Below are 288,358 nucleotides of genomic sequence, written 5' to 3' on the forward strand. Positions count from 1 at the left end.
TGTGGGAACATTATATTGTGTGTAGGGGAATGGCTGTACTGTGAGAACATTATAGTGTGTGGGGGTGATGGCGGTACTGTGGTGAGAGCATTATAATGTGTGTGGGGAAATGGCAGTAATATGAGAACATTATACTGTGTGTGGGGGGGTGGTAATAGTGTGGGAACATTATACTGTGCGTGGGGCTGATGGCGGTACTGTGAGAACATTATACTATGTGTGGGGGAATGGCAGTACTGTGAGAACATTATACTGTGGGTGGGGGATGGTGGTAGTGAGAGAACATTGTACTGTGTGTGGAGGGATGGCGGTACCATGGGAACATTATACCATGTGTGGGAACCAAGAAAGAGACACTGTACAGCATTAAGGATGGGGATAAGTGAGGATTTATTATCTTGTGGTTTGGGTCATAACATATTGTGTGGGGCATCTTGTATTATCATAGTGTGTGTGGAGGATGGTGGTACTGTGGGAACATTATACTATGCGTGGGGGGATGGTGCAATCATTTTACGGTGTGTGGGGGTGATGCGGTACTGGGGGAACACAATACTGTGTGTGGAGGCCAAGAAAGGCACACTGTATTATGTGGGCAATACATGTTTCCTTGGGTATCGTCTTTCATAGTTGGGTCGAATGTATCGATCAGCGGAAAAGGAAGGAAATTATTGTGATCCTTATAAGGTGGCAACACAAAAACTCCCTAAATATAAAATGTTTACAACAACCCCACAATTTGTGTATCCATAGGGTTCATCACTATGTATCCATTTGATTAGAGCTGATACTATTAAACTATAAAGTATCTGTAAAGACTTTCTTTCAAATTCAAAAAGGGGCACTTTTCCGTGTTCGTCATACCTGAATTGTTTGAAGATTATTAAAGGTGATAGTTTTCCCCACCAATTAATAGGGACACATGTGGATATTGTTTTTTTATTTTACCTGACGGGAGCGACCTATGAAGCTTCTTCTTTGAACTTTATTCCTCTGTTTTTTCATATTTATATTACTCTCCGGAATCAGGAATGTATTAAGTCCTATAGAAACTGCTGAGAAATAATCATCTCTAATTCTGTGCTTCCAGGATTATTCTTGTGGGAATTGGCTGCAATATCTCCTGTGTAATATATTTCTAGTATCAATAGGTTATAATCCTGTAACTCAAAGGACGTGCGGTGGTTGTTCGTTTCTTTCCCTTTTTTGTTTTCTTGTGTCATTTATTATCTTTATGTAACGTATGTGTATTGGTTCTGACATTTGGTATCCTCTTGTCAAGTGACAATCACTTTATAAGGTATAACTAAGGGATATGACACAGGCTTGAAAAAGGAATTCGACCCTGAATCATCACAACAGGTGCGTGTTCACACGCCAACTCCCTTTCCATGATGTCCCCATGAAAGGCTGCTTGTGCTGACAGCTGATGGATCTGCTGATGTATACCCAGCAAGTATTTACCACATATTCATGCAAATTCCCTGAAGTGTTATCAATTGTATCCAGTAGGAAAGAGAAAGCACTAAAATGCTCGAGTACTCATTATTCGAATCGAGCAGGTTGGACATGCAGATGGGCTCGAGTCGAGTACCGAGTATAATCGAAGTCAATGGGAAACGCTATAATTTTTCCAGGAAACAGGAGGGCTGCGGGGGGCAGGAAAATTGCTGAAATGGATGGAAACAATGCTCAAATGGAGTGGGAACAGCATAGGGAAGATGCCTGGATGCATCTCTGACTCCTAGGTAGCTACTGGGAACTAAATAAAGATGTAATTTAAAAAAAATGACATGGGGTCCCCCATAATTTTGAAAAACAGCTAAGGTAACCCAGACAACTGGGTGCTGACATTCACAGTTTGGGAAGGTCCATGGATATTGGCCCCTTCCCAGCTTTAAAATACCAACCCGCAGCAGCCCCAGAATTGGCACATCACATTAGATGCATCAATTCTGGCACTTTGCCTGGCTCTTCCCAATTGGAGTCATTTTTTTGGAGTTGATTACTAATGGAGAGGCATCTATCAGACACCCCCATTACTAACCCAGTAAGTTAAAAGAAAAAAAACACACAAAAAAATATTTTATTTTAAAATAAAAAAAACTCCCCAGTTTCCTCATTCACCAATTTATTAAAAAAAAATCCATACTGGACCAAAGTAGTCCAAGGATTCCAACGTAGTCTACAAATGACAACCTGAAAGACATAAAAAGAGAGAATTAAATAAAGACAAGAGACAGTCCCTTGTTCACCAATTTATTAACCCTGCAGCTCCAATATAGTACATGGCATTCCCATGATGTCCAAAAATTCAGTAGTTCTTCCTATGGAGCCTTGTTCTGAGAATGAAGCTTCATAGGTCTCTCCTGATCAGGCTGCACTCAGTGAGACCTGGCGACAGAAGTGATGACATTAGTAATGTTACTGAAATCATCGCTCTCGGGGAGCGGAGCCTGACTGGGAGAGACCTATGAACGCAGAACGAGGCTCCATAGGTTGTACTGCAGAATCGGTGGATGTCGTGGGACCGCCATAGACTATGTCGGAGCTGTGGGGATCATAAATTGGTGAATGAGGGACGGTCTCTTGTCTTTATTCATTTAATTCTCTCTTTATATGTCTTTCAGGTTGCCATTTGTGAACTACTTTGGAATCCTTGGACTATTTCGGACCAACATGGCTTTTTTTTTCTAATTAATAAAATTGGTGAAGTGTTTTTCTCTGTGTTTTTTTTATTTTAGCTTACTGGATTGGTAATGGGGATGTCTGATGCCTCTCCAATACTAACCACTGGGATTGATGCCAGCTGACAATACACCCCCATAAATATTACCCCGATTGCCAACGCACTAAGGCAATCAGGAAGAGCTAAGCAAAGTGCAAGAATTGGCGCATCTAATGTGATGGGCAAATTCTGCGGCTGCTGTGGGCTCGTATTTTTAGGCTGGGAAGGAGCCAATATCCATGGACCTTCCCAGTCGGATAATATCAGCCCCCAGCTATCTGCTTTATCTTGGCTGGTTATCAAAACCAGGACCCCCATGCCATTTTTTTAAACTCATTATTTATTTGATAGGTTTAGCACTAAAGCGTATATGTTTATAATATTTAGGTGGGGGCGGACATTAATCTAAGCTTTCCCTCCAATAACAACTCTCGCTGAACTACTTCCTGAGGATAGTGCGCCAATGACGCGATGCGGCCGGCCAATAGCAGTAATGCCAGTGGAAAACAAGGCTACGGCATTATTGTGTATGGCAGGCAAACCCTTTATTGGCTGCCTAACAGCCGCAAAACATGCTGGCCGGAAACCCGAACACCCCGATGATTGATAGAGTAGTAGCGAGCTCATCACTAGTATCTACATTATTGTCCACAGCTGTTACGTCACTGTTCACACCACACAGAGACCCCAAAAGAGTCTCGGTGCTGAAGGGGTTAATGCCCCCTGCGCCCAGTAATGGGGTCTCCACATACCTCCACCTGCAGAGCCGCCACCACATATATGGCTGCTCTGTGCGCACAGGAGCTGTGATGAGGTCACAGGAGGGGAGGAGTCAGGGGTCACATGATCAGGGGCCTCAGTGGATGCAGGATTCTGCTGTGCTGGTTGTCATGGTGCTGGATGAGCTGAAGTTTATGTGTGGGGTCAGGAGGGGTTTACAGTGTGGATGTAGCAGAGCCGCGTGTGTACGAGGTGTACGGAACAGAGCCGCGTGTGTACGAGGTGTACGGAGCAGAGCCGCGTGTGTATGAGGCGTACGGAGCGGAGCCGCGCGTGTACGAGGCGTACGGAGCGGAGCCGCCCGTGTACGAGGCGTACGGAGCGGAGCCGCGTGTGTACGAGGCGTACGGAGCGGAACCGTGTGTGTACAACGAGTACGGAGCGGAGACGCGTGTGTACGAGGCGTACGGAGCAAAACCGCGTGTACAAGGTTGATGTGGAAACCTGTAGAGAAAGTTTTAGGAGAAACTCAAAGGGGTTTCACACCTTTGCCAGTTTTGATCAAATCAGGGAGTCGATCCATCGGAGACAAAAGAAACACAACCAAATTTGTCGGTATCCCAGACTCTTCTGCGTCTCAGATGCCTAGTCACAAGTTTTTATTACAAACCACAAAGAGAAGGAAAGTGGGAGTGGCTTATATTATGTTACCTAAAAAAGAGGATAAGTTGGAAAAAAACAAAGTCATAAATCATGTCTTCTGCTGCATTCCCTAGGAGGCTGGTTATATCCAGTTTAATATACACTGCTCAAAAAAATAAAGGGAACACTCAAATAACACATCCTAGATCTGAATGAATGAAATATTCTCATTGAATACTTTGTTCTGTACAAAGTTGAATGTGCTGACAACAAAATCACACAAAAATCATCAATGGAAATCAAATTTATTAACTAATGGAGGCCTGGATTTGGAGTCACCTCCAAAATTAAAGTGGAAAAACACACTACAGGCTGATCCAACTTTGATGTAATGTCCTTAAAACAAGTCAAAATGAGGCTCAGTATTGTGTGTGGCCTCCACGTGCCTGTATGACCTCCCTACAACGCCTGGGCATGCTCCTGATGAGGTTGCGGATGGTCTCCTGTGGGATCTCCTCTCAGACCTGGACTAAAGCATCCGCCAACTCCTGGACAGTCTGTGGTGCAACGTGACGTTGGTGGATGGAGCGAGACATGATGTCCCAGATGTGCTCAATCGGATTCAGGTCTGGGGAACGGGCGGGCCAGTCCATAACTTCAATGCCTTCACCTTGCAGGAACTGCTGACACACTCCAGCCACATGAGGTCTGGCATTGTCCTGCATTAGGAGGAGCCCAGGGCCAACCGCACCAGTATATGGTCTCACAAGGGGTCTGAGGATCTCATCTCAGCACCTAATGGCAGTCAGGCTACCTCTGGCGAGCACATGGAGGGCTGTGCGGCCCTCCAAAGAAATACCACCCCACACCATTACTGACCCACTGCCAAACCGGTCATGCTGAAGGATGTTGCAGGCAGCAGATCACTCTTCACGGCGTCTCCAGACTCTGTCACATGTGCTCAGTGTGAGCCTGCTTTCATCTGTGAAGAGCACAGGGCGTCAGTGGCGACTTTGCCAATCCTGGTGTTCTGTGGCAAATGCCAAGCGTCCTGCACGGTGTTGGGCTGTGAACACAACCCCCATCTGTGGACTTTGGGCCCTCATACCACCCTCATGGAGTCGGTTTCTAACCGTTTGTGCAGACACATGCATAGGTGGTCATTTTGGAGGTCATTTTGCAGAGGTCTGACAGTGCTCCTCCTGTTCCTCCTTGCACAAAGGCAGGGGTAGCGGTCCTGCTGCTGGGTTGTTGCCCTCCTATGGCCCCCTCCACGTCTCCTGGTATACTGGCCTGTCTGCTGGTAGTGCCTCCAGCCTCTGGACACTACACTGACAGACACAGCAAACCTTCTTGCCACAGCTCGCATTGATGTGCCATCCTGGATGAGCTGCACTACCTGAGAAACTTCTGTGGGTTGTAGAGTTCGTCTCATGCTACCACGAGTGTGAAAGCTCAACCAACATTCAAAAGTGACCAAAACATCAGCCAGAAAGCATTGGTACTGAGTTGTGGTCTGTGGTCCCCACCTGCAGAACTGCTCCTTTATTGAATGTGTCTTGATAATTGCCAATAATTTCCATCTATTGTCTATTTCATTTGCACAACAGCATGTGAAATTGATTGTCAATCAGTGTTGCTTCCTAAGTGGACAGTTTGATTTCACACAAGTTTGATTTACTTGGGGTTATATTCTGTTGTTTAAGTGTTCCCTTTATTTTTTGAGCAGTATATATATACTATAATAGTTGCAAATTCTACAAAACATTGCAGTTTCAGGTCACTAGGTTGGACCCAATCTATTATGGCCTGCATCTTCTCACAATCCATTGTAAACCCATCAGCCGATAAAATGATCCCACAGGAACGAAATTTCCTGAACAGAAAAAAACATTTCTCAATTTTTTCAACAAAGAATTCTCCCTCAACCTTTCTAATACAACACGGACATGTTCCTGGTGAGAATCCAAATCAGGAGAGAAAATTCTACATCATCAAGGAAAATCACAAGAAATCTTCCAATGTAATCAGAGAAATATCATTCAGAAAGTTGTGAAATCCTGTTGGTTCATTGGAGAATCCAAATGGGAGGACGAGATTATCGAATAAAACCTCAGACGTTAAAGACGCCGATTCCCACTCATCACCCTTCAACATGCGGATCACATTGTAATAAGACCCTCTAAGGTCAAAGTTAGTAAACTCTTCATCCCCCAAAGGCCGATTATAGTCACGGCTCCACTCCGTACACCTCGTACACACGCGGCTCCGCTCCGTACACCTCGTACACACGCGGCTCCGCACACCTCGTACACACGCGGCTCCGCTCCGTACACCTCGTACACACGCGGCTCCGCTCCGTACACCTCGTACACGCGCGGCTCCGCTCCGTACACCTCGTACACGCGCGGCTCCGCTCCGTACACCTCGTACACGCGCGGCTCCGCTCCGTCCACCTCGTACACGCGCGGCTCCGCTCCGTACACCTCGTACACGCGCGGCTCCGCTCCGTACACCTCGTACACGCGCGGCTCCGCTCCGTACACCTCGTACACGCGCGGCTCCGCTCCGTACACCTCGTACACGCGCGGCTCCGCTCCGTACACCTCGTACACGCGCGGCTCCGCTCCGTACACCTCGTACACGCGCGGCTCCGCTCCGTACACCTCGTACACACGCGGCTCCGCTCCGTACACCTCGTACACATACGGCTCTGCTCCGTACACCTCGTACACATGCGGCTCTGCTCCGTACACCTCGTACACACGCGGCTCCGCTCCGTACACCTCGTACACACACGGCTCTGCTCCGTACACCTCGTACACACGCGGCTCCGCTCCGTACACCTCGTACACATACGGCTCCGCTCCGTACACCTCGTACACACGTGGCTCCGCTCCGTACACCTCGTACACACACGGCTCCGCTCCGTACACCTCGTACACACACGGCTCCGCTCCGTACACATACGGCTCTGCTCCGTACACCTCGTACACACGCGGCTCCGCACACCTCGTACACACACGGCTCTGCTCCGTACACCTCGTACACACGCGGCTCCGCTCCGTACACCTCGTACACATACGGCTCTGCTCCGTACACCTCGTACACATGCGGCTCTGCTCCGTACACCTCGTACACACGCGGCTCCGCTCCGTACACCTCGTACACATACGGCTCTGCTCCGTACACCTCGTACACGCGCGGCTCTGCTCCGTACACCTCGTACACACGCGGCTCTGCTCCGTACACCTCGTGCACACGCCGCTCTGCTCCGTACACCTCGTACACACGCGGCTCTGCTCCGTACACCTCGTACACACGCGGCTCTGCTCCGTACACCTCGTACACACACGGCTCTGCTCCGTACACCTCGTACACACACGGCTCCGCTCCGTACACCTCGTACACACACGGCTCTGCTCCGTACACCTCGTACACGCACGGCTCTGCTCCGTACACCTCGTACACGCGCGGCTCTGCTCCGTACACCTCGTACACACGCGGCTCTGCTCCGTACACCTCGTACACACACGGCTCCGCTCCGTACACCTCGTGCACACGCCGCTCTGCTCCGTACACCTCGTACACGCACGGCTCCGCTCCGTACACCTCGTACACGCGCGGCCCTGCTCCGTACACCTCGTACACACGCGGCTCCGCTCCGTACACCTCGTACACACGCGGCTCCGCTCCGTACACCTCGTACACATGCGGCTCTGCTCCGTACACCTCGTACACACACGGCTCCGCTCCGTACACCTCGTACACGCGCGGCTCTGCTACATCCACACTGTAAACCCCTCCTGACCCCACACATAAACTTCAGCTCATCCAACACCATGACAACCAGCACAGCAGAGTCCTGCATCCACTGAGGCCCCTGATCATGTGACCCCTGACTCCTCCCCTCCTGTGACCTCATCACAGCTCCTGTGCGCACAGAGCAGCCATATATGTGGTGGCGGCTCTGGAGGTGGAGGTATGTGGAGACCCCATTACTGGGCGCAGGGGGCATTAACCCCTTCAGCACGGAGACTCTTTTGGGGTCTTGTGTTGCCCCTTTATAAGAATCATTGGTTTTTGTTCTGATTCCTGTAATAGATACATACGACCCAACTATGGAGACAGGAAGGGAGGAAACGTATTGTTCTCATAGTACAGGGCCCCTTTACTGCCCCACAGTGTAATGCCCCCATTATGCCCCTTATGCAGGATGTATGATGCCCACACACAGTGTAATGCCCCCACACAGTGTATTGCCCCCATTATGCCCCTTATGCAGGATGTATGATGCCCCCACTCAGTGTATTGCCCCCATTATGCCCCTTATGCAGGATGTATGATGCCCCCACACAGTGTAATGCCCCCATTATGCCCCTTATGCAGGATGTATGATGCCCCCACACAGTGTAATGCCCCCATTATGCCCCTTATGCAGGATGTATGATGCCCCCACACAGTGTAATGCCCCCATTATGCCCCTTATGCAGGATGTATGATGCCCCCACACAGTGTAATGCCCCCATTATGCCCCTTATGCAGGATGTATGATGACCCCCACACAGTTTAATGTTACGGGACGTACTAAAAAGAATGAAGATAAGGAATAAATGAAAAGAATGAACATAAAAACTTACAGGTCCAAACATATGGAGAGATATTATGGATTTCTTGTGTATTTTGCACATGGGATGAACATGAAATATATATTCCATGTAAACAGGTGTATATTATATTCCTACCGTACCACCATCCCCCACACACAGTATAATGTTCCCATGATGCCCCCACACTGTGTAATGTTCCCCCAGTATCGCCTGAGGTTTTACAGTTGGATTCTGGGTATGTGCACACGATGCAGAAATGAAGCAGAAAATTTCTGCATCATTTCTGCATCTCCCTGGCAGAAAAAACGCATGCAGATTGTGCATGCGTTTTTCCTGCGGAATACATGCGGATTCGCATGCTTTTCCACATGCATTTCCGCATGCAGATTGACAAGCGCTTTCCAGGCGATTTTAGCATCACCTGGAAAGTGCTTGACAACTAGGTCACACTATATAAATCCATGCAAACAGCATGGATTTATATAGTGTGACCCGAGAGAGTGTATATACTTACCTCTGATGGCCCGCGCTGTCCTGCTCACTCCGTTCTCCCTCGCCGGCAACTTTGAATTGAAAGACCTGCCGACGTCAGCGTCACGTGACCCGTCACATGACTCTGACGTCAGCGCAGGTCCTACAACTCACTGCAAGTGCCGGGAAGCAAGCAGGAGAAGTGCGCGGGCCGACAGATGGTAAGTATATATTTATTTTTTATTTTATTCTTGTTTTACAGCTTTTTTAATGGTACCTGGGTGAGGAGGAGACTCTCCTCTCCTCCACACCCGGGTACCATCCGCACATTAGAACGCGCCAATAACGCAAGTACAAATGCAGTCTTGCGGAATTGGCGCGTTCTAATGCAAGTCAATGGCGGCGAAAACGCTGCATTTCCGCAAAATTAATTGACATGCTGCGGATTTTTGAGCGCAGCGTTTACGCTGCGGAAAAATCCGCATCATGGGCACAGCACATGCGGATTTCAATTGGGGAACATTGCTGCCCTTCTACCATGCGTTTTTAATGCGTTTCCGCAACTGCAAAAACGCCACGGAAACGCATTAAATACGCATCGTGTGAACTCAGCCTAATCCCTCTGGGATTGGTTTTCCCTCTGCCTCCTCCCCTACATGTATACATGCATGTAGGGGAGCAGGCCGTACTAGATATCGATATCAAAAGAATCTAGTCGGCACTCTGTACAGCTGGGGTGGTGCACGTGGAAAACAGGGTTTCTAGGAAAAGCAAATCCCGGCACTCACGTTTTGATGATTAATTTGTTTATTCCACAAGTCACAAGACGTTTCAGCCTGTCCAAGGCTTTTTTCAATTGTGGTTAAATGCATTCAGTCAAAATATATATAGACAAATCCACGGAAATGACACAATTCTTATTAACATAAAAAAGAAGACCAACAGACAATATTTATAACAAAACTAAACAAAAAATTAATGATAATAATAAACATAAATTACAAAACATCACCCACAAGTAAATTTATATACCTAAATAATCTCTAAACCAATATAAATACATTAGTCTCAAAATATGAATTCCATTTAATTATTCCCACCTATACATATAATATATTTTAATACTTTCTCAAATATATATTTTTTTCAATATTCTTATATTGTTTTTATTAAATGTATTTAATATTTTATCATTTTTAAATTATTAATGTTTTAAGAATTTTTTTGTTTTTTAATTACTGCTCATTATATATACAGCTAATTCCTTATAAACAACCTGCATCAAATAATTGAATCTACCTTTTCCTCTCCATAATATTAAAATCCACCAGAGTCGTTTCAAGTCACTATCTAATGTCCTGTAAATAAATCAGTATATTGCCGTGTTTGCGGTGATTTCTATAATAGTAGCTGGATGTGAAAACATACCTCTCTGAATGGGATAGGCTGAATTTGAATAATGAGATAAGTAGAAATAAAGGAACATTATGGTAAACCATTCTTACCTTGTGAATTTGGACTTGTGGGAATGGGGCCCATAATTCTGTATGGAGATGGTCATTGTATTACAGCGTATTTGGGTACTCTGTATATGCTGTAATGTCACAGGTGATCACTGTATTACCTGTACACTATATACAGGGCTCCTGTGTGTAATGTCACTGATGATCCCTGTATTACCTGTACACTGACACTATATACAGAGCTACTGTGTATAATGTCACTAGTGTTATTAGCATTTTGTTTTTTATTAATGATCAGTATTGTATTATTCGGTCACTGTGTGGTGGTAATATATGATCTCGTCATGATCTGACAGTATTATACAGTCTCTATGTGGTCTGGTAATGGTGTGATGGTATTATTCAGTCACTATGTGGAGGTAATATATGGTCTTGTCATGGTGTGACTGTATTAATCGCCTGTATGTGGTATTCGATCACTATGTGGTCTGGTCATAGTGTGACTGTATTTGTTCCTTGTATGTGGTATTATTCGGTCACAATGTGGTGTTAATATGTAGTCTGGTCACGGTGTGGCAGTATTTCTCCCTTGTATGTGGCATTATTGGTCTTGGTATAGTGGATTGTATTGTGTATGGCGGCCCTTTGTTCTCTCTGACATCAATAAGGGTAAGACTCTTGATTTCCAAAAGAGATTAAATACTTGGATGTTTAACCCCTCCCTGTCTTGTGACTATTACACAGTAGCTAATATGCACTTACAGGTGTTATATGGTGAAAACAAGTAATCGCCTATCCTAAGGCCCCATTCACACATTCATTATTTGGTCAGTATTTTACATCCGTATTTGTAAGCTAAAACTAGGAGTGGGTGATAAATGCAGACATGGTGAGGTGTTTCTATTATAATTTTCCTCTGATTGTTCCACTCCTGGTTTTGGGTTTCAAATACTGATGTAAAATACAGACCAAATACTGAACGTGTGAACAAGGCCAAAGGATAAGTTATTGATTGGTGTGGGTCTGACTGCTGGGACCTGCACCGATCTTCAGAATGTGGAGCTTTTATCCCCATTCGTATGGAGCAGCATGTGCGACTCGACTACTGATCCATTCATTATTTAAGGGGCTGCACTTGGCTTTTTCTGGAAGACCCCAAAGAGGATGAATGGAGCTACGGTCAGACATCCCACCTGCTGCTGCATTTTAAAATGGGGATAAAAATTCCCAATTCTTCCGATCGGTGCGGTTTGCAATGCTCGGATTCCACCGATCAATAAGATATCACCTATCTAACCTGTGGATCGGTGATGATTTGTTTTAATCAAAGAACCCTTTAAAGAACCGTAATTTCATGTACATCCCAGTTATAGTATGTGCACAGTAGATGTGCAGGAGCCGCCTGTGCTTTACAGTCAACGCTCCACTATAACAGGAATAGTGGCTAACAGGTATTTACATATAGCTGTAGGGTGGGCCCCTAGAGTCAACTTTCCCTGTGGACCCCAGACACCCCAGTCTGACCCTGCCTGTATGCCTCATATTAGAGGTCTGTTTGCTGTGAAATTACTTTTTATTCATTGAAGATTCCGATGCTTGCTGGCCGGGGGAAGGGAAGAAATCCCCGCCTACTGTGTTGATTAAAATATTTCCCCCCTCCCCTGCACGTCACAGTGCCCTGTGACATGCAGTCGCCATTTCCAGATCCCGCGCCTACACACTTTTTACGGTAGTGAAGCGCTTGTACTGTGTACTGTGCAGCCATAGTACTGCAGGGATTTTCTGCCCAGGCGTCGGGAAGTCAAAGTGACTCACTGGCACCTGCACACAAGATCCCTGCAGTACTATGACTGCATAATACACAGTACAACTGCGCCTTCCATAAAAAGTGAAGTGCGCGGGACCTGGACATGGTAACTTCACGTCACAGGGCACTTCTTCCCGTCCACCGGCCCGCAAGCATCGGAATCTTCACTGAATAAAAAGCCATTTCACAGCAAACAGACCTCTAATATGAGGCATACAGGTAAGTATAGATTCACATTTCTATCACCTGTATCCCCATATTAGAGGTCAGATAAGTCCCAGCGGGTGACAGATTCCCTTTCATCAGCCGTGGGGTAGTCGGTGGAGTGGATTCCCATTAATAAATACTCACTTGGCCCCATTCCTAGTGCAGATACTAATGAATTCAGGACCTATGAGATTTGTACCTCATAATAGTTGGATAGTTAGGGGTGTATCATCCATAGCAGCAGCCCACAGGGCCACTATGGTGCCCATGAAAAAACACTGAATTTGAACTTGGTTTAAGTTGGTATCCATGCAGCACAAAAATGCATGTTTACTATGGCCATAAATCAGGAAAAAACTATAAAGAAAAATGATCATAAACCCTGCTGTAAATAAATAAATAAAAAGGAAAAGTGCATTTAAATAAAATGGGGTTCTTAGCAACACTGTTTTTGATCAAAAATAGCATGAAAGCTATCCCACCATGGCAAGATGAACCCATTCGGAATAGTCCTACTCTGTATAATAATAAAAACCTTACCATGTATCAAAGCCTCAAACTTCTGTGTGTTAATCAGACATGAGATCTAACGTGATAGAAGATTACAGTCCGGGGAAGACGGGAAACATTCATATAGACGACCGGTGAAGATGAATGTCATACTCATCATGAAGTAGTTATTTCTCATGTTACTTGTAATGAATATCTCCTGCAGTATTGCTAATGCCGATTCCAGTGTCGGTAAATGAGACGAGAATTAGCTTTATGGAAGATGAGTCTTTGAGAAACGTATTCAGCTGCAGACTCCAAGGAAGGAACTGCTTGTTGTCTGTGGCCTAAAATATATAGGTTTTATTAGTAGTTGTAAAGAAGAAAAATAAATACTGTAAAATAATAACTCTCCTCATATGTTTCCCTTATTATCTCCAGTTATTGTATTATTACACAGGATTTTTATAATGTTACATAGGCTCATCATCTTCTCATTCAGGTCCCTACAATATCAGATCCTCTCAGTGAAGATCTATTAAAGATAATTTTCCTTATGGACCCATCAAAGATGGATTTGGACAGAGACAAGATGACAGAGAGGATATTACACCTCACCCTAGAGATCCTCTTCCGGCTTACTGGAGAGTTGAGAGATTCTGATGACATCACATTACATCATTCTTATCTATGGGAATAACAGATGGACAGAACTGGAGAGGTGAGGACTCTGGAAATGTCTGGAGTGAGATTTATTAATGTGTCTCTCCATAACCAGGATTACACAGTAGTGAAGAAGACCTCTAGTGAGTGCTGTCAGGCCCCTGTGACTGAGGGATGGGAAAGACCCCTGAGCCTATTCACAAGGCCTCCATCTCACCCCTTGATACATGAGGACATCAATGACCAGAAGATCCTAGAACTCACCTACAAGATGATTGAGCTGTTGACTGGAGAGGTGAGAGATTCTGATGATGTCACATTACATCATTCTTATCTATGGGAATAACAGATGGACAATACTGGGATATTATACAGTAAAGGCCCCGTCACACTTAGTGACGCTGCAACGATCCCGACAACGATACGACCTGTCAGGGATCCTTGCGGCGTCGCTATGAGGTCGCTGGTGAGCTGTCAAGCAGGCAGGCTCGCCAACGATCAGGGGAGCAGCGACATCGTGGAAAGAATCTTTCCACGATGTCCAGCTCCTGGTTACCAGCCTGCTGAAGCAGGAGCAGGCTGGTAACCATGGTAAACATCGGGTTACTAGGGGCACACGCGCACCTAGTAACCCGCTGTTTATCATGGTTACCACTCTGCTACGGTGAGCGCGAGGTTACCGCTCACTTTAGCAGGCTCGTAACCATGATAAACAGCGGGTTACTAGGTGCTCGTGTGCCCCTAGTAACCTGATGTTTATCATGGTTACCAGCCTGATCGCTGCTCCCGCTGGTCACACACGGCGATGTGTGATGACCAGCGGGAGGGCAAAGACCAAAAAATGGTCCAGGACATTCTGCAGCGATCAGCGACCTTACAGCAGGGGCCTGATCGCTGCAAAGTGTCACACATAGCGACACCGCTGGTGAGGTCGCTGTTGCGTCACCAAAAACGTGACACAGCAGCGATCTCGCTAGCGATCTCGCTATGTGAGACGGGGGCTTTACACAATGAAAGCATCTGGGGGATGACTGTATCATTGTATGTGTCAGGTTCCTATAAGATGTCAGGATGTCGCTGTCTATTTGTCCATGGAGGAGTGGGAGTATTTAGAAGAACACAAAGATTTGTATAAAGACGTCATGATGGAGGTTCCCCAGCCCATCACATCACCAGGTAATAGACAGGACTAAATACACATGGCCCATAATTATCTGTATGTAAAGAAGGAATTCAGTCCCTGTATGTGTTTCCTCCAGATCTATCCAGTAAGAGGACAACACCAGAGAGATGTCCCCGTCCTCTTCTTCCAGAGGACTGTAAACAAGAAGATCCCAATGTTCCTCAGAATCATCAGGTAGATGGAGAGAAGGTGTCATGAGATCTCCCCTATGATGTGTAGACGGCTGTGAAGGTCTTGTGCTCAGTCTTGTTTTATCCACCAGTATTATATGTTTTATACTTGTGTAATGAGGACGGTGGAGATGGCAGGATTAGAGCTGATCATAGATGTGACTTCTCATCTATTTGTGACTTTTACAATATTTGTTTCAGGGTGAAGATCTGACCCATATTAATACTACAGAGACATATGTGAGGGGTGATGAGCGGTGTAAAGAGGAGATTCCTACATATGACTACCCAGGTGAGTAGTAACCACTAAATACAGAGAAGTCACAGATTCTTCTCAGTCACCGGCTGTGGCTGCTTTATCAGTGGTGTAGTCCGGCCATATCACAATCGTGTGATCACCATTTTGCTTCTAGACCACAACATTCTCTTCTACCTAAAACTGTTCAAATGATTTTGGGCATTGAAAGCCCTTTTCCATAGAACTTACAACCTGGAGGCTCCACCTGCCCCCTGGGATAACGAGACAATGTCCGTTACCTGCCCAAATATGTAAACCACGAAGCCAAATGACAGCGTACGTAGAATGTGCTGACAAGTTAGAAAATCACTTTAAGAAAAATATTATGATGGGCCTGTAAGAAAAAGCGGAGGGTAATGATGTTGTTGGCTTCCTAGATCCCTGATATCTTATTGGTTGAATCTACCTTCTCTCCCTTCTGTGCTGCTGAATGTTCTCATATGGTCCCTACAAGACCAGGTCCAGTCTTTCTGGCAAAACTTCACTTTTATGATCGACAACATTAAATGTGCAGTGAGGCCAAGTGTGAATTTCTGTACAATAACAGCAGAGTTTCCCTTTTTCCTGACTGTTCAATTTCTTTTAAAACCAACTAACTTCAAACAGAATTGTGATAAACTACATAAAAAACATTACTCCTGTGCCATGATATATCTCTAAGCTAAATTTTAAGACACCTCAGCTCTGCACTATTATAAAAAGTTCTCTTTGAATGTCTAATTTTTCTTCTTGAAACTCATCTGACAGAAAATATTGTCCCTTACGATAGTTTAGATTCCCAAGAGCCACCGAGCTCCATACTTTTAATTACCCCAGAGAGGTTTCAGCACTAGTTACTATTTACTGATGAAGACTGTTGAGTTTGATCATTTCAGTAGATGTGTTATTGTCTATAGTCACAGTTTTGACTACAGTAGTTAGTGCCCAAAATACTCTGATTTAACCCCTTCCTACAGCCAGTTTTGTGTTGCTAATCAGGCCCCATTTTTCAAATCTGACGTGTGTCACTTTATGTGGTGATAACTTTGGAATTTTTCACAAAGGATAATAGGAAACAAATGGACCTTACAAATTATTTTCCAACTTCTCTTGAATCCGACAATCCCCTATATACTGTTGTACACTACTGTCTGGGCACATGGCAGGTTCAGAAGGGAAGGAGCGACATTTAGCTATTTGAATACAGATCTTGCTGGAATAGTTTGCAGACGCAATGTATTGGGGGCACTGTTCATAGTCACCTGGGAGCTCAAAAGATGGCCGCCGTGAACAGGCTTGCACCATCTACTCCGTTTTCCAGATCCCAGGGATTGCCTTGCTCATCACCCTTTAACCAATCCTTACCATGGATTTGGACTTACACAGAGATCTCCAGCTTGGGCCATGGTGTTATCTGCTGTTCTGTGGTGTGACATGGCAAGAAGAATAGTCAGGTATACGGGTCAGAGCCAAGAGGACAGAGAAAATACAAAATCAGAAGACACAAGAGTAATCCTTAAATGGGTCAGAGTCACAACAGGAAACAAATACAGAAGCCGGGAGCTGAGCACAGAGGGCTGAACCAGAGGAGAACAAGGCTGGATCTCGCAGCTTCCAGCTTTAGTAGGGTGTGGAGCTTTCCAATTAGCTGAAGCAGGGAGCAGAATACTCCAGCTGGACAGCACACACACCCATACTACCAGACTGGATGGTACTACTGGTCCCAGCAACCCAAATCTTAGTGGCTAGACAGAGCCTGCGTCACCCAGTAGCTTCTGGTTCTGACGTCTCCTCCATCACCAGCGCTGCCTGCAGGATGAATAAGGCGGCTCCTGGTGACTGAAGCAGATTTCGCAGGAGCAGATCCCAGAGGAGATGGGATACGCAATTTGCAGAAGCCCTAATGTGACAAAATGGAAGAAAACCAGAGCAGTATTATCCCCCATAAAGTGACTATATTTTGGAGATTATAGCCCTCAATGAATAGTAGTGACAATTTTGACTCCACAGCCTCTTTCCAGAAATTAGCACACTGGATGTTGAAGAGGGAAAATTGCACATTGGCCATTTTATTACCCAACACTTAGTGCCCAGATTGTGCTCCAGGAGACACACAACATAAATTAAGTGGGTTCTTCTCCCTATAGTAATGCCAAATACATGGAGGCTAAATGTGGTTTGGGTGCGCTGCAAGGCTCTGAAGCAAGGGTGAGATCTGACTTTGGAAGAGTGGATATTGCTGGATTGGTTTATGGAAGCCATGTTGCTTTTCAAAAGCCTTTAAGCCACTAATAATGTGGAAACCTCTGTTTTTCCACTGACAGATGATGGACCTGAGTGGGGGCTTTTTTTGTGAGCTGAATAGAAGTTTTTATTGGTGTTATTTTCGTTTACATAACATTGTTTGGTGGCTTTTTATTCCATAATTTGGAGGCAGAATGAACAAACAGTTGAACACCACACTTCACTGGTTCATCCTTTGAGGTTTTCCATTAGACTGTAAACTATCATTGTCTTGGTGAATAATTCAATATTTTTACATAACTTGCCATTTTTATGGAAAGTTTAAGTAGAAATTGTAGCGCCGGCGTCCCTGCCCTCTGCTAGGCAGGGACGCTGTTCCCCTCACCCCTCTGCTCCGAGCCCGGCGTCCTCCTCCCGCTCTGCTGGCAGCGCGCGCTCCTTCCCGGCCACTGTGCTTAGGGCGCGCGCGCTCCCTCCCTCTTAAAGGGGCCGCGCACGCCGTCCTAAGGAGTCCCCGGCCAATGGCCGGAGGACTTCACCATATATAAGGCACCTCCTCCAAAATGGAGGTGCCCGAGCAATGTTGTTGCACTGTTCAATACTCTGCTTCAGCCCTCAGGTCCCGTTGCCAGTTACCTGCCAGATTCCTGCCAGTTTGCTGTCTTATTCCTGCCTGATATTCTGCTACCTGCCTGCTAGCCTGAGGTCCGACGGTCTGCCTTCCAACTCCTGTCAGTCTGTCTATGGACCAGCTTGCCCGCTCACCTGGGAGCGCACATCTGCTACCTGCCTGCTAGCCTACCTGGAGGCTCCGCCGTCACGTGCTGTGACCACCCGCCTGTCCAGAGACTCCTGCCCGCTCACCTGGGAGTGCTCATCTGCTGCCTGTCTGTTGGTCTTCCTGGAGGCTCCGCCGTCACATGCTGTGACCACCCGCTTATCCAGAGACTCTCGCCTGCTCACCTGGGAGCTCACGTCTACCATCAGCCGTCACAGGTCGTACCAACCCTTTACCCAGAGACTGCCCCGGTCACTTGCCGTGACCTCCTGCCCGTTCACCCAGAGACTGTCCCGGTCACCTGCTGTGACTGCCTGACCGTCTTCCCTGGTCGCCACCCGCTCCCTTACAAGGACCGCCCCCTTGTATAGTAGCTCAGAGGTTCCGCCTCCCAGACCCGTTACAGTTTGCTCGGGCCATGGAACCCGGTGGCACCCAAGCTCCCTCGCTCTCGGACCTATGTCATGAACTGTCCCGTCAGAGGTCCCAACAGGAGTCCATCCTGGGTCACCTGCGGAATGTCAATTCTCGCCTGGACACTCTGACTGCTCCACCAGCAACCACCGCCAGTGTCATGACTCGCAACCCGGCAGCCACGCTGCCCACCAATACCGGGGTATCCTACTCCGGACCCCGGCTTTTTGCACCTCCTCGCTTCGGAGGCGACTCCGCTCAGGCTCGGGGCTTCATAAACCAGTGCACCCTGCACTTTGAACTCCTGTCCCACCAGTTTAACTCCGACCGGGCCAAAGTAGCCTTCATCATGTCCCATCTCACAGGGGAGGCTCTGGCCTGGCTAAATCCTCTATGGGAGAGAGGAGACCCCCTGGTGTCCGACTTGCCTGCCTTTCTCACGGCTTTCCGGAAAGTCTTCGATGAACCCGGACGGAAGACCTCATCTGCATCGTCTCTGCTACGTCTCCGTCAGGGAAGTCTCACCGTGGGCCAATATGCCATACAGTTCCGTACCCTTGCCTCGGAGCTGGCCTGGGATAACGACGCTCTGGTATCTGTCTTCTGGGAGGGTCTGTCCGACCGTATTAAAGATGAACTTGCCGGTCGAGACATTACGACTACTCTCGATGACTTAATAACTCTTGCCACCCGGATTGACCTACGGTTCCAGGAGCATGCCAAAGAGGTCACCCGTGAGAGGAGGTTTCTACGTCTAGCTCCTACCTTTCAGAAACCCGTCACTCCCTCCGTTTCTCCCCAGGTACACTCTCCTGAGCCTATGCAGGTCGACCAGACCAAGATGGTCAAAACCCGTCAGGACTTATGCCGTGCCGAGGGGAGCTGCTTCTACTGTGGCAGTAAGGAGCACCGGATCCGTACCTGCCCGGAGAGGTCGGGAAACGCCTGTGTCTAGGTTCGCTCAGAGAGGTCGACCTAGACAAGAATAAATCCTCTCAATTATCTGCGGGGAGAATCGTCATTTCGAACTAGCCCAACTTGACTCTGGAGCAGCCGGGAATCTTATTTCACAGTCCCTGGTAGAAAAATACCGCATTCCCACCAAACCTCTGGATGTACCCTTATCTGTCGCTGCTGTGGATGGGGGCCTCTTACCACGTCCCATCCAACTCGTCACCGAATCCATTACTCTGCAGGTGGGAATGCTGCATTCTGAGAGCATCTCCTTTCATGTACTGCCTGGACTCTCTCACGCCCTCTTACTAGGTCTACCTTGGCTCCAGAAACATACACCCGTGCTTGACTGGCAGACCGGAGAGGTCCTTCGCTGGGGACAGGACTGCCATAAGACTTGCTTGGTTCCTGTTCATCCCGTCCGTCCTTCTCCTACCCCAACTAATCTACCTGGACTTCCGATTCCTTATTGGTCATTTGCTGATGTCTTTAATAAAAAGGAGGCAGAGACATTACCCCCTCATAGACCATACGACTGTCCTATCGACCTGTTACCCGGTACTACGCCTCCCCGTGGGCGTATTTATCCATTGTCCGCTGCTGAGACCCGGTCGATGTCCGAATATATTGAGGAGAATCTGGCCAGGGGATTCATCCGGAAATCTACCTCCCCGGCGGGAGCAGGCTTCTTTTTCGTCAAAAACAAGGACGGCTCTCTCCGTCCCTGTATAGACTATAGAGGCCTTAACCAGATCACGGTGAAGAATAAGAACCCCCTTCCGCTCATTCCGGAGTTATTTGATCGGCTGAGGGGGGCTAGAATCTTCACCAAACTGGACCTCCGTGGGGCGTACAACCTGGTCCGTATCCGTCAGGGGGATGAATGGAAGACGGCATTCAACACCCGGGACGGCCACTATGAATATCTGGTTATGCCCTTTGGTCTCTGTAACGCTCCTGCCGTCTTTCAAGAGTTGGTCAATGACATCTTCCGGGACCTTCTCTACTCCTGCGTAGTGGTGTACCAGGACGACATCTTGGTCTTCTCTCCGGATCTCCAGACTCACCGGAGGGACGTTCGTCAGGTCCTGCTCAGGCTCAGGCAGAATCACCTCTTCGCTAAATACGAGAAGTGCCTCTTTGAGCAGACCTCGCTTCCGTTTTTGGGCTACATTATTTCTCAGACCGGCCTACGAATGGATCCAGAAAAACTGTCTGCCATCGAGAAATGGCCTCGACCGGAGGGGTTGAAGGCCATTCAGCGGTTCTTGGGCTTCGCCAACTACTACCGCCTCTTCATACCACACTTCTCTTCCCGGACTGCCCCAATTTCCGCGCTCACCCGTAAGGGTACTAATCCCAAAGAGTGGCCGCCCGAAGCAGAGGAGGCCTTTCTTTCCTTAAAACAGGCCTTCTCTTCCGCCCTGGTGCTGCATCGCCCGGACGGCAACAAGCAGTTCTTCCTGGAAGTTGACGCCTCCTCCTCTGGAGCCGGAGCGGTACTTACTCAAAAATCATCTTCCGGGAGGATGGTAACTTGCGACTTCTTCTCTAAACTCTTCTCCTCCTCAGAGCGCAATTATTCCATAGGAGACCGAGAGTTATTGGCCATCAAGCTGGCATTGGAGGAGTGGCGTTACCTGCTCGAGGGGGCTCTTCACCCGGTAATAATTTACACTGACCACAAAAACTTGGCTTACCTCCAGCATGCCCAGAGACTTAACCCGCGCCAAGCCCGGTGGTCCTTGTTTTTTGCTCGCTTTGATTTTGTTCTACATTTTCGCCCGGCTGACAAAAACATCAAGGCGGACGCCTTGTCCCGATCCTTTCTGGTGTCTGATCTCGAGGAAGAACCTAAACATATCATCGATCCCGCCAGAGTAATGCAGGTGGCTCCCGTGAGTCTAAATCGTCTCCCTCCCGGAAAGACGTTCGTATCGGTACCTGATCGGGAGAAGATCCTACACTGGGGTCATTCGTCTAAACTAGCTGGCCACGCCGGTCAGAAAAAGACCCTCCAGCTTATTACCCGGCACTACTGGTGGCCTACCCTGCACAAGGACGTGATAGACTTTGTTTCTGCCTGTGTGTCCTGCGCCCACAACAAAGTTACAAGACACCTGCCAGCCGGTCGCCTTCTTCCGCTTCCTGTACCTGCTGCCCCCTGGCAGCATATAGCTATGGACTTCATAACTGATCTCCCCGTCTCTGCTGGTTGTACGGTCATTTGGGTGGTCGCTGACCGCTTTTCCAAGATGGCTCACTTTATTCCTCTGCCAGGCCTCCCGTCTGCACCCGTACTGGCTAAGGACTTTATCCGCCACATCTTCCGTCTTCATGGCCTGCCCCTCCACATCGTGTCGGATCGTGGGGTACAGTTCACTTCACGTTTCTGGAGAGCCACTTGTAAATTGCTAGACGTCACCCTGGACTTCTCCTCCGCTTACCACCCACAGTCCAATGGTCAAGTGGAGCGGATCAATCAGATCCTGACCAGTTACCTCCGGCACTTCGTTAATGCCCACCACTCTGACTGGGTGGATCTCCTGCCATGGGCCGAATTTTCTTACAACAATCACGAGAGCGAATCTTCCTCCAAATCCCCGTTTTTTGTAGTCTTCGGTCAGCATCCTTGGATCCCATTTCCCGTCTCCACCTCGGTGGACAATCCGGCTGCGGAATCTCTTGTTAACAAATTTTCCTCCATATGGGAGAGTACCCGGTCCGCACTCCTTCTGTCTTCCGAGCGTATGCAAAGACATGCTGACAAAAAACGTCTGGATCCTCCTCAATTCCATCCAGGGGATAAGGTCTGGCTCTCGTCCAAGTATGTCCGGCTCAAGATTCCTTCCTATAAGTTAGGGCCTCGGTTCATCGGTCCTCTGGAGGTCATCAGTCAGATCAACCCGGTGGCCTATAAATTGAAACTCCCGGCCAACTTGCGGATCCCTAACTCCTTCCATGTATCTCTCCTCAAACCTGTGGTACTTAACTCTTTTTCCAAGTCTACAGGTACGCCTCCTGCTCCGGTTTCCGCTGAAAACGAATTTGAGGTAGAGAACATTCTGGCCACCAAAAGGGTAAGAGGGAAGACCTTTTTTCTAGTAGATTGGAAGGGGTTTGGTCCTGAGGAGAGAACGTGGGAGCCCCGGGAGAACATCCATGCCCCTCTCATCCTAGCTAAATTTCTCTCTGGCCTAAAAAAGGGGGGGCCTAAATGGGGGGGTACTGTAGCGCCGGCGTCCCTGCCCTCTGCTAGGCAGGGACGCTGTTCCCCTCACCCCTCTGCTCCGAGCCCGGCGTCCTCCTCCCGCTCTGCTGGCAGCGCGCGCTCCTTCCCGGCCACTGTGCTTAGGGCGCGCGCGCTCCCTCCCTCTTAAAGGGGCCGCGCGCGCCGTCCTAAGGAGTCCCCGGCCAATGGCCGGAGGACTTCACCATATATAAGGCACCTCCTCCAAAATGGAGGTGCCCGAGCAATGTTGTTGCACTGTTCACTACTCTGCTTCAGCTCTCAGGTCCCGTTGCCAGTTACCTGCCAGATTCCTGCCAGTTTGCTGTCTTATTCCTGCCTGATATTCTGCTACCTGCCTGCTAGCCTGAGGTCCGACGGTCTGCCTTCCAACTCCTGTCAGTCTGTCTATGGACCAGCTTGCCCGCTCACCTGGGAGCGCACATCTGCTACCTGCCTGCTAGCCTACCTGGAGGCTCCGCCGTCACGTGCTGTGACCACCCGCCTGTCCAGAGACTCCTGCCCGCTCACCTGGGAGCGCTCATCTGCTGCCTGTCTGCTAGCCTACCTGGAGGCTCTGCCGTCACGTGCTGTGACCACCCGCCTGTTCAGAGACTCCTGCCCGCTCACCTGGGAGTGCTCATCTGCTGCCTGTCTGTTGGTCTTCCTGGAGGCTCCGCCGTCACATGCTGTGACCACCCGCTTATCCAGAGACTCTCGCCTGCTCACCTGGGAGCTCACGTCTACCATCAGCCGTCACAGGTCGTACCAACCCTTTACCCAGAGACTGCCCCGGTCACTTGCCGTGACCTCCTGCCCGTTCACCCAGAGACTGTCCCGGTCACCTGCTGTGACTGCCTGCCCATCTTCCCTGGTCGCCACCCGCTCCCTTACAAGGACCGCCCCCTTGTATAGTAGCTCAGAGGTTCCGCCTCCCAGACCCGTTACAGAAATGTTCAAAAATATTAATTTAAAAAATATTGTATTCAAAATAATAATAATTGGTTTTATTCTTGGCAGATGACTGTACCAGGAGATCAGAGGGACAGCCGACATCTTCAATTTTTAAATCAGATGATCTTGAGATCCCACAGGATACAATTGAAGTGAATGTCATTACTCCAGATATACTATCATTCCTTCCCAGCAAAGATCTGTCATTTGATCCTTTGAAGCAGGTCCTGTCTTCTGATTCATTACCGACTACTAAGGAAAATCAAAGTCACAAAATAAGCATTAAAAAACGAAGTGCTCTTAAAGCAAAGAAGACATTTTCATGTTCAGAATATGGAAATTGTTTTCCCCTTGAAAAGTCTTTTCTTAAACATCAAAAAATTCACACAGTAGAGAATAGATTTTCTTGTTCCAAGTGTGGGAAATGTTTTAACCAGAAATCAAATTTTGTTAGTCACCAGAGAACTCACACAGGGGAGAAGCTATTTTCATGTTCAGAATGTGAGAAATGTTTTGGTAATAAATCATCTCTTCTTAGACACCACAGCAGTCACACAGGGGAGAAACCTTTTTACTGTTCGGAATGTGGGAAATATCTTACACAGAAATCAAGTTTTGTTAGGCACCAGAGAATCCACACAGGGGAGAATCCTTTTTCATGTTCAGAATGTGGGAAATATTTTACACAGAAATCAAGTTTTGTTAACCACCAGAAAAGTCACACAGGGGAGAAGTCTTTTTCATGTTCAGAATGTGGGAAATGTTTTCGAGCTAAATCAACTCTTTTTACACATCAAAGAACTCACACAGGGGAGAAGCCATTTTCATGTTCAGAATGTGGAAAATTCTTTAACACTGGATCGGCTCTTGTTAGGCACCAAAGAATCCACATAGGGGAGAAGCCTTTTTCGTGTTCAGAGTGTGGGAAATGTTTTACTCACAAAGCGCATCTTGATAGCCACAAGAGAATCCACACAGGGGAGAAGCCTTTTTCCTGTTCAGAATGTGGGAAATGTTTTAACCTGAAAGCACGTCTTGATAGCCACCAAAGAACCCACACAGGGGAGAAGCCTTTTTCCTGTTCAGAATGTGGAAAATGTTTTGTACACAAATCATCTCTTCTTTATCACCAAAGAACTCACACTGGGGAGAAGCCTTTTTCATGTTCAGAATGTTAAAAATGTTTTAACCTAAAATTGAATCATCTTAACCCTTTTACCCCCGAGCTTGTTTTATCCTTCCTGACCAGGCCAAATTTTACAATTCTGACCAGTGTAGTTTTCTGTGGCAATAACTCTGTAACGCTTTAACGAATTCCAGTTATTCGGAGATAGTTTTTTCATGACACATTGTACTTTATGTTTCCCTTAAATTTAGGTCAATTTGTATATTTGTGAAAATATCAGAATTTTGGTGAAAATTTCGCAATTTACTTAACACCTTGGTTGCATAAGCGAATATCTACCATGTTTTTTTCTATTTTTTTTTTTTTAAAAGGTGCTGCTGAAGATATATCTCACAGACAATTTTTCTATATATTAACTATCTATCTATCTTATAACTATCCACAGTATCTATGCATATCTATCTATCCATACAGCTATCCATTTTTTATGTATCTTTGCCCTCACAGGGTGCTTCTGCGCTTTCTTTATATACATTGTGCAGTTATTGCAGCTGGCACCTGTTCACACTTAGGTGGTGCTGGTCAGGTTTTCTTACTATATATCACTATAGGAGGTTTGTAACTGCCTCCTCCCTGACTCGGCCCTCCCCGATTAACCAGCAGTTGATGTATAGCCAGTTCTACCAGCCCATTAAATTGTAGGCGTTTTAGCCCAGAATTGACATGTATTGTCAAAAGTTGTAGGCTTGTAGCCCAAAAGTGGCATGTAGCGTAGACCAGGACCCATCAGACGGGAGGTCTCCTTGCTGCGGTTGATGGGCTCACACGAATTGGCTAATTTATGCGCTAAGAACCTTTGTTTTTTATAAGTACAGCTTACTGAGTGTAATGCACACGCCCGGGCTGAGCGGCGTGTGCGTGTGATTCCACTGGACCGTGCCGGAGAGTGAATGCCTGGAGGGGCGTAACTAGGTATTCACCCGATCCGACCAGGGTCGCACGACGGCATACGACGCCAGTGCACCAAGGAGGAACCGAGCAGAGGGACCAGGTGCTACTCCAGGACAGACCCCGGACACGGCTGTTGACCCACACAGGGGAATACAGGAATAGACTGGTTAGGCTGGCACACAGACTGGTGGGTATAGGCAGGCACGACTGGTATGCAGGCAGGCGGGTATGCAGGCAGGGGGGTACAGGCAAGCACGGCTAGAGTGCAGACAGGGAGGCACTAGCATGTAGGAACACAGGCGCGATAGGACCCAGTACACACTGGGACTCAGGAACAGAACCACAGATGTGGCGAACAAACACAACAGAGTGAGGCCGCCCAGAGAGGTGAGCGAGAGCGGGGCAGGACGAGACCGCCTGGAGCGGTGAGCAAGAGTAGAGCAGGACGAGGCCGCCTGGAGCGGAGAGCAAGAGGTCAGAGCAGAGCGAGACTGCCGGGGCAGTGAGCAAAGGAGTCAGAGCAGAGCGAGACTGCCGGAGCGGTGAGCAAAGGCAGAGCATGCTAGAACCGCCGGAGCGGTGAGCAAAGGCAGAGCAGGCTAGAACCGCCGGAGCAGAGAGCCAAGGCAGAGCAGGCTAGAACCGCCTGAGCGGTGAGCCAAGGCAGAGCAGGCTAGAACCGCCGGAGCGGTGAGCAAAGGCAGAGTAGGCTAGAGCCGCCTGAGCGGTGAGCCAAGGCAGAGCAGGCTAGAACCGCCGGAGCGGTGAGCCAAGGCAGAGCAGGCTAGAACCGCCGGAGCGGTGAGCCAAGGCAGAGCAGGCTAGAACCGCCGGAGCGGTGAGCAAAGGCAGAGCAGGCTAGAACCGCCGGAGCGGTGAGCAAAGGCAGAGCAGGGGGGACAGGGCTCTGTTCACACGGAACAGACAGGAAGGGAAAGGCAGAACCAGATACCCACAGGGTACTTGCAGTGAAGTAGCGAGTGGACCACAAACTCACAAACGGGAGTACAGTGACAACGAGCAGGAGTTAGGTACGAATTCAGACTCTGCAGAAAAAGGAAAGGTACGGACATAGAGAAACACGGGAAACAGGCTAGAAGAGAATACGGACAAGAACAGACACAGTAGCAAGATACAGGAGCGGGTCTAGGTAGCAGCCCCTAGAAGGCGGAAGGAACAGGCTAGGAGCGTGTTCAGACAGGACAGACTAGATACAGGAGCGGGTCTAGGAATGCAGCCCCTAGAGGGCGGGAGGAACAGGCTAGGAGCGTGTTCAGACAGGCCTGGAAATACAGCCTCCAGGATAGGCAGACAAGAGAACACAGAAGGGACCTGGCACATTCAGAGTGCAAGAGCACACTAAATGAAACACAATGCTCAGGCATGGGTTAATTGGAGCAGCTGGTTTAAATACCAGGTGACAGACAGCAATAGGCTGAGTACGCACAAGGGGTGTGCCTGCAGCAGGTACAAAAAGCAGGAAGTGATCAGGTGCCGCCCTTAAGCAGCAGCACACAGAAGCAAACAGACAGCATGGAGGGAAGCCAGAGAGACATTCTGGATTGGAGATCAAGTGCGCGCTCTTGCACAGTGGGAGATGGACCACTATGCAAGGACACCACCAGGTATGTTACAGTACTCCCCCCCCCCCCTTACGCCCCCTCTTCTTCAGGCCTGCCAGAATGTTCCGCAGGGAATTCGAGGGCCAATCGTTCACATCAAGGAGATCACTTCCACTGTCCACCGGAAAAACTGGTCTCCTCTGGTTAGCTAGGATGCTACCTCCCATCCAGCCACCCTTAGCAACAGACGAAATGAGTGGAGTACCAGGAACAGCACACAAGGAAGTCTCTCTCCATATATTTTCAGGTGGCACCCCAGAGGGTACAGGAGACAACTGGAAGTCCTCCACCGGGTTGGAGGGGAGCAGAGACTTGGGGGTAATCTCTGCTTCGAGGTACATCTTGTCAAGCTCACAGGAAGAAATAGACGGGCTATCAGGTACAGGGTGAGGAAAAGTCACTGTCTCTTTGTTATTTGGTGGTACCACGGAGGATTCAGGAAACAACTGGAGGTCCTCCGCCGGGTCAGAAGAGTGAAGAAGCTCGGGGAAAACATCTGCTTCAGAGTACACTAGGTCGGACTCACTGGACGAAGCAGGCGAGGTATCGGGTGCCGAGTATAGGAAAGTTTCTGTCCATTCACCACCAGGAGGCACCCCGAAGGGTTCTGGAGACAACTGGAGGTCCTCTGCCTGGCCAGAGGGGTGTAGAGACTCGGGAATAACCTCTGCTCCGGAGTACACTAGGTTAGACTCACTAGGCGAAGCGAGCGAGGTATCAGATCCAGGATATAGGGAAGTCTCTGTCCATTCACCACCAGGTGGCACCCCGAAGGGTTCTGGAGACAACTGGAGGTCCTCCGCCTGGTTGGAGGGGTGTAGAGACTCAGGAGTAACCTCTGCTTCGGAGTACACTAGGTTGGACTCACTGGACGAAGCGAGCAAGGTATCAGGTACAGAGTATAGGAGAGTCTCTGTCCTTTCGCTACCAGGTAGCACCCCGAAGGGCTCAGGAGACAACTGGAGGTCCTCCGCCAGGTCGGAGGGGTGAAGAGACTCATGGGTAACCTCTGCTACGGAGTACACTAGGTCGGACTCACTGGATGAAGCAGCCGAGGTATCAGGTACCGAGTATAGGAAAGTCTCTGTCCATTCGCTACCAGGTAGCACCCCTAAGTGTTCAAGAGACAGCTGGAGATCCTCCGCCTGATCGGAGGGGTGTAGAGACTCGGGGGTAACCTCTGCTTTGGAGAACACTAGGTCGGACTCCCTGGACGAAGCGGGCGAGGTATCAGGTGCAGAGTATAGGGAAGTCTCTCTCCAATTGCCATCAAGTGGTATCCCGGGGGATTCAGGAGGCAACAGGGGGTCCTCCGGTGTGGATTCTGGGTGAGCAGCAGTCTCTTCGGGCAGGAGAACTGGTGCACTACCCACGCACATTACCCGTTGGGGCTTCTCCGGGATTCAGGGAGATGAAGCTTCAGTAGGGACTTCAAGGTTGGGGTCAGGAGGTCTCAGGGAGGACAGACCCTGGCGTGACGGCTTGCCTCTACGTCTAGCACGTCTGGACTGCCTCTTGAGGTTGGGAGAAGCATTCCGGAGAGCGTAGTCACCCTGTGAGGATTCTGGGTGGGCAGTAGTCTCATTGGGCTGGAGGACTATTGCGCTACCCACACACATTACCCATCGGGGCTGCTCCGGGATATTGGGAAGTGAAGCTTCAGCAGGAGCCTCCGGGTTAGGATCATCGAAGACCATTAGAAAGGCCACCAGGAAGGCCATTATGTCCAGGACGATAGGATCCTGTGCGTCCCATAGGGGGGTGATCCAATTCAAGGCATCACCCGCTAGGTAAGACATCATGAATCCCACCTTAGCCCGATCTGTGGGAAAACATAGAGGGTAGAACTTGAAGTGTAGCATGCATTGCTCCACAAATGCACGACTCTGTCTTGGATCCCCATAGTAACGTGGCGGATCCGCAGGAACGAGAGCTGATAGATCCATCTGGCGGGTGCGTAATTCGCCTGGAACTTAGCTAGAGGAAAAAAAAAATTATTTATTTTTAATGCACGTATTCGCTGGAAAACGTCTCAGAGAGCGAAGGCCGTGGGGCTCAACGGGAACCATGGCCTGAGCATGCTGTAATGCACACGCCCGGGCTGAGCGGCGTGTGCGTGTGATTCCACTGGACCGTGCCGGAGAGTGAATGCCTGGAGGGGCGTAACTAGGTATTCACCCGATCCGACCAGGGTCGCATGACGGCATACGACGCCAGTGCACCAAGGAGAAACCGAGCAGAGGGACCAGGTGCTACTCCAGGACAGATCCCGGACACGGCTGTTGACCCACACAGGGGAATACAGGAACAGACTGGTTAGGCTGGCACACAGACTGGTGGGTATAGGCAGGCACGACTGGTATGCAGGCAGGGGGGTACAGGCAAGCACGGCTAGAGTGCAGACAGGGAGGCACTAGCATGTAGGAACACAGGCGGGATAGGACCCAGTACACACTGGGACTCAGGAACAGAACCACAGATGTGGCGGACAAACACAGCAGAGTGAGGCCGCCCAGACAGGTGAGCGAGAGCGTGGCAGGACGAGACCGCCTGGAGCGGTGAGCAAGAGTAGAGCAGGACGAGGCCGCCTGGAGCGGAGAGCAAGAGGTCAGAGCAGAGCGAGACTGCCGGGACAGTGAGCAAAGGAGTTAGAGCAGAGCGAGACTGCCGGAGCGGTGAGCAAAGGCAGAGCAGGCTAGAACCGCCGGAGTGGTGAGCAAAGGCAGAGCAGGCTAGAACCGCCTGAGCGGTGAGCAAAGGCAGAGTAGGCTAGAGCCGCCTGAGCGGTGAGCCAAGGCAGAGCAGGCTAGAACCGCCGGAGCGGTGAGCCAAGGTAGAGCAGGCTAGAACCGCCGGAGCGGTGAGCCAAGGCAGAGCAGGCTAGAACCGCCGGAGCGGTGAGCCAAGGCACAGCAGGCTAGAACCGCCGGAGCGGTGAGCCAAGGCAGAGCAGGCTAGAACCGCCGGAGCGGTGAGCAAAGGCAGAGCAGGGGGGACAGGGCTCTGTTCACACGGAACAGACAGGAAGGGAAAGGCAGAACCAGATACCCACAGGGTACTTGCAGTGAAGTAGCGAGTGGACCACAAACTCACAGAACGGGAGTACAGTGACAACAAGCAGGAGTTAGGTACGAATTCAGACTCTGCAGAAAAAGGAAAGGTACGGACATAGAGAAACACGGGAAACAGGCTCGAAGAGAATACGGACAAGAACAGACACAGTAGCAAGATACAGGAGCGGGTCTAGGTAGCAGCCCCTAGAAGGCGGAAGGAACAGGCTAGGAGCGTGTTCAGACAGGACAGACTAGATACAGGAGCGGGTCTAGGAATGCATCCCCTAGAGGGCGGGAGGAACAGGCTAGGAGCGTGTTCAGACAGGCCTGGAAATACAGCCTCCAGGATAGGCAGACAAGAGAACACAGAAGGGACCTGGCACATTCAGAGTGCAAGAGCACACTAAATGAAACACAATGCTCAGGCATGGGTTAATTGGAGCAGCTGGTTTAAATACCAGGTGACAGACAGTAATAGGCTGAGTACGTACAAGGGGTGTGCCTGCAGCAGGTACAAAAAGCAGGAAGTGATCAGGTGCCGCCCTTAAGCAGCAGCACACAGAAGCAAACAGACAGCATGGAGGGAAGCCAGAGAGACATTCTGGATTGGAGATCAAGTGCGCGCTCTTGCACAGTGGGAGATGGACCACTATGCAAGGACACCACCAGGTATGTTACACTACCCCCCCCCTTACGCCCCCTCTTCTTCAGGCCTGCCAGAATGTTCCGCAGGGAATTTCGAGGGCCAATCCTTCACTTCAAGGAGATCACTTCCACTGTCCACCGGAAAAACTGGTCTCCTCTGGTTAGCTAGGATGCTACCTCCCATCCAGCCACCCTTAGCAGCAGACGAAATGAGTGGAGTACCAGGAACAGCACACAAGGAAGTCTCTCTCCATATATTTTCAGGTGGCACCCCAGAGGATACAGGAGACAACTGGAGGTCCTCCACCGGGTTGGAGGGGAGCAGAGACTTGGGGGTAATCTCTGCTTCGAGGTACATCTTGTCAAGCTCACAGGAAGAAATAGACGGGTTATCAGGTACAGGGTGAGGAAAAGTCACTGTCTCTTTGTTATTTGGTGGTACCACGGAGGATTCAGGAAACAACTGGAGGTCCTCCGCCGGGTCAGAAGAGTGAAGAGGCTCGGGGAAAACATCTGCTTCAGAGTACACTAGGTCGGACTCACTGGACGAAGCAGGCGAGGTATCGGGTGCCGAGTATAGGAAAGTTTCTGTCCATTCACCACCAGGAGGCACCCCGAAGGGTTCTGGAGACAACTGGAGGTCCTCTGCCTGGCCAGAGGGGTGTAGAGACTCGGGAATAACCTCTGCTCCGGAGTACACTAGGTTAGACTCACTAGGCGAAGCGAGCGAGGTATCAGATCCAGGATATAGGGAAGTCTCTGTCCATTCACCACCAGGTGGCACCCCGAAGGGTTCTGGAGACAACTGGAGGTCCTCCGCCTGGTTGGAGGGGTGTAGAGACTCGGGAGTAACCTCTGCTTCGGAGTACACTAGGTTGGACTCACTGGACGAAGCGAGCAAGGTATCAGGTACAGAGTATAGGAGAGTCTCTGTCCTTTCGCTACCAGGTAGCACCCCGAAGGGCTCAGGAGACAACTGGAGGTCCTCCGCCAGGTCGGAGGGGTGAAGAGACTCATGGGTAACCTCTGCTACGGAGTACACTAGGTCGGACTCACTGGATGAAGCAGCCGAGGTATCAGGTACCGAGTATAGGAAAGTCTCTGTCCATTCGCTACCAGGTAGCACCCCTAAGTGTTCAGGAGACAGCTGGAGATCCTCCGCCTGATCGGAGGGGTGTAGAGACTCGGGGGTAACCTCTGCTTTGGAGAACACTATGTCGGACTCCCTGGACGAAGCGGGCGAGGTATCAGGTGCAGAGTATAGGGAAGTCTCTCTCCAATTGCCATCAACTGGTATCCCGGGGGATTCAGGAGGCAACAGGGGGTCCTCCGGTGTGGATTCTGGGTGAGCAGCAGTCTCTTCGGGCAGGAGAACTGGTGCACTACCCACGCACATTACCCGTTGGGGCTTCTCCGGGATTTAGGGAGATGAAGCTTCAGTAGGGACTTCAAGGTTGGGGTCAGGAGGTCTCAGGGAGGACAGACCCTGGCGTGACGGCTTGCCTCTACGTCTAGCACGTCTGGACTGCCTCTTGAGGTTGGGAGAAGTATTCCAGAGAGCGTAGTCACCCTGTGAGGATTCTGGGTGGGCAGTAGTCTCATTGGGCTGGAGGACTATTGCGCTACCCACACACATTACCCATCGGGGCTGCTCCGGGATATTGGGAAGTGAAGCTTCAGCAGGAGCCTTCGGGTTAGGATCATCGAAGACCATTAGAAAGGCCACCAGGAAGGCCATTATGTCCAGGACCATAGGATCCTGTGCGTCCCATAGGGGGGTGATCCAATTCAAGGCATCACCCGCTAGGTAAGACATCATGAATCCCACCTTAGCCCGATCTGTGGGAAAACATAGAGGGTAGAACTTGAAGTGTAGCATGCATTGCTACACAAATGCACGACTCTGTCTTGGATCCCCATAGTAACGTGGCGGATCCGCAGGAACGAGAGCTGATAGATCCATCTGGCGGGTGTGTAATTCGCCTGGAACTTAGCTAGAGGAAAAAAAAAATTATTTATTTTTAATGCACGTATTCGCTGGAAAATGTCTCAGAGAGCGAAGGCCGTGGGGCTCAACGGGAACCATGGCCTGAGCATGCTGTAATGCACACGCCCGGGCTGAGCGGCGTGTGCGTGTGATTCCACTGGACCGTGCCGGAGAGTGAATGCCTGGAGGGGCGTAACTAGGTATTCACCCGATCCGACCAGGGTCGCACGACGGCATACGACGCCAGTGCACCAAGGAGAAACCGAGCAGAGGGACCAGGTGCTACTCCAGGACAGATCCCGGACACGGCTGTTGACCCACACAGGGGAATACAGGAACAGACTGGTTAGGCTGGCACACAGACTGGTGGGTATAGGCAGGCACAACTGGTATGCAGGCAGGCGGGTATGCAGGCAGGGGGGTACAGGCAAGCACGGCTAGAGTGCAGACAGGGAGGCACTAGCATGTAGGAACACAGGCGGGATAGGACCCAGTACACACTGGGACTCAGGAACAGAACCACAGATGTGGCGGACAAACACAGCAGAGTGAGGCCGCCCAGAGAGGTGAGCGAGAGCGGGGCAGGACGAGACCGCCTGGAGCAGTAAGCAAGAGTAGAGCAGGACGAGGCCGCCTGGAGCGGAGAGCAAGAGGTCAGAGCAGAGCAAGACTGCCGGGACAGTGAGCAAAGGAGTCAGAGCAGAGCGAGACTGCCGGAGCGGTGAGCAAAGGCAGAGCAGGCTAGAACCGCCGGAGTGGTGAGCAAAGGCAGAGCAGGCTAGAACCGCCTGAGCGGTGAGCAAAGGCAGAGCAGGCTAGAACCGCCGGAGCGGTGAGCAAAGGCAGAGTAGGCTAGAGCCGCCTGAGCGGTGAGCCAAGGCAGAGCAGGCTAGAACCGCCGGAGCGGTGAGCCAAGGCAGAGCAGGCTAGAACCGCCGGAGCGGTGAGCCAAGGCAGAGCAGGCTAGAACCGCCGGAGCGGTGAGCCAAGGCAGAGCAGGCTAGAACCGCCGGAGCGGTGAGCCAAGGCACAGCAGGCTAGAACCGCCGGAGCGGTGAGCCAAGGCAGAGCAGGCTAGAACCGCCGGAGCAGTGAGCAAAGGCAGAGCAGGCTAGAACCGCCGGAGCGGTGAGCAAAGGCAGAGCAGGGGGGACAGGGCTCTGTTCACACGGAACAGACAGGAAGGGAAAGGCAGAACCAGATACCCACAGTGTACTTGCAGTGAAGTAGCGAGTGGACCACAAACTCACAAACGGGAGTACAGTGACAACGAGCAGGAGTTAGGTACGAATTCAGACTCTGCAGAAAAAGGAAAGGTACGGACATAGAGAAACACGGGAAACAGGCTAGAAGAGAATACGGACAAGAACAGACACAGTAGCAAGATACAGGAGCGGGTCTAGGTAGCAGCCCCTAGAAGGCGGAAGGAACAGGCTAGGAGCGTGTTCAGACAGGTCAGACAAGATACAGGAGCGGGTCTAGGTAATCGGCCCCTAGAAGGCGGGAGGAACAGGCTAGGAGCGTGTTCAGACAGGACAGACTAGATACAGGAGCGGGTCTAGGAATGCAGCCCCTAGAGGGCGGGAGGAACAGGCTAGGAGCGTGTTCAAACAGGCCTGGAAATACAGCCTCCAGGATAGGCAGACAAGAGAACACAGAAGGGACCTGGCACATTCAGAGTGCAAGAGCACACTAAATGAAACACAATGCTCAGGCATGGGTTAATTGGAGCAGCTGGTTTAAATACCAGGTGACAGACAGCAATAGGCTGAGTACGCACAATGGGTGTGCCTGCAGCAGGTACAAAAAGCAGGAAGTGATCGGGCGCCGCCCTTAAGCAGCAGCACACAGAAGCAAACAGACAGCATGGAGGGAAGCCAGAGAGACATTCTGGATTGGAGATCAAGTGCGCCCTCTTGCACAGTGGGAGATGGACCACTATGCAAGGACGCCGCCAGGTATGTTACACTGAGTGATACAGTTTAGATCTAATGTTTCCATTGTTTTTATGTATCTTGGCCCTCACAGGGTGCTGCTGCGCTTTCTTTAGATACATAGGTAGATAGATATATCTATCCTTATATCTATCTATCATGTATCTATCTACAGTATCTATCCATATCTATCATATATCTATCTCTGTATCTAATGAAGATAAAGGCATCACTCCAGTCTTCAATAGAAATCCAGTGGTTTATTGACACAGTCATGGTGGTAATGGCAGTGGAAACGTTTCGTTCCTATTGAGGAACTTGTTCAAGCCGTGCATAATCCATCAAGTGAATCATATAAAGGTGCAGCAATTAGAATTATAACAATTACACTTATCATAAAATCATGAAAAGTGCTTAGATACAGTGCATAAATATACATAGACTCATCCACATATACATAATAATTCATAATAGTCCACTCCATTAATGTGTACCTTTGTATAAAGTGCCAGCAATGTCATAGTTATATTAATTGATAATGTGATTCACCTGTGTACAATTTAACCCCTTAGTGACCGGACCAGTTTTTTTTTAAAATCTGACCAGTGTCACTTTATGTAGTAATAACTCTGGAACGCTTCTACATATCCCATTGGTTTTGAGATTTTTTTTGTGATACATGATACTTTATAATAATTGTAAATTTAGGTTGATATGTTTTGCTTTTATTTATAAATATATCAGAAAAATGTTTTAAAAATTGCAATTTTCAAAATTTGAATGATTATCCCTTTAATGCAGATAGTCAGACCACACAAAACCATTAATAAATAACATTTCCCTCATGTCTGCCTTACATCAGCACCATTTGTAAAGCGTTGTTTTATTTTGTTAACGTTTTAGAAGGTTTAAAAATGTAGCAGTAATTTTTCATTTTTTTCAAGGAAATTCAAAAAAAATTTTGTTTATCGGAACCTGTCTAGTTTTGAAGTGACTTTGGGGGTCCTATATGTTGGAAACCACCCAAAAGTGATACCATTTTAAAAACTGCACCCTTCAACATATTTAAAATTGCTTTCAGGTAGTTCATTAACCCTTCTGGTTCTTTTCAGGAAGTAATAGAAAGTGGCATGACAAGAATGAAAAAGTTTATTTTTACCACCTATATTTTGATAACTTCTGAACAGGCTGCTATAGCTGGCTGACTCTAAGGCCATGGCAAACATCAGGACTACACAATCAAGATCTCAGAGTGTCGATGAGGTTAAAGAGGGAGCCCAAACACTCTGTTAACTATTTAGATTCTGTAGTCACTATTAACAGCAGAATCTAAGGAGTTAAACGTCTATGGTCGGTGCTAACACTGATCTAGGGTGATGCAGCAAGTTGTCAGCTGTAGTGTACAGGTGACCGTTACAGGATTATCACCTGTCATGGAACGCTAGTCTCTTATATCGCAGGTCAGTAAAAAGATGTCTTATGGTCACTAAGGGGTTGTAGCGTCGGCGTCTCTGTCTCCTGCTCGGCAGAGACGCCGATCCCCTTACCGCCGAAGCCCCAGAATGGCTTCCACTGCTCCTCCTCCTGGCTCCCATGCTGTGATGGCCCAGGTTGCGCGCACCACACGCAGATTCCCGGACACTGTGCTTGGGGCGTGCGCTCCCTGCTTCTTAAAGGGGCTGCCCGCACCGTCTTAAAATGTCCCCGGCCAATGGCCGGAGGACATCTGTTGTTTAAGGCACCTCCTCCAAAATGGAGGTGCCTGTGCAATGCTGAAGTTTGTTTGCTAAAATACTCTCTCCAGCCCTCAGGTCCTTGTGCTGTTCACCAGCCTGTCTATCAGCCATGTCCACCAGCCGAACTACCAGCCGTGTCCGCCTTCCATCCGTGCCTATCTGCCGTGCCAGTTGGCGACCTGTCACCAGTCCTGTGGAACCCTGGGTCTTTTGAGAGGAGGACACAGGCTGCTTGGAATGGTAGAGACCCTCATACCCTTTTTTAGTCTCCCCTGATGAATCTATTTTAGGAGGAAACGCGTTGGGAGCAGGATACCTCCAATATGTTTTGGTCATGAATAATAGAATGACATTACACCAGGATGAATCAAGCCATGATGCACTTTAGGATTGGGTGAGATTGTTTCATTTTGCTTGGTATAACAACAACCTGAAGGATTCTTTCAGTGAGGCTTTGTTGATTTTCCCTGACATAGTCCACGGTACCTTTTTGAATAGAGGTCAAGTGGGATTTTACTGTATAGTCCATGGTACCCCTTTTTTTTGCTTAAGGGCATGTGGGATTTCATTGTATACCTTACTATCTGAGCGCATACATGGTATCTCTATATGATTGTTATTAATAAATGTCAACCAATACTAGTAAGGGTAATATTTAATTGTATGATGCTCAATGCTCTGGATGAATTGAGGTTATCTTTTCTAAACCCTACATACTTGGTATTTGGCATTTTGAGGTGTGGTTTGCATGTATACACAATTATAAACTATCTATGGTAATTCAGAAGACCCAGGGTTCATAATTTGGCCCCTTAGGGTTTTATTTACTCAAAAATATTTTTTTTTAATACATATCTAATAAATGTTATATTTTAACTATCTTGCTTAATATTAGTCATATTAGTGGGAGTCGCCTGCTCTCACACGAGGTCGGTCCCAGAGTAACACCTGGTCCACCTTGCCGGTCCCTCCTTGGCTCACGGAATCAACTAAGCCAATGTATTGCCAAGGTTGGTCCGTGTGAGGTCCCTAGTTACGCCCCTCCGGTCCCTCCTTGTACCATGACACAGTGGTTCCAGCGCCCGGCATCGTAACAGGGGTTAAACATAAAGTCTCACCCATTGATGTGACTAATATCCCCCTGACCGGCGTCACTGCAATGTCCGCAACTCTTGGAAACATGGGAGTGATGCATAAGTCTATTGCGCGTGCGGCCATATTGGAGACCATTCTCTACAATATGAAGACATACAACTACTGCGCCTGTCAATGTAATGAGACATAGGAATGACTCAAACTCATAGCGCATGAGTGCGGCCATATTGGAGTCTACTCTGCATAATACAAGAACATTTGACTACTGCTCACATCTATGCAATTGAACCCATACAACTGTGCTAAAGTATGTTCTGCTACTAACTCTATCCAATCACTAGAATACTAATATTCTAATACAAAATACATCATAAGCGCCATGTCTCTTATATTATAAATTATATTGGGCATCTAATCTTTACACATATCGGTCAATCTATTGTTTAAAGGGACAGCATACATAAAACTAACCAAAGATATACCAGTGAAAAAATCACTTCTATATATACTAAACAATCTCAAATATTATTAGATGTACATCATAATTTGGTGAAGTCCATTGAGTGTAAAGGTGAGTCCTATTATCTATCACTCTTCTGTGAAGATAAAAATAAAGTGCAAATAGTGTAGAAAAAATTAAGAGAAGTCTATACAGTTAATTTTGAAGAAAGTCCTATATGGGACATATATACATCAAATTAAACTGTGTAACTTAAAATCCACATTGAGATCATTTGGTTTTAATGCATTCAACTTATAAATCCATTTTAATTCCTTCTTTTTCAGTATCTTTTCTCTATCTCCTCCTCTCTTTGGCATGGGGACATGATCTAGAATACAGAATTTCAGATCCCTCTCTTTATGTCCCATTTCAAAAAAATGTTTGGAAACTGGTAGATCCATTTTTGTCTTCCTGATGGTATAGGGATGATGATTAAATCTAGTTTTAAAATCACAAGTTGTTTCGCCTACGTGTATTAATTTGCACGGACATTGTAAAGTATAGATAACGTATTCACTCTCAAGTCAGAATTTTATGTCATACTGTTTTTAGTAATTGGATGTATAAAATATTCCAGAACTCTGTATAGAAGATTTAAATGGTCCATCTTTATATCTTTCAAATTATTTGCTCTTTTATATGGAAATAAAGGGGATCCCTAAATTCTTCAACTTCAGGAATATATTTCCCTAACATTATCCAATGTCGCTTAATTATCTTAGAAATCTCCCCACTTTCTTCACTAAGATTGATGACCAATGAAATTCTTTTGTACTTTGTTTCATGTCTTTTTTTTATCTTTTAGGAGATTACGATGAGCCATCTTCGCTCTGTTTTCGCTTTTTTCCAGAACAGCCTTTTGTTAATTTCATGTCAAAAATGTAATTTATTTTAATTTATCAAATTCTGGTTGTATCAAAAAATAATTGCTTATAATCCTCTTAAGTCTTAAATATTTACTGCAATGTAAAGATTCTACTAATTGTCTCAGGTGATGGCTCTCAAATTTTAATAAATTGTTCCTATCTGTCAATTTGGGGTATAGAGTAGTAGATAGCCTCTTATCACCTTGTTGAACCTAAACATCTAAAAATTGGATTTCTGTTTCATGGAATACAAGAGTAAACTTAATGTCGTCCTCTATCTGATTTAAAAAGACCTCAAACTCTAATAATCCCTCAACTTGTCCTGTCCATAGGATGAGGGCGTCGTCTATGTTTCTCCACCACCACAGGACATACCGGAAGTGGTGGGACACATAGACGACATCCTCCTTCAATGCCATCATCATCAAATTAGTGTAAGCGGGCACCATATTGGTGTCCATGGCCCATGACAATCTCCCTTATCTTCAGTCTCAGATACCTCAGCCTTTACGGAATCCTCTTTCTTAGAGAGCTGGGATGTACGCTATCATTTGCGAGGCTGAACTGTAACACACAACAATTGAGTCTCCCCAATCTAAGGGCTCCTAAAAATGAGGGAGGATATGATTCAAGAAAACAATAATCGGATCATCAGCTTGACTTCAGACATCTTGACAAACGTAGAACGGAAGGTTTTAGGGAGTGGTTTGTCATTTGTACCCACAATCTGTTTTGATCCCTTCGTGTGGATTAAGGATATTAATCTCTTCCTCAGGAAATTCAAATGGAATTTTTTTTTGCCTATACTGATAGATCTAAGTGCCAGCAGTTGGGGATATCATTGGAGGATCTTCCTGACGTCCAAGTACTTACCGACATGGCTGAGGAAGGAGCGAGACGAGTAGGGGAAGGCCCCTTCACTAACCTTAAACCTAAAAGGGTCAAAATGCCTTCGATTGGCGATGTTAGTAGTGTGGATATTTTCTCTAAATTAGTAACAGAAGAGATTAAAAAGATTAATCTTAAGGTACAAACTCCCCTCCGAATTTGTCCCTCGCAGAACATAAAGCCTTAGATAGCCTCAATAAGTACCCCTCCCTGGTTATAAAACCATCGGACAATGGGGGAATTTGGTGCTTTTAGATAGAAGCCAGTATGTGGAAATGTGCTTGGCAATTCTGTCTGATTTAACAACTTATCAGATTCTATGGGGGGGGGACGCTACTTCCGACTACAAAAGATCTCTATCAAATGTTTTATGTTATGCCAGATCACAGAATTTGATCTCAACCAGTGAGTTTAATTGCTTACTCCCCAAGCATCCTGCCATTACTACCTTTTATGCACTCCCAAAGGTGCATAAGGGGTACCTGCCATTGAAAGGGAGACTGATAGTGTCCAGGTGGATGCCCTGAGTCAAAACTAGTATATATCTCGATCAAGTACTTAGACCATTCATTATTGCCTTACCCTCGTACTTGAAGGACACTACAGATCTTATCACCAAACTTGATGGCATATCAGTTGACCTGGAGACTATTTTAATGTCCATAAATGTTGAAGCATTATAGTCTAGCATCCATCATATGGCGGGCTTATTAATAGTTGAGTATTTTCTCAATTCTAGAGGTCTCTATCTTATTCCTCATAATAAGTTTATCTTACAGCTAGTTGAGTTTGTCCTTCGGCACAATTATTAACGGTAAATACCACCACCAGCTCAGGGGCACAGGAATGGGGAGCTCCTATGCCCCCACCTATGTCAATTTGCTCCTGGGCTGGTGGAAGGATACTGTGGGTTTTGGGAATGGGGATTTCGTCGGTTGCCCCCAGATCCAGTTCTGGGGTCGCTACATCGGCCACATCCTCATCCTCTGGGCCGGTGATACAACTTCCTTTTTTGAATTTATTCAGCGGTTGAACATAAATGATTTGGGCCTTAAATTTACCTCTGAGGTGGGGGGTAACAAGTTAGCCTTTTTGGATGTCATGTGAACTATTGACCAGTATGGTTCTTTGAAATCATGAATCTATGGAAACCCACGGCGGCAAATAGCCTGCTTAGGTGGGAAAGTTTCAATCCTGCCCCCCTTAGACAAAGGATCTCTAAGGGGCAATTCCTAAGATTAAGGAGGAATTGCTCCTCCACTCTTGATTTCCGTAAACAGGCAACCGATCTTAAAAAGAGGTTTTTAGATCGGGGATATCCAGCTACTGTGGTCAATCGGGTGTATAGACACGCATTGGTGTAAGATAGATCTAGGATCCTGATACCACGTGATGAATCTGATGCCGGTTCTAGTACCAGACTTATTGGCACATACGATGACCAACAGACAAGGGTGATGGGGATCCTGCGTAAATATTGGGGAATACTAAAAACCGACGAGGACATCAATAAATGGATTTCACCATACCCTTCTGTTACATACAGGAGGGGTAAATCGGTCAAAGACTATCTCATACATAGTCCCTACACTCACCCCCCCCCTCTCCCTTCCCTCCGAAGGAGAGGGCACTTGGCTTTGGCTTGACAGGAGATCTGTGGGCACATTTAGGTGTGGCCACTGTAGCTTCTGCCAATATGTTACACCATCTGATAGATTCTCCAGTGCAGTCACCAGGAGGTTCTATAAGAACAGAACATTTGCCAACTGTAAAACCACTGGTGTCATTTATATATGCGCTTGTTCTTGTCCGAAGGACTATGTTGGCAAGACGAAGCGGCAGCTACGGACTCGTATTGGGGAACATTTGGGGGACATTAGGAATGGCAGCTAAACACCACTGGCAAAACATGTTAACTCAGTCCATCAGGGTGACCTTAAATCCATCACATTTAAATCAGTGGAAGTAGTCCCACCCTCTATTCGTCAGGGGGATTGGGACAGGAGGATTCTCCAGCGGAAATGTAGATGGATATTTTGGTTTGAATCTATGAGCCCAGGAGGCATCAATGAGCTGCTTAACTTTTCTAGTTTTATCTAATCTACTCGCTTTAGTCCATACGGCAGTTAATCATTATCGGCCTTGTTTTAGTAATTTTTTGACCATTTATTTATTGATCCTTTTTCCAGGGGATCAATATTGTGTTCCCCTGATGGTATTTTTCCAGAGAAGCTTTCCTTTTATAGATAGTGTATCTACGTATTCATAGGGAGAAGTTTTTTTCACTGTTTGCCAGTGTATTTTGTTTAATTTTATGGGTGGTCACGTTATATGTCCACATATTGGCTTACATATACATAGTAACATAGTAACATAGTTTGTAAAGCCGAATAAAGACTTGCGTCCATCAAGTTCGACCTGTTAGTTCTGTAATTGCTAAAGTTGATCCAGAGGAGGGCAAAAACCCCAAATGATTTAGCCAATCTTCACCTGAGGAAAAATTCCCTCCCGACTCTGAAACCAGCAGTCAGAATAAATCCCTGTATCAACCTACTATTTTATTTTATTTTTAAGTATATGCTGAAATCTGCCTGGTATGTAGAAATGCATCCAGTCCCCGCTTGAACTGGTGTAGTGAATCTGACATTACCGTCTCCTCACTAAGTGAATTCCATATTCTCACTGCTCTTACCATAAAGAACCCCTTCCTATGCTGGTGCTGAAACCTTTTCTCTTCCAGTCTTAGTGAGTGCCCTCTTGTTACCGTAATATCCCTCCTTTTGAACAAATCCCGGGCAAGATCTCTATACTGTCCCCTAACATATTTGTACACATTTATTATGTCCCCCCTCAACCTTCTCTTTTCCAGGCTGAATAGTCCTAGTTTTGCCAACCTCTCTGGGTATTGCAGTCCCTCCATTCCCTTTATTAATTTTGTTGCCCTCCTTTGTACCTTTTCAAGCTCATTTATATCCTTTCTATATATTGGGGCCCATAACTGAGCACAGTATTCCAAGTGTGGTCTGACCAGTGCTTTGTACAGTGGAAGAACAATGTTCTCATCCTTTGCAGCTATACCTCTTCTGATGCATCCCATTACCCTGTTTGCCCTTACAGCAGCGGCCTGACTTTGGGCACTCCAATTTAGTTTGCTATCAATCAAGATGCCCAAGTCCTTCTCCATCTCTGAATTCCCCAATGATTTCCCATTCAGTGAGTACTGGTGACTTCCATTTTTCCTTCCCATATGTATGACCTTACATTTCTCCTCATTAAACCTCATTTGCCATTTAATGCTCCACCTACCCAGCTTATCCAAATCCCTCTGTAGGTCTGCACTGTCCTCTTTTGTATTAATTGTTTTACATAACTTTGTGTCAACTGCAAATATTGATATTTTACTATTTATCCCATTGACTATGTCGTTAATAAAGATATTAAATAACATTGGGCCTAGTACAGACCCCTGTGGTACCCCACTAGTGACGCTTACCCAATCTGAGTATATTCCATTTATAACCACCCTCTGCCTTCTATCCTTTAGCCAGTTAGCTACCCACTTGCAGACATTTTCCCCCAGCCCCATCATTCTCATTTTGTATACCAACCTATTATGTGGCACGCTATCGAACGCTTTTGAGAAGTCGAGATACACGACATCCACTTGTTCCCCCTGATCTACTCGAGAGCTAACCTCCTCGTAGAAGTCAATCAGGTTTGTTTGGCAGGAGCGATTCCTCATGAATCCATGTTGGTTCGGGGTTAATAGATTATTAGCATCAAGATGCTCTGTAATTGCCTCTTTAATGAAGCTTTCAAAAATTTTGCCCACAACGGACGTCAGACTCACCGGCCGATAGTTTCCGGCGTCACTTTTCGCTCCCTTTTTGAATATTGGCACTACATTCGCCTGTCGCCAATCAAGTGGTACAGACCCAGTGTCAACACAGTCCTTAAATATAAGATATAACGGTCTGTCTATCACATTACTTAGTTCCCTTATTACCCGTGGGTGTATGCCATCAGGTCCTGGTGATTTGTTTATTTTAATGTTACTGAGGCGTTTCTGTACCCCACCTTGGGTTAGATTTGTCATACTTAGTGGAGGATTAAGCTTGTCACTTCTCATTTCTCCTGTTAGTTCTATTTCCTTTGTGAAACTTGTCGAAAAAAAATTATTTAATAGATTAGCTTTATCCTCATCTTTCTCTATGATTTTGCCTTCCTCACTTTTTATCGGTCCAATATTATCCGGTTTAATCCTTTTACTATTTATATACGTAAAGAACAGTTTTGGATTTGATCTACTTTCCCTAGCAATACATCTCTCTGTTTCCTCCTTCGCTATTTTTATTTGTTTTTTGCAGGTTCTCGTTTTTTCCTTGTAACACATTAGTGCCTCCTTACTATTTTCCTGTTTTAATCTCTTGAATGCCTCATTTTTGCTATTTAACGCCCCTTTTACGTTCTTGTTCAACCATATTGGTTTCCTCTTATTTCGGGCCCTTTTATTCCCATACGGTATATACCTCTCACACTGAGTATTCAGAATTCTTTTGAAGGTTTCCCATTTACTATTCGTATTCCTTTGATTAAGAACTTTGTCCCAGTCAATAAGTTGAAGGTTTTCTATCAGCTGATCAAACTTCGCCCTCCTAAAGTTTAATGTTTTTGTTGTTCCCTTATTGATAACCCTACTGAAGGGCATTTTGAAGTCGATAATATTATGGTCGCTGTTACCTAGGTGCCCCCCTATCTGTACCTCAGTTATTTTATCAGGCCTATTAGTCAATATTAAGTCCAACACGGCCGTCCCTCTCGTTGGTTCCTGCACTAGTTGGGAGAGATAATTATCCTTAATATTTGTCAAGAACCTTTTTCCTTTCTGAGATCTACAGGTTTCTGTTTCCCAGTCAATATCCGGGTAGTTGAAATCCCCCATTACAATCACTTCATTATGTTTTGCTACTTTGTCTATTTGTCCTAATAGCAGATTCTCATTCTCCTCTGTTATATTTGGTGGCTTATAGCAGACCCCCAGTAATATTTTATTATTATTTTTTGCCCCCTCTATCTCTACCCACATGGACTCGACCCCCTCTTCTCCCTCTCCTATATCTTCCCTTAGTCTGGGTTTTAGACATGACTTTACATATAAGCAGACTCCTCCGCCTTTCCCCTGTTTCCGGTCCCTTCTAAATAAACTATAATCTAATAAATTTACCGCCCAGTCGTAGCTATCGTCTAGCCAAGTCTCTGTTATACCTACGATGTCATACCTCTCCTCCGATATAAGCGCCCGCAGCTCATCCGCCTTATTGGTCAGGCTTCTTGCGTTGGTCAGCATGCAAGATAAAACTTTGGGGTTATTTAGCATCCTATTCTTCTCTAACGATCTAACTGTACTATCCCCACACCCCCTCTCCACCCTCATTATATTCACTTCTCCCCTTCCCCCTTGCTTGCCTCACATCCCACCTATTTCCTTGGTTCCCCCCCCCCCGTCTCTAGTTTAAAAACTCCTCCAACCTATTAGCCATCTTCTTCCCCAGCACCGCTGCACCCTCCCCATTGAGGTGCAGCCCGTCCCTACGGTAGAGCCTGTATCCGACCGCGAAGTCGGCCCAGTTCTCCATGAACCCAAACCCTTCTGCCTTGCACCAACTCTTTAGCCACTTATTCACCTCCCTAACTTCCCGTTGGCGCTCCTGTGTGGCTCGCGGGATTGGTAGTATTTCTGAGAAAACTACCTTGGAGGTCCTTGCTCTAAGCTTCCTACCTAGGTCCCTGAAATCATTTTTAAGGACCCTCCATCTACCACTCACTTTGTCATTGGTGCCGATGTGGACCATGACCGCTGGGTCTTCGCCAGCCCCACCCAGTAACCTGTCAACCCGATCCGCGATGTGCCGGACTCGAGCGCCAGGGAGGCAGCACACCGTTCGGCGATCCCGGTCTTTGTGACAGATTGCCCTGTCTGTCCCCCTAATAATAGAGTCACCCACTACCAGAACCTGTCTTGCCTGCCCTACACTTCCCCCCTCCCCCTCATTACTGGAGCATACACTCCTCCGGCGGTCAGAGGATCTGTCGTGCTCCAATAATGCCGGTTCTGAACCAGCCTTCCTATACTTCTTCCCTCTATCCCTCCTAACTGTTATCCAGCTCCCTGCCTGTTCAGCCTGCACTTCCCCTCTATGCTCCACCCCCAGTATTGACCCATTGAGTGTCTGCTCGGTGAGCAGCAAACTCCGTTCCATGTTGTCGATGCTCCTCAGTACCGCTATCTGAGCACTTAGATCCAGAATTTGGGCTTCCAAGTGCACGATATGCTCACATCTCTCGCAGCAGTATGGATCCTCGAGCGGTTGCTCACGGAATGCATACATTGCGCAAGATGTACACTGCACGGCTCCGGCCAACATGGACGTCATTCTAAATATGGGGATACAGTCAGTATATATATACAAGTACAAAACACAATTATTTATATATAGGTGTATGGACGGGGATCAATTAGGGATGTGCAAGTGTATCAATTAGATATCGGCGGGGGATCAGTTAAGTATGGACGGGGATCAATTAAGTATCAAGTATGGACGGGGGAATCAGATAAGTAGGTCAGGTGGTTTAATTAAGTAAAAAGTAAAGTAAAGAAAGAATGAAATACAGTCAGCAATTCAGTCCTAAGTCCTCCCTTCCAAACTCCCTGAATCCAAAGTCACTGAAAAACAAGTCACACACTTACTTTCGTTCGCACTTACGCTCCGGACACACGCAGCTCGTTCACACTCGCAAACTAAGAGATTTAAAGAGTTTTTTTTTTTTTTTTTTCCTTTTCCAGCAATGTACCCTTCACCTCAATGCACTTCCAAAGGACTTGATGCCCAACCAGCTGCCCCTTATAAACCCTTAATTATGACCCCTTCCCCTTAATTAACCCCTTGTGAGTAAATCTACACCTCAGGATTTTAGTGCAATGTAGCTAACCCTTAAATACACAGGTAGTAATTATATTGTATGGAGGACTATGTGGGGCCATTATTCTGCATGGAGGACTATGTGGGGCCATTATACTGTATGGAGGATTATGTGGGACCCATTATACTGTAGGGAGGATTATGTGGGGCCATTATACTGTATGGAGGATTATGTGGGGCCCATTTTACTGTATGGAGCACTATGTGGGGATCATTATTCTGTATGGAGCACTGTGTGGCCATTATACTGTATATAATAAGCAATGTAGGGCCCTGTTATTGTGATGCTCTAGCCCTCCCTGGGAAGGTGAACTCGGATGGCGGGCCTGTAGTTGTGGGGGATGTCATCGTGGCCTTGGCCCGGTCCGTGGCCTATTTACAAACACGTCTTGAGCGAACTGGGGGCTGCGGATAAAGTCCCATCCCGCCTCCTAGTGGAATCTGACTATGAGTCCTTCCTCCCGGGGGCTGAAGCGGGAGGCCTGCACCTGGCGGGCTTGGGCCTTAGCGGCTTTTGACCGCACCTCCAGCTGCTCGCAGCGGACCCTCCGTGCATGCCGTTCTCGCTCTAGCTGGAGGAGCTCATGCCGGCAATACTCCTCCCGCTGTTGAGCCTCAGCTTTGGTCTCCCGGGGAAACCTCATTAGATCCCCCCCCCGGTTGTCCCATCTAAACTCCTCTCCCTTTGGGCTTGTAACCGGGGGTGCTGGTAACGGTGTTAGCGGGGGCCCCTGTTGGTCCTCCATCTTGGCGGACCAGTCCGGGTTGGTGTGTGAGTACACCCAGGCGAGGGCAGGTGGTGACGGCTCCTAGAGTGTGAGGGGCAGCAGGCTTCCGGAGGCTGTGACAGCTTGGGCCTCAGGGTCCGGGGTTAGTAGCTGCTCCCAAACGGTAGCGCCCGGGGATGGAGGTGGTGGCAGGAAGTCTAGGAGGAGGTTGACGCACTTGGCGCCCGGGGCAGGGGTTGTTTCCTTACCCGCTCCTGGGCTGGATGCGGCCTCCTGGTCTTGTTCCATTTCCGCTGGGGCTGGAGTATCGCTGACAGGGCGCGGAACCTCCGGGTGTCGGGCTGCAAGCTTCTCCCACATCTCCTTCCTCCATTCCTCGACTGCTCTCCGCTGGGCCTCTTCCACTCTCCGGGTCAAGTTCTGCGTCTCGCCGCGGAGGAACTCGGCCTCCTCCGATGCTAATGGAACGCTGTATCCCTCCAGGGTGAGGGAGGTGGTTGGCGGTGGGCCAGCGGTGGAGGGTGATTCCTGGTCTCCTTCCATTGCGGCCTCCAGGTGTGGTCTGTCTAGACTTGCTCGAACCACGACTTGTCTCCCTCTTTCTCTCTCCTCCTCTTTCAGGGGCGGTTCAATGGCTGCTTGCAGACGGGCATTCCCTGGGACGTCCCATCTGTTTTGACGGACACATCCATGCGGACAGTCTCTGTAGCAAGGGGCGGTCTGTATTTTTGGCGCCATTTGAGAACCTTGCCCACGATGGGAGGTCTTAAGAGGTTGTTGTTTTCCCTGCACATAATGGCGTCCGTTCTTCTTGGGCGGGCGCCACATGGAATGTGGAAATACAGTCTTTAGAAAGGCGCACAGTACCCGTTGGCAATGGGTATAGACTTCTGCCGTTGCCACGGGCACGAAATCCTGCCGACTACGCCAAGTTGTGACGCTCTAGCCCTCCCTGGGACGGTGAACTCGGACGGCGGGCCTGTAGTTGTGGGGGATGTCGTCGTGGCCTTGGCCTGGTCCGTGCCCAGGGCTGTCACATAAAAAATTATGGGCTTCTGGATGAGTGGTTGTTTGACTACGTCACCTGTGGTTTCTGGTGAGGGTCACCAGCGCTGTGGCAGTCCTTTGAGGCCGGTGTTCAGACAGCTCAGATGGTACGGCTACCCACAGGTGGAGCAAGGCCTCAGGGCAGCATAGAGAGAGAGAGAGCGTGGAATGGAGCGTTGGCGGGTGCAGAGCCGCGGAGTAAGGAACAGACAGAGACAAAGGTTAAAGTCATCCAAGTCTTTACTCACAGGTGTAGTGGTTCAGCTCAGAGCTTCTCTCTGCTGTCACACGGCGTGTTGCGGCCACCAGGATGGGGTTTGCGGCGCCCTGCTGTGCATGGAGCCACAGATCCTGGAGGGGTGTATTAAAGGATTTCTCCACAAGAGTCACTCGGAGCATACACACACCTCCACCCTACCTCAGTCCACCAGAGGGAGCCCGGATAGGGATATAAATGCGGAGGGTGAAGCTAGGCAAAGGCGGTCTGTGAGTTTGTTCTCCTCAGGAGTGAGTGGAGACAGAACAGTCTGGAGTCCACAGCCAGTTCCTGCAGAGTGAGACACAGAAAAACAGGTCAGTCTGCAGTGGAGCTCAGTCAGACTCAAGCAGCTCGAGTTAAGTGAGCTAGGAGCGTTGCTGACACTCAGAGAGCAGCAGAAGAGGCAGCAGCTAACTGCCAGTGTGTATAGCCTAGTGAGGGCCCGAGTAGGCCGAAGGCTAGAGGAGCGAGTAGCATTGGGGGCAGAGGGACTTTACCAGCTCAACCCAGAAACCATATACCGGACAACGGGTCTGAGTCTGTAGGGATTCTTTACACCTAGCAGAGGACAACCGAAACCCCTCGCGAACTACATGTCTCAGGAATACTAAACACCGACTGTTATACCAGGGTCAGGAGTTACCGAGGCCCCATATACCAGGGGGTGAGTACTCCAACAGAAGGCCCTACCACAGGATCAGCCGATGCAGGACAGAAACCAAGTTAGGCCTAGCTCCATGCAAGTCAGAGAGGCAAGAGACAGGAGGCCGTACACCCGCTCACTGGGGAGAATCCGGACGTGCACCCCTCACCCTACAACGCTCCGGGGTGTTCCTGAACTATTTCCAGTAAAGTTACAGAAGTGAATTTTGTGTGTGCTTCCCCTTATTGCTCTGACCTGGCTGGGTCCCCTCTGTCCTGCATCCCCAACTCCTACGCTGCCCTGAGGCCCCGCTCCGCCTGTGGCGAGCGATTCCATCTAAGCTGCCACAACACCGGCCTCAGTGGACGGCCGCAGCGCTGGTGATCCTCACCAGACACCACAGGTGGCGTCACGAACTTTGACATTTCATTTTCCCCTTTTTAAGAGAGACCCCAGGTACGGGCCCGGGAGCCAACCACCGCGACATCCCCCAAGAGCAGGCATTAAGGCCCGGGCACCGAGTAGTCCCCATCCCCTGGGCTCCACATCTCTCTAACTGGTGTCACGAACAGGATTGCGTGCCCGTTGCCACCGGGTACTGTGCGCCTTAAGAAACTGTAAAACTCACAGTGGTGAAGCTTTTACCGCCATTTTCTGGAGTTTCCCGCCACTGGCCGCCATCTTTCCGGTCGCCGCGCGGGAAGAAGAAGGGCGTAACCGCTGCAAGGGCGCGAAGTCGAGGACACGCCCCGCCCCTGACGTCGAATCAGGAAGCGTCAGGTCCTGGAAGGAGCCAGAGGACGCCCTGACGTCGGACGCAAGCGACGCAAGGTCCTACCAGAAGACCGTCACCTGCGGAGCTGCGGCCTACAGAAGGAAGGTAGGCCACGGTTCACTAGGGGGGTGCCAAGATGTTTCAGCAACAACCCGATGTCGCGGCCCAGGCTGACAGCCCCGACGATGCACCCGCGGCCGCTGCTGCGCAAGACGGAGCAGACGCTCCATCACCAGGGACTGTAGCCCCTATCGTACCATTGACTTTACCATACATGCCTGGAGCAAAGTGGCTCCCCCAGTACAGCGGCAAGCCAGACACCCTGTCTGGATTCAAGCGCAAAATATGCAGCATCCTGGACATGTATTCTATGACGGGCAAACAAAGAGCTGCAGTTGTTGTGGGACAATTGACTGGTGCTGCGGAGAGAGAAGTAGAGACCTGGTCGGCCGCAGACCAGGAGTCAGTGTCCGCAATTTTCAAAAAATTACAGACTGCCTTTGAGGACCGCACTGAAGCAGACCTCCAGATGAGGTTCTACCAATGCTCTCAGAAACCGGAGGACAGCGTTCGGGACTATGCCTGCCGTTTACAAGGGGCCCTGCGAGCTCTAAAACAGGTTAGTCCAATTAGCATAACAAATGAGAGTAAAATGCTAAGGTCCCAAGCGGAGAGCAGGACTGTGCGTTGGTGGTCCTTGGATCATCCAGATGCTACCTTTGACACCCTTAAGGATATGGCTATAAAGGGACTGCAACCCCTGGAGACGGCAGATACTGCAATCCAACGTTACCAGGGTGGGGCCACTCCAACGCCAGCAGCAACCACCTTTTCCCCGCTGGCTGCTGAAGCCAAAGTGCAGGCAGCGCCCCCTACTGGACTGTCTGCGCTCAGAAGTGTGCCAGCTGACCAAAAACCTGGCCACTGTAATGAGTGCCCTGCAACTACGGACGGAGCCAGAGACGGAGAGAAATATCCTGCTAGCCGACTGCCCTGAGGATGTCCCCTGGATGAACCGGAGGAGAAGGAGAACGTCGTCACCCCGGAGGAGGACATCGCCAACCCGGAGGAGGACAACGCCGCCCCCAGGAAGGACCAACAACCAGCGCCATCCTCACCAAGAGTTCGTCTGCCACCGCTGCCAGAAGGCAGGTCACACAGTGCACCAGTGTCCTTTAAACAAGCAAACCCTGGGTCCGAGGGCCAACACCCAGGAATAGACTCAGCAGGCCCCTCAGACTGGCACCACAGGTTCGTGGGAGGAAGACCTTTCCTATCCATCATACTGGACGGCATTGCGATATCTGCCCTGCTGGACACCGGATCCCAGGTAACAATCATACCTCATATCCTCTATAGCAAATACTGGTCCATGGACAGTCTCCAACCCCCAAACCCAGACTTTTCAGTATATGCCTCTAACGGCCTCCCTCTTGACCTACTTGGGGTTAAGAATGTAGCAGTAAAAGTGGGGAGAGTGGGGAGAGTGGAGTTAAAGGACCAGGGGCTCATTTGTAGTGAAGACTGTCAATGAGGAAATGGACTGAATGTAGTACTAGGCACTAACATTGTGGGTAACTGTTTGGAGGAGGTTGTGTTTTTACTCCAACAGCTTGCTGACACCGCCAGACCACGGAGAGCACTCCAGAGGGAGATTCGAGCCCTGATGTACCAGCAGCAAGTAAAGCTAACCGGTGGTGCGGGTAACAGACCCTGTACCCATTGTGATTCCCCCAATGAGTGAAATGCTTATCTGGTGTAGAGCAGCAATAGGTCTTAAAGGACATAGCTACCAGGCGGTAGTAGAACCCCTTAGCTCAGAACACAGACCTACACTCTTAACTGCCAGGGGGGTAGTAGATGTACGCAATGGGAGGGTGCCCGTCCGTCTTCTCAACTATGGGGAAGACGAGGTCAGATTACCACGTTATGCCACTGTTGCCAAACTTTACACTGTAAATAATAACTCTATTCACACGTTGGAGTCCTTAACCTCCCCAGACCAAGTGGAGGATAATGATCCTACAACACAGGTTGAGGATTGGTGTCAACAGCTCCACGTTGGGACAGACACCACTCCTGCCCACCAGAAACAGGGAGTACACCGGGTGGTTCAGGAATACGCGCAGGTATTCAGCAAACACCCACTTGACTTTGGGAGGATTAAGGGGGTACAAAATCACATCCCCACAGGCAACCATCCCCCCATCAAGGAACGGTACAGGCCTATACCTCCAGCACACTACCAGAAAGCCAAGGAGATGTTGCATGACATGAAGAAGGCAGGGGTAGTAAAGGATAGTTGTAGTCCCTGGGCAGCTCCCCTAGTTCTAGTCAGGAAGAAGGATGGAAGCATGAGAATGTGTGTAGATTACAGACAAGTAAATCGCATTACACATAAAGATGCATACCCTTTACCCCGTATTGGGGAATCCCTGGCTGCCTTAAAGTCTGCAAATTACTTTTCCACCCTTGACCTTACTAGTGGGTACTGGCAAGTAGCTGTGGCTGAGGAGGATCGGGAGAAGACGGCCTTCACCACCCCAATGGGACTCTGAGAGTTCAACAGTATGCCGTTTGGACTCTGCAAAGCCCCTGGAACGTTCCAGAGATTGATGGAGACCTGCCTGGGACACAGCAACTTTGAGACTGTGTTGCTATACCTGGATGACGTGATAGTGTACTCCAAGACGTATGAGGAGCACTTGAAGCACCTGGCAGAGGTATTTGAGTCACTGTCCCAGTATGGGATGAAGTTGAAACCCTCAAAGTGCCACCTGCTCAAGAGAAAGGTACAATAACTGGGGCACATTGTCAGCCCAGAAGGGGTAGCACCAGACCCGGAGAAGGTCACTGCCATACAGAAATGGCCGGAGCCGAAGAACCTCAAAGAGGTGCGTCAGTTCTTGGGACTGATAGGATACTACCGGAGGTTTGTACAAGACTACACTAAGAAAGCAGCGCCTCTGCAAGACTTCCTGGTAGGACAGTCCCCCAAGGGCAGAAATCCCCCATTCCACTGGAGTAAAGAACAGGCTGAATCATTTCAAGAAATGAAGGAGATCCTGACAGGTGATGAGATCCTAGCCTACCCTAACTACAGCCAACCGTTCCTGCTGTATACTGATGCCAGCAATGAAGGATTGGGAGCTGTCCTAAGTTAGAAGCAGAATGGCCAGGAGAAAGTCATCGCATATGCAAGCAGGAAGCACCGCTCGACTGAGAGGAACCCAGAGAACTATAGCAGCTTTAAATTAGAGTTCATGGCCTTGGTCTGGGCCATCACAGAAAGGTTCAAGCACTACTTAGCCTCCAGCAAGTTCACTGCCTACACTGACAATAACCCCTTAACTCATCTTGAAACAGCCAAGCTGGGAGCCATGGAACAACGATGATGGCTGTCAAACTACCAATTCACAATAAAGTACTGGGCGGGCCGCAAGAACGCCAACGTCGATGCCTTGTCCAGGATGCCTCACCAGTCAGACACAGAAGAAGAAGTGGATGACCTGGAAGAGATTGAGCTACCTGCCTTTCATCGGAATGGGATGATCCACGAGCAACGAGCCTCCAGGAGGCAGCGTGGTAAGACGTTAAACCCTTTGCCTCACCACAGCTGGAAAGAGACCCAGGACAGTGACCCGGTTGTCAGCCGTATTACAGAGCTGATAACCCAAGAAGGTTCCTCCCTGGAGAAGGATGCGCCTTTCCAAGCAAAACAGCTGTGGAATGAGAGAAGCCGGCTGTTTATCTACCGTGAGAAGCTGTGCCGGAGGTACGTCAATCCAAAAACCCATGAGATGGTATGGCAGATAGTGGTCCCCAAGACGGACATCCAGATGGTGTTGGAGGCCTACCACGATCAGGCGGGGCGCTTTGGCTGGAAAAAGCTAGAGACCCTGTTGAAGTCTCGATTCTACTGGGTTGGAATGCGTAGCTCCATTGAGAGGTGGTGCAGAGACTGTGGACCCTGTAGCCTCTGAAGAAAAGACTACAGCAGCCAGAAGGCACCCCTGCAGCCCATCAAGACGACTCGACCCCTGGAGATCGTGGCCCTGGACCATGTCAAGATGTCACCCAGCCGGTCAGGATATGCCTATGCCCTGACCATGGTGTATCACTACTCCAGGTTCCTGGTGGTCGCCCCTTTCAAAGACCTGACAGCAGAGACAGCAGCGAAGACGTTCCAAGCATACTTCTGCAGACCCCATGGATACCCTGAGCAGGTACTGATTGATCAAGGCCCGGCCTTTGAGGCTGAATTGTTCAAAGAGTTCTGCCATCTGTACGGGTGTAAAAAGATCAGGACTACACCGTACCACCCCCAAACTAACGGTCTCTTTGAAAAGATGAATAACATCATCATCGATCTACTGAAGACTATACCACTAGAAGAGAGAAACCAGTGGCCAGACCTACTACCTGACCTAGTGGATCTGTATAATCACATACCAGTAAGTTCCACCAATTGCACTCTGGCATATCTCATGCGGGCAAGACCAGGAAAGCTGCCCATGGACCTGGAGCTTGGTGTTGTAGAACCAGAAGCAGATGTGACCACTGAAGACTGGGACACGACCATAGAGGAGCAGTACAGAAGAGTACAAGCATGTGTCGAAGACAGTCTCACTCGGGTGAGGGATAAACAAGAAGCACAATACAACAGAAGTGCACCAGCAGAACCATTCACACCAGGAGAAGTGGTATTGAAAAGGAAGCAGAGGAACCACAAGCTTGATGACCAGTGGGAGAGAGAACCCTACACTGTGTTGAATTCAAGGTTTGACAACAGGAAGACATGTCTGATCAGCAAAGATGGAGGAAGAACAACTGCAACAGTATCTAGGGACCACCTGAAGTTGTGTCCAGATCTGCTAAAACCCCAAGAAGAAGTGCCTCTCATTTTCCCAGAGGAACCTGATGAAGCAGTAATACATACTGATTTAGGAGACTTCCCGGCAGATTGGCCTCAAATCGGAGGAGCAGTCATAATTCCAGTACTCCAATTCTTCCAACAGCCAGAAGACCCTCCACAGCAAGTTGAACCTGTAAGTGCTGCAGAAGAGCCTAGTGCCGCAGAAAAGCCTGCTCAGGAAGAATCCCCGGAAGAAGGATCCCCGGCAGAAGCAGAGCAAGAAGGCCCAGCCAATGGTGAACTTGCCAGCCCATTAGCGAGGTTAAGGCAGTTTTTCAATACCATCACTAGTAGAACAAACAGGGTAGCTGAGAGAAACACTGACACTACACAGACCACCGCACTACGCAGATCTACACGTAGCATGAGAGGTCAACTCCCTGTCAGGTACACTAAGTAAAATAGTTAAACCCCGACAGATGTAGATAGTTATCCCTGGGGTATGGTATTGTATTGTATAATACTGTATATTATTGCATTATCCTGTGTATGTATTGCTATGTATTTATTGCCTTTTACAGGCCTTTAACTTATATTTTGCCCCTCTAATGGACAATCCAAGTGAAACGGACACTTTACTTATTTGCTTCCCATTACCCGCTTGGGTATCTAAGAACTCTGTGGCTGAGGACTATGTGCAGCCCAAAGACTTTATTTGTACATATTTGCACTCCCTGAGTGCCCCTTTGCGCAACCTCTCCGGAAGTGACTTGGACTTTCTGGTTGCTCATTGCCTACTGTTTATTGAACTATATATGTATATTTATCCATGTTCTGGTTATGCAACGTTCAAGTGTCCTAACCTCCCATAAAGGGAAGCTTGTTATTGTTGTTGTTACAAAATGTGCTTCAGCCCGGGAGTGCTGAGTTCAACTAGGGGGGAATGTGACGCCCTGCTGTGCATGGAGCCACAGATCCTGGAGGGGTGTATTAAAGGATTTCTCCACAAGAGTCACTCGGAGCATACACACACCTCCACCCTACCTCAGTCCACCAGAGGGAGTCCGGAGAGGGATATAAATACGGAGGGTGGAGCTAGGCAGAGGCGGTCTGTGAGTTAGTTCTCCTCAGGAAGTGAGTGGGGACAGAACAGTCTGGAGTCCACAGCCAGTTCCTGCAGAGTGAGACACAGAAAAACAGGTCAGTCTGCAGTGGAGCTCAGTCAGACTCAAGCATCTCAAGTTAAGTGAGCTAGGAGCGTTGCTGACACTCAGAGAGCAGTAGAAGAGGCAACCAGCTAACTGCCAGTGTGTATAGCCTAGTGAGGGCCCGAGTAGGCCGAAGGCTAGAGGAGCGAGTAGCATTGGGGGCAGAGGGGCTTTACCAGCTCACCCCAGAAACCATATACCGGACAGCGGGTCCAAGTCAGCAGGGATTCTTTACACCCAGCAGAGGACAACCAGAACCCCTGGTGAACTACATGTCTCAGGAATACCAAACGCTGACTGTTATACACAGGATCAGCCGATGCAGGACAGAAAATAAGTTAGGCCTAGCTCCAGGCAGGTCAGAAACTTACTACAGAGAGGCAAGAAACAGGAGGCCGTACACCCGCTCACTGGGGAGAATCCGGTCGTGCACCCCTCACCCTACAGCGCTCCAGAGTGTTCCTGAACTATTTCCAGTAAAGGTACAGAAGTGACTTTTGTGTGTGCTTCCCCTGCTTGCTCTGACCTGGCTGGGTCCCCTCTGTCCTGCATTCCCAACTCCTACGCTGCCCTGAAGCCCCGATCCGCCTGTGGGGAGAGATTCCATCTAAGCTGCCACAACACCGGCCTCAGTGGACCGTCGCAGCGCTGGTGATCCTCACCAGACACCATAGGTGGCGTCACGAACTTTGACATTTCATTTTCCCCTTTTTAAGAGAGACCTCAGTGTACGGGCCCGGGAGCCGACCACCGCGACATCCCCCAAGAGCAGGCATTAAGGCCCGGGTGCCGAGTAGTCCCCATCCCCTGGGCGCCACAGGGTTCAGCACACTCCAAGTACTTGAGGTGCACTTGACAGGACCCCAAGCTCTAGTGTGTTCCTCTCTTCTCTTAATTCTCCTTCTCCCTCCTTGTGTTCCCCACTGAGTCCCGTACGGGTACTGCGATGCCCTTTACGGGTGGCGTGTTGCCCCGGACCGACTGGGTGCCCTTATTGGTGACTGGTGGTGAGAACTTGGTGGAAGGCCGGGTCCCTCTGGATAAACGCAGATTAGAGGATACAGGTGGCGACTCCGCTCCGTCCGTATCCCCCTGGGATCCACATAAGCCTCCGGACTTTTCTGACAGAGATCTGAAGTGCAAGGTCAGATAATCGGGGACCGGTACCCCCCCTTGCGGCAGGGTCTCTCTGACTAAGCCAGAATGAGGCATGCAGGTGGCGACTCCGCTCTGTCCGCACCCCCTGAGATCCTTTCGCCTGTGGAGCCTATCTCCTCTGCTCCCCTCTTTTGCCTTCTTGTGTGGACTAAGACCAGGAACAGAGCTGGCTATAACTCAACTCTGCCCCAATCCCCAGTCTCGAGGCCTGAGACCGGGAATCACAGAATCCTAGAACAGCTGCAGCTTGTACTGACTAACCACTCCAGGGAACTGCGACCAAAGACCCGGTACTAAAGATGGCCTCTGTTTATATATGATTCTATTAAGGTGTGTTATAAAGTGCTTCCTCCACCCTCACTCACTACTTGGTTCCCCCTTACTTTGGTTCCCCCCAACTCCTCCATTCAGACCCAGGGCTGCACTATGGTGCTTTAGATCCCCGTCCTGAACTGGAGTGGTGTAATGTTGAGTCCGTGGCAGGGGTCCTCTGTAGTACTCCATCCTTACCTTGGAGAGGAGATACCACACCTCGGTCTGAGGTGCAGTACCCCTGTGGCGACTGAACCCTCAGGGGCGCCACATTATAATGCATGGAGCACTGTGTGGGGCCAATTATACTGTATGGAGCACTGTGTGGGGCCCATTATACTGTATGGAGGATTATGTGGGGCCATTATACTGAAGGAGCACTATGTGGGGCCAGTATACTGTATGGAGTACTATGTGGGGCCCATTATACTGTATGGAGCACTATGTGGGGCCCACTATGCTGTGTGGAACACTATGTGGGGCCCATTATACTGTATGGAGAACTATGTGGGACCCATTATTCTGATATGGAGGGCTATGTGGGGCCGATTATTCAGTATGGAGGACTATGTGGTACCATTATTCTGTATGGAGGACTATGTGGGGCCATTATACTGTATGGAGGACTATGTGGGGCCATTATTCTGCATGGAGGACTATGTTGGACCCATTATATTGTATGGAGGACTATGTGGGGCCATTATTCTGCATGGAGGACTATGTGGGGTCATTATTCTGCATGGAGGACTATGTGGGACCCATTATACGGTATGGAGTACTATGTGGGGCCATTATTCTGCATGGAGGTCTATGTGGGACACATTATACTGTATGGAGGACTATGTGGGGCCATTATACTGTATGGAGGACTATGTAGGGCCATTATACTGTATGGATGACTATGTGGGCCATTATTCTGCATGGAGGACTATGCGGGGCCATTATACTGTATGAAGGACTATGCGGGGCCATTATACTGTATGGAGGACTATTCAATGTTATATTTGATAAGGGAAAACTTCCTCAATTGTAGACATTTTTTAAATAAATATCACGGTGGTCTTGCAACTTTGTCCAAGCTTTTCATTTTGGCCCTCCGGGTATTTGAGTTTGACAGAATATAAAGGGATGTCTGGGCATACAGTATTGCAATATCGCACTGCGTCATAATTCAGCTGTCACAGAGAGAGACTGCAGACTTTTCTTTTGCAAGCAGAAAACCCTATAAGATATAAAGGGATGTCTGGGCATACAGTATTGATGACCTATCTACATCTACAGGATAGGTCATCAATAGCAGATCAGTGGGGGTCCGACACCTGGCGCCCCCAAGAGCAGCTGTTTGCTCAGGCGGCATTACTGAGCGGCTGCTCCTGGTTCTGCAGCTCAGCTCCTGTTCATTTGAATAGTAGTGACTACAGTACCAGCAGCGACTGGCAGAGGCCACTACACTCTGGATAGAGCTGCGCTTGCTTCGGAGCTTGTAACAGCTGACCGATGAGGGCACCAGCTGTCAGACCCCACCTATCTGCTTTTCATGACCTATCCTGTATATGTAGAGAGGTCATCAATCCCATATGCCCGGAAACAGGGCCGGCGTCAGCACCCTGCGCACCCGGGCAAATGCCGGGGCCCTGAGCACACAGAGGGGCCCACTGGCGGTCGCGCACCCCGCTGGGCTATGGGCGGAGGAGAGCGGTGTCAGCGCCCGCCCTTCTCCGCCGCTTGCTCAGGGCCCCGGCAGCCAGATACTTACCTCTCCCCGTGCCTCCGCAGATCAGCTGTCTTCCTGCTCTCCGCTCCCTGTGACGTCTCAGGTCAAAGGGCGCGGTGACGTCTTACACCGCGCCCTCCCCTGAGCCGTCACAGGGAGCGCTGAGCTGGAAGACGCCGACAACGCTGGAGATCGGACCCGAGCAGCGGGCATAGGGCAGCAGGTAGCAGGTGAGGAGAAGGGAGGTGAATATTAGATTTTTTTTTTTAATGTATGGAGGCATGGGGCAGTATAAAGAGAAGGGGGGGGGCATCCTGCATGGGGCATTATAAAGAGGGGGGGGTACATCCTTTATGGGGCATTATAAAGGCGGGGGCATCCTGCATGGGGCATTATAAAGAGAGGGGGGGTACATCCTGCATGGGGCATTATAAAGAGAGGGGGGTACATCCTGCATGGGGCATTATAAAGAGGGGGGGGTACATCCTTTATGGGGCATTATAAAGGGGGGGGGCATCCTGCATGGGGCATTATAAAGAGAGGGGGGGTACATCCTGCATGGGGCATTATAAAGAGGGGGGGGGTACATCCTTTATGGGGCATTATAAAGGGGGGGGCATCCTGCATGGGGCATTATAAAGAGGGGGGGTGACATCCTGCATGGGGCATTATAAGGTGGGGAACAGCCTGCATGGGGCATTATAAAGGGGGGGCCTGTATGGGGCATTATGTGGGGGGTAACAGCCTGCATGGAGCATTATAAGGGGGCACAGCCTGCATGCAGCATTATATGGGGGCCAGTATCCTGTATGGAGTTTTATAAGGGGACCAGTATCCTGTATGGAGCGTTATATGGGGGCCAGTATCCTGTATGGAGCTTTATAAGGGGACCAGTATTCAGTATGGAGCGTTATATGGGGGCCAGTATTCTGTATGGAACCTTATATGGGGGCCAGTATTCCGTATGGAGCCTTATATGGAGGCCAGTATTCCGTATGGAGCCTTATATGGAGGCCAGTATTCCGTATGGAGCCTTATATGGAGGCCAGTATTCCGTATTTGTGCTGCCCCCATCCTGTCCCCACCATCCCATCCTGGTATGCATGGCACCTCTCACCCCCAATCCTGGTATGCAAGGCACCACTCACCCCCAATCCTGGTATGCATGGCACCCCTCACCCCCAATCCTGGTATGCATGGCACCCCTCACCCCCAATCCTGGTATGCATGGCACCCCTCACCCCCAATCTTGGTATGCATGGCACCCGTCACCCCCAATCCTGGTATGTATGGTATCCCAGATCCTGGTATGCATGGGCCGCTCACCCTCATCCTGGTATGCATGGCACCCCTCATCCCCATCCTGGTATGCATGGCACTCCTCATCCCTATCCTGGTATGCATGGGCCCCTCATCCCCAATCCTGGTATACATAGTACCCCTCATCCCCAATCCTGGCATACATGGTACCCCTCATCCCTATCATGGTATGTATGGTACCCCTCATCCTGGTATGCATGGTACCCCACATTCCTATCCTGGTATGTATGGTACCCCTCATCCCTATTCTGGTAGGCATGGCACCCCTCACATCCATATTCTGTTATACATGGCACCCCTCACACCCCAATCCTGGTATGCATGGTCCCCTCACCCCCCAATCCTGGTATGCATGGTTCCCTCACCCCCCAATCCTGGTATGCATGGTCCCCTCGCCCCCCCAATCCTGGTATGCATGGTCCCCTCACCCCCAATCCTGATATGCACGGTCCCCTCACCCCTCAGTCCTAGTATGCATGGTCCCCTCACCCCTTAACCCTGGTATGCATGGTCCCCTCACCCCCCAATCCTTGTATGCATGGTCCCCTCACCCCCAGTCCTGGTATGCATGGTCTCCTCATCCGCCCAATCCTGGTATACATGGTCCCCTCAACCCCCAATCCTGGTATGCGTGGTCCCCTCACCCCCCAATAATGGCATGTGTGGTACCCCTCATCCTGGTATGCATGGTCCCCTCACCCCCAAATCCTGGTATGCATGGTCCCCTCACCCCCCAATCCTGGCATGTGTGGTACCCCTCACCCCCCAATCCTGTTATGTGTGGTACCCCTCACCCCCCAATCCTGGTATGCATGGTCCCCTCACCCCCCAATCCTGGTATGCGTGGTACCCCTCATCCTGGTATGCTTGATCCCCTCACCCCACAATCCTGGTATGCATGGTCCCCTCACCCCACAATTCTGGTATGTGTGGCCCCCTCATCCCTTTCACACTGTACACACATACAAAAAAACAAACAGTTATACTCACCTTTCTTCTCTTTACTCCAGCGCTGCTGCGTCCTGTTCTGCCGGAGGCTGGGGGAGGAGTGTGGCGACGGAGCACCGTGCGGTCCGGCGCCATTTTGCTGAAGACACACTGCAAATGTGTCTTCAGTAAAATGGCGCAAGATAGCGCTATGTGCATGTGCCGATCCGGCGCCCCACTCCTGCCCGTCTCCAGCGAAGAGAGGCGCTGCAGCAACGCTCCCCCTGGTCAGGTAAGTATGTAAGTATGGCGTCGGAGATCGTGGTATGCGTTCAGTGCCTACGCATACCGCGATCTCCGGCGCCATACACTCCTCTTACCTGTAACGGCTGGATGGGTGATTCTGTGTGGAGCCAGACTGCGCGTCGCGCATGCGCAGTCTATCGAGGCTTCAGACAGAGACACGCTTGCAGTGTTATATTATAGATGGTGTTTTTCCGGTAACGGTTTTAGATGAATTTATGAAGGTGCCTAAGGCTTTTAATTAATGCTGGATCCTACCTGCCCTTTACATTTTTACGCTTATAGCCCGGGAGAGGCATGACTGATAAATATTAGGATTAGGATCCCATCAAAGAAAGGTCACCTTGTCACGGCTAGTGGGCTCTCCTGAATTTGCCAATTTATGTGCTAAATACTGTAATTTTTATAAGTAAATTCTATATAGCAGTAATGCGGTTCAAATGTCATATATTCAATGTTTGCAGCACTTACAGGGGCGGCTGTATTCTCCTGTATCTATCTATACTGAGGAGAGGGTGGACATGCCTTGGTGTTTGGGACCTGATCTTTTAAGACCCTAACAACGCCCCCGCTGCTATCCGTCCTTGGTGACACTGTTTACCTCTTGGTATCACTTTGCAGCAGCCAACAGAATGTCTCCGCACTGTGACCCTAAACTACATTCTCACTTATCTTTTTACAAAGGACCAGAAAAAGAGGGCAGGAGACATCACACCATGTGAGCACATCCCGCCCACTTTTACTGCAGTCTTAATGCAATCTAACACTACACTAGATTCATGGGAAATGTCTGCAGCTGCTCCCCCTAGTGTTTAAAAGTTGAAAATATCAAACTTTTACAATTTTTATATTTTTTTACCATTAAAAGATTTTTTTTTTTAAATTAAAACTTTAGTGCTTTACATTTTTTCAGTTGTTGCTGCGAGACCTCTGAAGATGATGAGTATTATACTATCCATTTTTGAGCTTTACGTTGCTTTACTCCCTTCTTCACAGTACACTGACGTTGATTATGGTCTCATCCATATGGGGTCACAAAGGTTCAGCTAATGTTATCGCCTTTTGCAGGGCTTTTCATACTGGATACATCACCGTTCATCATATCAAAGTCCAACCATAAACAATATTCCATGGACCCTCAAGGTAAATCCCAAACTTCTCCCTGATCTTCTCTATGGGATATTCATGAAGCTGCTTTATATTTTATCCATGACTGTATAATAACAAGGGCTCTCTGGTTGATTAGATTATGTATAAGAGAATTTCTAAATGTTTTTTTTTATTACAGGATGACCCACTACGTGTGGTTCCCTGGAAAAATTCCTCTGAAGATTCCATCAAGCTTCCTCTTTGGATCTTCCGTGCCACAGTTTTTGTTGCGCTGATGACACTTGTGACAATACTAGAGAACTTGGCTTTAAAGCGCACCTGTCAGCAGGATTGTGCTTAGTAAACCACATACACTGACCGGTGGGCGCCATTACACTGAGTAAAATGATAGCTTTGTTGATGAAATCCGTCCAGAGGTTCTTTTATAATCTTTAGCTTCAGTTTTGCCATAATGAGATACTCGTGCTCTGGGGCGGGACTTTAGGGAGGTGCTGTAGCTGGTGCTCTCATTATGTATGCCTATCTCTGACAGGTCACTGTGCTTTCAGTCGCCGGCCTAATATTTTAAATATTGCCTTTGTAATTTCTCTGACAATTTGAAATTTACATCCCCAAAATGGCCGCAAAGGCCCACGCATGCGCAGTAGCATCTTTCGGTTGCCGAAAGATGCTACTGCACACGCGCGGCCAGCATTTTGCTAAAGGAAAAAGAAACTTGCCTGCAGCAATATGGCACCCAGCAACCGAAAGATGCTACTGCGCATGCGCGGGCCCCGGCGGCCATTTTGGGGGATGTAAATTTCAAATTGACAGAGAAATTACAAAGGCAATATTTAAAATAGAAGCAGAAGCACAGTGACCTGTCAGAGGCCAGAGATAGGAATACATAATGAGAGCACAACTTACAGCCCCTCCCTAAAGTCCCACCCCAGAGCAAGAGCATATCATTATGGCAGAACTGAAAATAAAGATTACAAAATAACCTCTGGACGGATTTCATCAACAAAGGTATCATTTTACTCAGTGTAATGGCGCCCACCGGTCAGTGTATGTAGTTTAATAAGCACAGTCGTGCTCACATGTGCGCTTTAAGGCTTGTCCTGAGCAAGAAGGAAAGTCTAAACCTGGTGAAACAACTATAAAACCCACTCCTAAGAACAAAAACATTCTGGAAGAACAAAGTACTTGTAAGGAACCAATTTGTATCCCTCAGATTCAGGAGCAAGTTTCCAGGAGAATAACTGTTCTGCCAAATGGCAAATGTTCTGGTCCATCCATGGCTCCTGAATAAAGTTCCTAGATGCAACTATAAAGAGGGTTTCAGTGATATTGTCTGGGTCCATACTGTACCATATTACAGCAGAAGAAGAGCTCGAAGTTCTACAGAGCAAAAAGAGGTTTCTGATCTTTGAATGAAACCAATAACCAATAACCTAGAATTTCAGAGCCGAGAACGCCAGAGTTGAGCACACCAGTACCAAGAATACCAGAGCCTAGAGATTCAGAACCTTGAATGCTGGAGCCTAGAAAGCCCACAATACTGCAACACAGAATCGAGAGGAGAAGATTTTTCTGTAGATGTCTAAGAGGCAAAAAAGATTGAGAAAACAGCTGCCTGTAGTTTCCATCGCTTGCATCTCACCTATTCCCGATCCATCACAGATTTGAGGGATACCTCCTGATGTCATCAGCATCGTAACCATCTGTGGTTCACATCCTACAGATGACGATAAACTTGAAGTTCAGATTTCTGGGTGGCTAAATGCTGGAGGGTGATGACCTATTGATGGCCCACAGCCAGAGGTTCATTACCTGTTGATGGTACACAGCTGGACAGTGGGTCAATAACTTTTGATGGGACACATCCAGGTTCCTCCCTGATTACAAGGGACCCTAGTGAATACTGATCATTCTGAACCCCCACTGACTATATACTTGCTCCACCTCACCCTATACCATCATGGAGGACACTTCCACCTGTGTCCACTGTAAGGTTGGACTTTCTTTTATAATTACAGCAGATTAATAAATATCATAAAGCTGAAAAAGTGTCAAGTAATTTTATTATTAATAAATATAAAGTATAATATATATCTATAGACGGCACATAAGATGACTAACTATAGAAAGCATAGTATCGCCTGATATATACTGTATATTCTAGATGGCGCTATTACACTAAATACATCACAACCTCCAGGGTGATATTACCGTACAATGCGAGATCACTAATAATGGCCACAGATTATGAGAAAATGACCAGCTCCATAGTCCTGGAGTTATTATAAATGTCTCTAGTGTGAGGCAGGGACTGGACGAGTGTTGGAGGGAGGTATATTCCCCCAGGACGTCCTTTATGTATCCATGCTGTAGAATCTGCCGTATACTTCTGTTCTAGCAGTCAGACATTTCACTCTGCAGATCACAGGCTCAACATTGTGTAAAACTACCACCGTATATAAGAGCACTCAGAATAAAAACTAGCGGCATGCCGTGCACTGCCCACGTCATGCGTACGGGATACAGGACCTGCAGGACCTGGTACGGCCATTATAGTTGATAGATTAATGATACCTGTGCAGATGAAGGGAAAAAAATATGTGCAACAAGAGCAGGAGAAAGTCTCAAAATATGTCAAAGTATGAGATGCAGATATGTGGTACCAGGGAGAAATGTAAGTGTAGTCAGACAACACAATGACCTGGAAACGGGTCAAGCAGAGCCGGGTATGTGGTAATAATAAATGGGCAGGGAAATGAGTCGAAGTTTTGGTAATCATGGTGTAACAGACCGGGCAGACTGACTGGGCAGGAGAGAATTTTATGTTCTTTTGATTATAGAATCATTCGGAGAATTCCTGCTCCTTAATATTTAAAGGGGTTGTCCGGGACTATTTTTTTTTTTTTACCGTGGACCTAAGAACTTACAGGCCGATCTTTGCCTGCTAACAGTGGTCACAGCCCGCTCCAGCTGGTGATTCTCCAGCTCCCTCTCTGCTCTGTTGATGGGGCATGACTGCTGGTGTCATGCTGACTGACAGCTGGCTCCCCGCTGCCTAACAGCAGGGAGCCGGCTGCCAATCAGCATGAAGTTGGCAGTCATGCCTCCATGACAGAGCAGATAGGAAAAGGAAGAGCTGTCCTGTTGACGTGAAACACCAGAATTGCTGTTAGGGGCAGTTCAGGAGCGATCTGAGTCGCCACCGGCTAAAACAGGCAGGTAGTTAGCAATTACCTGCCTGTTAGTTCTTAGTAATAACTCATAGGAAATAGTAGCATGTTAAACCCAGTATAAAAAAATCAAAGGTTATATAATGGCATAATACACATGCAGGTATTGAAGGACTCAGGTGGACAACTCGTCATGAAATACATATATACGGAGACAAAAAATGACGAGCAATAGTCCAGGGTAATGTACAAAAGTAGGAAAAATCAAGGAGTGATCCAGCATCCAAAAGTCTTCTTTAAAATCAATAATCCTATATTGGAAAACTATTTTAAAAATCATATGCAGAAAAGTCACATCATACAATGATTAAGGACCATAAGGTCTGAAACTCGTCTGTACATCACCTCCTCCTGTGGGGGCTGTGACTTCTCTGCATATGATTTTTAAAATAGTTTTCTAATATAGGATTATTGATTTTAAAGAAGACTTTTGGATGCCGGATCACTCCTTGTTTTTTCCTGCTAATCTCCCGGGGCACTGCCGGCTGTTCCATGCACCTGATGTCTGAGTAAGTTGAGCTGACTTTTTTTTCCTCTTTTGTTTCAATGTTCAAAAGTAGAAAATTTATTGATGGATAAAAATATACATGAACAGGGCAGGGGGGAATAGGACACACATCCACGTGTGAAGACAAACTGTGGAAAAAAGGGGCACGCAATATAGGAACATTAATAATAGTATAAATCAAATATCATATACATTATCATATGTACTATCATAACAGATATAAAGGAATACTATGTCATAAAAAGAAATGCTGCTGTTATACCAATAAATAGCGTTATCAAGGTATATGTGACAAATTATCCCACTAGAACTATGCTAATGCACCAAACAAGAAGCATTATGAAATACTTTGGACACCAATGATGCAGGAGCTCTAACTATTAGTGCGTCCGCCCCTGACAAGCATTTCGAACCAGCCTTCGTCAGGTAGCACGGTCTCCACTTATTCCCTGACTTATACACTACGCCAGATGAAGAAAAAAGGCGATGTAGTGCAGCCCTGCACAGTAACAGGACCCCCCTTTTGTTTCCCCCATGGAACACCAATACATTTCAATTGAATGTGTGTCCTCGGATGTACATTCAGTTGAAACCAGTGGGACCACTCTATGTCCTGCTCGGGGACACGCCAAAGATCTGGGCCCACCGAAGAGTTGTCCGATGTCCCATTGCTCCAGTCCGGCCCTGGTTACAGTTCATGCTAGTCCAGACAACAGATATCACGTCCATCGCACATGTATCCAGTCAGCAACTACAGTCCTCACCTACATAGTTCATCACATACAGACGATGGATACCATGACCGTAGAACATCTATCTAACTCCAGCAACATATAGTACAGTCTCAACTGGGGTTCGCCAAACTTATTTGTGGGTTCAGTGTTGGGCAGAGGAGCAGACCTGTATTCCACCAGATGGAGCCATGGTGTTTTGGACTGTTACTGAAGAGACCCTCTGGAGTGGGAGTCAGAGACTTTATACCCACAGTTCCCATTCAGGACATTCCTCCACAGGATTGGAGAAGTTGGGGGGAGGTGATACTTCACTGTTCAACTAACCAGTATATTTGTCCTAAATTGTGTAATTAGTAAACTGCAGTGGGCTGATGCAATATATACTCAGCAGGCATTTACAAATGAACATACCACAAGAGTGAACGTACAGTCTCATATGAAACAATGACTCAATTGAGGCCTCTGAGAGACTAACAAGAGTAATGGAATGATTGATTTACCTGATTACCAATTTTGTGTCGCCTTATGGATACATAAGATCCAGCTTGCATGTCATTCTCTGCTTACTATTACTGAATGGAAACAGTGATTCCCGATGCTGAACGCTCTCCAGGAGAGACCCGTGCACCTCAATCTCATGAGCAAGCAAATCTCCAATAAAACACAACAATAAGACCGGCATAACCAGTGCTCCGTGCAGGAAAAAGTCTGTATCCCTTAGAGACGTGCACTCTGCTCTACGTCCATTAGTCCAATAGTCTTTAGTCCGTGGCCAGCTCCTCACACTGATGAAACTGGTGTAACGCCTGTACAAGAGATAGCAGCCACAACACTTATTACTCACATCTTCATCTGTTTTACATAGAGGCAGAATCATTTTATATCCTGGTGGTGGTGCTTCACTTGTAAATGACTTTAAAGCAGTACAGTTGCTGGGCCTGAAAACTCCATTCCTTTTTTTCTGCCCTTCACTGACCACTGCTCTTCCAGTAATTCCCTTGCCCCAGCCTGGAAAGTCCAGTATTTACTCACTATGACTCCCAGGTGTAGCCTACACGTTACCTTCTCTTCAGTCGTACTGTCCATTGACAATATGGAAAGGAGTCTGCTGCTCACTGAGCAGCTGCTTACTGGGGTAGATGTGGGGGAGGGTGATAGTAGGGAGCTGCAGGACAGTGAGGGGGGTAGAGGGAAGAGTACCAGGGAGGCTAGTCCTGATCTGGCACACCCCAATAAGTTTGCAAAGTTGGCATATGAGGGGGGTGACGGTACAGGGGTAGCACTGCTGCAGCAAGACATGTCCCCTGAAAGCCAGAGGAGTGTCAGCTCCAGTAAGGAGGGAAATAGGAGAGCAGGGCAGGCCAGGCAGGTGCTGGTAGTGGGGGACTCAATTATTAGGGAAACAGATAGGGCAATCTGTCACAAAGACAGGGATCGTCGAACAGTGTGCTGCCTACCTGGCGCTCGAGTCCAGCACATCGCTGATCGGGTTGACAGATTACTTGGAGGGGCTGGTGAAGACCCAGGGGACATGGTGCACATTGGAACAAATGACAAAGTTAGAGGTAGGTGGAAGGTCCTTGAAGATGATTTCAGGGAATTAGGCTGCAAGCTGAAAGCAAGGACCTCCAAGGTGGTATTCTCTGAAATACTACCGGTACCACATGCCACGCCAGAGAGGCAACCGGAGATTAGGAAGATAAATAAGTGGCTCAAGAACTGGTGTAGGAAGAAGGGATTTGGGTTCCTGGAGAACTGGGCTGACTTCTCAGTAGGCTACAGACTCTACGCTAGGGACCGGCTGCACCTCAATGGGTGCTGGGGGAGAAAATGGCTAGAAGGTTGGAGGAGTGTTTAAACTAGGGATTGGGGGGAGGGTATTCATTTTATAGGTGGGGAAGATAGAGCAGATAGTGACCTGGGCACAAAAAAAGAAATTGGGGGTGGGGTTAGAACAGTCAATAAAGTAAGAAGGAATAGAGGTACAGAGAGATACATAAAATGCATGTACACTAATGCCAGAAGCCTCACCAACAAAATGGAGGAATTAGAATTAATTTTGTTGGAAAATAATTATGACATGGTGGGGATATCTGAGACGTGGCTGGACGAGAACCATGACTGGGCAGTTAATTTACAGGGCTATAGTCTGTTCAGAAATAACCGTACAAACAATCGATGGGAGGGGGGGTGTTTATATGTAAAATCATCCTTAAAACCCATCTTGCGGGAGGATATATGTGAATCTAATGGAAATGTAGAGTCCCTGTGGGTGGAGATAAGGGGAGGGGGAAAAAATAATAAATTACTGATAGGGGTTTGTTATAAGTCTCCAAAAATAATGGAAGCAGCGGAGAATATCCTTGTAAAGCAAATAGATGAAGCAGCGACTCAAGGAGAAGTCATTATTATGGGGGACTTCAACTACCCTGAAATACATTGGGGGACAGAAACCTGTAGTTCAAGCAAAGGTAATAGGTTTTTGACAACTATGAGAGACAATTACCTTTCACAACTGGTTCAGGACCCAACAAGAAGGGGGGCACTGCAAGACCTAATATTAACCAACAGGCTAGACCGCATATCAAATATACGAGTTGGGGGTCACTTGGGTAATAGTGATCACAAAATAATACATTTTCATGTAACCTTTAATAAGATGTGTAGTAGAGAGGTTTCAAGGACACTAAACTTCAGGAAGGCAAATTTCCAACGGTTGAGAGATGATCTTAGTGCAATAAACTGGGATGATATCCTGAGACATAAAGCTACACAAAGCAAATGGGAGACATTTATTAGCATACTGAATAGGACCTGTGCACAATATATACCCTATGGGAATAAACATGCTAGAAATAGGAGGAAACCACTATGGCTAAATAGAGCTGTAAGGGGCGCAATATGTGACAAAAAGAAAGCATTTAGAGAACTAAAGCAAGTAGTGATGAGGCATTAAATAAATATAGAAAATTAAATAAATTCTGTAAAAACCAAATCAAGGCAGCAAAGATTGAGGCAGAGAGAATCATTGCCAGAGAAAGTAAAAATAACCCCAAAATATTCTTTAGCTACATAAATAGTAAAAAACTAAAAAATGATAGTGTTGGCCTCTTTAAAAATAGTCTGGGGGAAATGGTGGATGAGGATGAGGAAAAAGCCAATATGCTAAATGATTTTTTTTCAACCGTATTTACACAAGAAAATCGCATGACAGACAACATGATCAGTGATAACAAAAATTCTCCATTAAATGTCACTTGCTTAACCCAGCAGGAAGTACGGCGGCGTCTAAAAATCACTAAAGTTGACAAATCCCCGGGCCCGAATGGGATACACCCGCGAGTACTGCAGGAATTAAGTAACGTCATAGATAGACCATTATTTTTAATCTTTAAAGATTCCATAATAACAGGGTCTGTACCATAGGACTGGCGTATAGCAAATGTGGTGCCAATATTCAAAAAGGGGACAAAAACTGAACTTGGAAATTATAGGCCAGTAAGCTTAACCTCTACTGTGGGTAAAATCCTGGAGGGTTTCCTAAGAGATGCTATACTAGAGTATCTGAAGAAGAATAACCTCATGACCCAATATCAACATGGGTTTACGAGGGACCGTTTCTGTGAAACTAATCTGATCAGCTTTTATGAGGAGGCAAGTTCCGGACTGGACCGAGGAAATGTAGTGGATGTTGTGTATATGGACTTTTCAAAAGCTTTTGATACTGTTCCACACAAAAGGTTGATACATAAAATGAGAACAATGGGGATAGGGGAAAATATATGTATGTGGGTTAAGAATTGGCTCAGTGATAGGAAACAAAGGATGGTTATTAATGGAAAACACTCAGACTGGGTCTCAGTTAACAGTGGGGTACCACAGGGGTCAGTATTGGGCCCCCTTCTTTTTAACATATTTATTAATGACCTTGTAGGGGGCATACAGAGTAATATTTCAATATTTGCAGATGACACTAAACTCTGCAGGGTAATCAATACAGAGTAGGACAATTTTATATTACAGGAGGATCTATGTAAACTAGAAGCTTGGGCAGATGAATGGCAAATGAACTTTAATGGGGATAAATGTAAGGTAATGCACTTGGGCAGAGGAAATAAAATGTATAATTATATGCTTAATTGTAAAACACTGGGCAAAACTGTAACTGAAAAAGACCTGGGTGTATTGGTGGACGACAAGCTCATGTTTAGTGGCCAGTGTCAGGCAGCTGCTGCAAAGGCAAATAAAATAATGGGATGCATTAAAAGAAGCATAGATGCCCATGAGGAGAACATAATTTTACCTCTATACAAGTCATTAGTGCAACCACACTTAGAATACTGTGTTCAGTTCTGGTCTCCGGCGTATAAGAAAGACATAGCTGAACTAGAGAGGGTGCAGAGAAGAGCGACAAAGCTTATTAGAGGACTGGGGGGTCTGCAATACCAAGACAGGTTATTACACTTGGGGTTATTTACTGTGGAAAAAAGAAGGCTTAGGGGTGATCTTATTACTATGTACAAGTATATGAGGGGACAGTACAAAGACCTGTCTACTGATCTTTTTACTCTGAGGCCAGAGACGGGGACAAGGGGGCATCTTCTACATCTGGAGGAAAGAAGGTTTAATCATAATCACAGACGGGGATTCTTTACTGTAAGAGCAGTGCGACTATGGAGCTCTCTGCCGCATGATGTTGTAATGAGTGATTCACTAATAAAATTTAAGAAGGGCATGGATTCCTTTCTTGAAAAGTATAATATTACAGGTTATATATACTAGATTCCTTGATAGGGCGTTGATCCAGGGAACTAGTCTGATTGTCGTATGGAGTCGGGAAGGAATTTTTTTCCCCAATGTGGAGCTTAGTGTTTGCCACATGGTTTTTTTTTGCCTTCCTCTGGATCAACATGTTAGGCTATGGGTTGAACTAGATGGACTTAGTCTTCCTTCAACCTTAAAAACTATGTTACTATGTTACTTTGCCTGTGCTGTCTCAGGGTTACCCGCTAACCCACAGCTCTACCTCCTTAAGCTCCTGGTCGTATCCAGTGCAGCTGACCTCTTTCTGTCTATAGTCCACTTCACCACACAGGGTACAGGCTGCTCTGGCCATATTACTCTGCCACTGGATCCAGTTACAGAATCTTGCTATCTCTGTTCTGCTTCCTTCCAGTCTCACACTCCTCACTATGCGGCCTCATCTGTCACACTCTCTGTATTTGGCGCCACCTCACTACTCATTCCAGTGCTGACTTCTCTAAGCAGGAAGAAACTCTCTTCTTACTTCCAAACACTCCTCCCATCTGTAGGGCCAGCTGACTGTTAAGTCTTCCTTACCCAGTTGTCCAATCTACTACAGCTCTGATGGGAGATATTACATTAAATTCAGCATTAAACATTGCTCAACCATTATACATGTTATAATGACACAAACTGTAAAAGTCTTCTGGGACCGTGTCCGACATCTTCACACACTTTTACTGTATAACCACGAGTCACTTAAATGTCAGGGACATCGATCTGTCTAGTTAGGGGCAGAAGTGATTGTGAATCAATGTCACCTCTTCTGGTGCAGATGAAAGTGACAACAGGAGCCCGGGAGAGGAACAGCGAGACACCCCGAAAGAGGAAATGGTGCAGATAGTGGCCTATTATGACTGCACAAGCCCATGTACATTGGTAGCATACAAACAAGGGGAACAAATACCTGAACCTGGCAGATCCAAATTCAGACTGGTAGAAGCACTACTCTGACCCTGGTCTGTCCCTACATGATGGTGGAGGTTGGCACCCTAAGATAACGCAATGGCGCCCCCTATCAATGGTGGCTCACCCTGAATGCTCCTAACAACTCCTAGTTTATCTATGATTGTGTAGCAACTTACTTGGGAAAATAGGTTAAACACTAAAAACTACAACTGACCCTGCTTGCTCCTGTACAGACTAGATACCTTGACTACACAGTCCCCAGCGGTACCTGCGGGTGAAGAGATAGACCTAACCACAGACTAGGAGATGGCAACTATGGGCTAAACTGCCTAAAAGGCAGACAAGTTGCTTCACGTTCCTCCTAAAGAACCAGAGGGCAGAGCAGAGTGTGAATTATCTAAAAGAAGAGAAGTGTGCTGAACAAAGGAATAATCCCAAAGCAAGTAAAGTAAGAAACAAAATACCAAACAAAGAATACAGCAATTATAGTTAACAAATATACTGCCTATTTTCAAATGATAAAAAGAAGAAAAGTGCAAAGTATAGCAAATAAACAGCAAAGCGAAAAACCCTAGCTCCAAATATCAAAAGAATGTCAGAATATTCAAATGAATCTATCACCAGCAGGAAACGCAGACTATAAAGCTGCACCCAAAATGTGATAGGCATCCAAATAAAAATACAAATGTGTAAAGCTAAGCAGGCTGCAGCCAGAAAAGCAGAACCCAAACACCCAGTGAAAAGGTGTGTGTCCTGTGGCTCGGCAGAAAGAGAAGCCGACCACAGAACACAAACTGAAGGGATCAAATCCTGGAGCATGACATTGCCACAGACAATTCCTCTCTCTTCCTCCTCCCTGACTTCTCTAGTTTTTCTTTTCTGTTGTGTCTTGGTAATTGTGGGTAACATGAGGCAGCCCATTCAGGTTGTACAGGTGGTCTGGCTCTGCCAGGACGGCATCCATACGTGCCGTCACAAGAAGGTTTGCTATATCTCGCAGCACAGTCTCAAGAGGACAGAAACAAACTCCATGTGGACGGCATGAGGGGCCAATATCCTGTAGTGGACAAGGGACAAATACTGCCACACCATGACCAGATCACATATTACCACCACATAGTGACCGAATACTACCATACTGAGCATTAATACAAAAACAGAATACTAATATTACCATTACTAATAGTGCCATTATTCACAGGAGCTCTGTGTATAGTATACAGTGTATAGTGTCAGTGTACAGATAACACACTGACTCACTGGTGATGTCTCTAGTTGAAGTCCTTCATCTCCACTTTTCCTCTTCATCCATCGCAGACCGCCATCACTTCTTCTCGCCAGGACTCATCTCTGCATAAAATAACACAGTTATCTAGAGCAGCTTACAGAGCACATTCCCCAATATTTCCCCAACTTCTACACTACACCAGATGAAGAAAAAAAGTGATATAGTGCCGCCCTGCACAGTAACATGAACCCCCCACGGAAAACAGTATCCTCAAAAATAAAATACATTACAGCAGTAATAATATCCTTTAATTAGCCCCTACAGTAATAATGTCCCACATCCTACTCCCATTGTCTTCATCCTGCCCCCATTGTCTCCATCCTGCCCCCATGTTTCCATTTGTCTCCATCCTGCCCCCAATGTCTCTCCATCCTGCCCCCAATGTCTCTCCATTCTGCCCCAATGTCTTTCCATTCTGCCCCAATGTCTCTCCATTCTGCCCCCATTTCTTTCCATTCTGACCATGTCTCTCCATTCTGCCCACGTCTCCATTCTGCCTCCATGTGTCTATTTTGCCCCATGTCTCCATTCTGCCCCCAATGTCTCTCCATCCTGCCCCCAATGTCTCTCCATTCTGCCCCAATGTCTTTCCATTCTGCCCCAATGTCTCTCCATTCTGCCCCCATTTCTTTCCATTCTGCCAATGTCTCTCCATTCTGCCCACGTCTCCATTCTGCCTCCATGTGTCTATTTTGCCCCATGTCTCAATTCTGCCCCCAATGTCTCTCCATTCTGCCTCCAATGTCTCCATTCTGCCCCGTCTCAATTCTGCCCCGTCTCCATTCTGCCCCCAATGTCTCTCCATTCTGCCTCCGATGTCTCCATTCTGCCCCGTCTCCATTCTGCCACCATGTTTCTATTCTGCCTCCATGTTTCTATTATGCACCCAATGTCTCCATTCTGCTTCCCTTTCTCCATTCTGCCCCCCTTGCCTCCATTCTGCCCCAATGTTTCAATTCTGCCCCAATGTCTCCATTCTGCCCCAATGTCTCCATTCTGCCCCCCTTGTCTCCATTCTGCCCTCCCTGTCTCCATTCTGCCCCCCTGTCTCCATTCTGCACCCCTTGTCTCCATACTACCCCCTGGTTTCTATTCTGCCCCCAATGTCTCCATTCTGCCCCCGTCTCCATTCTGCCCCCCAAGTTTCTATTCTTCCCTCCATGTCTCCATTCTGTCCCCCTTGTCTCCATTCTGCCACCATGTTTCTATTCTGCCACCCTTGTCTCCATCCATACTGCCCTCTGGTTTCTATTCTGCCCCCAATGTCTCCATACTGTCCCCATGTCTCCATTCTGCCCCCTATCTCCATTCTGCCCCCCGGTGTCTATTCTGCCCCATCTCCATTCTTCCCCCTATCTCCATTCTGCCCCCTATCTCCATTCTGCCCCCCGGTCTCTATTCTGCCCCGTCTCCATTCTGCCCCCCTGTCTCCATTCTTCCTCCATGTTTCTATTCTGCTTCTGCCACCCTTGTCTCCATCCATACTGCCCTTTGGTTTCTATTCTGCCCCCAATGTCTCCATACTGTCCCCATGTCTCCATTCTGCCCCCTATCTCCATTCTGCCCCCCGGTCTCTATTCTGCCCCATCTCCATTCTGCCCCCCTGTCTTCATTCTGCCCCCTGTCTCCATTCTGCCCTCTGTCTCCATTCTGCCCCCCGGTCTCTATTCTGCCCCGTCTCCATTCTGCCCCCCTGTCTCCATTCTTCCCCCATGTTTCTATTCTGCCACCCTTGTCTCCATCCATACTGCCCTTTGGTTTCTATTCTGCCCCCAATGTCTCCATACTGTCCCCATGTCTCCATTCTGCCCCCTATCTCCATTCTGCCCCCCGGTCTCTATTCTGCCCCATCTCCATTCTGCCCCCTTGTCTCCATTCTGCCCCCTGTCTCCATTCTGCCCCCTGTCTCCATTCTGCCCCCCGGTCTCTATTCTGCCCCGTCTCCATTCTGCCCCCCTGTCTCCATTCTTCTCCCCTGTAAACATTCTGCCCCGTCTCCATTCTGCCCCGTCTCCATTCTGCCCCCCATGTCTCCATTCTGCCCTCAATGTGTTTCCATTCTGCCTCCAATATGACTCCATTCTCCCCCAGTGTGACTCCATTCTGCCCCCCTGTCTCTATTCTGCCCCTCTTGTCTCCATACTACCCTCTGGTTTCTATTCTGCCCCTAATGTCTCCATTCTGCCCCCGTCTCCATTCTGCCCCCCATGTTTCTATTCTTCCCTCCATGTCTCCATTCTGTCCCCCTTGTCTCCATTCTGCCCCCATGTTTCTATTCAGACACCCTGGTCTCCATCCATACTGCCCTCTGGTTTCTATTCTGCCCCCAATGTCTCCATACTGTCCCCATGCCTCCATTCTGCCCCTATCTCCATTCTGCCCCCCGGTCTCTATTCTGCCCCGTCTCCATTCTGCCCCCTATCTCCATTCTGCCCCCTGTCTCCATTCTGCCCCCCGGTCTCTATTCTGCCCCCTGTCTCCATTCTTCCCCCATGTTTCTATTCTGCCACCCTTGTCTCCATCCATACTGCCCTTTGGTTTCTATTCTGCCCCCAATGTCTCCATACTGTCCCCATGTCTCCATTCTGCCCCCTATCTCCATTCTGCCCCCGGTCTCTATTCTGCCCCATCTCCATTCTGCCCCCCTGTCTCCATTCTGCCCCCTGTCTCCATTCTGCCCCCTATCTCCATTCTGCCCCCCAGTCTCTATTCTGCCCCGTCTCCATTCTGCCCCCGTCTCCATTCTTCTCCCCTGTCTCCATTCTGCCCCGTCTCCATTCTGCCCCCATGTCTCCATTCTGCCCTCAATGTGTTTCCATTCTGCCTCCAATATGACTCCATTCTCCCCCAGTGTGACTCCATTCTGCCCCCCTGTCTCCATTCTGCCCCCCTTGTCTCCATACTACCCCCTGGTTTCTATTCTGCCCCTAATGTCTCCATTCTGCCCCCATCTCCATTCTGCCCCCCATGTTTCTATTCTTCCCTCCATGTCTCCATTCTGTCCCCCTTGTCTCCATTCTTCCCCCATGTTTCTATTCTGCCACCCTTGTCTCCATCCATACTGCCCTCTGGTTTCTATTCTGCCCCCAATGTCTCCATACTGTCCCCATGTCTCCATTCTGCCCCCTATCTCCATTCTGCCCCCCGGTCTCTATTCTGCCCCATCTCCATTCTGCCCCCTATCTCCATTCTGCCCCCTGTCTCCATTCTGCCCCCTATCTCCATTCTGCCATCCGGTCTCTATTCTGCCCCTTCTCCATTCTGCCCCCCTGTCTCCATTCTTCCCCCATGTTTCTATTCTGACACCCTTGTCTCCATCCATACTGCCCTTTGGTTTCTATTCTGCCCCCAATGTCTCCATACTGTCCCCATGCCTCCATTCTGCCCCCTATCTCCATTCTGCCCTCCGGTCTCTATTCTGCCCCATCTCCATTCTGCCCCCCTGTCTCCATTCTGCCCCCTGTCTCCATTCTGCCCCCTATCTCCATTCTGCCCCCCGGTCTCTATTCTGCCCCATCTCCATTCTGCCCCCCTGTCTCCATTCTTCTCCCCTGTCTCCATTCTGCCCCGTCTCCATTCTGCCCCCCTGTCTCCATTCTTCCCCCCTGTCTCCATTCTGCCCCGTCTCCATTCTGCCACCCATGTCTCCATTCTGCCCTCAATGTGTTTCCATTCTGCCTCCAATATGACTCCATTCTCCCCCAATGTGACTCCATTCTGCCCCCAATGTCTCCCATTCTGCCTCCATGTTTCCCATTCGACCTCCCCATGCCTCCATTCTGCCCTCAGTGTCCCTCAGCGGTTTTGGTGATTTTTTTCCTCTATAGACTTCTATGTGGAGCATAAAGAAACGTCTGTAAGAAACTGCAGATACTTTTTTAAGTGCAGAATCAAAGCTTTTCTGTACTGTAAAAAACAATTAAAAACGCGGTTTCACATCTGCACCAAAATGCATCAAATAAGGGGGAAAAAGCCTAAAATAGTGCACCAAAGATGCAATAACCAGAGGAGATTGTTATTGTGTAGATTGGTGCACAGTATTTATGCTACGTGTGAACACGGCCTTACAGACACAAAAAAGCCAGATGTCATATAGTGAAACTACACAGAGATGAGAAAGTTCTGAAGGGTCCGACTGTGAATGAGGGAACAAAAAATAATCCACAGGTCCCAACTAGAGAAGAGCAGGACGCACAGATGATATTGCAGCAGCCCGGGCTAATCTAAAGCCGCGACAGGGCCTCCCGTCCAGCCACCAATTACCACTGACCTGGATGCTGGACCTGAGCCCCATGAGTCGATCCTCTCATCTCTAGTCCCAGCCGTCCTGGATACAGCAGACAGTCCCGGATTTAGGTCTATGCCCTGCAGTCCCGAGTTTCTGCTGAATGTCCCTCACTGCCACTGCCCCTCTGATAACTCTTCCTGCCGGGGGAGAAAGACATGGTAAAAGGGCGTGGCTTGGGGTGTGGATAGGGGCGTGGTCAGACTACGCGTGCCGCATGGTTTCGCCCTCTTTCTAGTCCTCATAGGTTGGCGGTATGCTTGTACTGAGGAGATCTGGGCTATCAGTGATTAGGTCCCATATTGTGCACTGTAAGGTCTGGAAAAGCTCCTTCTATCCGTCTCTGTAGCACCAGAGGAAGAACAGAGGGGAAAAGACAGGATTTTCTACATGTCGCGTTATGTAGATGTTCTGCAGATTTATCACAACCGTCCACAAGAAGAAACTGCCATCACAGAGCCGCCTTTAGCTGTTGGAAAAGTTTAAACTTAGTTTTGAATAGTTGCTATAGGCAACAGGGACCGTTTCTATTTATGCTGGGTCACATGATGCTGGTGCTGGGTGATGTCATGTGATGGAATGTTGTGGGTGATGATGTCACAGACGGCGTTGTGATGTCACCCTTGGGGTATATAAGGGGGCTCCATCCACCTGGAGCTCATATCTCATTGGCCATATCTTGGTGCTGAGATACCCCCTGGAGACAATGAGGATCGCCATATTGTTTCTGTGCTGTACCCTGTTCTACCCTGTGAATTACCATAGGCTGCCGGTGAGTACCTGTCTATTATTACATATGGAGGACGTTTAGAATCAGCTGCGGCAGGGGAAGGGGATGGGGAGGGGGGTCCTGTAAGAATTTACCTGCGGGAATAAGAGGTTATGGCAGGGAAAGGAGCTTAGGAAGTGACAGTCAGAGGGGATATAAGTGTGGGGTGACCCCTCTGACTCCCACATTCCTGCCTTGTCCTTGTAGTGATTAATGACTTTGGTGTTGTCCCTTATATATCACTTTGCAGTCACCAGTGATCGCTCCGCACTGTGATCCTAAACTACAGTCTCATTTACCTTTTTGCAAACGCCCAGAAGGGGAGGAGTGACATCACACCCATGTGAGCAGATCCCGCCCACTTTTACTGCAGTCGTAATGCGAGCTAGCTGTATTCTGTTTTCATGGAAATGTCAGCAGCTGCTCCCCCTAGTGTTTACAAGATGAAAACATCAAAAGAGTTAAAATATTTTTTTGAGATTTTATACCATTGAAACCTTTTCAAATATATATGTGTATTTATATATAAATATAAATACTTTACAATTTTACAATTGTAAAAAAATTGCTGACACTTTCCCTTTAAAAGATCTAAAGACTTTCTGCTTCATGTGCCATTGTGACCAATCACAGCACAGATTATATTTTTTAAACTTTTCTTGAAAAACTGAAGCTGCTCCGTGATTGGAAATCATGTGGAAGGGTTCTCTTTTAGACATTTAGTTAGGTCCAAAGTATCAGTGACATGATGGATAGAACTGTGCAATGATGTCACAGAGGGCTTTGTGATGTCACCCCTGGGTATATTAGAAGCCTCGGCCCATCTGCAGCTTGTATCTCATTGACCATACCTTGGTGCTGAGAGACCTCTGGAGATGATGAGTATCATCCTATTGTTAGAAAAATTTAACACTTCCTTATCTTGGATAAGGGCACAGTGAGGATAAAAAGGAAATCAGTCTTTGAATTGCGTGGATAAAACAAAAGCTTATTTAATGTTCATTCAAAAAGGTGATTACAAAAAAATAGAAAGAAAATAATAGTTCATAGCACACAACAAAAGAAGTATCAGGTTAATAGAAACAATTATAAGTTCTTACGTATCCAGTTTTGGCAGTATGTGATGGTCCGTGGTGGAGACCTCAAGGTATGAGAATCTACCCACCATACTGATGCCTCTCCTTATATACCATCTTGCCTCATAGACATACATTGGAGATTATTTTTACAGTTACATAACCCAATATGGCGGTTTGCTGATATGGCAGTAACCTCCATACCTATAATAGAGTATGTATTTTCGACTGTGTACCATTACTTCATGTTGGCATATTTCAAACATATGGCTAAGGACTTTTCATCATTAGTTATCTCCAAATAACCCATGTTGACAACGAGTCCTATAGATTTGATGTACAGAACAGGTGCGCCTGCCAAGTTTCTCAGAATAACCTCTGTCACGCTCTGAAACTACCCAAAACTTCTGAGAGCTTATATGTAATATTTTTTATCATAAGAGATTAATATTTTACAGTCCCCCCTGATTATGATTTAAGAAATATCATAATCAATCCTAAACTCATTCTCTCACCATTCGTATCACATTCATTCTTTATTCTGAACACCTTGTATTGACACCTGTATTGAACATCATCTGAGTTCCCAAAAACTTCTAAATTAAATTAAAAATTCACTCAAAAAGTTAATTATTTCTTTTTAGCATTTCTCTTAAAATATCATCCTCCTTTTTCATTTCTGTCTTTATCTTTTTATATATCTTCTTAATTTTATAGGTTATTAAAATCTGATAAAATATGCATAAAAATATCAAAATAAATAATATTATTATTGGATTTGTTAATATATTTCCTGCTACCATTTTCGCTGAAGACTGTGACCAACTAGTAACTGATTTTCCTAAATTTTTCCACCAAGATGAGCCTGACATACTTGTCCATTCATGTTCAATATCATTTAAACGACCTTGTTCATGTCTGAATACAATTTCAGCTTCTTTTAGTTGTTTTGTTAATAAATTTAACAAACCTTTGTCTTTCTTTATCTCATTTGTCCACATATCCCATGGGAAATTATTTATTTGAGACAAATTGAACTGTATCGGAAGGATTTTCAGACTTCTTGTCCCTATTGACGTAATGTTAATACTTCCTTCCTTCTTGGAGATAGTTTTTACACCTCCTTCTATACAATATAAGCCTATTGTCAGATTTTCAGCATGTACACAAGAGGAGAAGAATGCAGAAACAACTTCTTTTTCGGACATAACTTGGAAACAAATTTTGTTTGAACTTATTGGAGTCACCAAATCATGTAATGTCCGCACATTCTCAACCCTAGCGTGACATGAGGTATGATTGTGAAAACATGAATGGAAAATGACTTTATCCTGTCCAGGTAGACACATTACCTTAGAAACAAAATGTAAGCATGAAGAAATGTCTAATTGTTCAGTGTTTGTACCATCAAATGCAAAATCTGTGTACTGTAATTGATAATATAATAATTGTGTATTACTAACAGGAATGCCCAGAACAGTTATAGGAACCATGGTTTCTTCTCTTCCCGATATTGGGATTAGTGATGTTCCTATACAAATGTTCGGTTCACATCCTAACCACTTACTTACCCACAAATCTGTGTGATTTAATGCAAAATTATATTCTGTAGGCAAATTTCTCATTATTCCTAAAGGTGTAATTCCACTTTGCAATGCTTGTGCAATCATTTTCAGATTGGTGGAATATTCAATCTGAATTTCTAGACATGCTCTGGCCACTTGGGATTCCTGTTCACTTTTTACTAGAGCTAAAGTAGCATCTTGTAGATGTGACACTGAAGATCCCAGCACAGCAGCCGTGTTCAAAACCATCTTTTCAAGGAGTTGATTCAAACTTTTCTGAATTTTTACTCCTTTACCTCCAACATACCCAATATTTTCCAAATCTGATTTAAGTGTATGAATGTCCATAGTATTAATTAAACTTCCCACTGTTCCTAATCCCCCCAAAATACCTTCTAATATCCCCCTCTTACTTCTAACCTGTGTTGAAGTTCTTTTCCCAAACCATTGTTCTATTCCCATCTCCATGTTAATGAGATGTGATTTACACTGGGGATATTTGGAAGATATTTTCCAGTTAGTCATATTGAAAGTCCATATCATGGTCATAAATACTCCATCTCTTAATAGAGGTTTAGATTGGAATTGATTGATTTGGAAAGGAGTAGATGGTTGAAACCTTGTCTGCGTACATACATTATCTACTGCTGACCAAACATTTACATTTACATCTTTGCACTGTTTGTAATTATTTTTAGTTAAAACACAACACTGGTAAAGTCCAGAATCCTTAGGAGATGGATTATCTAGAGAAAAATCAAAATTCTTATCCAGCCATCTCACATTCCCGTATTGACTTCTATGTAAAACATTTGTTGGACCATTTGAAAAACTTCCCAAAAATAATTTGTTTCTGGTCCAAGTTAACAAAGACTCGGGAGGTAACTCTAACCTTGTGTTGCATTTTAATAGAAGAGGAGACATATTTTCTTGACTATGTACTGCTTGTGGTGCAACCCTTACTTCTGGAGTGATAGTATTTGTTACTGTAAAAACTACAGATACTTGTACTCGTACTGGTTCTCTGGTTATCTGGAAATTCCATGTTTTTACCCAATCTTCATCTCCTTCTGTAATAGAAAGTAATGAATGATCCAAAATTTTCCCAAAAAGTTGTGATTTTAACACAATCTCTCTTTCAGATGTTCTAACTGTCCCTTTTACGAGCATATCATTAGTAATATCACCCGACCATACAGCTTTCTCTTCACCTCTTATCTCTATATTCCAGTATAACACATCTGTAGGATTGCATTCCCATGTGCCTGTCTTATTATTATGTATATAATCTCCTTGTAACTGTGTAAATTTAGACTTTGGTCCTGTGGCAGCATGTAATATTATGTTAGTGTCGTGTATGAAGTGTAGTTCAATACAGCATTCTACACCATAACCCATGCAAATGTTTCCAGTAATATCTACTGAATCATCCGGTATGTCTTCATCTATTAGATTTTGTATACTTGATCCTCTTGGTTTCCGTGAATGTAAAGTTCCTTTGATATGTCCATTCACTTCACTAGTATTCGTTCCATGATAAAAAATGTCTTCTGCGTAGATCACAATTGAAATAGTACAAAGTAGCAGAAATGTGGTTCCCATCAGGTAGTAGCTTTTCCTGGGAAACTTTTTCTTTTCTTGAAGGATTGGTGTAGAATCCCTTCCATCAAGGACATGGTATTCCGTATTCCAGCTCTTATTGGAATCCATTTCTTCCTAAAAGAAATGCAGTATCATTATTTTGCAATGTACAATTTGCATTGATCAACATGTACCCACACTTTTTGTTGTCTGCGGGTATTTTTAACCATGTTAGATGCTGGTTGCACTAGGATCATAACTCGTCCCATGGTATCGATTATTTCAAAGGGACCTTCCCAGTTACTTTCCCAAGGTCCACTCTTCCTGAAAGTTTTTATCATGACTAGAGCCCCTTTTTTGAATTTAGATTCATATGGTGGCTCCATCCTCTGCATTCTTGATGCAGCATGTGGAAGAATGGTTTTCAAGTTTTCCTGTAACAATTGCAACCATTTGGACCTTGCAACAGCATCTTTTTGAGGTGTGGACAAAAATGGTTCATGTGGGAAAATCAATGGCATTTTTCTTCCTGTCATTAGTTCAAAGGGTGTAAACTGAGTTGTAGAAGAAATTGTTCCTCTAACACTCAACAGTACAAAAGGTACTGCATCAACCCAAGTATTACCTTTATCCAATAACATTTTTGCAATTCTGGATTTTATTGTTCTATTCATCCTTTCCATAATACCAGCAGACTGTGGATGATAGGGGACATGAAACTGTTGTTGCACCCCTAGAATAGCACAAACTGCTCGCATGATCTTTCCTGTGAAGTGACTTCCTCGATCAGAGGTGATCATTCTTGGGATCCCCCAAGTACAAAAGACATGATTAACTAATGCTCTAGCTGTAGACAAAGCATCATCTTTCCTGACAGGTAAAATTTCAACCCATTTAGAAAAAACATCTACTACAACCAATGCATACCTGAGACCATTTTTACCTGATGGTAATGGACCAATGTAGTCAATTTGTAATGTAGACCATGGACCATCTGCAGGTGCGATTCGCAGTAGTGGCGGTTTCTGTCCTTTTGGTCTTGGATTAATTTGGGCACAAATGAGACATGATTGAACAATACTTTGTACAGTCTCTTCCATCTTTTCCCAGTAAAATTTCTCTCTGAGAATGCCTAACAATTTCTGTTGGCCCAAATGACCCAAGCTTTCATGATTGTATCTTGTAAACTCATCCTGTAGATGTTTTGGTACAACAGGACGCAAGTCCCCGTGTAAGTCATGACACAAAACCCCGTTTTCACAAACAAAGGGAGGTTTTGGATCAACCCGGGAAGCAACAAGAGTTGTATCTTTTTCTTGCTCTTCCGCAAAAGAAGGGATATGCGTGTCTGTTCTTTGAACTGCTGAAACCTTGAGAGGTTCAGGTTCAAACACTTCTTCTCCTGTCAGGGCTGCCTCTTTGGCTAACATATCTGCGGTTGCATTTCCGACAGATAATTCATCATCAGACTTTTTATGGGCAGGAACTTTGACAATAGCAAAACCATTAGGGGTTTTTGAAGCTATTTCAAAAATTGTTTTCAGTGTGTCGCTATGTACAAGAGTCTTGTTAGAAGAATCTACATAGCCTCTTTTTTCCCAAACTGGCAGGTAATCTGTCAGTGAACTCACAACATAGGAGCTGTCACTGTAGATCACAATGGGACACTGATCGTCAGCCTCATTCAGCTGTAGCACCATTTTTACTGCTTCTAGCTCTGCCCTCTGAGCTGAAAAATGACTCGGTAACTTGTGTTTTACCACCTGTCCTCTTGTGGGATAAAAAATGGCATATCCTGTATAATAGTGCCCATCTGAATAGAATCTGGAACCATCTACAAAAACTGCTTCATCTGTTACCTCTGCCTTCCGTCTGAAGAGTGATGGACTCGGATCCTGAAAAGACTGGAGACAATCATGAGTTTGCCCTTCATATTGCATCAACTGAGGAAGAACATATTTGGCCTTATAATCTACCTCAATTTGATTGGGAGACAATGACAGTAACCAATGGGCAAATCTCTGATGTGACACACCTGGGATATTTTTCTCAAAGAGAAGTTTTAGTGTAGAATGAGGAGTTTGCAGAATGATTTTGTTAAAACCAACAATGTGTTCAGTTGCTTTGACTGCAAAGTAGACGCCTACCAAATGTCTCGCACAAATTTCGAAACCTCTTTCAACAGGTGAGAGAAGCTTAGAAAAATAGCCCAAAATTCTCCACTCTTCTGCCTGCAATTGTAACAGAACAGCCGACACCGCTGTCTCTGATGTGTGAACTTGTAGAGCAAATGGAGCTGAAGGATCTACTGTGGACAAAGCAGGTGCATTCTGTAAATTCATTTTCATTTGTTCAAATGAGGTTTGTTGTTCATCACCCCAGGGACCAAAATAATCAGTATTTTCACCTTTCAAAAGATCGTACAAAGGCCTTGCCTTTTCAGCAAAATTCTCAATGAAATCCCTAGAATAGTTTACAAGACCTAAAAAATGTCGCAAAGCCTTGTGTGTGTTTGGGATTGGAAGTGATGCGATTGCCTCTATTCTCTCCTGCAATGGCTGTCTTTTTCCTGGACTCAGTAAAACTCCCAAAAATTTCACCTCGGTCTTCATCAATTTGACCTTTTTAGTGTTCAATTTCAACCCTGCGTCATACAACAGTTCAAACAATTCTGCCAAAAGAGAAACATGCGACTCCTTATCCTCAGTAGACAACAGAATATCATCCACATATTGTAGTATGCATTCAGGCCTAGAAAATCTAGATAATACCTTTGCCAACGCCTGATGAAAAACACTAGGTGACAAATGTGCTCCTTGCGGTAACCTGCAAAACAAATATTGCTCATCCAAGAAAGTAAATGCAAACTTGTACTGACAGCTCTTTTCAAGAGGTATACTGAAAAAACCATTACTAATGTCTAGCACAGAGAAATATTTTGCCTTTGCATTTAGCCTTGCCATCATATCATGAGTATCAGCAACAATGGGAGCTACGTTAGGAGTATGTTTATTAAACATCCGCAAATCCAATATCATTCGATATGTACCATCAGATTTCAATACACACCATAAAGGATTGTTACTTACAGAGTTAGCCTTACGTATGACACCTTGAGCTAGCAATTCCTGTATGATCTTAGACATAGAATCAATTGAATCTGGAGGCAATTTATACTGACGCTGCGGAGGAGGGTCTCGTCCGTCTACATTCACAATCACATCCTTCATTGTACCCACCTCATTTCTGAACTGAGCCCAAAGAGAAGGAAAGCATTGTACAATTTCGGTCAGTACCTCATCACCACCAGTTTCAGGCCACAAATGATCTGATGACACAACATCATTCAAGCAAATACTTCCAACATGGCTATATTCACTAGGGTCAATGACAACAGGTTTACGTCCATTAGAATCTTTCCAGATCACTTGATTCCCTAGATCAATTACCCATCCGAATCTCTGCATAAAATCTGTGCCAAGTATATTCTCAGAATCACGACAATGCCAAATGTCAATTCCTGTTTTGAAAGAACCTGGTATTTCCAACATAACATTAGAAACAAGCTTTGCTTTTGTTTTTCCTTTTCCGCTGAATCCTATGATATTACAACTTGGAGATTCTGGGTTTACCATCAAATTAAGGTTGGTAACACTTAATTGTGCCCCGGTATCAATCAGAAAAACAGCACTCTGTTCTGCCAGAATCACCTTGACAAATGGTCGGCCACAATCATCTAAGGTTACTCTCGTCACAAATTCCAATGGATGGGGTGTGGGAGCGTTCTTTGCTAGTCAGAGAGATGGAGATGGGAGCAAACCAGTGTCTCTTTTACAAGCACTGTCCCTGCAATTTGACTCCTTCACTGTCATCTCTCTGATCTGTCTGATTAATGGAGCATATGGTGACTGTGTCTGTGTGGTGTCAGTGCGAGGAGATGTGAGAGAATTGAATGAAGGGGCAGAAGGTCTGTTGGAAGATTTTGGAATAAGTCCGTTTTCTCTTCCAAGCTTACCTGTCCCCGATGTACCTGCCTCTGATTCTGCTCTCAAGAATTTTCTGCACTGCCACTTCAAGTGTCCAGGTATACCACAAAAATAACAATGAACATTGTTCCTTTGTGTGATATTTTTACCTCTATGCTCAGTGTAATCTCTATTCCTGGATGTTAAAGTGGATTTAAGTCTTGGTTGAGTTCTATCTAATGTCAGTTGTCTATCTTTTTCCTCATGAACTACAGCTATTTTTGCCTTGACCTGATTCCGCTTCATGGATCTCCTAATTTTGTCAATAAAAGCCGTTGCCTCCTGCAATGATGCCAGAACACTAGCCAATTGCACTGATACAGGATCTAGGTACTTGAATTTTGATACATATAATTTGATCATGGATGCCAATTCCTCATTAGACCCAACAGGCATCACCATTCTATAGGCCTGTTCAAACTTGACCAAAAAAGCAAATGGGTCTTCATGGATACTCGCACTCAATTGATTCAAAATGTCAACTGAGGGCGTGTCTCCTGTGGTAAATACCAGCAATTGTCTAAGTCTGTCTTCTTTTGTACTATGTGTTAATTCATTACCATCATTAAGTTTGGGCGTGACTTGTAACCTTTTGGCCATATGAGAAGGCAACCAGACTTTGAATGCCTTGTTTTTTTGTTCATCATTAAGATTGAACTTATCTGTATTAGATTCAAAAATGTCTGCATTATCAAAAGCATCCACCTTCTCATTGTACTTTGGGATGTCTTTTACAATTTTCATCAATTGATCGTGTATTTTAAGATTGATTCGTGCTGCTCTGTCATGTAACTTTTTCCTTTGTAGTTCAACTCCCTGTAATTCTTCCCCTGAAATTTCAAAATCTTGTGTCTCTGGTATAAATGATGTGGAGGTATTATCTTCACTTTTACTATTTGATCTTGTATTTACAGAAACCTTTTTTATGTCTTGGTGTAATTTGGACAATAACTCTGTCCTGGTATCAATTTGATCCTCCAATTGTTCAATATGTTCTGCCAAAATCAAACAATTTGGACAATCAAAGTAATCCCCGTCAGTGTCTTGTGTGTCAGTATGACTGATGTCTTGTGTGTCTACCTGTTTGTCAGAATGACTGATGTCTTGTGTGATAATGCATGCTTTGTGTGCTTGTGTGTCAGTTTTTTCAAAAACCAAATTATTGTACACACGGACCATATGCATCACATTTTGAAGCTTTCTCTGTAACTTTTTTACAGAAAAAAACCTTTTATCAATGCTAAGATTTTCTGCTTCACATTGGGTATATAAACTAGACCACAATTGTGCGTCTGTATGGCTATGAACAAACTTAAACTGTATGTTACTTTTCTTAGAATATTCATGAATAAAATCCATTTCTCACCTATGGAATGGCTTTTCCTCTCCTGGATTGATCCAACCGTCAATGGATGGTGACTTTTCCGTGCTCCGCTGACCCCCACGTGGTTGTATGCTTTGGAGACAAACTTCACTCCTCACTGTCCAGTAGATTCCGTCCGATCCTTGTGAATGTGGAATTCCTGAGACTTGTACAAGTATATTTTTAGCTTTCTCCTCCCCCCGGTTTGTACTAGAGGAAGAATTCCACTCAAAAAAATCAGAGCTGGCTATGGCTCGCCATTAATGTTAGAAAAATTTAACACTTCCTTATCTTGGATAAGGGCACAGTGAGGATAAAAAGGAAATCAGTCTTTGAATTGCGTGGATAAAACAAAAGCTTATTTAATGTTCATTCAAAAAGGTGATTACAAAAAAATAGAAAGAAAATAATAGTTCATAGCACACAGCAAAAGAGGTATCAGGTTAATAGAAACAATTATAAGTTCTTACGTATCCAGTTTTGGCAGTATGTGATGGTCCGTGGTGGAGACCTCAAGGTATGAGAATCTACCCACCATACTGATGCCTCTCCTTATATACCATCTTGCCTCATAGACATACATTGGAGATTATTTTTACAGTTACATAACCCAATATGGCGGTTTGCTGATATGGCAGTAACTTCCATACCTATAATAGAGTATGTATTTTCGACTGTGTACCATTACTTCATGTTGGCATATTTCAAACATATGGCTAAGGACTTTTCATCATTAGTTATCTCCAAATAACCCATGTTGACAACGAGTCCTATAGATTTGATGTACAGAACAGGTGCGCCTGCCAAGTTTCTCAGAATAACCTCTGTCACGCTCTGAAACTACCCAAAACTTCTGAGAGCTTATATGTAATATTTTTTATCATAAGAGATTAATATTTTACACCTATCATTTCTGTGCTTTACGTTGCTCTACCCCCCACATTACAGTACACTGAGGGCGAGTATGTTCTCATCAATATGGAGGTCACAAGGATCAGCTAATGAGAATATCGCCTCTTGCAGGACTTCTCATACTGGACACGTGACCGTCCGTCATATGAAAGTCCAACTGTAAATAATATTCCATGGACCCTGGAGGTGAATCCCAAACTTCTTCCTGATCTTCTCAATGGGATATTTCTGAAAGTTGCTTGATAATGTATCCATCACTGTATAATAACAAGGGCTCTCTGTTTGTTTTTTTTCTTTATTATAGGATGACCCACTACCCGTGGATCTCAGGAGAAGCACCTATCAAGCTTCCATCAATCTTCCTCTTTGGCTCTTCCGTGACGCAGTTTTTGTTGCGGTGATGACACTACTGACAATACTAGAGTATTTGGCCTTAAGTGTTGTCCTGAGCAAGTGGGCAATGTCTGAACCTGGTGAAACAATCAGAAAACTCCAGAGAACAAAACCATTCTGAAGGAACAAAGTGCTTGTAAGGAGCCGATTTGCATCCCTCAGATTCAGGAGCAAGACTCCAGGAGAACACCTGTCCTGCCCAATGGCAAATGTTCTACTCCATCCATGGCTCCTGCACCGCAGGATGCGAAAAAGGTTCCTAGTTGCAACTATAAAGTGGCGTTCAGTGATATTGTCTGGGTCAGAACGATCCCTCACAACAATATAGGAAGAAGAGCTCGAAGTTCCACGGAGCATAAAGAGAGGTTACTGATTTTTCAGAGAAGCCAACAACCCAGAATTCCAGAGCCAAGAGCACCAGAACCTAGAACACCAGAACCTACCATGTCAGAACCTAGTATGTCAGAACCTAGAATGCCAGAGCCAGAAATGCCTACAACACCTCCACCCAAAATCAAGAGGAGAAGATGTTTCCTTAGATGTCTTAGAGGCGAGGAAGATTGAGAAGGCAACTGCTTGAACTTTCCCATTGCTCGTGTTTTCATCACAGGTTAGTCCTATACATGCTGTCTGATGGACACCATCTTACTACATACAATGCAGCATTGCACCTGAAATCGAATGGATATTTTGTCACACACTTGCACTTTAGCACCTTATCATATGGCGCATATATCTATGAACGCTTTGCTAAGTATCACTGTCTAGTATGTGCTTCTGATGAACCTATTTTAGGAAAACGTGTCGAGGTTTGGCATACTATGTACTTGAGTTTGGCGTACTATGTGCTTGTTGGTAAATTCTATTGCCATCTATAATCTACTAGATATTATAATGTCTCTGGTGGGATGCCCCATGCCAAATTGTTGATAACTGACTATGAGCATTGTCCTCTATTTCTTATCTACTATGGTTACAGGTTGATGTGAAGAGAGCTGTGCCATTGGTAGCGATTTTTCTACTGATTTGTCAGTTATATTTATGTTAGTTTAGCAAATTTCTGCTTGTAGGGTCTAATGTTTTAGCATAGTGTATGTTCTGTGAGCTAAATTGTCATACGTATGCACTAGATAGATTATAAATTGTGATGCTTATGTACTAGATAGATTATTAGTTTAATCGGTGATTTTTTAAATATTTTTTAACATCAGGAGACTCAAGAATCGCATCTTACAGAAGACAAGAAGCCTAAATGCCGAAGGGTGATGACCTGTTGATGGCCCACAGCTGGAGGGTCATTACCTCTTGATGGCACAAAACTGGATAGAAGATAAAAACATTTGATGGCACACAGCCGGAGGGTGATGACCTATTGATGGCCATAGCCAGAGGGTCATTACCTGTTGATGACACACAGCCGGACAGAGGATCATTACCTGTTGATGGCACACAGCCGGATGGTCATTACCTGTTCATGGCGCACTGCCGGATGGTCATTACCTGTTGATGGCACACAGCCGGAGGGTGATGACCTATTGATGGCCATAGCCAGAGGGTCATTACCTGTTGATGGCGCACTGCCGGATGGTCATTACCTGTTGATGGCACACAGCTGGAGGGTGATGACCAGTTGATGTCGCACTGCCGGATGGTCATTACCTGTTGATGGCACACAGCCAGAAAGAGGATCATTACCTGTTGATGGCACACAGCCGGTCAGAGGATAAGATCTTTTGATTGCATGCACCGGGTCCCTCCCTGATAACAAGGAACCCTGGGGAATACTGGTCATCTTGATCCCCCACTGACTATATACTTGCTCCACCTCAGCCTACACCATCATGGAGGACACTTCCACCTGTGTCCACTGTAAGGTTGGACTTTCTTTTATAATTACAGCAGATTAATAAACATCATAAAGCTGTAAAACTATCGAGTAATTTATTATAAATTATTATAAACAAATATAAAGTATAATAGATAGCTATAGAGGGCACATAAGACGACTAACTATAGAAAGCATGGTGTCGCCTGATATATACTGTATATTCTAGATGGCGCTATTACACTAAATACATCACAACCTCCAGGGTGATATTACCGTACAATGCGAGATCACTAATAATGGCCACAGATTATGAGAAAATGACCAGCTCCATAGTCCTGGAGTTATTATAAATGTCTCTAGTGTGAGGCAGGGACTGGACGAGTGTTGGAGGGAGGTATATTCCCCCAGGACGTCCTTTATGTATCCATGCTGTAGAATCTGCCGTATACTTCTGTTCTAGCAGTCAGACATTTCACTCTGCAAATCACAGGCTCAACATTGTGTAAAACTACCACCGTATATAAGAGCACTCAGAATAAAAACTAGCGGCATGCCGTGCACTGCCTACGTCATGTGTACGGGATACAGGACCTGCAGGACCTGGTACGGCCATTATAGTTGATAGATTAATGATACCTGTGCAGATGAAGGGAAAAAAAATATGTGCAACAACAGGAGGAGAAAGTCTAAAAATGTAATTTGAAAAGTATAATAGAGAAATGGGAAACTTCTGGAGATGCAGATAAGTGGTACCAGGGCGAAACGTAAGTGCAGTCAGACAAGCCAATGGCCTGGTAACAGAGGCCAAGCAGAGCCGGGTATGTGGTAATGCAAATGGGTGGTGGACTGAGTCGAGGTTTCGGTAATCATGGTGTAACAGACCGGGCAGACTGACTGGGCAGGAGAGAATTTCATGTTTTTTTGATTATAGCATCATTCAGAGAATTCCTGCTCCTAATTATTAAAAGGGGTTGTCCGCGACTATTTTATTTTTTTTCTATCATGGGCCTAAGAACTAAAAGGTAAGTATTTGCTAACTATATGCCTGTTGGGCCCGGTGCCGATCTGTGCCATTTCAGAGAGGTCACGGATCGCTCCTGCCAGTGATTTTTCAACTCCCTCTCTGCTCTGTTGATGGGGTGTGACTGCCGATGTCATGCTGACTTGACAGCTAGCTCCCTGCTGCCTAACTGCAGGGAGCCATCTGTCAATGAGAATGAAGTTGGCAGTCTCGCCTCATTGACAGAGCAGCCGGGAAGAGGAAGAGCTGTTCTGTTGACGTGAAGCAGCAGAATCGCTGTTAGGAGCAGTTCAGGTGTGATCAGAGCCGCCACAGGGTAGAACAGGCAGATAGTAAGCAATTACCTGCCTGTTAGTTCTTAGGCACATTGCATTTTTCTATCTCATCCTATAGGAGTCACCTTCTCTTCAACGAAAAAGAGACACTGTGAAACCTACGCGTATTGAACACCAAAAGTTCTTAATCCTAGTATACAAATACATGTAGGGAGTTACAATTTATATGTTCGACTGCCCCATCATATGGGCGTGCTGATAGTTCCTCACGCCCAATTTTTCAAAGTAAAGAAATTATAGGTTGTCGAAATAACAGAATAAAAACAAATAATATTGAAAAATTGAGATTAAAATAACAAAAGAAAAGAAAAGGTTATAATGTATAATATTATATAGGAAAAAAAAAACATGGTATATGCACCTCTGATTATAATGCATGGAATATACATGTACAGACCAAAAGTTTGGACACACCTTCTCATTTAAAGATTTTTCTGTATTTTCATGACTATGAAAATTGTACATTCACACTGAAGGCATCAAAACTATGAATTAACACATGTGGAATTATATACTTAACAAAAAAGTGTGAAACAACTGAAAATATGTCTTATAATCTAGGTTCTTCAAAGTAGCCACCTTTTGCTTTGATGACTGCTTTGCACACTCTTGGCATTCTCTTGATGAGCTTCAAGAGGTAGTCACCGGAAATGGTCTTCCAACAATCTTGAAGGAGTTCCCAGAGATACTTAGCACTTGTTGGCCCTTTTGCCTTCACTCTGAGGTCCAGCTCACCCCAAACCATCTCAATTGGGTTTAGGTCTGGTGACTGTGGAGGCCAGGTAATTTGGCGTAGCACCCCATCACTCTCCTTCTTGGTCAAATAGCCCTTACACAGCCTGGAGGTGTGTTTGGGGTCATTGTCCTGTTGAAAAATAAATGATGGTCCAACTAAATGCAAACCGGATGGAATAGCATGCCGCTGCAAGATGCTGTGGTAGCCATGCTGGTTCAGTATGCCTTCAATTTTGAATAAATCCCCAACAGTGTCACCAGCAAAGCACCCCCACACCATCACACCTCCTCCTCCATGCTTCATGGTGGGAACCAGGCATGTAGAGTCCATCCGTTCACCTTTTCTGCGTCGCACAAAGACACGGTGGTTGAAACCAATGATCTCAAATTTGGACTCATCAGACTAAAGCACAGATTTCCACTGGTCTAATGTCCATTCCTTGTGTTCTTTAGCCCAAACAAGTCTCTTCTGCTTGTTGCCTGTCCTTAGCAGTGGTTTCCTAGCAGCTATTTTACCATGAAGGCCTGCTGCACAAAGTCTCCTCTTAATAGTTGTTGAAGAGATGTGTCTGCTGGTAGAACTCTGTGTGGCATTGACCTGGTCTCTAATCTGAGCTGCTGTTAACCTGCGATTTCTGAGGCTGGTGACTCGGATAAACTTATCTTCAGAAGCAGAGGTGACTCTTGGTCTTCCTTTCCTGGGGCGGTCCTCATGTGAGCCAGTTTCTTTGTAGCGCTTGATGGTTTTTGCAACTGCACTTGGGGACACATTCAAAGTTTTCCCAATTTTTCGCATTGACTGACCTTCATTTCTTAAAGTAATGATGGCCACTCGTTTTTCTTTACTTAGCTGCTTTTTTCTTGCCATAATACAAATTCTAACAGTCTATTCAGTAGGACTATCAGCTGTGCATCCACCAGACTTCTGCACAACACAACTGATGGTCCCAACCCCATTTATAAGGCAAGAAATACCAGTTATTAAACCTGACAGGGCACACTGTGAAGTGAAAACCATTTCCGGTGACTACCTCTTGAAGCTCATCAAGAGAATGCCAAGAGTGTGCAAAGCAGTCATCAAAGCAAAAGGTGGCTACTTTGAAGAACCTAGAATATAAGACATATTCTCAGTTGTTTCACACTTTTTTGTTAAGTATATAATTCCACATGTGTTAATTCATAGTTTTGATGCCTTCAGTGTGAATGTACAATTTTCAGTCATGAAAATACAGAAAAATCTTTAAATGAGAAGGTGTGTCCAAACTTTTGGTCTGTACTGTATGTATGTATGTATATTATATATATATATATATATATATATATATATATATATATATATACATACATACATACACACTGGATATATACACACACAGCTATACACAATCTCTGCTACATACATGTGTATATATATAAATTTACAAAAACGATGTAACTACACAATTTCACTGTATAAGATTATAAATAACTAATGATACATTGTATAACTTTTACACTACATATAATTCGTTTTTTCCTTAGCCACTCCCAAAAACCAAATCTTATGTCTCTGTCAAAAATGTCCAGAAAAGACATTTTTGCATCTTTGAAGAGATCAGATGATCAGTCTTTAGTTTCCATTCCATTATGTCACTGTGAGCTGGCACGTGTCCCTGTCTCTCAATTTCCACCATTTTGTTTTTTAGGGAGAGAAGGCCAGAACTCTGAAACTGTGAAGAAATTGACTCTAGAATCATCTCATATGACTTATAAGATATATGAAATCTTCTGCGTATTTCATAGATTTCATTTCGAGGATGACTCAGTTTAGGAGAGTTTGATATTGACTTTTGATAAGATTTTACCTTTTTTTGTATTACAAACTTAGCTTAATTTATTTTCTTTTCATGATTCTCATGCTTTCTAGCAAAATCAAGTGACTGCGCACATTTAACCCTGCTGTTCTGTTCGGGTCTACTATACACGTATAATGTTCCGGTCATTTTTGACCAGACCTATTAAAGTCTTGATTTTTAGCTAATTTAAGTTATTTATTTGAATACCTGTTGCATTATTATACTGTATGTGAACATGGTTGTTCATGAAAAAATGAAAGATGAAATAAAAAAACTTAATTTTTATTTTTTTTGTATCAAAAATTGTTACATGGCCTTATTGCAATATTCATGCATATTGCACCTTTGCACATAAATACAATATTTTTTATATAACTGTAAACTATAACTAATAACATCAAACGGTATGTAAATATATATTTTTTTAAAAAATATATGAAATAAAAAAAATAAAATTATTTACCATTTTTTTCTATATAAAATGGTAAATAAGGTTCACGGCGCTGAATTTACTGTTTGCATTCGTCACAAGTATAATTTACATGTCTTTTGCATAAGTACTTTGCACAACTGCAACATATCACATTTGTTTTGTGATTACTTGAGGTTGGACAGAAGGCTCATTGTTTCCGTTTTAGGCTGGTTGCGTTGCTGGTGGAGGCCGTGGGTATCGTAGCAGTGCCGTTGGAGGCTGTGGGTATCGTAGCAGTGCCGGTAGAAGCCATTGGTTCACTTTCTTTAGCATGCTGTTGGATCCTGTGGACAATGGCTGCCGCTCCATCATCTCTGGGTGTTACTTTTTCTTTCTTCGATATATGGGCTAACCAGTGATTTTCCCAACACCTCTATAAAAATTCTTCTTTTATATAGTTTATTTTTGTTCCAATTTGGGTGTATTTCACGCCATAACACGAATGCATTGTATGCCGACACATCAAGAATGTTGTAAAAGACAACTATTGGCCACCGATTTGTTTTGCGTTTACAGGTGTAAGTGCCTATAAGTTGATCTAGAGCAGGGGTCTCAAACTCAACTAAGTATATGGGCCGTACATAGAAAGAATGCGAATTTGAAGGGCAGCATTCTTTGCAGGATGATATGAAATTTTTAATGATACCATATTGTTTTTTTCTATACACATTTTGGATCATTTTTTGAACATTTTTGGCTTTTTTATTTTATTCTTTTCAATGGCATTCATTTTATGGGCTATGGTACAGTTTTGCATTTTTTTTACAATTTTTATTTCCTTTTTGTGTCCCCTAATTGGTGACATACAGTGATTTTTTTTCATCTTACAATTAGCACCATATAGTAATTCTGATCATCTTCTTATAGTAATGTCCCCATCTTGTAGTAATGTTCTCCATCCTGGTCCTCATCTTGTAGTAATCTTCTCCATCCTGGTTCCCATCTTGTAGTAATGTTCTCCATCCTGGTCCCCATCTTGTAGTAATGTGCCCATCAGGGCCCCATCTTGTAGTAATGTGCCCATCCTGGTCCCCATCTTGTAGTAATGTGCTCATCCTTGTCCCCATCTTGTAGTAATGTGCCCCACTGGTCCCCATCTTGTAGTAATGTGCCCATCTTGTAGTAATGTGCCCATTCTGGTCCCCATCTTGTAGTAATGTCCCCCATCCTGATCCCCATCTTGTAGTAATGTGCCCATCCTGGTCCCCATCTTGTAGTAATGTCCCCCATCCTGTAGTAATGTTCCCCATCCTGATCCCCATCTTGTAGTAATGTCCCAAACCTGTAATAATGTTCTCCATCCTGGTCCCCATCTTGTAGAAATGTTCTCCATCCTGGTCCCCATCTTGTAGTAATGTGCCCATCCTGGTCCCCATCTTGTAGTAATGCCCCCCATCCTGGTCCCCATATTGTAGTAATGTCCTCTATCCTGGTAACCCATCTTGTAGTAGTGGCCAATGCTGGTCCCTAACTTGTAGAACATTCAACTGAAAAGAATCACTGACTTCGGCTGCCCTCAGGACTAGGCTGCAATCATTACTGGGGCTCCAGTGCTTGCGGGCCCTCGGGCCGTGTGTTTGAGACCCCTGATCTAGAGTATCAACTTCCCCTTTTGTGGCATTGTAATGTAAAATCATGTCCAGCTTTCTGTCCTCTCGATTACTGATTGCACTATCATGGTGCATTGTGCTCATCAGAATGATCCGTTTGTGTTTTTTGGGAACATAAGAATCTACTGTTGTATCCTTAGTAAAATAACACATAGAACTATAAACGTCTCTCTTACTGAGGATACCTTGTGGCAGTTCTGGCTTATTTTTTCTAACAGTACCCAGCATGGTCATTTTTCTGTTCAGCAACATCTCCCCCAGTTGGTATGATGTGAAAAAATATAACATTTTGTCCTTTGAGTCCGTGTGTCAAATCCCAAACTACTCGCATACCTTGATTTTTTTCAGCTCTTTCGCCAGTGTTTTCTCCTATGTATACCTAAGCGTTTACAGCTTATGAACTTTTGCTGTCGCACAGAGTCCATATTTTGATGCCATACTTTGCAGGCTTACTTGGAATATACTGTCTGAATAGGCACCTACCTCTGAATGACACCAGTTGTTCATCTACAGTCACATTTTCACCAGGATTATAAAATGTTGGTAGAATCTCTACCCATAAATAAGATACAGAAAAAATTTTGCACATAACTATACTGGAAGCGAATCCATCTACTGTATCGTAATTTGAAAATGTATGTACGTGTAAATCAGCATGGACCAAAAGGACCTAGATAAGTCGATAAACAGTAGTAGATGCAATATACATATAGTCCAAAATGAGATTATAACTCCTTTATGTTACTCAAAAAATGGCTGAAGATTAGTATAAAAGGCTATCGGTCATTTTTGACCAAACAGTACAAGTGTAAAAAAAAACCTGGAGCAAAAAGTAAAAAAAAAAAAAAACACCTACTACCCACAGTAAGAACCCCTCAAATGAGGAAACGTCAATTAACCACAAGTTTCAGAACCGCATAATGAATATTTTAAAAAATATCAAATTTCAAATTCGGTCATTTTTGACCGAACAGAACAGCAGGGTTAAATAAAGATTCTTATTGTGACGCAATAACTCGAGATGCTGGATTTAAGAATTTGAATTTTTGTACAAAATTTGTTAGCATTTGTTGTCATTTTCCATTTTTGATGAGTTTTGTACAACCATTCAAATATGGACATGAATGTAAACGTACATTCTTTCCTACCAATCCTTAATTTTTGAAGATCATCTATGTCTGGGAAACTCTTGGTTGAACAGTAAATCAAATATTTTAATCAGTCCGAATCATTTATCCATTGATTAGGAGAGTCATGTTCACAGGACATTAACACCAGACGTCTGGAAAATGTCACAGGAATCCACATTTTAAATAATTGACTCCTCTCCTCATTAGTTAAATTAAACTTATCACCAAAGCTCTCAAATATCTCGGAATTTCTACAGACATGGATTTTTGGCATGATTTTTTATCATTTTAATAAATTTTTCCAAACTTTAATTTGGAGTTGGGCTGTGTAGCTTTTAAGTTTTCTTCTAATTTTAATGGTCTTTGTACATAAGCTCCTCCTACATTACTTAAGTCAATCATGTCTCCTACATCACTTATTATGTCAGTTTCTCGTTCATCCGTTCCCAAGTCAGTCTCTTTGTCAATAGACACAAGGTCACCTTCAGTAGCTGTTATCCTGTTCAATTTCCACATTACAGTCAGAATCAGTAACATCATTAGTATCCTTTACACTATTACACAGTCATGCTTAGACTTTTCTGACACAAGTTTGTGAAATACGTCAACCAATTGTAAAATATTTTTCAACTTCTTTGTCTCTATAAAAGGACACCAGCTTAGAATCTAATTTTAAATTCTCCATTTCACATTCTGCGCATAAGCTAAGCCACAAAAACGTCTAAGTCAGTCTCGTCAGTAGCCTTAAATTTTAGTTTACTTTGCTTAGAAAAGAAGAAATAATATCCATATTTTTCCTTAACTTCAGATTTCTCAGCTTCTCCTTTAGGCTGGGCTTTGGTCATCAGCGTACTTCTGATCCTTGTAGTACTTCTTGTGCCTGTCAATCCATCTGGAGAATATATCAGTCCTCAATCTTCTGTAGGTTCTTTCTGATTCTTGTGACAAAGTTAGTGGATTTCCCGACACTTGGACAACAGGTGTTCAGCAAAAGCTTTCCTCCTCTCCCCCACCTTGTTCAAGGAGAAGGAAGCCACTTGAAAGCACAAAAAAATCAGGAATGGGGGCTCGCCAAAATGTTAAATATACTTATTTTCGTATATTTATATATAGATAGGACTGTTTATCAGATGCGATTGTTCAAAGAATATATTTTTTATTTTTGGGTTGTCCATTAAAAATAATAATTCCAGCAGTTACATAAAATAGGTGAAATAGTTACAAAGTGATTTTCCATTTGTCCATAATTAGCCTACTAGTTGAGATTCACCCATCTTTTCCTGGGATCCTGAATGGTAGGTTGCGTCTGTCTGTGTCCAGCACGTGTGTCAGGGCCTACATGTCAGCTGTCTCTTCAGCTCTTAGATCCTAGGACTGAGCCATGTAATGTAGAATGGAAAAGAGACCCCCACCCTGTATGGGTTATATTGCCCCCTCACAGCACCTGTTGTTCTGCTTATGGCACTAACTTACACTGAGCTAAAAAGACAAGAATAGCCTGAATGTCTTGTCAGCAAAACCTAGCTCGAGGCTGATCTATATAGAATTCAGATTAAAAAATGAATATCCATAATTCATATTTAACAGTAATATAGCACACCTATAAGTGTATAGGATTATAATGTTTATTACAATATTATGGTTATATAAGAAATTTCAAGAATGTGGAATGTTAATTGTAAGATATAGTGACTGCAAGTTATCAGACGGTAATGGGCAAGCTGAAAAGATATATAGGAGAGATGCATGTATGTCATCCTATGGTATGTTATTTTATTACTGTATGTACTGGTTTCTTGGTTTGTAAAAAAAAAACCTAATAAAAAAATATCTATAAAAATGTATTGGATTAAAAAAAAAGGATTAGGAAAAAGGCTTCTCCCCTGTGTGAGTTCTCATGTGTCTATCCAAAGCTGATTTCTGGTTAAAACCTTTCCCACATTCAGAACATGAAAAAGGCTTCTCCCCTGTGTGAGTTCTCTGGTGATTAACCAAAGCTGATTTCTGGTTAAAACCTTTCCCACATTCTAAACATGAAAAAGGCTTCTCCCCTGTGTGAGTTCTCTGGTGATTAACCAAAGCTGATTTATGGTTAAAACATTTCCCACATTCTGAACACGAAAAAGGCTTCTCCCCTGTGTGGGTTCTCTGGTGCTTAATCAAAGCTGATTTCTGGTTAAAACATTTGCCACATTCTGAACAGGAAAAAGGCTTCTCTCCTGTGTGAGTTCTCTGGTGACTAAGCAAAGTGGATTTCTGGTTAAAACATTTCCCACATTCTGAACATGAAAAAGGCTTCTCCCCTGTGTGGGTTCTCTGGTGCTTAATCAAATCTGATTTCTGGTTAAAACATTTGCCACATTCTGAACATGAAAAAGGCTTCTCCCCCGTGTGAGTTCTCTTGTGGATATTAAGAAGTGATTTCTGGTTGAAATATTTCCCAAATTCTGAACAGGAAAAAGGCTTCTCCTTACTGTGAGTTCTCTGGTGTCTAACAAAAACTGATTTCCAGTTAAAACATTTCCCACATTCTGAACATGAAAAAGGCTTCTCCCCCGTGTGAGTTCTCTTGTGGATATTAAGAAGTGATTTCCGGTTAAAACATTTCCCACATTCTGAACATGAAAAAGGCTTCTCCGCTGTGTGAGTTCGCTGGTGCGCAACAAAAACTGATTTCTGGTTAAAACTTCGCCCACATTTGGAACAAAACAATCTATTATCCGCTGTGTGTATTTTTTGATGTTTAAGAATAGACTTTTCGAGGGTAAAACTATTTCCATTTTCTGAAAGTGAAAATGACCTCTTTCCTTTAGGAGCAGTTCGTTTTTTAATGCTTATTTTTTTATTTTGATTTTTTTCCTTCATAGTCGGTAATGAATCAGAAGACAGGACCTGTTCCATAGGCTTAGATGATAGATCTTTGCTTTGAAGGGATGATGGTATATCTGGAGAATTCACTTCAATTGTATCCTGTAAGATCTCAAGATCATCCGATTTAAAAATCTCCTGTCTCTCTGATCTCCAGGTACAGTTATCTGCCAAGAAAAAAAACAATTAATAATTTTGAATGAAATATCCTTGAATTTATATTTTTGAACATTTCTATTTAAATGTCTGTAGAAATGGCAAGTTATTGACAGAATGACAGTGAAAACCTCATAGAATGAACCAGTAGAGCGTGGTGTTCAACTGTTTGTTCATTCTGTCTCCAAAATATGGAATAAGAAGCCATCAAAAAATGTTATGTAGACAAAAATGATACCAATAAAAACTTCTACTCATCCATAAACCAATGCAGCAAAATTCGGTCTCCCAAAGTCAAATCTCCCCCTTCCTTCTGAGCCTTGAAGTGTGCCTAAACAATATTTAGCAACCATGTATTTGGCATTACTATAGTGAGAAGAACCCACTTAATTTACGGTGTGTGTCTCCTAGAGCACAATCTGGGCACTATGTGTTGGGTAATAAAATGGCAAATGTGTAATTTTCACCCTCCAACATCCACTGCGTGCTAATTTCTGGAAAAGTGATTGTGGAGTCAAAATATTCACTTCTCCTATAGATTAATTCACTGAGGGTTATAATTTTCAAAATGAAGCTACTTTATGGTGATTTCTACTGCTCTGGTTTTCTGTCATTTTATTATATTAAGGCTTCTGTAAATGGTGTGTCCCATCTCCTATGGGGATAAGCAAGGCAGTCCCTGGGATCTGGAAAATGGATTATATAGCACCAAGCCTGTTAGTGGTGGCCATCTTTTGAGCTGTCAGGTGACCATGAACAGTGCCCCCAATACATTGTGTCTGAAAACTATTCCAGCAAGATCTGCAATACAATAGCTAAATGTCGCTCCTTCCCTTCTTAACCTGCCATGTGCCCAGACATTAGTGTACAGCTAGTATAAACCACAACGGTCCAAGTATAATTTCCTAATAATACACTAGAGACACAAAAAACTGCCACAAAATTAGTGCAGCTTCAGCAGGAAAGCATAAAACTCATGACTTAAAAGTATAATTTTATTTAGATGTACACATAAAAGGACTAACAAAAATAAAAATACTAAAAAAGCAGGAACCCTTGAGTTCCCTACAAAATAGCTCACTCAACCATGCAATAATAACATTAAATCCAATGTTTGGGTAAGAATATATCCCCTTACAAGTAATTATCACAAACAATGAAGGTACATGTACTAAAAAATAACACTAGTAAGAGATCATTAGTTATGTAAGGTGCTAGTGCATATAGAGGATACTCGTACCTAAATATAAACACATGAACAGTAGGTAAGGTAAGCAAGTAATAGGATAGGCATAGACAAAGTAGTAAGTCTTAATGTTTCCAAGGAAAAAGTAGTGGTGTATATAAAAATACAAGTGTATATAAAGTGTATATGGAGATACACGGATTAGGGTATAGTACTTGCCAAAGGAGAGAGCTTGTAGGGAACCAACCCCGACGACGCCGTTTCGCGAGTGCTTCTTCTGAGGGGGCGTATTAGTGTACAGCTGTATATAGGGTATTGTCAGATTCAAGAGAAGTTGGAAAATAATTTGTAAGGTCCATTTGTTTCCTATTATCCTGTGTGAAGAATTCCAAAGTTATCACCACATAAAGTGACACACGTCAGATTTGAAAATGGAGCCTGACTAGGAACACAAAACTGGCTGCGTGAAGAGGTTAAATCAGAGGATTACTGAAGTCAAAAACTGTGACTATACACAATAACACATCTACTGAAATGATCAAACTCAATAGTCTCCATCAGTTAAAAACGAGTAACTAGTGGTGAAACCTTTCTGTGGTAATTGGAGAATGGGGCTCGGTGGCTCTTCGTAATCTAAACTATGATAAGGGCCAATATTTTCTGTCAGAGGAGTTTCAAGAAGAAATATTAGACATTTAAAGAGAACTTTTTATAATAGTGCAGAGCTGAGGTGTCTTAAATTTAGACCTCGGGCATTGGGAAGACATAATGGAGACCTTCTTTTAAAGACAACGAGGGAGTTACAGAGTCACATAAGTGAGTCAGGCCGATTCCACCACACTCAAACTATCATACAAAATGAACCTGTAAAAAAAGACAGAATAAAAGATATGTTACATCCCCAACAACAATATATGTATCAGGGGAGAACTACAACACTAAACCGGAATTGCAGTCATTTATGGTGGACCCTTGGAGCTACTATGAGTCCTGATGAGAAGAGTAGAGAAAGTATTAGTGCTCCTGTCAGGCAAAATGTATTTTTGGTCATAGTTTTAAAAAATGAGAGCTGTCTCAAATCTCCACACCCTGTCCATTTGTAATTGTTTTACATAGAACTCACTGTTGCTTTTCCCCCAAACCTCAGGAATTTTTATGAGCGTCATAAAGCCTCAGCCCAGAGCAAGCACTGGTATACCCTGGATTTTTCCCTCCAATCCTATTGTTTAGCTGCACAAACGTTTAATGTCGATTTTAATAATGCACATGACTGTCAGAAACACAGGGACCACATTTTTGAGATGGTCATCTTTTTCCAATTGTGATGGTGTGGTTTTCGTGACGAGGAGACCACCGGAAGCCCGGGAAATGGGTTCTGAGCTTCTGAGCATCATAGAGATTTCATATTTGATATCCATCTTCATGAATAGTGGTGACGGCAAACATGATGTCTCCATCTTGGATGTGGGACCCCCCCCCACACCAAGATATGAAATCTGAAGGAGTTTTAGGTCTTCTGCAGCTGGGTGGGTTCACAAAGCCGAGTCCCCGTGTGAGGTAAGCACCATGGGTGTCTCCTAATGTTTTGGCCCCTTTACTAAAAACCAGAACGGCCATTTTTTAAGTCATTCTTGCCCCGGGACGTCAGACGCATGCACACCACGCTGCGTGGAAGAATCACATCTAATTTCCGGGGAGCCGTCCCCCCCCCCACAGAATCTGAGACCATCACCACGTGGCACAGGTTTTGCTATTACTTATCCCTTTTATTTTAATAACTTTTTATTCATATATGTACATTGTCTCTTTTATAATATCTTGTATATCTTTTGTAAACACTGCCCACTTTCGGGAGTAAATCATTATTATTTACCAGCTTCGTTCTTCTTGTCCTATGTCGAGCAAACACGTTCCTCACCCGCTAATTCACATTACCTAACGGGTACCCAATCCACCTGTTAAGCGATCGGTGGTGGCAGTATACCAGTATTTATGTGATATTGTGGTTTGAGGGTGGCTGGTCGGAGGTATATATACAGTGCTGGCCAAAAGTATTGGCACCCCTGCAATTCTGTCAGATAATACTCAGTTTCTTCCTGAAAATTATTGCAATCACAAATTCTTTGGTATTATTCTCTTCATTTAATTTGCTTGCAAGGAAAAAACACAAAAGAGAATGAAGCAAAAATCAAATCATTGATCATTTCACACAAAACTCCAAAAAAGGGCCGGACAAAAGTATTGGCACCCTCAGCCTAATACTTGGTTGCACAACCTTTAGCCAAAATAACTGCGAACAACCGCTTCCGGTAACCATCAATGAGTTTCTTACAATGCTCTGCTGGAATTGTAGACCATTCTTCTTTGGCAAACTGCTCCAGGTCCCTGATATTTGAAGGGTGCCTTCTCCAAACTGCCATTTTGAGATCTCTCCACAGGTGTTCTATGGAATTCAGGTCTGGACTCATTGCTGGCCACCTTAGAAGTCTCCTGTGCTTTCTCTCAAACCATTTTATAGTGCTTTTGGAAGTGTGTTTTGGGTCATTGTCCTGCTGGAAGACCCATGACCTCTGAGGGAGACCCAGCTTTCTCACACTGGGCCCTACATTATGCTGCAAAATTTGTTGGTAGTCTTCAGACTTCATAATGCCATGCACACGGTCAAGCAGTCCAGTGCCAGAGGCAGCAAAGCAACCCCAAAACATCAGGGAACCTTGGCCATGTTTGACTGTAGGGACCGTGTTCTTTTCTTTGAATGCCTCTTTTTTTTTCCTGTACACTCTATGTTGATGCTTTTTCCCAAAAAGCTCTACTTTTGTCTCATCTGACCAGAGAACATTCTTCCAAAACATTTTAGGCTTTCTCAGGTAAGTTTTGGCAAACTCCAGCCTGGCTTTTTTATGTCTCGGGGTAAGAAGTGGGGTCTTCCTGGGTATCCTACCATACAGTCCATTTTCATTCAGACGCCGACGGATAGTACGGGTTGACACTGTTGTACCCTTGGACTGCAGGGCAGCTTGAACTTGTTTGGATGTTAGTCGAGGTTCTTTATCCACCATCCGCACAATCTTGCGTTGAAATCTCTCGTCAATTTTTCTTTTCCGTCCACATCTAGGGAGGTTAGCCACAGTGCCATGGGCTTTAATCTTCTTGATGACACTGCGCACGGAAGACACAGGAACATTCAAGTCTTTGGAGATGGACTTGTAGCCTTGAGATTGCTCATGCTTCCTCACAATTTGGTTTCTCAAGTCCTCAGACAGTTCTTTGGTCTTCTTTCTTTTCTCCATGCTCAATGTGGTACACACAAGGACACAGGACAGAGGTTGAGTCAACTTTAATCCATGTTAACTGGCTGCAAGTGTGATTTAGTTATTGCCAACACCTGTTAGGTGCCACAGGTAAGTTACAGGTGCTGTTAATTACACAAATTAGAGAAGCATCACATGATTTTTCAAATGGTGCCAATACTTTTGTCCACCCCGTTTTTTAGGTTTGGTGTGGAATTATATCCAATTTGGCTTTAGGACAAGTCTTTTTGTGTTTTTTTCATTGAAGACAAATTAAATGAAGAGAATAATACCAAAGAATTTGTGATTGCAATCATTTTCAGGAAGAAACTGATTATTATCTGACAGAATTGCAGGGGTGCCAATACTTTTGGCCAGCACTGTACGTTCCTGGAAGGAACTGGTGGTATATATACACGTCCTGTCACATCACGTGCCGCAATAGTCGACATAAATTAGAGCAGCTGCGCCCGTGCTTATCCTCGGTCAATACCGTGTTTGACCAGCAGGATAAGGGGGCGTCAGAGAGCTGCAAGGTCTGACCAATTGGTGTTTTCGTGACAGCTCCCCATTTCAGGAGAGATTGTGCAGTAATCTGAATTCCTTAGGATTGAAAACATAATGGAATTTATGATGTGGAGTGAATCCATGAAACCAGGGCTCGAGCCAACACATCTTCTGCAGGTGTGAATATATGTATATTACAGCCTTCAGCCAAGCACAGCTTAGAGATATATCATGGCACAGGTGTAATGTTTTTATGTAGTATATCACGATCCTGTTTGACGTTAATTGGTTTGAAAAGTCAAGATAAAGGGAAACTCTGTTGTTATTTTACAGAAATTCACACTTGTCCCTCACTGCACATTTAATGTTGTCGATAATAAAAGTGAAGTTTGGCCAGAAAGACTGGACCTGGTCTTGTAGGGACCATATGAGGACATTCAGCAGCACAGAAGGGAGAGAAGGTAGATTTATCCAATAAGATATCAGGGATCTAGGAAGCCAACAGCATCACTACCCTCCGCTTTCTCTTACAGGACCATCATAATGTTTTTCTTCAAGTGATTTTCTAACTTGTCAGCACATTCTACGTACGCTGTCATTTGACTTTGTAGTTTACATATCTGGACAGGTAACGATCAGCGTCTCCTAATCCCAAGGGGTAGGTGGATCCTCCAGGTTGTAAGTTCTCTAGAAAAGGGCTTTCCCAATTCACAAAGTAATTTGAACATTTTCGGATGGAGGAGAATGTTGTGGTCTAGTGGCAAAATGGTGATCACACGATTGTGATACAACCGGACTGCACTACCAATAAAGCAGCCACAGCCGGTGACTGAGAAGAATCTGTGACTTCTCTGCATTTAGTGGTCACTACTCACCTGGGTAGTCATATGTAGGAATCTCCTCTTTACATCGCTCATCACCCCTCACATATGTCTCTGTAGTATTAATATGGGTCAGATCTTCACCCTGAAACAAATAATGTAAAAGTCACAGACAGATGAAGAAGTCACATCTATGATCAACTTTAATCCTGCCATCTCCACCATTCTCATTTCACAAGTATAAAACATATAATACTGGTAGATAAAACAAAATTGAGCACAAGACCTTCACAGACATCTATACATCATAGGGGAGATCTCATGACACCTTCTCTCCATCTACCTGATGATCCTGAGGAACATTGGGGTCTTCTTGTTTACAGTCCTGTGGAAGAAGAGGATGGGGACATCTCTCTGGTGTTGTCCTCTTACTGGATAGATCTGGAGGAAACACATACAGGGACTGAATTCATCCTTTACATACAGATAATTATAGGCCATGTGTATTTAGTCCTGTCTATTACCTGGCAATGTGAGGCACTGGGGAACCTCCATCATGATGTCCTTGTACAGATCTTTGTGTCCTTCTAAGGCTATGTGCCCACGTTGCATTTATGAAGCAGAAAATTTCTGCTGCATAAATGCAAGTCCTCTCCCGGAAAAACGCATGCGGAATTCCGCACGCGTTTATCGCGCATTTTTCGCGCGTTTATCACGCGTTTTCCACATACGGAATTGCCTTGCGTTTTTTATGCATTGGACAAAGGCAATTCCGCTTGCGGAAACGCAAAATTAAATGACATGCTGCGGATTTTTGAACGCGGCATAAACGCTGCGGAAAAATCCGCAGCATGTGCATAGAACTTGCGGAATCCCATTGGGGAACATGGGGTGCGGATATACATGCGTTTTTCAAGCGTTTACGCTGCGGAAATTCCGCAGCATATACGCTTGAAAAATGCTACGTGGGCACACAGCCTTAATACTCCCACTCCTCCATGGAGAAATGGACAGCGACATCCTGACACCTTATAGGAACCTAACACATACAATGATACATTCATCCCCTGATCTCTTCATAGCATTACTGTATAATGTCCCAGCATTCCCAGCAGTGTCACCTCTCCAGTCAGCAGCTCAATCATCTTGTAGGTGAGTTCTAGGATCTTCTGGTCATTGATGTCCTCATGTATCAGGGTGTAAGGTGGAGGCCCCGTGATTGGGCTCAGGGGTCTTCTCCATCCCTCAGACACAGGGTCCTGACAGCGCTCACTAGAGGTCTTCTTCACTACTATGTAATCCTGGTAATGGAGAAACTCATTAATAAATCTCACTACAGACATTTCCAGAGGCCTCACCTCTCCAGTTCTGTCCATCTGTTATTCCCATAGATAAGAATGATGTAATGTGACGTCATCAGAATCTCTCACCTCTCCAGTAAGCTGGAAGAGGATCTCTAGGGTGAGGTGTAATATCCTCTCCGCCATCTTGTCTCTGTCCATATCCATCTTTGATGGGTAAATCAAGAAAATTCTCTTATCTAGAAGATCTTCACTGAGAGGATCTGATATTGTAGAAACCTGAATAAGAAGATGAGACTATGTAACATCATAAAAATCCTGTGTAATAATACAATTAATGGAGATAATAAGGGAAACATATGAGGAGATTTATTATTTTACAGTATTTAGTTTTCTTCTTCACATCTACTAATAAAATCTATATATTTTATGCCACAGAAAACAAGCATTTTCTTCCTCTCCAGTTGAATGCGTTTCTCATAGACTCATCTTCCATAACACTAATTGTCGTCTCATTTACCGACACTGGAATTGGCATTATCAATACTGCAGGAGATATTCATTACACATAACATGAGAAATAACTACTTCATGATGAGGACGACATCTTCATCTTCTACTGCGGCTCTAGAAACATATTTGGCCAGAGTCCGTCACTGACTACATCACCACCACCCGTCTATATGAATGTTTCCCGTCTTTCCCGGGCTCTACCATATTAGATCTCATGACTGATTCACACACAGAAGTTTGAGGCTTTTATAAAAGCTTTTTTGTTTGCACAAACACCGCAGATAGAAATGATTTGATACCAAAGTCTCCATATACAGTGTTTTATGGGGTTTATTTCTGGCCTCAGGCTTTCCTATATTACAAGAAATACACCAGAAAAAAATCAGATATTAAAATGTTTCAAAAGAACACTGGCACCAACAATTCTTGTAAAAAGAAAGAAACTTGCAAAATGTATTAGGCCCATTGTTATTTCTTAAGAGGTTAAACATTTGTTTTTAAAAAAAAAATAACTCTTTTGGGCACCAGAACATAGATGTACACTGCAGAGATGGCACAGGTGCGGCTGCAACAGAAACCCTGGCAGTTTAACCACTTGCTGCTGTCAAAAGGAAACATGGCATCTAAGAAGGTTTGACAATGTTCGGCTCAATTCCCCTCCTCACCCAAGTACTCGATAGTAATAAGTTACCTTTTAACACCCCCATACACATTAGACTAAAGTTACATTAAAGCACTGATTTCAGTGGGGTTTAGTCGACTATACAATGTATTCGGGGCCTACGGACAGATGATGTCAGGGCAGGGAAGGATCTGGCATCCTGAATTTCAGAGGCTATTCCGTTTGTTCTTCCTGTAGATAATCCTCCGCTAGAGGAGTCTGGAGGCGACGCTCTCATACAAACCACAGGAAAGCTGGAATATTTGTGTGTATGGTAGAGTTGGGAGAGAAAGCCATCTGCCAAATGACCATTTAGGCAACACTTATCTCATATGTATGGAGTCGTTAGTATTACACTGACAGGCAGGGATAATACACGGCACTACAGTAGTACAGTGCATCACCTGAGCAAGCAGAGGTTTGTATGTTGTATGATCGAACTAATGAGAGTTGTTTAAAAAAAAGTTTAAAGTGAAAAAAATATCACAGTTTTATCAACAAGAAATATCAGTCACTATAGTGAAAACAGATTCACTGTGCAATGTTAGGTAAGTCACGTCCATAACAACAATAGCTATAAGTGGACCCCCCAACCTCAAAAGGAAAAATATATATATATATATAGAGAGAGAGAACTCATATCTCCTGACTCTGCAAGCCTGGACCAGATGATGTGGAGATGAATGAGGAAGAACAATGTCCAAGGGTACGTGCCCACGATCAGGAATAGCAGAGTTTTGGATGCAGCTCACCTGCGCTGCGTATAAAACGCTACATTCCACATTACAAGCACAGTAGATGGGATTTATAGAAATCCCATGCCCACTGTGCTTCTATTTCACGTTGCATAAACTCACCGGTGGTGCGGGTTTACGAGCCACAGCATGTTAATTTCTGTTGTGGAGACACTAGTCTCCGCAAACAGAAATTTCCACAATAGAATGTATTAGATGTGGTAAATCCGCATTGTTCAATGAACACATGCAGATTTAACTGCGTGATTGAATGCAGCGTATGAATGCATAATGCAGAAGAAGCAGTCTGGAACTTTCTGGTTACATGTAGCAGTACATAACTTTTGTTACAAGCCACAACAGTCCAGCAAACCATTATGGGAAGGCCCATCATCCCCTGTGTCACTACGGCCCCTGAGAGCTACTCTAAGCTCCCAGTTGATTTGTGAGGACCTCACTGGCTGAGGTCCATCGGTACAACTTCTTAGTAGTACTCTCTATGTCCATTCGATGACTGGCTTCCTCAGGGGCTGGGGTTATAATTAGTGTTGAGCATTCCGATACTGAAATATCGGGTATCGGCCGATATTCGCGGTATCGGAATTCCGATACTTAATTCCGATACTTTTACAATATCGTATACCGGAATCGGAAGTTCCCATAATGCAATGAGCCAGTTTCATTTTATTCAGCCAATGAGGATCCTAAGAAGTGTGGGCACATCCTGTTAGGCATGTAGGCATCTTAACTAATGGCATGGCTGTGATTGGCTGCTGAAATGATGTCATGATGCACTATAAAAGCCGCCGCCGCCATTTTGAGCTCACTCTGCTGTGAATTCAGTTAGGCATAGGACGCTGCTGTTCTGAGGGACAGTTTTAGCTACCTATTTGGTCTATTCTGCTTTACCCAAGCTACTTTATAAATCGCTGTGCCTTGCAGCGCTAGTGCACAGTTCTCTGCGCTGTTCACGGCTGTCTGCGAGGTCTGTGTGTGTGTGAGTGCAGCTCACCCTGCAGTGTGTGCTTCAGCCACGTCTGGTTGTAGTGCACTCAGTGTGTGTCACTGCCTCATACATTGTCCTTTTTTGACAATTCATAATTTTTCCTGATATCTCCTATTAGTGTGGTGGTTCCATCCGTATTCAGCTAAATTGGTTCCAAACACACTATATAGGAGTAGTTAGAGGAGCCTTTCTGCAGCATTGCGCCCTGCAGCCCCAGCCAGATTAGTATTAGCCTATTTTTTGTAGCCTCATCTATTGCATTGTAGGTTACCTTCCTACATTGTAATAGCTACAAAAAGTTTGTGATACTATCGGTATTACATCTTTGGGCACATCCAGTGTCTTTTTGTGCCAAAAAAACCTAAATAAAGTTCACCAAACACTCCACTTTACAGTTGTGTAGGCCACATTAGCTCATATTAAAGTCTAGTCCATACTTTATAAAATTAGTGTTTCTTATACATGTTAGCAGCTGTTCAGGAATAAGCATACTAAGGCCTTAGTACTTTTCTGCCTATCTTTATCAGACTACCAAGATGAAGTAGGCAGGGAGTAAGGCATGTGGTCGTGGAGTTTCTGCAGGGAGAGGACGTGAGGATTCTGTGCCTGCAGGGAGAGGACGTGGGGATTCTGTGCCTGCTGCGGGCACCAGTGACTCAGCATCCCCCAGTTTTACCAGGGAACAGTCCTTTATGCGCAGCTTTGTAGGAGCTAGCCGTACCCCACTACTGCGAGAGGACCAAATTGAAGCCGTTGTCGGATGGATGGCAGCTAACGCATCGACTTCAATTAGTTCCAGATCCTCTCAGGTCCAGAGCACTGAAGAGCACCCATCTGTCTCTTCACCACCTGCCAAATTGCCCAGGCAGTCAGAGAGCCCTGGACAGGAGCCAGCTCTACTTCTGTTCTCTGAATCTCTTGGCTTGGAAAGAGGGGGCCAGCCAAGCAGAATTCGAGAATTTGAAGAAGAGGTAGTATGCAGTGATGCGCAACCGTTTTGTCTCTCTGAATCTGAAGAGGCGGGTGGGCCAGTGCCTATGGTCAGCAGCACACCTCAGTATGCATCTGATGATGAGACTCAGGTGCCTCTTTCTGGTGCGTACTGTGCTGTCGAGACTACCCAGGAGAAGCAGTTGTTTGAAGAGGGTGGTGTAGATGATGAGGTCCTTGACCCATCATGGTGTGAGGGACAGGAAGGTGGTGGGAGCAGCTCTGAGGAAGAGATTCCCCAAACAGCCCAAAAAGGAGGGATAGGGAGGGGGCAGACTTGGTTGCCTGTAGCCTCCACTTAGGCACCCATTAGGAGCATGGCTCTTCCAAAATCCAAAGCGGACGCTCCCAAGACTTGCAGTGCCTGGTCCTTTTTTGACACAGTTGCAGATGACATTTGCTTTGTCAAATGCAAGCAGTGTAATCAGAAGGTGAAAAGAGGGAAAAGTGTCAGTAACCTCAATACCACAAATATGTGGAAACATGTGCGGACCAAGCACGTGGTGGAGTTACAAAAACACACTGAAGACCTTGGCCAACCTACAGCGCCACCTAACACCTCTTCAGCTCGTGTTGTAGCCTCTTCCTCCAGCTCACACACAGCTGGTTCGGCTTCCTCACAGGATCGCCATGGAAGAATCTCTGGCACTGTTGTACAGAGACACAGTGTAATTCCACCCACAGCACCACTTTCCCAGTCATCCTCACACTCCCAGGCCAGTCTACAGCCATCGTTAGCACAGGCATGGGAGAAAAGGCGCCCATACTCGGCAAACCACCCCCGAGCACAGGCTCTGAATGCTGGCATTGCTAAACTACTGGCCATTGAAATGCTATCATTCAGGCTGGTGGAGACTGACACCTTCCGTAACTTTATGGCATTGGCAGTCCCACAATACAACGTGCCCAGCCGATTTTATTTCAGCAGGCAAGCCGTCCCTGCCCTGCAACATCATGTGGAGGGAAAAATTAAACATGCGCTACAAAACGCCGTCAGTAGCAAGGTCCACCTGACCACCGATGCGTGGACCAGTAAGCATGGACAGGGACGATACCTTTCCCTCACTGCCCATTGGGTAAATGTTGTGGAGCCGGGTACAGATCTTGAGAGTGGCGCTGTACGTGTTCTGCCAACTCCAAGGACTGCAGGAATCCAGTCTGTACACATTGACTCCTCCTCATACTCCAGTTCCTCTGAATCAGCGCTGCAGGAGCCGTCACGGTCTACCTCCACATCGACCCGTGAACGGTTACCTGTTATGATGACCGATATGAGCACAGCCGTGGCCAAACGTCAACAGGCCGTATTAAAATTAATTTCTTTGGGGAATCGAAGCCACACAGCGCAGGAGCTCTGGAATGCCATCAAGCAGTAGAGCGACGTGTGGTTTGTGCCAGCGAATCTCCAGCCAGGCATGGTAGTGTGTGACAATGGCCGAAATCTGGTGGCAGCTCTGGGCCTAGGCAACTTCACTCACATCCCATGTCGGGCACATGTGCTCAACTTGGTTGTGCAGAGTTTTTTGAGGGACTATCCGGATCTTGATGCACTGCTTCACAAGGTCCGCATAGAGTGCGCTCACTTGCGGCGTTCCAGCAACGCAAGATCACGCATTGCAGCTCTGCAGCGCCGATTACGTCTTCCGGAACATCGCATCATATGTGATCTACCCACCAGGTGGAATTCAACGTTACATATGTTGGAGAGGTTGTGTGAGCAGCAGGCAGCAGTAATGGAGTAGCAGCTGCAGCAGGCGCAAAAAAGTCGCAGTGCGCGCTGTTCACACTTCACCACCACTGAGTGGGCCTCTATGAAGGACATTTGCCACGTTTTGCATGCCTTCGATTATTCCAAAAGGATGGCGAGTGCAGATGATGCACTAGTCAGCATGACTATCCCCCTTATCTGCCTGCTTGGAAAAACACTGCAAGCACTAAGGGACAAGGTTTTGGAAGAGGTAGAGGATGAGGAGTCACAAATGCCATCTGATTCTCTACAGTCTGCGCAACGTGGTTCCTCACAAAGACCTAGGCAGGGGACACTTTGTGAGGAGGATGAGGAGGAGTCAATGGATGAGGAAGACATCTGTCCAGAGGAGGGAGGTACACAATGCTCTAGTAGTCAGTATCTAGAGCGAGGGTGGGGTGATGCAGAGCAGGCAGAGATCACGCCTCAAGCAGGGGACAGCGTTTCTTGGCCAGTTGGCAGTCTGCAGCACATGGTTGATTTCATGCTGCAGTGCCTGAGAAACGACCGCCGCATCGCCCACATTCTCAACACGGCTGATTATTGGGTGTCCACCCTCCTAGATCCTCACTACCGGGACAACTTACAAAGCCTCATAACACCATTGAACCGGGAGCGTAAAATGCGGGAGTACCAAGACGCACTGGTGCATTCCATCATGTTCTCCATTCCAACCGAGAGCAGTGCTGCTAGTGCTTTACAAAGCAGCTCAGTGCGTCGAGGCAGTGGAGGAAGCTCTGCACAAAGAGGGAGCAGAAGCAGAGCCTCAGCACAAGGCAAGACCAGTATGGCCCAAATGTGGCAAAGTTTTGTGTCCCCACCGCCACAAATGTCTACACCATCACAGACGGCTCCAGTCAGCAGGAGGCAACGTTTTCGTCAGATGGTGACAGACTACATGTCTTGCCCTCTCAGTGTACTCCCAGACGGCTCTTCTCCCTTCAAGTTTTGGGTCTGTAAGCTGGATACATGGCCAGAGCTTAGTCAGTCTGTATTGGAGGTGCTAGCTTGCCCTGCTGCTAGTGTATTATCGGAACGCGTCTTTAGTGCCGCAGGTGGTGTACTAACAGACCGTCGTATGCGACTATCCTCCGATAACGTTGACCGGCTTACTTTTCTCAAAATGAACAAGGCCTGGATCTCTCATGAATTTGCCAGTCCTCTTCCAGAATAAGTAATTGGTTGGCAACAGTATCCAGGTCTCCTGTTGTGTTCATGTTTCTACCACCTGAACTGTAATCCCTGAGCTCCAACACCGCCAGTTGGCGCTCAGAAGTGCCGTCTGCACAGTCAACACTTGCTGCCGGGTTATTGGGGTTCAGTAACGTCAGCTGTACCCCTGCTGTGCGGACGGCAATTTCTCCAGCTATGTCCTCATTCACACTACTACAAATTTTAAAGTTGCTCCAATTACACCTCTGGCGCCTCTGTTTTCAGTATTATCCCTGAGCTCCAACACTGCCAGTTGGCGCTCGGAAGTACGGTCTGCACAGTCAACGCTTGCTGCCGTGTTATTGGGGTTCAGTAACGTCAGCTGATCCCCAGCTGTGTGTCCGGCAAATTCTCCTGCTTTGTCCACATCCACTCTACTACTGATTTAAAACTTGCTCCAATTACACCTCTGGCTCCTCTGTTTTTAGTATTTACCCTGGGCTCCAATACCGCTAGTTGCTGCTCAGAAGTGCCGTCTGCACAGTCAACGCTTGCTCCAGTGTTATTGGGGTTCAGTAACGTCAGCTGATCCCCAGCTGTGTGTCCGGCAATTTCTCCTGCTCTGTCCACATTCACGCTACTACAGATTTTAAAGTTGCTCCAATTACGCCTCTGGCTCCACTCTGTTTTTATTATTTACCCTGGGTTCCAGCTGTTTCCCAGCAGTGTCTTTGGCACGGGTACTCCCTCCTGCCCAGCCTGGTTCCAGCACGCCAGCTGTTTCCGGGTAGTGTCAACGTCACTTTGCCTCCAATGCATTGTCCTGTCGTGTTGCGGTCGGGTTAGCCGACTCTATGGTGCCTGCAGTTTAGGTGACTCCTATGTGGGCTGCGGGATCTGGCAATGAAGGCTGGTTCCATAGTGCCAATATGACAAGCACCCCCTGTAGGACTGTGGGTTTTGGTAACTGCGGCCGGCTTGCGGCCTTGAAACTTTTTTTTACATGGGTACCTTCTGCTACCCCTCCGGGTTCCAGTACCGTCAGCTGGTTCTTGGCAGTGCCTTTGGCTTAGGTGCCTCCTTCTCGGTATCCAAGTTCCACCGTCTGCTGGTCCTTGGTACTGCTTTCTGGCACAGGTACCTCCTGCTTAGTAACCGAGTTCCAGTACCGTCAGCTGGTCTTCGGTAGTTCCATTGGCTCTTGTACCTTCTGCTACCCATCCGGGTTCCAGTACCGTCAGCTGGTCCTCGTTAGTTCCATTTGCTCTTGTACCTTCTACTACCCATCCGGGTTCCAGTACCGTCAGCTGGTTCTCGGCAGTGCCTTTGGCTTAGGTGCCTCCTTCTCGGTATCCAAGTTCCACCAACGTCTGCTGGCCCTTGGTAGTGCTTTCTGGCACAGGTACCTCCTGCTTAGTAACTGAATTCCAGCACCGTCAGCTGGTCCTCGGTAGCTGTACCTTCTGCTACATTTCCAAGTTCAAGCTTTTTGAAATGGTTCTTGGTAATCACTCTGGATCTCCCTGACGAGGACCCTGAAGATGAGGACCCTGAAGACCACCCCGAAGAAGACGAGGACCCCGAAGACGAGGACCCTGAAAACGAGGACCCTGAAGACCAACCCGAAGAAGACGAGGACCCCGAAGACGAGGACCTTGAAGACCAACCCGAAGAAGACGAGGACCCTGAAGACGAGGACCCTGAAGACGAGGACCCTGAAGACGAGGACCCTGAAGACGAGGACCCTGAAGACGAGGACCCTGAAGACGAGGACCCTGAAGACGAGGACCCTGAAGACCAACCTGAAGAAGACGAGGACCCCGAAGACGACAACCCTGAAGACGAGGATCCTGAAGACGACCCCGAAGAAGACGAGGACCCCGAAGACGACAACCCTGAACACGAGGACCCTGAAGACCAACCCGAAGAAGACGAGGACCCCGAAGACGACGACCCTGAAGACGAGGATCCCGAAGACGACGACCCTGAAGACCACTCCGAAGAAGACCAAGAAGATGACCCTGAAGAAGTTGACCAAGAGGATAAAGAAGAAGAAGACAACCACCAAGATACAGAAGAACAAGAGACAGAAAACCAAGAAGCAGAAGTACAAGAAGCTGCAGAACAAAAAGCGGAAGAACATTAAGCATAAGACAAAAAATCAGAGCAAAAGATAATATCTAAATTATAAGCAGAAGATGACTAAGCAGTGTATGGGGGTGAGTCCGTTCCTCCTCGTGGCGCCCCTGGAAAAGACCTGCTGCTGCAGGCCAAACTGAACGCAGACAAATCCTGTTGTAAATCTTTTGTGACAAGCAGAACGAAAGGTGTAATGTTCAAACTTTTATAGATAACAACTACAGGAATGCCTGTCACAAATAAGAATATGATGAAGAAGTAGAATATGAAGAAGATTAATAGTTGAATAAGAAGAATATGAAGAATGTAAAAAAAAAGAATAATAAAAAGAAGGTGAAGAAGAAGAAGATGAAGAAGGTGAAGAAGAAGAAGATGAAAAAGATGCTGATGCTGAGGATGATGAAGGAGAGAGTGTGGGAGAACTAAAAAAGAAGGTGAAGAGCATGGAAGTAATGAAACATAAATATCTGACAAAATATAAAAATACTTAACATAGTCAATATTTCGTAACTCAGAACGTCTTAAAAAATATATTAATTCCTGCTATTCCATTTGATTGGGCTAAACCTCCATGCCTTTATTGTCTCCCCCACCTCCCCCAATACATTCTACATTATTCTTAGTTGTTTTCCTTCATGTAGAATTAACCTACAAGGAAAGAAAGGGTTTATTTTCATTCCGATATTTCTGTCCCATTGACTTGCATTGGTTTCCGGTATCGGAATCGGCGATATCCGATACTTTTTGGGTATCGGTCCGATCCAATCCGATCCGATATTTCCCGATATCGGAAGGTATCGCTCAACACTAGTTATAATGCAATAAAAAATGGAGTCACTTACCTTTTAAAGCCTTTGCTTTAGCACCATAGGTCCAATAGGTACCAATAAATTGGCCACTTCTATGTCCAAAATCTTAACAGCTTCTTGCTCTTTCTTCCTGCAGCCATAGTGGAGATATGGCGAAATTTTAAATTGATCTACCACTTTTAAAGATAAATCATGTTTTAATGCTTTTAATCCTTTATTTAGGGTTTATTTACCCCTACAGTAATTTGGTAATACACAAATATCTCATAGGTCCTGGGTTTATTAGCATCTGCACCAAGAATGGGGCTAAGTAAGTATTTATTAATTAGCCGTGGGGTAGATAGTACCATATTGTGTATGTAGGAGGCAGTACTGTGGGAAAATTTTACTGTGTGTGGGGAGGTGGCAGTACTGTGGGAACATTACACTGTTAGTGGGGGATGGCAGTCCTCAGGAAACATTATAATGTGCATGGAAGGATGGTGGTATTGTGGGAACATTAAACTTTGTGCTAGGGGAATGCTAGTACTGTGGGAACATTATACTGTGTGTGGTGGGAATGGTGGTACAGTGGGAATATTATAATGTGTGTGAGGGATGGTGGTACAGTGGAAACATTATACTGTGTGTGGGGCGGATGGTGGAACTATGGAAATATTATCTTTTGTATGAGAGATGGCAGTACTGTAGGAACATTATACTGTGTGAGGGGCATCATACATACTGCATAAGGAGTGTAAGATTGTGCGCCATAAAAAGAGAAAATCCTCAGTGTTGTGCAGCATTTGTATAAGAAGATTGCCATCTGTCGTCCAAGCGGAACCCTCCAGAACCAATGGGAAGAGGTCGAGTTTCAGGAAGGAGTCTAGATGGTTCACCGGGTAAGGTGACTTTGATGACACAGTTTCTTGACATAAAAGGCCAGCTCCCCAAAATGGGAGCAGATTTGTTGCCAAGCAAAGAATCGAGCACGATATGTGCAGGGGAATCTGAAGCCGAGGAACCAGGCCGTGGTAAAACCCAAGGCAGCGCGTTGTGGTGCGCCGGGAAGCAGAACCCGGCCGGTGCCAGATGAGTCCCAGAATCCAGTCTATGCTAGCTAAAGCCCAAGAACCAGACCTGCGCCGGTCAAGAGCCGAAGTCGCAGCTACGCCAGTCAAGGCCAGAGAACTAGACCCCAGTACTTCGGGTATGAGAAATGCCCACAGTTGGATAAGCACCGAAGATCCGCGAGGAGATTCCTCTCGGGAGTATACGGCTACAGTTAAGAGTGGGAGGCGCAAGTGAGCCAGGCTGCTGCTTCCAGCACTGACGTATGCTACAGGGGTTGGTCCAGGCTACTACAACAAGCAGGGCAAGGCTGGTTGAAGTGATGGCGGCCCAGCGAGCCTTGATAAACTTTGTCAGGAGGACTTGCATCCTACGGGGAAGAACCGGAAACCCCCGCTAGGGAAAATATTATATACAGTGGGTACAGAAAGTATTCAGACCCCTTTAAATTTTTCACTCTTTGTTTCATTGCAGCTATTTGGTAAATTCTAAAAAAGTTTATTTTTTTTCTGATTAAAGTACACTCTTCACCCCATCTTGACTGAAAAAAAAAAAAATGTAGAAATTTTTGCAAATTTATTAAAAAAGAAAAACTGAAATATGACATGGTCATAAGTATTCAGACCCTTTGCTCAGACAATCATATTTAAGTCACATGCTGTCCATTTCCTTGTGATCCTCCTTGAGATGGTTCTACACCTTCATTGGAGTCCAGCAGTGTTTAATTAAACTGATAGGACTTGATTTGGAAAGGCACACACCTGTCTATATAAGACCTCACAGTGCATGTCAGACCAAATGAGAATCATGAGCTCAAAGGAACTGCCCAAGGAGCTCAGAGACAGAATTGTGGCAAGGCACAGACCTGGCCAAGGTTACAAAAGAATTTATGCAATACTCAAGGTTCCTAAGAAAACAGTGGCCTCCATATTCCTTAAATGGAAGAAGTTTGGGACCACCAGAAGTCTTCCTAGACCTTGCCATCCAGCCAAACTGAGCCTTGGTGAGAGAGGTAAAGAAGAACCCCAAGATCACTGTGCTGAGTTTCAGGGATGCAGTAGGGAGATGGGAAAAAGTTCCACAAAGTCTATCAATGCAGCCCTCCACCAGTAGGGCCTTTATGGCAGAGTGGCCCGACGGATCCTCTCCTCAGTGTAAGACATATGAAAGCCCGCATAGAGTTTGCTCAAAAACACATGAAGGACTCCCAGACTATGAGAAATAAGATTCTCTGGTCTGAGACGAAGATAGAACTTTTTGGTGATAATTCTAAGAGGTATGTGTGGAGAAAACCAGGCACTGCTCATCACCTGCCCAATACAATCCCAACAGTGAAACATGGTGGTGGCAGCATCATGCTATGGGGGTGTTTTTCAGCTGCAGGGACAGGATAGCTGGTTGCAATTGAAGGAAACATGAATGCGGCCAAATACAGAGATATTCTGGATGAAAACCTCTTCCAGAGTGCTCTGGACCTCAGACTTGGCCGAAGGTTCACTTTCCAACAAGACAATGACCCTAAGCACACAGCTAAAACAACAAAGCAGTGGCTTCAGAACAACTCTGCGACCATTCTTGACTGGCCCAGCCAGAGCCCTGACCTAAACCCAATCGAGCATCTCTGGAGAGACCTGAAAATGGATGTCCACCAACGTTCACCATCCAACCTGACGGAACTGGAGAGGGTCTGTAAGGAAGAATGGCCGAGGATCCCCAAATCCAGGTGTGAAAAACTTGTTGCATCAATCCCAAGAAGAGTCATGGCTGTACTAGCTAAAAAGGGTGCTTCTACTCAATACTGAGCAAAGGGTCTGAATACTTATGACCATGTGATATTTCAGTTTTTCTTTTTTAATAAATTTGCAAAAATTTCTACATTTCTGTCTTTTTTTCAGTCAAGATGGGGTGCAGAGTGTACTTTAATGAGAAAAAATGAACTTTTTAGAATTTACCAAATGGCTGCAATAAAACAAAGAAAGAAAAATTTAAAGGGGTCTGAATACTTTCCATACCCAGTGTGTGTGTGTAAATATACAGTACAGACCAAAAGTTTGGACACACCTTCTCATTTAAAGATTTTTCTGTATTTTCATGACTATGAAAATTGTACATTCAAACTGAAGGCATCAAAACTATGAATTAACAAATGTGGAATTATATACTTAACAAAAAAGTGTGAAACAGCTGAGAATATGTCTTATATTCTAGGTTCTTCAAAGTAGTCACATTTTGCTTTGATGACTGCTTTGCACACTCTTGGCATTCTCTTGATGAGCTTCAAGAGGTAGTCACCAGAAATGGTTTTCACTTCACAGGTGTGCCCTGTCAGGTTTAATAAGTGGGATTTCTTGCCTTATAAATGGGGTTGGGACCATCAGTTGTGTTGTGCAGAAGTCTGGTGGATACACAGCTGATAGTCCTACTGAATAGACTGTTAGAATTTGTATTATGGCAAGAAAAAAGCAGCTAAGTAAAGAAAAACAAGTGGCCATCATTACTTTAAGAAATAAAGGTCAGTCAGTGCGAAAAATTGGGAAAACTTTGAATGTGTCCCCAAGTGCAGTTGCAAAAACCATCAAGCGCTACAAAGAAACTGGCTCACATGAGGACCGCCCCAGGAAAGGAAGACCAAGAGTCACCTCTGCTTCTGAGGATAACTTTATCCGAGTCACCAGCCTCAGAAATCGCAGGTTAACAGCAGCTAAGATTAGAGACCAGGTCGATGCCACACAGAGTTCTAGCAGCAGACACATCTCTGCAACAACTGTTAAGAGGAGACTTTGTGCAGCAGGCCTTCATGGTAAAATAGCTGCTAGGAAACCACTGCTAAGGACAGGCAACAAGCAGAAGAGACTTGTTTGGGCTAAAGAACACAAGGAATGGACATTAGACCAGTGGAAATCTGTGCTTTGGTCTGATGAGTCCAAATTTGAGATCTTTGGTTCCAACCACCGTGTCTTTGTTCGACGCAGAAAAGGTGAACGGATGGACTCTACATGCCTGGTTCCCACCGTGAAGCATGGAAGAGGAGGTGTGATGGTGTTGGGGTGCTTTGCTGGTGACACTGTTGGGGATTTATTCAAAATTGAAGGCATACTGAACCAGCATGGCTACCACAGCATCTTGCAGCGGCATGCTATTCCATCCGGTTTGCATTTAGTTGGACCATCATTTATTTTTCAGCAGGACAATGACCTCAAACACACCTCCAGGCTGTGTAAGGACTATTTGACGAAGAAGGAGAGTGATGGGGTGCTACGCCAGATGACCTGGCCTCCACAGTCACCAGACCTGAACCCAATCGAGATGGTTTGGGGTGAGCTGGACCGCAGAGTGAAGGCAAAAGGGCCAACAAGTGCTAAGCATCTCTGGGAACTCCTTCAAGATTGTTGGAAGACCATTTCTGGTGACTACCTCTTGAAGCTCATCAAGAGAATGCCAAGTGTGTGCAAAGAAATCATCAAAGCAAAAGGTGGCTACTTTGAAGAACCTAGAATATAAGACATATTTTCAGTTGTTTCACACTTTTTTTGTTAAGTATATAATTCCACATGTGTTAATTCATAGTTTTAATACCTTCAGTGTGAATGTACAATTTTCATAGTCATGAAAATACAGAAAAATCTTTAAATGAGAAGGTGTGTCCAAACTTTTGGTCTGTACTGTATATATATATATATATATATATATATATATATATATATATTTGTCGGGACCATCACCCTTGTCAATAGCTAAAGTAACATACGGTCAGAGGCTGCGATTACAGTTAGAGTGAGCCGGAGAATTCATTGTATATCTGATATTCTAGATTTCACCTTGTAATCTCCCTGTTCTGCATTATTCACTGTTGCTATAGTTATCACAATTCCCCCATATCAGGGACATAAATAATTATATTTGTTACTCCCACATTGTGTATGTCTGTGCGTTGTATCCAGTCACCTGATTACAGGGCATAATGGGGGCATTACACTGTGTGGGGGCATCATACATCCTGCATAAGGGGCATAATGGGGGCATTACACTGTGTGGGGGCATCATACATCCTGCATAAGGGGCATAATGGGGGCATTACACTGTGTGGGGGCATCATACATCCTGCATAAGGGGCATAATGGGGGCATTACACTGTGGGGGGGCATCATATATCCTGCATAAGGGGCATAACGGGGGCATTACACTGTGTGGGGGCATCATACATCCTGCATAAGGGGCATAATGGGGGCATTACACTGTGTGGGGGCATCATACATCCTGCATAAGGGGCATAATGGGGGCATTACACTGTGTGGGGGCATCATACATCCTGCATAAGGGGCATAATGGGGGCATTACACTGTGGGGGGGCATCATATATCCTGCATAAGGGGCATAACGGGGGCATTACACTGTGTGGGGGCATCATACATCCTGCATAAGGGGCATAATGGGGGCATTACACTGTGTGGGGGCATCATACATCCTGCATAAGGGGCATAATGGGGGCATTACACTGTGTGGGGGCATCATAAATCCTGCATAAGGGGCATAATGGGGGCATTACACTGTGTGGGGGCATCATACATCCTGCATAAGGGGCATAACGGGGGCATTACACTGTGTGGGGGCATCATACATACTGTATAAGGGGGATAATGGGGGCATTACACTGTGTGGGGGCATCATACATCCTGCATAAGGGGCATAATGGGGGCATTACAATGTGTGGGGGCATCATACATCCTGCATAAGGGGCATAATGGGGGCATTACAATGTGTGGGGGCATCATACATCCTGCATAAGGGGCATAATGGGGGCATTACACTGTGTGGGGGCATCATACATCCTGCATAAGGGGCATAATGGGGGCATTACACTGTGTGGGGGCATCATACATCCTGCATAAGGGGCATAATGGGGGCATTACACTGTGGGGCAGTAAAGGGGTCCTGTACTATGAGAACAATACGTTTCCTCCCTTCCTGTCTCCATAGTTGGGTCGTATGTATCTATTACAGGAAACAGAACAGAAACCTTATGATTCTTATAAAGGGGCAACACAAGACCCCAAAAGAGTCTCGGCGCTGAAGGGGTTAATGCCCCCTGCGCCCAGTAATGGGGTCTCCACATACCTCCACCTGCAGAGCCGCCACCACATATATGGCTGCTCTGTGCCCACAGGACCTGTGATGAGGTCACAGGAGGGGAGGAGTCAGGGGTCACATGATCAGGGGCCTCAGTGGATGCAGGACTCTGCTGTGCTGGTTGTCATGGTGCTGGATGAGCTGAAGTTTATGTGTGGGGTCAGGAGTAGAGATGAGCGGTGTTCGACTAGAACTGTTCGCCAATCTCAAATTCGAGCTGTTTTGGGCGGTGTTCGAGTTGTTCGACGAACCCGAACGATTTGCAAAAAATTCGGCTGTTCGAGGTTATGTTCGATAACTGTTCGTGCACCAAAAGCGTGTCCTGCATGTCTGGCGCTATTTAGAGCACCAATCATGCAGGGATTGTCTGCCACTCACTGTAATGCCACAGCCATGGTAGTTGTGGCATTAGAGTGATTGCCCAAATCGATGGGAACTGTGCTCACAGTGAAACATGAAAAGCCGGCAATTCAGCAGCGGCGTACACAGGTACCCGACAATTTAGAACCGAAAGAATAGAGCATCACACATAGATTAGATAGATATAAACATGTCAGCCACATATATACGAAGTACAGTGAAAGTGCTGCTTACTGTACTTGTCATTTAGCGTAAAGGATTTATCAAAAAAAATAATAGTGTTTTCATGCACCGTCTCTTTAAAAAAGCCGGCCGGCAATTCAGCATCTGTACCCGACAATTTATAACAGACAGAATAGAGCTTCACACATAGATTAGATAGATAGAAACATGTCAGTCACATATATATGAAGTACAGTGATAGTGTTGGTTACTGTACTTGTCATTTAGTATTAAAATAAAGGATTTATTATTAAAAAAATTGGCGTGGGGTTCCCCTTAATTTTAGGCTCTAGCGGAGGTTAAGCAGACGGCTGGGGCAGATGTTTGAAGCCTGGGAAGGGGGTAATACCCACGGAGCTTCCCAGGCTACTAATATCAGCCCCCAGCTGAATACATAGCCTTTACTAGCTATTAAAATGGGGGACCCCCCCCAAAAAATGACGTGGGGTCCCCCCTAATTTAATAGCTAGCAAAGGCTAGGCAGACAGCTGGGGGCTGATATTAATAGCCCAGGAAGGGAGCCATGAATATTGGCCCCCTCCCAGGCTAGAAACACCAGCCGTCAGCCGCCCCAGAAATGGCGCATTCATAGGATGCGCCAATTCTGGCACTTAGCCTCGCTCTTCCACGCTGCCCTGGTGCGGTGGCAGGGGGTAATAGGGTTGGGGTTGATGTCAGCTTATAATGCCAGCTGACATCAAGCCCAGGTTAGTAATGGAGAGGCGTCTATAAGACACCCCCATTACTAACCCCATAGTCAAAGTTAAAAAAAACACAAACACCCAGAATAAAGTCCTTTAATTGAAATAAAGACACAGTCCTTTATTGTTCTAAATTAAACCATACTTACCGTCACGCCCATTCCAGCTGAAGCCAACGATCTCCTGCAATAAAAGAAAAATAATAAAGCAACCTCATCCTTACCTTTCCATGGTTCCCACGACAGCTTCAGCTCTGATACATCGAGATGACAGGCTGGACCGCAGCAGAACACTGCCATCCAGCCTCTCATCCCGCAGACACTGAGAAGCGCAGGCTTGCTTGCGCTGCTCAGCGTCTCTCTGTGACGACATCCAGATGAGCCGAGTTCATGTCCAATGAACTCGGCTCACCTCATGCACGTCACTGACAGCGTGGGAAAATTCTCAAGCTGAAGCGCTGAGTGCAGGAGAATTTTCCCACGCTGTCAGTGACGTGCATAAGGTGAGCTCATGTCCAATGAACTCAGCTCACCTCCTGCACGTCACTGACAGCGTGGGAGAATTCTCCTGCACTCAGCGCTTCAGTGTGAGAATTCTCCCACGCTGAAGCGCTGAGTGCAGGAGAATTTTCCCACGCTGTCAGTGACGTGCATGAGGTGAGCCGAGTTCATTGGACATTAACTCGGCTCATCTGGATGCCCTCACAGAGAGACACTGTGGAGCGCAAGCAAGCCTGCGCTTCTCAGTGTCTGCGGGATGACAGACTGGATGGCAGCGTTCTGCTGCGGTCCAGCCTGTCATCTCGATGTAGCAGAGCTGAAGCTGTCATGGGAACCATGGAAAGGTAAGGATGATGTTGCTTTATTATTTTTCTTTTATTTCAGGAGATCGTTGGCTTCAGCTGGAATGGGCGTGATGGTAAGTATGGTTTAATTTAGAACAATAAAGAATTGTGTGTTTATTTCAATTAAAGGACTTTTTTCTGGGTGTTGTGTTTTTTTTAAATTCTTTACTAGAAATTCATGGTGGTCATGTCTAATATTGGCGTGACCCCATGAATTTCGGGCTTAGGGCCAGCTGATAATGCCAAGCTGGCCCTAACCCCTTTATTACCCAGTGAGCCACCGCATCAGGGCCCTGGATGAGTTGGGTACAGCGCCAGAAGATGGCGCTTCTATGAACGCGCCATTTTCCGGGGTGGCTGCGGACTGCAATTTGCAGCGGGGGTGGCCCAGAAAGCTTGGGCCTCCCTGCGCTGCGGATTCCAGCCCCCAGCTGCCTAGTTGTACCTGGCTGGACACAAAAACAGGGCGAAGCCCCACGTCAATTTTCTTTAAATTATTTCATGAAATAATTAAGAAAAAAGGGCTTCCCTATATTGTTGTGTCCGGCCAGGTACAAATAGGCAGCTGGTGGTTGGGGGCAGCCCGTTCCTGCCTGCTGTACCTGGCTGGACACAAATATAGTGCGAAGCCCCACATCAATTTTTTTAAAATTATTTCATGAATTTCCTGAAATAATTTAAAAAAATTTAAGTGGGGCTTCGCACTATATTTGTGTCCAGCCAGGTACAGCAGGCAGGAACGGGCTGCCCCCATCCACCAGCTGCCTATTTGTACCTGGCCGGACACAACAATATAGGGAAGCCCTTTTTTTCTTAATTATTTCATGAATTTCATGAAATAATTAAAAAAAATTGAAGTGGGGCTTCGCACAATATTTGTGTCCAGCCAGGTACAGCAGGCAGGAACGGGCTGCCCCCAACCACCAGCTGCCTATTTGTACCTGGCCGGACACAACAATATAGGGAAGGCCTTTTTTTCTTAATTATTTCATGAATTTCATGAAATAATTAAAAAAAAAGTACGTGGGGCTTCGCCCTATTTTTGTGTCCAGCCAGGTACAACTAGGCAGCTGGGGGCTGGAATCTGCAGCGCAGGGAGGCCCAAGCTTTCTGGGCCCCCCCCCGCTACAAATTGCAGTCCGCAGCCACCCCGGAAAATGGCGCGTTCATAGAAGCGCCATCTTCTGGCGCTGTACCCAACTCATCCAGGGCCCTGGTGCGGTGGCTCACTGGGTAATAAAGGGGTTAGGGCCAGCTTGGTATTATCAGCTGGCCCCAAGCCCAAAATTCATGGGGTCACGCCAGTATTAGACATGACCGCCATGAATTTCTAGTAAAGTATTTAAAAAAAACACAACACCCAGAATAAAGTCCTTTAATTGAAATAAAGACACAATTCTTTATTGTTCTAAATTAAACCATACTTACCATCACACCCATTCCAGCTGAAGCCAACGATCTCCTGCAATAAAAGAAAAATAATAAACCAACCTCATCCTTACCTTTCCATGGTTCCCACGACAGCTTCAGCTCTGCTACATCGAGATGACTGGCTGGACCGCAGCAGAACGCTGCCATCCAGTCTGTCATCCCGCAGACACTGAGAAGCGCAGGCATGCTTGCGCTCCTCACTGTCTCGCTGTGACGGCATCCAGATGAGCCGAGGTCATGTCCAATGAACTCGGCTCACCTCATGCACGTCACTGACAGCGTGGGAAAATTCTCACGCTGAAGTGCTGAGTGCAGGAGAATTCTCCCACGCTGTCAGTGATGTGCATGAGGTGAGCTCATGTCCAATGAACTCAGCTCACCTCCTGCACGTCACTGACAGCGTGGGAAAATTCTCCTGCAATCAGCGCTTCAGCGTGAGAATTTTCCCACGCTGTCAGTGACGTGAATGAGGTGAGCCGAGTTCATTGGACATGAACTCGGCTCATCTGGATGTCGTCACAGAGAGACGCTGAGCAGCGCAAGCAAGCCTGCGCTTCTCAGTGTCTGCGGGATGACAGGCTGGATGGCAGCGTTCTGCTGCGGTCCAGCCTGTCATCTCGATGTAGCAGAGCTGAAGCTGTCGTGGGAACCATGGAAAGGTAAGGATGAGGTTGCTTTATTATTTTTCTTTTATTGCAGGAGATCGTTGGCTTCAGCTGGAATGGGCGTGACGGTAAGTATGGTTTAATTTAGAACAATAAAGGACTGTGTCTTTATTTCAATTAAAGGACTTTATTCTGGGTGTTTGTGTTTTTTTTAACTTTGACTATGGGGTTAGTAATGGGGGTGTCTTATAGACGCCTCTCCATTACTAACCTGGGCTTGATGTCAGCTGGCATTATAAGCTGACATCAACCCCAACCCTATTACCCCCTGCCACCGCACCAGGGCAGCGTGGAAGAGCGAGGCTAAGTGCCAGAATTGGCGCATCCTATGAATGCGCCATTTCTGGGGCGGCTGACGGCTGGTGTTTCTAGCCTGGGAGGGGGCCAATATTCATGGCTCCCTTCCTGGGCTATTAATATCAGCCCCCAGCTGTCTGCCTAGCCTTTGCTAGCTATTAAATTAGGGGGGACCCCACGTCATTTTTTTTGGGGGGTCCCCCATTTTAATAGCTAGTAAAGGCTATGTATTCAGCTGGGGGCTGATATTAGTAGCCTGGGAAGCTCCGTGGGTATTACCCCCTTCCCAGGCTTCAAACATCTGCCCCAGCCGTCTGCTTAACCTCCGCTAGAGCCTAAAATTAAGGGGAACCCCACGCCAATTTTTTTAATAATAAATCCTTTATTTTAATACTAAATGACAAGTACAGTAACCAACACTATCACTGTACTTCATATATATGTGACTGACATGTTTCTATCTATCTAATCTATGTGTGATGCTCTATCTTTCTGTTCTAAATTGTCGGGTACCGCTGCTGAATTGCCGGCCGGCTTTTTTAAAGAGACAGTGCATGAAAACACTATTATTTTTTTAAATAAATCCTTTACACTAAATGACAAGTACAGTAAGCAACACTGTCACTGTACTTATTATATATGTGACTGACATGTTTCTATCTATCTAATCTATGTGTGAAGCTCTATTCTTTCTGTTCTAAATTGTCGGGTACAGATGCTGAATTGCCGGCCGGCTTTTTTAAAGAGACGGTGCATGAAAACACTAATATTTTTTTTAATAAATCCTTTACACTAAATGACAAGTGCAGTAACCAACACTGTCACTGTGCTTCTTATATGTGTGACTGACATGTTTCTATCTATCTAATCTATGTGTGATGCTCTATTCCTTCTTGTCTAAATTGTCGGGTACCGGTGTATGCCGCTGCTGAATTTGCCGGCCGGCTTTTTTAAAGAGAGTGTCTTCTGAGCAGTTTGTCAGCTTTTGGACACCTTTGCAGGTGTTTTCTATGTGTTTCTATGTGTTTTTGTTTGCCTGCCATTGGTTTTAACGGTGTTCGACGGTGTTCTAAGGTGTTCGACGAACAGTTCGACGAACAGTTCCTCGAACATCCCGGTGTTCGACGAACCGAACCGAACCCGAACACTACGGGGGTGGCTCAACACTAGTCAGGAGGGGTTTACAGTGTGGATGTAGCAGAGCCGCGTGTGTACGAGGTGTACGGGGCGGAGCCGCGTGTGTACGAGGCGTACGGAGCAGAGCCGTGTGTGTATGAGGTGTACGGAGCAGAGCCGTGTGTGTACGAGGTGTACGGAGCAGAGCCGTGTGTGTACGAGGTGTACGGAGCAGAGCCGTGTGTGTACGAGGTGTACGGAGCAGAGCCGCGTGTGTACGAGGTGTACGGAGCAGAGCCGTGTGTGTACGAGGTGTACGGAGCGGAGCCGTGTGTGTACGAGGTGTACGGAGCGGAGCCGCGCGTGTACGAGGTGTACGGAGCAGAGCCGTGTGTGTGCGAGGTGTACGGAGCGGAGCTGTGTGTACGAGGTGTACGGAGCGGAGCCGTGTGTGTACGAGGTGTACGGAGCGGAGCCGTGTGTGTACGAGGTGTACGGAGCGGAGCCGTGTGTGTACGAGGTGTACGGAGCGGAGCCGCGTGTGTACGAGGTGTACGGAGCGGAGCTGTGTGTACGAGGTGTACGGAGCAGAGCCGTGTGTGTACGAGGTGTACGGAGCAGAGCCGCGTGTGTACGAGGTGTACGGAGCGGAGCTGTGTGTACGAGGTGTACGGAGCAGAGCCGTGTGTGTACGAGGTGTACGGAGCAGAGCCGTGTGTGTACGAGGTGTACGGAGCAGAGCCGCGTGTGTACGAGCTGTACGGAGCGGAGCCTCGCGTGTACGAGGTGTACGGAGCGGAGCCGTGCGTGTACGAGGTGTACGGAGCGGAGCCGCGCGTGTACGAGGCGTGCGGAGCGGAGCGTGTACGAGGCGTGCGGAGCAGAGCCGCGCGTGTACGAGGCGTACGGAGCGGAGCCGTGTGTGTACGAGGCGTACGGAGCGGAGCCGCGCGTTCGAGGTGTACGGGGTGGAGTCGCGCGTGTACGAGGCGTACGGAGCGGAGCAGCCCTTCGAGGTGTATGGGGTGGAGTCGCGCGTGTACGAGGTGTACGGAGCAGAGCCGTGTGTGTACGGAGCCATGTGTGTACGGAGCCGTGTGTGTACAGTGCCGTGTGTGTACAGAGCCGTGTGTACGCTGTATACAGCTGTATACTCCCCAAGTTCGGTTGCAGACACCGCGGCTCTTTATCAGACTGTAGAAGAACTGACTCTGGACACTCGGTAAAACTGCGCTCGGACGTCTCCTGTTTCTCGCACAGATATTGATAACATAAGATGGAGTCAGACGAACCCTCCTACAAAACTTGATAACAAAGTCATTACTACAGGACTGGATGAGAAAGGGATTTATTCTACAAGAAACGCTGGGGCCACAAATGAGAGAATCCGGGCCCCGTGGCTGGATACTCCGGACCCCCGGCGTGTTAGGAGCAGACGGGGTCTTTGTCCCTGGAGCTTCTCTGCTCGGTATGATGAGACTCTGATCTTGTTCTTATAAAGAGGGTTGGAGTAAAATAGAAGCTGCCTGAATATGAGGACCTTGTCTGATCTCTATGTCCTTGTGTACAGAGCTATGGAGATAGCGCTATTCTCTGTATAATAGATGTGATGTCGCTGGAGCCCTAATATTCCTGTACAGGGGTCTCTGTAGAGATAATCTTACCCCAGCATTATGGATCGGGAGAAGGGAAAAGGGATTGGGGACATTTTATTGTAATTTCCCTGTAATAAAAACTGTAATAAAATATAACGGATTAATAAAAAGTGTTTCGTTTTCCCACCATTTTGTCTGTAGGAGGTAAAGAGCCGAGGCTGAAGATGCTTTATCTACAAAAGGCCCCACTATCAGTATTTGGTCAGTATTTTTTCTCAGGAGTGGGTGATAAATGCAGAATTGGTGACTTGTTTCTATTATACCTTTTCTCTGATTGTTCCTCACCAGGTTTTGGCTCCCACTCCTGAGAAAAAATACTGACCGAATACTGATAGTGGGGCCGTGACCAAAGAGGGAGGATTGGAAACTCCGAATGTCCTTGTCTATTTGGGGATTAGGAGTTAGGAAAAGGGGCAGGAGAACATTTTGGGTTTTGTTTTGGTGGCAAGAGATGCAATATTTGTCCATATAGTGTAAATATATGAATACAGTTCGGTCCAGAAATATTTGGACACTGAATCTTTGTGATTTCAGCTCTGCAGGCCACTAATTTGGATTTTAAAATGAAACAACTGAGATGTAATTGAAGCGGAGACTTTCAGGTTTAATTAAAAGGATTAAACAAAAATCTCCTGTGAAACGTTTAGGAATTACAACCATTTTTCTACGAAGCCTCCTCATTTCAGGGGCTGAAAAGTAATTGGAGAAATTAACTTTACCATAAATAAAATGCTCATTAATGCTTTGTAGAGAATCCTTTGCAGCTGTGACGGCCTGAAGTCTGGAAGCCATGGACGTCACTAAACGCTGGGTTTCCTCCTTTGTGAGGCTTTGCCGCCTTTACTGCAGTGACTTCAGTTGTTGGTTGTTTGTGGGTCTTTCTCCCTTATGTTTTGTCTTCAGCCTGTGAAATGCAGCTCGATGGGGTCGAGATCTGGTTACTGACGTGACCATTGCGCCATCACAGAATATTTCACTGCTTTACAGTAAAAAACTCCAAAGTTGCTTTCGCACTATGTTTTGGGTCATTGTCCATCTGTATTGTGAAGAACTGATCATGTGACTGCTGTCCATGTGATCTTCTCTGCCCAGCCACATGACCGTGACTATAATGATGTGATCGTACATCACTTCCCATTCTGCCACCACATTATTCATTATCATGTGTTTTTTTTTATGTGCCGAATCCGTCAGCACCTCCAGTATTGGCGCGTCAGCGGTGAGATGACTGCTTCCTCTCACGTGTTGGTCGCATCACATGAAAACAGCACCATCAATCATGCGCACAGGCACCTTGTTTTCAGTGGGCGGGCCATCTGAAGATAGTGTCTGAAGTCACTACCGCTTCTTGGATGATGTTCCATTCATTTTGTATGTGCAGGAATCCACATGCGTTACAATTTTTTTGATTGGGTCCTACATGTAAATAGCCTGGTTGTTCAGTCCACCATCTCCCCATGACGAAGCCAGGTGCAATACGTGCGTCGGGTGTGTTTTTCCCTTTTGACTGGTGAGGTTACTTTATGCTACTGTGCATTTCTTACACTTTAATATTAATATAATATAATGATGGTCTGTTTCAATTCAATGAGAGCTCTTTTCCGCATTATGGGTTCACAGCAACAGTTTCCAAATACAAATGCCACACCTGGAATCAGCTCCAAACCTTTTACCTGCTTAATTGATGATGGATTAATGAGGGAAGAGCCCATGCAGTCAATGAAAGAGCTTTTGAGATAATTGTCCAATTACTTTGGTCCCATGAAAAAGATACTGCTCCATATTAAAGAGCTGTAATTCCTAAACCCTTCAATTAGGATGTGAATACCCTCAAATTAAGGCTATGGCCCCACTATCAGTTTTTGGTCAGTATTCGGTCAGTATTTTTTCTCAGGAATGGGAGCCAAAACCAGGTCACATGACCGTGAATCGCTGATGGGCTGGCATGACAACCTGGGGTCTGCAGGAGACCCCTGCGGTTGTCATTGCCAGGATGCTATGAACGCCGCCTAGCGGTCGGCGCTCATAGCCAGTGAGCATTTCTGCTACACACAGGTCATCTGATGATCGCAGCTTCTACTCTCCCATAGAGACTATTGAAGGAAGTGAAAAGTAAAAAAAAAATGCTTTTATAAATATTTAAAAAATATAAAAGTTTAAATCCCCCCCTTTCACCACATTCAAAATAGAATAACAAAAAAAATAAAATATACAGATATTTGGTGTCGCTGCATTTAGAATTATCCAATCTATCAATATATGGGCAGCTGACCAGTGCTCAACGGCCAGTGGCGGCTGCCCCATAGTTAGCCCGGCTCCCGAAGTAACAAAGAGGGGTGGAAAGGTAGGGTAGCATGGTGGCTCAGTGGTTAGCACTGCAGCCCTGCAGCTCTGGGGTCCTGGGTTCAAATCCCACCAAGGATAACATCTGCAAGGAGTTTGTATGTTCTCCCCGTGTTTGTGTGGGTTTCCTCCAGGTTCTCCAGTTTCCTCCCACACTCCAAAAACATACTTTAAAATAAGTAGAGGGGAGAGAGCACAGATTGTAAGTGCAGTATCAAGACTCAAATATATATTAAATAAGTGCTGGTTGCACTCACCTTTATGATGTCATAATAAACTTGTCAATAATTCCAAAATAACCATAAGAAAGAAAAATGAGCTGCACTCACCAGTCCTTAAAAGCAGAATCTTTATTCCCTGAGGATAAAAAGTCCGGCAAGCAGGGAGAGCGGGGAAGAAAAAAGCCGACAACAGCTGTTTCACGTGAAGACGCTTCTACAGGTCTGTGTTACAAACCTTTTAGTAGCCATTTGTGCATGATGGGAGGATGACTTATAGCGTTTTGATAAAAGACTATCTCGTGTAAATTTTTGTGCTTTCTCAAGTGCGGTATTTAGTTCATGTCTAGGATAACCACGAGCAAGAAAGTTGTTTTTCAACTCAGAAGCCTGATCAAGAAAGGTTTGGTCAGAAGTATTCAATTTACGCAGACGGAGAAATTGGCTGTATGGAACCACAGATTTAGTCTGCACTGGATGAGCACTATTATAATGTAACAAAGTATTACCAGCTGAAGGTTTTTTAAATAATTATGTGTGAATGGTATTATTTTCAATTGAAATGGAAACATCCAGAAAATCAAGAAAAAGTCCTCCAAAATTCGCAGTAAAATTCATATTAGCTGTATTTGTGGTGTTCAAAAACTGAACAAAAGCCGTAAAATCTTCTGCGGTACCTGACCAAGCGATGAAAATATCATCAATATATCTTAAAAAAGATCTAATACACTTAACAAACGGATTTTTGCAGGAAATAATAAATTGCGTTTCACAAAAAGATAAAAAAAATATTAGCATAGACACACGCTGCGGGTGTGCCCATCGCAGTCCCGATATTCTGGCGGTACCATTGGTTCTGGGACTGAAAACAGTTATTTGAGAGCACAAAATCAAGGCTTTCTAAAATAAAGGAGGAAAATTACTCACTTTTATTAGACTGCATCAGGAATTTTTTTACTGCCTCCAACCCTAGTGCTTTGGGGATGCGAGTGTATAAACTGGTAACATCTATAGAACATAGAGAAAAATCAGGTTGCCAGTTAACCTCCTTTAGAGCAGAGGTCCCCAACCGCCGGTCCGCGGACCAGGACCGGGCCGTTGGGGTTTTTCAGCCGGTCCGCGGCACCACCACAGACAATCACTAAACATTGACAGTGTGCTCTGGTCTGCGGTGGTTCAGAGCACACTGTGTGGGGTGGATGCTGCCCGCTGTTCTAGACTCCCGCAGGGTAGACCTGTAGAGGACCTGTGATGACATCAAGGTACATAACTGTGATGTCACCACAGGTCCTGAAGCAGGATGAAGCAGGGGCGGAACTACCGCCCGTGCAGCCGGTTCATTGAACGGGGGCCCCGAGGGAGAGGGGGCCCCTCCAGCCTCCAGCAGGGCCGCCATCAGGGCATGACTGCCCTGACTCCAGTATGGGGCCCGGCCGGTAGGAGCCCCCTCGGAGCCCCCCTCTTGTGCGTCTCTCTCCTCATGGGGCCCCCGGCCCCATGCAAAGCGCCGGGTCCAGGACATCTCATAATTCCTCTGACTTCCGGTCATGTGACGGCGCCGTCACATGACCGGAAGGCAGGAGAACCTGGTGTCAGCGATTTGGACGAGCGCCAGGATTCTGCAGGGATCGCATGGGGGTAAGTATAACAAGTTTTATTTTTTTTTAAATACAATTAACTAGGAGTGGGGGGAATGGGAGATGCACATGGGGGGAGGGGAGAGATGAGAGATGCACATGGGGGAGGGGAGAGATGAGAGATCCACATGGGGGAGGGGAGAGATGAGAGATCCACATGGGGGGGAGGGGAGAGATGAGAGATGCACATGGGGGGGAGGGGAGAGATGAGAGATGCACATGGGGGGCAGGGGAGAGATGCACGGGGGGGTGAGAGATGCAAGGGGGGGTGAGAGATGCACGGGGGGGTGAGAGATGCACGGAGGGGATGAGAGATGCACGGGGGGGTGAGAGATGCACGGGGGGATGAGAGATGCACGGGGGGGATGAGAGATGCACGGGGGGGATGAGAGATGCATGGAGGGGATGAGAGATGCACGAGGGGTGGATGAGAGATGCACGGGGGGGTGAGAGATGCACGGAGGGGATGAGAGATGCACGGGGGGTGGATGAGAGATGCACGGGGGGGTGAGAGATGCACGGAGGGGGATGAGAGATGCACGGAGGGGGATGAGAGATGCACGGGGGGTGAGCTGCACATGGGGGGGTGAGAGATGCACATGGGAGGGTTATGTTTACATAACTTTGTTGCCTTATAAAGAGCGGGGGGGGGCCCCCAAAAATTTCTTGCACAGGGGCCCACTACAGTCTGTGTCCGCCCCTGGGATGAAGTAAATGCAGCTGAACAGCAGCTGTCAGGACAGCTGCCCTGTCCTGCTGCAGGGCGTGATGGGGCCTCAGTGATGCGGCTCCTGGCACAGCACATTATGTGGGGCTCCTGGCATAGCTCCTGGCGGGGACCTGGTCTACACTATATGATAAGTATGCACTAAACTCCAAATCCCTCCATTACCCCGCCCCCATATGACCAAAGCCCCGCCCACCTCACCCCCTCCTTGCTGGGCCATGGAAAAATGATCTTGCTTCAAGCCGGTCCCTGGTGCAAAAAAGGTTGGGGACCACTGCTTTAGAGCAACCAGAAAACTATCAGTGTCCTTTATGAATGAAGGTATTTTTTGTAGAAACGGTTTTAAAAGCCAATCTATATATCTCGAGAGAGGCTCCAAAAGGGAGCCCACCCCGGAGACAATAGGGCAGCCTGGGGGGATTTTGGTACACTTATGGATTTTAGGTATAGTATACCAATAAGGCCTCAATGGGAATTCTGGCAGAAGCTTTTCAGCAGTAGATTTAGATAGAACGCCTTTCTCTACGTATTTTCTTAATAAAGATCTCAATAAATTTTTATTTTTAAATGTGGGGTCACTAGGTAAAGGTGTAGAAGTATTGGAATCTGCCAATTGCGACAATGACTCTGCCACATAAAAATCTTTATTAAGTAATACTATTTTACCACCTTTATCTGCTTTACGTACAACATCCTTCCAAGATTTAATTTCATTCAAAGCCGATTTCTCATTTTGTGACAAATTAGAAAGCGGGAGTACATAAATCAATGATTCAAGCTCCCGGATAACACGATCCTGAAAGGTGTCAATAATATTACCAGGACTAGTGGGAGGTAGAAAAGAAGACGAGATGCCGCCAGTGAAGGCTACATTCTCATTACCGGCAGGTAAATCAGACAACACATCAAAATCAGCATCAAAATCAGCAGGTGGAATAGTATTCAAATTAGCCAAAACATTAGCCGATTATATAGTAGATTACAGGGTTTTTTTAATGGAAGTTACAATAAAATGTCCCCAATCCCTTTTTTTCTTTCTCCTAATCCATAATGCTGGGGTAAGATTATCTCTACAGAGACCCCTGTACAGGAATATTAGGGCTCCAGCGACATCACATCTATTATACAGAGAATAGCGCTATCTCCATAGCTCTGTACACAAGGACATAGAGATCAGACAAGGTCCTCATATTCAGGCAGCTTCTATTCTACTCCAACCCTCTTTATAAGAACAAGATCAGAGTCTCATTATACCGAGCAGAGAAGCTCCAGGGACAAAGACCCCGTCTGGTCCTAACACGCTGGGGGTCCGGCGTATCCAGCCACGGGGCCCGGATTCTCTCATTTGTGGCCTCAGCGTTTCTTGTAGAATAAATCCCTTTCTCATCCAGTCCTGTAGTAATGACTTTGTTATCAGGTTTTGTAGGAGGGTTCGTCTGACTCCATCTTATGTCATCAATATCTGTGCGAGAAACAAGAGACGTCCGAGCGCAGTTTTACCGAGTGTCCAGTGTCAGTTCTTCTACAGTCTGATAAAGAGCCGTGGGGTCTGCGACCGAACCTGGGAGTATACAGCTGTATACAGCATACACACACGGCTCTATACACACGCGGCTCCATACACCTCATATACATATGGCTCCACTCCGTACACACAGAGCTCCGCTCCGTACATGCATGGCTCCATAGACACAGGGCTATGTACATACAGGGCTCCATAAACACACACGGCTCCGCTCCGTACACCTGGTACACACGCGGCTCCGCTCCGTACACCTGGTACATACGCGGCTCCGCTCCGTACACCTCGTACACACGCGGCTCCGCTCCGTACACTTCGTACACACACGGCTCCGCTCCGTGCACCTCGTACACACGCGGCTCCGCTCCGTACACCTCGTACACACGCGGCTCCGCTCCGTACACCTCGTACACACACGGCTCCGCTCCGTACACCTCGAACACACACGGCTCCGCTCCGTACACCTTGTACACACACGGCTCCGCTCCGTACACACACGGCTCAGTACATGCACGGCTCCGTAGACACAGGGCTCCATAAACACACACGGCTTCGCTTCGTACACCTCGTACACACGCGGCTCCGCTCTGTCCGCCTCGTACGCGCGCGGCTCCGCTCCGTACGCCTCGTACGCGCGCGGCTCCGCTCCGTACGCCTCGTACGCGCGCGGCTCCGCTCCGTACACCTCGTACACACGCGGCTCCGCTCCGTGCTCCTCGTACACACGCGGCTCCGCTCCGTACACCTCGTACACACGCGGCTCCGCTCCGTACACCTCGTACACACGCGGCTCTGCTCCGTACACCTCGTACACTCGCGGCTCTGCTCCGTACACCTCGTACACTCGCGGCTCCGCTCCATACACGTCGTACACACGCGGCTCCGCTCCGTACACCTCGTACACACGCGGCTCCGCTCCGTACACCTCGTACACACGCGGCTCTGCTCCGTACACACGCGGCTCTGCTCCGTACACCTCGTACACACGCGGCTCCGCTCCGTACACCTCGTACACACGCGGCTCCGCTCCGTACACCTCGTACACACGCGGCTCCGCTCCGTACACCTCGTACACACGCGGCTCTGCTCCGTACACACGCGGCTCTGCTCCGTACACCTCGTACACGCGCGGCTCCGCTCCGTACACCTCGTACACGCGCGGCTCCGCTCCGTACACCTCGTACACGCGCGGCTCCGCTCCGTACACCTCGTACACGCGCGGCTCCGCTCCGTACACCTCGTACACGCGCGGCTCCGCTCCGTACACCTCGTACACACGCGGCTCTGCTCCGTACACACGCGGCTCTGCTCCGTACACCTCGTACACTCACGGCTCTGCTCCGTACACACGCGGCTCTGCTCCGTACACCTCGTACACACGCGGCTCTGCTCCGTACACCTCGTACACACGCGGCTCCGCTCCGTACACCTCGTACACACGCGGCTCCGCTCCGTACACCTCGTACACACGCGGCTCCGCTCCGTACACCTCGTACACACGCGGCTCCGCTCCGTACACCTCGTACACACGCGGCTCCGCTCCGTACACCTCGTACACACGCGGCTCCGCTCCGTACACCTCGTACACACGCGGCTCCGCACACCTCGTACACACGCGGCTCCGCTCCGTACACCTCGTACACGCGCAGCTCCGCTCTGTATGCCTCGTACACGCACGGCTCCGCTCCTTACACCTCGTACACACGCGGCTCTGCTCCGTACGCCTCGTACACACGCGGCTCCGCTCCGTACACCTCGTACACGCGCGGCTCCGCTCCGTACACCTCGTACACACACGGCTCTGCTCCGTACACCTCGTACACACGCGGCTCTGCTCCGTACACCTCGTACACGCGCGGCTCCGCTCCGTACACCTCGTACACACGCGGCTCTGCTCCGTACACCTCGTACACACACGGCTCCGCTCCGTACACCTCGTACACACGCGGCTCTGCTCCGTACACCTCGTACACACACGGCTCTGCTACATCCACACTATAAACCCCTCCTGACCCCACACATAAACTTCAGCTCATCCAGCACCATGACAACCAGCACAGCAGAGTCCTGCATCCACTGAGGCCCCTGATCATGTGACCCCTGACTCCTCCCCTCCTGTGACCTCATCACAGCTCCTGTGGGCACAGAGCAGCCATATATGTGGTGGCGGCCCTGCAGGTGGAGGTATGTGGAGACCCCCATTACTGGGCTCAGGGGGCATTAACCCCTTCAGCGCCGAGACTCTTTTGGGGTCTTGTGTTGCCCCTTTATAAGAATCATAAGGTTTTTGTTCTGTTTCCTGTAATAGATACATACGACCCAACTATGGAGACAGGAAGGGAGGAAACGTATTGTTCTCATAGTACACGACCCCTTTACTGGCCCCACAGTGTAATGCCCCCATTATGCCGGATGTATGATGCCCCCACACAGTGTAATGCCCCCATTATGCCCCTTATGCAGGATGTATGATGCCCCCACACAGTGTAATGCCCCCATTATGCCCCTTATACAGTATGTATGATGCCCCCACACAGTGTAATGCCCCCATTATGCCCCTTATGCAGTATGTATGATGCCCCCACACAGTGTAATGCCCCCATTATGCCCCTTATGCAGGATGTATGATGCCACCACAGTGTAATGCCCCCATTATGCACCTTATGCAGGATGTATGATGCCCCCCACACAGTGTAATGCCCCCATTATGCCCCTTATGCAGGATGTATGATGCCCCCCACACAGTGTAATGCCCCCATTATGCCCCTTATGCAGGATGTATGATGCCCCCCACACAGTGTAATGCCCCCATTATGCCCCTTATGCAGGATGTATGATGCCCCCCACACAGTGTAATGCCCCCATTATGCCCCTTATGCAGGATGTATGATGCCCCCACACAGTGTAATGCCCTCATTATACCCCTTATGCAGGATGTATGATGCCCCCCACACAGTGTAATGCCCCCATTATGCCCCTTATACAGGATGTATGATGCCCCCACACAGTGTAATGCCCCTTATGCAGGATGTATGATGCCCCCACACAGTGTAATGCCCCCATTATGCCCCTTATGCAGGATGTATGATGCCCCCCACACAGTGTAATGCCCCCATTATGCCCCTTATGCAGGATGTATGATGCCCCTCACACAGTGTAATGCCCCCATTATGCCCCTTATGCAGGATGTATGATGCCCCCACACAGTGTAATGCCCCCATTATGCCCCTTATGCACGATGTATGATGCCCCCCACACAGTGTAATGCCCCCATTATGCCCCTTATACAGTATGTATGATGCCCCCACACAGTGTAATGCCCCCATTATGCCCCTTATGCAGGATGTATGATGCCCCCACACAGTGTAATGCCCCAATTATGCCCCTTATGCAGTATGTATGATGCCCCCCACACAGTATAATGTTCCCACAGTACCGCTTGAGGTTGGAATAATCCCTCTGGAGTTGGGTTTCCCTTTCCCTGCTCCCCTACATGTAGACCCTCGAGCATGTATACATGCAGGTAGGGAAGCAGTCTTCACTAGATATTGAGGCTTTGTACAGTAATATACCACATGAGGATGGTATCAGAGGAGTAAGACGTTTCTTGAAATCGAGATCATTAGAGTGTAGCAGACATAATGACTTCATGGAGGATCTTCTAAAATTCACTCTTACTCATAACTTCTTCCTTTTTGACAGGAAGTACTTCTCCCGAGCTCAGCTGTACTATGATGAGGAGCCCCTGTGCCCCCTCGTATGCTAACCTATTCCTGGGATGGTGGGAGGAAACCACAATATTCAGGGATGATCATAAGTGGTGGCATCCATATACTGGGACATAGTATAGATATATTATCTGCTCAGGGACGAGTGAAAAGTTTCTTGAATTTGTCAGGGAACATAACATCAATAAAGTGGACCTTAGATTTATATCAGAGTTGAATTATTACCAGTTGCCTTTCCTAGATGTACTAATCAAGAAAGATTGCAATGGGACCCTAGGGACACTCATATATCATAAACCTACAAGCACTAATAAACTATTGAAGTGGGAAAGCCACCACCCCATGCTCCAAATAAAAAAGAAAAAAAAAACAATATCCACGGCCTATTTTTATGGTTGAGAAGAAACTGCTGTAATGTCACAGATTTGAATATACTGGCCATAGACATGAACACCAGATTCATGGAAAAAGGGTACAGACACTCCTTCATACCTAACCAAGAAAAAGATGGGATAACACGAGTAATAGGAGTGACCGTATCTTTAATATCCTCAGAAAACACTAGTATGTACTTGTAGTCAACCCGGACCTGGGGGTGCTGTGTGATCTACTCACACAATAACTTTCAGAAAGGGTTGGTCAATTAGGGACCGTTTAGTGCAAGGGGACTTGTCTAGATAGAAGAATCTGCTGTTTCTTTAGATGTGGAGAATGTTGTACATAGATTTACATGGTCTCATCCAATTACATCTCGAGTTCCTCTACAGGTAAAACCTTTTTCCAGAGCCAGAGGGATTATTTCAACTGTAAAACTTCAGGACTTGTATATATGGCCACATGCACCTGTCCCCTAGATTATGTAGGCACGACCAAGAGGCAATCTAGGAGGAGGGTGGGGAGCACTTGAGAGATATACTCCATGGTCGAGACACATGAACAGGGCACATTGAGGTGAAACCAGAGACATCTCCTTTGTATCATTGAGGTGGTTAAACCCAATGTGAGAGGAGGTGATCTCAGTAGATGTATCCTCAAAAAGGAAAGTAAGTGAATTTCCAGACTTGATTCATAAACCCCTAAGGGACTCGATAAGCAAATTTCCTATGCCTGTTTTGTGTGAATACAGTCCCATTCTGGATTACATTTTTGGGTTTTATACTCTAACCATTGTTACTCAGTTCCCTGTAAATGGGGTTCACATATTGTTGTACTTCATCGAGATATCTGAGCTTCTATATCAGAATTATTTCTCATCAGTTATATCCCATATATACTATTTAGTAATTAACAAGTGTGGTGATCCTTGTAGATCTCTAATTATGCAATAGGGGTCAAATTTGACCATTTAGGAATATACTGTGGGCTATCATCATCTCATATTTTATGTAGTGATGAAATAGATCTACATGCCTATTGCTTGATGGGAGAATGTGCAATACTTGTGTGACGATACAGCGTAAAATCTTAATTAGCCAGACGATTAGATTTGTTAATCCAAGACAAATACATTATTGTGTTTTATTAGAGATTGCTGGCTGTGTTTTACTAATGTTCTGCTTGCTCGTCCGTTTATGTACACTAATTTAACTTGTAAAGTGTCCAGCATTCCACTAATCGCATTAGTATCTCAGGAGCCTCTAACCATTGTTCAAGAAATTGTCCAGGCCCATTGTGTAAGTGTTGAAAGAAGATCCGGCGGAGCCTTCACCTCAGGGAGTCTCACATGTAGACCCAGTTGATGAGGTCACCTGAGAAAGATACCACCACTAATGCACACTTAGCTTTTGGGGGGGGGGGGTGAGAGCAGTTCTGCCATTCAGGGGGCTGAGCCCAGAGAAGCAGAAGGGACATGTGTTTCTATAGTAGTCACACTTGAAACAGAGATTGGAGAAAGACTTTACAAAGAGAATGAGAGACATCCTTCAGGACAGCAGATGGATTGCATGGCATTATCCAAAGAGGTGCAGTGTTCTATTCTAAATGATTCTATTCTAACGGTATCAGCCCTGACTGGAAAGATACAGATCTCCTCCATTTGACCATCAGAGAGACCATGGATACGTTTTGGGGAGACCAGGAGAGGACAAAGAAATCACCTGGCCCCATGGATATATTGTTTGGGGTTGGCAGGAGGGACCCACCAGTGTCTTCGCAACTTGTTTTTAGTCTCCCATGATGCTGATCTCAGAGAGAGGATTTTTCTGAGATGGAATGCAATCCAATACCATATGTGCTCCGGTGTGGAACGCAGACATCCTGGCATACGCAATCGCAGACAATGATCCTAGATATGTTCCGGCGTAGAACGCATAACTATGGGAATGCGCAGTCACAGATACCAGTGGGGCGGTGGCAATCAGTTTATTTAGTGTTTCAGTGTAAAGCATGTCAATTCCGGACATGCACACTAGCTGATGGACATTATCGGACCTCTAGTGCATGAGAAGTAGCGCAGGCGCAGTACATTATTGTAGACAGACTCCATTCTATATATCCTATGACAATTCACCTCTAGGAATGGGTCTCCTAGTCTGGGAGGTGTTTTGGATGAATTGGGATATTTATACATGGACACCTGGCTATTAGGCACACTATGCTGAACATCATGAATTATCATCCCTGTATTAAGCCTCCTGATGAACCTGTTGGGGAAACGCGTTGAGGCGGATTATTGAAGCATTCTGTGTACCATACCATTTCCTTTATATATACCTTGATACGTATCTGGTTCTATTTAATGTATCAGTGTATTTTATACAGTTGAAACCAGAAGTCTCCATACACTATATAAAAAGACACATATGATGTTTTTCTCAATATCTGACATGAAATCAGAATAAACCTTTCCCTTTTTAGGTAAATTAGGATTATCATAATTTTTAATATTTGCCAAATGCCAAAATAATGAGAGAGAGAGAATGTTTTAAGGCATCTTTATTACTTACTGCAAAGTCAAAAGTTTACATACATTTAATTAGTATTTGGTACCATTGCCGTTAACCCCTTTGTAGCCCAAGGCGTACTAATATGTATCTGTGCCCTGGGACTTAAGAGCCTAATACATATTAGTATGTCCTAGCTTTAATGCGGTCCCTCGACCAAAGTCGCGGTGATCGCATTAAATCTCCGGCGCCATCTTACTTCAGGGTAGATGGCGCCGTCATCCCGGGTTGTTTGCGCCGCCCCACCCACACACACACGATCGCTGTGATTGGCTGTTCAGAATTGAACAGCCAATCACAGCATTTCTCACGGTTTCCGGCAATCAGATTGCTGGAAACAGTGATGTGCAGCCTAGGATCGGTGCTCATAAGAGCATCGATCCTAGGCTGTTGCTAAGAGACCCCAGCCCTCTCCCCAACCCGCTATGATCGGTGTGATCGCCAGTCACATCGATCGCACCGATCATACCACGACTGCGCGGTGACCGGCTTGTGATCTACCTGTCACCGCCCCATGACCCCTTGTGATGTCAGCTGAGGCCCCAGAGAGCTCTGATTGGAGTGATCGATGATGACCTCGATCGCTTCAATCAGAGTACCTGAACACAGGTGACAAGGCGGTCACAGGGCGGTGACCGGCTTGTCACCTGCCTGTCGCCTCCCTGTGACCCCCTGTGATGCTGCCCAAGCCTTAGCCATCTCTGATTGGTGCGATCAATGTCATCATCGATCGCGCCAACCAGAGTGCCTGACCGGGAGGTGACCGGCTGGTGACATACAGAGCGGTCACGTTTGATCACCTCTGTGCTGGGCCTTGTGTTACCACAGGAGCACCTGTGACACCACAAGATCTTCTCACGTGCTCCAGTTGCTGCTGCTCCGGCGTCCTGCTGCGGTCTCCTGCATCCTGGGTCTCCTGCTGCTGCAGATCTTGCTCCAGAACCTGCTGCTGAAAGAAGAACAGAGAAGACTTTGGTAAGTCCATCCCTGTTCTCCCCTCATCCACCCCAACCCCCCTCCCCCTTTTTACCCACCCTGCCCCCAGTTTTTTAATTTTTTGTGCGTTCTGCAGCGGCTGAGCGCTGACCCGTGACTACGTCACTGATCAATGTCGTGCTTGCTGCTTTTCAATTCATTTTTTTCATCCCTGTCAATTCTTTCTCTGCCCCCCCCCCTCCCCTCACTTTGTACCACCTCCGTGCGTGCATCCAGCAGCCACCGAGAGTTGATCGGTGACGCAAATCACTGATCAGCACTTGTGCTCACTACTTTGCCTTTTTTTCAACTAACCTTTTTTTCTTTTCTAGAGGGCGGTCGCGCTGTTCGATTTTGCGCCGTGCTGGGCCACAGAAGCCTGTGACACCACAATCGCCGCTCCTGCTCCAGAAGACCTCTTACAGAAGACATCTGATAGACGACATCTGAAAGTCGACAACTGTAAGTAGGATTTTTTGATCCCTTCTCATCCACCCCAATCCCCCTCTCGCCCTTCCCATCCCCCTTTCTGCCACCAAGTGCTGATCATCACTTCATCGCTCGACTGTTGTCCGTTTTTGTTTTTTTTTTACGCTTCCTGCAGCGGCCGAGCGCTGATCAGTGACCACAGATCACTGATCAGCACCCGTGCTCGGTGGTTTACACAACCTCGTCCTTTGCACCACATCCGCGCGCACACCCAGCAGCTGCCGAGAGTTGATTGGTGACATAGTTCACCGATCCACACTCGTGCTCGCTGTTTGAACCACCTACGGTAGTTCCTTTTTTCTCTTTTTTTTTTTCAGAAAAAAAAGTTCACACCAAGCGCACTGACACACATACACACACTCTAAATAAAGTACTGACACACAGGCACCACATACATAACTAAAAAAAAAATGTCCCGCTCATCCCAAACTCACTATTCAGTGGAGGAGGCATACCCTTTTCTTGCCTCCGACACTGACAGCGAGGGCGAGGATCCCACCTTTCTTTATTTTTCTGACTCCTCGTCATCCTCCTCTTCCTTCTCAGGTCAAATAAATAGAAAATGAAAAACCAGCACTTATTCCAATCGCATACCTTTGTGCAGTCCAGTGAGCGTCAGTCACAAATAGCCAGGGATCGCTAATCAGCAGGTGCTCTGCCCAAAGAAAGATTTTTCCTTTGATATCCTGTTATCAGATAGATTATGGCACTCCAGCAAGCCATTGAATATGAAGATCCTTTATTCTTTACTCACAATTTTAAAACATGGAGTCGGGAAAGCAGGAGTCCTTCAGGTTCTGCTGTACCGCCACTCAGACGCCCCAGGAGAAAAGATGAACCAGTGCCCCCCCCCCCCCACACACACACTACTGACCCCATGTGGACCTCGGCCTCCAAAAATTATGAGCCACTGATTCCTGATTTTGTGGCGGAATCAGGAATCAAGTTTGACACCACCAGCCTCACAGAGCTAGACTTTTTCAAAGACTTTTTCTTTGAGGATCTTGTAAACCTCTTTGTGGGCCAAACTAATTTATACACTCATCAATTTTTGGAACAAAACCCCTCTTCATCATTTTCTAACTGGTCTCCTGTAGACGCAGTAGAAATAATGACGTTTTGGGGCCTGGTCCTTCATATGGGGATCCTGAAGAAGCCAGAACTTTGGCGATATTGGAGTGTTGACGTTTTGTATAACACTCCAGTGTTACAAATGGTCATGACCCGGAAACGTTTTCAGGCCATCCACAAGTTCTTGCATTACATCGATAATGCAAGGTGTCCGGCACGCAATGACCCGAACTTTGATCATCTTTTCAAAGTTCGACCGGTCATCGTCCACTTCAACAACAAGTTTGCTGAAGTGTACGTGCCCCAAAGGGACATCTGCGTGGATGAGTCCTTAATGGCTTTTATGGAGCGGCTTGGATTCCGGAAGTACCTGCCCAGTAAGAAGGCCAAGTACGGAATCAAGCTGTATAAACTTTGTGAGAGTACCTCAGGGTACACTCACAAGTTTAGAGTTTATGAACGGAAGGACTGCCGGATTGAATCCCCTGAATGCCCCCCTGTTCTGGGAGTGAGTGGGAAAATCGTGTGGGACTTGGTGCACCCACTGCTGGATAAAGGTTATCACTTGTGCGTGGATAACTTTTATACCAGTGTCCCTCTCTTCAAGTCCCTCTCTGCGCGACGTACCGCAGCCTCCAATACTGTCTGCAAAAATAGAGAGGCCTCCCAAAGATGCTAATTGGGAAGCTGCTCAGAAGGGGTGAGAGCAGTTCCCAATGTAGCGACCAACCTCTGGTGGTCAAGGACAAGAGGGATGTCCTTTTCTTGACCACCATACATGGTGATGGCAGCACCGTCAGCATTGTACAAGGTTCCACTACACAGGTCGTCAAACCAGACTGTGTAGTGGGGTACAACAAGTACATGGGGGGGGGAGTTGATCTCTCTGATCAAGTCCTCCAGCCGTACAGTAGTGCTTTAAGAAAGGCCAAGGTGTGGTACAAGAAGTTGGCCGTGCACATTATACAGATGGCAATGCACAACGCTTTCCTTCTGTCACAATGTGCAGGCCAGACTTCTACATTGTACCTTCAGTTCCAGGAGGTAGTTATCAAGGCCCTGATATTTTGCACTGGTGACGGAGCGGGCCCCAGTACTTCCGGAACTGAAGGTCCTCGAATTGTACCAGACCAGCATTTCCCGGGGCAGATGCCTTTTTTTCCGCTGTGAGGGAAGTCACAAAAGAAGTGCCGAGTGTGTTTATAAAAGGTGAATACGCCAGGACACCATTTATCAATGTGACACCTTCCCCGACAAACCTGGCCTGTGCATGAAAGAATGCTTCAAAAGGTACCATAGTTCCATGGACTACTAAATTAATTTCTGACGTATGACAACCTGACGAACACTACACAACTAACATAGTGTTCGCCAGTTTGTCATACATCAGTTGTATAGTGTTCGTCAGGTTGTCCTACACAACTGACGTATGACACTACATTATAAGATTCACAAATCGGGTATCCGTTCCAAAAGGGGGCACTTGTTGGCCATTTCCACTGTTTAGGCACATCAGGGGCTCTGAGAACGTGACCTGACGCCCTCAGACAATTCCAACAAAGTCTGCATTCCAAAGCGTCACTCCTTCCCTTCCGAGCCCTGCAGTGCACCCAAACAGTAGTTTTCTCCAACACATGGGGTATCAGCGTACTTGGGAGAAATTGCACAATAACTTTTGGTTTCCAATTTCTCCTGGTACACTTGTGAAAATAAAAAAAAATTGGGGGTTAAACTAAAATTTTAGTGAAAAAGAGTTAAATGTTCATTTTTTCCTTTCACGTTCAAATAATTGCTGTGAAGCACATGAAGGGTTAATAAAGTTCTTGAATGTGGTTTTGAGCATCTTGAGGGGTGCAGTTTTTAGAGTGGTGTCACTTTTGGGTATTTTCTGTCATAAAGACCCTTCAAAGTGACTTCAAATGTGATGTGGCCCCTAAAAAAATGGTTTTGTAAATTTTGTTGTAAAAATGAGAAATCGCTGGTCAACTTTTAACCCTTATAGCTCCCTAAGAAAAAAAAAAATAGTTTCCAATATTGTGCTGATGTTAAGTAGACATATGGGAAATGTTATTTATTAACTATTTTGTGTAACATATCTCTCTGATGCAGTGGTGTACCGCCAATGGCGGCAGACCACGCCACTGCTATGGGGCCCTTGGCCGGAGGGGGCCGTGAGGGCCCCAAACAGCATGGGAACGAGGAGGATAGGTGAGTAAGAGGTTGCGGCGGCAGAGGAGCGGGTTGCGCAGTGGAGGAGCGGTGCACATGCTGCAGCCACCACGTGTCCCCGCTGCTAAAGGGCCATGAATATTCCCTCTTCTCCACTCCCATAGGCGAGGAGAAGACGGAATATTCATTCTCTTTAGTAGCGGGCACGGAGGAGCGCTGAGCCGCATCTCCTGCTGTCAGTGGAGAGGAGTGAATGTGCTGGCAGCAGCTCACCTCGGCTTCTGAGAGCGCGCGCTGCTCAGATGCCGACATGACCTGCAGCAGACAAGATGCAGCGCTGGAGCAGAGGTGAGGGAAGGAAGGTGAGTATAAGTGTTTATTGTTTTGTGTGCAGTGATTGGGGGGTTGAGGAGGCCACACATACCAGGAATGGGGGATTGAGGAGGCCACACATACCAGGAATGAGGGATTGAGGAGGCCACACATACCAGGATTGGGGGATTGAGGAGGCCACACATACCAGGAATGGGGGATTGAGGAGGCCACACATACCAGGAATGGGGGATTGAGGGGGCCACACATACCAGGATACTTGGATTGAGGAGGCCACACATACCAGGATTGGGGGATTGAGGAGGCCACACATACCAGGATTGGGGGATTGAGGAGGCCACACATACCAGGATTGGGGGATTGAGGAGGCCACACATACCAGGATTGGGGGATTGAGGAGGCCACACATACCAGGATTGGGGGATTGAGGAGGCCACACATATCAGGATTGGGGGATTGAGGAGGCCACACATACCAGGAATGGGGGATTGAGGAGGCCACACATACCAGGATACTTGGATTGAGGAGGCCACACATACCAGGAATGGGGGATTGAGGAGGCCACACATACCAGGAATGGGGGATTGAGGAGGCCACACATACCAGGATTGGGGGATTGAGGAGGCCACACATACCAGGATTGGGGGATTGAGGAGGCCACACATACCAGGATTGGGGGATTGAGGAGGCCACACATACCAGGATTGGGGGATTGAGGAGGCCACACATACCAGGATTTTGGGATTGTGGGGGCCACACATACCAGGGATTGTGGGATTGAGGGGGACACACATACGAGGATGGGGAAATTTACCAGTAGCTGCTGCATTTCCCACCCTAGGTGTATACTCAAGTCAATAGGTTTTCCCATTTTTATGTGGTAAAATTAGGGGCCTCGGCTTATATTCGGGTCGGCTTATTTAAAATATATGGTATTTTAAAATCAGTGAGTACGTGGTGCCCATAATACTGCAGGACTGTGGCGTGCATTATACTATATGGGGGCTGCATTTTACCCTATGGGGTGTGTAATATACTGTATGGAGGACCATGGGAAGTTCATTATACTATATGGAGGATTCTGGGGGGTGCATTATACTATATGGAGGTTTATGGGGGGAGCATTATACTATATGGAGGATTATGGGGGCGCATTTTACTATATGGAAGATTATTGGTGGTGCATTATACTATATGGAAGGCTATGTGGGGCCATTATAATATTTTGAGGGCTATGTGGGGGGCCATTATACTGTATGAAAGCAATTATACAGTGTGAATGTTTGTGTGGGGTCATTATACTGTTTGGAGGGCTGTGTGGGGGCCATTATACTGTTTGGAGGGCTGTGTGGGGCCATGATAGTGTATGGAGGGCTCTGTGGGGTTCACAGTTGGGGGATTATACTGTTAGGGTCACCATACTTTGCCGTGGGAGTTGAAGTGGGGTACAATAGTGTCATTATACTGTGCATGTGGAGGAATTCATCATAGGGGTATCATACTGTTTGGGGGGCACTTTTGTTGGCATCATACTTTATGGGGGCAATGAAGGAGGAATCTACGACTTCAGAAGGAGGTAAATTACTATGTAAAGGCTGGAAAGTTATGAGATCTGCTCTTCTGTGACGCAGACAAATATTTTTTTTTTTTGTAGAGGGGGGGGGGCCCAATTAGAGCTTCTGCTATGGGGCCCCATGACTTCTATGTACGCCCCTGCTCTGATGTAAGGGCATGAAAATTCAAAGTTTGAAAATTGTGAAATTTTCAAAACTTTCCCCAAATTTCCATTTTTTTTCACAAATAAACACAAGTGATATAGAAGAAATGTTACCACTTTCATGAAGTACAATATGTCATGAAAAAACAATCTCGGAATCAGGGAGTTCTTACCTCATAAAGTGACAGTGGTCAGAATTGTAAAAATTGGCCTGGTCATTAACGTGCAAACCACCCTGGAGGGTATAGGGGTTAAACTGAATGATTTGGGTCAAGCATTTGGGATATCCTTCCACAAGCTTCTCACAATAGTTCGGTTGGAATTTGGGCCCTTTCCTCAATACAAAACTGGTGTAACTGATCCAGGTTTGTAGATCGCCTTGCTCGCACCTGCCTTTTCAGCTTTGCCCATAAATTTTCAATAGGATTGAGATCAGGGTTTGTGATGGCTACTCCAAAACATTGACTTTGGCAGCCACTTTGTTACCATTTTGGCAGTATGCTTCGGGTCATTGTCCATTTGGAAGACCCTTTTTCGCCCAAGCTTTAACTTCCTGGCTAATGTCTTGAGATGTTGCTTCAGTATTGTCAATTTATATTTTGTTCTCATGATGCCATCTATTTTGTGATGTGCATCAGTCCATCCTGCAGCAAAACAACTCCACAACATGATGGTGTTCTTAGGCTTCCAAGCTTCTCCCTTTTTTCCTCCAAATGTAACAATGGTAATTATGCCCAAAATTTTAGTTTAATCAAACCACAGGACATGCCTCCAAAAATGAAGGTCTTTGTTCCTGTGTGCATTTGCCAACATTAATCTGGCTTTTTTATGTTTCTTTTGGAGTAATGGCTTCTTCCTGGCAGAGTGGCCTTTCAGCCCATGTTGATACAGCACTCGTTTCACTGTAGATATTGACACAGTCTTACCAGCTTCCGCCATCATCTTCACAAGGTCTCTTGCTTTTGTCCTTGGGTTGATATGCACATATCGGACCAAAAGCACGTTCATCTCTGGGACACAGAACCCGCCTACTTCCTGAGCGGTATGATGGCTGGACATTCCCATCTTGTTTGTACTTGCGTATATTTGTTTGTACAGATGAACGAGGCACCCTCGGGTATCTTGAAATTGTACCCAAGGATGAGCTGGACTTGTGCAAGTCCACAATTCTCTTCCTGATATCTTAGCTGATTTCTTTAGACTTTCCCATGATGCTACACAAAGAAGCAGTGTGTTTCAGGTGTGCATTAACATACATCCACAGGTGTGTCTCTAAATCAGGGTTCCCCAACTCCAGTCCTCAAGGCCCACCAACAGGTCATGTTTTCAGGATTTCCTTAGTATTACACAGGTGATAATTCCATCACCTGCACAGGCAATAATTCCATCACCTGTGCAATACTAAGGAAATCCTGAAAACATGACCCGTTGGTGGGCCTTGAGGACTGGAGTTGGGGAACCCTGCTCTAAATAACTAAGATGTTGCCAAAAAACCTATCGGAAGCTTCCAAACACATGATATATGTAGCATCGGTGTCTCTGGTTCCTGCCCGGTAGAGACGTCGATCCACTCACCACCGCGGCTACGGTCCGGTGTCCCCTGCTACATCCTCTTGTCTCACTGCAGCGTCTTCCCAGGGTGCGTGCCCCGCGCACATATCCCCGGGCACTGTACTTAGGGCCCGCGCGCTCCCTCCCTCGGAAAGGGGCCGCGTGCCCCGTCCTAAAAAGTCACCGGCCAATGGCCAGAGGACTGCCCCTATTTAAGGCACCTCCTCCAAAACGGACGTGCCTGTGCAAAGTTGTGGTTTGTGTTCTAAACACTCTCTCCAGCCCTCAGATCCCAGTGCTGCCTGCCTATCAGCCGTGTCCGCCTGTCAGTCTGCCAGCCAAGCCTGCCCATTTACCTGCATTGTATATCAGCCGTGCTCTTCTGTCGTGCCTGTCGGCTTTGGCTATCAGTCCCGTGGGAGTCGCCTGCTCTCCCTCGAGGTCGGTCCCAGTGTGGCACCTGGTCCACCTTCCCGGTCCCTCCTTGGTTCACGGAGTCGATTAAGCCACCGTGTAGCCAGGGTCGGTCTGGGTAGGCACTTAGTTACGCCTCTCTGGTCCCTCCTCGTATCTCAGCACAGAGGTTCATATGGGCAGTCCAGAATTGTTTAAAGGCATAGTAATCTTAGTGTATGTAAACTTTTGACTTTGCAGTAAGTAATAAATATGCCTTAAAACATTCTCTCATTATTCTGGCATTTGACAAATATTAAATATTATGGTAATACTAATTGACCTAAAACAGGAAAGGTTTATTCTGATTTCATTTCAGATATTGAGAAAAACATGCATACAGAGAAGGAAATAATTATTTGATCCCTTGCTGTTTTTGTAAGTTTGCCCACTGACAAAGACATGAACAGTCTGTAATTTTAAGGGTAGGTTAATTTTAACATTGAGAGATAGAATATCCAAAAAAAAAATCAAGAAAATCACATTGTATAAATTAGATAAATTTATTTTAATTTTGCAGTGAGAAATAAGTATTTGATTCCTCTGGCAAACAACACTTGGTGGCAAAACCCTTGTTGGAAAGCACAGCAGTCAGACATTTTTTGTAGTTGATGATGAGGGTTGTGCACATGTAAGGAGGAATTTTGGTCCACTCCTCCTTGCAGATCATCTCTAAATCATTCAGATTTTGAGGCTGTCGCTTGGCAACTCGAAGCTTCAACTCCCTCCATAAGTTTTCTATGAGATTAAGGTCTGGAGACTGGCTTGGCAACTCCATGACCTTAATGTGCTTCTTTTTGAGCCACTCCTTTGTTGCCTTGGCTGTATGTTTTGGGTCATTGTCTTAATGGAAGACCCAGCCATGACCCATTTTTAATATCCTGGCGGAGGGAAGGAGGTTGTCACTCAGGATTTTACTGCACATTTCTCCATCCATTCTCCCATTGATGCAGTGAAGTAGTCCTGCGCCCTTAGCAGAGAAACACCCCCAAAACATAATGTTTCCACCTCCATGCTTGACAGTGGGGACGGTGTTCTTTGGGTCATAGGCAGCATTTCTCTTCCTCCAAACACGGCGAGTTGCGTTAATGTCAAAGAGCTCAATTTTTGTCTCATCTGACCACAGCACCTTCTCCCAATAACTCGCAGAATCATCCAGGTGTTCATTGTGCAGGCCTGTCTGAAGTTTGCCATGTGCCTTCTTGATCAGGGGGACCTTATGGGCACTGCTGGATTTTTTAAGCCTTTAAGGTGTAATGTGTTATCAATGGTTTTGTTGGTGACTGTGGTCCCAGCTGCCTTGAGATCATTAACAAGTTCCCCTGTGTAGTTTTAGGCTGATCTCTCACCTTCCTCATGATCAGGGATACCTCACGAGGTTAGATTTTGAATGGTGCCCCAGATAGATGTCGATTGACAGTCATTTTGTATTTCTTCCATTTTCTTACTGTTGCACCAACAGTTGTCTCTTTCTCACCCAGCGTCTTACTTATGGTTTTGTAGCCCATTCTAGCTTTGTGCAGGTCTATGATCTTGTCCCTGACATCCTTAGACGGCTCTTTGGTTTTGCCCATGTTGTAGAGGTTAGAGTCTGACTGATTAATTGAGTCTGTGGACAGGAGTCTTTTATACAGGTGACTATGTAAGAAAGCTGTATTTAATGCAGGTAACGAGTTGATTAGGAGCGTCTAACTGGTCTGTAGGAGCCAGAACTCATATTGGTTTGTAGGAGATCAAAACAACCAATAACCAAAAGGCTCAAATAGGTGTATCAGAAATTCAAAAAAACACAAAGAACATATAGTATACACCCTAAAATGTAACTCTTAATAGATATTTTAAAAGATAGTATCAATAAATCAAGGATAATCAGATAAAAGTATGGGGGAGGGATAGCAGTGGGATAGCACAAATGGCATTCAAACTCGCCCTATAGGGCCCTAAGGGAGGAATGCCCTACCTGACAGCGGAGTAATCACCCTAATGTGTCCCCGCTCCACGGAGGCTGTCCCTTACCTGTCCCTAAAGTACCCCTATACAGACATAAAAAACAAAAACCAAAGGCATCCCAATAATAGGAGACCAAACCGTCATATCATAAAAATTAATATGCTGTAAACGTAGAAAAAAACATGCATCAGTTATGATCAGGTGGGTATAGGATATCGGTAGTTCTCCATAAATATAATCAAAATAACTTATTGCAAAAACATCACCATCAATCAGTGTCAGTATGTCCCACAATATCAGTATTATAGTTGTGATCAGATGGAAATAGAGGAAAACCCTATATCCCTATCTATAAATTTCTTACTGGAAAACTATAGGTCATAAAGAAAATTAGACTACAGATAACTTCTGTTAGTCTCTAATACAGTGCTGTGCAAATTAATTGGGACAAAGCATTTTTTAAGTAAAATCGTCAGTTGGTTACCAGTCAGTGATTCAAACCAGTTTTAACTGCTTTGAACATATGTTTTGGGGCTTTTTTACAGCTGATGGTACAGGGAGCTTATTTCCTGTTGATGGTATGATGAATTCATCCAATACATAGTCGTTTTAAAACGTTTTATTGTGCCATTCATACGTAAATTTGAAGGGACATTCCAACAAGATTTGGCTCCATGCCACAATTCCAAGTGTGTGAAGAAATTCCTGGAAGAAAATAAAGTAAAAGTGCTGGACTGGCCTGGCAATTCACCAGACTTAAATCCTATAGAAAATTTGTGGAGCATTGTGAAAAGACGTCTTGGCAAAATGGACTGTACAACCAAAGTACGCATGATAAACAGTGCCATACAAGTGTTGTTCCATGATGAAGAATTGAAGAATTTACGCAAAAACTTGGTAGAATCAATGCCAAAACACATTGAAAATCTCATATCTGCTAAAGGACGACATATTTCTTACTAAAATTAGTATGTAACAGTGCATTATAACATTTTATTATTAAAAACTCAAAAATGTGTTTTTTTGCTTTGTCCCAATTAATTTGCACAGTACTGTATCTTTGAAAAAGTTTCTTTATGACATACGGCGTACTGGGCTTACAATATATATCTCCATGACCATTCAGGATATGTCCCTTAAATTCCCCCCTTTTGTTTTAGTGACCGTTGCTATTATATACACTATTTACCAGTTATTTCTCAAAGAACATTCTTATGTTTAGTATTGTGACTTTATTTGACTCTCATTTGGGGTGTTCTAATTTGTTTTCTTTTCAGCGTTTGGTATAGCTTTCAATGTAATGTACCTCATCCTTTCTTGGGATAGCGGTCCCTATTTGAGTACTGGTGGCACGCATTTGCATTCCACTGAGATCGCGCGGCGGAAGTGACGTCTTTTGTTTGCCGCGGGCGGAAGTACTGGTGACACGCATTTGCGGTTCACCGAGATCGCGCTGCGGAAGTGACGTTTTTTCCATTGCCGCATGCAAAAGCTACAAGCGGTTAGTTTCTGCTGGAACGCACTCAGCTTTCCAGTGGTACCTCGCGACGGAGACCTTCCACCTGCGCCGGACACAGTTAACAGCTGTTTCAGCTCTAACCTAATACAGGGGGTTTACTAAGACTGATGAGTCGCCGGGTCTCCTGGCATGGTGACTCACCAGATGGGACATACTCATTTTTCCATTCAGCCCGATCTATTATGGTGTACTCCTGTGACTGTCCCCTGATGAGCCCCGACTGGGACTTTGACATATATTGGGATTATGAACCAACTGGCATCAGATAAGTCTGCAATTTAGCAGTTTGTTAATATATGATGGTTGTGACATGAATTTATTGAGAACACTGGTGAATACTGGTGGCCACTATATGACTGTTTGAGTGATCTACAGGTATCGTTCGGTCACTGTTTGTAATAATTGAGACGCATTAAAAGTTGGCTATCTCAAATTTTCTTTATGACCTATGGTGATCCAGTAAGAAATTTGACCTATAGTTTTCCAGTAAGAAATTTATAGATAGGGATATAGGGTTTTCCTCTATTTCCATCTGATCACAACTATAATATTGATATTGTGGGACATACTGACTAGAGATGAGCGGTGTTCGACTAGAACTGTTCGCCAATCTCAAATTCGAGCTGTTTTGGGCGGTGTTCGAGTTGTTCGACGAACCCGAACGATTTGCAAAAAATTCGGCTGTTCGAGGTTATGTTCGATAACTGTTCGTGCACCAAAAGCGTGTCCTGCATGTCTGGCGCTATTTAGAGCACCAATCATGCAGGGATTGTCTGCCACTCACTGTAATGCCACAGCCATGGTGGTTGTGGCATTACAGTGATTGCCCAAATCGATGGGAACAGTGCCAACAGTGAAACATGAAAAGCCGGCAATTCAGCAGCGGCATACACCTGTACCCGACAATTTAGAACCGAAAGAATAGAGCTTCACACATAGATTAGATAGATAGAAACATGTCAGCCACATATATACGAAGTACAGTGACAGTGTTGCTTACTGTACTTGTCATTTAGCGTAAAGGATTTATCAAAAAAAAATAATAGTGTTTTCATGCACCGTCTCTTTAAAAAAGCCGGCCGGCAATTCAGCAGCGGTACCCGACAATTTAGAATAGAAAGAATAGAGAATCACACATAGATTAGATAGATAGAAACATGTCAGTCACATATATATGAAGTACAGTGACAGTGCTGCTTACTGTACTTGTCATTTAGCGTAAAGGATTTATCAAAAAAAATAATAGTGTTTTCATGCACCGTCTCTTTAAAAAAAGCCGGCCGGCAATTCAGCATCTGTACCCGACAATTTATAACAGACAGAATAGAGCTTCACACATAGATTAGATAGATAGAAACATGTCAGTCACATATATATGAAGTACAGTGATAGTGTTGGTTACTGTACTTGTCATTTAGTATTAAAATAAAGGATTTATTATTAAAAAAATTGGCGTGGGGTTCCCCTTAATTTTAGGCTCTAGCGGAGGTTAAGCAGACGGCTGGGGCAGATGTTTGAAGCCTGGGAAGGGGGTAATACCCACGGAGCTTCCCAGGCTACTAATATCAGCCCCCAGCTGAATACATAGCCTTTACTAGCTATTAAAATGGGGGACCCCCCAAAAAAAATGACGTGGGGTCCCCCTAATTTAATAGCTAGCAAAGGCTAGGCAGACAGCTGGGGGCTGATATTAATAGCCCAGGAAGGGAGCCATGAATATTGGCCCCCTCCCAGGCTAGAAACACCAGCCGTCAGCCGCCCCAGAAATGGCGCATTCATAGGATGCGCCAATTCTGGCACTTAGCCTCGCTCTTCCACGCTGCCCTGGTGCGGTGGCAGGGGGTAATAGGGTTGGGGTTGATGTCAGCTTATAATGCCAGCTGACATCAAGCCCAGGTTAGTAATGGAGAGGCGTCTATAAGACACCCCCATTACTAACCCCATAGTCAAAGTTAAAAAAAACACAAACACCCAGAATAAAGTCCTTTAATTGAAATAAAGACACAATCCTTTATTGTTCTAAATTAAACCATACTTACCGTCACGCCCATTCCAGCTGAAGCCAACGATCTCCTGCAATAAAAGAAAAATAATAAAGCAACCTCATCCTTACCTTTCCATGATTCCCACGACAGCTTCAGCTCTGCTACATCGAGATGACAGGCTGGACCGCAGCAGAACGCTGCCATCCAGCCTCTCATCCCGCAGACACTGAGAAGCGCAGGCTTGCTTGCGCTGCTCAGCGTCTCTCTGTGACGACATCCAGATGAGCCGAGTTCATGTCCAATGAACTCGGCTCACCTCATGCACGTCACTGACAGCGTGGGAAAATTCTCACGCTGAAGCGGTGAGTGCAGGAGAATTCTCCCACGCTGTCAGTGACGTGCATAAGGTGAGCTCATGTCCAATGAACTCAGCTCACCTCCTGCACGTCACTGACAGCGTGGGAGAATTCTCCTGCACTCAGCGCTTCAGCGTGAGAATTCTCCCACGCTGAAGCGCTGAGTGCAGGAGAATTTTCCCACGCTGTCAGTGACGTGCATAAGGTGAGCTCATGTCCAATGAACTCAGCTCACCTCCTGCACGTCACTGACAGCGTGGGAGAATTCTCCTGCACTCAGCGCTTCAGTGTGAGAATTCTCCCACGCTGAAGCGCTGAGTGCAGGAGAATTTTCCCACGCTGTCAGTGACGTGCATGAGGTGAGCCGAGTTCATTGGACATTAACTCGGCTCATCTGGATGCCCTCACAGAGAGACACTGTGGAGCGCAAGCAAGCCTGCGCTTCTCAATGTCTGCGGGATGACAGGCTGGATGGCAGCGTTCTGCTGCGGTCCAGCCTGTCATCTCGATGTAGCAGAGCTGAAGCTGTCATGGGAACCATGGAAAGGTAAGGATGATGTTGCTTTATTATTTTTCTTTTATTTCAGGAGATCGTTGGCTTCAGCTGGAATGGGCGTGATGGTAAGTATGGTTTAATTTAGAACAATAAAGAATTGTGTGTTTATTTCAATTAAAGGACTTTTTTCTGGGTGTTGTGTTTTTTTTAAATACTTTACTAGAAATTCATGGTGGTCATGTCTAATATTGGCGTGACCCCATGAATTTCGGGCTTAGGGCCAGCTGATAATGCCAAGCTGGCCCTAACCCCTTTATTACCCAGTGAGCCACCGCATCAGGGCCCTGGATGAGTTGGGTACAGCGCCAGAAGATGGCGCTTCTATGAACGCGCCATTTTCCGGGGTGGCTGCGGACTGCAATTTGCAGCGGGGGTGGCCCAGAAAGCTTGGGCCTCCCTGCGCTGCGGATTCCAGCCCCCAGCTGCCTAGTTGTACCTGGCTGGACACAAAAACAGGGCGAAGCCCCACGTCAATTTTCTTTAAATTATTTCATGAAATAATTAAGAAAAAAAGGGCTTCCCTATATTGTTGTGTCCGGCCAGGTACAAGTAGGCAGCTGGTGGTTGGGGGCAGCCCGTTCTTGCCTGCTGTACCTGGCTGGACACAAATATAGTGCGAAGCCCCACGTCAATTTTTTTTAAATTATTTCATGAATTTCCTGAAATAATTTAAAAAAATTGAAGTGGGGCTTCGCACTATATTTGTGTCCAGCCAGGTACAGCAGGCAGGAACGGGCTGCCCCCAACCACCAGCTGCCTATTTGTACCTGGCCGGACACAACAATATAGGGAAGGCCTTTTTTTCTTAATTATTTCATGAATTTCATGAAATAATTTAAAAAAAAGTACATGGGGCTTCGCCCTATTTTTGTGTCCAGCCAGGTACAACTAGGCAGCTGGGGGCTGGAATCTGCAGCGCAGGGAGGCCCAAGCTTTCTGGGCCCCCCCCCGCTACAAATTGCAGTCCGCAGCCACCCCGGAAAATGGCGCGTTCATAGAAGCGCCATCTTCTGGCGCTGTACCCAACTCATCCAGGGCCCTGGTGCGGTGGCTCACTGGGTAATAAAGGGGTTAGGGCCAGCTTGGTATTATCAGCTGGCCCCAAGCCCAAAATTCATGGGGTCACGCCAGTATTAGACATGACCGCCATGAATTTATAGTAAAGTATTTAAAAAAAACACAACACCCAGAATAAAGTCCTTTAATTGAAATAAAGACACAATTCTTTATTGTTCTAAATTAAACCATACTTACCATCACACCCATTCCAGCTGAAGCCAACGATCTCCTGCAATAAAAGAAAAATAATAAACCAACCTCATCCTTACCTTTCCATGGTTCCCACGACAGCTTCAGCTCTGCTACATCGAGATGACTGGCTGGACCGCAGCAGAACGCTGCCATCCAGTCTGTCATCCCGCAGACACTGAGAAGCGCAGGCATGCTTGCGCTCCTCACTGTCTCGCTGTGACGGCATCCAGATGAGCCGAGGTCATGTCCAATGAACTCGGCTCACCTCATGCACGTCACTGACAGCGTGGGAAAATTCTCCTGCAATCAGCGCTTCAGCGTGAGAATTTTCCCACGCTGTCAGTGACGTGCATGAGGTGAGCCGAGTTCATTGGACATGAACTCGGCTCATCTGGATGTCGTCACAGAGAGACGCTGAGCAGCGCAAGCAAGCCTGCGCTTCTCAGTGTCTGCGGGATGACAGGCTGGATGGCAGCGTTCTGCTGCGGTCCAGCCTGTCATTTCGATGTAGCAGAGCTGAAGCTGTCGTGGGAACCATGGAAAGGTAAGGATGAGGTTGCTTTATTATTTTTCTTTTATTGCAGGAGATCGTTGGCTTCAGCTGGAATGGGCGTGATGGTAAGTATGGTTTAATTTAGAACAATAAAGGATTGTGTCTTTATTTCAATTAAAGGACTTTATTCTGGGTGTTTGTGTTTTTTTTAACTTTGACTATGGGGTTAGTAATGGGGGTGTCTTATAGACGCCTCTCCATTACTAACCTGGGCTTGATGTCAGCTGGCATTATAAGCTGACATCAACCCCAACCCTATTACCCCCTGCCACCGCACCAGGGCAGTGTGGAAGAGCGAGGCTAAGTGCCAGAATTGGCGCATCCTATGAATGTGCCATTTCTGGGGCGGCTGACGGCTGGTGTTTCTAGCCTGGGAGGGGGCCAATATTCATGGCTCCCTTCCTGGGCTATTAATATCAGCCCCCAGCTGTCTGCCTAGCCTTTGCTAGCTATTAAATTAGGGGGACCCCACGTCATTTTTTTTGGGGGGTCCCCCATTTTAATAGCTAGTAAAGGCTATGTATTCAGCTGGGGGCTGATATTAGTAGCCTGGGAAGCTCCGTGGGTATTACCCCCTTCCCAGGCTTCAAACATCTGCCCCAGCCGTCTGCTTAACCTCCGCTAGAGCCTAAAATTAAGGGGAACCCCACGCCAATTTTTTTAATAATAAATCCTTTATTTTAATACTAAATGACAAGTACAGTAACCAACACTATCACTGTACTTCATATATATGTGACTGACATGTTTCTATCTATCTAATCTATGTGTGAAGCTCTATTCTTTCTGTTCTAAATTGTCGGGTACAGATGCTGAGTTGCCGGCCGGCTTTTTTAAAGAGACGGTGCATGAAAACACTAATATTTTTTTTAATAAATCCTTTACACTAAATGACAAGTGCAGTAACCAACACTGTCACTGTGCTTCTTATATGTGTGACTGACATGTTTCTATCTATCTAATCTATGTGTGATGCTCTATTCCTTCTTGTCTAAATTGTCGGGTACCGGTGTATGCCGCTGCTGAATTTGCCGGCCGGCTTTTTTAAAGAGAGTGTCTTCTGAGCAGTTTGTCAGCTTTTGGACACCTTTGCAGGTGTTTTCTATGTGTTTCTATGTGTTTTTGTTTGCCTGCCATTGGTTTTAACGGTGTTCGACGGTGTTCTAAGGTGTTCGACGAACAGTTCGACGAACAGTTCCTCGAACATCCCGGTGTTCGACGAACCGAACCCGAACACTACGGGGGTGGCTCAACACTAATACTGACACTGATTGATGGTGATGTTTTTGCAATAAGTTATTTTGATTATATTTATGGAGCACTACTGATATCCTATACCCTCCTGATCATAACTGATGCATGTTTTTTTTTCTACGTTTACAGCATATTAATTTTTTATGATACGACTGTTTGGTCTCCTGTTATTGGGATGCCTTTTGGTTTTTGTTTTTTATGTCTGTATAGGGGTACTTTAGGGACAGGCAAGGGACAGCCTCCGTGGAGCGGGGGACACCACGCCGACACATTAGGGTGATTACTCCGCTGTCAGGTAGGGCATTCCTCCCTTAGGGCCCTATAGTTTTAATATAGCTGTGTCTCAGCTTCTAGAAAGAGAAAATGGAAAAAGCAACGGTGCAGATCTAAGAGCAATATTACTCAAAAAAGTAGTAAAAGGTGGGGTAACTGAATACTGCTCACCTTGCAGAAGTCTTGAGATTAAGCATTAGATAGTGATATGACTCCTGTGACTTACAGAGTCTTCATTTGGCTTGTAGCACACTTTGCCAGGAAAATCAGGTCTCCATATAGGAATATCCTTGCAGAAGTCTTGAAATTCACATACCAATAGAACTTTTGAGGCTTATGGAGTCTTTATTTGGCATGCAGCACGCTTTACCAGAAGAATCAGGCTACCATATAGGAAGATCCTGTTAAGGCAGTTAACCAAATAGGTGTGTTCTGGTTAAAGTATTGCGGCGCTTCCAGATAAGATCCAGTAGGTTTTTTCATCCAGAATTTATTTTTCAAAAGAATATAAAATATAGAATAGCAAGATACAACGCGTTTCGAGTCATTGCAGAGTCTTCCTCAGGTATAATTTTATAATCATATATCTAGAACTACCCTTCCTTAAATACACCTCTAAACTGAAAAGGTGAAAGAGTGACCTGCCTGGTTCCTTAATCACGTTAATTGAACAAGTTTGTGCGAATAATTGGTGTGACAGTCTGAATTTGTATCTGCTCTAGTAAAAACAGTTAAAAAGTGCCAACATATTTGAAAATGTAAATAATATATATAAAATAAAATACAAATAACAAAGAAAGGATCATACATTTTCTATTCTATCATTTAAACCATCTGGATGTAAACACCGCATACGATAAATCCAGAAGGATTCTTTTCTATTTAATATTTGAGTTCTATTCTGAGTGGAGGCTGGTATATGTTCTACAGGAGTTATTTGTACTTGGAATTTCCATCCGTGGGTATGCAATAAGTGACGTGATAGGCTGTGAGTTAAAAGTCCTATTTTAGCCTTATAGCGATTGTCCACTAAGGCGGTTTTGAAGTTTTCTAGTAGTACGACCTACATATTGTAGGCCGCATTTACAGGTGATAATGAATATAACATAAATGATGTTTTTTTGTACTGTAGGTATATTGATGACTTAGTCATCCTGTGGAAGGGTGATCAGAAAACGGCAGAACAACTTGTTCATGAACTGAATCATAACACATGGGGTATTCATTTTTCATGTAGTATGAGTACAAATAAAATTAATTTTTTAGACTTAGAAATCAGTTTTTAAAAAAACTCAATAATAACAAAATCATTTTTTAAGCCAGTAGATTCAAATGGATATCTGGAATTCATCAGTGCACATTTTCACAAATGGAAAACAAATATTCCCTATAGCCAATTTCTACATATAAGGAAAAATAATACATTATTAGAGGATTATAATACACAAGCAAAAATCCTCATAGACAGGTTTTAAAATAAAAAAATACCCGAATAAACTAATTTCTGCAGCATATGAAATCAATAGGAAGAAAATACAGAAGGATTGCCTTATGGCTATGAGTAATTAGGTAAAACCAGAAATAGATATCTCCTCACAAGAGAATAAATATAAATTTAATTTTATTACAGCTTTTAATAAGGAAAATGCCAGTATTAGAAAAATACTTGGCAAACATTGGCATATCCTGGTATATATGCCGCCCCCCTTCCTTTTATATGTGGTCCCCATCCCCATCCTGGTATGCCTGGCATCCCTCCATCCTGGTATGCATGGCACCCTTCATACCTATCCTGGTATGCATGACACCCATCATACCCAATCCTGGTATGCATGGCACCCATCATACCCAATCCTGGTATGCATGGCACCCCTCATCCCTGTCCTGGTGTGCATGGCACCCCTCATCCCTGTCCTGGTATGCATGGCACCCCTCATCCCTGTCCTGGTATGCATGGCACCCCTAATCCCTGTCCTGGTATGCATGGCACCCCTAATCCCTGTCCTGGTATGCATGGCACCCCTAATCCCTGTCCTGGTATGCATGGGCCCCCTAATCCCCATCAGGCTGCACATTTAAAAAAATAAACACTCCTACTCACCTCTCTTCTCTCCTCCAGCGCTGCGTCCGGTCTGCCTGCACTGATCTCTCCATGTGAGCCACGCATGATGTCACTGCCATGCGCGGCTCACATGGAGAGATCAGCTGCCGGAAGTCACTGCTCCCCACGCCAGGACTGTGTGCGCGGGGAGCAGTGACTTCACTCTCCTTCATAGCCGGCACACAGCGGAGCCGCGCTGCGGCTGCTGCCGGCTGTCTCCTGTGCACGCTCATTAAAGGGCATGAATATTCACCCCCTCCCCACGCCCATAGGCATGGAGAGAGGTTGAATATTCATGCCCTTTAACAGCGGGCACAGGAGATAGCCGGCAGTAGCCGCAGCGCGACTACACTGTATACCGCTATTAAGGAGCATGAATACTCAGTGCTCCCCACGCCTCATGGGCGTGGGGAGCAGTGAATATTCATTTTCTTTAGCAGCGGGGACAGTGTAGGCTGCAGCGGGCGGCTGCTGCCTCCTGTGCCCCGCTCCACCACCGATACCGCTCCCCCCACACCCCACATAAATATACACCCATTGTACACCCATATACAACATTCTGACTATAAGACGCACCCCCCATTTTCCTTCAAATTTTTGGAGGAAAAAAATACGTCTTATGGTCCGAAAAATACGGTACCTTTCGAAGGGGAAAAACCATTTGGAATCTGATAGCTCCTAGCAGACTTAAAAATATTCCTATTCAATTTGAACAAAGAGGAACTAATACAGCTATAACAGTGGGAGTATTTAAATGTAGAAAGAAACTCTGCTGTTGCTGTAGATGTATTACACATGGCTGTAAGGAGATTATATCTTACAGTACAGGTGAAAAGTTTTTAATTAAACAACATCTTTCTTGTCAAACAGTCTATGTTATATACATTATCACCTGTAAATGCGGCCTACAATATGTAGGTCGTACTACTAGAAAACTTCAAAACCACCTTACTGGACATCGCTATAACGCTAAAATAGGACTTTTAACACACAGCCTATCACGTCACTTATTGCATACCCACAGAGGGAAATTCCAAGTACAAATAACTCCTGTAGAACATATACCAGCCTCCACTCAGAATAGAACTCAAATATTAAATAGAAAAGAATCTTTCTGGATTTATCATAGTAACATAGTTTGTAAAGCCGAATAAAGACTTGCGTCCATCAAGTTCGACCTGTTAGTTCTGTAATTGCTAAAGTTGATCCAGAGGAGGGCAAAAACCCCAAATGATTTAGCCAATCTTCACCTGAGGAAAAATTCCCTCCCGACTCTGAAACCAGCAGTCAGAATAAATCCCTGTATCAACCTACTATTTTATTTTATTTTTAAGTATATGCTGAAATCTGCCTGGTATCTAGAAATGCATCCAGTCCCCGCTTGAGCTGGTGTAATGAATCCAACATTACCGTCTCCTCACTCAGTGAATTCCATATTCTCACTGCTCTTACCGTAAAGAACCCCTTCCTATGCTGGTGCTGAAACCTTTTCTCTTCCAGTCTTAGTGAGTGCCCTCTTGTTACCGTAATATCCCTCCTTTTGAACAAATCCCGGGCAAGATCTCTATACTGTCCCCTAACATATTTGTACACATTTATTATGTCCCCCCTCAACCTTCTCTTTTCCAGGCTGAATAGTTCTAGTTTTGCCAACCTCTCTGGGTATTGCAGTCCCTCCATTCCCTTTATTAATTTTGTTGCCCTCCTTTGTACCTTTTCAAGCTCATTTATATCCTTTCTATATATTGGGGCCCATAACTGAGCACAGTATTCCAAGTGTGGTCTGACCAGTGCTTTGTACAGTGGAAGAACAATGTTCTCATCCTTTGCAGCTATACCTCTTCTGATACATCCCATTACCCTGTTTGCCCTTACAGCAGCGGCCTGACTTTGGGCACTCCAATTTAGTTTGCTATCAATCAAGATGCCCAAGTCCTTCTCCATCTCTGAATTCCCCAATGATTTCCCATTCAGTGAGTACTGATGACTTCCATTTTTCCTTCCCATATGTATGACCTTACATTTCTCCTCGTTAAACCTCATTTGCCATTTAATGCTCCACCTACCCAGCTTATCCAAATCCCTCTGTAGGTCTGCACTGTCCTCTTTTGTATTAATTGTTTTACATAACTTTGTGTCATCTGCAAATATTGATATTTTACTATTTATCCCGTTGACTATGTCGTTAATAAAGATATTAAATAACATTGGGCCTAGTACAGACCCCTGTGGTACCCCACTAGTGACGCTTACCCAATCTGAGTATATTCCATTTATAACCACCCTCTGCCTTCTATCCTTTAGCCAGTTAGCTACCCACTTGCAGACATTTTCCCCCAGCCCCATCATTCTCATTTTGTATACCAACCTATTATGTGGCACGCTATCGAACGCTTTTGAGAAGTCGAGATACACGACATCCACTGGTTCCCCCTGATCTACTCGAGAGCTAACCTCCTCGTAGAAGTCAATCAGGTTTGTTTGGCAGGAGCGATTCCTCATGAATCCATGTTGGTTCGGGATTAAAAGATTATTAGCATCAAGATGCTCTGTAATTGCCTCTTTAATGAAGCTTTCAAAAATTTTGCCCACAACGGACGTCAGACTCACCGGCCGATAGTTTCCGGCGTCACTTTTCGCTCCCTTTTTGAATATTGGCACTACATTCGCCTGTCGCCAATCAAGTGGCACAGACCCAGTCTCAACAGAGTCCTTAAATATAAGATATAACGGTCTGTCTATCACATTACTTAGTTCCCTTAGTACCCGTGGGTGTATGCCATCAGGTCCTGGTGATTTGTTTATTTTAATGCTACTGAGGCGTTTCTGTACCCCAGCTTGGGTTAGATTTGTCATACTTAGTGGAGGATTAAGTTTGTCACTTCTCATTTCTCCTGTTAGTTCGATTTCCTTTGTGAAAGTTGTCGAAAAAAAATTATTTAATAGATTAGCTTTATCCTCATCTTTCTCTATGATTTTGCCTTCCTCACTTTTTATCGGTCCAATATTATCCGATTTAATCCTTTTACTATTTATATACGTAAAGAACAGTTTGGGATTTGATCTACTTTCCCTAGCAATACGTTTCTCTGTTTCCTCCTTCGCTATTTTTATTTGTTTTTTACAGGTTCTCGTTTTTTCCTTGTAACACATTAGTGCCTCCTTACTGTTTTCCTGTTTTAATCTCTTGAATGCCTCTTTTTTGCTATTTAACGCCCCTTTTACGTTCTTGTTCAACCATATTGGTTTCCTCTTATTTCTGGCCCTTTTATTCCCATACGGTATATACCTCTCGCACTGAGTATTCAGAATTCTTTTGAAGGTTTCCCATTTACTATTCGTATTCCTATGATTAAGAACTTTGTCCCAGTCAATAAGTTGAAGGCTTTCTTTCAGCTGATCAAACTTCGCCCTCCTAAAGTTTAATGTTTTTGTTGTTCCCTTATTGATAACCCTACTGAAGGGCATTTTGAAGTCGATAATATTATGGTCGCTATTACCTAGGTGCCCCCCTATCTGTACCTCAGTTATTCTATCAGGCCTATTAGTCAATATTAAGTCCAACACGGCCTTCCCTCTCGTTGGTTCCTGCACTAGTTGGGAGAGATAATTATCCTTAATATTTGTCAAGAACCTTTTTCCTTTCTGAGATCTACAGGTTTCTGTTTCCCAGTCAATATCCGGGTAGTTGAAATCCCCCATTACAATCGCTTCATTATGTTTTGCTGCTTTGTCTATTAGTCCTAATAGCAGATTCTCATTCTCCTCTGTTATATTTGGTGGCTTATAGCAGACCCCCAGTAATATTTTATTATTTTTAGTTCCCTCTATCTCTACCCACATGGACTCGACCCCCTCTTCTCCCTCTCCTATATCTTCCCTTAGTCTGGGTTTTAGACATGACTTTACATATAAGCAGACTCCTCCGCCTTTCCCCTGTTTCCGGTCCCTTCTAAATAAACTATAATCTAATAAATTTACCGCCAAGTCTCTGTTATACCTACGATGTCATACCTCTCCTCCGATATAAGCGCCTGCAGCTCAGCCGCCTTATTGGTCAGGCTTCTTGCGTTGGTCAGCATGCAAGATAAAACTTTGGGGTTATTTAGCATCCTATTCTTCTCTAACGATCTAACTGTACTATCCCCACCCCACTCTCCACCCTCATTATATTCACTTCTCCCCTTCCCCCTTGCTTGCCTCACATCCCACCTATTTCCTTGGTTCCCCCCCCCCGTCTCTAGTTTAAAAACTCCTCCAACCTATTAGCCATCTTCTTCCCCAGCACCGCTGCACCCTCCCCATTGAGGTGCAGCCCGTCCCTACGGTAGAGCCTGTAGCCGACCGCGAAGTCGGCCCAGTTCTCCATGAACCCAAACCCTTCTGCCTTGCACCAACTCTTTAGCCACTTATTCACCTCCCTAACTTCCCGTTGGCGCTCCTGTGTGGCTCGCGGGATTGGTAGTATTTCTGAGAAAACTACCTTGGAGGTCCTTGCCCTAAGCTTCCTACCTAGGTCCCTGAAATCATTTTTAAGGACCCTCCATCTACCACTCACTTTGTCATTGGTGCCGATGTGGACCATGACCGCTGGGTCTTCGCCAACCCCACCCAGTAACCTGTCAACCCGATCTGCGATGTGCCGGACTCGAGCGCCAGGGAGGAAGCACACCGTTCGGCGATCCCGGTCTTTGTGACAGATTGCCCTATCTGTCCCCCTAATAATAGAGTCACCCACTACCAGAACCTGTCTTGCCTGCCCTACACTTCCCCCCCCCTCCCCCTCATTACTGGAGCATACACTCCCCCGGCGGTCAGAGGATCTGTCGTGCTCCAATAATGCCGGTTCTGAACCAGCCTTCCTATACTTCTTCCCTCTATCCCTCCTAACTGTTATCCAGCTCTCTGCCTGTTCAGCCTGCACTTCCCCTCTATGCTCCACCCCCAGTATTGACCCATTGAGTGTCTGCTCGGTGAGCAGCAAACGCCGTTCCATGTTGTCGATGCTCCTCAGTACCGCTATCTGAGCACTTAGATCCAGAATTTGGGCTTCCAAGTGCACGATATGCTCACATCTCTCGCAGCAGTATGGATCCTCGAGCGGTTGCTCACAGAATGCATACATTGCGCAAGATGTACACTGCACGGCTCCGGCCAAAATGGACGTCATTCTAAATATGGGGATACAGTCAGTATATATATACAAGTGCAAAACACAATTATTTATATATAGGTGTATGGACGGGGATCAATTAGGGATGTGCAAGTGTATCAATTAGATATCGGCGGGGGATCAGTTAAGTATCAAGTATGGACGGGGGAATCAGATAAGTAGGTCAGGTGGATTAATTAAGTAAAAAGTAAAGTAAAGAAAGAATGAAATACAGTCAGCAATTCAGTCCTAAGTCCTCCCTTCCAAACTCCCTGAATCCAAAGTCACTGAAAAACAAGTCACACACTTACTTTCGTTCGCACTTACGCTCCGGACACACGCAGCTCGTTCACACTCGCAAACTATCGTATGCGGTGTTTATATCCTGATGGTTTAAGTGATAGAATAGAATATGTATGATCCTTTCTTTATTTTTTTTTATTTTTTTTTTATATATATATTATTTACATTTTTAAATATGTTGGCACTTTTTAACTGTTTTTACTAGAGCAGATACAAATTCAGACTGTCACACCAATTATTCGCACAAACTTGTTAAATTAACGTGATTAAGGAACCAGGCGAGTCACTCTTTCACCTTTTCAGTTTAGAGGGGTATTTAAGGAAGGATAGCTCTAGATATATGATTATAAAATTCTACCTGAGGAAGACTCTGCAATGAGCCGAAACGCGTTGTATCTTGCTATTCTATATTTTATATTCTTTTGAAAAATAAATTCTGGATGAAAAAACCTACTGGATCTTATCTGGAAGCGCCACAATACTTTATCCAGAACACACCTATTTGAATAAGGGCCTATAGGGTGAGTTTGAATGCCAGTTGTGCTATCCCACTGCTATCCCTCCCCCATACTTTTATCTGGATTATTGTCCTTGATTTATTGATGCTATCTTTTTAAAATATCTATTAACAGTTACATTTTAGGGTGTATACTTTATGTTCTTTGTGTTTTTTTTTGTAGGGGATCAAATACTTATTTCTTACTGCAAAATGAAAATTTATCTAATTTATACAATGTGATTTTCTTGATTTTATATGGATAGTCTCTCAATGTTAAAATTAACCTACCCTTAAAATTATAGACTGTTCATGTCTTTGTCAGTGGGCAAACTTACAAAAACAGCAAGGGATCACAAGGGCTTCTGAGGTACAGCCAGCAGTGAGTGGGGTCACCATTGTTGAGGGTGCCAACCTCCGCAGCTAGGCAGTATCAGCTTTGTTTAGGTGCGGGATAGGGTTAGGTAGTGACTGTACCAATTATTCAGCAGCATCATTGTTTACATCTATTTATATACATCCACAACAAGCCATTCAGCTTGTAATTTTGCTAGTTTTAAGAACATACAGTACAGACCAAAAGTTTGGACACACCTCATTTAAAGATTTTTTTTGTATTTTCATGACTATGAAAATTGTACATTCACACTGAAGGCATCAAAACTATGAATTAACACATGTGGAATTATATACTTAACAAAAAAGTGTGAAACAACTGAAAATATGTCTTATATTCTAGGTTCTTCAAAGTAGCCACCTTTTGCTTTGATGACTGCTTTGCACACTCTTGGCATTCTCTTGATGAGCTTCAAGAGGTAGTCACCGGAAATGGTCTTCCAACAATCTTGAAGGAGTTCCCAGAGATGCTTGGCACTTGTTGGCCCTTTTGCCTTCACTCTGCGGTCCAGCTCACCCCAAACCATCTCGATTGGGTTCAGGTCTGGTGATTGTGGAGGCCAGGTCATCTGGCATAGCACCCCATCACTCTCCTTCTTGGTCAAATAGCCCTCACACAGCCTGGAGGTGTGTCTGGGGTCATTGTCCTGTTGAAAAATAAATGATGGTCCAACTAAACGCAAACCGGATGGAATAGCATGCCGCTGCAAGATGCTGTGGTAGCCATGCTGGTTCAGTATGCCTTCAATTTTGAATAAATCCCCAACAGTGTCACCAGCAAAGCACACCATCACACCTCCTCCTCCATGCTTCACGGTGGGAACCAGGCATGTAGAGTCCATCCGTTCACCTTTTCTGCGTCGCACAAAGACATGGTGGTGGGAACCAAAGATCTCAAATTTGGACTCATCAGACCAAAGCATAGATTTCCACTGGTCTAATGTCCATTCCTTGTGTTCTTTAGCCCAAACAAGTCTCTTCTGCTTGTTGCCTGTCCTAAGCAGTGGTTTCCTAGCAGCTATTTTACCATGAAGGCCTGCTGCACGAAGTTTCCTCTTAACAGTTGTTGAAGAGATGTGTCTGCTGCTAGAACTCTGTGTGGCATTGACCTGGTCTCTAATCTGAGCTGCTGTTAACCTGCGATTTCTGAGGCTGCAGACAGGGATAAACTTATCCTCAGAAGCAGAGGTGACTCTTGGTCTTCCTTTCCCTATGCGGTCTTCATGTGAGCCAGTTTCTTTGTAGCGCTTGATGGTTTTTGCAACTGCACTTGGGGAGAGTTTCAAGTGCTGCTTTTTTCTTGCCATAATACAAATTCTAACAGTCTATTCAGACTTTTCAGAGATTTTTACCACATCATAGTTGGATAGTTAGAGGCGTATCATCCATAGCGGCAGCCCACCCGGCCACTATGGTGCCCATGAGAAAAACAAGAATTTGAGCTTGGTTTAAGTTGGTATACATGCAGCACATAAATGTATGTTTACTATGGCCATAAATCAGAAAAAAAAATACAAGAAGAAAAATGATCATAAACCCTGCTGTAAATAAATAAATAAAAAGCAAAAGTGCTTTTAAATAAAATAGGGTTCTTAAGAATACTGTTTTTGATCAAAAATAGCATGAAACCTATCCCAACCATGGCAAGGTGAACCTATTCGGGATAGTCCTACTCTGTTTAATATTAAAAACTTTACTATATGTCAAAGCCTCAAACTTCTGTGTGTGAATCAGACATGAGATCTAACGTGATAGAAGATTACAGTGCAGGGAAGACGGGAAACATTCATATAGACGGCCGATGGAGATGTAGTCAGTGAAGAACTCTGGCCAGATATGTTTCTAGAGCCGTAGTAGACGATGAAGATGTCGTCCTCATGATGAAGTAGTTATTCCTCATATCACGTGTAATGAAAATCTCCTGCAGTATTGATAATGTCCATTACAGTGTTGGTAAATGAGACGAGAATTGGCTTTATGGAAGATGAGTCTATGAGAAACGTGATCAGCTACAGACTCCGAGGAAGAAACTGCTTGTTGTCTGTGGCCTAAAATGTATAGGTTTTATTACTAGATGTAAAGCAGAAAACTAAATACTGTAAAATAATATATCTCCTCATATGTTTCTGTGGCATCCCGGTACCCGTTCTACTGCTGCTAAATGAGATAGTTGTAGTGTGATAGTAGACTTGTTCCACTGTGGGCACTGTGAGTTAGGGGATATAATACATTGCATTGTAAATTGGACTTTCCTGCCATCTACTGGCCAATATGTGTATATGAAAGGTAAGTGATTATTCTCCTCACAATAAGCTGCCATAGAAATGGCTGTGAGGAGTCTCCCAGCTCAGGGCTCGCACACTGACTGAGCACTGGTACAAATCAGTAGTGGGGGGTTCAAGCTGCCTAACGAAGATATAGGAGACAGACACTATTTCTCACAGAAGAGTTTCCATGCCAGTCCACGCTGGGGGGACATTTTTCTCCACATAATCTCCTTCACAAAACACAAGGCTCTTCCAGTCAGGAGAGATACCGCTGTTCATGTGCTCTCCTGCACGCTGGTTATCCTGTTTGCTTCTAGCCGGGACCAGATCCACGTGGCTGCCACACCATCGACTACCCCCTGCGAAAGGGAACGGTGGGCTAAAAACTGTGAGCACACCCAGACTTTAGTGTGTTTGCACGGAGAGCCAATCTGTGAAGGTCCCTCCATCAGTGTAATATTTCTTAGACTGCACATAGCATTTCCTCTACTAGCAAGTCAAGAGAACTCTGCTCCAGCCGCCCTGAGAGGCCATAACCTCGCTTGTCTCATGTGGAGAGAACCATTACTTTCATATGCACAAAATACTGTAACCTTTGCCTTCAAGAGAGACTGTACCCCGTTACCTCCTTCAGTAAAATTGTTATATTTTACAAGTTCACCTGCGTGTCTGGCTGCGTGTGATTGCACAAACATCACGGGCACTCCAAACTTGCACCCAGACACCACAACTACAGGAGTGCCCCCTGGGGGTCCTATACCATCCACAAGTGCCACCTCCCGCTTTTGACAATTGCTGTGGACACTAGGGAAGTGTTTAGGGGTCCATAAACCCACTTCAACTACTGTGACATCATTATCTGTTGCCTTTGAGACTACATTTCCCCTTATTATCTCCAGTAATTGTATTATTACGCAGGATTTTTATGATGTTACATCGGCTCATCATCTTCTCATTCAGGTCTCTACAATAACAATATCAGATTCTCTCAGTGAAGATCTTCTATATAAGAGAATTTTCCTGATTTACCCATCAAACATGGATATGGACAGAGACAAGATGGCGAAGAGGATATTACACCTCACCCTAGAGATCCTCTTCCGGCTTACTGGAGAGGTGAGAGATTCTGATGACGTCACATTACATCATTCTTATCTATGGGAATAACAGATGGACAGAACTGGAGAGGTGAGGACTCTGGAAATGTCTGTAGTGAGATTTATTAATGTGTCTCTCCATAACCAGGATTACACAGTAGTGAAGAAGACCTCTAGTGAGCGCTGTCAGGACCCTGTGTCTGAGGGATGGGGAAGACCCCTGAGCCCAATCACAGGACCTCCACCTCACCCCCTGATACATGAGGACATCAATGACCAGAAGATCCTAGAACTCACCTACAAGATGATTGAGCTGCTGACTGGAGAGGTGACACTGCTGGGAATGCTGGGACATTATACAGTAAAGCTATGAAGGGATTGGGGTGATGACGCCATCATTGTATGTGTCAGGTTCCTATAAGGTGTCAGGATGTCGCTGTCTATTTCTCCATGGAGGAGTGGGAGTATTTAGAAGGACACAAAGATCTGTACAAGGACGTCATGATGGAGGTTCCCCAGCCCCTCACATCACCAGGTAATAGACAGGACTAAATACACACGGCCTATGATTATCTGTATGTAAAACATGAATTCAGTCCCTGTATGTGTTTCCTCCAGATCTATCCAGTAAGAGGACAACACCAGAGAGATGTCCCCGTCCTCTTCTTCCGCAGGACTGTAAACAAGAGGATCCCAATGTTCCTCAGGATCATCAGGTAGATGGAGAGAAGGTATCATGAGATCTCCCCTATGATGTGTAGACGTCTGTGAAGGTCTTGTGTTCAGTATTGTTTTATCCACCAGTATTATATGTTTTATACTTGTGTAATGAGGACGGTGGAGATGGCAGGATTAGAGATGATCATAGATGGGACTTCTCCATCTGTCTGTGACTTTTACAATATTTGTTTCAGGGTGAAGATCTGACCCATATTAATACTACAGAGACATATGTGAGGGGTGATGAGCGGTGTAAAGAGGAGATTCCTACATATGACTACCCAGGTGAGTAGTAACCACTAAATGCAGAGAAGTCACAGATTCTTCTCAGTCACCGGCTGTGGCTGCTTTATCGGTGGTGTAGTCCGGCCGTATTACAGTCGTGTGATCACCATTTTGCCTCTAGACAACAACATTCTCCTCCACCAAAAACTATTCAAATAATTTTGGACATTGAAAGCCCTTTTCTATAGAACTTACAACCTCGACAATCCACCTCGCTGACCATTACCTGCCCAGATCTGTAAACTACAAAAAATAAAATAAATAAATAAAAAGATTATTATTATTAACTACAAAACCAAATGACAGCGTACGTAGAATGTGCTGACAAGTTAGAAAATCACTTGAAGAAAAATATGATGGTCCTGTTAGAGAAAGCGGAGGGTAATGATGCTGTTGGCTTCCTAGATCCCTAATATCTTATTGGATGAATCCACCCTCTCTCCTTTCTGTGCTGCTGAATGTGCTCATATGGTCCCTACAAGACCAGGTCCAGTCTTTCTGGACAAACTTCACTTTTATGATCTACAACATTAAATGTCCAGTGAGGGACAAGTGTGAATTTCTGTACAATAACAGCAGAGTTTCCCTTTATCCTGACTTTTCAATTTCTTTTAAAACTAATATTTCTTCTTGAAACTCATCTGACAGAAAATATTTGCCCTTACCATAGTTTAGGTTGCCAAGAGCCACCAAGCACCATACTCTAATTACCCCAGAGAAGTTTCACCACTAGTTACTCATTTTTTACTGATGAAGACTGTTGAGTTTGGTCATTTCAGTAGATGTGTTGTTGTCTATACTCAGTTTTTGACTACAATAGTTAGTGCCCAAAATACTCCTGATTTAACCCCTTCCCACAGCCAGTTTTGTGTTCCTAATCAGGCCCCATTTTTTCAAATCTGATGTGTGTCACTTTATGCGGGGATAACTTTGGAATTCTTCACAAAGGATAATAGGAAACAAATGGATCTTACAAATTATTTTGCATCTTCTCTTTATTTCGACAATACCCTATATACGGTTGTACACTACTGTCTGGGCACAAGGCAGGTTAAGAAGGAAAGGAGCGACATTTAGCTGTTTGAATGCTGATCTTGGTGGATTAGTTTGCAGACACAAAGTATCGTGGTCACTTGGTAGCTCAAAAGATGGCCACCACTAACAGGTTTGGCACTATCTACTCTGTTGCTTTGCTCATCATTCTTTAACCCCTCTAGATGGATCTGGAGTTACACATAGACCCCCAGGCTTGGGCCATGGTGTTACCTGTTCTATGGTGTGAGATGGGAAGAAGAATAGTCAGGTAGTTGGAACAGAACCAGGAGGGCAGAGAAAATACAAAATCAGAAGACACAAGAGTAGTCAGTAAACGGGCCGAGGTCACAACAGAAACAAATCCACAAGCCGGGAGCTGAGCACAGAGGACTGAACCAGAGGAGAACAAGGCTTTATCTGGCAGCTTCCGGCAATATGCTTCCAGCTTTAGTAGGGTGCGGTGCTTTCCAAATGGCTGAAGCAGGGAGCAGATTACTCCAGCTTGACAGCACACACACCCATACTGCCAGACTGGATGGTACTACTGATCCCAGCAACCCTAATCTTACTGGCTGGACAAGTCCTGCACCGCCCAGAGCTTCTGGTTCTGACGTCTCCTCCATCACCAGCACCGCCTGCAAAATGAATAAGGCGGCTCCTGGTGACAGAAGCAGACATCGCAGGAGCAGGTCCCAGAGGAGATGGGACACACCATTTGCAGAAGCCCTAATATGACATAATAACAGAAAACCAGAGCAGTAATAATCTTTATATTTTTTATATATATATATAGCGCCAACATATTCATCATCGCTGTCCCCATTGGGGCTCACAATCTAAATTCCCTATCAGTAGTATGTCTTTGAAGTGTGGGAGGAAACCAGAGAAACACGGGGAGAACATACAAACTCCTTGCAGATGTTGTCCTTGGTGGTGTTTGAGCCTAGGACCCCAGCACTGCAAGGCTGCAGTACGAACCACTGAGCTATCGTGCTGTCCTAAGCAGGGCAGCACGGTGAAATCCACATAAAGTGACTCCATTGTGTAATTTTAATTCCCTCAGGGAATTAATCTAAAGGGGTAGTGACTATTTTGAGTCTACCGGCACTTTCCGGAAATTAGCACGCAGTGGATGTTAGAGAGTGAAAATTGCAATTATGCCATTTTATTGCCCAACACATAGTGCCCAGATTGTGCTCCAGGGGAGACACACACCGTAAATTAAGTGGGTTCTTCTCATTAAAGTAATGCCAAATGGATGCTAAATGTGCTTTGGCCACACTGCAAGGCTCAGAAGCAAGGGGGAGATTTGACTTTGGGAGATCGGATATAGCTGGATTGGGTTATGGAAGCCATGTTGCTTTTCAAGAGCCTTTATGGAAACCTCTGTTTTTTCCCTTCTTCCATGAGAGCACCACCTGAGAGAGGGTATCCGCCCACCAAGGGTACACGCGGGAGTGCAGTGGTATTATGCACCCCGTGGCTGAGCGCGCCAGCAAGTGGGACTTCCGGGGCTGCGCACATGCAGGGCACGTGTCAAGAGGTTCCGGCGCGCCCTGCTGATGTAGCGTGCCGGGACCAGGACTACACACGCGCAGGGCGCATGTCAGTTTCTGGCGCACCCTGCTGACGTTGCTCGCCGAAATGCTGGGCCATGGGGCTGCGCACACGCAGGGCACGTGTCAGGAAGTGACACGCCCTGCGGCAAGAGCCGCAGTCACCAGAGCAGCAGCAGCAGGGGCCACCAAAGCAGCCTCAGCAGCAACAGCAGCTCCATCAAGGCCACAGCAGTGGCAGTCGGACAAGCGGCAGCAAGACCAGCCGGAGGAGCAGGGCAGGTCGCGAGTCCACCACCTCCAGCCGGGAGCAATCATATGCATTGATCCAGCCTTAATCTCCGGTACCCTGAACGGCAGAGTAGTGAGTGATCTACGTGAAAGTTCACCATAGTAGATGGGTCCCTTTTTTTTCTATGTATTTTTTCTACTAGGAAACCCCCAAAAAGTGTAGTGCCAAGAGGAATAACAAGGAGTGTGCGCTGTGCGGGGTTAATTTTCCCAGCATTTATACTAAAAAGCTTAGCCCGAGTTGTATCCGAGAAACCATATCACAGGAAACACCTAATTTTGCTATGGATTTAAAATCTTTAGTCCAGACGGAGGTTAGGGACTCCCTAAAGACGTTGGCTACACGTAAAAAGAGTAGGAAGCTGAGACGTCATACATCAGACTCAGAAGAATCTGTAGTATTCCAGGGCAAGGGGAAGTCTATTTCCTCTCCTACCTACTCGTCATCCTCATAATCATCATCTTCCTCAGTTAGCGATACAGGAGGTAGGCCGTGTTTTCCAGTGCAAAACACGGATAAGCTGATTAAAGCCATCAGAACAACTATGGGCATAGCCGATACCAAGACCTCTAGGACTGTTCAGAACATCATGTTTGGGGGTCTTGATCAGAAGAAGAGGCGCACATTCCCCGTCAATGAGAGGATCGTTCATCGACAGGGAATGGAAAAGACCTGATAGGAGAGGGCAGTTACCATCACCTTCAAAGAGCAGATACCCGTTTGAGGAAGAAGAGTCAACCAGGTGAGATAAAACCCCAAAAATTGACGTGACAGTATCAAAATTCTCTAAAAAAAAATCCACCCTGCCGTTTGAGGATTTAGGAGCTTTCAAAGATCCTCTTGATAAAAAAGCGGAAACCTTATTAAAACAAACCTGGGAGTGACCAGCGGGAGCATTGAAACTGGCAGTCGCAGCCACTTGCACAGCCAGGTAAATGATGGTCTGGTTGCAGCAGCTAGAAGACCAGATTAAAGGGGACATTCCAAGGGAAAAAATCCTGGCCTGTCTTCCGCTAATGCAGGGGGCGGCTGCCTTCCTCGCGGACGCGTCGGCAGATTCGGTAAGGCTGGCCGCCAGATCAGTGAATTTATCCAATGCAGCTCGCAGAGCTCTGTGGCTCAAGAGCTGGTCAGGTGATGTACAGTCTAAGATGAAACGGTGTTCAATCCCGTGTGAAGGGGAGTTTCTTTTTGGCTAAGCTCTGGATGACATACTGGATAAAGCCGCAGATAAGAAACACTGGTTTTCCAGTGTGTTGATGCCTCAGTGCAAGACTTCCTTTCGTAAAAGGAAGTATAGCATAGGTACATTTTCTAGAGACCAGGGCAGATGGAAGGACAAGGAGTGGAGGCTTCATGTTCGGAGGCCCTTCCTCTGAGAACAGAAAAACCCCTAAGTGATGGGCCTCCGCAGGTAGGAGGCAGACTGTCCCACTTCTGCCTACCTGGGAAAAAATTACATCCAGTGCCTGGATATTAGGGATTCTAAAGACAGGACTAAGACTGGACTTCAGATCCATTCCCCTGCAGACGTTCATGATTTCGTCTCCCAGGATGCCCAGAGAGCAAACAGCCCTGGAGCAAGAGGTATTAAACTTAGTGGAAAAGAAGGTTCTGAGAGAGACTAATAAGCGAGCAGGGGAAAGGATTCTATTCGCCCCTTTTTCTGATAAAGAAGCCGGATGGCTCCTTTAGGATCATAATCAACTTGAAGGGCCTAAACAACTTTCTAATCTACAGACCCTTCAAGATGGAATCTATAGTACAGACCAAAAGTTTGGACACACCTTCTCATTTAAAGATTTTTCTGTATTTTCATGACTATGAAAATTGTACATTCACACTGAAGGCATCAAAACTATGTATTAACACATGTGGAATTATATACTTAACAAAAAAGTGTGAAATAACTGAAAATATGTCTTATATTCTAGGTTCTTCAAAGTAGCCACCTTTTGCTTTGATGACTGCTTTGCACACTCTTGGCATTCTCTTGATGAGCTTCAAGAGGTAGTCACCGGAAATGGTCTTCCAACAATCTTGAAGGAGTTCCCAGAGATGCTTAGCACTTGTTGGCCCTTTTGCCTTCACTCTGCGGTCCAGCTCACCCCAAACCATCTCGATTGAGTTCAGGTCTGGTGACTGTGGAGGCCAGGTCATCTGGCGTAGCACCCCATCACTCTCCCTCTTGGTCAAATAGCCCTTACACAGCCTGGAGGTGTGTTTGGGGTCATTGTCCTGTTGAAAAATAAATGATGGTCCAACTAAACGCAAACCGGATGGAATAGCATGCCACTGCAAGATGCTGTGGTAGCCATGCTGGTTCAGTATGCCTTCAATTTTGATTAATTCCCCAACAGTGTCACCAGCAAAGCACCCCCACACCATCACACCTCCTCCATGCTTCACGGTGGGAAACAGGCATGTAGAGTCCATCCGTTCACCTTTTCTGCGTCGCACAAAGACACGGTAGTTTGAACCAAAGATCTCAAATTTGGACTCATCAGACCAAAGCACAGATTTCCACTTGTCTAATGTCCATTCCTTGTGTTCTTTAGCCCAAACAAGTCTCTTCTGCTTGTTGCCTGTCCTTAGCAGTGGTTTCCTAGCAGCTATTTTACCATGAAGGCCTGCTGCACAAAGTCTCCTCTTAACAGTTGTTGTAGAGATGTGTCTGCTGCTAGAACTCTGTGTGGCATTGACCTGGTCTCTAATCTGAGCTGCTGTTAACCTGCGATTTCTGAGGGTGGTGACTCGGATAAACTTATCCTCAGAAGCAGAGGTGGTCTTCCTTTCCTGGGGCGGTCCTCATGTGAGCCAGTTTCTTTGTAGCGCTTGATGGTTTTTGCAACTGAACTTGGGGACACTTTCAAAGTTTTCCCATTTTTTCAGACTGACTGACCTTCATTTCTTAAAGTAATGATGGCCACTCGTTTTTCTCTACTTAGCTGCTTTTTTTCTTGTCATAATACAAATTCTAACAGTCTATTCAGTAGGATTATCAGCTGTGTATCCACCAGACTTCTGCACAGCACAACTGATGGTCCCAACCCCATTTATAAGGCAAGAAATCCCACTTATTAAACCTGACAGGGCACACCTGTGAAGTGAAAACCATTTCCGGTGACTACCACTTGAAGCTCATCAAGAGAATGCTAAGAGTGTGCAAAGCAGTCATCAAAGCAAAAGGTGGCTACTTGGAAGAACCTAGAATATAAGACATATTTTCAGTAGTTTCATACTTTTTTGTTAAGTATATAATTTCACATGTGTTAATTCATAGTTTTGATGCCTTCAGTGTGAATGTACAATTTTCATAGTCATGAAAATACAGAAAAATCTTTAAATGAGAAGGTGTGTCCAAACTTTTGGTCTGTACTGTATAATATCAGCCATAAAGATGTTGTTCCCGGGTTGTTATATGAGTGTCCTCGACCTGAAGGACGCCTATTACCACGTCCCAATCCATACAGGATACCAGCAGTATCTGAGAGTAGCTGTGTATATCATCAATGGTGTGAGGCAATTTCAGTTCACAGCTCTGTCCTTTGGCCTCTCCATGGCTCCAAGAATCTTTACGAAGATCATTCTGGAGGTAATGGCGCATTTGAGAGAACAAGATACTCTAGTTGTCCCTTACCTGGATGACTTCTTGGTAGTATGCAAATCAAGAGAGCATTGAAAACTCGCATTGACAAGAGTCAGAGCCAGCCTGATCAATCTTGAATGGATACTGAATCTAGAGAAGTCAAGCCTGGAGCCTTGGACGGTTCCGTCTTTTTTAGGGCTTATCTTGGACTCAGAGGGATAGACTTGTCTGCTACCGGAAGACAAGAAAAACAGAATTACTTCCCTAGCCTCAGGAGTAGTCAGGAATCCATCCATGACCCTAAGGAAAGCAATGTCTCTTTTAGGTACAATGACATCATGTATCCCAGCAGTCCCCACGATATCTACAGCAAGATATACTAGCAGCGGAGAAACGACTCAGGGGACACTTGGACAGGAAGATGACACTTTCCAATACAGCCATCATCTCAATCGCATGGTGGCTGGATTGGGAGAACCTGTCACAGAGAGGTCTTTGGTCATATTAGGTCAGGGACATAATTACAGAGTACTCAAGCTGAGATGGCTGGGAGCACATCTGGGAGATCGTGTAATACAAGGAGTCTGGTCGGACAGCAAGAAAGCCTTCTCCTCAAAACATGAAGGAGCTGTCGGCGGTAAATAGTGCAGTGATGAAGTTCAATTCCCAACTACAGGGACAACACATCCGAATTATGTCAGACAACAGTCACCTATTTCAATCATCAGGGGGGCACGAGATCCCGACCTCTCCTGTTAGTGAAAGAGCAGATTCTACAGTTTGCAGAACAACATGAATTTATGCTCTCAGCTCTGCATATAAGAGGCAAAGAAAACTAAAGATCAGATTTTTTCTGTCACCCATGACGGCACAACGAGAGAGGGGATCCGCCCTTCAAGGACAGGAAACCTTCAAGATAAAAAGGGCGGCTTTCTGCTGCGATCCAGCCTGTCATGTCAATGTAGCAGACCTGAAGCCGTCCTGGGAACCATGGAAAGGTAAGGATGAGGTTGGTTTATTATTTTACTTTTATTGCAGAAGACATTGGCTTCAGCTGGAATGGGCGTGATGGTAAGTATGGTTTAATTTAGAACAATAAAGAATTGTGTCTTTATTTCAATTAAAGGACTTTATTCTGGGTTTTTTTTTAACTTTGACTATGGGGTTAGTAATGGGGGTGTCTTATAGACGCCTCTCCATTACTTACCTGGGCTTGATGTCAGATGGCCTTATAAGCTGACATCAACCCCAACCCTATTACCCCACTGCCACCGCTACAGGGCAGTGGGAACAGTGAGGCTAAGTGCCAGAATTGGCGCATCCTATGGATGCGCCATTTCTGGGGTGGCTGACTGCTGGTGTTTCTAGCTTGGGAGGGGGCCAATATTCATGGCACCCTTCCTGGGCTATTAATATCAGCCCCCAGCTGTTTACCTAGCCTTTTATAGCTATTAAAATAGGGGGGACCCCACGTCATTTTTTTTTTTTTTGGGTCCCCCATTTTAATAGCTAGTACAGGCTAGGTATTCAGCTGGGGGCTGATATTAGTAGCCTGGGAAGCTCCGTGGGTATTACCCCCTTCCCAGGCTTCAAACATCTGCCCCAGCCGTCTGCTTAACCTCCGCTAGAGACTAAAATTACGGGGAACCCCACGTCAATTTTTTTTTTTAATAAATCCTTTATTTTAACACTAAATGACAAGTACAGTAACCAACACTGTCACTGTACTTATTATATATGTGACTGATATGTTTCTATCTATCTAATCTATGTGTGATGCTCTATTCTTTCTGTTCTAAATTGTCGGGTACCGGTGTATGCCGCTGCTGAATTGCCGGCTTTTCATGTTTCACTGTGAGCACTTTTCCCATCAATTTGGGCAATCACTGTAATGCCACAACCACCATGGCTGTGACATTACAGTGAGTGGCAGACAATCCCTGCATGATTGGTGCTCTAAATAGCACCAAACATGCAGGATGGGGACCCCAGCTCCTGCTCGAGCATCTCGAGTACGGAGATGCTCGGGCGAGTACCAAGCAGTGGCGAGCATGCTCGCTCATCACTAATAACAGTATTACTGTGAAAAAATCCAGTTACGCTTATGGTGCACGAACAGTTATCGAACATAACCTCGAACAGCCGAATTTTTTGCAAATTGTTCGTGTTCGTCGAACGACTCGAACACCGCCCAAAACAGCTTGAATTTGAGATTGGCGAACAGTTCGAGTCTAACACCGCTCATCTCTACTTTTCGCAAACAAACGAAACAGAAAAACAAGGATCTTCTGCTCCTTAAATCCAACAGAAAGACCCTATGCGGTAGATGCATTACAAATACCCTGGAGCTTTGGCCTAGCCTATGCTTTCCCCCCCGTTAATGTTAATGCCAACGATTTTGAGGAAGATCCGGGAGGAACAGGCAAGGGTCATACTAATCGCCCCATTCTGGCCCAAGAGACCCTGGTTCACCTGGATAAAGAGGATGTCCCAGTCAGATCCATGGGTCCTTCCAGATGCTCCAGATCTCCTTAAGCAAGGCCCAGTCTTCCATCCTCAGAGGTCGGGCATTTGATGGCCTGGAGTTTGAAAGGTCGTTGCTAATCCAGGAAGGGTTTTCTCCAGGTCTAGTCACTACTCTGCTCAAAAGCAGGAAGCCTGTGAGGACTAAGATCTATGGTAGGACATGGGCAAAATTCCTATCTATTTTGGCGCACTCAGCTAAGGTTAAAATTCCTATTAAAGCTATTCTGGAATTTCTTCAAAGTGTCTTAGATATGGGGTTGGCTACCAGTACCCTTTAGGTGCAAGTATCAGCACTTGGAGCTTTATATAACTATAATTTGGCAGCAGATAGATGGGTTATCAGGTTTAAAAAGGCGTACGATAGATCCAGACCTATTGCTACCCCGAGAATGCCTCCCTGGGATCTAAACCTGGTCCTGGAAGCCCTGACTAAGTCTCCTTTTTGAGCCCTAAGGAAGCGTGAAAGAAAGAACTCTCACTCTGAAGACAGCGATACTGATAGCGCTAACATCAGCCCATAGAGTTAGTGACTTACAAGCTCTGTCAGTAAATCATCCTTTTACACAGGTCACTGTAGATGGAGTTGCGTTAAGACCAGACCTGGCCTATTTTCCGAAGGTGGCCTCCAAATTCCATAGAACACAGGAGATCATTCTCCCCTCATTGTATCCTAACCCAAAAGATTTAGAGGAACAGAGGCTTCATACTCTAGATGTTAGACTGGTTTTGGTTCAGTATTTGGAGGTAACAAGGCCTTGGAGGAGAAGTGATGCCTTATTTGTCTCCTTCCAGGGAGCTAGTAAGGGACTTAAAGTTACAAGGGGAACTATAGCTAGATGGATCAGGGACGCCGTTAGCTTAGCATATTCCCCTAGTAATGTGCCGGTTTCAGAGAACCTGAAGGGCCATTCCACAGAGCTGGTGCAGCCTCCTGGACTGAGAAGGCGGAAGTGTCCATTGATAACATATGTAAGGCAGCAACATGGTAATCTCCTTCTACCTTACCATTACTGGCTTGATCTTTCTTCATCTGCTGATCTATCCTTTGAGAGAAAGGTGTTGCAAGCGGTGATCCATTCCTAAGGTGTCTGTTCTATATAAATCTCAGGAGGTGCTGTCATAGGAGAAGGGGAAAAAAATCATAGTTACCTACCAGTAACGGGATTTTACAGAGCCCATGACAGCACCCTTGTATACCCCCCCCCTTTTTTTGATCACTTATGGTGTTCTCTATATATGGGTGTATAGTCAGAAATGTTTTATTGGTGGTTGTTGTGTACTAGCATACTGTCTGGAGGTCCTCTAAAACAAAACTGATGCGGAGGAGAGGTACCGCCTTTTTTATTAAGCAGGTTTCCTGTCCTTGGTGGGCGGATACCATCTCTCAGATGGTGCTATCATGGGCTCTGTAAAATCCTGTTACCGGTAACTATGATTTTTTTCTATTTACAGACGATGGACCTGAGTGGGGCTTGTTGTTTGTGAGATGAGTAGAAGTTTTTATTGGTATTATTGTTGCCTACATCAGAGGTCCCCAACCGCCGGTCCGCGGACCAGGACCGGGCCGTTGGGGTTTTTCAGCCGGTCCGCGGCGCCGCTGACAGCTAGCTCCGCGGCCCTGCGCCTGGTCAGAGCTCGCTCTGTGTGGATTTATAATGTTTTCTGCCATAGCCGTGACAGCTCGCAGCTCCCGGCAGAGAACATTATGCAGGACGGGGTGGGGCGTCGGGCGGGTCTTAGTGACGCAGCCCTCCACAGCACAGCATGGTACCTGTTGTACGTCACGGGGCGGATCTTAGTGACGCGGCCCTCCTGCACAGCATGGTGTGTTCCTGACGGGGTGGGGCGGCAGGCTCTCCTCACTGACACGCCCCCGGCAGAACATGTTATGTGGGGCGTGCTGGGGCAGCAGACTGGCTTCAGTGACGCGGCTCCCGGTACCGGTGTTCAGTGTGTAGCACTGCTAAGCAGCAGCGCTGTATGCACTGACGCTCAATGTACAATGCTGCTACTTAGCAGCGCTGTACACCGAGGTCCCGCCAGCATCCTCCCCATACAGCTCCACCCCTCCATAACCCCACCCCCATATGACCAAAGCCCCGCCCCCACCCCCACCGGGCCATGGAAAACTGGTCTTGCTTAAAGCTGGTCCCTGGTGCAAAAAAGGTTGGGGACCTCTGGCCTACATAACTTGCTGGCTTTTTATTCCATATTTGGGAGGCAGAATGAACAAACAGTTGAACACCACGCTCTACTGGTTCATCCTATGAGGTTTTCTATTAGATTGTGAAATGTCAGTGTCTTGGTGAATAATTAATTCAATATATTTACATAACTTGCCATTATTATAGACAGTTTAAGTACAGTAGAAATTTAAAAAAATATAAAATCCAAGGATATTTTATTGAAAAATAATAGATTTTTATCTTGGCAGATGACTGTACCTGGAGATCAGAGGGACGGCCGACATCTTCAATCTTTAAATCAGATCTTGAGATCCCACAGGATACAATTGAAGTGAATGCCATTACTCCAGATATACCATCATCCCTTCACAGCAAAGATCTGTCACCTGATCCTTTGAAACAGGTCCTGTCTTCTGATTCATTACCGACTACTAAGGAAAATCATAGTCACAAATTAAGCATTAAAAAACAAACTGCTCCTAAAGAAAAGACATTTTTAGAATATGGAAATAGTTTTCCTCTCAAAAAATCTCTTCCTAAACATCAAAAAATTCACACAGCCGAGAATAGATTTTCTTGTTCCAAGTGTGGGAAATATTTTAACAAGAAATCAGATCTTGTTAGACACCAGAGAACTCACACAGGGGTGAAGCCTTTTTCATGTCCAGAATGTGGGAAATATTTTAAACAGAAATACCATCTTGTTAAACACCACAGAACTCACACAGGGGAGAAGCCATTTTCATGTTCAGAATGTGGTAAACATTTTAAACAGAAATACAGTCTTGTTATACACCAGAGAACTCATACAGAGGAGAAGCCTTTTTTATGTTCAGAATGTGGTAAACATTTTAAACGGAAATACAGTCTTGTTATACACCAGAGAACTCATACAGAGGAGAAGCCTTTTTTATGTTCAGAATGTGGTAAACATTTTAAATGGAAATACAGTCTTGTTATACACCAGAGAACTCACACAGGGGAGAAGCCTTTTTCATGTTCAGAATGTGGTAAACGTTTTAAACGGAAATTCCATCTTGTTGAACACTACAGAACTCACACAGGGGAGAAGCCTTTTTCATGTTCAGAATGTGGGAAATATTTTAAACAGAAATGCCATCTTGTTGAACACTACAGAACTCACACAGGGGAGAAGCCTTTTTCATGTTCGGAATGTGGTAAACATTTTACACAGAAGTACAGTCTTGTTAGACACCAGAGAACTCATACAGAGAAGAAGCCATTTTCATGTTCAGAATGTGGGAAATATTTTACACGGAAAGCAACTTTTAATAAACATCAGAGAAGTCACACAGGGGAGAAGCCTTTTTCAAAATTCAATTTTTATTGAAAGGTTAAATAATTTTCAATTACAAAAATACAAAAAAAAAAGAATAACCAGGACAATATCAGCATCAGTATATCATAGAATATAAGTATAAGGTCCAATAAAACATCAAGTTATAGGAAGAAAAAGGAAGGAAAGGAACATTTTACGCCAACAGTATTACAATTATGAAGTTACTAAAATCCAATGGAAACTATACATAGTGCAGCCAGGCCCGAACCAATGCAGAGCACAATCCGGACAGAGAAGAAACGCACCAGAGAAAAGGGTGGGTCACATTAGTGTGATGTAAGACGGTAGGCATCGGATTCCTGGAATTCAATCCAGTCTCTCCAAGACTCACAGTATCTATCACAATCAGTGGGGGATCGGGCAATCAAATGTTCCATCCTATTTAGAAGAGCTATGTCACAGAACCACTCCTCCAGAGTAGGTGGAGAAGTACTTTTCCAGTGACGAGGAATGATATTCTTAGCAGCCTGTATAAGGTAGCTTACTAAAGACCTTTTGTATTTGGTGAGACTAGTTGGGATCATAAAGAGCAAAAGAGATTTAGGAGAGTCGGGCAGAGAAGCATTTTTCATGTCCAAAATTTGGGAAATCTTTTAACCAGAAAGCACATCTTGATAGCCACCAGAGAACCCACACAGGGAAGAATGCAGCAACTACACCCAATTGGTCTTTGTACAGACAGGCCCTAGCTGCACAACTAAAAATAACACCTCAGACCTAAATCCCTAATAGGCAGTTGAGGAGTTTCTCTTACCTCCTGAGGAATCAGAGTGGGGGGGGGGGGGCAGCAATACACTGTCAACAAGGGGAAAGAAAAGTGTGAAGATATGGAAACCCTGAGTGAGAAACTAAGACACATTCATATAGGGCACAGAAGGCAAGCTAATGAGAACCAAAAATAAAAGGAATAAGTATAACTTCCCAGAAACCTAACCGTGGTAGAAAGAAAAGGTACTGGGAGGGAAAGTAAACAGACAAGGAGGATTGTTTCACCTTTGTGGTGAAACTTACAAAATTCATCCTCACCCACAATTATTTGAATTTGATAACATTTATCTACAGGAGACTGGTACAGCAGTGGGAAGTAAAATGGCTCCACAGTACGCAAATCTTTTTGTGGCCAAGCTTTATAGTGACTTCTTGTCCTCATGTCCCATCAGGCCTCTTGCCTACTACCGTTACATTGACGATATTTTAATCATCTGGACAGAATCTCAGCAACAGCTTAAGACGTTCCATGAACACTGTAATCAATTTCGTCTCACCATCAACTTAACACTCAACTACTCCTGTACTGAAATTAACACCTTGGTGGCCTCAGAAAGACCTTTTTGAACGAGGACTACCATACAAGAACAATTGTAAACCAGATTGCAAGAGCCACCAGAATATCAAGGAATCATCTCCTACATTTCAAAACTAAACAAGAAAGCAATCTGGAGTCTCTAGTAGTCGCCTACAATCCAAATCTGGAGATGCTAATGGGAGCTGCATGGAAATTACAACCATTATTACTAAAAGATGCCGATTACAATCTATATTTCCAGACCCCCCACTTCTGTGATTTAGGCAGCCCCCAAATCTAAGAAGCATCATCATCAGAAACTCCCTGTCCTCTCCAACAGCTACAGGAACTTTTCCCTGCAGCCAGAAAAAATGTAAAACCTGTCTATTTATAATGACCACTGACAAGATAAAGATTCCCAACTCAAATCAGGAGACAACCACAAGATCCCAGGTACTTTCAGCTTCATCACATCTAATGTAGTGTACTTAATTATATGTACCAAATGTCCAGCTGGCGGTCTGTACATAGGGGAGACAGGGCAAAAACTTAGAACAAGGATGAATTCTCATCGCCACACAATAAAAGAAAAAAGATTAGATCTACCTGTGGCCAAACATTTTTTATCCCTGATCACAGCATCATGGACATGAAATTACTTGTACTAAAAGGTAACTTCAAATCTCAGAGAGACAGAAAAATGTGGAATTGCAAACTTATGACAATCTTTGACACACTCACAGATCAGGAGTTAATGTGTCATATGGATTTATGTCAACTAAGGAACGTGCTCCTCAGACCGTTTTGGGCGTCACAATCATGGACCAGACCTCAATCACAGGACAATAAAACTTTCACACTCCTTATCAATGAACTGTTCCAATATTCATGGCCACAACTGCTTCTCCCTCTCCCATGCTAATAGTTCTGCTTCACGCCACTTGTCTTATCTATTGCATTATTCCTGTGCCCTGTTGTGTATAAATATATGACACTTCAGATTTTGTGTTATACTGTGTCTGAAAAGAGACCTGAGTAGTCTTGAAATTTTTCAGTTAGCCAAAGGTATCAACTACTGAAGACTCTCAAATTTTAATATTTTTCTCCAAACAGCAATTTTAAGATTTCTCCACAGGTGTTCAATGGGATTTAGATCCAAGCTCATTGGCGGTCACTTCACAACTCTCCAGCACTTTGTTTCCATCCATTTCTGGGTGCTTCTTGATGTATGTTTGGGGTCATTGCCATGCTGGCAACCCATGACCTAGAACGCAAACCCAGCTTTCTGAGACTAGGCACTACATTGCCACACAAAATCCTTTGGTAATCTTCAGATTTCATGATGACTTGCACACAGTGAAGGCACCCAATGCCAGAGGCAGTAAAACCACTCCAAAACATCTTTGAACCTCCACCATATTCCACTGTAGTTACTGTGATCTTTTCTTTGCATGCTTCATTCTGTTTAAACAGTAGAACGATGTGCTTTTACCGAAAAGCTCTATATTGGTCTCTTCTGTCCACAAGACGCTTCCCCAGAAAGGGTTTTAGCTTACTCATGTACATTTTGGCAAACTGCAGTGTAGCTTTTGTATGCCTCTGTGTCAGCTGTGGGGTCCGCCTTATTCTCCTGCCATAGCGTTTCATTTAATTCAAATGTTGACGGCTGGTTCACGTTGGCACTGAAGCACCCTGAGCATGCAAGACAGCTTGAATTTCTTTGCAACTTTGGTGGGGCTACTTATTCACCATCTGGACTACCCTTTCGTCAGTTTTTCTTCTGTCCACATCCAGGGAGATTAGCTACAGTGACATGGGTTGAAAATGTATTGATTATGTTGTGCACCATGGACAAAGGAACATCCGGATCTCTGGAGATGGACTTGAAAAATATCAAGAATTTCAAGATTAGAACAATTTTGGTTCTCAAGTCCTCAAACAGTTCTCTTCTTCTCTTTCTGTCCTCCATGCTTAGTATGGCACACGCTTGCACACAATGCAAAGATTGAATCAACTTCTCCCTTTTTATCTGGTTTCAGGTGTGATTTTCATGTTGCCCACACCTGTTACTTGCCACAATTGAGTATGAACGAGTTTCACATGCTTGAAACGAAGTCCATTTTTTGTGGTTTTGTGTGAAATTATGTTCACTTTGCCTTTTTTTATCTGTTTTTTTTTTTGTGTTGTTCACATACACATAAAGGAAATAAACATGTATAACAAAATATGTGTAATTGCAATAATTTTCTGGGAGAATTACGTCATTTTCTGGAACAATTTCAAGGGAGCCAACACTTTGACCATGACTTGTTTTTGTTGCAGCATTTCATCCTCTACATGTTCAGCTATATTAGAAGGCTTGTAGCAAATTCCAATTAACAGCGTTACATTATTGGCATTTCCTTGTACATTTACCCATACTGACTCTACATTGTCGAAGCTCCCCTCCAATGTCGTCATTTAGCGCAGGTCTTAAGTTGGATTTAATGAAAATACCCACCCCTCTACCTTTTTATCTTTCCTAACCTTTTGAATGTAGTGTAATCCTCTGTTTATCACTCAGTCGTGACTTGCCAGCCAGGTTTCCGTAATGCCCACCACATTGTAATCTGTGGCTGACATTAAGAGTCTCTAATTCATTAATTTTGTTTGCAAGACCTCTTGCATTTGCCAGCAGACATTTAATACTATTAATACTATTAACTATTTATTACTCCTTCTTGCCTCCTTACTTTCCTTGAATGTCCCAGCCCCCTAAATCCTCATTGACCCCTACTGTCTCTCTCTCTGTCTACTCTATCCCCTTATTTTCACAAAAAAACTCCCTCCCCCCAGATCCCAGTTTAAAAGCTCTTCCATCTATCTGACCATTTTTCACTGCAGCACATCTGCACCCCCCCCCAGTTGAGGTGCAGCCTGTCCCTATCGTAGAGCCTGTAGCCAACAGAAGTAGGCCCAGTTCTCCATGAACCCAAACCCTTTATCCTGCCACGTATTTATCTCCTTAAGTTCCCGCTAACTTTCTAGTGACGCTAGTGGAATCGGCTGTATTTCTGCAAACACTACCTTAGAGGTCCTGTACTTCAACTTCTCTCCTAATTCCCTGTGACCTTCCACCTTCCTCTAACTTTGTCATTGGTACCAATGTGTACCATGACTGCTGGGTTTTCCCCAGCCCCACCCAATAATCTGTTTATCTGATCGCAGGAAGATCCCCCATATTAACTTGGGAGCTACCTTAAGGACCATAATATTTCCACTTAACGAGATAGTGCAGACAGCGCCTGACCCACCTGGAACGAAGAACTCGCTCTACCTCATACTCCCGACACCCTTCCAAATCCACCTTATTTATGTCTTGAGGTCCCCTCAAATTTTTTGAAAAGAGAAGAATGGAAAGAATTATGATTTTCCAGGTAATAAGAAGTTGCAAATTAACTGTCACAGGATTTAAATTTGTAATAATTTTATAAGTACCTACAAATTTAGGTGCAAACTTTTTAGATGTGATCTTTAAGTGCAGATATTTTGAGGACAACCACACAAAATCCCCCACCCTAAAGATAGAAGCATTCCTACGTCTGCAGTTAGCACCACTTTTGGCCTGGTCACTAGCTACCAAAAATCCCTTTTGTCCTCCCTCAAGACCTTAATTAGTTGGGGACAAAATCTCTCCTCCTCTGGCAGGGAAGATTGTAATCCTGAAATATTCCCAAACACTGGATTAAAACTACAGCAGCTAAAAAAAGGCAAGGTCCCGGTAGCCTTTGAGGAACAGTTATTTAGAGCACACTCGATAAGGGGCAGAAATTCCACCCAGTCTTCCTGATTAGAGGAGACAAAACATCACTAATACTGCTCTATTTCCTGGTTCATCCTTCTGGTTGACCATTAGTCTCAGTATGATAGACTGAGAGAAAAAAGCAGCTTATTACCCAATCTGGAGCAAAAACTAGCCAGAAATTGAACCGCTGAATCAAAAATTAGATTTTTGGGAACACCATGAAATTTAATCTATGAGAAATTAACAAAGTTGCTAAGATCCTAGCAGTTGGCAACTTTTGAAGCAGGACCAAAAGAACCTTTTTGCTCAAACGTTCCACCACCACCCACACGACAGTAATACCACCAGAGTTAAGCAAATCATTGACAAAGTCCATGGACAAGTGGGTCCAGGGCTGCAACGAAACATCGTTAGGGAAGAGATAACCCACTGAGCTTGATGAGAGGCTTTAGCCTTGGAACAGACTTTGCATTTCCAAACATACTCTCCAATATCCTTAAGAGCATTCTGCCACCAAAAGGACCTAGAAAGAGATCTCCTAGTGGCAGACGAACCCGCGTGCCCAGCTAAAACGGAATCATGTTCTTCATCAAAAAGATCTACACGTAAAGAGGGCAGTACATAAAGCTTGTTCATAGGTAAACCTTCCTGCGCACTGTCCTGAGCATCCTGAATGTGCTGCCTAAGATCTTCACCCACCCCTCTGTGACTGGAGAGGTGGATGGCCGTATATGACCCTTAGGGCTCATACCCATATGTGTGAAAAAAAACGTTTCGATATATGGACCGGAAAATCAGATGAGTGTCATGCGATTTTCATGAGGACTATGCGATTTTTCACACCTAGCATCCATATGACATCCGTATGCAATGCATTTTGCCTTCTCTGCAACTATTATTCGATAATCATTTACAGTGTTATATGCTACAGAATAGTAATGTAGCTGTAAAAATTGGATGCCATATGGATGGTCCGTGTGCCATCCGTTTTTTTTTTCTCGCGCCCATTGACTTGCATTGGCGAGTCTTGTCCGATATATGTGGCAAATTGCAGCATGCTTTGATTTTTTATCGGATTGCACTCATCCGTTTTTCACGCAGATGAGTATGAGCCCTATGCAAGAAAAACAGACTAGAGCAATCCGATAATAAATCGGATTGCACTCTGATCAATGTTAATCTATGAGGTACATCTCATCTGTGATTTTTTTTCTTAGCTGAAATTGGACTGAGAAAAAAATCGCAGCATACTGCGTATATCGGACGAGACTCGCCAATGCAAGTTAATGGGACCAGCCGTATGCCATCCGATTTTTATGGATACATTATCATTCTGTAGCACAGAACACTGTAAATGGTCCTGTAAATGATGGCAGAATAATAGTTGCAGAGAAAAAAAACCCATACGGATGTTAGGTGCGAAAAATCGCATTTTCCTCTCATCAAAATCGCATGGAACTCTTCCGTTTTTCGGTCCAGAATACGGAATTTTTTTTTCACGTATGGGTATGAGCTCTTAGCTGGACTCTTCTGAATATAGTTTTTCAAGGCCGCCCTCCCTGGAAGGGGTTAAACATACGAGATTTCTGCATTTTAGCTCCTGGTATGAAGTGGATAGCACAATCATATGCCGCCATATAGTAGACGTCCGGTAACTGGTAATAATCACCTCATGTGTCGTCTATTTGTCTCCAAGCAGAGAAAATCCCACGTTACATTCCGCACATAAAACTGTAGAAAAGGCGGCGCGGGGTAATTGTGCCAGTAGTGAGGGGCAAATAATGACGGAAATGTCACTGACTGCGGAGAAGTTTCTCCACCGGTTCTGCAGGTGGAGATATGTGGAGATCCCCCATTACTGGGCGCAGGGGGGCATTAACCCCTTCAGCACGGAGACTCTTTTGGGGTCTCTGTGTGGTGTGAACAGTGAAGTAACAGCTGTGTACAGAATGCGGCTTAGCTGGTTCCCGTCCACATTAGATCCATTCAGACGACTGCAGGATGAAGGACAGAAGCCCAGAGAAGTCCTCACACAATGCCATTATTCCTCTCCTAGTTCTATCACAGAATACTGTATGTGGCAGGTACTCAATGGATCTTCTGCTTTCTGGACCGGTTCCTCCTGTAAGTCCTATTAACCCTTTCTCCCCAGAGCCTGTTTTTTCACCTTCCTGAGCAGCATCCCTTTATGAGGTAATAACTCTGGAGCTTCAGCGGATCCCAGTGATTCTGAGATTGATTTTTCTTGACAAATTGTTCTTCATGTTAGTGGTAAATTTAGGACGATATTTTTTGCTTTTATTTGTGAAAATATCAGAAATTTGGAGAAAGTTTCACAATTTTCAAATTTTTATGCCATTAAACCTAAGAGTTCTGCGACACAAAATAGTTAATAAATAACATTTCCCACATGTCTACTTTACATCAACACCATTATTGAAATATAATTTTTTATGTTAGGAAGCTAGAAGGGTTAAAAGTTTATCATCAATTTCTCATTTTTCCAATGTGTGGTGAGCACATTGAACCTCCAGGTGCTTCATGAGCCGTGAAAATAAAAAAAACTAATTTTCCCCACAAAAATGTTGTTTTAGCCCCAATTTTTTTATTTTCACAAAAGTTACAGGAGAAAATCGACTCCAAAATTGTTTGTGCAATTTTTTCTGAGTAAGCTGTTAACCCATATGTGGTGGAAAACTAACGCATTGCGCGGCTCTGAAGGGAAGGGACGCCATTTTGGCTGGAATAGGTAGCGGACGCCATGTCTCATTTGAAGAGCCCCTGACATGCCAAAACAGCAGAGACCCCCTCAGGTGCCCCCATTTTGGAAACTACACCTCTAGAGGAATTCAACTAAGGAAGTAGTGGGCATTTTTAACCCTCAGGCGATTCACAGAATTGTATAACATTGAGCTGAGCAAAAGAAATATTACCATTTTTTCCACCAAAATGTTACTTTGGCCCTAAGTTTGTAATTGGAGAAAACAAACAATACAATTTATTATGCAATTTCTCCTGAATACGTCAATACCCCATACGTGGTCAAAAACTACTTTTGAGGCACAGTGCATAGCTCAGAAGGGAAGGAACGCCATTTTACAGTGCAGATTTTTCTGTTATGGTTTGTGGGTGCCATGTCACATTGGCAGAGCCCCTGAGGTCCCAGAACAGCAGAATCCCCCTTAAGTGAATAGAAGAATGGTAGCACTCACCATAAGTATGTGGGATCTGCAATATTTATTTGGATAAAGACATAAAGGAACAGCGGTGCAGGAGGAGTGCGGGAGAGAACGTTACTGGACTATGGCCGTTTCACGCTTTATTTCGCTTCTACCGGTCTACATCCGTATAATGTACAGTGGACCTGTAGAAGCGCAATCAAACGTGAAATGGCCGTAGTCCAGTAACTTTCTTCCTCGCACTCCTCCTGCACCACTTCTCCTTTATGTCTATCCAAATAAAGATTGCAGATCCCGAGGGGCGTGGCCTGGCCGGGCATGTGAGAAGACGTGAGGCAGAAGAGCTCCTATAACCCTGTCCTATAATCCTTCCTGCCCGAGGGAATCATTGCTTCTAAAAGATCTCACCAGGTGGCCTGGGGTCTCAGGAGTGCGGGGGAGCAGTCGGTGGTGCAGAACGAGATGACCCGGCGAGATAGCAAGCAGAGGCAGGCGGCTGGCTCATCACAGCACGAGGGCCAAAATGGAGCCGTGGCCTCTGAGGCGGGAGCTGAAACTCCAAGACAGCGGGAGAAGCGCATGGAGGTGGTGAACAGGCTCTCCAAATATGCGCATGGCGGAGGAGCTGAGGAGCTTACACCCGACCGGAATGTGCAGACATTGAAGAGCACGGTAACTGAAGGGGATGTGGAGAGGGCAGCGGGGGAGACACATGAGAGGAATGTGCAGGCTGCTAAAACAACAACTCCCCCCAGCAGAGAGGCTCAGGTTACCAGTGGTGCTGACTCACTGGCCAAGGATGATGAGCCTACTTTAAAAGACGTGCTGCTGGCCATCTCACATAGTAAGGCAGATCTTACTGAACACATAGGGTCTGTGAAAGTGGACATATCTCATATACGCCATGACATGCAGAAAATGAGGGAGCGCCTCACTGCAACAGAAGGCAGAGTGGGGGATTTGGAGGATACTGTGTCTCCTATGACTAAAACGCTTAAAACAGCTACTGACTCTATTAACTATTTACTCAATAAAGCGGATGATCTTGAAAATCGTCTGAGAAGAAATAACGTGCGTATTGTGGGTGTGCCTGAGAAGGCGGAGGGCAGGGAGGTGGTGGACTTTTTTGAGAAATGGCTGTTGCAATCCTTTGGAAAGGATAAATTCTCTAGAATGTTCGCTATTGACAGGGCACACAGGGTCCCCACCAGACCTCGGCCGCCTGGGGCAATGCCGCGTACAGTTCTAATCAAAATTCTGCATTTTCGTGACAGAGATAAAATCCTACAATTGGCGCGGTCGGCTAATGATTTATGTATAGAGGGGACGAGAGTGTCCTTCTATCCTGATTTTTCTGTGGAGGTTCAAAGGAGACGTGCCCAATTTCAAGATGTCAAGCGCAGACTGAGAGCACTTCAAGTACCCTATGCAATGTTATATCCTGCACGGCTGCGGGTCACAGCACTGGGTGAAACTCATTTCTTTGATTCACCAAAGGAGGCTGCAAAGTGGATGGACTTAAAAGAGAGACAAATCCAGGCGGGCTGACGCCAATTTTGAGAAGATTCTTGACAGATTATAATATAATAATTCAAGAAATTTGAATTCTAGTGGATAATACTCCACTGTTGGCTAATGAATCTCTGTTTATAAATGTTATGATTATTATTTTTCAGTTTTTGTATACTGCTTATAACCTGGCTCTCATATATACCTCGGGCAGGCCAATATACTTATATGGTTGTTGAGGTGCTGGTTTCACCTACAATGTATAGGCAGGGTTGAGACATTCTGCTGTTTGAATGTTCTGGGAACGTTGTGTGGGGGGGAAATGAGGGAGTCTGTGATGCAACTCATGCTGCGGCGCCTCGTGTGCTTAAGGCCTACTAGGCTGCATGAGGCTAAACACCAGACTCTACATGTTACGGCTGTTGGTATTCATTTGATCAAGGGGGGGGGGATGTTAAATGAGGTAGTGAGTGGGGGTAAAAGAACAGAATTTACTTTGATTGGTGCCGACTGTGTATTATTACAATACCATAATCTTGATGATCAGACACACGTGTGGGTACAGAGGGGGGCATGTGACAGTTCATCTTCAATCGTTAAAACATGGTTAAGCAGATTAATGTAGTATCCTGGAATATTAGAGGTATGGGAGATCACAACAAAAGATTTGCGGCACTTAAATATCTTAAGGAATATCGGGAGTCGATAATCTGTCTGCAAGAGACGCATTGCAATACGGAGGCCGCTGCGGCACTGAGCAAGCTTTGGAGGGGGCCGGCCTATCATTCTATACATAGTACATACTCTAGGGGGGTTAGTATATTGATTCATCCGAATTTACCCTTTGAATGTGAAAGAAGTATTTGTGACAGAGAGGGTAGGTATGTATGTCTAGTGTGCAGAGTGGCTGGGCTTAGAATTTGCCTAATTGCTCTATATGTTCCCCCACCTTTCTCTACACAGACTTTGCGCCAACTATTCCCGTGGATAACGGAATTTGCTACTATACCCCTGTTAGTTATCGGTGATTTTAATATGTATCTACACGCTGAGCTTGATAAGTATAGGGGTAATGTGGGGGCAGGGGCTGCTCAAGAGACATCGTTGGCAAGGGTCCTGCAGGAAATTAGTTTGGTGGATGTGTGGCGGGTTTGTTTCCCAAATGTTAAGCAGTATTCGTGTTATTCAGCATCCTATTCCTCTCTGTCCAGAATTGACCTGGCTCTGGGAAATAGTCATCTAGTCCCTCTAGTCACTAAAGTAGAATACTGCACGAGATTGTTATCTGATCATTCTCCATTATTGGTTGTTCTGGGGGTCGATCCTGGCATCATAAACAGAAGGGCACTGTAGAGGTTTAATCCCTACTGGCTGGACGTATTCGGGGAACAGTTAGATTTAGCAGGTAAATTGGCTCATTTCTTTAAAGACAATATAGGCTCTGCTCCTTTAGATACGGTATGGGAAGCAATGAAGGTGTTCTTAAGGGGGATCCTGATTAAGGAAATTTCCATGATCAAATCCAAAAATAGGGCTCGTACTCAGGAGTTGCGGAGGGAAGTAGACATATTGGAACAGAGGTATGTTGGGTCTCCAATCATAGAGAATAGGGAACACTGGACACGGGCACAGGCTACACTAAATGACCATATATTGAAACAAGCAGAACATAAACGATTCTTTCTTAAACAACAGTTTTATGTGGAGGGAGAGAGTGCAGGGCACTTGCTGGCCACTATAGCCAAGGCCCAGACTGGGGCTCCTATGATTGCAGCTATCAGGGATACTAAGGGTGCGGTAATTACTGATTCAAAGGATATAATGGAAGAATTTTTTCAGTTCTATAGACAATTATATGCGTCCAAACTGACTAAGGCGCAAAGGGACATAGATCTATACCTTCATGATATGCAAATACCATGCCTAACAGATAGCCAGAGAGAGCAACTAGATGCACCAATCACCCTGGAGGAGATGCAGGAAGCTTTAAAAGATTTTCAAAATAACAAAGCCCCTGGTGCTGACGGGATCCCCGCGGAAATTTATAAGGCGGCTGGGGGGGTTTTACTTCCCAGGTTACTGGAAGTGTTTAAGGAAGCGAGGGAGGGGGGGGCCTTGCCGACTTGAATGAGGGAGGCTAACATAGTTCTTTTGCCAAAACCTGGAAAGGATGCACTAAACCCCGAATCATATAGGCCAATATCCTTACTCTCGGTAGATGTTAAAATTTTAGCTAAGGTCTTGGCTACCAGATTGGTGGCGGTTATTACACATCTGGTTGCAGAAGACCAAACTGGGTTTATACCGGCCAAGTCGACGGCAATTAACTTGCGTCGGCTTTTTCTTAATCTACAAATGCAGTCACAAAATACGGGTGGTAGGGCAGTACTATCACTTGATGCCGCTAAGGCTTTTGATAGTGTCGAATGGGAGTATTTATGGGCAGTTTTGCGAAAAATGGGGTTCGGTACTGGATTTCGGGCCTGGGTACGGCTTCTATATAACAATCCGCTAGCTCGGATTAGAATTAATGGTAGTCTTTCTGGTAGCATCGAAATGGGCAGGGGCACGCGTCAAGGCTGCCCGTTGTCTCCCCTACTGTTCGCCCTGGCTGTGGAGCCATTGGCTGTTAAGCTTCGTTCCAGCAGTGAAATTCAGGGTTTCCGCTACAAAACACTGGAGGAGCGGGTGGTCCTATATGCTGACGACCTTCTGTTGTTTTTGGGTGACACGGAGCAATCTCTGACGACAGCTATGAATTTAATAAGGGAGTTTGGAGATCATTCTGGCTTACGGATTAATTGGGACAAATCAGTTCTTATGCCGGATGATGGTTTGTCTCAGAATACTAGGGTAGGGAGTACTTGCTTGAAGGTGGTGCGAGAATTTAAATATCTCGGAGTTAGAGTGACCGCATCTATCGGAGATTATATTTCTTTAAATTTACTTGAACTGCTTACTAAATTTCAACAAAAGGCCAATACTTGGAGCAAACTTCCCCTATCAATGGTAGGTCGAACTAACAATTAAAATGGTGTTAATGCCCCAATTATTATATATCCTTCATAATTCACCGGTTTGGATCCCCATGAGAATATTTTATAAATTTCAGGCACTGTTTCGGGAATTGATCTGGAAAAAAGGGGTGGCCAGAATCAGCTTGGATACACTTCAAAGGCCCAAAGATCAGGGGGGACTAGCCGCACCTAATCCATGGATATATTTTCTAGCTTCTCAAATGCAACAGCTCTGGTTAATCCAGGGGAACCTAGATAAACTGATACGTCTATTATCACACAATCTGCCAATTACCTCCTTTCTAGAAACAGGAATCTCGGGGTGGGATGCTAGGAGACACCTCCCGACCCTAACACTTATGGGGAAAACGTGGCAGAAAATCAAATTGTTGTTGGGAATAAAAGGCTTTACCCCATTTACTCCGCTGTGGCATAATGCGGGCCTTACAGAGATCCATAAACTGAAAGGATTTGGAATATGGGAAAAATTGGGAATAACTAATGTGGCGCAAATATTAGAGGGGGAAATATTTAATTCGTTCCAACAGATAAAAGAAGAATATTGTATTCCACAAACTAGTTTTTATTTTTATCTCCAATTGAGGCATGCATGGTTTGTACAGCCACGACATATGCAAAGTAAAATCCAACATAATCTACTGTTTAACACATTATTGTGCCATAGAGGTGGGAAGGGATTGATTTCCAGAATTTACGGGATACTTATGCAGCAATTTCAGTGGGACAGACCCTTAAATGTTAAGGAGAGGTGGGAACGCGACATTGGTACTATATCCTCAGAGGAGTGGGAAGATGTGGTGGGGAGCGTTCCGATACTATCTACATGTGAGGCACATAGACTTTCACAGTTGTATTTATTACATAGGGTATATAGAACCCCCAAATTTCTACAGCGCATTGGGGCAAGGAATGACAGTGCGTGTCCAAAATGTGGAGAGGAAGGAGCTGATCTTATGCATATGATGTGGACGTGTAGAAGGGTTGCTGTATTCTGGAATGAGTGTGTGCAATACATTAATAATGTGTTTGAGTGTAATTTACCCCTATATTCTAAAGTGTGTGTATTAGGCCTTGTAGAAATAATAGGATGTGAAGAGGATGAAATAATAGCTGTTAAGAGGACTCTATACCAGGTCAGAAAGCTTATAGCTGCACATTGGTTGGATCCCTCCCCTCTCAGGCTCCAGGAATTTTTGGATAGAATGCGTCTTTTATTGAGATTAGAAGAGGGAGTGTACAAAAAGCGGAAGGCTATACGTAAATGTGATAAAATCTGGGGTAAATGGAATATGTTTCATGGTTATCATATTATGTCTATTTTAAATATCACTTGAATTTAAAATGTTGTGGTCTCTCATGTTCTGTATAACTAATTACTGATTATCAGATACTAAGCTCTGTACCCATGGATCAAATTATTAATGCTTTAACAGTTGGATAAGCTATATGATGGTATACGGTTTGTAACAAAATTTGTTTTTTGCCATATGGTTCTTGGGGCTGTTATGGGTGGGGGGAAGGGGAACGGGTGGGTCTTGAGAGGCACTGCTAGTTTAGTGATGCTTCACTGTTGTTTATGTATAATGTTATAAAAAGTCTTTTAATAAATAATATCTGATTTAAAAAAAAAAAATTTGCAAAAATTTCTACATTTCTGTTTTTTTTCAGTCAAGATGGGGTGCAGAGTGGACTTTAATGAGAAAAAAATGAACTTTTTAGAATTTACCAAATGGCTGCAATGAAACAAAGAGTGAAAAATGTAAAGGGGTCTGAATACTTTCCGTACCCAGTGTACATGCATGGAAATAAATGCAGAATTATATTTCTTAATACTGCAGTATCAGATCCTGTCTTGAATTTAACCCCTGTGGTATCCAATGTGAAAATCCACAGGGACTCCCGGTTCAGAAGTTTGCACTTATGATCCCCCCCTCGTGTGGATCTATATACCTTCTCTATCTCCATATATTTAAAGAATGAGGTGTCACCTTTATGAACTCTCGCAAAATGCCTCGATACTGCTGATGTATTTATGGCTTCCAAATGAATCGCATCAGAAAGATGTCTTCTGATACGGACTTTCAGCGCACCTGTGGTACAACCCACATAGTGGACCTTACACAAGGTGCATTCTATAAGGTATATAACCCCTGATGAATTACAATTGAGGAAATCATGAATTTTATATTCTCTATCATTACTTAAGGACATAAAACTATCTGTTTTAACCGCATGTAGACACGCTTTGCACCGATTGGCTCCACATCTGAAGAAACCTTTTGTGCTGAGCCAATTTGGTTGTACAGTATTAGTCTCACTGGTGTATAAGCTAGGAGAAAGGATGGTTCCCAGAGCGGGCGCTTTCCTGGCTACAAAGCGGATGGCATTAGAAAGTAGGTTTTTTAGTTTCTTGTTCTGATATATAATAGGGTTATACTTTTTAATTCTAGATGTAATTTTATTATACTGAGGACTATAGGTGGTAGAAAACGTTACCCTAGTATCCAATGTGTTAATGTTATTTTTCTGTTTATTTCGGAGTATATCTTTCCGATTTATATTGGAGACAATTCTACTCGCTTTTCTTAAAGACCACTCGGGATAGCACCTATTGGATAGTCTGTTACACATTTTTTCTGATTCCTTCTGAAAAGTGATGTTATCTGAACAATTTTGCATTGTTCGTATTAGCTCACCGTAAGGGATATTTCTCTTAATATGTGGCGGATGACAACATTTAGCTGATAGAATAGAATTTGAGGCTGTAGATTTTCTGTGGGGATTAATTTTGACCAATTCTTTCTCCTTGGTAGCCTCAAGTTCGAGATCCAAAAAAGTAATTTTGGATGAATGGTAGAACTAAGTGAATTTAAGATTAAAATGATTGCAGTTGATGTACTGTACAAATTGTACCACCTCCTCCTGTGTGCCCCCCACACCAGGAGGAGGTCATCAATAAATCTACCGTACCACACAATGTGTCCACTATATGTGTTATCATTATGGTAAATGAAAAGCTCCTTCCACCTACACATCACTATGTTCACTAGCGAAGGAGAAAATTTACTGCCCATGCTGACTCCTCTTTTCTGTAAAAAAAAAAACTTTTTTCAAAGCTAAAATAATTACGCTCTAAGAGGAACTGTACTGCTATGACCAGAAATTCTTTTATTTCTAGTGTACGAACTGTATGTGTCAAGGTGGTAGGTTAAACATGCTAAAGCAATATGGTGTGGAATTGAGGGGGTATAATGCCACCACATCACAGGACAATCATCCAAACTTTTTTGGCCATTCAAATTTATCAAAAATGGTCACTATGAATTTTGAATCCCTAATGTAACTCGGAGTTTGCTGAACCAGAGGCTGTAGGTAAAAATCCATCCAGGCACTTAATTTTTCACCATGGGAACCAATCCCCACCACTATGGGTCTTAACTAGTGTTGAGCATTCCGATACTGAAATATCGGGTATCGGCCGATATTCGCGGTATCGGAATTCCGATACTTAATTCCGATACTTTTGCAATATCGTATACCGGAATCGGAAGTTCCCATAATGCAATGAGCCATTTTCATTTTATTCAGCCAATGAGGATCCTAAGAAGTGTGGGCACATCCTGTTAGGCATGTAGGCATCTTAACTAATGGCATGGCTGTGATTGGCTGCTGAAATGATGTCATGATGCACTATAAAAGCCGCCGCCGCCGCCATTTTGAGCTCACTCTGCTGTGAATTCAGTTAGGGATAGGACGCTGTTGTTCTGAGGGACAGTTTTAACTACCTATTTGGTCTATTCTGCTTTACCCAAGCTACTTTATAAATCACTGTGCCTTGCAGCGCTAGTGCACAGTTCTCTGTGCTGTTCACCGCTTTCTGCAAGGTCTGTGTGTGTGAGTGCAGCTCACCCTGTAATGTGTGCTTCAGCCACGTCTGGTTGTAGTGCACTCAGTGTGTGTCACTGCCTCATACATTGTCCTTTTTTGCCAATTCATAATTTTTCCTATTATCTCCTATTAGTGTGGTGGTTCCATCCGTATTCAGCTAAATTGGTTCCAAACACACTATATAGGAGTAGATAGAGAAATTTTTTTGGTCTTGCAGCGCTAGTGCACAGTGCTCTGCATCTGTACTGTTCACCGCTGTCTGCAAGGTCTGGTGTGTGAGTGCAGCTCACCCTGTAGAGTGTGCTTCAACCACGTCTGGTTATAGTGCGCTCAGTGTGTGTCACTGCCTCATACATTGTCCTTTTTTGCCAATTCATAATTTTTCCTGATATCTCCTATTAGTGTGGTGGTTCCATCCGTATTCAGCTAAATTGGTTCCAAACACACTATATAGGAGTAGTTAGAGGAGCCTTTCTGCAGCATTGGGCCCTGCAGCCCCAGCCAGATTAGTATTAGCCTATTTCTTGCAGCCTCATCTATTGCATTGTAGGTTACCTTCCTACATTGTAATAGCTACAAAAAGTTTGTGATACTATCGTTATTACATCTTTAGGCACATCCAGTGTCTTTTTGTGACAAAAAAAACCTAAATAAAGTTCACCAAACACTCCACTTTACAGTTGTGTAGGCCACATTAGCTCATATTAAAGTCTAGTCCACACTTTATAAAATGAGTGTTTCTTATACCTGTTAGCAGCTGTTCAGGAATAAGCACACTAAGCCCTTAGTACTTTTCTGCCTATCTTTATCAGTCTACCAAGATGAAGAAGGCAGGGAGTAAGGCATGTGGTCGTGGGCGTGGGCGTGGAGTTTCTGCAGGGAGAGGACGTGAGGATTCTGTGCCTGCAGGGAGAGGACATGGGGATTCTGTGCCTGCTGTGGGCACAAGTGACTCAGCATCCCCCAGTTTTACCAGGGAACAGTCCTTTATGCGCAGCTTTGTAGGAGCTAGCCGTACCCCACTGCTGCGCGAGGACCAAATTGAAGCCGTTGTCGGATGGATGGCAGCTAACGCATCGACTTCAATTAGTTCCAGATCCTCTCAGGTCCTGAGCACTGAAGAGCACCCATCTGTCTCTTCACCACCTGCCAAATTGCCCAGGCAGTCAGAGAGCCCTGGACAGGAGCCATCTCTACTTCTGTTCTCTGAATCTCTTGGCTTGGAAAGAGGGGGCCAGCCAAGCAGAATTCGAGAATTTGAAGAAGAGGTAGTATGCAGTGATGCGCAACCGTTTTGTCTCTCTGAATCTGAAGAGGCGGGTGGGCCAGTGCCTATGGTCAGCAGCACACCTCAGTACGCATCTGATGATGAGACTCAGGTGCCACTTTCTGGTGCGTACTGTGCTGTCGAGACTACCCAGGAGAAGCAGTTGTTTGAAGAGGGTGGTGTAGATGATGAGGTCCTTGACCCATCATGGCGTGAGGGACAGGAAGGTGGTGGGAGCAGCTCTGAGGAAGAGATTCCCCGAACGGCCCAAAAAGGAGGGAGAGGGAGGGGGCAGACTTGGTTGCCTGTAGCCTCCACTTCGGCACCCATTAGGGGCATGGCTCTTCCAAAATCCAAAGCGGGCGCTCCCAAGACTTGCAGTGCCTGGTCCTTTTTTGACACAGTTGCAGATGACATTTGCTTTGTCAAATGCAAGCTGTGTAATCAGAAGGTGAAATGAGGGAAAAGTGTCAGCAACCTCAATACCACAAATATGTGGAAACATGTGCGGACCAAGCACGTGGTGGAGTTACAAAAACACACTGAAGACCTAGGCCAACCTACAGCGCCACCTACCACCTCTTCAGCTCGTGTTGTAGCCTCTTCCTCCAGCTCACACACAGCTGGTTCGGCTTCCTCACAGGATCGCCATGGAAGAATCTCTGGCACTGTTGTACAGAGACACAGTGTAATTCCACCCACAGCACCACTTTCCCAGTCATCCTCACACTCCCAGGCCAGTCTACAGCCATCGTTAGCACAGGCATGGGAGAAAAGGCGCCCATACTCGGCAAACCACCCCCGAGCTCAGGCTCTGAATGCTGGCATTGCTAAACTACTGGCCCTTGAAATGCTATCATTCAGGCTGGTGGAGACTGACACATTCCGTAACTTTATGGCATTGGCAGTCCCACAATACAACGTGCCCAGCCGCTTTTATTTCAGCAGGCAAGCCGTCCCTGCCCTGCAACATCATGTGGAGGGAAAAATTAAACATGCGCTACAAAACGCCGTCAGTAGCAAGGTCCACCTGACCACCGATGCGTGGACCAGTAAGCATGGACAGGGACGATACCTTTCCCTCACTGCCCATACAAATCTTGAGAGTGGCGCTGTACGTGTTCAGCCAACTCCAAGGATTGCAGGAATCCAGTCTGTACACATTGACTCCTCCTCATACTCCAGTTCCTCTGAATCAGTGCTGCAGGAGCCGTCACGGTCTACCTCCACATCGACCCGTGAACGGTTACCTGTTATGATGACCGATATGAGCACAGCCGTGGCCAAACGTCAACAGGCCATATTAAAATTAATTTCTTTGGAGAATCGAAGCCACACAGCGCAGGAGCTCTGGAATGCCATCAAGCAGCAGAGCGACGTGTGGTTTGTGCCAGCGAATCTCCAGCCAGGCATGGTAGTGTGTGACAATGGCCGAAATCTGGTGGCAGCTCTGGGCCTAGGCAACCTCACTCACATCCCATGTCTGGCACATGTGCTCAACTTGGTCGTGCAGAGTTTTTTGAGGGACTATCCGGATCTTGATGCACTGCTTCACAAGGTCCGCATAGAGTGCGCTCACTTGCGGCGTTCCAGCAATGCAAGATCACGCATTGCAGCTCTGCAGCGCCGATTACGTCTTCCGGAACATCGCATCATATGTGACCTACCCACCAGGTGGAATTCAACGTTACATATGTTGGAGAGGTTGTGTGAGCAGCAGGCAGCAGTAATGGAGTACCAGCTGCAGCAGGCGCAAACAAGTCGCAGTGCACGCCGTTCACACTTCACCACCACTGAGTGGGCCTCTATGAAGGACATTTGCCACGTTTTGCGTGCCTTCGATTATTCCACGCGGATGGCGAGTGCAGATGATGCACTAGTCAGCATGACTATCCCCCTTATCTGCCTGCTTGAAAAAACACTGCAAGCACTAAGGGACGAGGTTTTGGAAGAGGTGGAGGATGAGGAGTCACAAATGCCATCTGCTTCTCTACAGTCTGCGCAACGTGGTTCCTCACAAAGGCCTAGGCAGGGGACACTTTGTGAGGAGGATGAGGAGGAGTCAATGGATGAGGAAGACATCTGTCCAGAGGAGGGAGGTACACAATGCTCTAGTAGTCAGTATCTAGAGCGAGGGTGGGGTGATGCAGAGCAGGCAGAGATCACGCCTCAAGCAGGGGACAGCGTTTCTTGGCCAGTTGGCAGTCTGCAGCACATGGTTGATTTCATGCTGCAGTGCCTGAGAAACGACCGCCGCATCGCCCACATTCTCAACACGGCTGATTATTGGGTGTCCACCCTCCTAGATCCTCGCTACCGGGACAACTTACAAAGCCTCATAACACCATTGAACCGGGAGCGTAAAATGCGGGAGTTCCAAGACGCACTGGTGCATTCCATCATGTTCTCCATTCTAACCGAGAGCAGTGCTGCTAGCGCTTTACAAAGCAGCTCAGTGCGTCGAGGCAGTGGAGGAAGCTCTGCACAAAGAGGGAGCAGAAGCAGCGCCTCAGCACAAGGCAAGACCAGTATGGCCGAAATGTGGCAAAGTTTTGTGTCCCCGCCGCCACAAATGTCTACACCATCACAGATGGCTCCAGTCAGCAGGAGGCAACGTTTCCGTCAGATGGTGACAGACTACATGTCTTGCCCTCTTAGTGTACTCCCAGACGGCTCTTCTCCCTTCAAGTTTTGGGTCTGTAAGCTGGATACATGGCCAGAGCTTAGTCAGTATGCATTGGAGGTGCTAGCTTGCCCTGCTGCTAGTGTATTATCGGAAGGCGTCTTTAATGCCGCAGGTGGTGTACTAACAGACCGTCGCATGTGACTATCCTCCGATAACGTTGACCGGCTTACTTTTCTCAAAATGAACAAGGCCTGGATCTCTCATGAATTTGCCAGTCCTCTTCCAGAATAAATAATTGGTTGGCAACAGTATCCAGGTCTCCTGTTCTGTTCATGTTTCTACCACCTGAACTGTAATCCCTGAGCTCCAACACCGCCAGTTGGCGCTCGGAAGTGCCGTCTGCACAGTCAACACTTGCTGCCATGTTATTGGGGTTCAGTAACGTCAGCTGTTCCCCTGCTGTGCGGACGGCAATTTCTCCTGCTCTGTCCACATTCTCACTACTACAGATTTTAAAGTTGCTCCAATTACACCTCTGGCTCCTCTGTTTTCAGTGTTATCCCTGAGCTCCAACACCACCAGTTGGCGCTCGGAAGTGCCGTCTGCACAGTCAACACTTGCTGCCGTGTTATTGGGGTTCAGTAACGTCAGCTGTTCCCCTGCTGTGCGGACGACAATTTCTCCTGCTCTGTCCACATTCTCACTACTACAGATTTTAAAGTTGCTCCAATTACACCTCTGGCTCCTCTGTTTTCAGTATCATCCCTGAGCTCCAACACCGCCAGTTGGCGCTCGGAAGTGCCGTCTGCACAGACAACACTTGCTGCCGTGTTATTGGGGTTCAGTAACGTCAGCTGTTCCCCTGCTGTGCGGACGGCAATTTCTCCTGCTCTGTCCACATTCTCACTACTACAGATTTTAAAGTTGCTCCAATTACACCTCTGGCTCCTCTGTTTTCAGTATTATCCCTGAGCTCCAACACCGCCAGTTGGCGCTCGGAAGTGCCGTCTGCACAGTCAACACTTGCTGCCGTATTATTGGGGTTCAGTAACGTCAGCTGTTCCCCTGCTGTGCGGACGGCAATTTCTCCTGCTCTGTCCACATTCTCACTACTACAGATTTTAAAGTTGCTCCAATTACACCTCTGGCTCCTCTGTTTTCAGTATTATCCCTGAGCTCCAACACCGCCAGTTGGCTCTCGGAAGTGCCGTCTGCACAGTCAACACTTGCTGCCGTGTTATTGGGGTTCAGTAACGTCAGCTGTTCCCCTGCTGTGCGGACGGCAATTTCTCCTGCTCTGTCCACATTCTCACTACTACAGATTTTAAAGTTGCTCCAATTACACCTCTGGCTCCTCTGTTTTCAGTATTATCCCTGAGCTCCAACACCGCCAGTTGTCGCTCGGAAGTGCCGTCTGCACAGTCAACACTTGCTCCAGTGTTATTGGGGTTCAGTAAAGTCAGCTGATCCCCAGCTGTGAGTCCGGTAAATTCTCCAGCTTTGTCCACATCCACTGTACTACTGATTTTAAACCTCCTCCAAATACACCTCTGGCTCCTCCGTTTTTAGTATTTACCCTGGGCTCCAATACCGCTAGTTGCTGCTCAGAAGTGCCGTCTGCACAGTCAACGCTTGCTCCAGTGTTATTGGGGTTCAGTAACGTCAGCTGATCCCCAGCTGTGTGTCCGGCAAATTCTCCTGCTTTGTCCACATCCACTGTACTACGGATTTAAAACCTCCTCCAAATACACCTCTGGCTCCTCCGTTTTTAGTATTTACCCTGGGCTCCAATACCGCTAGTTGCTGCTCAGAAGTGCCGTCTGCACAGTCAACGCTTGCTCCAGTGTTATTGGGGTTCAGTAACGTCAGCTGATCCCCAGCTGTGTGTCCGGCAAATTCTCCTGCTTTGTCCACATCCACTGTACTACGGATTTAAAACCTCCTCCAAATACACCTCTGGCTCCTCCGTTTTTAGTATTTACCCTGGGCTCCAATACTGCTAGTTGCTGCTCAGAAGTGCCGTCTGCACAGTCAACGCTTGCTCCAGTGTTATTGGGGTTCAGTAACGTCAGCTGATCCCCAGCTGTGTGTCAGGCAAATTCTCCTGCTTTGTCCACATCCACTGTACTACGGATTTAAAACCTCCTCCAAATACACCTCTGGCTCCTCCGTTTTTATTATTTACCCTGGGCTCCAATACCGCTAGTTGCTGCTCAGAAGTGCCGTCTGCACAGTCAACGCTTGCTCCACTGTTATTGGGGTTCAGTAACGTCAGCTGATCCCCAGCTGTGTGTCCGGCAAATTCTCCTGCTTTGTCCACATCCACTGTACTACTGATTTAAAACCTCCTCCAAATACACCTCTGGCTCCTCCGTTTTTAGTATTTACCCTGGGCTCCAATACCGCTAGTTGCTGCTCAGAAGTGCCGTCTGCACAGTCAACGCTTGCTCCAGTGTTATTGGGGTTCAGTAATGTCAGCTGATCCCCAGCTGTGTGTCCGGCAAATTCTCCTGCTTTGTCCACATCCACTGTACTACGGATTTAAAACCTGCTCCAATTACACCTCTGGCTCCACTCTGTTTTTAGTATTTACCCTGGGTTCCAGCACCGCCAGCTGGTTCTCGGTAGTTCCATTTGCTCTTGTACCTTTTACTACCCATCCGGGTTCCAGTACCGTTAGCTGGTTCTCGGCAGTGACTTTGGCACGGGTACTCCCTCTTGCCCAGCCTGGTTCCAGCACGCCAGCTGTTTCCGGGTAGTGTCAACGTCACTTTGCCTCCAATGCGTTGTCCTGTCGTGTTGCGGTCGGGTTAGCCGACTCTATGGTGCCTGCAGTTTAGGTGACTCCTATGTGGGCTGCGGGATCTGGCGATGAAGGCTGGTTCCATAGTGCCAATAGTACAAGCACCCCCTGTAGGACTGTGGGTTTTGATAACTGCGGCCGGCTCGTGGCCTTGAACTTTTTTTTACATGGGTACCTTCTGCTACCCATCCGGGTTCCAGTACCGTCAGCTGGTTCTCGGCAGTGCCTTTGGATTAGGTGCCTCCTTCTCGGTATCCAAGTTCCACCAACGTCTGCTGGTCCTTGGTAGTGCTTTCTGGCACAGGTACCTCCTGCTTAGTAACCGAGTTCCAGTACCGTCAGCTGGTCTTCGGCAGTTCCATTGGCTCTTGTACCTTCTGCTACCCATCCGGGTTCCAGTACCGTCAGTTGGTCCTCGGCAGTGACTTTGGCACGGGTACTCCCTCCTGCCCAGCCTGGTTCCAGCACGCCAGCTGTTTCCGGGTAGTGTCAACGTCACTTTGCCTCCAATGCGTTGTCCTGTCGTGTTGCGGTCGGGTTAGCCGACTCTATGGTGCCTGCAGTTTAGGTGACTCCTATGTGGGCTGCGGGATCTGGCAATGAAGGCTGGTTCCATAGTGCCAATAGGACAAGCACCCCCTGTAGGACTGTGGGTTTTGGTAACTGCGGCCGGCTCGCGGCCTTGAACTTTTTTTTACATGGGTACCTTCTGCTACCCATCCGGGTTCCAGTACCGTCAGCTGGTTCTCGGCAGTGCCTTTGGATTAGGTGCCTCCTTCTCGGTATCCAAGTTCCACCAACGTCTGCTGGTCCTTGGTAGTGCTTTCTGGCACAGGTACCTCCTGCTTAGTAACCGAGTTCCAGTACCGTCAGCTGGTCTTCGGCAGTTCCATTGGCTCTTGTACCTTCTGCTACCCATCCGGGTTCCAGTACCGTCAGCTGGTCCTCGGTAGTTCCTCAGCTTTCTTGTACCTTCTGCTACATTTCCAAGTTCAAGCTTTTTGAAATGGTTCTTGGTAATCACTCTAGATCTCCCTGACGAGGACCCTGAAGACGAGGACCCTGAAGACCAACCCTAAGAAGACGAGGACCCCGAAGACGACGACCCTGAATACGAGGACCCTGAAGACCACCCCGAAGAAGACGAGGACCCTGAAGACCACCCCGAAGAAGACGAGGACCCTGAAGACCACCCCGAAGAAGACGAGGACCCCGAAGACGAGGACCCAGAAGACCAACCCGAAGAAGACGAGGACCCCGAAGACGAGGACCCCCGAAGACGACGACCCTGAAGACCACCCCGAAGAAGATCAAGAAGATGACCCTGAAGAAGTTGACCAAGAGGACAAAGAAGAGAAGACAAGCACCAAGATACAGAAGAACAAGAGACAGAAAACCAAGAAGCAGAAATACAAGAAGCTGCAGAACAAAAAGCGGAAGAACATTAAGCATAAGACTAAAAATCAGAGCAAAAGATAATATCTAAATTATAAGCAGAAGATGACTAAGCAGTGTATGGGGGTGAGTCCGTTCCTCCTCGTGGTGCCCCTGGAAAAGACCTGCTGCTGCAGGCCAAACTGAACGCGGACAAATCCTGTTGTAAATCTTTTGTGACGGGCAGAACGAAAGGTGTAATGTCCAACCTTTTATAGATAACAACTACAGGAATGCCTGCCACAAATAAGAATATGATGAAGAAGAAGAAGATGAAGAAGATGAAGAAGTAGAATATGAAGAATGTAAAAAAAAAGAATAATACGAAGAAGGTGAAGAAGAAGAAGAAGATGAAGAAGGTGAAGAAGAAGTGGATGAAAAAGATGCTGAAGATGACGAAGGAGAAAGTGTGGGAGAAGTAAAAAAGAAGGTGAAGAGCATGGAAGTAGTGAAACATAAATATCTGACAAAATATAAAAATACTTAACATAGTCAATATTTCCGTAACTCAGAACGTCTTAAAAAAAAATATTAATTCCTGCTATTCCATTTGATTGGGCTAAACCTCTATGCCTTTATTGTCTCCCCCACCTCCCCCAATACATTCTACATTATTCTTATTTGTTTTCCTTCATGTAGAATTAACCTACAAGGAAAGAAAGGGTTTATTTTCATTCCGATATTTCTGTCCCATTGACTTGCATTGGTTTCCGGTATCGGAATCGGCGATATCCGATACTTTTTCGGTATCGGTCCGATCCAATCCGATCCGATATTTCCCGATATCGGAAGGTATCGCTCAACACTAGTCTTAACCCCTTTACAGCCCAGGGCGTACTAATACGTACAGTACAGACCAAAAGTTTGGACACACCTTCTCATTTAAAGATTTTTCTGTATTTTCATGACTATGAAAATTGCACATTCACATTGAAGGCATCAAAACTATGAATTAACACATGTGGAATTATATACTTAACAAAAAAGTGTGAAACAACTGAAAATATGTCTTATATTCTAGGTTCTTCAAAGTAGCCACCTTTTGCTTTGATGACTGCTTTGCACACTCTTGGCATTCTCTTGATGAGCTTCGCTGTAATCGCACCGACCCAAAGAATAAAGTCGTCTAATCACTTATACTGCACAAGGAACGGTGTAAAAAATAAACTCTAGGGTTAGGGTTGTGCTAGGGTTGGGATTTTTTTCAAAAGCAAAAGAAAAAAAAGATGACGATATGGCGACTAGTGTTGAGCACAAGTGCTCGCTACTTGAGTTTGCATCGGGTGCACGGGTATGCATTGAGTATCGCGGGTGCTCGAGTCTTTGCCCCATATGCTTCACAGTCAAAAAAACGTGCGGGGATTGCCTGCCATGCACCAGCAATCCCTGCATGTTTGTTTTGGGTGTCTAATATCCGTGAAACATGTGGGCAGGACTCGAGCATGTCACTCGAGCACGTGCGATACATGGTGCATACCCGAGTACACGATGCAAACTCAAGTGGCGAGCACTTGTGCTCAAGACTAATGACAACTTATTCAATATGATGACCTAATGTTATCAAATTATGTGTCGTACCGGGTTCAAAATGTTCATTATACCCCTTGATAAAATCCTTGAGGGTTGTAGTTTCCAAAATGGGGTCACTTGTGGGGGGTTTCAACTATTTAGGCACATCAGGGGCTCTTCAAACGTGACATGGCGTCCGCCCTCAATTCCAGCAAATTTTGCGTTCAAAAAGTCACACAGTGCTCCTTCCCTTCTGAACTCTGCCATGCACCCAAACACTGTATTTTCCCCACATATACGGTATTGGCGTACTTAGGAGAAATTGCAAAAAGTTTTTGAGGTCTATTTTCTCCTCTTACCCTTGTGAAAATAAAAAAATTGGGGCTAAAACATAATTTTTTATTTTCATGGCTCCATGTTATAAACTTCTGAAAAGGTTCTCTGAGGGGTCTAGTTTCCAAAATAGTGTCACTTGTGGGGGGTTTCCACTGTTTAGGCACATCAGGGGCTCCCCAAACACAACATGGCGTCCGCTAATTATTCAAGCAAATTTTACTTTCAAAAAGTCAAATGGCGCTCCTTCCCTTCCGAACCCTGCCGTACGCCTAAACAGTGGCTTTTCCCCACATATGGGGTATCTGCGTGGTCAGGGGAAATTGCACAACAAATTTTGGGGTCCATTTTTTCTTGTTAACCCTGTGAAAATAAAAAAAAATGGGTCTAAAGTAACATTTTTGTGAAAAAAGTTAAATGTTAATTTTTTTCTTCCACATTACAAAAATTTCTGTGAAGCACTTGAAGGGTTAATACATTTCTTGAATGTGGTTTTGAGCACCTTGGGGGTGCAGATTTTAGAGTGGTCTTACTTTTGGGTATTTTCTGTCATAAAGACCCCTCAAAGTGACTTCAAATGTGATGTGGTCCTTAAAAAAATGGTTTTGAAAATTTTGTTGGAAAAATTAGAAATCTCTGGTCAACTTTTAACCCTTATAACTCTCTAATAAAAAAAAAATTTGGTTCCAAAATTGTGCTGATGTAAAGTAGATATGTGGTAAATGTTATTTATTAACTATTTTGTGTGACATATCTCTCCAATTTAAGGGCATAAAAATTCAAATTTTGAAAATTGCTAAATTTTCAAAAATTTTTGGCAAATTTCAGTTTTTTTCACAAATAAATGCAAGTGATATCGAAGAAATTTTACAACAATCATGAAGTACAATATGTCACGAAAAAACATTCTCAGAATCAGGGAGATCCGTTGAAGCGTTCCAGAGTAATTACCTCATAAAGTGACAGTGGTCAGAATTGTAAAAATTGGCCTGGTCATTAATGTGCAAACCACGTTGGGTAGTAAAGGGGTTAAAGGTGGTGAGAAAATATTTTTATGTATTTTTGGAGGCGAATGGTAAACTGGAACAATTGGGTGATCTACGTATAAATATTCCATTAATTTTTTTTTTAGGGCCCCTCAGTGCAAACCTTCGTTTAATAGATTATACATAGCAGCATTAAACTCAACAGTAGGATCTCTAGCTAACTCCAAATAAACATCCCTATTTTCTAAATCCATCAAATTCAATTTTTTATACAATCCTGCATTCAGTACTATAGTGCCACCTTTATCCGCTGAGCGGACTAGTATGTCTGAATTATCTTTTAATTTTTTCAGAGCGTCTTTTTCTCTATATGTCAGATTAGAGTCCAAATGATTAGTAGAAGATAATTCATTCTTTAATTACACTAGTTCTTTTTCAATTAAGTCCTGGAACTGATCCAGAACCAATGGTCTGGACTGAAGTGGGTAAAAGAAAGGATTACCAGCCCGAAAGTCCTCATTTAAATTTACATTTGGAATTAAAGATTCCGTCTCGAATTGTTTCATTTGTAATAAAGACTGTTGTTCTGGGAATAATAACATGGAATCCTGGCTTGTCCTAGGAGAAACTTCTTCTGAAGCTGTATTCTGTGGATTTTTCATGTCCATAAAATGACATCGGATGGTGAGGTTACGTGCTAGTTTGTTAACATCCAGAATTGTTCTGAAAATGTCGAATTCGTTAGAAGGTGAAAAGCTCAGGCCTTTAGCCAGGAGAGAAATTTGACTCTCAGATAAGATGTAGCTAGAGAGATTCCAAACAGGTGACTCTAATAATGGCGTTTTTTGCTCTGTGTTAGGTACTTGTTTGCATTTACGCTTACGTCCCGCCCTTGTGAGACCCGCCACTAGCTGTTTCAGTAGCGGCTAGCTCTCCCTTGGAAAGGGGTGTACTCGGACGGCGGGCCCAGTTGGTAGAATGGGGATGCAGTCGCGGCCTCGGCCCGGTCCGTGCTCAGGGCGCACACATTAAAAATAGGGGCTAATTGATGAGTGGCAATTATGAGTGGATAAACGTCTACACCACCTGTGGTGTCTGGTGATGCGCCACCAGCGCTGCTGCAGTCCTCTGAGGCGGGATGTTGTGGCAGCCGATGGTAGTACTACTCCCCACAGGCGGAGCATGGCCTCAAGGCAGAGGAAACAGGAGGATGCAGTGGTGCGGTGTCGTGTCCCGCAGCAATAATGGACCGGAGGCAATGGATGTAGTTTTCCAAGCTTTACTCACGTTGTTAGAGGTCAGCTGCAAGGCTTCTCCTAGCTCCTCACGGCGTGCTGCGGCCACCAGAGAAGGGGGTTCGGCACACCCCGGTAGTTCAGGTGTGTCTATCAGGACCCCCAGCACCAGTGTGTTCCTAGAAATCTCCCCCTTGGGCCTCTCCTGTCCGTGTGCGGTGCGTGTTGCAAGGCTGGGTCTCCCTCTGGCTATACACAGAACAAGGGCACCGGTGGCGACTCCGCTCCGTCTGTTACCCGGTGGGAACCACATAAGCCTCCGGGCTTTTCCGACTGAGACGTGAAGTAACAAAGTAAGATATCAGGGGCCGATACCCCTCTTGCAGCAGGAGTGCCTCTGACTATGCCAGAATGGAGAGTACAGGTGGCGTATGCCGCTCTGTCCGTATTCCCTGGGATCCTTTTGCCTGCGGAGCTCTCCTCCTCAGCTCCCCTCCAGGCCTTCTTAAGCAGGGACCTTGACCGGGTAGAGACCTCCGTTAACTCTATCCCGCTCCTCGTCTCAAGGCCAGAGCACGGGGACCGTGCATCTCCAGCACGCTGCAGGCTCCTACACAAGGCCACTGCCAGCTGTGAAGACCACAATGAAACAACCTTGAACTTAAGATGGCTGGCTATTAAATATGTATCTACAAGTGTAACCTAAAAGTGCGTCCTCCACCCTCACCCACTGCATGGTTCCCCCTATCTTTGGTTCCCCCATCTCCATTATCCTGCTGGGGCAGCACCCTAGTGCATACCAGCCCCCCATAGCACAGGAGTGTGTAGGGTTGAGTGATGAGGTGGGGTCCTGACAGGTACTCCATCCTAACCTGGGAGAGGAGATACCACACCTCTTTCACAAGATGCAGTACCCCCCTGTGGCGACCGAACCCTCAGGGGCGCCACACCCTCTTCCTTCGTTTTTTGTAATCGTTCCACCAGCATTAGTTAATTTATTTTTGACAAAATACAATTGTAGCATTTCTCCCATTGAACTCATAGATGAATCTGAGTAAGCATCAGAGGTGGCAGCAAAAGAATTATCCGTAACATCATCATGCTCCTTAAAACTCCCTCTTCCAGATCTCTGAAAACGTTTGTGGGAGCGTTTTTTTAAGATGGATGGTAATTGTTTATTCCAACTATAAATCTTGTTCTGCGCATAGTCCTCACTGTCCCTTTTGAACTTGGATCTTTTTATATCCATAATGGTGTTCTCCAACTTGGCCAAATTAGATTTCAGTTTGTCATTACAAATATTAAATTCTTTTAGTTGCACATATTTCCCCAAAGACGATTGTATATTTTTAATATAAAATTTAATTTAAGTCAGTTCCAGTTCCTCATGTTTGATTATGAGGTGCATAAGATTCAGTGAACATTGACTAAGAATCGCATTCTGATCTTCTTGAAAACCGTCATTGTATATAGTGGTGGCGACTTTTTTTTAAACGCAGACCTCTAGGGATCATTTCCTTTTTTATATATGTGTCCAAGGTTGTGAGATCCCACCAAACTTTAAGTTCTCTGGTCATTTTGTTTTCCATCTGGAACATGAGATCTTTAAATTCATCCGGTTCTGTTGTCACCACTGACGGTTTATTATCAAAAATAGATGCTAGTTTGTTCAGTCTAGCCGAACAATCCTCTGTGTCACTGAAATTCATTATGTCAAATTGAGGGGATGTGAAAATCCACAGGGACTCCCGGTTCAGAAGTGTGCACTTGCAGTCAGACAAGCCAATGGCCTGGTAACAGGGGCCAAGCAGAGCCGGGTAAGTGGTAATACAAGTGGGCAGTGGAATGAGTCGAGGTTTTGGTAATCATGGTGTACCAGATCGGGCAGACTGACTTGGCAGGAGAGAATTTCATGTTTTCTTGATTATAGCATCATGCAGAGAATTCCTGCTCCTTAATATTAAAAGGGGTTGTCCGGGACTTTTTTTTTTTTTTTACCATGGACCTAAGAACTAACAGGCAAGTATTTGCTAACTATGTGCCTGTTGTGCCAGGCGCCGATATCTGCTGGTTCAGAGTGGTCACGGAGCGCTCCTGACAGTGATTTTTCAGCTACCGCTCTGATCTGTTGATGGGGTGTGACTGCCGGTGTCATGCTGATTGACAGCTGGCTCCCTGCTCCCTAACTGCAGGGAGCCGTCTGTCAATCAGCATAAAGTTGGCAGTCACGCCTCTTTGACAGAGCATTCGGGAAGAGGAAGAGCTGTTCTGTTGACGTGAAGCAGCAGAATCGCTGTTAGGAGCGGTCCAGGAGCAATCTTAGCCACCACAGGGTAGAACAAGCACGTAATAAGCAATTACCTGCCTGATAGTTCTTAGGCTCATTGCATTTTTCTATCTCACCCTGTAGGAGTCACCTTCTCCTCAACCAAAAAGAGAAGGTGCATATCCACCGACATTGTGATGCGCCAGCTTCCAGATCCAATTGCAGATAAAATTATGATTTTATTGTTAATCCATTAAAAAGATATACACATTGCAAAAATAAAATAAATAAAGGTGGAGACCTCTGTGAAACCTACACGTTTCGAACGCCAAACGTTCTTCGTCCTGCTATAGAAATACATGTAGGGAGTTACAATTTACATGCTCGACCGCGCCATCATATGGGTGGGTTGATCGTTCCTCACGCCCAATTTTCTAAGTAAAGAAATGATAGGGTGTGGGAATAACAGAATAAAAACAAGTGATCTAATCTTGAAAAGTAGGCAGTGTGTATAAAAAATACACAAAGATGATACAAACAATATGATATATACATTAACATAAAATCAAAAAGATAATAAAGAAAAGTGCTAAACCTGTGTCAGAGCAATAGCTCAGAGCTTAGCGCAAGGAAACACTCCTTAGAAGAACTCCTTAGGAAAACAGATACAACTACAGCAAGCTGTACCTTCCAGGACTGACCAATGACCAAAATCCAAGCTGTGATTTAATAAGATCACGGTTACACCCACATACCTTCTATTGGTGAGCTCATATGAGGACTTGTCATAGGTGTGCTAGATCTTTTAGAAGTTTATGAGATCCCCAACTTTCAGGATATCTTCGCCCATGGAGGTCTCGGGCGGGAAATATCATGGTCATGTTTTCTATCATGATTTTACCTTTCTATAGAGATGAAACATGGCATGGATAGCATTATCCATCTAAACGATATTAAGTTGGGGGTGTTTGGCTGGCCTTACACTGATGTGAGTGAATGTGTTATGATCGTCCCTTTGCTACGATGTCGAAAATGCATCTCCCATGAATATTGGATCGATGCAAACCCCAATATTCATCACTGACCACAGTCTTCAGAGTGTCTGAGACAAGTCCTTTGAAAAGAGGAAGCCCTTGCTTCGGAAATGTACTTATCCGCCTCTGAGTATGCAAATTCTAGACTTGTTGGCTGGTTCTCATCAGATTCTTTGTTGAATTTACCTGACCACGGCAGGAGGCCCTACGTCAATAGAGGTTGAAGTGTCAGCTCTTTCTCACTTTTCTAGTTATAATCCTATATGTTCAATGCGAGGGTGATATGTCCCCTCTCCAGAGATGTCTTTTTGGATTTTACAATTTTTCTTTATGACAGGGTGCAAAATTACCCTCCCCACCCCCAACCTGGATCAAACTGGGGTGTCTGGGGCCCCAATAGGAATTGATTCTAGGGGCCCACACTACAGCTGTATATGAAAACCTGTTAGCCATTATCTCGATTATAGTGGAGCGTCGGCTGTAAAATACAGGAGGCTCCTGCACCTCTTACTGTGCGCTACCATAACTGGGATGTACAATTACGGTAATTTGCAGTAAAGGACTTTGTTGGTGAAAACAAGTTATGACCATAGGATCCACAGGAGAGGTGATAACTCCATAGGATCCACAGGAGAGGTGATATCTTATTGGTCAGTGATTGATTGGTCTGACCATTTGGGACTGTACCGATTGGAAGAATGGGGAATTTTTATCCCTGACAGGGCACTTTTATTCCTATTGTAAAATGGAGCGGCAGATCGGGTGTGTCATCTTCTCTGCCAGAAAAAGCCAAGTGCAGTGCTCATATAAAATACATATAATACAGACTGTCTTTGATGTGAGCTCAGGAGCAGATGATGGGAGTGTTACAGATTCCCCTTTAAAAATGAACTTTTGCAGACAGCCTCTTCACATGGAAGCTCTGTGCTTTGCTCCTGCTCTGCATCCTTTCATTTCCACCTATTAGCAGTGAAATATTGATTCCTTCACACCAAAGGCTGGGGGAAAGTACACAGAGAAGCTTAAAGTGCACTCAGACATGACCAGAAGCAAGCATCAGAAGGAGCAGAGTCCAGATAGTGGGCCTTCCAACATGGCGCCTCCTCCCCCACACCAGCCAGAGTGAGAGATGCTGAGGCTGCTGCAGCAAAGCTGGGGAGATTTGCCAGACTGACCTTAGATTCTGACCCTTCAGATGATTTACAACCTGATCAGGTATGCTCACAGAGGAAGAGAGATACAGAGACTGTGCAGGGGAGGCAATGTGGCACCACTCTCACAGCAACAGTTAAACAGAGAAGTGCAGGAAATGCAGAGCACTAACAACACCTATGGAGAAGTCAATGATTCTGGGCAAGAGCCTACACGACAAGATGTTTTCTCTGCTGGAAAATCCTGTAGCTTCTCATTAGAAATTCTCAACAAACACATGGGAGGGCTTAGAGAGGACATTAATCTCATCAGACAAAACATGAAGAAAATAAACAGCCGAGTCAATGAGTTGGAGGAAAGAGTGAGTTCTGTTGCGGACCAAATGCCTACTATACATAAATATCTCAGGAGAGGTCTTCAGAATATCAATGCCCTTCTCAAGAAGGTTGATGACCTAGAGAATAGGCATCGGCGAAATAACATACGTTTAGTCGGGGTTCATGAAAAAGAGGAGGGTCGTAATTCAGTTGATTTTTTTTTAATCCTGGCTGACTACAATGTTCGGCAAAGACACTCTCAATTTTTTGCAATTGAAAGAGCTCACAGAGTTCCTACACGTCCTTTGCCACCGGGTGCTCCACCAAGACCTGTACTCATCAAATTACAAAATTTTAAAGAGAGAGACCTTATCCTACGAAAGGCCAGGGACCACTCTTCACTTACCCTTGATGGAAGGAAAATATCTATTTATCCTGACTTTTCAACAGAAGTTCAGAAGAAGAGGGTCAAGTTCTCGGATAGAAAAAGGAGGCTCTGTGAAAAGCAGATTTCCTATTCTGTAATCTACCCTGCTCGGCTCAGGGCGGAGTTCATATGTTTGACTCCGTTCCAGATGCTTTATCATGAATGGATGCCAAAAAGAGATCTCTGCGAAATGGAGCTGGATGAGAGACTTCTCCTTGAGGCGGTTTTCTCCAAGCACTTTTCATATACCATTATGAAAAAATACCTATCCCTGAATCTATTCCGTTATTCTATTATGAGCGGGAAATGTTGAGCTATGATGAGTTTTGTACCTGCCTTATTGTACATACAAAGTATTCTTATTTTGTGAGTGGAGCATCTGTGGAGAAAATCTCTTTTGACAGAAAACTTCATCCACTATACATTTACTTTCAATTATTTGGGTATTTTTCTTGTTTTTGGTTTCTCTTCATCCACTATAAGTTCATACTCAAAACTTATAATTCTGCTCTCCATCCGGCTAAACAAGTCTACTTTACCACTCTCATCACATGTCTAGCCAACAATCCTAAACGACTCTTTGAAACCTTCCACTCCCTCCTGAGCTCTAAAATACAGACCCCGTCACAAACCTAAGCGCTGACGATCTGGCCACTTATTTCCTACAAAAATCAATCATATCTGTCAAGACATTTTTACACAATCCCCTCAGAGTCTGGATTCCCTTCCCTCCCGCACCTCAAGCTCACTTTCCATCTTCGAGCTGGTCACAGAAGAAGAAGTGACCAGACTCCTCACTTCTTCCCGCCCTACAACCTGCAACATTGACCCTATTCCCTCACAGCTCATTCAGTTCCTTTCCTCAGCTGTCACTGTGGAGGTTTCACCAATTTAAGATACACTAGGTAACTGCTCTCCTCCTAATTAAAGATGTCCGAGTGAATGCAAATCAACCAAATTTGCTAATATGGTTGAAAAACTTCACTCAGAGACTAAACCACGCAAAATGACATACTTTATTATGTAGACTTGGGGTTATATAGTATTCTACTTCTAGGTGGGATTAGTAAAATTCATTGCTCCTTCTGATAACTTGGTACACTGCAATTTGCTCATCCATGTATCTCCTGGCCTCAGTAACACCTTAGGAATTCTGATGGGAGGGGTGAAGTCGTCTCTCAGCGCCATCTTTGCCAACTCGACATGAATCTCTCTGTTATCAGCCATGCACATACATACGTCATTCCTAGGAAATCATTTAGTTGTTCATGTCTACAATAAGGCTGTGTGCCCACGATGCGTTTTTTAAGCGTTTCCGCAGCGGCAATTCCGCTGCAGAAACGCTTTAAAACGCTTGGTAGAAGGCCTGCCATGTTCCCCAATGATAATCCGCATGTGCTGTGCACATGCTGCAGAAATTTCCGCTGCGTCTTATCATTGCGGAAAAAAACTCAGCACGATCAATTATTTTGCGGAAGCGCTGCGTTTTCGCCGCCATTGACTTGCATTGGAACGCATGGAATCCGCATCACCTGATCTGTACATGTGCATTCCATGCGTTTCAATGTGCGGATGGTACCCGGGTCTGGAGAAGAGGAGACTCTCCTCCGGACCCAGGTACCATAGTACCTGTAAAAAAAGAATAAAAAAATAAATAATTATTATACTTACCTTCTGATGGCCCCCGGTGTGCTTGTCTTGGCTTGCCGGCAGATCGCGGTGGACTCAAGGACCTGCGCTGACGTCATTTAGTCATGTGACGGCAGGTCCTTCAGTGTACCGCGAGCTGCCGGCAAGCTGAGACGCATCGGATAAAGACACCGGGGGCCATCAGAAGGTAAGTATGACATTTATTTTTTATTTTTTAACATTCTTTCGGACACACTATATAAATCCATGCCGTTTGCATGGATTTATATAGTGTGACCAAGTTGTCAAGCACTTTCCAAGTGATGTTAAAATCGATTGGAAAGCGCTTTTCAACGCGCATGCGGAAATGCATGTCAAGAAAGCTTCACATCCGCTTGTCCTTGGCAGGAAAAACGCATGTAAAATCCGCATGTACAATCCACATGTAAAATCCGCATGTACAATCCGCATGTACAATCCGCATACATTTTTTCTGCCAGGGAGATGCAGAAACGCTCAGGAAAAATTCGGAGCATTTCTGCATCGTGGGCACATAGCCTGAGAACAGAAACTGTTATATATCATTAACTATTAACATAATCAATGTGCATATACACATTTGCATACATACATACACATAGATTATACCATCATCTCTATATTAATTCACACTGATTAGGTAATCTATTAAAATAAACTAATTGATTTTCTATAATATATATATTTTACCTTGACATCACTACCCACCTAACTAAAATATTTGACCTCTCTCTTTCTTCAGGTATCTTTCCCTCCTCACTTAAACATGCCATCATAACCCTTTTACTGAAAAAGCCATCCCTGGACCAGAACTGCACTGCTAACTACAGACCGGTCTCTAATCTTCCCTTCATCTCTAAACTCCGCTATCTCTCAGATAACTCTCTTCTCGACCCTTTACAATCCGGTTTCCGCTCCTCACACTCTACTGAAACTGCCCTCACTAAAGTCTCTAATGATCTACTAACAGCTAAATCTAATGGTCACTACTCCCTGCTGTTTCTCCTGGATCTCTCTTTTGACACTGTAGATCATCAGCTCCTCCTCACTATGCTCCGCTGTATAGGCCTCAAGGACACCGCTCCCTCCTGGTTCTTCTCCTACCTCTGACCGCTCCTTCACGGTATCTTTTGCCGGCTCTTCTTCCTCTAATCTTCCTCTTACTATCGGGGTTCCACAAGGATCAGTCCTAGGTCCCCTCCTCTTCTCCTTGTATACTGCTCCTATTGGACAAACCATCAGCAGATTTGATTTTCTGTCTGCTGTCTCTAACATCAATTCTTCGCTCTATCTGAAACTGAATCTCTCCAAAACTGAACTCCTTATTTTTTCTCTCTCTACTAACCTACCTATACCTGGCTTTTCAATTTTCTTGGGTTGCGCCACCATAACCCCCAAGCAGCAAGCTCGATGTCTTGGAGTCATATTTGACACACAACTTTCCTTTATCCCCCATATACAATCATGTAATGCAGGTGCGGGAATGCCACGCACAAAGACACAAGGCGAGAACAGTCTGAGATGAAAATAAACAATTTTATGCAACAGGTATTCTGAACAAGGGATTAGTAACAAGGGTAATGAACAGTAATTCAATATATCAACAAAAGGCAAAATCTCTCAAAATAAGACGCAGTCTCTCAAAGTAAGGTGAAGTGTGGCACCCCAGGGGTCTGGTTTCCACAGTAATATCCATATTACGTCTGTGAGCAGGTGGGAGGTCTCCTGGTCAGGAATCCTAAGCATACCACACCTCCTGCCCAGTCCTGGGAGGGGAAGAACTTCCCCTATATAAAGCTGGGGCTGAGGCAGGGTTAGTGAGTAGAGTGAGAGAACACAGACAGAGACACAGTCTGGTCTGTAGTGGAGCAGCTTTAGGGAAAGAAAGATCAGGAGCTCTGTGGGAGCTGTGCTAAAAGAGGTCAGGGCTGGAAGCTGTAGAGCTCGCCCTGATTGAAGAGTTCTGACCGGACCCGGAGTCCGAGGCTGTGGGGACGAATCCTTGCCCAGCAGCAGAAACCGACCGGCAGGGGATTTCAGGTCCTCTGGCCAAGAAACCCGAAGGCACGGTCACACGCAAGGGACCAGCACCGCCGTCGTGGAGCGGAAGCTACCAGAAGGCCCCGAGTCACCGGCCATACGGGTGAGCACCACACGGTACACTCAGGGACGTGGGCTACTTTTACCCGCCTCTAGCAAGGTAGCCAGAAGAGTACGATTAGTTGGGGAGGCCTACAACTCCGCCTGGCCAGGGGAGATTCCATCTGCTCACGGACTGACCAGGCCCCGATCGCTAGCCAGTACTCCGGGAGGGTCTACCTTTGCCACCAGTAAAGACCCTGAACTACACCGCACCGTCTCTGAGTGTTTCATCATCCACGTCCGCTGCCCTGAGGCCATACCCCTCCCGTTGGGGGTTATACCATCCACGCTGCACAACCGTACCACCGGCCTCAGCGGTCTGCCCTGCAGCGGCGGTCTCATGACCGCATTCAACGGGTGGCGTAGTCGAGCAATATAACATCTTCTGACAAGCACTGCCACTTGGTTTGACTCCCTGGGCACGGACCGGGTCACCGCCACGAAACTACTACCCCTATCAGATCCGGCTCCGGGTAGGCCCCCGCGTGCGCAACGCTACTCGGCACAGGCCCAGGGACGCGTCAACTTTTGGCGTAGTCGGCAGGATTTCGTGCCCGCAACCACCGGGTACTGCGTGCCTGAAAAAGAGACTTTTAAACTTACCTGTGGTGAAGATTCCCGCCATCCGACGCCATCTTCTACCTTCTTCCCGCCATTCGTGGCGTTTTCCCGCCGTTGGACGCCATCTTCTACCTTCTTCCCGCCATCCGTGGAGTTTTCCCGCCGTTGGACGCCATCTTCTGCCTTCTTCCCGCCATCCGTGGAGTTTTCCCGCCGTTGGACGCCATCTTGAAGACGCCGCGCGGGAAGAAGAGGGGCGTGGACTCCGAAAGCGCGCGAGAACTGAAGCCCCGCCTCACGTCCAGATGTTGCGTAAGGTCCTGGAAGGAGCCCAGCAGACGCCGACGTCACAGGAGCGCGACGGAAGGTCCTCAACCCTGACGATCCACTGCGGAGCCGCGGCCTACGGAAGAGGATCATCGCAAGGTAGGCCACGGTCCACTAGGGGGGAGGAGGATGTCGGATACGGAGGAGAGCTTCACTGCCACAGCCACCGCCAGCGCCACCGCTGCAGCGGTCATGCCTTTCACGATGCCCTATATCCCGGGGGCAGCCTGGCTACCCTAATACTCAGGGGAGTCACATACCCTGAATGACTTTAGAGAAAAGCTGGATAGCCTCTTCCAGGTGTACCCCCTCACAGAAGAGCAAAAAGTGAGCATCCTGGTGGCCCAACTAACCGGGGCAGCCCAAAGGGAGGTAAAGTCCTGGCCACCTGGGAGGAGGACTGTAGCAGGGATATTAACCCGGCTGAAGTACACCTTTGATACCCGCACTTCAGCTGAGATTAAGCTTAGATTCTACGGGTGTAAACAGCGAGCACATGAGAATATAAGGGACTATGCACTAAACCTACAAGAGGCCCTGAGAGCCATTAAGCAGGCCGACCCTGACGGCGTGGGAAACGAGGACAGGCTGTTGACCGAACAATTTATAGAGGGACTATATTGCAATGCCCACCGAACCCAGTTGCGGGCAATGGCCTTACAGGATCCTCATCTGGACTTTGCACAGTTCAAGGACAGAGCCATTCGGGTGCTCCGAGAACCGGCACCGGGTGGCGTTGTGGCCCACAGGCGCCCTACTACCGCTTACCACCAGGAGGCGGCGCCCTTGTCGGCAGGGCCTGTGGGAGCTGATGCGCAGGCTTTGAACAATGACCCGGCTCCAGACCTGCACCATCAGGTCCAAGAGCTAGCTAAAAGCGTAGCTGCGCTAACCCGAACTGTGCAGTCTTTACAGGTTGCTGCTCCAGGGAAGATCCAGCTGGCATCCGGACCGGAGGACATCCCGTGGCGTCGACCAAGGGGGACCCCACCGGCCAGAGGAAGACCCAGCGACCGATACAACGAGGACGGACAACCCATCTGCCGCCGCTGCAATCAACCCGGACATATGGCAAGGTACTGTCCTTTAAACTGGCACAACCTTGGGTAGAGGGCCAACACCTAGGAATAAGATCACCGGGCCCATCGAACTGGCGTGACAAATACGTGGGAGGACGTCCAGTCTTGCCTGTAGTACTGGATGGCATTCCTATGAGTGCCCTACTGGACACCGGGTCACAGGTCACCACCATCCCGTACGTGCTCTTTAAGCAGTACTGGAATGACTCGGATATAACCCGCTACCCTGACGACGACTTGAGTATCATCGCCAGCAATGGTCAACCCGTGCCACAGATCGGATTCAAAGAGATGACCATTAAAGTCGGTAGAGTCGAACTGGCAGCACAGGGACTGATCATTGTAGACATTGACAAGCGCGAGAGTCACCCAAAGATAACTCTAGGAACTAATGTGATTGAAAATTGTCTTGCAGAGGTGATTTTCATTTTACAGCAGGTTGCCAAGAACGCCAGCTCCGGTCAACAGCGAGTGCTCCAAAAAGAGATCCGGGCACTGATGCGGCGGCAACAGGTGGAACTCTCCGGTGGTGAGATTGGAAGCGTGAGAATGTGTGACCCTTTCCCTATTGCCATGCCCCCAAAAAGTGAAATGATGATTTGGTGCCGGGCAGCTATTGGTCTAAGAGGTAGAGACTACCAAGCAATGGTAGAACCCGTCTACTCAGACAGTAGGCCCACCATTTTGACAGCACGGGGGGTGGTTGATGTACGCCATGGGAGGGTGCCCGTTCGCATAATAAACATCGGGAAAAGGGAAGTGTACCTGCCCCGGTATGCTACGCTAGCCAAATTGTATACCATCAATCAAAATTCTGTACAGTCCGTGGAACCCTTGCCTCCATCTCATCCAGAGGAAGGTAACGGCTCTAAGAAAACAATAGAGGACTGGTGTCAGCAACTACATTTGGGTACTGACTCCACTCCCTCACACCAGAAACAGGGAGTCTATCGGGTGGTTCAAGAGTACGAGAGAGTGTTTAGTAAACACCCGTTAGACTTCGGGCGAGTAAAGGGGGTAGAACATCATATCCCCACGGGAGACCATCCTCCCATAAAGGAGAGATACCGACCCGTACCCCCTGCACACTACCAACACGCCAAGGGAATGCTTAGAGACATGAAGGAGGCTGGGGTAATCAGGGATAGCTGTAGCCCCTGGGCAGCTCCACTGGTCTTGGTTAAAAAGAAAGACAACACCATGAGAATGTGTGTAGATTACCGGAAAATCAACCGTATCACACACAAAGATGCGTACCCCTTACCAAGGATAGAGGAGTCTTTGGCCGCTTTAAAATCTGCTAACTTCTTCTCTACTTTGGATCTCACTAGCGGGTACTGGCAGGTTCCTGTAGCAGAGGCGGACCGGGAGAAGACCGCATTCACCACCCCGATGGGACTTAGCGAGTTTACCTGCATGCCGTTCGGACTCTGCAACGCACCAGGAACCTTCCAACGGTTGATGGAATGCTGTCTGGGACACCGAAACTTCGAGACGGTCCTGTTATACCTGGACGATGTCATCGTCTACTCCAAGACCTACGAGGACCACCTGAAACACCTGGCAGAAGTGTTCGAAGCCCTGGCAAACTACGGCCTAAAGGTGAAACCCTCCAAGTGTCACCTCCTGAAACCAAGGGTGCAGTACCTGGGACACGTGGTGAGTGCTGACGGAGTGGCTCCCGACCCTGATAAGATCACCGCGATTAAGGAATGGCCAAGACCCTCCAGCGTAAAGGAAGTGCGGCAGTTCCTCGGGTTGGTAGGCTACTACCGAAGGTTCATTCCCGGTTTCACCAAAAAGGCAGCTCCTATGCAGGACCTCCTGATAGGCCAGTCCAGGAAGGCCAAGAACCAGAAGCCGCCCTTCAGATGGGAGAAGTTGGAAGAAGAGTCCTTCCGCCAGCTGAAGATGGCCCTCACGGGGGATGAAATCCTGGCGTACCCTGATTACAGCCAGCCCTTTATCCTCTACACCGACGCAAGTAACATCGGGCTAGGAGCCGTACTGTCCCAGATCCAGCAGGGGAAGGAACGGGTAATTGCTTACGCCAGCCGAAAACTGCGACCCACCGAAAGAAACCCTGAGAATTACAGCTCATTCAAGCTAGAATTCCTGGCAGTGGTGTGGGCAGTCACCGAACGCTTTAAGCACTACCTCGCCTCTTCCCGGTTCACCGTGTACACGGATAACAACCCGTTGACACACCTGGATACGGCAAGACTCGGTGCCCTGGAGCAGAGATGGATGGCCCGCCTGTCCAACTATGAGTTCACGATCAAATACCGGGCAGGACGCTCCAATACCAACGCGGATGCCCTGTCCAGAATGCCAAACCTACCGGACGTAGGGGAAGATCCAGAGGAATTGGAAGAAGTTGAACTCCCCGCGTTCCACCGTCATGGGACTATCCAGTATTCCCACCGTGTAAGGGGTAAGCAATCCGCTACGTTCAACCCCTTACCTCATTACAACTGGGCGGAAACGCAAGACAGTGACCCCGCCGTCCGACTGGTGAAGGAGATGCTGACTCAGCCAGATGCCCGCCTTGACCCAGACGCTCCGGAGGAGACCAAGCAACTGTGGGCTGAGAAGAGTCGACTGTTCCTTTACAAGGGGAAGTTGTGCCGCAGAATGGTTAACTCCCGGACGCATGAACTGATCTGGCAAGTAGTGGTGCCAAGAAGAGACGCGGCTATGGTACTGGAGGCATACCACGACGGAGCTGGGCACTTCGGATGGAAGAAGCTGGAGTTCCTGCTGCGCGGGCGGTTCCACTGGGTAGGCATGAGAGGAACCATCGAGAGGTGGTGCAGAGACTGTGGACCGTGCCACCTAAGAAGGAAGGACCGTGCCAGCCAGAAGACTCCCTTGCAGCCCATCATCACCCGACAGCCACTGGAACTGGTAGCCCTGGACCATGTGAAACTGGCTCCAAGCAGATCTGGGTATGTCTACGCCCTCACAATCGTAGATCATTACTCCCGGTTCCTGGTGGTGGTCCCGGTCAAGGACTTAACGGCTCAAACAGCAGCTAGAGCCTTCCAGCAGCACTTCTGCCGTCCACACGGATACCCAGAGCAGGTGCTGACGGACCAAGGACCTGCCTTTGAAGCGGAAGTCTTCCAGGAGTTCTGCACTCTGTATGGCTGCCGGAAGATAAGAACAACACCCTATCATCCGCAAACCAATGGACTCTGTGAGAAAATGAACCAGGTGGTGATAGACCTTCTGAAAACATTGCCCCTGGAAGAACGCAGTCTGTGGCCTGAGAAACTGCCTGATCTGGTGGACCTATACAACCACATCCCGGTAGGTTCTACCAACTGTACCCCGGCTTACCTAATGAGAGCAAGACCTGGTAAGCTGCCTGTTGATCTGGATATGGGAGTCCTGACACCCGAGGACACTTCACCAGAAGCAGACTGGGACACAGAGAGGCAGCAGCAGTACCGGAAAGTACAGGAGAGTGTTGAGCGAAGTCTCTGTCAAGCTAGAGAAAGACAGGAGAAGATTTACAACCAGTATGCTCCCGCTGTTCCCCTGGTACCTGGAGAGCAGGTCTTGAAGAGGAAGAGACGGCTCCACATTTGGACGACCAGTGGGAGAAGGACCCGTACACCGTACTGCCCTCAAGCCATGAGAACCCAAAAGTCTGCACAATCAGTAAGGACGGAGGAGAAACCACAGCTATTGTCTCCCGAGATCACCTGAAGAAGTGTCCCGAGCAGCTACGAAACCCTGAAGAAGATCAAGAAAACCCTCAACCCGTAGAGGAAAGGGAGGAGATGGTTAGTGCTGTACTCGGAGACTTCCCTCGGTCTTGGACTCAAGTAAATGGCGCTGTTGTGGTACCCGTCCTCACCTTCTTCCAGCCAGCATCCCAAGTGCCTACGGAAAACAGGTAGAGCTGGAAGAGCAGCCGGTCCAGGAGGCAGAAGACCCCACAAAAGCAGACCAGGAGAATCGATCCTCTGCTTATAGTGAGCCTGCCGTACCCCTAGTGAGCCAAAGAGCCCGTAGACAGCTGCCCAGTTTACCTTTGACAGCTCCTACATCTTGTAGCTCAGGACCAGTCAGTAAGCTCCGTAGGTCCACTAGAGCCACTAGAGGCCAGTTGCCCGTACGTTGGAGGATCTAAAGTGTTTAGACTGTTTTATTTGTATTTACCTGTTTATTGTTGCTTGTAAATGATTATGTATCTCTAGTTATTTCATAGGTGTCTTTAATGGATTATCCGGAATCCTTTGTATATATGTTTGGAGCGTAACCCAGGAAAGGACTAAGACTGTTAAAGACTCGGGGTAGGACAGACCCCTACCTGGTTACGGCTCCCTGTTCCTTGGTGAAATGGACACCCTTGTTTTCTTCAAAAACTGCACCCGGTTGCGGACACGCCGTGACCACCCTAACGTGTTTTCCCTTATTGTATTGTTCTGTTTATAACTTGTTTTGTTTACAAAAATATGTTTAGTCCCGGAGTACTAAATTTCACTAGGGGGGAATGTGGCACCCCAGGGGTCTGGTTTCCACAGTAATAGCCATATTACGTCTGTGAGCAGGTGGGAGGTCTCCTGGTCAGGAATCCTAAGCATACCACACCTCCTGCCCAGTCCTGGGAGGGGAAGAACTTCCCCTATATAAAGCTGGGGCTGAGGCAGGGTTAGTGAGTAGAGTGAGAGAACACAGACAGAGACACAGTCTGGTCTGTAGTGGAGCAGCTTTAGGGAAAGAAAGATCAGGAGCTCTGTGGGAGCTGTGCTAAAAGAGGTCAGGGCTGGAAGCTGTAGAGCTCGCCCTGATTGAAGAGTTCTGACCGGACCCGGAGTCCGAGGCTGTGGGGACGAATCCTTGCCCAGCAGCAGAAACTGACCGGCAGGGGATTTCAGGTCCTCTGGCCAAGAAACCCGAAGGCACGGTCACACGCAAGGGACCAGCACCGCCGTCGTGGAGCGGAAGCTACCAGAAGGCCCCGAGTCACCGGCCATACGGGTGAGCACCACACGGTACACTCAGGGACGTGGGCTACTTTTACCCGCCTCTAGCAAGGTAGCCAGAAGAGTACGATTAGTTGGGGAGGCCTACAACTCCGCCTGGCCAGGGGAGATTCCATCTGCTCACGGACTGACCAGGCCCCGATCGCTAGCCAGTACTCCGGGAGGGTCTACCTTTGCCACCAGTAAAGACCCTGAACTACACCGCACCGTCTCTGAGTGTTTCATCATCCACGTCCGCTGCCCTGAGGCCATACCCCTCCCGTTGGGGGTTATACCATCCACGCTGCACAACCGTACCACCGGCCTCAGCGGTCTGCCCTGCAGCGGCGGTCTCATGACCGCATCCAACGGGTGGCGTAGTCGAGCAATATAACATCTTCTGACAAGCACTGCCACTTGGTTTGACTCCCTGGGCACGGACCGGGTCACCGCCACGAAACTACTACCCCTATCAGATCCAGCTCCGGGTAGGCCCCCGCGTGCGCAACGCTACTCGGCACAGGCCCAGGGGCGCGTCAGAAGCCTCTCAAAGTAAGGTGAAGTCTCTTAAATAAGGTGCAGTCTCTTTAGTAGGGTGAAGTCTCTTAAGTAAGGTGAAGTCTCTTAAGTAAGGCGAAGTCTCTTAAGTAGGGTGATGCCCTCAGTCATGGGAGACACCACGTAAGTTCTTTAACTGTACATTTGGCCTTAGCGGGGGTCACCGGTTATTCCCGCTAGGCCGTGAGTCTCTTCCGCATAAATTCAATTAGATCACGTTGTGCTCCTTTAGTCCCAACCGTTCCCCTCCCAACCTCAGTATCTAAACCCAATTGTCCCCGGTACTGTGGGTGAACAGTGGAAGTGACGGCCCTGTTCACGTATGCAGCTCCTCCGCTTCCGCTGGCGTGACTTTCCTGGGGCAACCGTCTCTCAACTCCTCTCTGCTTGGCTGTTGGAGGCAGTCTCTCGAGCCTTGGATAGGGGGGTCCAGGTCTCGTCTGTCGGCGGGCGACGTCGGGTTCCGCGAACTCACTCAGCACCGCAATCAGGTTCCTAGTCTCCTCAGCAGGCACAGCACTCAGGTAACATCCGCGAGATATCCGGAGCTCTTTTACCTGTGCCCGGCTGTGGCACCTCACAGGCCTCTGGCTTAGGGCTGTCACGCGGGGTTTCTCAGGATGCAGGGAACACATCTGCTCCTTTCTGCTGCTTGGCGCCAAAGACCCCTCAGGTTTGGCGCGCTGGCCTCTTATTTTCCGGAACTCCTTCCTGGAAGTCACCTGATCAGGTCCAGCATCTGAACTTGCTCTCCCTGCAACTTCCCTTGCATATCTTGGTTCCGCTTGACTGCGTCTGGCCAGTAGATGGCAGTCTCTTTCCATCCTTGAAACATCATGTAGAAGTTCTTTCACAAGCTCTCTTGACTGGGCTACATTCCTCCCTCCTTTTTGCTCGCCAGTCCTCGGGCGAGTGGGCTTCTCGCAGAACTGATGCCTCCTTCCAGGCAGTGCAAGCTCAGACAGGAGTTGGGCACACTCCTGCGTTTTCTGTTGGATTTGAGACCAGATGAACTCTTCCTGAGCATACTGGTTAGGAGGGATTCCGGCATTAGCCCGCTCAGTTCTGCGGAGCTCTTCTTGCGGAGGTGACTCCGGGAGATCCGAGGAATCAACCACTGGGGATTGCAAATCATTTCCCGACTCATTTGGAATTCCACTCGGGGTTGGCATCAACGGTTCTGACGGGCCCAGCTGCATTGTGGCCCATCCTTCTTCATCCCCTAAGGTTCCTGCATGTGGCACTTCAGCCAATACGTCTGGGGGCCCAACTCCATTACAGACTTCTGCTTCAGAGGAGCAAGGTCGCAGCATATTACGGTGCTACACCCTGGGTGTCGCGGCGTCATCCCCTTCGGGCCTAACCTCGTAGACTGGGTTGTCTGGGTGAACTTTCTTCACCACCCGATATGGTATCGCCTCCCAATGATGGTCCAGTTTACTTCCAAATCGTTTAGCCCTCACCAGCACTCGGTCTCCTGGCTGAAGTGATCCACCTGTCGTCGACGGCCGAACTGCATGCTCTACTTCCTGAAACTTCTGAGCAACCAGTCTTCTCACTGTATGGAGCCGACGCCGGTGTTCTCGAATCCAGGTACTTGGGCTACCGCCCGGGCCGTGGTCTTCTGAGTCTAGCTCCAGTTCAGTGATTTCTCGGCTACTTCTTCCAAACAGCAACATGTAAGGGGTGTAGCCGGTGGTCGCATGAACTCGATTATTATACACCCACACCAGCTCAGACACGTATTCGGGCCACTTCATCTTTTTGTCCGCTTCCAGCGTTCGCAACATTTGCAACAGGGTTCGGTTAAAGCGCTCGCATGCGCCGTTCCCTTGCGGGTGGTAGGGCGTTGTTCGGGAATGGTCGATTCCATAGATGCGGTACAACTCATCCATCACTCGCCCTTGGAAGCAGGCCCCCTGGTCAGAATGTATTCGCTTCGGGCACCCATAAATGCGGATGAAATCTTGACAGATGGCCTTAGCTGCGGCTTCTGCCGTCTGGTCTTTAGTAGGCGTCACTACTGCGAACTTGGTGAAGTGATCAGTCATGACCAAACAGTGTCCATAACCATTGTATGAAGTTCCTATCATCAAGTAGTCAATCATCAAGACCTCCAAGGGGGCAGAAGTTCGGATGGTCTTAATGGGAGCTCTTTGTTCCGGGGGCTTATTCAACTCACACTGGCGACATGCTCGGCAGACTCCCTCGACTTCTTGCTGCAGTTGAGGCCAATACACCAGCCATTGCAACCACCGAAAGGTCTTTTCTACTCCGAAGTGAGCACCTCTTCTATGAGCTTCTTGGGCTAGCTGTGTTACTAGCGCTCCTGGAACTACCACCTGCCAGGTAACATCAAACTCTCGAGGCAGCTGGATTCTTCGGCATAGCAAGCCGTCCTTCAGGAGAAGCCTCTCCCACTGACCTAGGATTTGTAGGGTAGTTGGAAGTGAAGCGGCTCTGGTTTCCTGGTCGGGTCTTTGATTAAGGGCGACCCATTCCCTCAATTTTGCTAACTCCGGATTGGATTGCTGCAGATGTATCCATTCGTCTCTTGAATGGCCCAGAATCTGAGTGGGCTTCGGCTCCTCTTTGGTCTCTTGGGCAGCGACGAACTGGCTGAAATCCGGAATCTCGTCGCCTTCGAGCTCCTCATCTCTGTCCTCCTTCGGCCCCGCCTGAGTGACCCGGGACAGGGCATCGGCATGGGTGTTCAGGGCCTTGGACTGATAGGTAATCTTATACTGGTATTTGGACATCCTTGCGACCCACTGCTGTCCTAACGCGCCCAATTTGGCATTCTCCAAGTGGGCCAAAGGGTTGTTATCTGTCCGCACTTGCACTTCTGACCCTGACAAGTACTCAGCAAATTTCTCGGTCATGTCCCACACCAGTGCTAGTAGCTCCAGCTTAAACTAACTGTAGTTCTCCGGATTCTTCTCCGTATCTTGGAGTGACCTGCTGGCATACGCGATCACTCGCTCTTTTCCTCCTTGTACTTGAGCCAGCACTGCTCCCAGTCCATGCAAGCTTCCATCGGTGTACAACACGAAAGGCTGCGAAAAGTCAGCGTAGGCCAAGATTGGGGCATCTGTTAGCGCCATTTTCAATGCTCGGAATGCCTCTTCTTGTCGTGGGCCCCACTGGATGGGTTGTCGCTTGGCTCCCCCAGCTGTTCCTCTCAGCAATTCATTGAGCGGGTTCGCAATCTTAGCGAAGTCTTTAATGAATCTGCGGTAGTATCCAGCAAGCCCCAGGAACGCCCTCAGTTCCCTTAGGTTGGCGGGCGTGGGCCACTTATGCACGGCAGCTACTTTCTCTGCAATGGGGTGTACTCCTGCACTGGACACAGTGTGCCCCAGATACTCATTTTCTCGTTTGAAGAGACGACACTTTCGAGGCTTAATTTTCAGGCCGTGTCTCTGAAGCCGTTCTAACACTTGTTCCAATCGGCGGAGATGATCCTCAAACGTAGCGGAATAGATAATTATATCGTCCAGATTTATTAAAGTGGCTTCAAAGTTACATAGTTACATACATAGTTTATAAGGCCGAAAAAAGACAAGCGTCCATCCAGTTCAGCCTATTTCTTGTGCACTGCAGCTATTCCGCTATTCCTATACCATGCGGTATAGGCCAATTTACATCATTGAGGAAAAATTCACTTCCCGACACCAATCTGGCAGTCAGATTAAATCCCTGGATTAATTAACTAAGCATAAGATGTAATTTTATTGTTCTCAAGAAAAGCATCCAGGCCTCTCTTGAACTCATTAAGTGAGTTGGACATCACCACTTCCTCTCCCAGAGAGTTCCAGAGTCTCACGGCTCTGACCGTAAAGAATCCCCTTCTATGCTGGTGCAGGAACCTCCTTTCCTCCAGACGCATATGGTGCCCCCTCGTCTTTGTCACCATCCTTGGTATAAACAGGTCATGGGAGAGATCTCTGTACTGCCCCCTGATGTATTTATACATGTTTATGAGGTCTCCCCTAAGCCTTCTCTTTTCCAATGTAAATAGGCCTAATTTTGACAACCTCTCTGGGTATTCTAGTCCCTCCATTCCCTTTATTACCTTAGTCGCCCTCCTTTGTACCCTCTCTAGCTCCAAAGTTGAGGTCCCCCAAGCATCTCTCCATCAGCCGTTGGAAGGTCCCTGGCGCATTTGTTAGTCCGAACGGCATCCAATTGAACTCAAACAGGCCCATAGGGAGAACAAAAGCGGTCTTCGGATGATCCTTCTCAGCTACTGGGACCTGCCAATAGCCACTGGCCAGGTCGAGGGAAGAGAAGAATTTGGCGCTCCCTAGTGCAGATAGAGACTCTTCAATTCGGGGGAGTGGATAGGAGTCCCCGACTGTACAGGCATTCAGCTTTCGATACTCCACGCAAAATCTCAGGGTACCATCCTTCTTTCGGACCAGCACGATCGGAGCCGCCCAGGGGCTCTGACTTTCACGGATCACACCGTTCCGCAACATGTGGGCCAACAGCTCTTTCACCTCCTGGTACATTTGAGGCAGGATCTGCCGATATCTCTCTCGGATGGGAGCAGTATTTCCGGTGGGTATTTCGTGCTGAATGTCCCATGTGCACCAGAAATCATCTTCATGCTGTGCAAACACTCCCTGATATCGCTGTAGAAGTTGTTCGATCTGCCTTACTTGTCCAGCAGAAAACTCAGTCAGATTAGCCTCCATTTCTTCCAGAAGGTGGCGTCCAGCCAAAGGTTCTCTTCCATTCTCCTGGCTGTTGATGGACACCTCCAGAGTCCATGGTTTTCCTTCCACAGGTGCCAGCCCTATAGCGTCCCCTCTAGTAAGGGCCTCTGGCATTATGTACACTCGCGCCACCTCTTGTCGGGGCAACAACTGTAAACTGGTGCCACCTAAATTGATGCAGCACACGGGTACTCGGCCGTGCCGCACGGTGGCCAGGGTTCGAGCAATCAGGAGTCCAGAGGGCGCTTCTTCTCCTTCCATCGGTTCAGTTTGAATGTCCACGCCCTCTAAGGACACATGTGCCAGCACCGGCAACGTGAGTACAGTCTGTCCCACCAGCAGTGTCATTGTGGCTTCAGGCGGTATCGATACCTTGCCAAGGTACTGAGAGGTAGCGGGCAATTTTCGAATCTGGCTGACCCGCACGAGGTGTTGGAACACTCTCTTGCTAGCTGGGTCTCGAGTGGCGCGGGTCCAGTTGTTTTTGTTACAGCCCTCAGCCAGGAACTGTCCGACTTCTTTCAGCACATTCATGCCCAGGGTTACAATGGGCCCATCGCCTCCGGGCCCTGTGGTTAGTACGATCACTTTTCGACCGAGGTCCTTTCCACATGCCCGCATGGACATCCATACTACTCCCGCTACTGGGATAGGTAGTTGATTGGCCGCCACCAATTTGACAGTGGGTTCCCGGCAGGAACGAGTGACTTCAGGAAAGTGACTTTGGAAATACGTCTCAGGCATAGTGGTCACTTGAGACCCGGTGTCCATCAAACAGTGGATCCGCTGCCCATTGAATTCAGCCCAGATGATGGGCCTCTCGGAGACAATGTCTTCAGAGCTCCCTCTTCTACTCTCTGAAGCACGAGACCCCACGGTATGCTCCACAACCGTGGGGCATTTTAGTTTAACGGCTGTCCCCTCATCCTCCTTTCTCCGTTGGGACAGTCTTTGGAGATATGCCCCCTACCTTCGCAAGTCCAAGACTCCGGTCCTCTTTCTGCCGATAGGTCGGGTACATGCCGTGCTGGGGCCGGGTAGGAACGTCTCTCTCGTTCTGGTCTCCGTCCACGTTGAGCAGTATGGTCCGTCGGCAAGGGGGAAGTAGGGGGCTATCTAATAGCATTCAGCTCACCCCGAATGTCTCAAATTTCCTGACTTATTTCCCGTACCCAATCAGGCTCTTGGTTGGTGAATCCAGGAGCAATTGCCTCTTGACTTCTAACTGTGGCTTTGAGAACAGGAACTTCTCTCTCCAGCACTCTAGCTTCAGCCCCTACCTCCAGGAAGCCCATATCAGGGCTCAATTGCAGCCGCTCCTTCAGGATCTGCCTCAGGGAAGGGTCTTTCAAGCCGGCAATCAGTTGGTCACGCAACACCTCATCCAATGGTCCCAGTCCTCGGTTCCCATCTCGAGCTTTCTTAGTGATATGGGCCGTCACTTCCTGCAACGCATTAACATACTGATTTACTGTCTCATTTTCCCTTTGGACTCGCTGGAACAACCGTAAGCGCAAGTGTCCCAAATCTGTAGTGTCACCGTGCATGTCCTCTAAAATTTTTATCACTTTATCCACGGTGTCACGGTCCCCAGGTGGGCGGTACATCACAGTCTGTCGGGCCTCTCCATCAAGGGTTAGGAGGGCCAGCTCCGCCTGGGCTAGGGGATCAAGGGGGTACATCCGTAGCATACTTCTCAGTCTTTCTACCCAGTCCCACAGTGACATACCATCCCCTGAAAACTTGGGAAGATGGCTGAGCATAGCCCCCAGGGGTATATGGGTCCGACCGGACCCAGCCACAGACTGATCCCCCATCTCTGCGTCTGAATGTTGCATCCTGCCGACTACGTCAAATGTAATGCAGGTGCGGGAATGCAACGCACAGAGACACAAGACGAGAACAGTCTGAGATGAAAATAAACAATTTTATGCAACAGGTATTCTGAACAAGGGATTAGTAACAAGGGTAATGAACAGTAATTCAATATATCATCAAAAGGCAAAATCTCTCAAAATAAGACACAGTCTCTCAAAGTAAGGTGAAGCCTCTCAAATTAAGGTGAAGTCTCTTAAGTAAGGTGCAGTCTCTTTAGTAGGGTGAAGTCTCTTAAGTAAGGTGAAGTCTCTTAAGTAAGGCGAAGTCTCTTAAGTAGGGTGATGCCCTCAGTCATGGGAGACACCACGTAAGTTCTTTAACTGTACATTTGGCCCTAGCGGGGGTCATCGGTTATTCACGCTAGGCCTTGAGTCTCTTCCGCATAAATTCAATTAGATCACGTTGTGCTCTTTTAGTCCCAACCGTTCCCCTCCCAACCTGAGTATCTAAACCCAATTGTCCCCGGTACTGTGGGTGAACAGTGGAAGTGACGGCCCTGTTCACGTATGCAGCTCCTCCGCTTCTGCTGGCGTGACTTTCCTGGGGCAAAAGTCTCTCAACTCCTCTCTGCTTGGCTGTTGGAGGCAGTCTCTCGAGCCTTGGATAGGGGGGCCCAGGCCTCGTCTGTCGGCGGGCGACGTCGGGTTCCGCGAACTCACTCAGCACTGCAATTAGGTTCCTAGTCTCCTCAGCAGGCACAGCACTGAGGTAACATCCGCGAGATATCCAGAGCTCTTTTACCGGTGCCCGGCTGTGGCACCTCACAGGCCTCTTGCTTAGGCCTGTCACGCGGGGTTTCTCAGGATGCAGGGAACACATCTGCTCCTTTCTGCTGCTTGGCGCCAAAGACTCCTCAGGTTTGGCGCGCTGGCCTCTTACTTTCCGGAACTCCTTCCGGGAAGTCACCTGATCAGGTCCAGCGTCTGAACTTGCTCTCCCTGCAACTTCCCTTGCATATCTTGGTTCCGCTTGACTGCGTCTGGCCAGTAGATGACAGTCTCTTTCCATCCTTGAAACATCATGTAGAAGTTCTTTTACAAGCTCTCTTGACTGGGCTACAATCACTCACTCACTCATGTCACCTGCACCTTAAAAACATCTCCAGAACCCCACATTTTCTCACCTTTGATACTGCAAAAACTCTTACTGTCGCTCTTATTCACTCTCGTCTGGACTACTGCAACTCTCTTCTAATCAGTCTCCCTGTAAACAAACTCTCTCCTCTCCAATCCATTCTGAATGCAGCAGCCAGGGTCGTATTTCTATCAGGCCGCTTCACCAACGCCTCTAACTTGTGCCAGTCATTGCACTGGTTACCCATTCACCACAGAATACAATACAAACTCATCTCTCTCACCCATAAAGCCCTCCACAGTTCTGCACCACCCTATATCTCATCCCTCATTTCTGTCTATCACCCCTCCCGTGCCCTCCGTTCTGCAACTGATCTAAAACTAACATCCTCATAAATCCCAACCTCGCAGGGGGAGGGGATTTTACCACCTACCTCCACCCTTTCTGGGATAAATTCCATACTGGAAATATTTTTCAAAATGCACAATATACATCTCTACATTATCTGCTAGAGGAGGTAGGTATAGTGGACCTATGGAGAATACGGCACCCTGATGTCAGACAATATTCCTGTTACTTCGCCTCCCATCATTCTTTGTCAAGAATAGACCAAGCTATTGGCTTTGAATCAATCATACCCTATATTAAATCGGTGAGGTATCTGCCAAGGAGTGTCTCTGACCACTCGCCTATACAGGTACAACTGCAGATGGGTGTTGTGAGGTCTCCGGGGGAATATACATGGCACATCAATCCTTTTTGGCTGCAACTAATTGGTCCTACTCTTAGCTCTAGAATCTTAGAATATTTTCGTTTTAATGATGGGTCGTCATCTGCGAGATTTATATGGGATGCTATGAAAGCATATGTACGGGGAATATGCATAGGGGAGATCAATAAGATAAAATCCAAAATAAAGGAGGTAACCCAAAAATTGCAACAGAATGTTTGCAAAAAGGAGGCACAAGTAGAATAAAATGGGAAAATGCACAGAAAATATTGCCTGATCATTTGCTATCATTAGCTTCTCAGAAACAACTGTTTGTTAAGCAAAGATACTTTATAAAGCAAGGGTCTCAAACTCGGCTGGGTAGATGGACCGCATTCTTTGCATGACAAAATGACATTTTTAGTGATATCATTTTTTTTTCTATACACCTTTTGAATTTGTCCTCATGTTGTATTAACCCCTTTACAGTCCATGACGTACTAATACGCGTCTGTGCCCTGGGCTTTAAGAGCCTGACCCGTATTAGTACGTCATGGCGATCGTGCGCGCACACAGGCTGTGCGGGCGCGATCGCCGCCGGGTGTCAGCAGATTGTCACAGCTGACACCCGGTACTATGTGCAGGGAGCGGTCCCGCACCGCTCTCGGCACATTAACCCCCGCAATGCTGCGATCGAAGTCGATCGCAGCATTGCGGTGGCAAGGGGAGGTGATCGCAATACTCACCTCCGTCATGACAACATCCGGGTCACCAGACAGCAGGAAGATTGTTTGGTCATGCGCAGTGCATGACCGAACATTCTTCTCACTGTGCAGCGCTGACTGCCTGCATGGCTCAGGGATGGTGCTCCATCCCTATGCTATGCAGGCGATCAGAATAAAAAAAGTGAAAGTCCCAGAGTGGGACAAAGTAAAAAAGTGTTAAACCTCTCAGAAAGTGAAAAATTTTTTTTTTAAAAATTGTAAAAATATTTAAAAAAAAATAAAAAAAAGAATCCACCAAAAATAAAAATATAATGTACCCATCAATAAATATTATTATGAAAAAAAACCAAAACAATAAAAGTACACATATTTAATATCGTCACTTCCGGAACGACCTGACCTATAAAACTGTCCCAGTAGTTAACCCCTTCATTGAACACGGTAAAAAAAAAAAAAAAAACGAAGCAAAAAACAATGCTTTATCATCATACCGACAAACAAAAAATGGAATAACACGCGATCAAAAAGATGAATATAAATAAAAATGGTACCTCTGAAAAAGTAATCTTGTCCCGCAAAAAACAAGCTGCCATACAGCTCCATAATCCGAAAATTCAAAAAGTTATAGCTCTCAGAATAAAGCGATGCAAAAAAATAATTTTTTCTATAAAATGTCTTTTATTGTGTAAAAGCGCCAAAACATAGAAAAACGATATAAATGTGGTACCACTGTAAACGTACTGTCCCGAAGAATAAAGCTACCTTATCAATTTTACCACACGCGGAGTAGAATAAAAAAAAACAAAAAAAAAAACAATTCCTGAATTGTAGGTTTTTGTTTATTCTGCCTCCCAAAAGCTGGAATAGAAAGCGATCAAAATATGTCACGTGCCTGAAAATGGCACCAATAAAAACGTCAACTTGTCTCGCAAAAAAAAATCCATCACATGACTCTATCGGCCAAAATATGGAAAAATTATAGCTCTCAAAATATGGCGATGCAAAAACTAGATTTTACAAACTATGTGTCTCTTAGTGTGTGACAGCTGTCAATCATAAAAACCCGATATCATTCTGGTATCTCTGTAGTCGCACCGACCCGAAGAATAAGGTCGTCTAATCACTTATACCGCACGAGTAACGGCGTAAAAAATTAACACTAGGGCTGGGGTTGGGGTTAGGGTTGTGCTAATGTTAGGGTTGGGGTCAGGGTTGGGCTAGGGTAGGGTTAGGGTTGGGGGTAAGGGTTGTTTTTTTTTTATTAAAAAAAAAAAGATGACGATATGGCAACTAGTGTTGAACACAAGTGCTCGCTACTTGAGTTTGCATCGGGTACTCGGGTATGCATTGAGTATCGCAGGTGCTCGAGTCTCCGCCCCATATGCTTCGCGGCCAAAATAACCTCGTGGGGATTGCCTGACATGCTCGAACGATCCCCGCATGTTTTTTTGGGGGTGTCTAATAACCGTGAAACATGCGGGAGGGGACTCGAGCATTTCACTTGAGCACCTGTGATACATGGTGCATACCTGAGTACCCGATGCAAACTCAAGTAGCGAGCACTTGCGCTCAAGACTAGTGTTGAGCATTCCGATACTGAAATATCGGGTATCGGCCGATATTCGCGGTATCGGAATTCCGATACTTAATTCCGATACTTTTGCAATATCGTATACCGGAATCGGAAGTTCCCATAATGCAATGAGACATTTTCATTTTATTCAGCCAATGAGGATCCTAAGAAGTGTGGGCACATCCTGTTAGGCATGTAGGCATCTTAACTAATGGCATGGCTGTGATTGGCTGCTGAAATGATGTCATGATGCACTATAAAAGCCACCGCCGCCAGTTTGAGCTCACTCTGCTTTGAATTCAGTTAGTGATAGGACGCTGTTGTTCTGAGGGACAGTTTTAGCTACCTATTTGGTCTATTCTGCTTTACCCAAGCTACTTTCTAAATCACTGTGCCTTGCAGTGCTAGTGCACAGTTCCCTGTGCTGTTCACCGCTGTCTGCAAGGTCTGTGTGTGTGAGTGCAGCTCACCCTGTAGTGTGTGCTTCAGCCAAGTCTGGTTGTAGTGCACTCAGTGTGTGTCACTGCCTCATACATTGTCCTTTTTTGCCAATTCATAATTTTTCCTGATATCTCCTATTAGTGTGGTGGTTCCATCTGTATTCAGCTAAATTGGTTCCAAACACACTATATAGGAGTAGATAGAGACATTTTTTTCCGTCTTGCAGCACTAGTGCACAGTGCTCTGCATCTGTACTGTTCACCGCTGTCTGCAAGGTCTGGTGTGTGAGTGCAGCTCACCCTGTAGTGTGTGCTTCAACCACGTCTGGTTATAGTGCGCTCAGTGTGTGTCACTGCCTCATACATTGTCCTTTATTGCCAATTCATAATTTTTCCTGATATCTCCTATTAGTGTGGTGGTTCCATCCGTATTCAGCTAAATTGATTCCAAACACACTATATAGGAGTAGATAGAGGAGCCTTTCTGCAGCCTTGGGCCCTGCAGCCCCAGCCAGATTAGTATTAGCCTATTTTTTGCAGCCTCATCTATTGCATTGTAGGTTACCTTCCTACATTGTAATAGCTACAAAAAGTTTGTGATACTATCGTTATTACATCTTTAGGCACATCCAGTGTCTTTTTGTGACAAAAAAAAACCTAAATAAAGTTCACCAAACACTCCACTTTACAGTTGTGTAGGCCACATTAGCTCATATTAAAGTCTAGTCCACACTTTATAAAATGAGTGTTTCTTATACCTGTTAGCAGCTGTTCAGGAATAAGCACACTAAGCCCTTAGTACTTTTCTGCCTATCTTTATCAGTCTACCAAGATGAAGAAGGCAGGGAGTAAGGCATGTGGTCGTGGGCGTGGGCGTGGGCGTGGAGTTTCTGCAGGGAGAGGACGTGAGGATTCTGTGCCTGCAGGGAGAGGACGTGGGGATTCTGTGCCTGCTGCGGGCACCAGTGACTCAGCATCCCCCAGTTTTACCAGGGAACAGTCCTTTATGCGCAGCTTTGTAGGAGCTAGCCGTACCCCACTGCTGCACGAGGACCAAATTGAAGCCGTTGTCGGATGGATGGCAGCTAACGCATCGACTTCAATTAGTTCCAGATCCTCTCAGGTCCTGAGCACTGAAGAGCACCCATCTGTCTCTTCACCACCTGCCAAATTGCCCAGGCAGTCAGAGAGCCCTGGACAGGAGCCATCTCTACTTCTGTTCTCTGAATCTCTTGGCTTGGAAAGAGGGGGCCAGCCAAGCAGAATTCGAGAATTTGAAGAAGAGGTAGTATGCAGTGATGCGCAACCGTTTTGTCTCTCTGAATCTGAAGAGGCGGGTGGGCCAGTGCCTATGGTCAGCAGCACACCTCAGTACGCATCTGATGATGAGACTCAGGTGCCACTTTCTGGTGCGTACTGTGCTGTCGAGACTACCCAGGAGAAGCAGTTGTTTGAAGAGGGTGGTGTAGATGATGAGGTCCTTGACCCATCATGGCGTGAGGGACAGGAAGGTGGTGGGAGCAGCTCTGAGGAAGAGATTCCCCGAACGGCCCAAAAAGGAGGGAGAGGGAGGGAGCAGACTTGGTTGCCTGTAGCCTCCACTTCGGCACCCATTAGGAGCATGGCTCATCCAAAATCCAAAGCGGGCGCTCCCAAGACTTGCAGTGCCTGGTCCTTTTTTGACACAGTTGCAGATGACATTTGCTTTGTCAAATGCAAGCTGTGTAATCAGAAGGTGAAAAGAGGGAAAAGTGTCAGCAACCTCAGTACCACAAATATGTGGAAACATGTGCGGACCAAGCACGTGGTGGAGTTACACAAACACACTGAAGACCTAGGCCAACCTACAGCGCCACCTACCACCTCTTCAGCTCGTGTTGTAGCCTCTTCCTCCAGCTCACACACAGCTGGTTCGGCTTCCTCACAGGATCGCCATGGAAGAATCTCTGGCACTGTTGTACAGAGACACAGTGTAATTCCACCCACAGCACCACTTTCCCAGTCATCCTCACACTCCCAGGCCAGTCTACAGCCATCGTTAGCACAGGCATGGGAGAAAAGGCGCCCATACTCGGCAAACCACCCCCGAGCACAGGCTCTGAATGCTGGCATTGCTAAACTACTGGCCCTTGAAATGCTATCATTCAGGCTGGTGGAGACTGACACATTCCGTAACTTTATGGCATTGGCAGTCCCACAATACAACGTGCCCAGCCGCTTTTATTTCAGCAGGCAAGCCGTCCCTGCCCTGCAACATCATGTGGAGGGAAAAATTAAACATGCGCTACAAAACGCCGTCAGTAGCAAGGTCCACCTGACCACTGATGCGTGGACCAGTAAGCATGGACAGGGACGATACCTTTCCCTCACTGCCCATTGGGTAAATGTTGTGGAGCCGGGTACAGATCTTGAGAGTGGCGCTGTACGTGTTCTGCCAACTCCAAGGATTGCAGGAATCCAGTCTGTACACATTGACTCCTCCTCATACTCCAGTTCCTCTGAATCAGCGCTGCAGGAGCCGTCACGGTCTACCTCCACATCGACCCGTGAACGGTTACCTGTTATGATGACCGATATGAGCACAGCCGTGGCCAAACGTCAACAGGCCTTATTAAAATTAATTTCTTTGGGGAATCGAAGCCACACAGCGCAGGAGCTCTGGAATGCCATCAAGCAGCAGAGTGACGTGTGGTTTGTGCCAGCGAATCTCCAGCCAGGCATGGTAGTGTGTGACAATGGTCGAAATCTGGTGGCAGCTCTGGGCCTAGGCAACCTCACTCACATCCCATGTCTGGCACATGTGCTCAACTTGGTCGTGCAGAGTTTTTTGAGGGACTATCCGGATCTTGATGCACTGCTTCACAAGGTCCGCATAGAGTGCGCTCACTTGCGGCGTTCCAGCAATGCAAGATCACGCATTGCAGCTCTGCAGCGCCGATTATGTCTTCCGGAACATCGCATCATATGTGACCTACCCACCAGGTGGAATTCAACGTTACATATGTTGGAGAGGTTGTGTGAGCAGCAGGCAGCAGTAATGGAGTACCAGCTGCAGCAGGCGCAAACAAGTCGCAGTGCGCGCCGTTCACACTTCACCACCACTGAGTGGGCCTCTATGAAGGACATTTGCCACGTTTTGCGTGCCTTCGATTATTCCACGCGGATGGCGAGTGCAGATGATGCACTAGTCAGCATGACTATCCCCCTTATCTGCCTGCTTGAAAAAACACTGCAAGCACTAAGGGACGAGGTTTTGGAAGAGGTGGAGGATGAGGAGTCACAAATGCCATCTGCTTCTCTACAGTCTGCGCAACGTGGTTCCTCACAAAGGCCTAGGCAGGGGACACTTTGTGAGGAGGATGAGGAGGAGTCAATGGATGAGGAAGACATCTGTCCAGAGGAGGGAGGTACACAATGCTCTAGTAGTCAGTATCTAGAGCGAGGGTGGGGTGATGCAGAGCAGGCAGAGATCACGCCTCAAGCAGGGGACAGCGTTTCTTGGCCAGTTGACAGTCTGCAGCACATGGTTGATTTCATGCTGCAGTGCCTGAGAAACGACCGCCGCATCGCCCACATTCTCAACACGGCTGATTATTGGGTGTCCACCCTCCTAGATCCTCGCTACCGGGACAACTTACAAAGCCTCATAACACCGTTGAACCGGGAGCGTAAAATGCGGGAGTACCAAGACGCACTGGTGCATTCCATCATGTTCTCCATTCCAACCGAGAGCAGTGCTGCTAGTGCTTTACAAAGCAGCTCAGTGCGTCGAGGCAGTGGAGGAAGCTCTGCACAAAGAGGGAACAGAAGCAGCGCTTCAGCACAAGGCAAGACCAGTATGGCCGAAATGTGGCAAAGTTTTGTGTCCCCGTCGCCACAAATGTCTACACCATCACAGACGGCTCCAGTCAGCAGGAGGCAACGTTTCCGTCAGATGGTGACAGACTACATGTCTTGCCCTCTTAGTGTACTCCCAGACGGCTCTTCTCCCTTCAAGTTTAGGGTCTGTAAGCTGGATACATGGCCAGAGCTTAGTCAGTATGCACTGGAGGTGCTAGCTTGCCCTGCTGCTAGTGTATTATCGGAACGCGTCTTTAGTGCCGCAGGTAGTGTACTAACAGACCGTCGCATGCGACTATCCTCCGATAACGTTGACCGGCTTACTTTTCTCAAAATGAACAAGGCCTGGATCTCTCATGAATTTGCCAGTCCTCTTCCAGAATAAATAATTGGTTGGCAACAGTATCCAGGTCTCCTGTTCTGTTCATGTTTCTACCACCTGAACTGTAATCCCTGAGCTCCAACACCGCCAGTTGGCGCTCGGAAGTGCCGTCTGCACAGTCAACACTTGCTGCCGTGTTATTGGGGTTCAGTAACGTCAGCTGTTCCCCTGCTGTGCGGACGGCAATTTCTCCTGCTTTGTCCACATCCACTGTACTACACATTTTAAAGTTGCTCCAATTACACCTCTGGCTCCTCTGTTTTCATTCTTATCCCTGGGCTCCAACACCGCCAGTTGGCGCTCGGAAGTGCCGTCTGCACAGTCAACACTTGCTGCGGTGTTATTGGGGTTCGGTAACGTCAGCTGTTCCCCTGCTGTGTTCACGGCAATTTCTCCTGCTCTGTCCATATTCACTGTGCTACTTATTTAAAACTTGCTCCAATTACACCTCTGGCTCCTCTCTATTTTTATTCTTATCCCTGGGCTCCAGCACCGCCAGTTGGCGCTCGGAAGTGCTGTCTGCACAGTCAACACTTGCTGCCGTGTTATTGGGGTTCGGTAACGTCAGCTGTTCCCCTGCTGTGTTCACGGCAATTTCTCCTGCTCTGTCCATATTCACTGTGCTACTTATTTAAAACTTGCTCCAATTACACCTCTGGCTCCTCTCTATTTTTATTCTTATCCCTGGGCTCCAGCACCGCCAGTTGGCGCTCGGAAGTGCTGTCTGCACAGTCAACACTTGCTGCCGTGTTATTGGGGTTCGGTAACGTCAGCTGTTCCCCTGCTGTGTTCACGGCAATTTCTCCTGCTCTGTCCATATTCACTGTGCTACTTATTTAAAACTTGCTCCAATTACACCTCTGGCTCCTCTCTATTTTTATTCTTATCCCTGGGCTCCAGCACCGCCAGTTGGCGCTCGGAAGTGCTGTCTGCACAGTCAACACTTGCTGCCGTGTTATTGGGGTTCGGTAACGTCAGCTGTTCCCCTGCTGTACGGACGGCAATTTCTCCTGCTTTGTCCACATCCACTGTACTACACATTTTAAAGTTGCTCCAATTACACCTCTGGCTCCTCTGTTTTCATTCTTATCCCTGGGCTCCAGCACCGCCAGTTGGCGCTCGGAAGTGCCGTCTGCACAGTCAACACTTGCTGCGGTGTTATTGGGGTTCGGTAACGTCAGCTGTTCCCCTGCTGTGTTCACGGCAATTTCTCCTGCTCTGTCCATATTCACTGTGCTACTTATTTAAAACTTGCTCCAATTACACCTCTGGCTCCTCCGTTTTTAGTATTTACCCTGGGCTCCAATACCGCTAGTTGCTGCTCAGAAGTGCCGTCTGCACAGTCAACGCTTGCTCCAGTGTTATTGGGGTTCAGTAACGTCAGCTGATCCCCAGCTGTGTGTCCGGCAAATTCTCCTGCTTTGTCCACATCCACTGTACTACGGATTTAAAACCTCCTCCAAATACACCTCTGGCTCCTCTGTTTTTAGTATTTACCCTGGGCTCCAGCACCGCCAGCTGGTTCTCGGCAGTTCCATTGGCTCTTGTACCTTCTGCTACCCATCCGGGTTCCAGTACCGTCAGCTGGTCCTCGGTAGTTCCATTTGCTCTTGTATCTTCTGCTACCCATCCGGGTTCCAGTACCGTCAGCTGGTTCTCGGCAGTGTCTTTGGCATGGGTACTCCCTCCTGCCCAGCCTGGTTCCAGCACGCCAGCTGTTTCCGGGTAGTGTCAACGTCACTTTGCCTCCAATGCGTTGTCCTGTCGTGTTGCGGTCGGGTTAGCCGACTCTATGGTGCCTGCAGTTTAGGTGACTCCTATGTGGGCTGCGGGATCTGGCAATGAAGGCTGGTTCCATAGTGCCAATAGGACAAGCACCCCCTGTAGGACTGTGGGTTTTGGTAACTGCGGCCGGCTCGCGGCCTTGAACTTTTTTTTACATGGGTACCTTCTGCTACCCATCCGGGTTCCAGTACCGTCAGCTGGTTCTCGGCAGTGCCTTTGGATTAGGTGCCTCCTTCTCGGTATCCAAGTTCCACCAACGTCTGCTGGTCCTTGGTAGTGCTTTCTGGCACAGGTACCTCCTGCTTAGTAACCGAGTTCCAGTAACATCAGCTGGTCCTCGGTAGTTCCATTGGCTCTTGTACCTTCTGCTACCCATCCGGGTTCCAGTACCGTCAGCTGGTCCTCGGTAGTTCCATTTGCTCTTGTATCTTCTGCTACCCATCCGGGTTCCAGTACCGTCAGCTGGTTCTCGGCAGTGTCTTTGGCACGGGTACTCCCTCCTGCCCAGCCTGGTTCCAGCACGCCAGCTGTTTCCGGGTAGTGTCAACGTCACTTTGCCTCCAATGCGTTGTCCTGTCGTGTTGCGGTCGGGTTAGCCGACTCTATGGTGCCTGCAGTTTAGGTGACTCCTATATGGGCTGCGGGGTCTGGCAATGAAGGCTGGTTCCATAGTGCCAATAGGACAAGCACCCCCTGTAGGACTGTGGGTTTTGGTAACTGCGGCCGGCTCGCGGCCTTGAACTTTTTTTTACATGGGTACCTTCTGCTACCCATCCGGGTTCCAGTACCGTCAGCTGGTTCTCGGCAGTGCCTTTGGATTAGGTGCCTCCTTCTCGGTATCCAAGTTCCACCAACGTCTGCTGGTCCTTGGTAGTGCTTTCTGGCACAGGTACCTCCTGCTTAGTAACCGAGTTCCAGTAACATCAGCTGGTCCTCGGTAGTTCCATTGGCTCTTGTACCTTCTGCTACCCATCCGGGTTCCAGTACCGTCAGCTGGTCCTCGGTAGTTCCATTTGCTCTTGTATCTTCTGCTACCCATCCGGGTTTCAGTACCGTCAGCTGGTTCTCGGCAGTGTCTTTGGCATGGGTACTCCCTCCTGCCCAGCCTGGTTCCAGCACGCCAGCTGTTTCCGGGTAGTGTCAACGTCACTTTGCCTCCAATGCGTTGTCTGTCGTGTTGCGGTCGGGTTAGCCGACTCTATGGTGCCTGCAGTTTAGGTGACTCCTATGTGGGCTGCGGGATCTGGCAATGAAGGCTGGTTCCATAGTGCCAATAGGACAAGCACCCCCTGTAGGACTGTGGGTTTTGGTAACTGCGGCCGGCTCGCGGCCTTGAACTTTTTTTTACATGGGTACCTTCTGCTACCCATCCGGGTTCCAGTACCGTCAGCTGGTTCTCGGCAGTGCCTTTGGATTAGGTGCCTCCTTCTCGGTATCCAAGTTCCACCAACGTCTGCTGGTCCTTGGTAGTGCTTTCTGGCACAGGTACCTCCTGCTTAGTAACCGAGTTCCAGTAACATCAGCTGGTCCTCGGTAGTTCCATTGGCTCTTGTACCTTCTGCTACCCATCCGGGTTCCAGTACCGTCAGCTGGTCCTCGGTAGTTCCTCAGCTTTCTTGTACCTTCTGCTACATTTCCAAGTTCAAGCTTTTTGAAATGGTTCTTGGTAATCACTCTGGATCTCCCTGACGAGGACCCTGAAGACGAGGACCCTGAAGACCAACCCTAAGAAGACGAGGACCCCGAAGACAATGACCCTGAAGATGAGGACCCTGAAGACCACCCCGAAGACGAGGACCCTGAAGACCACCCCGAAGAAGACGAGGACCCTGAAGACCACCCCGAAGAAGACGAGGACCCCGAAGACGAGGACCCAGAAGACCAACCCGAAGAAGACGAGGACCCCGAAGACGAGGACCCCCGAAGACGACGACCCTGAAGACCACCCCGAAGAAGACCAAGAAGATGACCCTGAAGAAGTTGACCAAGAAGACAAAGAAGAGAAGACAAGCACCAAGATACAGAAGAACAAGAGACAGAAAACCAAGAAGCAGAAATACAAGAAGCTGCAGAACAAAAAGCGGAAGAACATTAAGCATAAGACTAAAAATCAGAGCAAAAGATAATATCTAAATTATAAGCAGAAGATGACTAAGCAGTGTATGGGGGTGAGTCCGTTCCTCCTCGTGGTGCCCCTGGAAAAGACCTGCTGCTGCAGGCCAAACTGAACGCGGACAAATCCTGTTGTAAATCTTTTGTGACGGGCAGAACGAAAGGTGTAATGTCCAACCTTTTATAGATAACAACTACAGGAATGCCTGTCACAAATAAGAATATGATGAAGAAGAAGAATATGAAGAAGATGAAGAAGTAGAATATGAAGAATGTAAAAAAAAGAATAATACGAAGAAGGTGAAGAAGAAGAAGGTGAAGAAGAAGTGGATGAAAAAGATGCTGAGGATGATGAAGGAGAAAGTGTGGGAGAAGTAAAAAAGAAGGTGAAGAGCATGGAAGTAGTGAAACATAAATATCTGACAAAATATAAAAATACTTAACATAGTTAATATTTCCGTAACTCAGAACATAATAAAAAAATAGTAATTCCTGCTATTCCATTTGACTGGGCTAAACCTCTATGCCTTTATTGTCTCCCCCACCTCCCCCAATACATTCTACATTATTCTTAGTTGTTTTCCTTCATGTAGAAATAACCTACAAGGAAAGAAAGGGTTTATTTTAATTCCGATATTTATGTCCCATTGACTTGCATTGGTTTCCGGTATCGGAATCGGCGATATCCGATACTTTTTCGGTATCGGTCCGATCCAATTCGATCCGATATTTCCCGATATCGGAAGGTATCGCTCAACACTACTCAAGACTAATGACAACTTATTCAATATGATGACCTAATGTCATCAAATTTTGTATCGTACCTCTGGGTTCAAAATTTTCACTATACCCCTTAATAAAATCCTTGAGGGGTGTAGTTTCCAAAATGGGGTCACTTGTGGGGGGTTTCAACTATTTAGGCACATCAGGGGCTCTTCAAACGCGACATGGCGTCCGCTATCGATTCCAGCCAATTTTGCATTCAAAAAGTCACACAGTGCTCCTTCCCTTCTGAACTCTGCCGTGCGCCCAAACACTGTATTTTCCTGACATATGGGGTATTGGCGTACTCAGGAGAAATTGCACAAAAGTTTTTGGGGTCCATTTTCTCCTCTTACCCTTGTGAAAATAAAAAAATTGGGGCTAAAACATCATTGTTGTGGAAAAAGTTTGATTTTTTTTATATTCACGGCTCCATGTTATAAACTTCTGTAAAGGACTTGGGGGTTCAAGGTGCTCACCACACATCTAGATAAGTTCCCTGAGGGGTCTAGTTTCCAAAATGTTGTCACTTGTGGGGGGTTTCTACTGTTTAGGCACATCAGGGGCACATCCGCTAATTATTCAAGCAAATTTTACAATCAAAAAGTCAAATGGTGCTCCTTCCCTTCCGAACCCTGCCGCGCGCCCAAACAGTGGTTTGCCCCCACATATGGGGTATCTGCTAACTCAAGAGAAATTGCACAACAAACTGCATAGTGCAATTTCTTCTGTTACCCTTATGAAAATGCAAAAGTGGGGGCTGATAAACATTTTTGTGGGAAAAATGTGAAAATTTTATTTTTACGGCTTAATGTTATAAACTTCTGTGAAGCACCTGGGGGTTCAAGGTGCTCACCACACATCTAGATAAGTTCCCCGAGGGGTCTAGTTTCCAAAATGGTGTCACTTGTGGGGGGTTTCCACTGTTTAGGCACATCAGTGGCACATCCGCTAATTATTCAAGCAAATTTTACAATCAAAAAGTCAAATGGCGCTCCTTCCCTTCCGAACCCTGCCGCGCTCCCAAACAGTGGTTTTCCCCCACATATGGGGCATCTGCTTGCTCAGAAGAAATTGAGCAACAAAATGCATGGTGAAATTTCTCCTGTTACCCTTATGAAAATGCAAAAGTGGGGGCTGAAAAACATTTTTGTGGGAAAAATGTGAAAATTTTATTTTTACGGCTCAGTGTTATAAACTTCTGTGAAGCACCTGGGGGTTCAAGGTGCTCACCACACATCTAGATAAGTTCCCTGAGGGGTCTAGTTTCCAAAATGGGGTCACTTGTGGGGGTTTTCCACTTTTTAGGCACATCAGGGGCTCCCCAAATGCAATATGGCGTCCGCTAATTATTCAAGCAAATTTTACATTTAAAAAGTCCTTCCCTTCCGTACCCTGCCGTGCGCCCAAACAGTGGTTTTCCCCCACATATGGGGTATCTGCTTACTCAGGAGAAATTGATCAACAAATTTTGGGGTCTATTTTTTCCTGTTACCCCTGCAAAAATAAAAAAAATTGGGTCTAAAGTAACATTTTTGTGAAAAAAGTTAAATGTTAATTTTTTTCTTCCACATTCCAAAAATTCCTGTGAAGCACCTGAAGGGTTAATAAAGTTCTTGAATGTGGTTTTGAGCACCTTGAGGGGTGCAGTTTTTAGAATGGTGTCACTTTTGGGTATTTTCTGTCATTAAGACCCCTCAAAGTGACTTTAAATATGATGTGGTCCCTAAAAAAATGGTTTTCTAAATTTTGTTGGAAAAATGAGAAATCGCTGGTCAACTTTTAACCCTTATAGCTCCAGAGTAAAAAAAAATGTTGGTTCCAAAATTGTGCTGATGTAAAGTAGACATGTGGGAAATGTTATTTATTAACTATTTTGTGTGACATATCTCTCTGATTTAAGGACATAAAAATTAAAATTTTGAAAATTGCAAAATTTTCAAAATTTTGCCAAATTTCCATTTTTTTCACAAATAAACGCAAGTGATATCGAAGAAATTTTACGACAATCATGAAGTACAATATGTCACGAAAAAAACATCTCAGAATCAGGGAGATCCGTTGAAGCGTTCCAGAGTAATTACCTCATAAAGTGACAGTGGTCAGAATTGTAAAAATTGGCCTGGTCATTAATGTGCAAACCACCTTGGGTTGTAAAGGGGTTAATGACTCATCCTGGTCCTCATCTTGTAGTAATGCCTCATCTAATGCCTCATCCTGGTCCTCATCTTGTAGTAATGCCTCATCCTGGTCCTCATCTTTTAGTAATGACCCATCCTGGTCCTCATCTTGTAGTAATGCACCATCCTTGTCCTCATCTTGTAGTAATGCCCCATCCTGGTCCTCAACTTGTAGTAATGCACCATCCTGGTCCTCATCTTGTAGTAATGCCCCATCCAGGTCCCCATCTTGTCGTAATGTCCCCCATTCAGGTCCCCAACTTGTCGTAATGAACTCCATTCAGGTCCCCATCTTGTCGTAATGTCCCCCATCTAGGTCCCCATCTTGTTATAATGTCCCCATCTTGTAGGAATGTCCCCCATCCAGGTCCTCACATTGTAGAAATGTTCCTATCCAGGTCCCCACATTGTAGGAATGTTACTATCCAGGTCCCCACATTGTAGATATGTCCCAATCCAGTTCCCCATATTGTAGACATGTCCCCATCCAGGTCCCCACATTGTAGGAATGTCCCTATCCAGGTCCCCACATTGTAGATATGTCCCCATCCAGGTCCCCATATTGCAGGAATGTCCCCATTCAGGTCCCACATTGTAGGAATGTCCCCATCCAGGTCCCACATTGTAGGAATGTTCCTATCCAGGTCCCCATATTGTAGGAATGTCCCCATTCAGGTCCCACATTGTAGGAATGTCCCCATCCAGGTCCCACATTGTAAGAATGTTCCTATCCAAGTCTCCATAATGCAGGAATGTCCCCATTCAGGTCCCACATTGTAGGAATGTCCCCATCCAGGTCCCACATTGTAGGAATGTTCCTATCCAGGTCCCCATATTGCAGGAATGTCCCCATTCAGGTCCCACATTGTAGGAATGTCCCCATCCAGGTCCCACATTGTAGGAATGTTCCTATCCAGGTTCCCATATTGTAGGAATGTCCCCATTCAGGTCCCTATATTGTAGGAATGTCCGCTGTTCCATTCTTCACATACATATATAAGAAAAAAAAAAGTCTCTTCTCACCTGTCCTCCGTTCCCTCGGTGTCCTTTCTGCATATGCGGGCGCAGGCACCATAGACCCCTTGACGATCGCGGCCTGGTCCAGGAGCTTCCGGCAGCTGCGCTTTAGTTCAGTGTATTGCTGCGCAGAGACCAATGCCTGCCACCGGCCTATCAGAGGCCAGCAGCTGACATCTACCCATGTTAGTGATGTCATGCACCGCTGCGCTGGGACGCGGATGTCCGCTGCTGGCCTCTGATAGGCCGGTGGCTGGCATTGGTATTGTATCATGCAGAGAGCCGGTCTCTGCACAGCAATACACTGAACTAAAGTGTAGCTGTCGGCAGCTCCTGGACCGGGCCACGATCGGGGTCTATGGTGCACACAGGCCGCATGAACCAGTCTGAAGGGCCACATGCGGCCCGCGTGTTTGAGACCCCTGGTTTAGGATGAGTCTGTCTCTCATGCTCTGCTGACCTCACCCCTCCTTGGATAAACCCCCTTTCCACTGCCCCCTTTACTTTTTCCCTGCCCCTCTTCAGGGACGCCTGGAGCTGGTGCTCACACACTATCATACAGGTCACCACTCAATAAAGGTAATATGAAGCAATTAAAGTAGTGAAAGAGGTTAAAACATAACCTTTAATGAATACGTAGGTAAAAAAGATATAAAACGTCACTAGGACCTAAAATCCAGTTAATGCCTGCCAATGGTAGTAAAACAAAGCTACCTATCATAAATATGTACTCGTTATAAACAGGAATTTATATGGCATGAACACCAAATGTATCCAACCTGTATATTTAACAAGACAGTGGCAAGAAAAATGAGAGAGCTGTCAATAACACATCTCAATAAGCGTGCAACATATCCGACGACCAGTCCTCACACTGTACTCACACAGTGGGTCCTCACACTGTATGCAGGAGGCTGTGTGGGTCCTCACACTGTATGCAGGAGGCTGTGTGGGTCCTCACACTATATGCAGGAGGCTGTGTGGGTCCTCACACTATATGCAGGAGGCTGTGTGGGTCCTCACACTGTATGCAGGAGGCTGTGTGGGTCCTCACACTGTATGCAGGAGGCTGTGTGGGTCCTCACACTATATGCAGGAGGCTGTGTGGGTCCTCACACTATATGCTGGAGGCTGTGTGGGTCCTCACACTGTATGCAGGAGGCTGTGTGGGTCCTCACACTGTATGCAGGAGGCTGTGTGGGTCCTCACACTATATGCAGGAGGCTGTGTGGGGACTGATACTGTATATAGGAGGCTATGCGAGGGCTCATACTCATATAGGAGTTTGTGTGAGGGCTCACATTGTATATAGGAGGCTGTGTGGGTCCTCACACTCAGGGGTGGATTAAGAGTAGTAAGGGCCCCGGGCAGTTTAGAAGGCGCGGGCCCCCCCCACCTGATTTATCACGTGACATGTCACATGATCCCCTGTGATAGATCATGTGATAGTTCACGGGAAATTAATTTGGCACAATATTAATTGTGCTGCCCCATCTGAGAGCAGCACAATATTGGGGCAGATACCCTGATTCCAGCGATGTGTCACTTTTTCAGCTGCTTGTTGTCATTTTGAGAAAATCACCGTTTTATCTGCTGCAGATCTAGCAGCTCTCTGAATGCTGCGCTCTGTATAGCCCCGCCCACACCACTGATTGGCAGCTTTCTGCCCATGCTCAGTGTACACAGAAATCTACTGATCAGTGATGGGGGTGGGGTCCTACAGAACTTACTAGTCATCTAGTGATAATTACCTTCTGACAAATCAATGATTTTATCAAAACAACACTAAGCAGCCCAGTAAGTGACACATTACTGGAATCAGTGCCTCTAACCCTACATTATGCTGCTCTCAGATTAGGTGGCAAAAACCTGATGACAGATTCCCTGTAAAGGAGCTGTAAACACAAAAAAGTTTGTATTAAAAAAATACAAGCCATTTGTGAAATTAACTTTTTTTCATTGTTAATTCACATTAGACTGTATCTTCAACACTTTTGTCAGCAGGTCTTATTACAGACTCTGAATAGGGCAGCTCTCTCCCTCTCCCTCAGCAGAAAGTCACAGCATGGTTAAAAAACAGGATCTTTTATGATTTTCTCATAATAAATAAAAAAGGACATGCAAGTCCTCCAAACTATTTTCCGTTTCTGTATAGGGGAGGTCCTAAATCTTTCTTGTTCTTTAGTTGATCACATGTCAAAAAGGCAAAGCATTTACTATGAACTCGCCTAAAAAAATATACACTTGGAGAGTAATATCATCATGTGCATGTAAATATTCCTTGACTCTAAGGGCTCGCTCACACTGTCGTATAACACGGCCGAATGCTATGTGATGTTTTATCGGATAGGACTCGGCCCTATGTTATACTATGGGACAGTGCGATTATTGGCATGAGAAAATAATCTCATTCGATATTCGGACCATGTGCACCCATACAAGTCTATGGGTGCACGTAAAACATTAGACTGCACTCGGATGTCATCCAAGTGCAGTCCGATGAACACTCACAGAGACTATGGAGAAGATGGAGAAAGTAAGTTCTCCATCTTCTCCATATCTGTGCTGCGAGAGAATCGGATCACACTCAGTTGAAGCTCTGAGTTTGAGCCGAGTGTCATTAGCATAATTGGCCCTATTCTCTTGCATGAGAGAATATATGGCTTAGTGAGTGGACCCTAAAACTGAATAGTAGTGACGGACAGGCACCTCACAAGCGGGATCCATGTAGCTCTCAGATGTCATGTAGGTAGGGCTTCATTCCATGGGGTAGGGCTTAATTTCAAGGTATATAAAAAAAATGGACTTCAAATAAAAATTAAATGAACACAAAAAGCACTAATTGAATTATTTTTTTCGTATTTATGTTTGCAGCCCCTTTAAAAACCCTTTGAGGACCAAGGCACATATATGTCCCATAGTTTTAAACTCGAAAAAAATTTGATTGAATAAAATTTAAGGTCCTCGAAGGTTTAAGTAGGTCATAAATTCATATGAATACTTGCTCATACAATTTCACATGCCAAAAGATGAAGAAGAACAGAATCAAAAATATGACATTAAGTGGAGCACTTACAGGTATTCAAGGTGAAAGAGACCAGCAAAGGCATCGTCTCGACTGACAGTAAATGAGTTAGAATTCAGCAAGACAGCAGGTTAGAAGCGAACCAGACTTTATGGTGCTCAGAATTAGTCAAGCAGAATTTATTGACTGCTCTTGCAAAGCACTGAGACTCCCGCGGTGTATAGATGGCGCCGTGCGGCCTCCCGCTGTGTATAGATGGCGCCGTGCGGCCTCCCGCTGTGTATAGATGGCGCCGTGCGGCCTCCCGCTGTGTATAGATTGCGCCGTATAGATGGCTACGTGCGGCCTCCCGCTGTGTATAGATGGATACGTACGGCCTCCCGCTGTGTATAGATGGCACCGTATAGATGGCTACGTGCGGCCTCCTGCTGAGTATACGTGTATAGATGGCTACGTGTGGCAGGAGGCCGCACAGCGCCATCTATACTCAGCGGGAGGCCGCACATAGCCATCTATACACAGCGGGAGGCTGCACGGCGCCCCCCCCCCAGAGACAGCAGGAGGCTGCACAGCGCCATCTATACTCAGCGGGAGGCCGCACGTAGCCATCTATACACAGCGGGGAGCCGCACGGCACCATCTCTACACAGCAGGGGGCCGCACAGCGCCATCAACACACGGCGGGGGGCCGCACGGCGCCATCTATACATAGCGGGGGGCCGCACGTATCCATCTATACACAGCGGGGGGCCGCACATAGCCATCTATACACAGCGGGGGGCCGCACGTAGCCATCTGTACACAGCGGGGGGCCGCACGGCGCCCCCCCAGATACAGCAGGAGGCCGCACAGCGCCAACTATACTCAGCAGGAGGCTGCACGCAGTCACGCACACACACAAACATATACAGACATATACATACACGCATAAACACATTTGAAACACAAAAATACATATAAACAGACATGACACAATGATATCTGCCCCCACACACACACATACAAACAGACATCACACAATGACATCTGCCCACACACACACACAAACAGACATCACACAATGACATCTGCCTACACACACACACACACATACACACACAAACAGACATCACACAATGACATCTGCCTACACACACACAAACAGACATCACACAATGACATCTGTCTACACACACACACACACAAACAGACATCACACAATGACATCTGCCCACACACACACACACAAACAGACATCACACAATGTCATCTGCCCACACACACACACACACACAAACAGACATCACACAATGACATCTGCCCACACACACACACAGACATCACACAATGACATCTGCCCACACACACACACACAAACAGACATCACACAATGACATCTGCCCACACACACACACACACAAACAAACAGACATCACACAATGACATCAGCCCACACACACACACACAGACATCACACAAACAGACACCACACAATGACATCTGCCTACACACACATACAAACAGACATCACACAATGACATCTGCCCACACACACACAAACAGACATCACACAATGACATCTGCCCACACACACACAGACATCACACAAACAGACACCACACAATGACATCTGCCTACACACACACACACACACACACATACAAACAGACATCACACAATGACATCTGCCCACACACACACACACAGACATCACACAAACAGACATCACACAATGACATCTGCCTACACACACACACACACACACACACACTCACTCACCATCCCCCGGCTCGGCTCCTGTCCTCCTGGCTCCTGCTCCTCTCCCGTGGTAAGTAGCAGTGCAGGCCGGGCGCGCACTGCGTGACATCACAGCTAGGAGACACGGCCGCGCACAGGGCCGTGTCTCCTAGCAGTGACGCGGCCGGGCCAGCACAGGGAAGTTAACTGCTGCAGTGCTGGCCCGGCCGATGAAGAAGTAGCGGCGGCTGCTGCTGGGGGAGCGGTACGGGGCCCCCCCTCCCGCCACTGCTGCCGGTATGTGCGGCGGCGGCCCGCACATATAATGAGGGCAATCCGGCATTAGACACCCCACCCGGAGCCGCGGGCCCTCTGCAGGCTCGGGGCCCCGGGCGGTCGCCCGGATTGCCCTCATTATAATCCGCCTATGCTCACACTGTACTCACACAGTGGGTCCTCACACTATATGCAGGAGGCTGTGTGGGTCCTCACACTATATGCAGGAGGCTGTGTGGGGACTGATACTGTATATAGGAGGCTATGTGAGGGCTCATACTCATATAGGAGGTTGTGTGAGGGCTCACATTGTATATAGGAGGCTATGTGGGGCTCACACTGTACAGTATATGGAATTTCACAAAAAGTGTCCAAATTAAGCTAATAGTACTTCCGAACAATCAATTATTACCACACAAAATTTTTTTACCAGGATATATTATGATTACCCAGTAAAACATGAAGTACCAAAAATAATTTAAAAATAAATATTTTATTTAGACATGTTAAAATCCAAAATAGAACCATAAAAGAGAAAGGTACCAAACATGAGGAGGCAGGAGAAACAACACTGAAATCTTTGGGAAAACTTGAGTAGTCTTATGATAATTAGATTATGCTGTGGATGAAGCACTCATCACAAATAAAAGGAATATAGTGGTGTTATATATAGCAGCGTGGAGTGTCAGAAAGAGTTAATTCATAATGCCACACATTGGATCGAATCCACAGGGCAGCAGCGCTGTAGCATACTAGTGCTCTCGTGCACATAAGTGCATAGACCAGCACTATTCATTCATAGCATGACCAGCACCTGCGGCCGAAGTGATCGAACCAGTGCATATAAATAAACAAAGATCTCCCGCTGTCACTAACACCTAACACTTCCCGAAGAAGCTAATGCGAAACGTGCGCGTCGGGGCAGGAAGCAGGAGCATCTACATTGGTATGGAACAAGTACCTTATACCTTATTGTTTTGATATGCCTGTGTATTGAACGTACCCATTTAGTGTTAGGTGTTAGTGACAGCGGGAGATCTTTGTTTATTTATATGCACTGGTTCGATCACTTCGGCCGCAGGTGCTGGTCATGCTATGAATGAATAGTGCTGGTCTATGCACTTATGTGCACGAGAGCACTAGTATGCTACAGCGCTGCTGCCCTGTGGATTCGATCCAATGTGTGGCATTATGAATTAACTCTTTCTGACACTCCACGCTGCTATATATAACACCACTATATTCCTTTTATTTGTGATGAGTGCTTCATCCACAGCATAATCTAATTATCATAAGACTACTCAAGTTTTCCCAAAGATTTCAGTGTTGTTTCTCCTGCCTCCTCATGTTTGGTACCTTTCTCTTTTATGGTTCTATTTTGGATTTTAACATGTCTAAATAAAATATTTATTTTTAAATTATTTTTGGTACTTCATGTTTTACTGGGTAATCATAATATATCCTGGTAAAAAAATTTTGTGTGGTAACAGTATATGGAAGGCTATGTGGGGCTGTAAAAAGGAGACTATGTGGTGGCTCCTGTTCAGCAGCCACAGAATATTCATCTGACCACTGGACCACGGTTCTACAAATTGCTCGTCTCTATATACCAGTCATACTGTATATTCTCCTATATATATTGTACTGTATGTGACTCGCCCCCTGGGCCGTGGGGCACGCGGATCCGGGCGATAGTTGAACGATGGGGGTAGTAGTGGCGGCCTGGTCCCGCGGCTCAGGGTGGTCAGACCAATGGTAGTCTGCTACTGTACTTTAGATAATGTCCGACTACGCCACCTGTGGATTGCGGTTATTAGGAACCGCCGCTGCAAGGCAGTCCGCTGGGGCTGATGACGTGTGCAGCTGGGATGGTGTGACTCCCCACGGGAAGAGTGCGGCCCCAGGGCAGTGTAGTGGATGTTGGGAGTGATGGTAGTGAGAGTCCCGGTGCTGATAGTGCTGGAGGAGCGAAAGAGCACACAGACAACGTACTGCAGTCCAATGTCGTTTACTCACAGTTCAGGTACTCCAGGTCACTTCTGTACAGGTAGTGACCGCCCGAGCCGTGCTGCGTCCACCAGGTGTGGGGCTCGGTCAACTCCCAGGCAGTTCAGGAGCATGGCACAGGACCCCCTTTAATCCTTTCTCTGGCCTGCCTCACCAGTGACCCACTTTTGTCCAGCTGCCGCGGACTTGTGCGGTTAAACGTGGGCCCCGTCCTCCGCTGTCCTATATGGTGCCTTCCTAGCAGGTTTGATGAGGTGTCGCACCAATAGATGATCACGACAACCGGTCTTTGGCTGAGGGTAGTTTCTCCTCCACCAACTTGGGATCCGGCACCCTTAATCTGCCTGACCCTTCACCCTGTATTCTCGTGGGTTCTTAGGGTCCCTTCTTCCTTCTTGGTCCTGAGCCCTTCTGTTCCTCTCTCTCTTCCTTTCTTGTTCCTTCTCCTCCTGTTCCCACTTCTCCTCCTTCCTCGGCCTCTTCTCTAGACCCACTTCTCCTTCTCCTCTCAGGCTCCGGCCTCTTCTCTAGGCCTGCCTCTGGAGCAGCATTCAGCCTGAGCTGCTGCTCCCTGTTAGCTCTCCTCTCAACTTCTCCTCACAGACTGAACGAACCTAGATCTAAGATGGTGCCCACCTTTTATACCTCCCTCTGACCATGAGCCCAGGTGACCAGCAACCAATGGGCTCCTTCCTACGCTCAGGAACCAACCCCTATCTGCCCCTACAGCACTGGGTGTTCCACCCCCCTCCCCACTCCACGCAGGGACATAGTCGGTCGTGCCTGCACTTCTGTCTAGTGGGAGCACCGTTGAGCTGTCCCTCGGAAATGGGGTGTGTGTGCTGTATGCAGCTAACTGAGCCCTGGTCCATACTCCATCCTTACCTGGGAGTGGAATATCACACCTCTGGTCTGAGGTGCAATACCCCTGTAGCGGCCGAACCCTCGGGGCGCTACATACAGTCATATGAAAAAGTTTGGGCACCCCTATTAATCTTAAGCTTAATGTTTTATAAAAATTGGTGTTTTTGCAACAGCTATTTCAGTTTGATATATGTAATAACTGTTGGACACAGTAATGTTTCTGCCTTGAAATGAGGTTTATTGTGCTAACAGAAAATGTGCAATCTGCATTCAAACAAAATTTGACCTGTGCATAAGTATGGGCACCCTTATCATTTTCTTGTTTTAAATACTCCTGCCTACTTTTTACTGACTTACTAAAGCACTTTTTTTGGTTTTGTAACCTCATTGAGCTTTGAACTTTATAGCCAGGTGTATGCAATCATGAGAAAAGCTACTTAAAGTGGCCACTTGCAAGTTGTTCTCCTGTTTGAATCTCCTCTGAAGAGTGGCATCATGGGCTCCTCAAAACAACTGTCAAATGATCTGAAAACAAAGATTATTCAACATAGTTGTTCAGGGGAAGGATACAAAAAGCTGTCTCAGAGATTTAACCTGTCAGTTTCCACTGTGAGGAACATAGTAAGGAAATGGAAGAACATAGGGACAGTTCTTGTTAAGGCCAGAAGTGTCAGGACAAGAAAAACATCAGAAAGGCAGAGAAGAAGAATGGTGAGATCAGTCAAGGACAATCCTCAGACCACCTCCAGAGAGCTGCAGCATCAACTTGCTGCAGATGGTGTCACTGTGCATCGGTCAACTATACAACGCACTTTGCACAAGGAGAAGCTGTATGGGAGAGTGATGCGAAAGAAGCTGTTTCTGCAAGTACGCACAAACAGAGTCGGCTGAGGTATGCAAAAGCACATTTGAAGAAGCCTATTTCTTTTTGGAAGAAGGTCCTGTGGACTGATGAAACCAAGATTGAGTTGTTTGGTCATACAAAAAGGCGTTATGCATGGTGGCAAAAAAACACAGCATTCCAAGAAAAACACTTGCTACCCACAGTAAAATTTGGTGGAGGTTCCATCATGCTTTGGGGCTGTGTGGTCAATGCCGGCACTGGGAATCTTGTTAAAGTTGAGGGACGCATGGATTCCACTCAGTATCAGCAGATTCTTGGCAATAGTGTTCAAGAATCAGTGATAAAGTTGAAGTTACGCAGTGGATGGATCTTTCAGCAAGACAATGATCCAAAACACCGCTCCAAATCTACTCAGGCATTCATGCAGAGGAACAATTACAATGTTCTGGAATGGCCATCCCAGTCCCCAGACCTGAATATCATTGAACATCTGTGGGATCATTTGAAGAAGGCTGTCCATGCTCGGCGACCATCAAGCTTAACTGAACTGGAATTGTTTTGTAAAGAGGAATGGTCAAAAATACCTTCATCCAGGATCCAGGAACTCATTAAAAGCTACAGGAAGCGACTAGAGGCTGTTATTTTTGCAAAAGGAGGATCTACTAAATATTAATGTCACTTTTCTGGTGAGGTGCCCATACTTATGCACCTGTCAAATTTTGTTTGAATGCAGATTGCACATTTTCTGTTAGTACAATAAACCTCATTTCAAGGCAGAAACATTACTGTGGCCAACAGTTATTACATATATCAAACTGAAATAGCTGTTGCAAAAACACCAATTTTTATAAAACATTAAGCTTAAGATTAATAGGGGTGCCCAAACTTTTTCATATGACTGTATGTGGTATACTATGTATACTATGTGCACGGACATCAGATGAAGCACTCAAGATAATTAGTGACTGCTACATCATATACTATTATGTGGAGTTGAAGTTTACAATGATGATTTCATTGATCAAGTATGTTTGAAAACATATACAAAATAATAATTCATAGGTATCTATCTAGCAGACCTGGGCTTATGTGTGACCACCTTTACTCTGCTGATATGTTATTTTAGGAGTGTAGAAAAACACAGCGTACTACACAGGGGCGGACACAGACTGTAGTGGGCCCCTGTGCAAGAATTTTTTGGGGGCCCCCCCGCCCTTCATAGGGGGCATGAAGGGCCGCCCCCCCCCCCCGTGCATCTCTCATCCCCCCCGTGCTTTTCTGATTCCCCCCACTCCAAGTTAATTAATTGTATGTAAAAAAAATACAACTTGTTATACTTACCCCCAGGGCCGGCTCCAGGTTTTTGTGGGCCTTGGGCGACAGAGTTTCAGTGGGCCCCTTTAACACATACCATGATTCATAATGCACAGATACCGCAAAGAAATATATATATATAGTACAAGGCCAAGGATTTCACTTACTACATTACATGAGCGATATCTATTGTAAATTCTACAATAGCTCAGAAACCGGCGAATCCTCACAATGCACAGTGCAGACCGGACAGTATAGTCCTCCATACAGTATTATGGGCACCATATCATGCTCCATACAGGATACTGACCCCCTTATAATGCTCCATACAGGATACTGGTCCCCATATAATGCTCCATACAGGATACTGGTCCCCATATAACGCTCCATAGAGGATACTGGTCCCCATATAACACTGCATACAGAATACTGGCCCCCATATAACACTCCCTACCGAATACTGTCCCCCATATATCGCTCCATACAGAATACTGACCCCCATATAACGCTCCATACAGAATATTGGCCCCCATATAACGCTCCATGCAGGCTGTTCCCCCCTTATAATGCCCCATTACACAAGCGATATCTATTGTAAATTCTACAATAGCTCAGAAACCGGCGAATCCTCACAGCGCACAGTGTAGACCGGACAGTATAGTCCTCCATACAGTAATATGGGCACCATATAATGCTCCATACAGGATACTGACCCCCTTATAATGTTCCATACAGGATACTGGTCCCCATATAATGTTCCATACAGGATACTGGTCCCCATATAATGCTCCATACAGCATCCATACAGGATACTGGTCCCCATATAACTCTCCATACAGAATATTGGCCCCCATGTAACGCTCCATGCAGGCTGTTCCCCCCTTATAATGCCCCATGCAGGATGACACCCGTCTTTTAATGCGCTATGCAGGATGTCACATCTACCCCCCATAAAATGCCCCATGCAGGATGTCACCTCTTCCCCCCCATATAATGCCCCTTGCAGGATGTCACTTCCCCCTTTTTCAATGCCCCATGCAGCATGTCAGACCACCCCCTCCCTTATAATGCCCCATGCAGGAGGACACCCACCCTCTATATAATTCCCCATGCAGGATGTCAATTCCCCCCTCCCCCTCTTATAATGCCCCATGCAGGATGTCACACCACCTCCCTTATAATGCCCCATGCAGAATGTCACGCCCCCCTCCCTTATAATGCCCCATGCAGGATGTCACTTCCCCCCTTCCCCTCTTATAATGCCCCATGCAGGATGTCACTTCCCCCCTTCCCCTCTTATAATGCCCAATGCAGGATGTCACTTCCCCCCTTCCCCTCTTATAATGCCCCATGCAGGATGTCACTTCCCCCCTTCCCCTCTAATAATGCCCAATGCAGGATGTCACTTCCCCCTTCCCCTCTTATAATGCCCAATGCAGGAAGTCACATCCCTCCCCCCTACCCCCATATAATGCCCCCATGCAGGATGTCAATTCCCCCCTCCCCCATATAATGCCCCATTCAGGATGCCAACACCCCCCCTATATAATGCCCCATGCAGGATGTCACACCACCTCCCCCATATAATGCCCCATGCAGGATGTCACACCCACTCTCCCTCAACCATTAAATGCCCCATGCCCCCATACATAAAAAAATAAATAAATACTCACCTCACTTCTTACCTGCTGCTGATCCGGAATCCAGCGTTGCGCTCGTCTTCCCGCTCTGTGATGTGACAGCTCAGGAGAGAGCGCGCGGTGTAAAGATGTCACCGTGACCTCTGACCTGAGACATCACAGTCAGAGGACGCGGCAGATGCTGCGGAGGCACGGGGAGGGGTAAGTATTGTGCCGGCGCTGTCACATGACCGGAGATGTCCCTGCGCTCAGCATGGGGCCCATGCTGAGCGCAGGCACATCTCCGGTCATGTGACGGCGGGGGGGGTCCTGCGGGGCGGGGGCCCATGAGGAGACGCACAAGAGGGGGGCTCCGAGGGGGCCCCGACCGGCCGGGCCCCATGCTGGAGTCAGGGCAGTCATGCCATGATGGCGGCCCTGCTGGAGGCTGGAGGGGCCCCCTCTCCCTCGGGGACCCCCGTTCAATGAACCGGCTGCACGGGCAGTAGGTCCGCCCCTGGTACTACATCTCTAAAAAGGTATATCTGCTTTAAAAATAGTAATACATAAGAATAATATGTACTATGTCTGACCACTACAAACACTCATCTGAACTGGTCCAAGTGCTGTCAGCTTTTTTCACGGGCAACACTTAGACAATACGGTTGTGTGAATATAGGCTTATGATGCATCTGGTAATAAACATGTTAAGGATGGGCCGCTACTCATGGGCCACTGCTGTGTGCTTGCCCCCCAGGCTGAAATGTGCCAGCCAGCCCCTTCTGCACCGGGTGCCAGAAAACCTAGATACACCTTTGGAATAGGTATCTTGCAAAGTAAGGATGGCGTTTGGTGTTTTTAAGTGATTTTATTGCCTTTGTGCATTTATATTTTGTATCAATAATATGATATGGTTATATATATCTTCTGGATATCAGGAGGGCTTATCCCTGTGCATTGACTCTCTCCTTCTCCTTCGATGTCCTGTATAGGCCAAAAAAAACTACGCGTTTCGAGGACTCACAGTTCCTCTTCGTCAGCTTCTCGCTGGTAGTCAAACTGGTAACCTAATAAAGTCCAAACGCCCCCCACAAAGATAATACAACCAAAGAAATGGAGGAAGATCCAATACTATCAAGACGGTGCAAAAGGACATATGGAGGTGCAATAGAACTAAGATAGAATTCCAATAAGAATAGACTGTGTGTGAAAAAAATAATAATAAAAAAGACTTTGTTCAAACTTTCACAATTAGTTAAAAATGAATAAAAATTATATACTTATATTTCTGATGGCTATAAAAAACAGTCTGTTAATCAGTGTATATTACCAGGATAGTATAAATTCGGCACTTAGTACCATCAAGAGATAAAAAGGAAAACATGAAGGAGAAAAATAAAAACATTATATTGTATCTCCAATAGGGGTATCAATGTATAGAAACAAATACATATATAAAATAGGTGGATTCAAAGGAATATATCCAAAAGACATATTATATTGATAAAATATAAGGAGGTTCATAAAAGTGCAATGTAAATGTTCAATTGGTACTGGGATAAAAAATACATACAGTATATACCGCTGCGAGTTGAAGGCATACAGCTGACTCTCGTGATTAAGGCCCTTCAGAGCCAAGCTATTTAATGTGAAGATCCATTTGGATTCCATCCGCGACATTAATCTCAGGTAATCACCTCCCCTCCATTTTCTGGGGACTAATCGGATCCCACAAAACTTAGTGTCCTTATAAGATTGGTTGTGGAACTTCCGGTAGTGCCAGGACAGTGGATGCCCTTCAAAACCTTCATTCATGTTGATAAAGTGTTCCTTCAGCCTTTTGATAACTTGCGCTTTGTAGACATCTCCTCCTGCCAAGGTATAAAAAGGGTGTGGCTTGGGGTGTGGATAGGGGCGTGGTCAGACTACGCGTGCCGCATGGTTTCGCCCTCTTTCTAGTCCTCATAGGTTGGCGGTATGCTTGTACTGAGGAGATCTGGGATATCAGTGATTAGGTCCCATATTGTGCACTGTAAGGTCTGGAAAAGCTCCTTCTATCCGTCTCTGTAGCACCAGAGGAAGAACAGAGGGGAAAAGACAGGATTTTCTACATGTCGCGTTATGTAGATGTTCTGCAGATTTATCACAACCGTCCACAAGAAGAAACTGCCATCACAGAGCCGCCTTTAGCTGTTGGAAAAGTTTAAACTTAGTTTTGAATAGTTGCTATAGGCAACAGGGACCGTTTCTATTTATGCTGGGTCGCATGAGGCTGGTGCTGGGTGATGTCATGTGACGGAATGTTGTGGGTGATGATGTCACAGAGGGCGTTGTGATGTCACCCTTGGGGTATATAAGGGGGCTCCATCCACCTGGAGCTCATATCTCATTGGCCATATCTTGGTGCTGAGATACCCCCTGGAGACAATGAGGATCGCCATATTGTTTCTGTGCTGTACCCTGTTCTACCCTGTGAATTACCATAGGCTGCCGGTGAGTACCTGTCTATTATTACATATGGAGGACGTTTAGAATCAGCTGCGGCAGGGGAAGGGGATGGGGAGGGGGGTCCTGTAAGAATTTACCTGCGGGAATAAGAGGTTATGGCAGGGAAAGGAGCTTAGGAGGTGACAGTCAGAGGGGATATAAGTGTGGGGTGACCCCTCTGACTCCCACATTCCTGCCTTGTCCTTGTAGTGATTAATGACTTTGGTGTTGTCCCTTATATATCACTTTGCAGTCACCAGTGATCGCTCCGCACTGTGATCCTAAACTACAGTCTCATTTACCTTTTTGCAAACGCCCAGAAGGGGAGGAGTGACATCACACCCATGTGAGCAGATCCCGCCCACTTTTACTGCAGTCGTAATGCGAGCTAGCTGTATTCTGTTTTCATGGAAATGTCATCAGCTGCTCCCCCTAGTGTTTACAAGATGAAAACATCAAAACAGTTAAAATATTTTTTCAGATTTTATACCATTAAAACCTTTTTAAATATATATGTGTATTTATATATAAATATAAATACTTTACAATTTTACAATTGTAAAAAAATTGCTGACACTTTCCCTTTAAAAGATCTAAAGACGTTCTGCTTCATGTGCCATTGTGACCAATCACAGCACAGATTATATTTTTTAAACTTTTCTTGAAAAACTGAAGCTGCTCCGTGATTGGAAATCATGTGGAAGGGTTCTCTTTTAGACATTTAGTTAGGTCCAAAGTATCAGTGACATGATGGATAGAACTGTGCAATGATGTCACAGAGGGCTTTGTGATGTCACCCCTGGGTATATTAGAAGCCTCGGCCCATCTGCAGCTTGTATCTCATTGACCATACCTTGGTGCTGAGAGACCTCTGGAGATGATGAGTATCATCCTATCATTTCTGTGCTTTACGTTGCTCTACCCCCCACATTACAGTACACTGAGGGCGAGTATGTTCTCATCAATATGGAGGTCACAAGGATCAGCTAATGAGAATATCACCTCTTGCAGGACTTCTCATACTGGACACGTGACCGTCCGTCATATGAAAGTCCAACTGTAAATAATATTCCATGGACCCTGGAGGTGAATCCCAAACTTCTTCCTGATCTTCTCAATGGGATATTTCTGAAAGTTGCTTGATAATGTATCCATCACTGTATAATAACAAGGGCTCTCTGTTTGACTGGATTGGGTATAAATATACAGGACTTTATTATGGTTTTTTTCTTTATTATAGGATGACCCACTACCCGTGGATCTCAGGAGAAGCACCTATCAAGCTTCCATCAATCTTCCTCTTTGGCTCTTCCGTGACGCAGTTTTTGTTGCGGTGATGACACTACTGACAATACTAGAGTATTTGGCCTTAAGTCTTGTCCTGAGCAAGTGGGCAATGTCTGAACCTGGTGAAACAATCAGAAAACTCCTGAGAACAAAACCATTCTGAAGGAACAAAGTGCTTGTAAGGAGCCGATTTGCATCCCTCAGATTCAGGAGCAAGACTCCAGGAGAACACCTGTCCTGCCCAATGGCAAATGTTCTACTCCATCCATGGCTCCTGCACCGCAGGATGCGAAAAAGGTTCCTAGTTGCAACTATAAAGTGGCGTTCAATGATATTGTCTGGGTCAGAACGATCCCTCACAACAATATAGGAAGAAGAGCTCGAAGTTCCACGGAGCATAAAGAGAAGTTACTGATTTTTCAGAGAAGCCAACAATCCAGAATTCCAGAGCCAAGAGCACCAGAACCTAGAACACCAGAACCTAGCATGTCAGAACCTAGTATGTCAGAACCTAGAATGCCAGAGCCTGAAATGCCTACATCACCTCCACCCAAAATGAAGAGGAGAAGATGTTTCCTTAGATGTCTTAGAGGCGAGGAAGATTGAGAAGGCAACTGCTTGAACTTTCCCATTGCTCGTGTCTTCATCACAGGTTAGTCCTATACATGCTGTCTGATGGGCACCATCTTACTACATACAATGCAGCATTGCACCTGAAATCGAATGGATATTTTGTCACACACTTGCACTTTATTTAGCACCTTATCATATGGCGCATATATCTATGAACGCTTTGCTAAGTATCACTGTCTAGTATGTGCTTCTGATGAACCTATTTTAGGAAAACGTGTCGAGGTTACTATGTACTTGAGTTTGGCGTACTATGTGCTTGTTGGTAAATTCTATTGCCATCTATAATCTACTAGATATTATAATGTCTCTGGTGGGATGCCCCATGCCGAATTGTTGATAACTGACTATGAGCATTGTCCTCTATTTCTTACCTACTATGGTTACAGGTTGATGTGAAGAGAGCTGTGCCATTGGTAGCAATTTTTCTACTGATTTGTCAGTTATATTTATGTTAGTTTAGCAAATTTCTGCTTGTAGGGTCTAATGTTTTAGCATAGTGTATGTTCTGTGAGCTAAATTGTCATACTTATGCACTAGATAGATTATAAATTGTGATGCTTATGTACTAGATAGATTATTAGTTTAATCTGTGATTTTTTAAATATTTTTTAACATCAGGAGACTCAAGAATCGCATCTTACAGAAGACAAGAAGCCTAAATGCCGAAGGGTGATGACCTGTTGATGGCCCACAGCTGGAGGGTCATTACCTCTTGATGGCACAAAACTGGACAGAAGATAAAAACATTTGATGGCACACAGCCGGAGGGTGATGACCTATTGATGGCCATAGCCAGAGGGTCATTACCTGTTGATGGCACACAGCCGGACAGAGGATCATTACCTGTTGATGGCACACAGCCGGATGGTCATTACCTGTTGATGGCACACAGCCGGAGGGTGATGACCTATTGATGGCCATAGCCAGAGGGTGATTACCTGTTGATGGCGCACTGCCGGATGGTCATTACCTGTTGATGGCACACAGCTGGAGGGTGATGACCAGTTGATGTCGCACTGCCGGATGGTCATTACCTGTTGATGGCACACAGCCGGACAGAGGATCATTACCTGTTGATGGCACACAGCCGGTCAGAGGATAAGATCTTTTGATTGCTTACACCGGGTCCCTCCCTGATAACAAGGAACCCTGGGGAATACTGGTCATCTTGATCCCCCACTGACTATATACTTGCTCCACCTCAGCCTACACCATCATGGAGGACACTTCCACCTGTGTCCACTGTAAGGTTGGACTTTCTTTTATAATTACAGCAGATTAATAAACATCATAAAGCTGTAAAACTATCGAGTAATTTATTATAAATTATTATAAAGAAATATAAAGTATAATAGATAGCTATAGAGGGCACATAAGACGACTAACTATAAAAAGCATAGTATCGCCTGATATATACTGTATATTCTAGATGGCGCTATTACACTAAATACATCACAACCTCCAGGGTGATATTACCGTACAATGCGAGATCACTAATAATGGCCACAGATTATGAGAAAATGACCAGCTCCATAGTCCTGGAGTTATTATAAATGTCTCTAGTGTGAGGCAGGGACTGGACGAGTGTTGGAGGGAGGTATATTCCCCCAGGACGTCCTTTATGTATCCATGCTGTAGAATCTGCCGTATACTTCTGTTCTAGCAGTCAGACATTTCACTCTGCAGATCACAGGCTCAACATTGTGTAAAACTACCACCGTATATAAGAGCACTCAGAATAAAAACTAGCGGCATGCCGTGCACTGCCCACGTCATGTGTACGGGATACAGGACCTGCAGGACCTGGTACAGCCATTATAGTTGATAGATTAATGATACCTGTGCAGATGAAGGGAAAAAAAATATGTGCAACAACAGGAGGAGAAAGTCTCAAAATGTCATTTGAAGAGTATAATAGAGAAATGGGAAACTTCTGGAGAAGAAGATAAGTGGTACCAGGGCGAAACGTAAGTGTAGTCAGACAAGGGAAAAGTGCAAATGATCCAGCGTAAAGGTTTGTTTAGTTGAAAAAATATTAATACTTAGCTTTTATTAGCCGTATAAAACACTACTCCACAAAGAATACAGCAAATGTGCAACTATCATAGCTTACAGACCTACGCGTTTCAACAAATCATGTCTTAATTATGGCCCTACTACTAGAGTGACAAAAAGGCATATATATATATATATATATATATATATATCCACGTGTCTGTATGACCTCCCTACAACGCCTGGGCATGCTCCTGATGAGGTTGCGGATGGTCTCCTGTGGGATCTCCTCCCAGACCTGGACTAAAGCATCCGCCAACTCCTGGACAGTCTGTGGTGCAACGTGAAGTTGGCGGATGGAACGAGACATGATGTCCCAGATGTGCTCAATCGGATTCAGGTCTGGGGAACGGGCGGGCCAGTCCATAGCTTCAATGCCTTCATCTTGCAGGAACTGCTGACACACTCCAGCCACATGAGGTCTGGCATTGTCCTGCATTAGGAGGAACCCAGGGCCAACCGCACCAGCATATGGTCTCACAAGGGGTCTGAGGATCTCATCTCGGTACCTAATGGAAGTCAGGCTACCTCTGGCGAGCACATGGAGGGCTGTGCAGCCCTCCAAAGAAATGCCACTCCACACCATTACTCACCCACTGCCAAACCGGTCATGCTGAAGGATGTCGCTCTCCACGGCGTCTCCAGACTCTGTCACGTCTGTCACATGTGCTCAGTGTGAACCTGCTTTCATCTGTGAAGAGCACAGGGCGCGAGTGGCGACTTTGTCAATCCTGGTGTTCTGTGGCAAATGCCAAGCGTCCTGCATGGTGTTGGGCTGTGAGCACAACCCCTATCTGTGGATGTCGGGCCCTAATACCACCCTCATGGAGTCGGTATCTAACCGTTTGTGCAGACACATGCACATTTGTGGCCTGGTGGAGGTCATTTTGCAGGGCTCTGGCAGTGCTCTTCCTGTTCCTCCTTGCACAAAGGCGGAGGTAGCGGTCCTGCTGCTGGGTTGTTGCCCTCCTACGGCCCCTTCCACATCTCCTGGTGTACTGGCCTGTCTCCTGGTAGCGCCTCCAGCCTCTGGACACAGCCAACCTTCTTGCCACAGCTCGCATTGATGTGCCATCCTGGATGAGCTGCACTATCTGAGCAACTTCTGTGGGTTGTAGAGTCTGTCTCATGCTACCACGAGTGTGAAAGCACAACCAACATTCAAAAGTGACCAAAACATCAGCCAGAAAGCATTGGTACTGAGATGTGGTCTGTGGTCCCCACCTGCAGAACCACTCCTTTATTGAGGGTGTCTTGATAATTGCCAATAATTTCCATCTATCTTCTATTCCATTTGCACATCAGCATGTGAAATTGATTGTCAATCAGTGTTGCTTCCTAAGTGGACAGTTTGATTTCACAGAAGTTTGATTTACTTGGAGTTATATTCTGTTGTTTTAAGTGTTCCCTTTATTTTTGGAGCAGTGTATATAGATACATACAGTGAGTACGGAAAGTATTCAGACTCCTTTAAATTTTTCACTCTTTGTTTCATTGCAGCCATTTGATAAATTCTAAAAAGTTCATTTTTTTTCTCATTAAAGTACACTCTGCACCCCATCTTGACTGAAAAAAAACAGCAATGTAGAATTTTTTTGCAAATTTATTAAAAAAGAAAAACTGATATATCACATGGTCATAAGTATTCAGATCCTTTGCTCAGACACTCATATTTAAGTCACATGCTGTCCATTTCCTTGTGATCCTCCTTGAGATGGTTCTACTCCTTCAATGGAGTCCAAATGTGTTTAATTAAACTGATAGGACTTGATTTGGAAAGGCACACACCTGTCTATATAAGACCCCACAGCTCACAGTGCATGTCAGACCAAATGAGAATCATGAGCTCAAAGGAACTGCCCAAGGAGCTCAGAGACCGAATTGTGGCAAGGCACAGATCTAGCCAAGGTTATAAAAGAATTTCTGCATTACTCAAGGTTTATAAGAGCACAGTGGCCTCCATAATCCTTAAATGGAAGAAGTTTGGGACCACCAGAAGTCTTCCTAGACCTGGCCGTCCAGCCAAACTGAGCAATCGTGGGAGAAGAGCCTTGGTGAGAGAGGTAAAGAAGAACCCCAAGATCACTGTGGCTGAGCTCCAGAGATGCAGTAGGGAGATGGGAGAAAGTTCCACAAAGTCAACTATCACTGCAGCCCTCCACCAGTTGGGCCTTTATGGCAGAGTGGCCAGACCGAAGCCTCTCCTCAGTGCAAGACATATGAAAGCCCGCACAGAGTTTGCAAAAAAACACTTGAAGGACTCCCAGACTATGAGAAATTAGATTCTCTGGTCTGATGAGACAAAGATAGAACTTTTTGGTGATAATTCTAAGTGGTATGTGTGGAGAAAACCAGGCACTGCTCATCACCTGCCTAATACAATCCCAACAGTGAAACATGGTGGTGGCAGTTGTTAGAACCCTCCTGTTAGTTTTTTCTATTTTGTGGTCACGTGACCTTCTGCCTATTTATTCCAGCTCCGCCCTTCAGGCTTTGCTGGACTTCAGTGTTACTTTGACTCTTAATCTAGCCAGGTGCTTTGTACCTACTGTATCTCTCTAGTTTGTTTGGTCCTTGGACCACTAAGTACTTTTGTCTGTTTGTCTTCTTATGCTACTACTTCTGCCAGGAGGTGTCCAATTTTGTCCCAGTCCTTAGTTCTTTTAGGGACCCCTCCCTTTAATCTATAGGTCTGCGTTCAGACTAGCCGCGGACGAAGGCGGGTCTGTTCACAAGGAACAGGTTGCCCACTGCATCATAGGGAATCAGCTTAGTCCTATTGTATGGACAGATTTCCTCTCTTTCCTTAGTTCTTGTAGCAGATCATAACAGCAGTATCATTCTATGGGTGTGTTTTTCAGCTGCAGGGACAGGACGACTGGTTGCAATTGAAGGAAACATGAATGTGGCCTAGTACATAGATATCCTGGATGAAAACCTCTTCCAGAGTGCTCTGCAACTCAGACTTGGCCAAAGGTTCACCTTCCAACAAGACAATGACTCTAAGCACACAGCTAAAATAACAAAGGAGTGGCTTCAGAACAACTATGTGACCATTCTTGACTGGCCCAGCCAGAGCCCTGACCTAAACCCAATTGAGCATCTTTGGAGAGACCTGAAAATGGCTGTCCACCAACGTTTACCATTCATCCTGACGGAACTGGAGAGGATCTGCAAGGAAGAATGGCAGAGGATCCCAAAATGCAGGTGTGAAAAACTTGTTGCATCATTTCCAAGAAGACTCATGGCTGTACTAGCCCAAAAGGGTGCTTCTACTCAATACTGAGCAAAGGGTCTGAATACTTATGCCAATGTGATATTTCAGTTTTTCTTTTTTATTAAATTTGCAAACATTTCTACATTTCTTCTTTCTTTCAGACAAGATGGGGTGCAGAGTGGACTTTAATGAGAAAAAAATGAACTTTTTAGAATTTACCAAATGGCTGCAATGAAACAAAGAGTGAAAAATTTAAAGGGGTCTGAATACTTTCCGTACCCAGTGTACATGCATGGAAATAAATGCAGAATTATATTTCTTAATACTGCAGTATCAGATCCTGTCTTGAATTTAACCCCTGTGGTATCCAATGTGAAAATCCACAGGGACTCCCGGTTCAGAAGTTTGCACTTATGATCCCCCCCTCGTGTGGATCTATATACCTTCTCTATCTCCATATATTTAAAGAATGAGGTGTCACCATTATGAACTCTCGCAAAATGCCTCGATACTGCTGATGTATTTATGGCTTCCAAATGAATCGCATCAGAAAGATGTCTTCTGATACGGACTTTCAGCGCACCTGTGGTACAACCCACATAGTGGACCTTACACAAGGTGCATTCTATAAGGTATATAACCCCTGATGAATTACAATTGAGGAAATCATGAATTTTATATTCTCTATCATTACTTAAGGACATAAAACGATCTGTTTTAACCGCATGTAGACACGCTTTGCACCGATTGGCTCCACATCTGAAGAAACCTTTTGTGCTGAGCCAATTTGGTTGTACAGTATTAGTCTCACTGGTGTATAAGCTAGGAGAAAGGATGGTTCCCAGAGCGGGCGCTTTCCTGCCTACAAAGCGGATGGCATTAGAAAGTAGGTTTTTTAGTTTCTTGTTCTGATATATAATAGGGTTATACTTTTTAATTCTAGATGTAATTTTATTATACTGAGGACTATAGGTGGTAGAAAACGTTACCCTAGTATCCTATGTGTTAATGTTATTTTTCTGTTTATTTCGGAGTATATCTTTCCGATTTATATTGGAGACAATTCTACTCGCTTTTCTTAAAGACCACTCGGGATAGCACCTATTGGATAGTCTGTTACACATTTTTTCTGATTCCTTCTGAAAAGTGATGTTATCTGAACAATTTCGTATTGTTCGTATTAGCTCACCGTAAGGGATATTTCTCTTAATATGTGGCGGATGACAACATTTAGCTGATAGAATAGAATTTGAGGCTGTAGATTTTCTGTGGGGATTAATTTTGACCAATTCTTTCTCCTTGGTAGCCTCAAGTTCGAGATCCAAAAAAGTAATTTTGGATGAATGGTAGAACTAAGTGAATTTAAGATTAAAATTCTTGCAGTTGATGTACTGTAGAAATTGTACCACCTCCTCCTGTGTGCCCCCCACACCAGGAGGAGGTCATCAATAAATCTACCGTACCACACAATGTGTCCACTATATGTGTTATCATTATGGTAAATGAAAAGCTCCCCCCACCTACACATCACTATGTTCACTAGCGAAGGAGAAAATTTACTGCCCATGCTGACTCCTCTTTTCTGTAAAAAAAAAACTTTTATCAAAGCTAAAATAATTACGCTCTAAGAGGAACTGTACTGCTATGACCAGAAATTCTTCTATTTCTATAGTGTACGAACTGTATGTGTCAAGGTGGTAGGTTAAACATGCTAAAGCAATATGGGGTGGAATTGAGGGGGTATAATGCCACTACATCACAGGACAATAATCCAAAGTTTTTTGGCCATTCAAATTTATCAAAAATGGTCACTATGAATTTTAAATCCCTAATGTAACTCGGAGTTTCCTGAACCAGAGGCTGTAGGTAAAAATCCATCCAGGCACTTAATTTTTCACCATGGGAACCAATCCCCACCACTATGGGTCTTAACCCCTTTACAGCCCAGGGCATACTAATACGTACTGTACCTGCGCCCTGGGCTTTAAGAGCCAGGTACGTATTAGTACGCCCTGTTGATTTCGGCCACACACCGGCTGTGCGGGCGCGATCGCCGCCGGGTGTGAGCTGATTTTTGCTATGTGCTGGGAGCGGTCACGCACGGCTCCCGGCACATTAACTCCCGCAATGCTGCGATCGAAGTCGATCACAGCATTGCGGAGGTAAGTACTGCATACTCACCTCTTCCCCGCCGTCGCGCTCTGTCTGAGGCTGGCTTCCGTGGTTGTCATGGTAACCCAGATGTCGTCATGACAACATCCGGATCACCAGACAGCAGAAAGATACTTTGATCATGCACAGTGCATGACCAAAGTATCTTCTGCATCTACAGCGCTGACAGCCTGTATAGCACAGGGATAGTGCTCCATCCCTATGTTATACAGGCGATCAGAGTATAAAAAGTGAAAGTCCCATAGTGGGACAAAGTATAAAAGTAAAAAAAGTGGTAAAAAAATGTAAAAAAAAAATAATTCACCAAAAATAAAAATATAATGTACAAATCAATAAATATTATAATGAAAAAAAACAAACAAAACAATAAAAGTACACATATTTGGTATCGCCACTTCCGGAACGACCTGACCTATAAAACTGTCTCAGAAGTTAACTCCTTTAGTGAACACGGTAAAAAATTAAAATGAAAAACAAAGCAAAAAACGATGCTTTATCATCATACTGCCAAACAAAGATTGGAATTAAACGCGATCAAAAAGATGAATATAAACAAAAATGGTACCACTGAAAACGTCATCTTGTTCCAGAAAAAACAAGCCGCCATACAGCTCCATCAGCTGAAAAATAAAAAAGTTATAGCTCTCAGAATAAAGTGATGCAAAAAAATATTTTTTTCTAGAAAATAGCTTTTATTGTGTAGAAGCGCCAAAACATAAAAAAAGATATAAATGTGGTACCGCTGTAAACGTACAGACCCAAAGAATAAAGCTACCTCATCAATTTTACCACACGCGGAACAGCATAAAAAAATAAAAAAAAACAATTCCTGAATTGTTTGTTTTTGCTTATTCTGCCTCCCGAAAATCGGAATAGAAAGCGATCAAAAAATGGCACATGCCTGAAAATGGTACCAATAAAAACGTCAACTCATCCCGCAAAAAACAAGTTGTGAAATGACTGTCGGCCAAAATATGGAAAAATTATAGCTCTCAAAATATGGCGATGCAAAAACTAGATTTTGCAAAAAAATGCGTCGTTTAGTGTGAGACAGCTGTCAATCATAAAAACCCGATAGGATTCTGGTATCGCTGTAATCGCACCGACCCAAAGAATAAAGTCGTCTAATCACTTATACTGCACAAGGAACGGTGTAAAAAATAAACTCTAGGGTTAGGGTTGTGCTAGGGTTGGGATTTTTTTCAAAAGCAAAAAAAAAAAAAGATGACGATATGGCGACTAGTGTTGAGCACAAGTGCTCGCTACTTGAGTTTGCATCGGGTGCTCGGGTATGCATTGAGTATCGCGGGTGCTCGAGTCTCTGCCCCATATGCTTCACAGTCAAAAAAAACGTGCGGGGATTGCCTGCCATGCACCAGCAATCCCTGCATGTTTGTTTTGGGTGTCTAATAACTGTGAAACATGTGGGCAGGACTCGAGCATGTCACTCGAGCACGTGCGATACATGGTGCATACCCGAGTACACGATGCAAACTCAAGTAGCGAGCACTTGTGCTCAAGACTAATGACAACTTATTCAATATGTTATCAAATTATGTGTCGTACCGGGTTCAAAATGTTCATTATACCCCTTGATAAAATCCTTGAGGGGTGTAGTTTCCAAAATGGGGTCACTTGTGGGGGGTTTCAACTATTTAGGCACATCAGGGGCTCTTCAAACGTGACATGGCGTCCGCCCTCAATTCCAGCCAATTTTGCGTTCAAAAAGTCACACAGTGCTCCTTCCCTTCTGAACTCTGCCGTGCACCCAAACACTGTATTTTCCCCACATATAGGGTATTGGCGTACTCAGGAGAAATTGCAAAAAGTTTTTGGGGCCATTTTCTCCTCTTACCCTTGTGAAAATAAAAAAATTGGGGCTAAAACATAATTTTTGTGGAAAAAGTTTGATTATTTATTGTCATGGCTCCATGTTTAAACTTCTGTAAAGGTTCTCTGAGGGGTCTAGTTTCCAAAATGGTGTCACTTGTGAGGGGTTTCCACTGTTTAGGCACATAAGGGGCTCCCCAAACACAGCATGGCGTCCGCTAATTATTCAAGCAAATTTTACTTTCAAAAAGTCAAATGGCGCTCCTTCCCTTCCGAACCCTGCCATACGCCTAAACAGTGGTTTTTCCCCACATATGGGGTATCTGTGTGGTCAGGGGAAATTGATCAACAAATTTTGGGGTCCATTTTTTCCTGTGAACCCTGTGAAAATAAAAAAAATTGGGTCTAAAGTAACATTTTTGTGAAAAAAGTTAAATGTTAATTTTTTTCTTCCACATTCCAAAAATTTCTGTGAAGCACTTGAATAGTTAATACATTTTTTGAATGTGGTTTTGAGCACCTTGGGGCTGCAGATTTTAGAGTGGTGTTACTTTTGGGTATTTTCTGTCATAAAGACCCCTCAAAGTGACTTCAAATGTGATGTGGTCCCTAAAAAAATGGTTTTGTAAATTTTGTTGGAAAATGAGAAATCTCTGATCAACTTTTAACCCTTATAGCTCTCTAATAAAAAAAAAATTTGGTTCCAAAATTGTGCTGATGTAAAGAAGATATGTGGCAAATGTTATTTATTAACTATTTTGTATGACATATCTCTCTGATTTAAGGGCATAAAAATTCAAATTTTGAAAATTGCTAAATTTTCAAAAATTTTCGCCAAATTTCAGTTTTTGTCACAAATAAATGCAAGTGTTATCGGAGAAATTTTACCACAATCATGAAGTACAATATGTCACGAAAAAACATTCTCAGAATCAGGGGGATCCGTTGAAGCGTTCCAGAGTAATTACCTCATAAAGTGACAGTGGTCAGAATTGTAAAAATTGGCCTGGTCATTAATGTGCAAACCACCTTGGGTAGTAAAGGGGTTAAAGGTGGTGGGAAAATATTTTTATGTATTTTTGGCAGCGAATGGTAAACTGGAACAATTGGGTGATCTACGTATAAATATTCCATTAATTTTTTTTTAGGGCCCCTCAGTGCAAACCTTCGTTTAATAGATTATACATAGCCTCATTAAAGTCAACAGTAGGATCTCTAGCTAACTCCATATAAACATCCCTATTTTCTAAATCCATCAAATTCAATTTTTTATACAATCCTGCATTCAGTATTATAGTGCCACCTTTATCCGCTGAGCGGACTAGTATGTCTGAATTATCCTTTCATTTTTTCAGAGCGTCTTTTTCTCTATATGTCAGATTAGAGTCCAAATGATTAGTAGAAGATAATTCATTCTTTAATTCCACTAGTTCTTTTTCAATTAAGTCCTGGAACTGATCCAGAACCAATGGTCTGGACTGAAGTGGGTAAAAGAAAGGATTGCCAGCCCGAAAGTCGTCATTTAAATTTACATTTGGAATTAAAGATTCCGTCTCGAATTGTTTCATTTGTAATAAAGACTGTTGTTCTGTGAATAATAACATGGAATCCTGGCTTGTCCTAGGAGAAACTTCTTCTGAAGCTGTATTTTGTGGATTTTTCATGTCCATAAAATGACATCGGATGGTGAGGTTACATGCTAGTTTGTTAACATCCATAATTGTTCTGAAAATGTCAAATTCGTTAGAAGGTGAAAAGCTCAGGCCTTTTGCCAGGAGAGAAATTTGACTCTCAGATAAGATGTAGCTAGTGACTCTAATAATGGCGTTTTTTGCTCTGTGATGGGTTCTTGTTTGCATTTGCGCTTACGTCCCGCCCTTGTGTGACCCGCCACTAGCTGTTTCAGTAGCGGCTAGCCCTCCCTGGGAAAGGGTGTACTCGGACGGCGGGCCCAGTTGGTAGAATGGGGATGCAGTCGCGGCCTCGGCCCGGTCCGTGCCCAGGGCGCACACATTAAAAATAGGGGCTAGTTGATGAGTGGCAATTATGAGAGGATAAACGACTACACCACCTGTGGTGTCTGGTGATGCGCCACCAGCGCTGCTGCAGTCCTCTGAGGCGGGATGTTGTGGCAGCCGATGGTAGTACTACTCCCCACAGGCGGAGCAGGGCCTCAAGGCAGAGGAAGCAGGGAGGATGCAGTGGTGCGGTGTCGTGTCCCGCTGCAATAATGGACCGGAGGCAATGGATGTAGTCTTCCAGGCTTTACTCATTTTGTTAGAGGTCAGCTGCAAGGCTTCTCCTTGCTCCTCACGGCGTGCTGCGGCTACCAGAGAAGGGTTTTTGGCACACCCCGGTAGTTCAGGTGTGTCTATCAGGACCCCCAGCACGATTGTGTTCCTAGAAATCTCCCCCTTGGGCCTCTCCTGTCCGTGTGCAGTGTGTGCTGCAAGGCTTGGTCTCCCTCTGGCTATACACAGAACAAGGGCACGGGTGGCGACTCCACTCCGTCCGTTACCCGGTGAGAACCACTTAGCCTCCGGGCTTTTCCGACTGAGACGTGAAGTAACAAAGTCAGATATCGGGGGCCGGTACCCCTCTTGCAGCAGGAGTCCCTCTGACTAGGCCAGAATGGAGAGTACAGGTGGCGTATCCTTTTGCCAGCGGAGCTCTCCTCCTCAACTCCCCTCCAGGCCTTCTTAAGCAGGGACCTTGACCGGGTAGAGACCTCCGTTAACTCTATCCTGCTCCTCGTCTCAAGGCCAGAGCACGAGGACCGTGCATCTCCAGCACGCTGCAGGCTCCTACACAAGGCCACTGCCAGCTGTGAAGACCACAATGAAACAACCATGAACTTAAGATGGCTGGCTATTAAATATGTATCTACAAGTGTAACCTAAAAGTGCATCCTCCACCCTCACCCACTACATGGTTCCCCCTATCTTTGGTTCCCCCATCTCCATTATCCTGCTGGGGCAGCACCCTAGTGCATACTAGCCCCCCATAGGACAGGAGTGTGTAGTGTTGAGTGATGAGGTGGGGTCTTGACAGGTGCTCCATCCTAACCTGGGAGAGGAGATACCACACCTCTTTCACAAGATGCAGTACCCCCCTGTGGCGACCGAACCCTCAGGGGCGCCACACCCTCTTCCTCCCTTTTTTGTAATCGTTCCACCAGCACTAGATAATTTATTTTTGATAAAATACAATTGTTGCATTTCTCCCATTGAACTCATAGATGAATCTGAGTAATCATCAGAGGTGGCAGCAAAAGAATTATCCGTAACATCATCATGCTCCTTAAAACTCCCTCTTCCAGATCTCTGAAAACGTTTGTGGGAGCGTTTTTTTAAGATGGATGGTAATTGTTTATTCCAACTATAAATCTTGTTCTGCGCATAGTCCTCACTGTCCCTTTTGAACTTGGATCTTTTTATATCCATAATGGTGTTCTCCAACTTGGCCAAATTAGATTTCAGTTTGTCATTACAAATATTAAATTCTTTTAGTTGCACATATTTCCCCAAAGACGATTGTATATTTTTAATATCCAATTTAATTTAAGTCAGTTCCAGTTCCTCATGTTTGATTATGAGGTGCATAAGATTCAGTGAACATTGACTAAGAATCGCATTCTGATCTTCTGGAAAACCGTCATTGTATATAGTGGTGGTGACTTTTTTTAAACGCAGACCTCTAGGGATCATTTCCTTTTTTATATATGTGTCCAAGGTTGTGAGATCCCACCAAACTTTAAGTTCTCTGGTCATTTTGTTTTCCATCTGGAACATGAGATCTTTAAATTCATCTGGTTCTGTTGTCACCACTGACGGTTTATTATCAAAAATAGATGCTAGTCTGTTCAGTCTAGCCGAACAATCCTCTGTGTCACTGAAATTCATTATGTCAAATTGAGGGGATGTGAAAATCCACAGGGACTCCCGGTTCAGAAGTGTGCACTTGCAGTCAGATAAGCCAATGGCCTGGTAACAGGGG

General features: G+C 46.0%; 3 protein-coding genes across 5 annotated transcripts; 2 read left to right on the top strand and 1 right to left on the bottom strand.

Moving 5' to 3' along the window:
* Nucleotides 1-3,942: 3,942 nt before the first annotated feature.
* LOC141206985 (uncharacterized) lies at nucleotides 3,943-25,287 on the top strand. Its single transcript, XM_073664344.1, has 3 exons — nucleotides 3,943-4,134; nucleotides 15,355-15,445; nucleotides 24,070-25,287. The coding sequence occupies exons 1-3, from the start codon at nucleotides 3,943-3,945 to the stop codon at nucleotides 25,179-25,181; spliced, it is 1,395 nt and encodes a 464-aa protein (XP_073520445.1). The 3' UTR covers nucleotides 25,182-25,287.
* On the top strand, nucleotides 7,988-190,482 carry LOC141206994 (uncharacterized). 3 transcript variants are annotated; one of them, XM_073664352.1, is made up of 7 exons: nucleotides 7,988-8,072; nucleotides 176,750-176,905; nucleotides 177,035-177,214; nucleotides 177,298-177,421; nucleotides 177,505-177,602; nucleotides 177,801-177,891; nucleotides 189,324-190,482. In XM_073664352.1, exons 2-7 carry the CDS (start codon nucleotides 176,828-176,830, stop codon nucleotides 190,424-190,426), a joined length of 1,674 nt encoding a protein of 557 aa, XP_073520453.1. In that variant the 5' UTR covers nucleotides 7,988-8,072; nucleotides 176,750-176,827; the 3' UTR covers nucleotides 190,427-190,482. The 3 variants fall into 3 exon arrangements, with proteins under 3 accessions (XP_073520453.1, XP_073520454.1, XP_073520452.1); XM_073664353.1 differs by lacking the exon at nucleotides 7,988-8,072 and adding an exon at nucleotides 142,066-142,133; XM_073664351.1 differs by lacking the exon at nucleotides 7,988-8,072 and adding an exon at nucleotides 147,931-148,056.
* Nucleotides 105,214-120,177, bottom strand: LOC141206986 (oocyte zinc finger protein XlCOF29-like). Its single transcript, XM_073664345.1, has 4 exons — nucleotides 120,068-120,177; nucleotides 110,413-110,562; nucleotides 110,104-110,283; nucleotides 105,214-105,228 (listed from the first exon to the last, which is right to left on the bottom strand). The coding sequence occupies exons 2-4, from the start codon at nucleotides 110,488-110,490 to the stop codon at nucleotides 105,214-105,216; spliced, it is 273 nt and encodes a 90-aa protein (XP_073520446.1). The 5' UTR covers nucleotides 110,491-110,562; nucleotides 120,068-120,177.
* Nucleotides 190,483-288,358: the final 97,876 nt, after the last annotated feature.

Source organism: Phyllobates terribilis, unplaced genomic scaffold (assembly GCF_046119375.1).
Source record: "Phyllobates terribilis strain yellow unplaced genomic scaffold, ASM4611937v1 Scaffold_156__1_contigs__length_4398808, whole genome shotgun sequence".
Classification (NCBI taxonomy): Eukaryota; Metazoa; Chordata; class Amphibia; order Anura; family Dendrobatidae; genus Phyllobates; species Phyllobates terribilis.

Excerpts from the sequence above, each read along its gene's own strand:
- LOC141206986 (XM_073664345.1), bottom strand. The coding sequence starts at position 110,490 with ATGGATATGGACAGAGACAAGATGGCGGAGAGGATATTACACCTCACC. Across the intron at positions 110,284-110,412 it reads TCTTCCAGCTTACTGGAGAG|GATTACATAGTAGTGAAGAA; the intron begins GTGAGAGATTCT and ends CTCCATTACCAG.
- LOC141206985 (XM_073664344.1), top strand. The coding sequence starts at position 3,943 with ATGTGGAAACCTGTAGAGAAAGTTTTAGGAGAAACTCAAAGGGGTTTC. Across the intron at positions 4,135-15,354 it reads AAACCACAAAGAGAAGGAAA|GGTGAAGATCTGACCCATAT; the intron begins GTGGGAGTGGCT and ends TATTTGTTTCAG. Across the intron at positions 15,446-24,069 it reads TCCTACATATGACTACCCAG|ATGACTGTACCAGGAGATCA; the intron begins GTGAGTAGTAAC and ends TATTCTTGGCAG.
- LOC141206994 (XM_073664352.1), top strand. The coding sequence starts at position 176,828 with ATGGATATGGACAGAGACAAGATGGCGAAGAGGATATTACACCTCACC. Across the intron at positions 176,906-177,034 it reads TCTTCCGGCTTACTGGAGAG|GATTACACAGTAGTGAAGAA; the intron begins GTGAGAGATTCT and ends CTCCATAACCAG. Across the intron at positions 177,892-189,323 it reads TCCTACATATGACTACCCAG|ATGACTGTACCTGGAGATCA; the intron begins GTGAGTAGTAAC and ends TTATCTTGGCAG.